This window comes from Streptopelia decaocto (assembly GCF_964273445.1).
Source record: "Streptopelia decaocto genome assembly, chromosome: 7".
Taxonomy (NCBI): Eukaryota; Metazoa; Chordata; class Aves; order Columbiformes; family Columbidae; genus Streptopelia; species Streptopelia decaocto.
In genome coordinates this window covers 10803161-11088677 of record NC_138661.1, presented here as the reverse complement: position 1 = coordinate 11088677, position 285517 = coordinate 10803161, and the positions used below count along the sequence as shown (strand labels likewise).

Here is a 285517-nt window from a genome sequence, read left to right as displayed (position 1 = left end):
AGAGGTGTTTTTATGCTCCCGTTTGGTTGGTCACATGCAATCAGAGTGCTTTCCTGATCCCACCGGTACCAGTTTATGAAAGGTCTCCTGGTTGAACTCACTGGCACCGAGCTTATCAAGCTGCCAGTCGGGGCTGATTGGGCCAGACAGGCTCTGGTCTTTGATTTGATCTGATTAACATCCCAGACTGTTTCACCTTCAGCACTTACTCAGGGGTTACTTGGACACAAGACTGCTCTCATCTGCATCAGCGCCACCTAAGCCCTTCCTTGCCATGCAAGAGCTGGAGGCTGCTGTGTCTCTGCCCAGAGCCCCCTTCTCATCCACAGTGCAATTAGAGTTAATGAAGAAGGAGGGAAACAAAGCTAGTGCGGGGTCTGAAGAACAAATCTTATGAGGAACAGCTGAGAGAACTGGGGCTGTTCAGCCTGGAGAAAAGGAGGATGAGGGGAGACCTTATCACTGTCTGCAACTACCTGACAGGAGGCTGGAGCATGGAGGTGGTTGGTCTCTTCTCCCAAGTAGCAAGTGACAGGACGAGAAGAAATAGCCTCAAATTGTGCCAGGGGAGGTTTAGATCGGATATTAGAAAACATTTCTTCATGGAAAGGGTTGTCAGGCATTGGAACAGGCTGCCCAGGGGAGTGGTGGAGTCACCATCCCTGGAGGTGTTTAGAAGTAGTATAGATGCGGTTCTTAGGTACATGGTTTAGTGCCAGAGTTAGGTTATGGTTGGACTCGATGATCTTAAGGGTCTCTTCCACCCAAAATGATTCTATCATTCTATGATTCTAAGAAATTCAAACTAATGGCATCAGAAATACACTTGGATCATTATCTTTGACATACAGATAAAAAGAGGCAAGACAGCTTCAAAAACATCTGAAGAATGTCACGGTGCTGGAGCCTGATTTCATGGTGCTGCCCCGGCTGGCGGGGATTTATGGCTGGGGCTGTTGGCACAGCTTTGCAAGGAATTTCACTTGGGTTTAACCACTGGTAAGGAACTGTGCATAGGAAGCGGTTTTGCCAACAGAAGGGTGAATTCCTCTTTCATCTCTGGTGGAGCTGGAGCAAACCTGCTCAGCGAAGCTTCGTGCCTTCCCCGCGGTTCAGAGCAGCTTTGCACTGCGGTACAGCAGCTGGGGAAAGCAGACAGGAATGGATTGGATCCTAGTAACACCTGCTTTGCTTTCAGATCTCTTCCCCAAACACCAGCCCTCAAGAAAAGAAGTGCCTGGGAAGTCCCAGAGACTCTTTCCCCATAATGCAGCTAAAAGTTAGTTTTAATAAAAGGCAACATTTCTCTGCAAATGGAGTTTTAGCAGTAGATGTATTTCTTTAATAGGAAAATCAAGCTGAAGGTAAAATAAAAATTAACCTTATTCCTGGGCCTTTCACTGGGTACATGTTTATTTTGTCATTCCTCATGAAACTGAATCGTCTTTTATTTGAAAGGAGCTTATGTTGCATCACACTCTTTGGCCAGGTACAATAAATGCTCCTAAAAATAATCCTAATAAACGTTGTGCAAACACACATTATAAGCATGCTCCCTTCCCAAATTCCTGTCCCCGTCCCATGGAACTGAAAACAGGATTTTTCTATGACATGGTTAAAGCCTGTGCACAGTCTGAGCAGAGGCTCTGGATCCTAGTCCTTGTACTTAAAATTCCCCTGGAATTTGTGTCAATTTATCCAAATAGCCACTTGGAAACACAGCACAGGCCTTAACCCTCCCGCCCCCTTGCTGTTTTCAAGCACAAACTCTAGCAGCTCTGAAGCATTTACTCAAATCTCACCCACAACATTTCATTTTGGTCTCTTTTTAATGTGTTTACATCTTCCCCTTTCTCCAGCAGCTCTTGGGCAGCGGTGGCCTTGAGGCCGATGCCCAGGGGCAGGAATGGCACAAGGAGCTCTCGTGGCAGCAGCACCGCAGGGACAACTTTCCCATCTCACAGCTTTGCACATCTTGGTGGGCACAGGTGAGGCCGGTTTGTGCCCTGAAAGGCACGTTGGCACCTTGGCACATGCGAAGGCAACGCAGCCTTTGCTTTATCTCCTTAATCACTTTTACAGCTTTACCTGCCTGTGTCATGTGCTGCCAATTCAGCCATTAGTTACAGCTGGGGTTTTTTTTTTGCATTAAAGGATTTATTTGAGGTACCTTCACCACTAATAATCACACCTCATCATCAATACGCATTTGCAAAGCAAAAGCTGGAAAGCAGCAGAAAAGTCCCCCTAAAGGTGGCTGTCCCCCCAAAGCAGGAAGAGCACACACAGTTCAGGAAAGACATTGAAGTGCTGGAGGGGGTCCAGAGAAGAGCAACAAGACTGGTGAAGGGACTTGAACATAAGACCTATGGGGAGAGGCTGAGGGAGCTGGGGTTGTTTAGTCTGGAGAAGAGGAGGCTTAGAGGTGAGCTCATCACTCTCTATAACTACCTGAAGGGAAGTTATAGCCAGGTGGGGATTGGTCTCTTCTCCCAGGCAGTCAGCAATAGGACAAGGGGGCATGGGCTTAAACTCTGCCAGGGGAAATTTAGGCTGGATATTAGAAAGAAATTCTTTACAGAGAGAGTGGTCAGGCATTGGAATGGCCTGCCCAGGGAGGTGGTGGACTCGCCGTCCCTGGAGGTTTTTAAACTCAGATTGGACATGGCACTTAGTGCCATGATCTAATAAATGGACTAGAGTTGGACCAAGGGTTGGACGCGATGATCTCTGAGGTCTTTTCCAACCCAGTCGATTCTGTGATTCTGTGATTCTGTGCTGTGCCCGTGTGTCCCTGTCACCTCTGGGGACACCACAGGGGACTAATGTTATTCTGCCAGAGGAACCATGTTCTCTCTCCGTCTGTCTGGCCAGGAGCAAGAAACACAAGCCCCGGACTGGGAAGGCTTTTTCTGTGTTCCTTGCTGAAATCAGTCTTTCCACCCCCCTGCCAGTCCTCCTCCTCCAGTCAGACCTGTTGCTGAGGAAATGCCAAACCCCAGGAACACCAGCGCTGATTTGGAGAGGGCACGGGCAAGGAGGCTGCTTCCCCTCTGTGGAATTAATCCCTCTGGCTGTGGGGGCAGTTTCTTGCAAACTCAAAACAAAGAGATCAAGGAAAATGTGATTACCTGCACAGGAAAGCTCCAGCTGATGGAGCAGGGCCAGTGTCCGCTCTTGCCGCTGCCAAACCGGTCCCCGTGTCTGCCCTTGGCCGGGTCACCCGGGTCCAGCGCGGCGCGGTCACGGGCAGGGACTCTGCGGTCGGTCAGCACGGGGCCAGGTGCTGCTGCTGGCTCTGCCCTTAGCATTCCACTAGCCATTTGTTATTCATATTGAGCCTTCCAACATGCTTATAATATTAGTTTCTATTCTACAAAGGCTGTATTGACATGGTGATTGATTATATGCAGAAAGGAAAGAGAAGGGTGCTTTATAAAGTCAGCATATTAGCAGTTTATTCAGTAAATTAATGTTTTTTAGAATGCTTATGTACATTGAAACAAAGATCTGTCATAAATTACGTAGTTCAGGCCTGCAATTTATATTTCTGAAAGCCAGGGAACAATCCACTGTAATTCAGCCCTATCTCTGCACGACATAAGCACTCTCTGCTCTTCATCCAATATGGAAGCAAAGTGTTTGGAGGTCTCTGGAGCAGAGTTGTAACAGCCACACTCAGCTGTAACGCACACTAACTGAAAGGCAGATAAGCTTGTAGTAGCGCAGATTAAAGAGGGAGCGGTGTGATGCAGCCCAGAGCATCCCCTGCTCCTCTCACCTGCATCCCCCTGGCCTGGGTTGCACAGGAGCAATGCTTCCATTTAGTAAAGAAAGTGTTCTGTCATTTTTCTCCAGATCCTCACAAGACATAGTCTGTTCTCAATGTAAATATCAAGATTCTCAAAAATCTCTCCCTCGCAACACACAGAGCTAAATGAAAATGTCTCTTCCTTAGAGCTGGCACTGTTTAAGAAGTCTTAATGAGCTTCTCTTATTCATAAAAATGCTTTGTTTTTAAAAGCTTGCTGTTTCATATTTAAATAACAGCTTTAAATGTGTCTTTTGCATCTCTCCAAATCTGCAACTTCTTTTCCTCCCACTTTCCTGCGAACTCCATGTTATGGTCTTGCCGCTACCTCTCCCTGAGGGAAGTCAAACAACTCACCAAATGGCAACTAGGAAGAAATATTAGCAGGGAAAGTTCATTTCAATGAGAAGAAAGGAAAACACCCAGAGACAAAAGTCAAAGGCAGCTCGTGCTACCAGTGGAAAGTGCTTGGTCCTGTGGGACCCCTGAAAATCATACCCAGAGGACTTGACTCACACAAGCGCCTTTGCTGGGCTTTCTCTCTAGCTGCTTCTTGGAAGGTCCAGCCCAGCATCACATAACATGGACATCTTGCTACACCTGCGTGATGTGTCTCTGAATTCTGCCTGCCTGCAAAAAGCTGAAGAATTGGTGTTTTCTGTTAATTTTTTCCCAGGCAAGAACTATTCTTTTAATTGCAGGTTTGAATGTGTATAATGGCACTCCTGCATTCTCAGGCAACCTGCTCTGTGCTTTTGCAGGGCAACAGCAGTATCCTAGCAGCGATAAGATCTTTATAAACCCATTGTCCTTGTCAGACAAAGAGGACTTTGATTCTATAGTAATATTGCATTTGGTGAAAACTTTATTTCCTTTCCCTTCAGCCTACTAGAAAACTCTACCATTGACCTTCAAAGGCTTTTGAATTTGCATCTACCAAAGGAATCGCAAGGTGAGCACCTGACTTTCAGCCTGTTTGTCAGACCTGCCATTGCTGGCCCCACCTCACACGTAACCTTCAGCCATGGACTCCAAGCCTGCAGTCAGCGCTTTCACCACCTGAGCTCTTTGAAATGCCTTTCAACCCCGTGACAAATAGCAGGACTCGTGACAGAGGGAGATTAAAGGCCGATGGGGGATGTCATAGGAACTACGATATCTCTCCAGTTCTCTGCCAATGTTTTCTAGAAGCCTATTTCCTCTTATATCAGGATATGTTAAAAAAAAAAATCGATCTGCCTTATGCAAATACTTCTTATCAGCAGATAAATGCACCTGCACCACCAGGCATATGCGATTATGGAGCCTGGGCTCGAGGTGACACAGTAGTAACACATGGTACCATGCAGAACAGCAAGTGGACTCTTTCCATCTGAAAAGTTATTTGTACTAACTATAAGGAATGAACCATTAAGCACAAATGACCCATTTAGCAAAATGCTTTCCCGAGAACCATTGATTGGACCCTCCAATCTAACCTACATGTGTCAGTTCGGGATTGGGGCAGAGGAAAAAATGTGGCTTTAATCCCTTAAACTCTCTGAAATGAGTAAAATAATATAAATGTGTTTAGTACCAAACTCCATGTCTATGATCCAAGGTGCTATCATGGCACCCAGGAGATCACCAGCAATGCTTCGTTTCTTCTAAGGACAGTAATCTGGTGAGTAGTTTCCAAGACTGTGATGTATTAAGTGTTTTTCTCAATGAAACCGTGCCCAACATTTAGAGATTGGATCTAAACCCTCAGATGTCATTGGAAACCGTCTCCTTGACTTCAGCAGTCTTTGAATCAGCCCCTAATTTCCGTGGTGCTGTGGGAACAGGGATACACAGTGCTCTGTAGCAGTGTTTTTAAATATGTATTTGGGATCGTCTCTCCCTCTGGCAGCCTTTACTTTAGCAGCTTAATCATCAGACAGAAGCAAGAGTAGCTGAAAGATCTTCCACCTTTCTGCAATGAGTTAATTTTCTCCCCTGCTATATTAACTGTCACAAATCTATATATATTGTCATTTGTTTCTTACCCTCCTCTAGATCAGGGAGCTGCTTAATCACTGCCTGTCAGCTCCTACCTTGCCATATTTCAGCCCCCTCATTTAAAATGCTGTTATTTTCTCCCTGGGCAGCCAGTAGAAAACCAGAGAAGCAATCGATAAATGTCCTTAACTGGACCTCGAGCTGCAAGCGGAAGCATTGTCTAAAACAACAGGGGGAGGATAAATCCTTGTTTCCTTCCGGCAGCACTGCTGATTGCACGTATGCGCTGATTCACTTGTCAGCATGCCATCAGCTGACGTGTTCTCCTTCCCAAAGCAAATGGGTGGCAGAAGAAGAGAGGGGACAGCCCGACAGGGGAGCAGCCAGTGCCTCCTTGGGCAAGCTGAACCTCATCTCCAGCCTGGGCTCACATCTCCAGGACATCTCTTTCTGGGCAGGGTGTGGGTGCCTGCAGCTTGTCCCTGCTCCAGGTACCCAGAAAGGCTGGGTGGTGGCTGGGACATCAAGGCCCCACAGCATCCTGCAGGCAGGTCACCGTGACAGGGACAGCCCACGGACAGCAGTGGCACACCAGTGTCCCTGCCAAGGGCTGAGCTTTATGTTCATTCTGCTCAACACCGAGTCCTGCTCAGCACTGAGCACAGCTCCTTGGTTGCTGGTGTATCTCCCCATCAGACCCCAGAAGCTGCAGCACAAAGCAATGGGATCTCCCCAGCCAAAGCGGGTCTGGCAAAAGGGGGAGCTGGGCAGGGAACATCCTTTGGTGATGCAGTGGGCAAGAGGCACAGGTGTCTACACAGGGACAAGGGGACGTTTTCAAGTACAAAACACTGACTGCTTTTTCCACTCTGCCAACCAAGACATCAGAGTGAACGGAATCCAGGGTGGCCACAGCCACAGCTGGCAGCCCCACGGACATGTGCTGGTTGGAGCTGTAGCCCTTTCAGAAGCAGGGAGGAGATGGTCTCCTCTCCATCGTGACAGCCCATGCCAGGTGCCCCATCCCTCCTCACTGATTGCCTGCTGTGTAGCTCATCAGCAGGAGCTGGAGATTCCCTCCTGGCCCCCAGCAGCAGTCACTCCACACCCCAAAGCCTCCAGACCCATAACTCTTGCCAGAGTTGAAAATGCTGCTCAGATGCAAGTGATGTCCCCGTCTACCTCCTGCTCTCCCAGCCCTTCTCTATCAGGATTCTTTGGATGCAAATAAATGTTGTCACATTCCCAACAGCCATCATTTTGGAAACTAGAGAGATTATTCTCCTTACCAGTACTTAACACTTGGACAATACTGCAGGATTACAACAACAACAAAAGGAAAAAGAAAAAATCTGGCCCAAGTGTTGCCTGCTGCCATTAAACTCGAAAGCATTGTCCAGACTGGGAAGCTGCCTCCTGTTGCAACTTGCCAATTAAGCTGAGATACCAAATACCTCTTTAAATGACAACCTAAATAAGAGTTGTTAATTCCACTGGTGGCACAACCAGTAGCTGGTGCGGAAAAGGGTTGACAGAGGGATAAGTGCTGGAAACCAGTTTTATTTGGTTCTGCCAGTGAGGGAGCTTGTGTGGGTGACTGTCCCTGGGTGCTCTCACTCATCGCTGAAGCTCTCACCAGCTGGGTCACCACGTTCCCATCCAGCCTCAGCTGCTGAGCTGATGTTTCCATGCCATTTAACACCATCACAATACACAGCATAAGGCATAAACCTGGCATTGGGTGAGCACTGGGGACATGAGCCAGAAGCAGGAGCTACCCCTTCTGTGGCCAGTGAGCAGCGGAGCGACATTGGGGGTGCACGCTCAGAGATATGAGCATCCCAGCAGCACCACAGCCACTGGCATCCTTGACATCCTTGGTATGTCGCGCAAAACTGGCACAGAAAGGTGCTGCCCAAGCCCAACGAAGGATTAAGCAACACTGTGCCAATAGCAGGCGGTTGTAGGCTTGAGCCCTGTGTTTGGCTCCAAATGCTTAATACCAATGTCATGCTAGACAAGGTAAAAAGGCATCAGCCATGTGGAATGGGCTTGCGTGACAGCTGTTTTACCCCAGAGGCATTTCAATAATAACTACATTAATTGCCTCCCAGTTCATACATATTAGCCCAGCGAAACAAAAAACAGTATCTGTCTTATACACATGCATTTTAACTCCACTTAGTTATACGAAGACATGAGAGGTGGTTTTCTTCCCTGCCATCTCTGCCTGGGATCCTGTGCTTGTCTACAAGTGTTTCCATTTGTTCCCCTTATCATAGCATTTTCTTGATATAGTAGAATACTGAAAATATCTGGTGGATTTAATGCTAGTCTGTAGGATGGATCTTCTCCGGTTTTAGCTCTATCGTTAGTGTTATCTGTAAGTGCTCAAAAATAAGTCTTCAAAACTCATTAAGTGTTCCTGAGTTGACCTATAAAGTAGGCAAATTGTGGAATGAAGTTTTTCTTACAGATACAACTTTTAGGAAAGATTCAAATTAGAAATCATCTGCTATTAATCAAGCAGTATACTTCCCTGGGAGTAAATCAGGCATTCCAAACTAGGAGCTGGAAGAATTCCAGAATTTGGGAATTGGAAAATACAGTTGATTTTCACTCCTGATCATGATGGGCACAGTTTAGTGGTAGACTTGGCAGTGTCAGGTGTATGGTTGGACTTGTTGATCCTAAAGGTCTTTTCTAACCTAAATAATTCTCTGATTCTATGATTGTACTTGATTGCAATAGCCTGAAATGGCTTGGAGGGCTCTGCTTGTTCCATAGTTTGGTCTGTGTTGAGCTCTTTAGGTGCAGACTCCAGTTAGTTACTTTTATTTTTAATTCATTACTTGTACTGTGGTCATCTCTGTTGGCCCAAACCTGGCATGACAATTCTCCTACAAACCGCAGGGACCGTTAGATGAGATGCCCCTTCCAAAGGGACTTGACTGCTTCAAGTCAGCAGAGGGATTTCTAGGGCTGCTAAAGCAGATCTGAAGCAGGTGTGTGATACAACAGCTGCAAGTAATGGAAGGAGGCAATATTGTAGGAAAAGAATAAAGGAAGCAGAAGGTTACACAGATTGCTCAAAATATCCTTTCATTCCTGCCAGATATTAGTCAGTCTTGTCTCTAACCATAATATGTCTACTAAAGCAGCCTTAAGAAACATTGTTCTCTGTCCTCCTCCTCCAAATGGCTCCCGAATGGCTCACGCTACAGAAACACTCCACTGCAACAGCTCTGAGATACAACCAAAGTTTGAGAGACGCTACCATGGTGCTGGCTGGAAGAAAACGCATCTTGTCAACTCCGTTCTCAGATGACAATAAGAAGTGTCACATGAATCATCGACATCCCAGCCATAGAGCACTATTAGTGTCAAGGAGAATAATAAAGAAGTTAAGGAGCGCAGAAGAGCACGTGCAGCCCACTCTAATTACTCCCATCACTAACAAGGCAATGAATCGAAGCATGAAAGTGAATGTGTGCAAAAAAGTGTAAAACTGAAGAAAGAACCTCTTATTCCCCGATGGAGAGGGAGGAAGCCTGTGTCAGCAAAACACAGCTTCACAAGCAGTACGACAAGCTGAGCCTGAATCTGTGCTGGCCACACTGTGCCCTTGGGTGACTTTGGATAAGTCAATCTCCCTTCTGCAAAGTAGGGATGGTGCCTCCTTTCCTGCACTGTTGCCCATCTGGATTTGGTGTTTTTTTAAGTTCTCCTGGTAGGTGACCGTGCTCTTCCCAGCACAGAGGAGCTCCCACCTCTAGGCAGGAATCCCTAACACCTAAATAACAATCTGTACAAACTGTGCTCCCCTGCATTAAATGTAGAGGGAATGAGGCAAGAGGCTCTTTGGAGGGCTGAAGGCTACTAGATGTATTATACTTGCTAGAATCAGGACATCCCTGTGAGGAGATTGAAAGTGTCCTGTTTAGTGACCTTTCTGCTAACCCATCATCACTACTGTTCAAGAATACTCTTCTTTCTATTCCTCCCTCTTGTCTCCAGCTCAAAGGGCCTGTGACATTATGGCAAACTGACAGAGAATGAGAGCATCCATGCAGTTTTTAGTCAAACCATGCAATTAGGGTCTTTCCCTTCTCATTCTGCCAGCCAGGGACACTTGCCGTCATGCTCTGTTAATGTACTCTGCTTTGGAGCAGAAGTATGAGCTCAGACCTGGTTCAGAGCTTCCGTGTCTGGCAAGGAAGGGCTGTGTCACAACCTGATTCAGAGCCTCCTGATGCTCAGGAGAAGGGCTGGTCCCAGTCCTGATTCACCCTGTTATGATCTGATTCAAACCCTCCTGGCCCAGCAGGCAGGTGGCACCATGACTCAGATGGCCAGGTTCAGAGCAGGGTGACTCAGGCCATAGCTGGGACAACTTCTCCAAAAACTCCTCTGCTCCTTGCTGAGGGACATGCTACTGCCTGGGCACCTGGGATGAGCTGTCCTGAGATGCACCTTGGACCAGAGCAATACAAAGAAGCTGCAAGTTCAGAGAACAGTGGGGCATGAGGATAATTCAGTCTGGAGTTGCCCCATGGGTAAATAGATGGTAATCCTCCCCTGGTGATCCCTGCACTTTCAACCTGTTGCAAGAACCTGCCCAGCAGGACCCCTCCTTCTGACATGGTGCCAGGTCTTGTTCTGCAGACACTGCTGGATTGATGCCCTTTGCATCCTGCCTTGAAGAATTCAATGAGCTTTTTCGGCATCAGCAGCTCAGGGCTGCTGTGTTTTGTATCTTGTGCTTACACTTATGGGACCTGACAGTGGCTCTTTAATTCTTAATCCTTCTGAGAAGCAGACTGTGTGTTCCTTCCAACTCGGATCAGTCTGGACCTCATTAGCTCTTCTAACTAGAGTGTGCCTAGAGGAGGTGACAGACGTACAGACCCAGGCAAAACTGCAGCCCTTCACTATGGTGTTGCTGCAATCAAGGCCTGTGAATTTTACACTGACTTGGAACTGAACTCCTTGCTGAAGCCCCTGTGGCTTCCTCAGCATTTCTGATTTCCCTTGGTGTATTTTCCTTTTTTGCCTTCAGATTTCCATGTATATTCAGAAGAGAGGTTAGGATGGGTCACAGGCTGTAAACGATGCTGTCTGCCTAGGGGTCCTTGCACTCAGCCTGAATGGTCCCACATCTTCAGGGACAGGTTTTGGGTGTGTATACATGGGGGAGACTGGAGGTTTTAGAAAACCTTCACTGGCATCCACTGATGAACAGTAAGAGCAAGCAAAAGCTGCTAGAGAATCCTGAGCAGGATCAATAATGTTATCTTATGAACCAACAGTCCTCTACTGGTGCTCTTGGTGAGGCCTGGACAGGTCAGCTCTCAGGTGGACTCAAGACATCAAACACATCCCATTGCAAACACATCCCATTGCATCTCAGTGTCCTCCCCAGGAACAGGGACATGTTGCGAGGGAGAGGAGAGGAGAGGAGAGGAGAGGAGAGGAGAGGAGAGGAGAGGAGAGGAGAGGAGAGGAGAGGAGAGGAGAGGAGAGGAGAGGAGAGGAGAGGAGAGGAGAGGAGAGGAGAGGAAGAAAGAAGAGAAGAGAGAGAAGAGAAGAGAAGAAGAGAAGAGAAGAGAAGAAGAGAAGAGAAGAGAAGAGAAGAGAAGAGAAGAGAAGAGAAGAGAAGAGAAGAGAAGAGAAGAGAAGAGAAGAGAAAGAGAGAAGAGAAGAGAAGAGAAGAGAAGAGAAGAGAAGAGAAGAGAAGAGAAAGAGAGAAGAGAAGAGAAGAGAAGAGAAGAGAAGAGAAGAGAAGAGAAGAGAAGAGAAGAGAAGAGAAGAGAAGAGAAGAGAAGAGAAGAGAAGAGAAGAGAAGAGAAGAGAAGAGAAGAGAAGAGAAGAGAAGAGAAGAGAAGAGAAGAGAAGAGAAGAGAAGAGAAGAGAAGAGAAGAGAAGAGAAGAGAAGAGAAGAGAAGAAGAAGAAGAAGAGAAAGAAGAGGAGGAAAGGGTTGGGAGCCAAAGAAGAGCAGGATGTCTGTGTGTCAGCTGCCTCTGGCTGCTGGCAGAGGGCAAGAGCGAGGGACTCAGCTCTCTGTCTCAAAGCCTTCACACCACAGAGGGTCCAGCCTCCTGCAAGGAGAACTGTGGCTTTGGATAGCAGACTTCAAGATGCAGTGTGACCAGTTAGCACTTTTAACATGGAATTTCATACCAAGAAATGTAGAGTTTACTTATGCTCTTTAAGCTTTTTCCAGGAGTAGTTTCTAGTTCAGAAAGGGAAAAAATGCCTGGCATGCCTGAGCACTCATCATGGAAAGAGGCAGAGCTTTTCCTGGGCACCACAGCCCTGCGATTGTTTGCCTTACTAAAAAAAGTGATCATAACTTATCTTAACCCCGAGATTCCCGGCGTTTTCCACACACACGTCAGACTAGTTGCAGGGAGCTGAGGCTGAGGGCTCAACATGGTGATCGCTGGCCAAGTGCGAACAACGTTCTCTCTGTTACACAATGCGGACACAGCAGTGTCCCCAGCTCGAGAAAAGTAAAATCCCAGCTCTACGGGCAACAGACAACAGGCAGGGCCGTTTGTGGAGGGGGAGCAGGATTCAGGGTGGGCTTTCCAAAGGGGCAAGTGTGGACCTGAGGCCACGCGCCAGCATCACTTCTTAAAAATTCCCATTTATTAAGATTTGAGAAATGTTTCATTGTTATTTGCTGGTTTTGTCTTGGCCCTGTTACACTGGGCATGGCAGGATCAGAAAGGAGGGGAAAGATGTGTTAAGGAGCAAAGCGTCTTTTCACACCATTTCTCAGGAAAGCTGTATTTCCCTCGTGTTACTTACACTGCAAAATATCAAAATGCACCAGTGTCTCGGAGATTTAGCACTGGCTTGCCAACAGTTAATGCAAAACAAACAGTAGCATAGTTAAGTAATTCTTTTTTACATGATGCAGCTGCAGTTTGTCCTTCTTTGTCATTAAAACCAAAGAAGCTGGAAATAAATTGTTTTAGTCAAATCAGGACAGAGCTAAGTGACCAGCAATCCCACTGCTAAATCACCCCTGAATGTTTATTTTTTTCCCAGAGACTGATGCAGGCTGAGATATTTGCATTTGCTCACTTGCTCTCATGTGATCGACATCATTCCACTCCCCCAATTTTCATCACAAGAAGTATATTAGCAGATAAGTAATCTATGCAGGTACATTACCATTTTCCTCGCTAAAGAGCAGATTGCACACTGCGACAAGTCACGAGCACAGCCTGAATACAGAAATCCACACCTCGGGGCTGCAGTGACAGCAGAGGTAACAGCCCGGCTTTGCAATATTTGCACTCCTTCCGGTTACATTCAGCAGCCTTGCTAACATCTCAAGCAACACACGCCATTTATCTGAGCCAAATGTAAGCCTGCCTATGGTAAACTGAGCCTCACGCTGCTTGAGTGAGAGCTATGTATTTCCATGTTTCCCTTTTTCCAGTAAAATATTTCCTGGCTCCTTTTTCAACAGGGGCAAAACTGGCAGGTCAGGTAGAACTGAGATAACTACAGTCAATCTGAACACAGTCAAACAAATGACTCGTCATGTGGTTTATGCTGAATTAATAACCTGGGCCTCATCTGATTTACATGGGTGTAACTCCACTGGTTTCACTGCCCTCTTCTGTTCATGTTAACTTTCTCTTTGGCCCATGCACTCAGGGCCATTTTATCGAAAGGATGCAACACAGCACCTCCCCATCACCACCGCACCTGCACCCTGCCCTGTTCCCAAACTCATCTTGAGCACAAGCTGCTGATGCCAAGAGTCTTTATGCACTGCAGAGGCCTGCTGGCATTGAAGTCACTCCCAAGATCCTTTTTTTTACGGAAGAAATTAAAAGGAAGTACCTTCATGAGAGAAATTATGTTTTTATATTATCCACTGCCCACCTCTGGAAGGTGAAGGTCCAAGAAAAATGCTGTTTGTGAAGTAAATATCAATGTCACCATAGACATTAGCTGAAAGAGGTTCAGACTCTTGTTCCCGAATCAGAGAAACCCCAGCTTACTTATTGAAGTTATGATCATCTTCCTTTACTTCTGGTTTGGGGTGTTTTTTGGTCCAATATATGCACAAGTTTCCAGCCCCTGCTCTTGCTTGACCTTTACCAAATGACCCTTCCTAGATCCAGCTATTCGGTACCCAGCTGTCAGGCATCTCCGTCCTTCACCAGCTGCATGGGAGCTGATTTATTTGCCCTTTAAAAAAATCCTCTTCCCTAGACATTTCTTCTTCTCATTATCCAAACCTTTGTTTCTTTTCCACTGTCTGATAAGTGCTATTTATATCCGCAGCTGCTGAAGTATCTTCTTCCTGATAGCAGGTGAGGAGGATTCCTATCACAGCACATGCTCTAAAAATCCTAATCTGTTTTCTAAAGTCATTTGATGCTACCTGTCTTTTGCCCTGCAGAAAATGCCTCTCTGTATTTTGGTGGCATGCACAAAATGACAGGAATGTCCCTGGGAGGGGTGGAAAGCAATGACAAGTAAAGGAAAGCACTGCAACAATAGAGCTAAGCTGATTGCAGAGCTGAAGATGGTGGTCCCACCTCCCTTCCCCTACAATGAAGCACTGGGGCTTGTCCAGCTTTGTGGAGGAACCAGCCAGCTGTCCTTTTCCTGGTGTGTGCTTGGGTTTGGACATCTCTGTCCTGGGGTAATGAATTTAATGGAGTTATAAATCTGCCCCAGACTCAGAGGAGACATGTGGAATGGTCATTCAGGAGGTCAGTTGTTTCTGACCTTGTAGCCTGTGCTGCAAACCTCATCCTGTTCTGCAAAGAAACCTCCCTCCATGCTGCAAACCTCACACAGACCCATCCTGCACAGCTACGTCCAGGCGAACATTCCCAAAGTCAGCAACACCTGCGCTGCAAAGCTCAGAGTCAGATTTTCAGCTTCTCCCCTGCAGTATGAAGAGAACCAAACCTTCATTGCACCTGGGGATTTTCAGCTCTGCTATTTGTTTGTCCTACCACAGAGCAGAATTCACAGCTGAACTCAAATGGGCTTGGTTCCCTTTTGTGTTGGTTAGGCTTCAAAGCAAATGTGGTTAAAATTGAAGCTTGTGTTAAAACTGACCCTCATATTAGCAATTTCACTGCAATTATTGAGAACCTTTTCCATTTAACCTGGCACAACAGAGCCTCCAAGCTAAGCTGCGTGACCAGTGATTAAAATTAAAAAGTCCATGCTAGACAAATTAAGAGCAACGTTATTGAACTGGCTGAGAAAGGACTGCAAGCCCATCTTTCTGTAGCTTAAGGGATGTTTTTTGCCACATGGAAATATGCAGACCAAAGGGCAGAGGCTCCGGTAAGCGAACTGAACCTACACACTGCTGCTATATGCCAGGCAACACAACTGTTACAGAATTAGCCCCATAGGTACCTCAGCAAGACGCATCCATTGCAGGATTCAACCTTCAACATCTATGCTAGTCTCATGAGCATACTAAAGAGTGAACCAATGTTCAGCAATCAGTCCTCAATCTTGAAAAGTTTTGTAATTGCTCCTTGTGCCAAAGGAGGAATGAACCAACTGCAGCTCCATCCGGAGAGAGGTCAGTGAGCTGCACCCCAGCAAACTGCTGATCTGACGATGGTCTCTGCTGGCTTCAGCTTTATCAGGCTCATTCCAGGCACCAGTGTGCTACAGCAATTAGTTTTAGTTCAAGTGCCAGCACCTTGTGCTCAAGTTCAATGTACTGGCATCTCATGTGAGACTGACAAGATGTATCACTGCTGCAGGAGCTATCTTAGTAACTCTCCACTGCAAAGTATTTTAAAGGGGTATTGATGCTAAAGAGATGCTCTGAGCTATTTGCATCAGATGCAGCTTGGTGGGCCCACAGTAAAATACATGTGGGCAACCCCCAAAATAATTACAAAAAGTGCAAAACATGTAATCATGTGTCACATGAAAACAAAAAGCAGACACTGTTGTGATCCTTGAGCTAGGTGCCGTAAAGAGAGGCAAAAACTCCATATAAAACCAAAGTTATCCATGGAGGGCAAAGGGGAGGAAGGGAAAACAGAACAATGAGAAGAAAAGAAGAATGTTCCTGTAAGAAAAGAAGAAAAAGTCTAGAGAGTGAGATGAGCCATCTGGGGCAGACTGACCTGAGGAAGGAAGCTGAAATGGCACAGTGAATGACACACATGAAAACATCCCGAGAAACCACCTGACAGTTCTTGTCACGGCTCTTGCGTTGAGCTCCTGGGAACAGGGGTGCCAGGATCCACCAGCCGTGTTCCCCAGTGAGCACCATGTGGGCCAGCAGGAGGGATGGCCCTTCCTCAGCAGCAGGGACACAGCAGCAAAGGACCTCCCGTGCCATGGGGGACAAGGACAAGGGTGAGCAAATGCCCTTTGCGTTCACCAGGACCTGTTGCCTCCCTCGGTGCAATGTCAGGGTCATTATTCAGGAATACTTTGCAAACAGAGGTGTGTTTGCTGCAGCGCGTTCCCGACTGGGCTGGTTGGAGCTGCCCCGGCAGGGCAGAGGGAGCAGAGCACCCGCCTTTTGCGTGCTGGTGGCACAGCGCCAGTGGCAACCACACCACAGGCTTAGAGGTTCTTTGCCGTTCCTAGGAAAAGGTCCACATTTCCCAGGTGGGGCTGCAAGGTGTCCCTGCCTGCCCCTGCACCCCCCACGCACATTCACATTTACCTGTGGGCACAGGGGGGCTCCCTCTGCCAGGTGCTCTGAGCTCCTGTGAGCCCCCACCAACCATGTGCATCTCATGCCTCCTCAAAGCATCCCTCCAATTTTTACCAAACAACCTGACCTCCTTTGCAGTAGCCTCCCAAAGGTGGCACATACAGAGGCCCCTGGCCATGCCAAAAAGCCTCTGACTGTGCCCAGCCCACCAGGCTTGCCTCCCCCCCATGACAGCCAGGTACAAGAAATCCCGCCTGCCCCGTCCCTTCCCAGGACAGATTTGCATATTGGGTCAGGCAACTGTTTCCAGTCGCTTGATTTCCAGGGGATAATTTTATTCATGAAGCTATTTGCAGTCCCCAAAATCCTTGGTGACTGTTTCTTTGCTTCTTTTTCACTCCCTCTTCCCTGCTTTTTACTCCTCCTTGGCTGTTTGTGTGTTTAAAAAAAAAAAGTTTCCCTTGGCTGTCCTTTCAGTAGGACATTTGAAAGTCAGGCTGAGACGGGTATTAAACGAGGATAGATGCCAGGTTCCCTTTCGCTACATCCAAACCTACCAGAATAGCACTGAAAGCTGTAAATGAGGTCAGCTTTGCACAAGAGCTTCCCGAGCCTTTGCTGGGGGCAATGCTGCACAGCCTTCGGGTGAGTATCGCTTTAAACAGATCTAGTGCAGCTTGTCTGGGGGGACTGGTGTGATGCAGTGATACTTCTCCCAGGGCTGCCCCCTCTCCTATATAGACACGATTTGGGATCCAGACCTGCTCCTCTGAGGGTGCACAGTCAGGGGGAGGCACGGGAACGTCGCAGCACCCCAAAGCTGGGCCCGATAGCCGAAGGAGACAGTGAGCATGAATATGGGGCAGGGTCCCGGCCCGCGGAGGAGAGAGGCTGCAGGCAGGCAAGATGGGCGGCAGCAGCAGCAGCAGCATCTCTTGGATGAAGAGCAACAAGCTGAGCAGCAATGCTGAGGACTGAGATTGCCCAGAGGAGCTTCCTGTCAGGCCCTGCACAGCTTCCAGCGTGGTGCCATATGGCTCCAAAAAAGCCTTTTTGGATGCAAGCGATGAAACAGGAGGTTTTCTGGTGCTGAAATGATGCATCCTGGGCTGCAGGCAGAAGGACAGGCAGCACGTGTTCTCTTACCAGGTCAGCCATTGCCACCTTGGTACGCCATTCGCTAGGCAAAGCCAGTTCCTTGCTCCCTGCAGTGGAAGATTAGCCCCCTGATTTTGGAAATATGGAAGCAATCAAGCGGCGATATGGCAGGGGATATTTTGGGAGAGATTCTTGTGGAAGAGAATTAATGGTCTTACACAATGCTTCTGACTTTGCAGAGCACTTGCTGGTGCAACACAGGGAAGAGCTGTGAGCAGAGCAAAAATATATGCTTCTTCCCTAAAACGCTCTCATGCCCTGGCTTCCTTCAACCACAGCTCAGGAATGTCCTGATTTAAGGGTGATGTCTGTGTGTTTAGTAGCCTTTGGCATATTTGCCTTTAGTCAGTTTGTTTAATTGCTTCTTGAACCTGTACGACCTTGGGGCAACATGTCCCACCCTTCACATGTGTGTTTGGGGAACACACAGGCTGTCTCCTCTCTGCTCACCCCCAGCACTGGCTCTTTGCCCAGGACAGGACCGTCCCTTGGGCCAGGGACAGGTACACTGGGAGGAGAGAAGGAAGGAGGAACGAGTCCAAATCCTCAGCCATTAATGGAAACACAGAAGCACATGGAATGCAATTAGCATCTTGGCATGGTGCTTGGGAAAGCCAGACATGAACGTCAGAGAGAGGAGGAGAAAGGGATCAGAGGATAAGCCAGGGAGCAGAGATCACGTCACTGAAAGCAAAACACAGAGCCAACATTGTGAGGCTCCTAAAGCCTTGGGCAGCTCCGCTATGCCTCTCCTGGTAGCTTCAGGCACCTATGGGGCCTCTGGAGAAGTAGGTGACAAAGCCTATGGTGTGGAAGGCTTCTTCAAGAACCTGCGATCCTTTCCAACCCTTTCTACCCTGAACACCACTTCTGCAGTTTCCATGGAGATGCTATCAATGGGAGAGCGAGCAGAGATCCACGCCGTCCTGCATGGGAAGGGAGGGACCGGCAAGAGCAGACTCACTTTCCTGCACCTATTACAAGTCTAAGCAAGTAAATACAGATTAGCTAGGAAAACCTTCTCACTGCCTTGATGCTTGCAGGAAGCACAGTGGAGGCTGACACGTGGTGTTCCCTTGAGATCTTTGTGTGCTGGAGGCAGGCAAGAGGAGATGGAGAGTGAGGGGGATGCAGAGCTCCTTACCACCTCCAGCTGAGCTCCCAGTGGCAACAGGGTCCAAAACCATTAAGAAAATAACTTCTGCCTACCCTAAATAGCAACAGCCAATCTTTAGGAAAGCCCTGAGTTTGCTTAAATCACGAGAGTGAGTTGCAGCTCGGCTAGTTGTCCGCATTTCCTCCCAAACGATGTGGCAGTCAGCTCCACAGCATGGCCTTCGTACCCCGGGACAGGGCGGTGGGGTGGCTGTCCTCAAATAGGGAGGAGAGAAGGCTTGGACCTCGCCGCTGAGTGTTTATTTGCAAGATGCTGTTGTGTTTGGACAGAGCGCCGGGCAGGATGTGTCTGCAGTAAACACAGGAAAACGGCTGACGCTGGAGCTGAGTGGAAGGGCTGGCAATAGTTTCAAGGTTTAATTAAAATGGCCTCTCTTGGGGTAGCATGTGATTCCCGAAATGATGGTTGATAAAGGCAAGCAGGTTGCTGATGGCTCCCTCTTCAGGGTGCTGTGGTCGTTTGAGTTTGAGTTTCCTTTCTAGAAATGATCCGAGGAAACACCAGATACGTCTGGGAAAACAAATGCATGGATTTAAACACTCAAATATGTCCCGATATTTTCCTCTTATCTCAAAACCAAGCATGTGTTTGAGACAGAAACAAAACCTACGTTTGTGCAGTGTCAGTTGTTCACAAGCCCTCCTCATCAGAAGTGCTGCTTCTCAGCCAGGGAATAAGGGGGGATATCAAAGAAACTCCGGGTTGCCGTGTCAGGCCTTGTAATTTCACAGTTCCCGTGCCCAAAATGTCTGAAGGTCCATGAATGGATTTTCCACAGAGCACTGCCCTCTGCTGTGGGCTCGCCATTCCCACACAATGCACAAACCCTCCTGGTAGGAATCATCGGCAAAACGGTGGTCGTTTCAAGAAATTCTGGGCCATTCACTGCGTATTTTTCTGCTCAATGTCCTGCAGGTCTCCCACAGAGCAGAGGCTTCCTCAAAACGTGAGGAAGAAGAAATACCAACAGAACAAAAGGGAGGAACGAGGGGTAAAGGAATTCAGTCAACATATCTCTTTACCTCAACGAAATCTCTGACTGACACCTGAGATCTGGGGGCATCTGAGTCTGTGGCAGCTGCAGCCCAGGCCTTTGACACTGGGGCTTATCCCACCATGGAGTCACATTTTGTGACTAATGCAGCAGGTGGGGATGAATGGCACCAGTTGAGCACAGTTGCTGGTGCCACTGGGGCAAGCCCATATGTACATGAAGGGCTTGAACAATTTTACTGCTCAATAGTGATGGAGGAATTACACATCTCTAAAGCATCACTCGTCTTAGTGCTCATGAAGAGCATTGGGTTGAACCCTCAGCCATGATGCTTGGGGAGTCATGGTCCCTGCGGTGCAAGAACAAAGCACAGGCTGCTCACAGGGAGCCATGTCCAACAAAACGCTGCTATCAGCACCCTTGCAAAACTTTCCCAACAAGTCAGGACATTAAAAAGCACCCCAATTATATTATATTTGCAGCTACAAAACCTCCCAGGCATCTGTCTCACTCGCTGGTGGTGAGCAAATTTGTTTGGCACAACAATGTGATTTTCACAATATGGTTCTTTTCTCAGTATTGCCAGGGTCAAATATTTAAAGCCTTCTCAACAATTTAGCCACACTCAGGGTAAGTCTAATAATCCAAAGTCCAATTTCTGGTAACTCGATCTGTGGTTGAGCGAGTGGTCTGCCTGCAGCTGTGCTGCTGGATGGCCTCATTTTTACGGTGGATAAAGTATTTCAAAGGTGCCCTCACGTCCCACAGAGGTGATGCTGTTCTCATTTCTGGTAGATGAACTCGGTAGCTAAAGACCCAGCCTTTCACCTGCTGAAGTCCATCACAGCTTTGCCCTTGTCTTCAGGAGGAGCTGGTAGCCACGTTCAGTTAAAGAAGGAAAAGAAATGGTAGAAGAATAAAATAAAATCAAGTTAGCATCCAAGCTGCAGCAGGAAGAGCTGTAATTTTTGTAAACAGAAGACACAGAGAGGATATAAAGTTTTGGAAACTGCATGCACTCTAGATTAAGTGAGCTTAGCGTGCATTTACTCTGAATAAACTAAGAAATATCTTGGCAAAAGTCTACCCCACGGTAGAATGTAAAGTATTTTATGGTAGATTATAAAATGACTGGTCGGGGAATACCTTGATTGGCAGATAAGAAGAGGTGGCTGCTGTAGTGCGATTCACAAAACGAAGCTCCAGGGCACTGCTCTCTACAAAAGAGCAGTTCCACCCACACTGCAAAGACATGGCTGCAAGTGAAGGAAAGGGAGAGGAGGGCTTTTCATGCGGTTGTAATTGGGACCTTGGGGAAGCGGAGACTGAGATGGCTCTGGAAGAGGTGTTTATAGCCAGGAAGAAAGCTTTTTTTGGCTAACATTAACCTGTTGGCGTTGGTGAACTGCCAAAGACTATAGGAACTATCGTGGCACTCCTGGTTGGTTTGGGAGACATGAGGTTTGAGTCCACAACCTGGCTTCTTATTCCCCACGTCAGCAAGTCCCAGAAAAAAATGTAGAAAATTTATCTTTGTGGTGGCATCTGTGGCTGAGCTAGGAACTGAAATAGCAAGTACAAAGGAACATCTCTGCTGGCCTGGAAAAGTCACCAAGGTGATGCAACGTAAGGTATATTTCTGCATCCTCCATCCACTCTGCAAAGTCTATCTGAGAAAGCTAAAATAAAAGGTTTGGGAGGGGTTTCTTTTACCTCTTCTGCCATTTCTTTTCTTGATGTGACTCATTGTTGCCATTAGATTATGCAGTATACAGGAGAGTGAATTTATGCAGGGATTAAAATAGGCCAACATTATGCCATTGAAAAATTACTTATCTCACTACTGAATGAATGCTCAGTGCTGACCTGCACAAGTATTTCTGCCCAGGAACAAAAAAAAAGGTCTAAAAGGCAGAAATGAGAAGACAGCTGGCAGGATGAAATGAAGAAAGAGAGAATGTCAGCTGCCTCTCTGGGGACCAGGCATCTTTGAAATGAGCCCTGCCAGACAAAATAGAACTCCTGTTGCTGGGCTTTAGCAAAATATTAGCAAAGGCTGGATCCTGTATGCCTCAAGGTTGGGATATATCAATGTAAGATGAAAGTAATAAGCGGGGGTGGAATGGGAATCCTCCAGCTCAGCATTAATGCTCATGTCCCACCAGTCTCTGCTCCTCAGGACACCCAAGAGAAAGGAAACAAGTTTGCCAAGGCCTTAAGACTGGCACCCATCAATGCTTAGGGCAATCCCTGGTATCTCCTTCATGCTACCCCCCTGCAAAGGACCAGAGAGAAGAAACTATGACCAATACATCAGGAGGATGGACAGAGGGATCCAGTATGGGTCTTCTCCTCACACTGATGATAGTCTCAGGTTTACATAGGGTTTCCCACTGACAAGCCACACCATTAGCTGATGTAGGTGGACTTCACATCAGCTGAGGAGCCTATTGAAACGTCTCAAAAGAAACTTTTTTTTCCCTTGTCATATTGGTATGACTGAAATCTCGAAGCCAGAAGGGTTTTGGACTGAGAGAAGATCCTAACTCACCTCTGGTCATAATTATTTCAACACAGCTATTCAGAAATGGGTAGTCTTTGTCTTGCCATAATTATTTTTGCCAAGGTGTGGTTTTTTATTGGTATATCCGGGAAACTAACTGTTACAGGATGCTTCATATTGCTAGCCATATGGGTCCATACTGTGTCTGCTACATATGACAGATTAATAACAGACCTGTACTTATTTCTATACAGATAAGAATAAATATTCATCCCCAGTAGCTGGTAAATCCCCTTTCAACCACTGTATATAGTTATATGACTACCTCCCTTAGTGCATAAATTGTACTGGTGTAACTGGTACATGTGTTTTAGATGGAGAGAGTTATTCCATTTCTGTACAGGAGAAGCTGCCCTGATACAGGTGTATTCAAACAGCACATCTGTGCCTACTCAAAAGGAGTTTTGTCACGTTAACTGTGTGCATAGCTCAGTGTGAGGGCATCTTCCAGTCAGCAGAAGCTGTCAAAAGGAGTCCGGTCTACTATAATACCTGCTCTTCTGCAAGACATGATGAGCACCATTCCTCCAGCAACACAGGGGGTGATCAAGAAGCAGAACCAGTGGTGGCAAAAAAAAAAGAAAAAAAGGTGACCTCTAGTATCAAGAGAGCTTCTTCAAAGAAATCATGTCTTTCCTCCAGTGGGGGAAGTTGTTTACTCCTTTTTTAGTCCAACAGTAGTGGGTGTATTTAAAGGCAGCTAAAAGCATGGCCTGATTTCTTTGACTCATTGACAATCTGAATAGCTGCCTCGCATTTTGTTCAGCCACATCAGAAGCCAGCCCGTTTTGCAGGGTGACACAAGCCTGGATATGCCCATTTCTAAGGAGCCCCTCTTTTCACCCAAGCCACCAGCCTCTTTCAGCATTTGACACTTCTGGAGAGTTTTCCCCCCATGGGTTTTCCATATTGCTATTTTCAGGAGATTTCAGAAGTGCAGCACAACCTTCGCCTGTTCAGCTTCTCCCTGACTGTAAAAAAGCCTCCCCGCATCACTAACTATCTAAGTGTTTGGTATTAAATTATCCATCAGAGCTGCTTCGGTAGCAGAGGGAGTTGATTGCACCACTTTATGCAGGATAAAAATAGCAAACGTCAGAGGCGAGGGCAGCAGGGAGGGCTGAGGCAAGGCTAACAAAGGCAGCGGCAATTTGACTGTGGCTGAAGTTGGTATCTTCACCTGCAGACAGTGGGGACTGGTAAAAAAAAAAAAAGGTATCTAGTTTCATAATCGATCGAAATGTAAATGGCAATGTCTGAATTCATGCTGGTGACCTTTATCTGTTATGCAGGGAACGAGACACTGCAAATTTCCCCACAGCAGCTTGAAAACTCCCAGTGCCAGCCCAGACGTCCTGCCTGCTCCTTCAGCTGCCCCAGAACACATCTCCACTTCCCTTTCCAGGGCCACTGCTGTGCTGAGCTCACACCCCAACATTTTGGGGGCACAGCAAGTTCCCTGGGCTCTCAAAGGAGGGAAACCTGCTCCTTGCGGTCTCTGCAGCTGTTAAACAAGTGGGGCACCCTCTGCCAAACCCCTGGCCCCTGCCCACCCTCTTCCAGCTGCCCCGCTCCTCATCCAGGCTCTGCCACCCTCGTTCTGTCAGGCCCATGGGTACTGCTGATGCAGCGCAGCTCATCTCCCTCCGGATCCCGCTGAGAACTGACAAACTCGGTGTTGCTTGTAGCCCAGCGTCAGGGTTGACATGCAGAGGCGGGAGTCATTTTCCTGTAACATGTCCTAAAGCGGGGAGGAGGTGGGGTTTGCCTCCTTTGGCCCACGCACCAGCGAGCCCGTGGTTGCCAGCGCGTCGCGTGCTGCTCTCCCTGCAAGGGCCTGGCCCGGGAGAGCGCAGCCATCTGGCAGCTCCTACGTGTGGATGATGGGGCTGAAGAAAGGAGGATTTCACGTTCAGATGCCTTTTTTTTCTTTTTTTTTTTCCTCCACAGAAGTGCCAATCAAGCGTGTACTACTTGGGCTCCGAAAATGGTTTAAGAAGCTTGCCAGGATTCATAGAGCTTCATATCAGTTCAGTGGGGAAAAAAAAATCAATAGGGGCACATTTCCTTGCAAGTCCAGGTAATTCCGAGCCCAGAATTAATCTTTTCTAGGGATAAAGATCTGCTTGGGTATAGAAAGGACCCAATTATCAAGAGCATTTCAGGAGACCAGAGAAGAATATACTGCAGGAATTTTACCTAAGTACAGAAGAAAGTGCAGCTTTGGGTAGCGAGTTTATATCCTTTACCCAGAGACAGGGATGTGCTCTGGTAGCAGACCAGAATCATATCTCCTTTTCACTGGTAAGAAGGACTGGTGGCACAAATCTCAGGGACCTGAACCCCCATTCTGTGGTACAGTGAGTCCTGAAAAAAATGGATAGTGAATCCTCTACTGTTCCCTAGCGCCTTCTAGGACACCGTCAGAAATCATGCACACCCACAGACACACATCTATTCAGCAGGGGCATGCAAGGACATACAATTTATTTATCTGTGATCACTTTCTTGCAATATTGAGCTTTTATTGATCAATAACTGGATAGCTGTGTCTCAGGAATGCTGATGCTCTGCTATTTCAGCACTGTACGTAGAGCCAACACCAATTCCTCAAAAATCAGACAGTGAACCTAGAACTCCCACAACCCATGTGCTTTCTAGGAGCACCTGTGCTCTACTAGCTCAAGCAGTCTCTGAGAGCACGTCTCATACTTTGACATGCAAAAAGCTGTGGATACCATTGGAAATTAGACATAGTACTAAATTTCCAAGAATTTGCTTGGGAAGTGCAGAGCCAAACCACCCCAGCAAAGTGTCAGCACTATGGCCAGCTCCTGAGGCTGTGACTTATGTGAAAAGAGTTCAGTGGTCCTGTGTGGGTGCGAAGGAACAAGACTTGACACATGCAGACATATGCACTCTCAGATGGGACCCAAACAGTGAAGATCTGCCGAGTCCCCAATCCTGCCAACATTTCCAGGACAAGTGCTGAACACAGAAGGCCATGGCACGAGGGGAGCAAGTGACCACACTTTGGCTGAATTAGGTGCACAGAAACTCTGAGAATCTGCCTTCTGCTTTGTGTGAGTAACCACAAATTACGTATTCAACCCTATCAAAGTTTTTCAACTGATGGAGACAGTAAGGCACAAAGGAGAAACAGTCCAGAGTGATCCTGCTTTGCTGAAAGTTACATCTGCAACTTATAAAGCGAATTGCCATGGTAAATAGCTATCAGTAAGGCTGAATCATCTCCCCATCCTCTGCACATTTTCACTTTGACATTTGCTGTCCTTCTTCTTCTGTTTAATGAGAGAGTGAAATACATTTGAAACTTGTGTCAGTGCAACCTAGCAGTTGAAAAACTGTTTCAAAGAAAAAAAAAATCTCAGTGTTAAGAGAGCACACAGAATGATTCACCCATGCTATACTGCATTTTATTCTGGGCTGTAGCAAATTAATAAATCTGAAGATTTAAAGTGATTAATACCTCATTTTCTCTCTGCCTTTCTTTGGCGTCAGCTCAGCTAAGCACTGATACATAACACTTTACTTGCATAAACTAAGCTTTGATACTTCAGCTTTACATATTTTCCATGGCAGATATGTATTGAGATATTAATTTCTATATCTCAATTCTGAGATACATTATTTAGGAGAAAACTGAAGTTTAATGACATCTGTAAAAAAGACGAGCATTTCATACAGATGAGTTTTGTGAAGATAGCAATGTGATGACTGGTCTCTGTGTCACTAACACTCCATTAACCCTTTTTCCAGCCCATTACTAACAGCAGGAAAAATGTGTCTTTCTGAATAACCTTCATGTGGGTGCAGCATCACCAAGATCTTCACAAGGCAAATATCAAATGCAAAGGGCTCCAGACACTGGGAAAGGCAAACCAAGCCACTTGACTTTATATCCATTCTGTGACTGTCCCAGTGCTATGTAGACAACACTGTTTTCTTTTCTTCATTGGAATAAGTTGTTCCAGATTCAGGGCTAAAGCTACCGCGAGTGCAAATTAGCAACTCTTCACTGACTTGAAGAACTTGTGCCAGAATGTGGCAGGACCAAATTGGACCTAAAGCCAGCCCGATGGCTTTAGGTCAAATTACAAATCAGATAAAGCTTTAAAGGGAAAAATCAAGTATGTCCAAAATTATTTTAAGAACAATTTTAATAGAATGTGACAACACAACATAAATCACTTGGAAAATCTGAACATTCGACATAGCTTTCTGCAAACATTCAGTAAAAGCAAAACAGTGAAACCTGTTTGTTTATCAGAGCCGGGAGCTGAACCTGGGAGCCCTGGGTGGAAAGCACAGAGCAGCCCACACACATGTCACCAAAAACATGGCGGGACCTGAGATTGGGTGGTCAGGGGTGGTTTGGAGCAATGACTTTTCTGCAGAGAGGAGCCGTGCCATGACGCATGGAGTTGTAGGCTTAGTTATTTATGAATCCTTTGGAGATTGCTGGGGATTCTTGTCAAAAGCTGCAGAATGTGTTGGAAACATGAAAAAGGAGCCAGCAAGCAAGACAGCTGGACTATCAAGTATGTCAACTCAGCTGAAGCAAAGGTTAACACAAGCAGGAGTTAAGGAGGGATGGGCAAGGCATGGTCTGAATCAGCTATCACTACCATTAAAGTGAGATTTTAAATAGGTGGATACAAATATTAATAAATAGCTGGTAACAGCTCAGATTTAGCCTGTGCCTTTCTATACAAGAAGCAGAAGACGATCCCAGCCAGTTACAGCCTGGAGGGAGTCCTACAGGGAAGATCTTTAAGTTGTTCCCTAGTTGGCTCCAGACAGAGCCAGTATCCAGCTGCCTGAAACACCAGAAACGTCAAACTCCTCCTGACACGTCCTCATCTTGCCTGAAGCTCCCATGGCTACCATGCCTTGTGCTCCCGGTGTCACCTCAGGCCCTCTCCTTCCACAGAAACACCCGCTGCCTAATGAGATACAGGATTTGTCAATAGCAGTACTTGAAGCAACACATTTTCCATGAGCAATTTTGTTCCTTATACTCAGACTGCCCTTTTATTTACAAGGGGAAGAAGAAAGAGCATTTGCCCCCCACCCCGGGGAAATGCTGTTGTCAGACACTGCTGAATAGGAAAGTATAATAGCTATTCCCATAGCTATAGGAAAGTATAATAGCTATTCCCATAACAGAGGTACTCTGCTCTTTGCAGAGGTGTTCTACATGGAGTTATTTTCTCAGTGCCCAAGGCATCACACTTTACCAGTGATATCAGTGCGGGTAACATATTTATCCTATGGCTTGTAGGGCTTTGTGTTGTTCTTCATAATGCACAGGTATAAAATTTGTCCTTGTGACCTCCTGACATTTCAAGCCAACATAAAATCAATAAAGCGCATTGAATCACCAGCCAGCTTAAAAAAATTAACCCAGCTGCAAGCACCGTTGTAACAGCGACAGAAGAGCACTACTATTAAAAAGTCAGAAGTGTCATTTGTTCCCAACCTGGTCCATCGCTCCAGTCTTTGGGGTTTTTCAGACTGATTCCTTTCTATCATGTCACTTAAGTAGCAAAGTGAAATCTTTTATAAGCTGAGAAAAGGCCACAGGAGCAGCTGACATGATTTATGCTTAATAAAGGCCCTACAGAGCCAGGAAAGAGGGGCCCTGCCAAATCTCAGGCGTCTCACGAGCCACTGCTATTGTCCCTGGGGCAGGAGCACTTTTTAGGTTGCCTCTCCATCTCCATAGACAAAAGGACAGCTGTACGCTTGGCTGGCTCCGGACGGGGCTCTTTGTGCACGATTAGTACCCTGCGCACATCATTCATGGCTCTTGAATAAAGATGACCTCTTGCAGGACAGGATGGGGGAAAAATAGCCTCTTTATTCAACAAGGCTTGAATTAGCATAAGGACAAGGAAACCATTCCTTGGAAGTCACAGGATGAGCTAGATAAATAAATAAGCAAACTACAGGTTCCCTGCAAATACTTCGTGCTCAAGAGTTGGGCCTGGGAACTGTAAAAACCAAGGGCTGTGGCTGTCCCCCCATGCACTGTCACTAACACATGTGCCACCCCTCGTTGTCCGGTCTGAGCTCTGAATGGCCCAGCCCTACATCTGCAGCCAGGAAAACACTTTGTCACAGAGGTTATGGGCCTAAAATGAGAAGAAATGAATCATGCAACATGTCTGAAGTGAACTCATTTCCACCATCTGATCCTTCCACCTCTCCGGGCCAGGCAGGACAACATCTCAGTCCATAGCTCTTGGAGTGGCAATAATATTTGCCTTTTTTTTCCCAATCCTGTATGTAGACTCAGGGGTCAGGCAGAGAGCTATGCAAATAGACAGTGACATACCGAATTTTTTCACATGCTGGGTTTCCCGGCTGATGAAAGGCAGTTCAGCAGCTTATCACCATCGATGCAGCTGCAATTAAGAGCCCTGGGAGCAGCGGCAAATGAAGCTCTTCACCCCCAAACCCCTCCACCTCCCATCCCTCCCCCATGCCCATAGGAACATGCTGTCTCTCACCACCCACCACACCAGCACAATCGCAACCCTTATACTCGGCGCCGAGCTCCACCGAATTTGCTCTGACCTAGCAGCCAGGGGCACGGCAATATGCACCAGGGTGTCCTCCAGACCCAGCCTTCACATCGGATTAGTTTTCAGCTGAAGTCCTGCTGTGTCAACTGTAATGTTGTTAGAAACACGAGTTTCTCTCCTGGAAGGCGTAGCAACAGCAGAGTTAGCTTGTGCTTGAAATCAGCTAAAGAGAGCAGACAAGGAATGAGACAGGGCTTAAAATTAAATTAAATTTCAAAACCATATTTAATGCAGTGTTTTCACCTTCTTTGATTTTATCAGTGCTCACAATATTTGCTGTTCTTCTGTAGGACTCACTTATTGAAAATTATTCTTTCTCTCTTTTTTTCCTTTTTAACTGCACCCTTTTTGCTGGGAATAAAAAAAAAAAAAAAAAAAAAAAAAAAAGAAAATGTGGCCCTGTCTGTAGTTGGAAGCTCCAAATGGAGGAAGCAACCAAATGAAAAAACAGATATTATTTTATGACTTCTGATTTTCAGGTCAGTCTCATTACTTCTAACCCTCTGCAGTCAGCAGCACAAAGAACAATCCAGGCTCTTCACTGTCACTCTTGTGTTCTGTAAAAGCTTAACGAATCTCCAAGGAAAATGCATAAAAACACCAAAAAAAAATTACTTTGGGGTGGAGATGGACAGAGGCCAGCTCTAGCCATAGGTAGCAATGTGATTGACACAGGTGGGCATTATTCCCCTCATTCTTAAAAGCACGAGAGGCCAGGTGGTTTGCCCCGATGGTGTGGTTTGTCACTGGAAAACTGGGGAGTAAGACATCACCATTTCATGTAAACCATACGCCCACATAGAGGAACATGACACACTGAAGACTTCTGACAGTGGGTGGCCAAGGAATATTGCTGAAGTAAAGAAATTTCCTGTTGTGCATTAGTCTTTGGACTTCAAATGACAGAAAATGAGCTGTTTGAAAGTTATTTTCATGAAAACCACTTGATTGTTCTTCCCACTCTCGCCTTCTTCCAGCTCCCTGCCCTGCACCTCACGTGTGTCTCATTTGTCACTGTTCATCACTGAAAGGAAAAAAATAATACCCTGAGATTAATAGAGGGGGCTAAACTCGACATTTACAACAGGTATATGTCTGATATATGTGATAACTACGTCTGCACCATTAACAGCTCTGTTGGATCTGCAGCAAATCAATGAATGAGTCCATAGAGGGCTGAAACACAATAAAAATCTGTGAATGGGGCTGTAAGAAAGCTCGAGTGCTTCAAAGGGGAAGCAGTAAAACTGAATAGACTTCTGAGAAGAGTAGTTAGTGAGAAAAGATTATCAAAAGTTCTTGTTATTTAAGAATGTTGTTAATAGAAGGGAACTCCTGCCACCCTGAGAGGTTCTCTGCCTCTCTGCTTCATTATGGAAATGTTTCCCTCAGGCCCCATCTGTCTGGTTTTCTGCTGCAGATGAAGTTGACCCAAAGGGAATTCATTACCACACATCTCCTACGGCAAAGCAAGCCTCACTGCAAATCAGACAGCACAGCCTAATGAATGCTGCTTGAAGTGGCTCTGACAAACACGACGCAGACAGGACTCCACCATCGAAAAGGTTCTCATGTGACAGTTTCTGCTTGGTTCTCATGCAGCTGGACGTCTTCGCAGCAGGCAGGGGGTTTGGGAGGGTGATGTGACTCATGTAGGGTTTTCTCTGGGAACATGCTCCAACAGGACAGAAATCACAGCATATGCTTGGATCAGGTCTGCCCTGGGTGCAGGCGGGACATGAGAGCTACGTACAGAGGAGGTGCCTCTACCAGAGAAATCACACAAAATGCTGCACGTCTCAAATAAAGGAATATATATATTTATCTAATCTTCCATCATTTTTCTGTCAGTATTCACAGATTACCATCCAGTACAGCTGGGAGTACTAAGTCAGGCTTCGCTAGTCAGTGTTTATAGAAAAAACTGGGGCATAAAGTGTGGAGTACTTTGTTACAGGCCAACAAGAATTCGTAGATAGACCTCCTGCCTGTTTTCCATTATTCATGACAAACACACAAAACCCAAACAAAGAGTGGAGTTAGGCTTTGCTAGCTTGAAGGAGAAAGATGAAATATGTAGAGACAGACTTGGCAGTAGAAGAAAATCCCCATGTGAGGCAGAGGGGTGAGACCCTCAACCTGTAAGTGAAGCCAGGGCCCACCTGACCATCAGATTTCAAATACGTGGCAGATTTTAAATGCATTAATTAGACAAAATGTATAATCCTGTGGCTTATATGTGTCATAAATCATGGAGATGCAAGGTGGGTAGGAGCTGTATGTCAGGCTTTGACTTTAACATGGAGGATTATCACAGCACCATGCATTAGCAATCCCCATGCCAGGTGCAGCTGAGTTGGGTCAAGCAAGCAGTTGGAGTTAGTTGCTGCCAAAAGGCTCAGTCACATAAAAACTGTCTGTAACTTTACACACCCATATGACTCAGGCTTCTAGCATCTTCAGTTTTATTCCACAATAAAAAGAAATACAAATGTGAGCCTCTGCAACAGAGAGGCCCTCACAGCTGTGGTCAACCGTATGTATGAGTGTCTGTCATCTGAGGGTTATAGTGCCCATCCAGCAGCTGACTGACATCTTTGCACCGGTCCTCAGTTCTCCAGATGGGATGGCTGTTCCTACAAAAAGGAAATGCTCAGTGTTTCTGGAAGACTCTGCCCTGCTAAGCCCTGTGGTTCCTCTGCTGCTGTTTTGAGAGAGTGAGGGCCTGGCAGAGGAAACATGGTGTGTGCTTGCAAGTTGCCGGTATTCCTAGCAGATGAGCTCAGTGCCTTCTCCAACAGGAATCAGCTTGGGACAGGTTTGGGGAAGGCGATTTCCTCCACTTCGAGGCACACCTGTTCTGAGTTCTGAAGCACCATGTCCTGTGAGAGAGCTGCCCAAGGAAGGGGGCCCATTGCCTCCCCTCCAATGTGCAAAGAGTTAGCAATGTGGAGCAGTTATTTTTTTTCACATATCCATGGAGTTTACTCCCTGGTCTTCTAGGGTTTTTTCATGTTTACTAAACCCCAGTGATGGCTGAAGGACGCGGTCCTGCAGGGCAGGGATGGGAGCAGGGGGAGTGGGAAGGAGCATGGCAGTGTGTGAGGGAGCAGGGCATGCAGAGGAGACCCTGCAGCACCAGCGGGACAGGCAACCTGGAAATATGGGATTTCAGGGGTTGTTTTCTGCAGCCTGGATTATAAACCTTGAAGTTTATAACCTGTTGCAGTGGGAAAGCTGCAGTATGTTGCCCATCTCCTGCTGACTTCATGGGGACTCTCTCCAGCTCCTTGAATTTCTAACCCGCTTCTTGCTTAAAAGGCTTCATTTCAGCGTGGGGCTGTGAACTCAGTCTGGTCTGCAGCACAAGCTATATGAGGAGTGATCACAGAAACTTGTATTTCCTAAAGAGCTGGATTTGTGTGTCACCAGCTAGAAAACAATGTCTCCAGGAGAAAAGAGATGGCTCCAGGTGGAAACAGATGTCTCCAAGAAACCACGCATCTCCTGCACTGCCCTTAGCTGAGGAATATCCACCATGATAACACAGGCAGGCTCACAAACCCAGACCGCACTTTTTGGACTATGGACAGTCCTCAGACCTCAGCAAAACAGAGTTGCTTTGAGCCTCAACACAGGCTTTAAAGCGATGAATCCTAGTCTTTGCTGCAGTATGGCAAATTCACACAGTGTTTACAAACATTTGCAGGCATAGCATGGTAAAACAAATGCCTCCAGTCCTCCAGCAAAACGCATGATTTATTTGCTATTTCACACACAAATATTTGTGCTGTTCTGTCTGTAGGAGCCGCTGAGTGAGAGCAGTGAAGCAGCCTCTCCAACCTGCTCGGCCCAGGAGCTCTGGCTGAGCGCGGCATCTCCAGCTCTGTGCGAGCACAGAGATAACGCAAGTGGTCAAACTGGGATCCAGCCCGGCTCCTGCAGTTACCAATCATCCTATAAAAATTAATTCTGTACTGGCTGTTATCTTTCTTAATGGGAGGAAGGTTATATTTATACTACATAAAACCCACCAGGGCTTTATTTTTTTTTTTTTTTGCTAAGAAATAATAAGAGACAGTTTATAGTTAATCCCTTTGCTGTGATAGACAGAACTCATGACAGTTATATGAGGGAAATTTAACAAAAAGCTTGTAAGCATCTCCTCTGAGAATATGAGCATCCCCCCGAACAGTCCTGTCCTTCTCCCACCTCCACTGTTGCCCAAGCAGTGGGGCCATGGGAGGGGTGCCTGGTCCCCCTGCCCCACAGCATGGGTAGGGAACAGCAGCAAGGGAGCATTTCATTTCTTCTCCCACCCTCCCAGCACCAAAGCTGCTCACAGGGGATTGCTGGAGGAAACAGCTCGCACAGACCATCAAACCACCAGCTGAAAAAAGTGCAGATAAATGCAAACAGAGTTTCCTTCCCGTCCATGGCATTAGTAAGGGGGTTTTGCCACAAGCAGACAAGGCAGGGATATAAATACATTTACTGCCTGGGGGAATCTACTGCATCACCTCCTGCTGCAAGCGCCTCTGCAGGCTCCTGTTTTAGAGAGATCACTTGTCCCCTGCCCCAGGGAGAGTGGCTGCCCTCGGCAGGGTAGGATTTACGGGAGGGTATGGCTGCAGAGAGAGACGATCAGTTCTGGGGAGGCCTTACATCCTCTCAAACAGTCCAAGAAACCTAAAAGAGCTGAGGGTCACCCTGCAGGAGACAGGGCAGCAGGATACCAGCTCTCAGCAGTAGAAGCACGGCATGGCTGATGCAGGTGAATGCAGCATCTGCAGGGAGACCCCAGACATGGCGAGGTCTCAGGTCCCTCAGCCTGGGGTGGCTCCCATGGCTTCTTAGGTTTTGTGCAGGCAACAAGGAGTGAGCCTCTGTTTCTCTTCCAAAGCATGTTTTCACTCATTGTCGCTTCTGTATCCATGCTTCATTTGTTTGGGCCAACAGCACAATCCCCGTCTGAGCGGTAACCACTTGTATTTACTGACCAGAGCAGGCTCAGCCCAGGGAGCGGATGAGACCCTGCCGCTCTCTGCTGCCCACCATGCATGTTGGTTCAGCCCTCCCGCAGACAGACCCAGGCAGCTCATCCCTCCATCTAGGGACTATCGGGAGGTTCAGTTAGAGAACATGACATGGTTACCTGAAATAGCCCAAATCTGGATTCAGTGACTCAGGAGCTCCCTCTGTTACCAATGTTTGCACAGCCTTTTAAGACAGAAGCACTAAGCACTACACATAACATGTTTGCTGAGAGCCAGATGCTTACAGCAAACAGGGACACAGCTGGGGAACACTGCCAATGGATACGATGAGCAGTTGTGAAGAAGGGTTGGAGTCTGTCCATTAGCAGGCATGACAGCGCACATCTAGCTTTGATTTATTTCCCCTTGAGGAAGGTGCACATGGTGCGGTTTGCAGCCGCGGGCCCAGCGCAGCTGCAGGTGCAGCATCCTGGGATGCTGGAGCTCAATGCACCAGCCATTTGACCTGGTGTCACCCCTCCAGAGACTTTCCCGAGGTCACCCTCCCCCTGCCAGCCTCTCTGTGCCCTGTGGGCAATGAGACGTGGACCCCCCCCAAGGGCAGGCAGGAGGGGAGAGGATGGAGACAGTGGCAAGAAAAAGGGGGTGCCTGGGGGCTGTGGCAGCCCTGCACCCCAACACCAGCCCTGCACTGGGATTGCTTGCCATAGAGGCTGGGTCACATTTGTCAGACACAGGTGACTTTTATTTCTTTCCCTGCCTGAGCTGTGTCTAACTGCCTGCCCATATGCTGGCTCACTGGCAGCTCTGGGCACACAGGGTGCAGTGTGCCTGTGGTCAGATGGCGAGTGGCTCCTCCATGCGGGGACCTGGCTCTGAACTGCATCCTCAGGTGTTGGCTCTGCTTTCCCATCTCCCATGTCACCAGCTTTCACCACAAGTCAGCCCTAACTATGGCATTATGCCCTGCCAAGTGTCACCAGGGAACCCTGCTACAGCTTAGAGACCTGGCAGTGTTCAAATATTGGCCTCTTTGGGACGCTTCAAATGAATAGAGCAGCCTGCCCCATTTTTCAGAGTACTGCTGCCCTGAGTCCCAGTCTTGCTCTCACACTTAACCGGGAGTTTGCCTTGCTTCTATGACAGCTTCATTTCTATTTACACGCTGTGCTCCCAATCTCCCAGCCTGAAGATGCAAGTATCTGTAAAAAAGCAACCCCTCTGCAAGCATCATTTCCATGGTGTCTTATAACCCTGCGTGATATTGAAATTGCCAAACCTGGGACTTCTTTGTGGTCATTATCCAGCTGCGACTTCAAGGGAGCTGAGAGGGACGCCATGCTAAAAGCCTTCCTCACTCTTTTCTTGGGAAGAAAGGAAAGAGAACAACCAGCCCTGATTAAAAACTTGCTTTTTTTTTTTTTTCTAAAGCGGTCTCCGCATGCAAAGATTTGGTTCAAGGAGCATTAAAATCACTGCTGTCAGTTCAGAAAGAAGGGGCTGAAAGAAATCTGGGCCATTGGCATTGTGCAAGGGTTGCTATGGCAATCCCAGCAGAAAGGCAGCTTAATAGGCTTTCTTCCCAGGAAACTCAAAACTGCAGCTCTCAGGCTGCAAAGCAGTGACTGCAAAAATATTTTCATGAATAGCATCTCTGTGGAAAATTTTGTTGGCTGTTTACATCCTCCCTTCGCAAGTGGGGCAGCAAGGAAGGTGTTTGCGGATCACTGAGCGGTGGCTGGTGACATGAAGAGGGTATAGGCGACATTGCACAGGGACGGGTGGGCAGCAGCAGCAGCAATGCAAAGGAATAGCGAATTTCCCTGCACAAGACAGGCGTTGTGAGTGACTTAAAAACATACACTGCAATGATAGATCTTCATGCACCAAGAGATGCTTTAGTAAACAGAGAGAACCAACATGCCCTGAATTCTGTGACTGCACAATGTAATTTCTGAATGCAGCAAAATGATGCTGTCTCTCAGCTCTTCCCTGTAATATTTACCATATTTAAAAAATAATGACATTAGCTAAAATATTCATGAACGTTAGTTGATCACATTCTGTTTTTTCATGGATTCAGGGCTTATCTGAAAATAAAAACCAAAAAAACCCACCTTAAATATTGTGGGTTAGGGAAACATATTTTATCTTAATAGAAAGAAAGAAATACTACAGATTAAAACATGAGACTGCAAGAGGGGATATCTCTGGGCTCTGGCAGACTTTCATTTCATGACGTCTGGCAAGTCACATAAATCCCTCTGTGCTTCTGTTTCTCCATGCCACCTGTAATCTGGTAATACTACAAGCAGTTAAGTACTTTCCTGGGTACTACAATTATTTTGGTTTTCTTGATTGCGTGTTAGTAATATAATATATAATTTATAAAGAAATGACTGTCAAATATGTACTTGTGCATCTTATTGGGAAAAATAAAAACTGCTCAACAGCTCGGCGTACGACAAGGAAGATTTTCTTTTTTTCTTCAGCAGTAGATGCTTTATGCTTTGGAGCAAAGAGATCTGAGTAACTCTCTGCTAAAGCCAGAAAATTCCACGTTATCACAATGTGTAGCACAGACCTAACCCGCAAGTCTTAAAAGGTCATGAATTAGGTTTAACCTGCTGTGCTTTTTGCTGTAGCTCTATTTTCCATTTCAGCTGCAATTCTAGTGCTGGTGCATTGGTTCAATAAAACCTGCACTTAGTATAAAAGACAGCTGTGTAGCTGATTTAAAAAAAATACATTATATTTAAAAATGAGAAGAAACCATGGAAAAAAAGACTTGGGATGAGTCAGAATAGGAAAACAATAGATAAGGGTCTGAATGCTTCGCTCCCCACTGAGTTTGTGGCTGTCTGGCAGAATTATGCCATTTCCCCATGTTATGTAAAGAGATTATTGCCCTCACACCATTGAGAGGAGAGTCTGAGCTCCTAATTTTTAGATTCAAAGTCAGGCTCACATTATGAAACTGAACTCAGAAAAGTGTGAAGACCTTGGTGACTGTGACATTCTTTTGTAGGTCCATCTCATTTATAAGGAAGTTTTAAAGACTAATTACAAAGAAAGGGGAAAATGGTGCGCACGCCTTTTACTTCTCTCTGCTAACTGAGACAAGTCAGATGTCAGAAATCCCAAATAAGCTATAGAAGTCCTTCCTCTGTCACTAGTGCACTGTGATGCCAAGAATGTAACAACACATTAATTCTTAATGGTTGGGAAAAATGATGTATAGAGGAGCAAAACAAGTCCTCCAAGGTCCCACAGCACATCACAAGCAAAGCTGTGAAGATTTCTCAAACTTCTTCTTGAACTCCAACACCGAACTTCTTTCTTAACTTCATTATATAACTTAACTAGATGATGTAATACTAAAAATTCCGAAGTTAGTCTGTTCTTTAACATACAAGATTATGAAAAGATGGTATGGAGGCAGAGCTACAGCTGCATCCTTGTACCCATGTGTGCGGTGGGAAAACTCCTACTGGCGGGTTAATTCTGTTCTTGGCAGGGAATGACTACAGGACAGTGCCCTTTGTCTATCTTTCAAGCCCTTTTGGGTAGCTAATACACAAAAGGCCTAGGTTGCTTGATTTTCAGGAGCCAGGCAGCATGCATTGCTTTATCAAAGCTGTGCGCTTTGGTGCTGCAGCTGGAGGTGAGACTGCAGACCTTTAGGGACCTCAAGCAAGTCTCCAAATTGAAAGCTACAGGGAATCAAATTTTAAAAATGCAATTTACATGTGATTATACTTCATTTGCACAAAATGCAGTTGTTTCACTGCTATTTTTGGCAAGCTTCAGCTTCAACAAGTCCTTTCCTTTGCACTTTCAAAATTTCTCATTTGCATTTCTCATTTTCTCACCTTTGTTTCCCTCCAGCCCCAAATATCAGAGGACCAGAGGATTAATCTGTGTTACCCAGCTGTGTGGGTGCCTGAAGACTGCGCTGGGACCTGCCTTCCCCGAGCCTCTAAGAGGTCTTGTATTAAGAACTAAAGCACAACTGAATAACCAGGGCTTCCCTGCATTCAGAAATCCCATTCTTACAGCAGATACAAGGACTTAATCCACTCAGTTTTGCTCCCTGAAGATTTAACCAAAGTTTATCCAGCACTGGCTTGTCTGAAGGCATTCAGAAATCGCCACAAAACCTCCTTTGGAGCAGCAGCGACAGCGGCCGGGTGATCACAATGGATGAGCTCATGCTTTTCTCTGTAACAAGCGCGGCTTTGTGCAGGGTTCCGGGGATGGGAGTTGTGAATGGTCGGGAACACACCGACTATCAAGGTCAGATGACGCAGGAGGAAGAACTTAAATTGTTCTCAGTGGTGGGTTGGTTAGAAAGGTTAAAAAAAAAAAAATAGGTTTTACAAATATTCTGGGCAGGAGGAGAGGGTTTTGTGCAAAAAATTGTTCAGCCCCTCTCTCTCCTGCGGGTGAGTATTTGCCCATGCACTAAAGAGCCAAGTCTCTCTCTCATTGATGCCAGTTACGAAATTTTGGCTTGAAGAAGCAGAACAGCAATTTTATAGCCTGCAGTGCTGTTCTGCAGTGCTAACCATGAATGCTTTAATTTCACCCTTCAATTACCATAACTACAATTTTTCCAATAGAAGCAGCAATGTAGAACCAACACACTAATAATAAACTGCTGCTTGTATATCAAAGTAGAAGACACGCTACTGCAAACAAAAAAAAAAAATCAAGGAACTAACCGGAAAGTCATTCTAAATGTTACGTTTTATCTAGATGTGTAATCCTGAAAAAGAAAATAAATCCTCAAATAAAATTCTTCCCAAGTGAAACCTCATGCAAAACAATAGTGGAGACTGCAAATATTGTTAAATGGCTGAAAAAGGTTTAGAAGGGATTTATGTGAAAAACCTGGAGACCATTAATTCAGGTTCCTATTTTGAGATCAGCTTGGTGGTAGGAGATTAAAGAGACAGAAACAAATTCAGAACAGATGCCAAGGTATGCTAGTTTACTACAGAGAACAAATAGTGGAATTATTCTGCTTTGGTAAACATATTAAGCCACATAACAAATATTTAGATAAAGAAACATTAAGAAAATATGGAGCTGTACTTCTCTTCCTAGGACTCCTGTGTTTTAAAACAATGCAATAAATATAGCTGGATGATTAATTTTGCAGAAACAAAGAAAGGGTGTTAACCTGAAATGAATCACAGCTCATGAAGTTTATGTCATATTACTGAATTGGAGGAATTTCCTCCAGCCCAGGAACATTTTGAGTGAAATCTCCACTGAACAGCATGCTCAGAGTGCCACCTGATGGCAAAGCCTTGCTTTCTTCTCACCCAGCTGCCTTCAAAATGTAATTGAATGGGGCGGTGCATGTTCTCACCACTGTTTTCCAAAGCTATGAGAAAAAGCTTCTGCTTAAATTACAAATGCTCGCTTGCTCAGAAAGGGGCATATTTGGTGTTACATTCCTACCCACTACTGTCAGTTTGATAAAGGAGACTGGTCTACTCTGGATCTTCATTTCAGTGGGTGTATTTGGGGGACATACAGTGGTCCTCAGGGGGCTCGGTGGGTCCAGGAATGACCTGAGATTGGGGGACACCGCGCCATCTGGGGGCGATAGGCCTGGGACATAATCCACAGCTCTGGGTTATTCCCACGTAGGAAGCAGTCAGCTCCAAGCTTCAGAGAACCAAAGGCCTATGGATTTCGATAAACAACTCAAAATCCACAGTTTGTGGATTAAATAAAGACACCCTGAGTTAATACTCCATTTTGCCTTCTAAAATTCCCCCAGATTTGGAAATGAGGATGACTCCTCTGGGAGTATATGCTGGATGAGCCAGTTTACATCCATCAGGCTGCAGCCTGAATCCGATTCCTCTTTATTGATGCTGCAGAGAAAACACAAGAGTTTTGCCTGATCTCCACCAAGACAGAGAAAGCAGCCTCTTCTTCAGCACTTTGTGTCCAAGTCAGATATTATCATGTCCTTGAATGCTTCTCTGCCCTGGTGGAAACAGGGCCATGGTCCCACCTTCCTTTGCACTGATCTGCAGGTTTTGATGGGAGGAGGGTGTTTGCTCTTCCCCACTAAGGAGAACAGATATGAATTTACTTTCTGGGGAGGAGATGTCCAGGTCCCCTTCCAGAGGGGGGCACAATTCCAAGTGACTCCTACAGGAACAGGATCTCATTCTGTTTGATGCCCAGTTTTCATATTGAAGGGCTCCACTTTGCCACCTGCATTGGCCAGTACCTGCTAAGACGTAATGCAGCCTGAGGTTTGACTTTCTAGCTGGAACAGGCTATCACAGAACAGCTACAGGGTCTGTCCAAGCTGCAAGAACATAAATTCAGTATTGGTTTGTGATCCTGTGTATTTCTGGTTCTTAAGAGAAACTGCAGGCAATGCTTACACACACAAAGTCAGGGTATTACCTTTCCCAGAAGGAACCAAGAAAGAAGCTCACCATTATTTTTTAAATAACTATATTTAGTCTTTGAAACTGTGTGTCTCATTCCTTCACTAGGGCATGAAGCTGATAAGAATTCAGAATAAGTGTTCATTATGGTACCACTTGTGGGAAACCAGCATCAAGGACAATCTCACTTTAAGGATCCTTGGAGGTAAAACACAAATCCCTCCAGAATTTCACACTCTGTAATGAAAAACAAAAGCACCGGCATTCTTACAAGCCAGGTGTATCAGAGGAAGATAGATATCGAAGCTCATGTACAAGAAAACAGTATTTCACTATGACAGTGGTGAGACACCAGAGCAGAGGCCCAGAGAGTTGAACTCTCCATCCCCGGGGATATTAAAAACTCAAGTGGAAAACACCTCCAGCAAATTATCTAACTTCAAAGTCAGGCCTGCTTTGAGCAGGCAGTTGGGCTAGACGACCTCCAGGACTCCCGCCCAACCTAGACTGTTCCCTGACTCCATGAAGGTTTTGTGTCCTTTCATGGACAGGAAAACATAATCCCAGCCTTCCGCTCTGACCAGCAGTCAATGAATTTAACACTGCCTCTCTCTCCAGGAGAAGGTTGAACCAACCCAGAACTAACAAGTCACTGATTCACCCAGCAGTCATGTCAGGCCAAGTCCTGCAGCATCACCCCTTATGAAGCTCCTCTAGCTGAGGCTGACCAGCATGAGTGTGCGTCATCCCACATGAAACTCCCAGAGACCATTACCATTAAGCAAACACAGTATTTCAAATACAGCTGACAAAACAAAGTTTGGGGACTGTACAGCACACCCTTTCTTTTTGAAAAATCCTCATTAAGTGTAGGCACACTTCTTACTCATCACAGCTTTCCTGCAAAACCTTCCTCTGATCTGTACATCAGAGCTGATCCCTTTTTCATCATCCAAAAGCAAAGCTTCTTCATTAATGGCCACTGCAAGTTCATCCACCCAGGCCAAGATGCAGCTCTTGTTGAGCCTGTATGGACCTTCCCTCTCCTCAAAGGGCATTTTGCTTCACTTGCTTCCCTGAAGTCCATTCGTGATAGACAAAATACGAATTTCTAGGAGACGTCTCCCCTCCATTCTGTTAAAGAAAATATTCTTAAGATTTTTTTCAGGTCAATGTCACATCTACCGTCAAAGCTGTTTCAGTTTGTCATTGCATCCTATGGATGCATGGTCCTATAAATACAATTACATTTGCACAGTGGGCCTCTGCTGCTTGTTTTGACTGGAAAATTCCTGACCTAACACCTTTTTCTGCTCAGATTTCACTGTAAATTTGCCTGCTTTCATGACTATTCAGAGTTTACTTCTATGCACAGTAGAGTCCCTCACGGTCTGAAAGCCTCAGAGATGGCCTGTGAAGGGGCACTGGGACATACCTGAGAGGACTCAGTGTCCCCTTACGGATGATGATTAACCTCACAGGTTTCAATGTGATGGTGCAAGAAGAAGTGAGCAACCACTCCACAACCCAAGGCCAGGCACGTGCCCAACGCAGGGCAGGCTGGACAGGTCCCCAGCTGTGCTGCTCCCAGGGTCCCCATCAATGAGGTACCCGAGGACCACGACAGATCAGAACTAACAGCACCTGCTTCCCACCCTCCTGACCCTGCTTAAATTACTGTCACACTGCCAGACATGAATCACAGACTGTGGAAACCAGGGGGACCATTGCAGCACCCTGGTATGGCTCTTGCACAGCACAAGCCAGAGCCCCTGCCACTAATCCCTGCCACAGAGGGAATTATTTTTCCCTTGTATGAGCGTGTATCTGCTGGGACTCAAGCTCATGACATGCTGCGTCACGTAGAGCTACCAGCAAGGAAAATAAATGGGCTGTGTGTCATGCTCAGAGATTAATTAAACAGCTATTGAGTATCTCAGCTTCCTCAGCTAGCAAAAATCTTCAGCAGGTACTGGGACACACTGACCTCTAACAATGTGTCATGGTATCACTGGTCACCATCCTCACTGAGGTCACTGAATCATTTGCAAAGCACCAGTGTTTTCAGATCCCCTCTGAGAAGAATGTGACCAGCTGGCACCTTGTTCTTCTTCAGAAGTCTTGAGGTTTAAATAGGCCCTGGAGGCAAAGGTGGGGAGGAGAAGAGCCCGTCATGGTGTGCCCTGTCATTTCTGGTGGCACGTCCACTCAGACTCAGCCTTGCTGAGGGCTGGGGTTTGCTGACTTCCACTCATCAAAACGCCATCGGAAACAAACCTGCCAGCTGAAACACCGTGTCCTTCTTGCAAGCCAAAGCAAGTACCAGCAGTGTGAGGACTGACTTTATAACCGACATCAGATCTTTCCATGAGCTCTCACAAACAGCCACAAGGCATCTCTGAAAGTCACAGCCCTGACTTCAGTGGAAGTGAAACAGAAATTGGGGGAAATGCACACAGGAGCTGTTGGTGGCAGAGGCACTGGCTCCAGGGGTATTAATGAACATTTCATAAATTGTTTCAGCAATTGCCCTGCTGATCCTCAATTCTGAAAAGTCTGTGGATGAGCAGGTAACCTGTACAAATTGTACAAGGGCAGGAGGCATGAACAGAGTTTGTGCTCTTTCTTCAAGCATCCCAAGGGCCCATGGATCCCCCTCAGCCATCACACCATCAGCACAGGGTTGAGTTCACCCAGGGCTCAGGACACAGCCCTCCATTTGGGGCTGATGGGGCAGCTCTTCTCACCCAGCCCCAGGCTGGCCAAAAGGGCTGTGGGAGGAGGTGGAAATATTGCAGGGGACAAGGGCAGGTGGCTGAGAGGACCAGGGTTGCAGTTGAGTGCTGCCTTGCTTGGGTGTGAATCTCATGGACATACATACCCCAGTTAAACACTACTGAAAACCATCTCTCATTTCTGCCACTGTTTTTTCTATGTAATTTAAGACTCCTGGACAGTTTCGGGGAAATGTCTTAAAACCAGAGGTTTTACACGGTTTGCATGCAGTACTAAGGAATTGCTGCAGACCTTTATCTTAGGAGTTAGAAAGCTCTCCGGGTGTAAAATATAGTGAATAAGAAGTGGAGTCAACCTGAGTCTGGACTGCCTCATATGAAGCAGAGTGCAGAAAGTGTCAGCAGCGGAATTCAGGGAAAAGTGAATGTATTAGTGCTGCTCAGGGCATGGGGGTGTTTCTGAGATCCCTTTTCATCACAGAGAGCCACAGAAAAGGTTGTCTGCTCTGACTGCCCGGGGCTACCTCTCTGGATAATGCAGCCCCAGGAGCGCTGGGGCCCTGGTGCCCCAGATTGCCGGGACACCCCCAGAGCATCCTCCGCCTCCCGTGGACTGAAGGGTGACACCGTCACACCATGTTGGCTTGCACCCGTAACTTCCCCTGCTTGGATCATGGTTTTTTCCTTGGAAAAGAAGTGACAGCAGTGCCACCTGGAGAAAATGCTTTGAGACCCATGAAAGCAGAAGTGCAAAGGAAAGCTCGCAGCTGCTCACTGCTGCAGCTGCCACCGCTGCTGTGGGAAGGGAGGCAAGGCCACAAGACTTGACTTGTTAGCAGTTGAATTTGCAAAGAATAATTAAATACATGTAAAGCAGAGGACAGGCACCATTTTCCTTTAGTTTATTCCTCAAAATAAGTACATTCAAAATTGTAAATGCTTTCAGATTTCAGCCATAAGGAGAAGTCCAGGAAGAGTCTGTTTTTCCTTCCCAACCTCACCTGGTTGCACACCGGAGAAAGAAGGTGAGGATGAGCCATTCTCCCCTGACATTCCCTAGGTGTCATCTGTTTCATCTCCATTACACCCACACAAACGATGCTCAGTGTTCACCCAGTCTCACTAACCTGGCACTCAGATACACAGCGTGGTTCCAGCTGGAGCCACAGGTCGCAGAGTGTGTCACATCACTCAGAGAAGTAAAACCCAGAGCAGAAAGACCATGACGTTGCAGAGGGCATTTGTGGAAACAAGTGGACCAGCAGTTATCCTGCCAGACCATGACTGCCCACTTCCAGGCTGCTTTGAGCATCTAACAACAGTTCTAAAAGCCTCCAGGGCTATGCAGGCAATTTGGATTTCCCTCTTTAGACCTGAGCCACAACGACACACTCCATGCAACAGCAGAAGTATGAATGTCCCCTCTCTCCTCTCAGGCGGAGCAAACATGCTAAAGGACCTTCTTCTGTCTCATGTTGTTTCACAGACAGAGGGCTGTCAGGCCTGGCTGTCACTTGTCCTGCCTTGTCCCAAAGGCAGATCAGCATTGGCAGAGAGGTAGAAAATCACTGCCTCCCCTCTTTGCTTTTATCCAGGGAGGTTAAAATAAAAATGCCTAGTGGCAAAATTTGTAGAGTTAACTACAAGAGATGGATAGCTGCTAGATTTTTATATTGGGACTACTCAGCACAAGGATAACAGCTGGTTTTTGCTTCTGAGAAAGAAATCAGCAATCAGCTATTCGGTCAGGTGCTTTCTTATCAAATTAAAACCCATTCACTTAACAAGGAAATGCTCCTAGATTTGGATTCACCTCATCAAGAGGGTAACAAGTTCCTACACTGCTTGCTGCAAAGGTCAGAAGAAAAAATCCAGCACTCATGCATTAAATATTGCTCTAAGGAGGGTGGGCACCAGTAGGTTAAATAATTAGCAAATGCAATATCAACAAGAGGAAATGAATGTTAAACAGTGCCGTGTGTGGGTACATGTGTGATGGCAGTACATCCTCTCCGGTAAGCTTTGTACAACCCTATTTTTATCACTGTTCTCTGCCCCAAACACAGCAAACACAACACCCTGGAGCTGTCTCGACACAGCAGGGCTGGTTCTTCTTGAAACAACGTCCCTGTTAAGGCATCTGCACCCCTCACACCTACCAGCTGACGTTCAGCATCTCCAGAGAAAGCGAGTGGTTCTCCAGACTCCAGCGCAGGAGAGACAGGATTTACTTTTCCAGTGCCCTGGGCACCCCTAGCTGTGTGCAGCCAGGTCGGTGCCGCAGGGGGCTGAACCAGAGGCAGGGCTGGGGCTCTGCATGGGGCAGGGGGGATGCTGTGAAGAGCAGGGACACCTCCGTGTGAATTTTAACTTACCCGCCTCAGCTGGCTGGTGAGATATGGCCAGAACTCACAGTGACAGACCAGAGATCACAGTAGGCAAAGCAACCAGGAATGAATTAATGCACAGACAAAACACTTGGTGAGGAAATGAGAGACATTTGGAGAAACAGTGAGGAAGTTGTTTATTGAGGAACAGTCCTGATGAAATGTGTCCGTGTGCCTGAAGACAGAGACCTCAAGGAAACCCTGCACAAACCACGCCAGGGAGGGCTGCCATGTAAACACAAACCTGCCCAGGGCAGGACATGCTTCTGAAGATAAAGGACAAAACTGGCACAAGGCCCCATGGTTATGAACCAGTTCCGTGTCAGCAATCTTAGGTGGGACACTACGAGACTGCGGCTAGCTGGGACGTTTGAGAACAGTGTGGAGGGAACAATAATTCTTTTTGGAAGGAGGCTCAACGAGTTTAAGGAGGGGATTTGAGCAAGTAGCCAGCAGCAGAGACACACAAAGTGCCATCCGGCGCTGTGCTGCTGCCCGTTCACTGTGGTCCCTGCGGGGCACGAGCCGGTGCCCAGCCTGGAGCTGACCTGATGGCTGGGCCCATGCTCAGCTCCGGCTGATTTCGTGTGGAGGGGCCATGTTCACATCTGGCAGCCGTGGAGCTGTTTTCCGGTGATAGAGCAGCTGAGGAGCTGGAAGGGTGCCCTGGGTGTGTCCCACTGCCTATCGCAGGGACCAAAGGCCTGAAACTGCCTTCATTTGCTTAACCTGCCATAGAAACAACATGAAAAGCAGTTCTTGGAAATGTTGCCCTTCTCCATATGCTCAGCCAGCAGGACCAAAAGAACAAAACCCCCAAGTCAGCACATAGGACTTCACAACTGCACCTCAAGCAGAAACTTGGGATCAAATTTTTGACTGAGACTTCCTATGGTCCATTACTGTTATACATACATATATTTATATGTGTATATATATACACACACTGGTTATATTTCTTTTTTGTTGTGGTTGAAAAGTAAATCTTTTATTGTTTAATCACCTGTATGGGAAGTTCTCAGCCAGAAAGAGCTGTCTTAGGTTGGGTCTTCAGGTCATATGAACCCTGAGGTAAAAGCTTGTGGTCCCAGGCAGCATTTGTTGTCCTAAGCAAGTTGTAATGCAGTTAACACCTTGATTTTCCTGCTATCTCCTGTGTATGGCTTTGCATACACCAATGATTTTGCTGGCTGAAGTTAGAGTTTGCATTTCTGCAGCCACAAACAAATGGGAGACAAAAAAAAAGCTGGCTAAGCATTAGTCTCATCACATTTTTTTTAAGGGAACTCTATTAACCTAAACCTCCTCTTGCTCACTGTGCCTTTTAGTGCTTCTCCTACTATTTACTTTTGTGAAGGGCTTTTCAAAACCACTTTACATGCCAGCATTTATGTTGATAAGTTATATTTAAGAAATCTACTCAGTCTGAAATATGCAGACACATTCCTCCACTTCCAATTTATGGTTTCATTTTTGCAGAATCACAGTCTCTTCTTCACCGGGCACTCAATGAGAGCAGCTGCAGTGCCCTGTCCGAGTGGTTTATCAGACACCTCACAGCCACACATCTTCAGGAATTTAACAGTTGTGGCTGAAGACTCATCAGCACCCTAAAAACATTTGCCAGTGCTTTCTTGGTAAGGTGAGCAGACCGGCTGTTCTCTCCCTCCACACAGGCCAAGCCACTTGAAGTGAGGAGGGGCTGAAGATTTTGCAAGATTGCAACCCAAGTACCTTTGGAAAACTGTGTGTTGCAAGATGAAAGTCAGAGCTGAGTTCTCCAGCTAAACGATGAAGCTGAATCCTACATACCCACAGGCAATAATCCCTCTGACTTCCTGCACTGTGCAAATGCCATTAAATTATGTTTATTTGTTCTACCAGCTGTTCTGTAAAACGGTGAAGTCAACAAAGATGTAAAAGCCTGCTGCTCTCAGTTAGAAAAGTGACAAGTCAGGTTAGCAATAAAAACCCTCATGAAAGCTCAGGAACCGTGTTTCCTATCCTGCACCCCATGACAATACAGCAGCCACTAAATACTGCAGCTTATTTTGGGAAGTGTGTCATGCACTCCAGTTATATATAGAAAACAGCAGATTAGGTGGTGCCCTGTTTCTTTCAAGACCCTCATGAGATTTAAGGGACCAGGTATGAGTCTAGCACCCAAGCGCAGGAGCATGTTGGACTAAATGGGTAAGTAGAGAAGAGAAGAAATGGAATTTCTCACACTCAGCAAAGCAGAGAACAGCAGAGAGTGAGGATCTGGAGCAGCTTACAGAAATAGAAAGCTGGTACCGTCCCTCCCCCTTCCTTCCCAAATGAAACCTACTTCCATCAAACTTCAATAACACTGCAACTAAGAGAGCATGTAGCGTCGTGCTTCAAAGCAGAACCATTCTGGTGAGATTTAAAAGTCACAGTAAGTATCAAATCAGAAAGAAAATCAAGGAGTGGCACAAGAGACTGCTAGGTGTTGTTGAAGGTGTTTTTTTCCACCCACGGGGAGGAGGAGAGATGAGACAACCTGCAGCAGAGAGTGATCTGCTGCCTTGAAGGAAAGAACAATGGACCACACAGACAATAGACATTCCCAACAAACTCAGCAGCTCACACAATGGCTGGAAGTATCCAAGTGCCTGCTGCAAATAAATGAAGTGTTTAATCCTTTGACATGGGGAAGGAGTCACACAAATGGCTGGGGTAGCCTTGTGCTTGTGAATTAGCTGGTTTCTCCAGGTGGGCTGATGGCCTCACATCCCCACCAGAGGTGGGGACCGCCTGGGGAAGGAGCTTCTCCCTAAGGGTGAATTCATCTGAGTTCACACTAAGGTTGGGAATCACAAGTATGGATTGTGGTGCAGCTGTTTGTACGGGAGGGCGTGTATCTCACAGAAAGGCCTTTGAGAGAGCAAAGCAAACATCTTGATATTTATATTTAAAAATCACATTAAAAAACAGCGTCGGTGATCTGCAAAGTGCTTTACTCCTGGGGAAGGTCGCACTGCTGTTGGTTGTGGTGGCTTATCTTCACAGCACCTCCATCCAGACGCACCCAGCGTTGGAGCTGAGGTGGGACACTGAAGTCAGGCTGGAAACTCCAGTTCAGCTCATGGGTTCAGACTGAAACAGGTACTCAAGTCATGCACAGCCATCTACGCTACTTCCCAGTGTCACCAGTCTAACCACTCACTGTGCTACGTATTGGACCAGTACATAGGAAGATCTAATCACTGACCCAGGAACCGGCAACTCAAGGGACAGATGTCAAAACAAGATTTTCCCAGGCCTACAGAAATTATTGCCAGACACATCTATCTGCTCACTTTGAAATATTATTCCCTTCCAAGCTAGAACACAAAGCAGAAATACAGAGTACACAGAGAAAGCTTCACCTTAAAACACAGCCTGACAGTCACTAATATGTGATGCAATGTATTGTCTACCTTAATCCAGATTATGTGGAAGAGAATGTGCTCATTGTCAATGAGTTGCACAAGCCTATAAAACCCCAGCTAAAGACTGTTCTTTATTGCATGAGAAGATTAGCATGCCAAAACACAGAAGGCACTCCTATTTTCAGTAGCTGTACATGTAAAACCAAGGAAGGGTGTGGGAACCAGGAGAAGGCACAGCAACATGAAAGGAAGAAAGATTTTCATGTGTTCCTAGTGAGTATGGAGTTCTTTTAAAGTAGCCTGTTAGAGCTCTCTAAGCAGTACTTTGTCTTCAGAAATGTTTGGGAACTATCTCTGAATGAGGACTTTTCTGGAGGTTTCAGATTGAGTAGCTGTAATATGTCTCCTCCTCCAGTTAAAGACCTTCCCTCCAGTCGCCAACCTTGACAATTCAGGGAAGAGAAGTTTCCATCTGAGTCCTTTCTGCCTGCTGAATTTTCAGAGGATCATAGCATCCGAAGGAGAATAGGAAAGGATTCGGGGGCTGTGGGCTTTTCAAGCATTCACTTAATGGCCCATCAGGATGCCTGGCTGGGCAAGAGCTGTCTGGCACCTCCATGCACATAGTGGGGCTGTAGGCACGGCTCCAGCCTGCAACACGAGCCGTCATCGTCTCAGGGGGCTGGTTGGCAGTTGGCACAGCCATGGCCGGTGAATCACAGGTGGTGGCAACCAGCCACAGCTGGCACGTGGTGGCACGGTGTGGGCAGGACGCCCCATCCAGCAGAGCTCATACCGCTCTGGCCCCAGCTGCAGACAGGCCAGAGGCAGAAGCCAGTGGCGTGAGTCCTGCTCTTGATGTGTGAAATCAGACATGTCTGGGCTTATGCAGGGTCACACGCTGAACGTGAGTCAACTGTGTGATGCTTTTGCAAGGAAGGTGTTCTTGGCTGTATTTATAGGACTGTAATAGTTAAAATATGAAAGGCAATTATGCCATGCTACCAATTGCTAATGACTCCCCTGCTGTAGTCCTGTGTTCATTTTTGGGAATAGTACTTTAAGGAATAGAGCCATGGTGAGCATCTATGGGAGGGCCACCTAAGCAACAGAAATTTAAATAACATGTGATGTTATTCTGCGATGGAAGACTGAAGCTGTTTGGGTGTTTAATCTATGAAAGCAAATGCTGAAAGGAAAGCTAAGGAAACAGCTATTTTCTGTGAATAATAAGGGATTAGTTATTTATTACCAATTTTTACTTAATTACTCCCCATATTCCAGGGGTTAGAGTAAGATGGAAAAAAAATCAGTATTATTTAAATCTTTAGGTGAAAAATAGTCAAGCTGTCAGGAAAAACTTGCTAACTATAGAAGTAGTAAAGACTTAGAATGTGCTGCCTACAGAGGATATGGATTCTCCAAGAAGGTTACACAAATATGGGTCACTCATGATCTGTTGATATTAATCCTTCCTTAATGCAAAGATTTTCATGAGGTTATCTCCTTAGGTCCCTCCCAAGATTATTCTGTGACTTAGTGCCTACTTTCTGTACTTCCTATTAAAAAAATGTTTTTGTTTGTTGTCTGTGGGCTCATAAAAAGTGTCCTTCCACACAGTCAGTGAAGGCTTGTTAGAGGTGCCCATCTAAATTTTAACATCCTGTGTACTAAGCATAGTGCAGTCTCTCACATGAACTTGTCTCCAAAGCCAGTCAGAAACAAGGAGCAATAATACAACCTGAGCTCTTGGGGGTGAAATCAAACTCATCAATGTCAGTGAAATCCACCAAGACTGTGATGAAATGAGTAATAGTATAATCAGAGTAGGATTTATATTATTTGCAGGAAATAATATAAATGTGAACCCAGATATTGAACAAGTAGCTTAAAAAGCAATATTGAATGTTAAAAATGGGATAATCACAACCTGCATGCATTGGGCAGCTGAATTAAAGTGTGTATCCTAAGTCAAAGTATACCTCCTAAGTTTTGAGGGCATTCGGAGTGCTTTACTTAGCCACATGGCCATCATAGCATGGCTGTTGTCTGTATGAATTTAACAGAACCACACAGCTACTCTAAAGTAGACGGTGCATTGACTTCCAAAGAAGAATAAGCTAAGTAGAAATACATGACCTGTACTGGCACTTCCACAAAAGATTTGAGAATGAAGATACTCAAGGACTCAAAGGTATCTTTGGGGTAACCAAGTTAAGGCAACATCTCATAGAACTTCCTTCAGAAATTGTCTCCTCTCATTTCCAGTCTGGCTAATTTCTACCCACACCATCCATTAGCTTAAGTAATTGCTTTTTTATCTTTGATACTTACCCTGCTACTTTGAGAGAGAAATAATATTTTTTCTCAGCTTTCATTTTGCTGGGCTACAAAACCCAGCTCTTTTAATGCTTTCTACTGAGGCAGGTCCTTCATTCTCCTGGCCTGTTTTGCACTTCTTGTAGTCATTAAGCTTCTCTGAGTGGAAGTGACCAGAGTGCATACGAGATTTGAAAGAGGGTTTCCCTACTGCCCTGTGCAATGACAGAAATGGTTCCCTTTCTGTACTGGAGATACCGTCTCTGGTGTATTGTTGGAACATCATCTTCTTTGTAGCCATACCATAGGGTTAGCTGTGTAGAAATACTCCAAAAGCTCTCTGTGAGGCAATACCAACATTGAAAGTGATACTGCAGTGACGACTCAAATTTACATGTGAAATTCTGGGCAGCATCTGTCAGCCAAGACCAGTTGACCCTGCATTAGATATAAATAGTGCATTTGTTAGTCTTCAGTCATATAGCATCATCCTACATAGCATCATCCCATAGTAAGCAAGTGGGAATGCAGTTGCATCATGAACTGGTGGATGTGCTGGTTTGTGGCTGTTGTTGTATCAAAAATTGCGTAGTAACTGAAAGTCCAGACCTTTTACATGCTCACGTCCTTGAGATATCCAGCAACTGACTTTGCTGAATAGCTCTCTGCATTTACAGGAATGTGGCTTTATGATCTGAGGTCAAGAACAGATTTCCCATGGTTTATTCTTGTGCTGACTCAATCCCTGATTATTTTATATTACCAAGTCTTCAGTGATGCCCTAACTGCTTATCAAAACCTGCCTAAAGCATTGTCACCTTTAACTGTTATAATCTTTGATTATTTGTACTCTGATTGGGGCCCTGACCCCAATCCTCTGGTTGACTTCCCAGCTTAACCTCAGACCTGAATCATCACCAGACTTGTCTGGTAATGTGGACTCCTAATGGAGCCTGGATATTGTCACTGGGCTGGCCCTGCCCTGCTGGCTCATGGCACCCCATCCCATTCTCTATCCTGTCCCCCAACTCCTTCCATCAGTTGAGTATATCAGCGGTATTTTTGTCACTGTGCTGGCTGTTCTTCTACCTTCTCATCTTTTCTTATCTGTTGTTACAACCTCCTAATGTCCTCTTTTTCTGTACCAGGAATGAAGGTCATAAAAGCCCTCCCAGCTGTCTTCTATCTTAAACAGTTTCTTCATAATTACCAGAGCCTTGGTCCCAGAGATCCATGATACAGGGGCTCATGTGGCATGCACGTATTTTTTCAGGGTCTCCAAGTCTGACCAAGCGAGTAAAACTGATCTTTGCCAGAGACTAACAAATGCATCCTGAATGTAAGCTGCAATGTTTCCACCAGGACAGAGAAATAACGCAGCCATTGGTGAAGTGGTGGAAAAGGTGTCCACGAAAGAATTAGTGACTTGGGAAGCAACTTGTGCTTGGGAAGAACAAGACAGACCAGAAAAAGAAATGAAGACATCTGCCACAAAACTGAATTAAAAGGTTACAATGAAAGACAGAGACAGAATGCATCAGAAACACAATAGCTCTGTAGAAACAAAAGAGACAATAAACTGGCTTCTGCTCTGAAAACAGGAATGCTGAGAAAAGTTCCAAAACACTGAGCTGGAATGAAGCTGTTCTGAGGTTTCCCAAAGCATCTGCTGACCTTGCTGCATTTCAAGGGTTATTTTTGTTTCTTTGATTGTTTGGTTTTTAATATCATTTGCCTTCATTGTTGTAAACTTATTTAAACCTTGCGGGGAGTCACCTTACAGGCAGTATCCTGCAGATTCCCAGTGATCCTTGGCATACTTTTAGAAGGTCACAAAAGACAACTGTTGTCAGTAGATTTTACTTCGCCATACTTCTATTTTTGAGTTTTTGATTTGAAGAAGGTTGGAAACAAACATCATATGAAAGTTTGCTTGTGTATGTATGTTCAGCGAGATGTTTTGTAGGCTATTAGATATATTTTCTTAAGAGTTCATTACTACTAATAATCCAAATTTGAAAACGTGTATACGTTACATCAAAGTAAATCACCCTTCTACACTAAGGGCACGCTTCATAAGCAGTCTCCTGTTTTAACTGATGATTTCAAAGATCTTTGTCATGAATTGGGGTGGACTCTCCCTGGAGAAGCTTTTCATCTAGTCTGGATACTGTTGCACCTGCCTAAATTAACTCATATTTCCAGCCAAGTGAAATGATCAGTGATTAACTTCTGATCTAACAGCCACTCACATGTGGTTCCTTCAAACAACAACATACCTACTGGTGATGCAAAAAAACCCTCCTAACAGAGGTTGACAATGTTTCCACTCCCTTTCCGCAGGTCACTCAAAATTATTGATTGCTAGAATATCTGAACAGCAAAGCAGGCGAGGAAAGTATTCCTATTAAAAATACATAGTGCGGTTTCATACAATTGCACTGCTACAGATCTGATATTCAATTTTTTTTCCAGACTTCATTTGAAACAATGCATCAAACAGTGTTCCTGTGCTGACTCCCAATTCAGGTTGGAAGTTCTAGTCTTAGACACATTTGGAACTGGAAAAACTCATGAAAATAAATGAAAAATTACTGGTAAGGATTTGTTTTGGATTCAGAGAGTAGAGATTTTCAAAAGAGCTCAGCCTGTTTGGGTGTACTTGCTCGGTAGCTAAGCAAAACAGCAGCTAAGAGGCAATTCAGCTCTGGCCTATAAATGCATTCTAGACATCAGGCTAGGGGAGAAGAAAAGCTTCTCATGAATATGTTTATGCTGGAAATTAGAAGGTTACTCAATCCTCACAGCAATGATGCTTTGGAACAACCTTTCACCAGAGGAATGAGACAAAGCCCTTTTAAGTTACGGCTTGATTAGCCGCAAGGAGGATCGCATGGTTGTCTGTGACAAGAAATGACAGTGTGTGTGGGTCTGTGGACGAGTTCCTTCACAAAACGTGGCCTCACTTGTCACAGGGGAAACTTTGGGATGTTGTTTAGGAAAATCTATTTTTTACTAGGTGCCTGAAAGTGAGCAGAGGCCATTCATTAATATCCATAGATGGCAGAGCACTTCAAACCTCCTTTTCATGTGGTATTAACATGAGGCAGCTGGAAGGTAAGAAAGAGGCATTCGATCATAGGCTACAAGTTGATTTGAGTAAAACAATGTTATGAATAATTTTCTTTAAAAAAGACTAAGACATTCAGCATAAACACACAAATGATATCTTACTCAGACTTCCTACCAGTTACTATACTATCCCTTCCAATTACCAGTTTATTACAGGATATAACCTTCATGTTGCACACTGTCTTCTGCAACCCACGCTGATATTCCAAGCACGTTCTAAGAGTTCCCATGACCAGACATTTCAGAAAGAACAAGGGTAATGATGGCATCCCTACAGATGAGCAGCACATCAGGGCTGAGCCCCATGAGCTAGGGTTTGGATTGAGGCCAGAAGGAGCACTTTGTTTTCCACCCTTGGTCACTCAATGTTGAACTGCTGGGTCTAGACTAGGTATAACTGCAGCAAGGCAAAACAGAGCTTTGCTTTGTTTGCTTTTCTTTACGTCATAAAACAACAGCCTGACACCTTTTTTGTTTTGTTCTCATCCAGCCTTTTGTGTCTCTCCGATTCTTTGGGGTTTTGATTTGTCTTATAGACCTCTTGCTGGTCATGATCACAGATTTGGTTTTCTGTATCTGTTCCGGAGTCAATACAACTAAGAACATAAAAAGATGGGACCTTATTGAGGACATGATCCTGCGTGCTTTAGATTATCTGCCTGAAATACAGGTTTCACAGGGAACTCCTGTGGCAGGGAAGTTTGTCTGGCCAAGTAATTGAGGAAAAATGGCCCAATTAAGAAACTCATTGTACTTTTCCATTTCTAATAGCAAACTCTGCTACAATTTATATCCTGTAGGAAGAGTTTGCAGACTTAGGAAGTGTCTTCATTATTTTTGAACTGATGAGCAGTGCAACTCACACATTCATCTGTGTTCGGCATTCCCAAGAACCAAGCGCTGTGGTGAGAAAGGACAAGCATAGTGCAAAGCCCTCAGCAGAAGTACATCTCATCCTCAGCTACTTCAGTTAATGACCAGTTTTCAGCTGACATTGGACAAGCCTATTAATGTAACTGAGAACATTATGTACATCACTGTTTCATGTAGCAAAACAGAACGATATGCAGACCAGCCAACAACTAGAACATGCCCCACTGTGGCTCACAAAAGCTTTAGACATAATTTTCTCAGCGTCACCTAAAACAGAAAGCCTGACAGTATTTCATGGAATATCCACCCAAGAATCCGCTTTCCTAATGAAAGCTCATAAACAACAGGGGAACAAGCACAGAGCTCACTCAAAACATCAGCTCTGAACATTTGGTTCTATTTCTGCTAGTATTTTTCTCTAGCAGGAACATTTTCCAGGATCCTGCCATGTCAACGTCTCCTGCTGGCAGCCAACTCAAACCCCCAGGCCTGTGATCCATGGGTTCAGCACTGAAGTCCTTCTACTCCTTCAAGTTCTCAGCTGAGAGTTCTCCAAAGAAAAGGATACGCCTATATGGAACCAAAATATGGAGTTTTTCCAGCTAAACCATTTCAGGCACCAAAACCTACCTGTCCCAGACACACAACAAAATTCTCAGCAAGGCAAATTCCCTCCTTTGATGAGTAAACAGCTGAGGAAGACAAACAGGCAAGCAGCTAGCTGACCAACACCCAGGGCCATCACCCAGATCATTTACTGGTCTTCAAAGAACATATTTCCTTCAAGTAAGCTATATGGTTAAAAGGGAGAGAAAATAAGATACAGTGAACTTGTTAACTACAGGAACATTCAACCTTTATAAACCTTATTCTTATCCAATGTCTTCTGGGTAAGATTTTTCCAGATTGTGTATAGTACTTTGACATGATCACCTGTGCTTTTTATTGCATGAACACTTTCTGTGTAACACAGAAGAGCACTTGAAAGCAACTGTTTTATCTTCTGCATGTGATTCATCTGTATTGCCTGCATCATATCCTATTACTAAAGCAGCAAATTCCTACTTGTCTGTAGGAGCCGATGATGCCACCTTCTCTCATTCTTTCTCCTCCAGAAATTTAACTGTGCAGAAAATTCATCTAATGACTTACTGCTACTGAAAATCTTAACATTTGCTCCCTAACCCAAGGCCACATGACCCACCCATTCATTTTGCAGTAGTTCCGGACCACACGAAGCTTTTCTACCTGCCAACTCGACTCACTAAACCCACAGAAAACTCCCTCCTCCATTTTTGTTAAGTTTGTTTTCTCCTGTTTCATTGGATTAAATCAGCTCATAGGAGCTGGTGAAGCAGCACAAACTGCACAAAGCCAGCGGCTTTCTGGGCAGAAATAGAGTTTCTGATTTCCGTCAGCAGTGAGCTGCTAACTTGGCTGACTGCATCTTGAGAAAACATACCGAGCCATCAAAACAATCATGTGAACATGCCTCATCCACACAGTTTAAAACCAGATTAGCTTAACTCCTACTAAAGGTTCTTCAATCCCTGTTGACTTTGCACAGGAAGAAACCTCACACCTTCAGTTTTGCAAGCTCATCTGTTAAGGCAGCATCCTTCAGCCAAAAAGTGGCAAGATCTTAAAATATCCATTAGCATTTTTGCAGTGATCACCCACCTGAAGCCCAGGAGCAGGCAAAGCTATTGCTAAAGACAGATGTAATGATGTTAATGCGAGGGAATGAAAGTAGAGACAACCAAAAGGCATCAGATTTTGCAAGTAGAGGCAGGAGTAGTTTCCACACAAAGAACTTTATTGTCATAAAAACAGCAGTGAAAAAGCAAACTTTTAAAGGAGAGAGAAAAAATAAAAAGAAGAGAGCTATATGTCTATACATTTAATAAAAACACTTTTTCTAAGACAGATGTCATTTACATTCTGATAACTCACATTCAAAAATAAATAGAGAAAGGCAGCAGGGCATAACATTCAAATTAAAATCTAGTAAAACGTGGTAATGTATTTGTATTAATAATCTATAATATAACACAGCAATATTTAATCTTGAATTTGTATTTACAAACAACAGATCCTACACAGCAACTAATCAAGATATATACACCATTAGGAGCACATACACTAATTTCTGTTAAACTGAAAAAGTAGGAACCATACTTAACAAAAATTTCCTCCAAACTGATAACACAGAAAAAACACTTTGAGTGTTAAACAACAAAAATAAACACTGAAAGAACTAAAGAAAACTAGTTTAAAATGAAAAACAATTAACATATAGGAATCACGATGTAGGGTTACCTCTCCTCCAAATATGCAATCATTTATTTTGCTCTAAGGTAGATTATACAGCACAAAGTTGTTATATTTCAGTATAGTACTAAACTGAAAGCTTTTGCAATTTGGTCCATTTACATTTTGCTGATTATTTTAGCCTGCCATACCAGAAAGAAAAGTTGTGTTCCTCAATCTTTGGATATAAAAACCAGAGAAATTACATTCTTCAGCACAAAAGCAAGATTTTGAGAAATCTGTGCATTATTCTTTTGGTTAAGCATATTGAGTTTATTATTTTCGTTCATGCAAAAACTATGAATTAATCACATTCCAGATGAGGATTTTACCATAAAATCTAAATAGTCAATTTATTAGATTACAGAACAATGGAAAAAAGCTTAATCCACATAATATCTTGCTACTGAACTCAGTCAAAATTACACTAACCTTACACATTTGCCTTCTTAGAGACACAGGCATAACAATTCATTCAGAAAAGCTAAAAGACATAGAAATTTAAAATAGAACAGATCTGAAAACTATACTTACTCATTTTTATGTAAGAGGTTCAAACATTTATTAAGCTATACATAACCTCCAAAGAACACGGACACTAAATTGTTAAAGCAATCTACAAGTAACCACTGCAGACCTGACAGTAATACTAAAGAAAAATGAATAATATCATTACGCTATCTAATTCTTATATTTCCTAAAAATGAAAGTGCAAATCAGAAGTTGCGGTTTAATCACGTAGAAAGCTTGAAATGAGTAAAATAATCCAGGTGTATAACATTATTAATATTCTGTGTTAGCCACATAATATATAAATAGAGATCGGAATTTTAACTAGGGGAATTTTTTTTTGAGGTACAGGGAGCTAAATTCACAGGGCTGTATCTCTGAAGGAGCAGAGAGAATCCTCCAACAAACACTCTGTCATTGCCAAACTCTGCCTTAGGCACTGCACTTAGTTGAAAAAACAGATCATACTTGGCAAGTAAAATCATAAAGCAATCACCAGTATGATCACAAACAAAATATATTCACACTCTGAAGGTATGCAGCTTTCCATCAACATCTCGCAGCATGTTACAGAGCAAACATATTATCTCCCTCTCATAGCAACAGGTACAGAAGACCTGCCCAAAGCTCCCCATCTCCACCTCAATTCATTTGTTTTTAAGCAGAATCCGTATTTCCCAAATTCGATACTCATTCTCAGGACTCTATAGAACAACTGTCACCTATCGTATTATGTTAATTTGACCTATAGTATAGTAGAATTATATACATGTAAGAAATCCATTTTGCAAAGATTACAAATGTATCAAGCTGCCAGTAAACAGTTCCTGTATCTACATATGATGGTGCAAGTTAGCGGTGTCATAAAGGCACTTGTCTCTCACAGACAGTATTGTCTTCTCTCATGACTCAAAAATAGATCTAAAAATATTTATTTTAACATCTGAAATGGTTTTTACTCCTTAAAGTGGTGCAAATCATCATCTATAGAACAATAATTCATTAACTCGATGTGAAAGAGCTAAGTGTAAATTATCTGTAATTAAATATATTTATAATTAATTCCTTTTAATGCCATGCTTCAAAAAAATGCCAAAAAACATGCTATAGTAGAAATGTGATTGGCACTAGCAGCCACAAATAAAAAGGTAGGTGCATATGATAGTATAAGAAAGCTTATTTACGAAGTAACTAAAACAATTAAGTGAGCTGCAAGGAGACATTTGCCACGAGTCTTTTACAAGACATGCTTGAAGCCGCACCTGACCAGTATGAAATAGGTAACACAATTTACATCATTAGGGACAACTTTATAGCTAGCTACCTAATTTTACAAAAATAATTCCAAAATGCTCATTCACTTCAAAGTGAATTCTGTTTCTGTTTTCAACAGATGTGAAAAGACACGTCAAAACCAGATCTAGCAGCAGAGTTTAGAAAGACACCTGAGCAGCCACTGAATAAAGTTCGGTGCAGTTTTCAGGGGTTTATGGATGGCAGTGTGAAATCCTCAAAATCCCACTTATCTGGTCAGTATATATGTACAGATTTTCCTCTCCAAGTCTCAGTATCTTAAAGCAGTAATTTGAAAGAGGTTCCACCAACAGGAGACCTGTTTTTACAAATCAGAGGGCTCAGGTATTACAAAAAGTAGACATAATTAGCTTTGCCCATGTAAACGCTAATTTGCAGTTGGCATTATAGCTCCATTAACTGAGAAATCTAAGAAAGGTGCGACGGGTGGAATAAATCAAGCACAACCCAAAAGCCAACAGGTTTCTGCCCTTAATACTCTTTGTCATAACAGCACATTAAGAGTATATCCAGACTGCTATGAAGTTGCTGGATGAAGCCTCATGCCTGAATACTAATTTTCACATCCAGTCTTCTTTGAATAGTTTCACCAGTGCCATACCACAAGAGTCTGCATATTTGAAAAATCTGCATTCACTGAACATTGCACAAGGTTATTAAAACAAAAACGGAAAAAAAAAAAAGGCCATTTGATCAAGTATTAAGCTATTCCTTCAGAGAATCACACTTCTTCGCTTATAGCAATGACCAGAATTGCTGACGGCGTACTGACAGTTGCCATGGCAAGTGGGTAACTGCGTGGGACAGCAGACATATAGCCAAGTCAACTGCTTATGCAATCTCTGTGATTTAAGCAAGCACAAAACACACCACTTTTATTATGTGCTGCCAATGATCTGCATAAAATGCCAAAGGAAAAAATGTTCTTCCGTGTTAGGCCATGGCTGTTTCAGTATTCCCATTCATCTGTTTTCATGTCCAGGTAGTAAAGAATATTCTGCGCAAGCTTCACCGACTGCTTTCTGGCAGCCTTACACCGCTCATCTCCTTGTGGATCAACAGCATCAAGTGCTAAAAGTTGCTTCGTGAGAAGTTCTTCCAATCTCATGTAATTTTTATCTGTTCTGTTTCCATCAAATGAAATCACCTCCTGCTGAATCTGAGACAAGTTTCCAAGAACAGTCCAAACTGCTTTAAGAGACTGATGTTCAGCAGCAGTTTTCTCAGGATACATTTGCCTTTTTTCAAGTGCTTCCTTCAAATCAATATATGTTATAAGAGCTTGAACTTCTATCACTGCTCTTCTCCTGGCTTCTCTAATACAGGGGTTTTTTCCTAGACTCACCTCATCCAAGTGAGCAATTAATCCCTGCAATTCTGCTTTGGACCCCAAATACAAATCAGAAGCATTCTCTGTTTTTAAAAGTAAAGAATTAACTTCCTTCATTTTCTTGCGGATCTCTTCTATTTTTAGAATGGACTGATTTTGTGCCAAATCATAAGCGTGAGTAGAATTTGCTTCTTCTTCCAAGTCCAGGTACTTCTGCAATTTATTGATCTCTTCCACTACTTCCTTTCTGTAATTTCTTATTTCCGTGTGACCACAGACATCTAAAGCATCCAAATCAGCAATGAGGCCTGTGAGCACACAGGACAGATGCCTGCAGGTATCATTACTACTCACTCCCATTAGAAGTGCAATTAGAGTTCCTCTTGCTTTGTTCACATCACACATTACCGAGTTAATTTTGGAGACAGAAGGATGCGCCTCATTAGAGAGTGGCAGGGACAGCTGTTGCTTTACACAGTTTTCTATTATCTCCTGAACAGCACATACTTTTGTAAGAGTGCGGTATCTTGCTTTGCGTAAAGAAACTTTCCCTCCAGTTTTCACCTGGGTGAGCCTCAATACAATGTCCTGAATACCTTCTTCAAATTCGTCACTTATGCAGTTACCCCCTTTGTAAAAAGGTGTAATCTCACGCTCCACAAGTGACTGTGCCTCCTTGAATATAGCCTCTATTTCCAGTCTGCGTGGATGGTTTGCATTTTGTTCCAGTTCCTTCAGCAGCCTCTCCGTTTCCTGGGCAGCTCGCTTTCTGGCTTGCTGAATATCCCCTTTTCCTTCGGTGTCTACAGAATCTATTTCAAAAAGCTGTTTGGTAAGACTCCTTTCTAATTTCTTGTAATCTGGATCAGTAGACAGACCACTGAAGACAACCACTTGCTGTTCGATCTCTTTGACTTCTTTCTGTATTTCCTGCAACCGTTTTATGGAGGGGTGTTGGTTACCCATATCCATTCTCTTCTTTCGTCCAGTTTCAGACAGACTACCAGGAAGTAAGAACAGGTCTCGTGATTAATGAAGTGCCACACAAGCATGTAACACGTTAACAACTTTCACAACATCCTAAAGCACTCTTAGTATTGCAGCTATTTTAAGTATCGCCAGCAATAGGAAAAATAAAATGAAAACAAACCAAAACAACCCCAAAAAAACAACAAACACTTGGCTGATATTTCACAGCCGTTCACCTATCGCGGCACAGCGCTTTCCCGCGCGGGCTGATGCTGTAGTTACCGCACCACCCGCTCTGAGCCTTTACCCACAACCTTCAGCCCTCCATTCCCCACCTGCTCCGCAGCTGAAGGCGACGCACGACAAACCCAGACACCCACGGCCACGGGGAAAAACAGCGGCTAAACGCGACCGCCCCGGGCGGGCACAGCCCCCGGCAGCGCTGCCGCCCCCGCACAGGCCCCGCAGCCGGCGCTCCCCACTCAGCACCCGCCTGCTCCACACAGACACCCCCGGCACCGACTTCTCATCCACCCCGGACATGGGGCCCGACGAAGCGGGGAGGGGACACAACCCCGGGCGGGGGGGGAACGGACACAACCCCGGGCGGGGGGAACCGGACACAACCCCGGGCGGGGGGAACCGGACACAACCCCGGGCGGGGGGAACCGGACACAACCCCGGGCGGGGGGAACCGGACACAACCCCGGGCGGGGGGAACCGGACACAACCCCGGGCGGGGGAGGAACGGACACAACCCCGGGCGGGGGGAACCGGACACAAACCCGGGGGGGGGAGGCGCGTATGCACCTGCCGAGAGACTCGTCCCCACCCGCCTGCCCCCGCTCCCCGAGCAAACCCCCGCTGCGCCCCCGCCCGTAACGCTCCCTCCCGGTCCCCCGCCCTGACCCGGTCACCTCACCCGCCGGCGGCCCCGGCCGAGGGACCCGCTGCCCGGCCCGGCGCTGCGCCTGGGGCCGAGCGGAGGCGAACCCGAGCAGCCCCGCCCCCGGCGGGCGGAGGCGGGAACAACGCGGCCCCTTCCCCAGCACCGCCCCGGCCGCAGCGCTGCGCTCCGGGCGGCCTTGCGTTTGCGACACCGCCGTAAAGCGCCGGTGGCCGGCAGGAGGCGGGCGATGGCGGCGGCGCGGGTGCTGCGGGCGGGCAGCTTGTGCCGCCGCTGCTTCCTCTCGTCTTTCTCAGCCCGCGGCGGCTCCGCGGCTGGGCGCGGGGAGCGGCAGGACAGCGCGGTAAATCCGGGCGGCGGTAGCGGGGAGAGGCAGCTCCTGCGCCCTGGAGCTGGCCTGGCGCGGGGCAGCCCCGGGGTGTCCGCCTGAGGGGAAGCGGGGAGCCGCCCTGGTGCCCCCCTCGGGCGTCGCTGGGCGAGCGTGTCCCGATAAAAGCCTGCGGTTCCCGCCGCCTTTAGTCGTTCGTGTGTTTTCCGCTGTTCTCGGTGTTTGTAAATACCAGGCGGGCCTTCCCGCGCCGCGCGGCCCGGGCGCTGAGGGAAAACGGTTTACAAACGGTTTACAAACGGTTTACAAACGGAGCGGGGAGTCCGGGGCTGCTGGAGCCGGCTCCTCCTAAACCCGGCCTGAACAGTCACACTTGTGCGCCTTCACAAAAACGCACGAAGAAAGCAGGGATTAGGAATGCAGGAAACAATTATTTTGCAAATATAATAAGCTCAGACAGGATCTCTTAGCAAAGCGATTTTTTAAAATAACGATATTGCAACACTGGGTGCTCTACCTAAAGGTAGGCACACGTAATAGACCAAAAAGCCCCTGCTTATATCCCCCCAAAATCCTGGCAGCAATTTCTCTCCCCTCTAACATATTGGTTGGGTACTTCAGGGTTTACAGAATACCCCGATGCTTAGTTTACATACAATACCCTTCACCCTAAATTAATTTGTAAATACAAGTATCAATATGTATACAGGTGTCAGTATATATTCTGGTAAGAGAGTGAGTTTTACATTAAGGATTCATAGTCTGATGTCTCTTGGTCCCTCCCCCCTGCGGGGGTACAGGTCCTCAGTTATGTAAAAACAACAGTTCTTTGTTATATGTTCCTTACAGGGAAGCTTAGATACCTGCCAGTTCCTGCCATCTAATAGTTTAATGAAGTGGAATATCAGTGAAGCAAAAATGAAAAGGTGTTGGAAAAGGTGTCTTCTCTATAGTGCATTTCTAAATTAAAAGTAAATTTTAAATGTTTTCGGTGAGGGTAAATTAACGTGCATAATTTCTGAACTTGTTATGCTTAGATGTTTTAAGGTTGTGTGGGGTTTTGGGATTTATTTCAAGTCGGGATGTTCTTCAAAACTTGCGTAAAACGGTCATGATGAATTCTGTCTGTATTTTGAAGGGTGTGGATTTCAGCCCTCCCCCCCACTCCCGCAGCGACTGGATCGGCCCCCCCGACAAGCACTCCAACCTGCGCCCCATCATCTTCTACGTGCCCCCTGAGGAGTCTCCGCTGGAGCGGCGGCTGCGGGAGGCGCGGCAGGAGGCCCAGGCCTGCAACCAGCGCTTCTGGGCACAGCAGAACCGCGCCTTCCGCCAGGTGAGCCGTGCCCGCGCACCCCAAGTCAGGGGGTTTGCTCTCCGTGAGGCAGCCTTCAGTTCTGCCCACCGTTACTTTCTTTTAACACTCAGGTCTTCTTGGAAAAATTTTTTTTTACATTCGTTCCTTTAAAATGATGTACAAAACTAAAGAGCCTGCATTTTTTATTGCTGTTTAGTTGTGTATCACAGAATCACAGAATGTTAGGCGTTGGAAGGGACCTCGAAAGATCATCCAGTCCAATCCCTCTGCCGGAGCAGGAACACCGAGATCAGGTTACACAGGAAGGCATCCAGGCAGGTTTTGAATGTCTCCAGAGAAGGAGACTCCACAACCTCCTTGGGCAGCCTGTTCCAGTGCTCTGTCACCCTCACCATGAAGAAGTTTCTTCTCAAATTTAAATGGAACCTTCTGTGTTCCAGTTTATACCCATTGCCCTTTGTCTTGTCATTGGTTGTCACTGAGAAGAGCCTGGCTCCATCCTCCTGACACTCACCCTTTACATATTTATAAACATGAATGAGGTCGTCCCTCAGTCTCCTCCAAGCTAAAGAGCCCCAGCTCCCTCAGCCTTTCCTCATAAGGGCGATGCTCCACTGCCTTCATCATCTTTGTTGCCCTGCGCTGGACTCTCTCCAGCAGTTCCATGTGCTTCCTGAACTGAGGGGCCCAGAACTGGACACAATATTCCAGATGCGGTCTCAACCAGGGCAGAGCAGAGGGGGAGGAGAACCTCTCTTGACCTATAATTATATTTACTTTTTCGTTTTCTCATCTTGTACTGAAAGTTTTAGCCGCCCTATATATAAGACCTGTCTGTGACTAGAACAGCTGTTGAAAATGATTGTGCAGCTTTTCTTGCTCTGTAGTGAGAGAAATTAGGTGTAATCAGCAAGGGTAAATGAGGTACATGCCCTGTTGCACTGGCAGTGCACCCCAACAAGGCTAAAATGGGGACTTTTCAGTCATGGTCTGTCATCTTTCCTGACTGCAGCATTGGTTAGGAGACACTGAATTTTGTTGGAAGAATAATAGTGGTTCAGTAATTCACCATCATTTGTGATGATCTTTGATCATCATATCCTCCCAAATCTTGCAAAGATCTCGGAGAACATGAGGCTTGTTTTTTAATTCCATAGAACTGGTTTTTTTTAAAGTTTGATGAACTTATGTACAGATTATTCTGTTTCCATCTAAGTAATTGCAGTTTTTTTAAGGCTGCATGTTTTCTATATGCTCAAATTCTCAGTTATACAATGTAGTGGATCTTCACTGTTTGCCTTCTAAACTAACATTCGGATGCTGTCAAACAATGCTGAAGCTCAGCTGTAACTATATATGTTTTATATGGTCCAGTAGAACACTTGCATGAATTAATTGATGTGTGCAAGTAGCAGGATCTAAGTAACAAAGTTTACCAGTTTAACTAGATTCAGGAAAACATTTGGTTGGCATTTCCATGTTTAATTAGGATTGCTTGTTATTTCAGAGAGTGTTAAGCACTATACTGCTATGTGATTAAAAACAATGGTTAACTTCAAGGACTGAGTACATCAGAATCTAATGTAGAAAAACATGTTTTAGGAAAAAGAAGAATTTATTTATTCAAGACTGAAAGCCAAGGGTCTGGAAATAAGAGATGACACAGGTTAGTGAGATCTTTGTTTATAGCTTAGGATGCATTCTGAATTCTGTTTAACTTCGAATTTTGTTAGTTTGTGCTCTTTGTGTTCTGTCACAAGTAAATCTTGAGGGCAGGATTTAAAAGGAAGAGAGGAGCTCTTCAGAGATGTGCATGTGGGGGTCACATCATGTGTTCTTGCCCTAATTCCTTCCCAGGAGCTGGAGGCAATGTGCTGAAATCCTAGCCAGGTAATATAATCCTTCTGTAGTCTAAAGAGGAAGGGGCTTCTTCCTTTCACACCTCCCATCCCAGTGAGCTGGCTGAGCTAAACATATAGAGCGTTTGCCTCAAGTGCATGTTATGGTTGCATGGATAAATTCACACTCTTGGGCTTCAAGTCCATAGTGTATACAACAAATACACTATATTTCCTTGAGGGAGAATAAGATGGCTTTGAAGGAGACAGCAGCTGCTGTCTGCCTGAGCACCGTTGCTGTCAAATATTTGCTTCTAATTCATTATATGAAACTGAAAAGAAGCTGCCTTTGTAATAATAGTGAATTGGCCATTGTTGAACATTTTGTTCATAGACTAACAATCTATTTAAGTTTAGTAAAGCATCTGATCTGACATTCTGTATATCACAGACCGTTATTTTTCTCTTCTGTTTGTATCCTGGTGGTCAGTGTGTGGTTGAGAAATAATTTTAATTAAGTTTTGTGTTTAGAAAATGTTTCTTTTATATTGCCATTTTGATTTTGGTTTGGGGTTGTTTTGTTTTTATATCCTAGAAGTAAAAGAGAAAATAGTAAGCATGTACATCCCTTAGAGATAAAATTATATTGGTTGCATGTGTTGGATTAATTCTGTTCTATAATACAGCTGTGTATATATATAAATAAGAGTAATAACTATATATATGAACAGTTGGAACAAAACTTTTTAATATAAGTGAATCTATGATCAGTTCTGCTGATACCAGTATCAAGAAACAAATTAACTATAGGTGTAAAGTAGGCAGCCTTCAAATAGTTTTAGACTGAATTTATCACATAGTATGTTAATCCATTGTAATGTACTAGATTTGTAAATAATGGCAAATAAAACTGATCAATAATTTATAGTTTTGTGATCAGTCTCAGGAGCTTTAAAATGCATTTTGGAACACCAGCAAGTTGAATATCACAGTTCCATCTCCCTCATCATATCCATGTCCCCTGGGGCATTCAAAGTTGACCCTCATTTTAGAAACACTGAAAATGCCAGAAAGTTTGTATATGAATTATCTGGTAGAGTTGAGAATATTCGCTGGTTCTCAGGCTTCTACCTCTGTGCTGTAGCCACAGGTTTTCCTTTCAAGTTCTGTGGAGGGAACCCATTTCCTCTTATATTCCGCTTACGAGAGTGGAGTATTCAGAGTCATCTCTTGTACTCATTTCTTCACAAAATAATTGTTTACTACATTGTTCATAAATCTGATAGGACATATACTCTTTGGTATAAGTTACTTGAAATTAATCAACAGCAACAGAAAATAAATATATGTCTGAAAACATGAAGTCAGCCATGGGTAGTGTTCTTTCTATATTTATTGGCTTGCTTTATGGGGGTAATTTAAGTTACTAAGTGCTCTTACTGGCACTGTTGAGACTTCAGCCCTGTGAGAGATTAATTTTACTCAAAGGACAGATACTCCTACACCTATGGACTTTTTCATCAGGGTCCATTAGTTCCCTAAATAATCTAGGACCTGATAAACATCATCACTTTCACAAATAATAAGGGCTTAAGAGTTACGCCAGCTTCAAGATTATCAGTACTTTTAACCTGCTGAGCTCCATAGATAAGTTTCAAAAAGCTGGAAGAGAAAAGCGTGTTAAATTGTTCAAGCTTACACAGGAAGCTCATAGGAGCAAGGAGTCAGACCTTGCTCTCCAGCATCTGAACCCGGTGTTTGAATCCAAAGATTATCTTGACATTGTTATGCCAAAACTTATTTGCAGGGAAAAAAGCAACACTGAATGCAGAAGAAATGGCTGATTTTTACAAGGACTTTCTAAGTAAAAATTTTAGAAAGCATATGCAGTATAACAGGTAGGTAGAAGGTATTTATATTGACTATTATACATCAGATTCAAAAAGTAAACTTTTTTCCATAATTGGTAAAACAGAAATTATCATTTTAGAAAATGATTTTTTAAAAATGCTATTATTAGCATTAGACATAAATTTGCATTATGATTTGAGTTCTACTGCTTATTGTTTATTGAGTGGGGAGATTAATCTCATGTCTGTGATTCAGAGATAGGAACAGGCATTCCCTTTCTTTCTTTCATGGCGTGAGTCTTTTTATGCTGCTAATTGAAACTGATAAATATGTGACTAAAACAGTTGAAATATCTATACAACAGATTCTAGTTGACTGTTAAATAAGGACTAGTAAATGTTCTTCATCTCAAAGGAAAATTGTTTAATGAGAGTAATATTTAGTATTCTTGTTTTTATTATTTTGCAAGCATTTAGTAAAAAATGAAAGTGATTGGCCTTGAGTTTTAAGGGTGTTTTGTGTGGCAAAGCCTTAGTAAGCTGATCACCTGAAGTCATCTTGTGTAGAACCTCAGCCACAGCTGGGTACTCTGGTATCCACCATGCATCTTCACAACATCTACTGCATTGTGTCAGTGTAACTGCTTGTACAACAACTTAATAAACTGGGCTGGGGATCTGAAACAACTGAAAAAAAAAGACTTGCAAACACACCTTACCTTTTGCACACTTGGCCTGGAAATGAGGGAGGAATGGGGAGCTGGAGGAGGATAGTGCTTAATCCGGTTACAGTAGCGCTGCCCACTGAATATGAAACCACAACTGCAGTTTCTTCTCTGTATTGGATTGAAAGATTATTTGGCTCAAAGGTATCAATTGTTATTGGGTGTAACGCTATTAGTGTAACGCTAGTGAGAATTCTACCATCACCATAACTGATCTGTAACAAATGGTGGTTGAGGGTTCTTTGTATCGTGCATATGCCATAACAGACTATAAGAACAATTTTACTGTGACAAATATTTAAAACAAATATGCACATCTTGTCTTGCCTGTGGGGGACAACAGGTGGGGAAAAAATCACTATAAACCTAAGGAACATCATGAAAAGATGGAAAGTAAATATTTTTAATAGGAGGATTGTACAAATTGTTTATAACTGCTGGGTGAGAAAGCAAATAGTTTATCTTCAAACTGGTCACCAGATGTCATTGTTGCAGTGACCTCAGGATAGTGTCCTGTCTTCATTGATAAGAGTTCAGGCTTTGTGCCTAAACATGACCTTCCTTGTTGCTGCCTTGTAAAATCAGGTGGTGTCAGCTGCATTTTTGTAATTTCAAAGTGGACCTGCGCAGCCCTGAAAGCTGCGGAGCTTTTCACAGGCATTCTGATTTTTAGGGGGCATATTTACAAAAATGTGTTTATGCCATCAGCTGTATGTACTTTTGCAGTGTTGCCAGCTGGCCTGAAAACTGTGGCCGCTGAAGTGTTGGACCTTCTAAAATTTAGTTAAAATTGAAGCAGTGAGTGTGCATAGGCACCATGAATATTTAGGTCAGGGTACTTAGACTGGAAATACAGTCTAGTTTAGGGAAAAAATTCAAGAAGGATATGGGAAATGAGACATGAAGGGTGAAAAGAAACAGTTGCAATGTTAGCATGATATTTTGATTTGACATGACGTTTGAGAGGTTAGCTCAGTGCTGCTTGTCGGTGTGATTTGGGCTGCTATCCTTACTGAAAGGTTAGTATGTCAGGTTTATGTTAAATCTGTACATGCAAGGTTCCCCACAGAGATCTCAAGGGAAGACCTAAATCCTGGTGTTTAATATTCACTGCTAGTTTTACAATAAGCATATTATGTTGCTTCTTGTGCAGAATTTTACAAAAAGGGGGAGGGATCCTTGTTAGAAACTAGAAAGAAATTATATTATTACTTTAGTTTGTAACAGGGGCAAGAACTTGAAGCAAGTTCTCAGAGGCTAAAAAGGGCTGATGTAGACTATCCTACCTATATATTGAATCTGTTCCAGAAGTCAGGCACACTTCATAAGCCTATTTAAAGATATAAAGACTAACTTTGGCAATATTGAAGGCGTCACCTTTAAAAGGTACTGCATTAGAAAGATAATGTTTCCTGTATTGGGTTATACAATTAGTCTTTGAAGTGTGATTTTATTTTTTTTTTCCCACCCTTATAGGTGACCAGCTATGCCCTTTCCAACACACGCATCTTCATACATGCACAAACAAATCTTACCTGTAGAGAGCACTGGCAGGAAATTCTTCTAGATAGCTTTACTTCTGAAACATGAGATATGGTTACAATTATTTTATCTTACCTGATATCACATACAGTTGGTCATAAAACTACACATCTCTATCTTTTTTACAGTTAAGCTCTCAATGGTTGTAGCCCTGTAGCCCACATGTAACCTGTTCATGGATGTGGATATTCACATGACCTTTTCATAGGTTATTTAACTCTAATTTAACAAAGACTGGAAAATGCAGGTTATGACTGAACTGTCATTTGTTAGTGCCAAAGGATATTTTAATATAATCATGTTATCTTTCTCCTGTTCTTGTTCTGTGTGCTGATGATTTTCCTGGCTTTGGAATCCTAGAGATTGGTATAAACGTAACTTTACTATCATATTCCTCATGGGACAAGTAGCACTGGTGAGAGCTCTGAGGTGGCTTCGTTGGAAAAAGAAAAATGTTGGAAATTAGTGGTCACAGCTCCATGAAGAATGCAACACTGGCTAGGCCTGCTGTAAACTCATTTATAGTGATGTTCAGAATCTGAAGGACTAATGTAATAATTGCTTGAATCTGTTTGTTGAACTATGTAAATAAAAGTTGACATTGGTCTTAATTTATAATCACTATGTAGATTTCCTTTATCTTTTATTCCAAGAATATCTAAAATATTTCCCAGTCAAAACATAAGTGAAAAAACTCTCAGAAGATGTTCCTCGTTTACATTAAATGGGATGGATCACAACTGGCACATTTTTACCAGAATGATAGCTCCTAAAGAACATGCAAATCAGTATGTTGTACATGAACTCAGGTCAGAGAATGATGTCTCCACCAACCATATTATTAGTATGTAAAGACAAAAATGCCTCATTTTGCAGCAGTTGTCTGTCTGGGGTAGTAGCTGTCCGCAAATAATACAACATGCTTGAAGGAACAAGTATAATTTGTGAGTATATACACAATAAATTTAGAATAATCCTCTTTTCAGTGTGCTTATTTCTTATTTTTAATGACGATTAAGATATTTCATATAAATGACTAGTGCAATAGGATCTTAGATATTTTTGGTTTAGTTAAAATAAACATGCCCCCCTTAGACAAGAGTTCCTGTAACCTATGATTGGTAAAGATTTTAGTTGTTGAGCAATAAATCGGATGCATTGCCAGTCACATGATCTTGGTAGAAAAGGAAACGTACACTTGGGTGTATGGAGGAGAACAACATTAGTACTAATTCATACTGCTTTCTACTGCATCAGTTCTTTCAAAAAACGTGCTATTCTCACCAGTTTTTGTGAGGCACTTGAAAGAAGTTGCTTGAGGGGGATTTTTCTGGCCTCAAGGTATGTAAAGGTTGGTTTACATGAAGTCTTGAAATGTTATGCCATGTATCCATAATTTAAAAGAAGTTCCATTCCTTGGCATGTTCTCCCTGTCCATTTATACAGTGAGACGATTTTTTTATATATATATACAGTACCTCCTAAGAGGATTCTGTTAGAAATAATGTATGTTGTCAAATGAAGTGTGTTTTCCTAAAGCTATGCTGCAGGGAAGGTTCTTTTGGAAATGTCAGCTCAGTAGCCATTGACCTCTTTGTCTTATTTGAACATGATGTGATTTATTCACAGGCTTTTTCAGCTGGAGCAGAAGGAGGTTTGTCAGTATTGACTTTGCAAGATGAAATAAATTTTAATGGTATAGTAGTGGATCACACTGTTTCTTACAATTATGACACCATCATTGGGGCTAAAACAGTCACTGAACTGTGGTTTTAGCTGTTGTGTTATTAGTAAATGAAAACAGTCGTTAGTAGCATTAGCTGAGTTGATAACCAACACTTGGAGGAAAATATTATTTGTGAATGTTATTTACTGCATCAGTACTATAAAAAGTACATATTTATTTAAAAGTTACAAAATGCCATATTTCTTTAGGAAAATAAATTTTTGAAATTGTGTGCTGTGGTTATGTAAGGTAATTTTTTGGGGCTTTACAGTAAATCATATCTTGCAGCATATAAGCTTTGACCACAATGCAAACGCACCCTTTTAATAAATAGTTCCATTGTAAAAAAATGAGTGGATAATATAAGAAAATATCCCTGAAGGGCAGAGACCAGAACCCCAATGGACTGGTGGTTGATCGCCGTGTGTTCCGACAGCCTGTGCATCAGATCCCTAAGGTAGGGCCACATACACTTTAAGTGGGCAGAGGGCAATCAAAAGAAGCATTTTCCTCTTCTGAGCTGCCCACTTTTATTAACACAGGCATTTTTGTGTCTGCTTGCTGAACCAGATCAGGGAATTGATTCACTACCAGAACTAATCCAAAGGAAAAAAAAAGTGTTATATGTCAGTTGAATTAATATGTCTCATCATGCAGATACAACAAGCGTTCCACTGTTGGCGTGGGGGAGATGTAGGAATTCGGATGGAGGGTTTGGATTGTGCTTCAGCCCAGTCACAGTTCATACAGTTTTCTGAATGTGCAATTTTAGTGTTGATCACACAAAACCAGTTAATCAGGATATGATGGATCATGCCAGGATTCAGCCCTTAGCTGCTTGTAAGTGAAGTTTTTGTCTTTACGGCGTTGTCTTCATGAAGATTCTGTGTGGAGTGCTGTGTCCTTCCATCTACCCCCTGTTGAAGGAATGGGGTATTTATCTGTTGGGTGAGTGTTGAGCTCTTATTTAGAATATCTAATAAATCCACTGTGAAAAGATGTTATTAAAAATAATCCTTCTGAAATTTTGAGTCTCATTACCAAACCCACATACATTTGCTGAGATAATTACATTTTCTGAAATGGTCAAAAGCCGTATCGTTTTCACCAGTGTCACATTACTTTTGATTTTTTTCTTAACTCAGAGAGGTTTTAATAATGCCAGCTGCTTTCAGATATTATTGATCATAAATCCTCTGCACATCAAAGGAAGAATAAGGAGCTGCCACAGACTACTAAAAATAATTTTTTTATGTATACAAAGGCCTGCTGCAGCAACTGAAGCTAGTGCAATAGATCAAAGAGTGATTTTTCTGTGCACGTTTTCTGAGTATAGGGAAAATACAGGGGAGTGTGCCAATCATTTAGGTACTTAGCTAATCCTGTCAGAAGGAACAGCAGTATTACGTATTTAGTGGTGTCAGCATGTGCCTTTTAAATCTGTCTCATGCATTCAGTAAGTACGTAATAAAGCAACAATAGTTTGGTAATATTCAAATAATTTTGCATAGTTTGTACTGACTTGGGGTGCTTGTGTTCTGGTAATCTGTGGGGGTTTGCTCTTTGCTGAATTTCTCTACTGGAGCATTAATTTTGATAGAATATGAGAGGAGTAAGAGGAAGTGTCAAATGGGGATTGAGAAGCAGACCAACTAAAGGCTGGGTGAAGTGATTGTAGCACCTTTATATATGATTAAGAGAGAACTGTACATCTTAAAAATAAATGCATTTCTAAATTCCATTAGGAGTTTTAGAAGCAAGGGTAGCAACTACTGAGAAGATATATTTAACTGAAAATTCTTGGTGATAAAGTAACTATTTAGACCAAAACTCAGATTTGTTATTTAGAATCTGACCCTTCCTGGCCTCATTTTAAGGGGACTGTTCTGTTTGCGGTTTTCAGCTTCCACTATCACTAACCAAGATTGGTGTTCTACAGGGCAATCAGATTTAGCCAAACAAGAACTTCATTTCCATCCTGTGCAGAGCCCGTGGGCCAGTCTTTTGCATAAAGACCGGGAAATTGAAGTGTTTTCAGGAAAGGATCATATATGCCTGGAACCGTAATATGCATGATTGATATTTTCATATTAAAAAATATATCCACTGATTGCTATAAACTGATTCACAGAATAATAAGCCCCATAACTGAATATTCAGCTTCATTTCTCCAAAAGAAGTAGCAATGGAGACACAGTAACTTCATTTCTTATGAGGTTATTTCTTAAAGAGAATTTATAAGTAGATTACCGTAATCATACTGAAATACATAGTCGTTAATATTCATTATTATATAAATCACTTCTTTGTGCCTTGACTTTGCATTCATTAATGGTTAAGATTTACCCAAGTATTGTGAGATTTAGCTGACTGATCCATTCAAGTAGCAGATGCTGTGGAAGTGCAAAAGCAGTGCTTTTGATGAGAAATAGTGAAGGCAAAAAATTACATGATCCCTTTTAAAGTGTGTTCTTACTCAGGAGAAATATTATTTTATAGGACTACCCACAGCTGAAATCTGTTTTAGAAGCCATGTAAATGTTCTGAAGACATGGTCCCCGTTTTGTACAGCTGCTTGTGTTTTACCAGTTCAAACCAGACACCCATTTAATTGAGTTTCATAGATTTTGCAGGGAAAGGCACAGCAGTTTTACTTTCTGGTGTGTGCAGGTTCTCCTCCTCAGGGGTGTTGTGAACGGGGCCTGAGATGGCAGGAGGCAGCAAGAAGGACTGTGGGCACCTCCCGAGGCTGCCAGGAGGCTGATTCCACCCAGCCTGGGCTGGAGCAGCCCTGAGGCGACTTCGATGGGCCACGACTGGCAGGAGTTTCCAGCAGCCCCCGTGCCAGTCAGGAATTGCGGCATTCGGCTGGGCTCTGCTCACACCGCTGCCTCCGCAGAACCCACCGGTGTGACTCAGCTGCAGAATTGGCTGCGGTAGCTTTCACCAGCTGAGCCAAAACACATAAACAGGCGAAGTGCAAGTTTCAGAATCATAAGAAATTCAGGCCACTGCTCATATCTCATTGTTAAAGAACTTCCTGTTGACAAATTTTGGCTCCATCTTTGTAATAAATCCCTGCTGTGGAAATTTTTTTCATGTGAGGATCAGTGCGTAGCGTACATTGGCTGCTTTTAAAGGCTTCCAAAAAAGTTACAGATTTTAATTTCTAGAACGATTTGAATAATTAGAAGTCTAGATTCGGGGTGGGGGAGGGTTGTTTTGCAAAACAGATTTTGTAGTCAAGGCTATATTAGAAGGCAAAATCCATGGACTGCCAATTTCAAAAGAGATTGACAGCCTTGATTGCTTTCCAAGTGATTTTATTATTCTGGGGTGTCACAGAAAATAGATGGTGTGACACAGCACAAATATTCTGTAACAAACCAAGTCAAGACAGTTCTGACCTTGGTAGCTCTAGAAACTATAACAACTTAGGTAGAAAACTCTTAATTGTCAAAAATTGTACAACATTGAAAGACAAAATGGAAACTAAATTCCAATGAACATGTAAGAAAATGTCTTTTGGATTTACTTACCAACCTTCTTCTCACATTTACCAAAATAGTTTTTCCCTTTTAATGTAATGTCTGGAAAACCTCCAGTTTCTCCAGGCCTCATGAAAAATTCCACCACGAAAACCAGAACAAAATACTAAGCTGACATATGAGTAAATAGCCACAGGTGCTAATTTGTGTCAAAAGAGAATTCAAGCTCACTTCAAAGAAAAAATCAGCTCTGCCATAGGATATTGTCATTTTAATTGACAAGAGATGCTCAAAATTAATTCATTTGCTCTGTTCCTCTGCTGCTGCTTCCCTGGTGCTGCTTTTGCTGTTGGGAAAAGGGGTTTATTCAGTGTGACACTGGAGCCTTGCTGGCATGTTTAACAGTTACCACGGTATCGCAGCCATAAATCCGATTGGCGTTGGACAGAATAAAATAGGCTGATGCTGGGAGAATGTGGCTGAAGAGTTGCTACTGGACAGGGCACGTTTCCATCTCAGGAAGATTTTTCTCAGGCTTTTGAATCATGAGGTTCACACTTTCTCTAAAGGCCGCGAAGAAGTTTATTACTTGCTGTCTCAAGTCTATAATTTATAGGTATTAGCTAACAGCCACTTAGCACTCAAAGTTCAGTTTCATATGTAATTAACAATGACATGTCAACTTTTCATTCTAGTATATGTTTACATGTAAAATAGAAAAGCAATCTCACTTACTTACAGTATGAACTTTGTATTGGGGCACCACCCAACAGAGTTCACAACCAAAAATTCAAAGAGAAAGAAGGTAAATGGAATTAATGAGAATGCCAGTAACACAACATTCCAACCTCCTTTGGTTGCAAAATGAGTGGGCTGGGAAATGACAAATGTGTGAACCTTCCTTTAAAGATATTCAGAGTGCTTTCTGCATTGCTGCATGATAAACCCAGCAGTAACATTTTTAGGGTTATGTAGTTAATTGTAAGGATATGGGGCATGTTAAGTGGTGGCGCACTACAGAACCATTTACTGGGTAGATTTCTGGTCAGTGTTACACACTGATGAAGGAAGATATTATTATTCATCAGCCTGAACTGTGTGAGTCATGACAGTTTTCAAACATATGGTGATGGTGTACTTTGTGGCCCTTCAGCATTTAATAGCAAGTGTAACACTGTGTAGGCAGCACATTTCACTTTCATGGCTAATTTATATATATGTCAGTTGTTCCCAGCTTTCTCCTAGTGTTTACTGAGGTATGTTTCAGTTCCTGTTTACAGTTACATTAATTTTAATAGGTTGTGTTTGATAAACTATGTAAAACTGCACTATATATGTCTTTGAAATTTGAATGTATTTCAGCTTTCATTAAACCACATTAAGTGATAATTTTATGTTAGAATACACAGATTCAAAATCTAAAGTACTACATATGGCATGTTTCTGCAGTTTCCCAGAACTTCCCCAGGAGGCTGTTGTTAACTGATGCAAAGGAATGAACCGCTCCATGTAATCAAAACATGTCAAACAGTCCAGGTGGTTTAGGTGACACCGGTGGTGTAGAGAACCATGGTGGCAGAGATATTTTTTCCTTGAAAGAAATTACTACACACTCTACTTTCAGTGAATTGTACTATGCCCAGCTGGCCACCACAGTCAAGGGCCAGAGTGTCCTGCTTTTCATTCCTATCTTTAATCATTTGTCCTCTGAAGCAAAATTGTAGCCTCCGAATATCTGTGATGAACTACATCCCGATGAGGTAACTGCCTTCTTAGCCAGTTTCTGTATAAATTACAACTCCCCCAAATAGAGTTTAACCTTTTTGGCACAAGGGAAACCTTCAGAACATGGTGCGATGCAGCAGAATCTGCCAAACTTGACAAATTCATAGTAACCCCTCTTTTTTTTTATATACTAGTCTCTAAGACACCTACACACAGATGCATGAGGAATTCCTCTCATCAGAAGGAGATACACGGCAAAGTTTCTAAGGCCTCCTTTCACATCCCCTAATACAGGGGGTATGCTAAGCAGGGGTGGGCCTGGTTACAGACAGACCCTATGGAGCTCTTGGGAGGAATTATCGTGTGGAAGGCAGGTCCTTGTGGTTGTCTTAATCATGCAGGGAGCAGCGAATAGGATAGGATTAGGAAGGCACAAAGATGATTTAAAACTGCTCTCTCAACCTTTTCTCATCTGGCATATCAGACTGTTTTAGACCCTTTGGAGACTGTTCACAGATTGAGTTCTTCCAGAATATTTGCTCTCAGGTAACAGGCAGACAAGCCCGCAGAGATAAACACACCGTCCATCCCATAGGAGTGAATGATGCAACCCTCTCACTAATGTTTTAAGTCTAAGACTTGATAGCAGTGATGTACGTATCTTGTTTTCTTCTGTATCATTGTAAAGATACAGAAGTGACCAGTGTGTCCATGGTGTGTCTTTGACCTTAACAGCTTTCAATGGATTTCTCTGTAAACTGGAAAGAAAATGCTTCAATAGAGCAGATTTTTTTAAAAAATATTTAATTACAACAGAAAATGCAGGAATTACATCTGAAACTGAAGCAAAACCTTCACAGTACATACTTGCTGTGGGAAGAGGGAGGCAGCAAGGAGAGAAAATTCATATCCAAACCCCTGGGAATAGCATCATCTCTCCTCATCCTGCATCTGCTCTATTTCCCAGGAGACAGGATGAGGAACAAAAAACCAGGCAGTTCTGTTTCCTATTGATTTCTAGAGTGACTCTGCCCTTCTCAGCCCCACACACTGTATACCATCCATCTAGCCACGGGCGTATTCACAGAAGCCATTTTCTGTAGAGACATAATTGGTCATTGGCACAGAAACTACAGAAACAGTCGTCACAGAGCAGAAACATTTCCATTTCCCTCAGGGCGAACTGTATTACCATGAATTCCCAGTCCGGTGCAGCTGAGCCTTGGTTTGAATATTTTCTTAACCAAGGCAAACTCCAGCAATGAAAACTGCATATTTTTTATATGCCTCCCATAAAAAATGAGAAGTTTCCATCAACCTTGGATGCCAAGTGAATTTGGTATAACTCCATATAGAGAATTAGCTGAGGAGGAGAGAAAGGCATTTAGCAGAACAACTGAAAGGAGGATAAGGGTTTGGCAGTTAGGTGGCCATGTGCAGAAAAGGAATACATCAAGTGAAAGGGAGGTTGCTGATAAATCAGACTTAGGAACAACTATTTTCAATAGTGACCATGGCACAAACAGTTGCAGCGCATCAGGCTTAAGAAAGATGAAGCAAATGGGAGCAAAGAAGGGCAAGCTGAATAATCAGGGAGATGCAGAATCTGTTCTAAAGAGATTAAGAGTTCCATTTGTTTAGCCAAGCAAACTGATGGTCAGGAGGGGAGAAAGTAGCACAGATGAGTGGAGGAAGGACAAGATAAGAGGGTTGCCCAGGGAAGGATCTTCTCTACAAAAATTTAATCAAACATATAAAAGAGAAGTGTTACATTTGAGGACTGCCTTAGAAACGCAAATACGTAGAGAAATGGGGCCAATCACTCGCAAGGGAAAAGAGCTTGCAAGAAATGACACAATTTGGCACAGTATCTATATGTATATATTTCCCTTGAGACTGAACACTGGAGGAGTGAGGTTCTCAGGCAGGAAGGGCGGGATGCCTGCTTGGTTTTCAATAGAGTTTGATAATTACATTTAGAAAAGGACCAGACGAGGTGGTTTATCTGTAATGCCTTTCAGACTTTTGAAACTTGGTTCTCTTTCATCAGTAGGTGCAAATTTGTACTTGGGAAAGGTCACATAGAGGCATACACTGGCATTAGCATTTCCTGTGAGTAGCATATGCATGAGCTTTAATAAAAGGCAGCATCTGAACAACCACAACTTCCTTATTTTATAAATGTATGTAGGAATCTTGGTGAGAATAAAAAGAATCCATCTTCAGTTTCCCTGGTGCCAAGACAAGTTTGTCCCCGTCTGTACCTCTGCCTAATGGCTGGAGAAAGAAATGCCTTTCTTATACTTTCAAAGATTTGCTTCTCAAAAAAAAAAAAAAAAGAAAAGAAAAAGAAAAATCTCATACTGATTAATGAATTTATCCCAGGTTTACACTGATGTGTGACTGAAATTAAAATCACGGCCCTCACAGGCTTTTCTTTTTTGGGAAAAAAGCACTTTTCATGATGAAACTCTGGATAATGTAATGACTAAAAGGTACCTAAATGTCTCCTTTACTGTGGAAAAACCCTACAATGACCACCCAGGTTATCAAGGTAAGAGTCTCACCTAATCTAATTGCAAGTAATCTGGCAGCAAAGCCTGATGAGTTAGCAAATCTCCACAGAGGAATGCTGACAAACCATACAGGCAACAAACAGCTGCTGTTTAAAGAAAGGGAAGGGGATAATGTAAGCAGTAATGCAGCAGACACTTAGAAATGAGTAGCTGTGATTCTTTTGCCTTTTGCTTTTACCTAGGTGTTCCTGGGTTTGAACACTGACTACTAAAGACTTTGTGTCTGGAAGAGTCTGTTAAACTTTTCCTATGAATAGTGGGCCTTATCCCAACACAAAAAGAAAGGGAGCACAGTCATAGCTGGGAAGTAAAGATATGGACGGGTGAAGAGAAGTACCACACACTGAGTGTTCTCACTCTGGTAGTGGTCAAGATTGTGATAGTCCACCAACAGAGTGGTTTTTTATTTCCTCTGAAGGATTTAATACACTTCTGCCATGGTTCAGTGACTGAAGTAGGTGAATACAGAAATAAATGTAACTTCCTGTGACTCACATGCAGTGATTAACAGTTCTCATAACCTTGAATGAGCAACTGAAAGAATAAACTCACTGAACAGTGAGAGTATAGAGGAAGGAGCATAAATGAAACACTCTATTTCTTCATGTGTAAGCTCTAAAAGTGATACAGAGTGAATATGGATAAGAGAGCCTTTCCAACGAGGAAGGTGCTGGTAATTAACTATCAGCTGAGTACAGAACGTGGAAGCAAGTAAGGAAAAAAGTTGCTTCATCTTTCAATGATGTGAGAAGGATGGCAGAAGGAACAGAAATTGCTGTTTAGACAGAGTAAGTATGTATTAGTGTGAGCATTCCCTCGCAGAGGTGGGAACCCACTCCTTGAATGTGGGGAGTAAACATACAAGTGTAATTATCACCATGAGGTGATTAACCCATTGGGAAATTTGATGCTTAAATGGAGGATCTTGGAAAATACTGACAGTGTCTGTAACTTCATATAGCATAAAGTATTATAGTTTGTGCAACTCTTAGCTCCTTGATCGCTTATTACTTTGAAAATCGCAGTGGAAACTAGGAATATAAATACAGCTGTGTTCCTGAAATTGTCTAGTATTTTTCTTTATGTCAGATTAATATTGACATGCAAATTCTCTAATAGTTTCTAGTTTTCAAGTGGTTACTTTAACTGTATTACCTGAGGTTTTAAAGTCTGTTCATAATAGAACTGTTTTGAAACTAATTGAATGGGCTTCTTAAACCTTTCAGTATATTTTCGGCCTTAACAATAGCACAGGTCTGTAATAGCTGGGAGAGGAAAAGAATTCTGGTTAGCAAAATGTTATGTCCAGCACAAGCATCCTGCTCTGTTTAAAAAGAGGAACATAAATAAACTAATGAAACGGCCTGCTAAGACTTGAATTAACACTGCATGCTTTATTTCCTTGTTATTTCTCTGTGAATAGAAAACGGCAGGGAAAAGCACGCTGGCTTTCATTTGTTCAGCTTTCTAGAAATCCTTGTGACTCTGAAAAAGGTGAATTCACTTCCATGTAAATATAGCTTATTGACTTGGGAAGCAGGATCATGATCAGTGCTTATTTTACTTAGATCTTTAATGCTATGCTCAACAGTGGGTTCAGGCATCTTGACTATGACAATGAGTCATGTCAAACAAAATACAGTCCTTTTACTCCAAAGTGCCTGAGCTCCCTGACCATAAGGTATTTCTGTGTGCAGTAATTGCGCATATGCACAAAGGAGTTTGGCTAAAATTGTATCTTGGGCTATGTACTCGACAATTTTGATTCCTGAGCTCTGATTTTTTATGTTTCCTGTTTTCCATAAAGGATGTTCTTATAGGAAATATAAAGTAAAAGCATTGGCAACTGTCAAGTGATTGTGATGAAAAGCCAGACAGGTTGCTGAATCTGGCCTTTCAATATTTATTATTGCCAGGATGCTTTTAAAGAGTACTTTAGTGGCAGCTGAAATTATTCCAATGTAGTGCTTTATTGTAGCCCATATTTATAAAATGAAGTCATAGACTTTATAGACTGTAGGATTAGATTTAAAAAACTTTTGTCTCTTTTGGAGGAAAGATCCTCTGAGCCAGGAGGATAAATTTTTTGAATAACAATGGTAAAATAAAATAACAATTCTTAAATGAAGTAAACCTGCATTTCTTTGTAGAGCCTTGCTGTATTTGTGAACATCAGTCAAACCAAATCCTAGTTTATTCCTTGTATTTCTCACACTGTTGCACCTCAACATTTAAGAGCTTTGTGGGGCATTAGTTGAACTGTTTGCCTTTTTATTTCCTACTGTGAATTACAGACCTCCCTCCCTCTTTTGGGAGAGGAGGGAAATGGTTATAATGGGAATAAAGAATCCAACATCGTAAATAACGCTTTAGAATTTTGTTTTACTATCCACTCGGATGTTTGCAGAAAACCATGGTGACCTTGTTGGTGGCAGACGAAGAACATTCTAGAGACAGCATGTCTAGATCACTTCATTGTAAATGCAGGGCATATAGCTTAACTAGTTCCTTAAGAGAAGATGGAAATGTGGGCAGGAAACAGTTTTTGCTGCTAGATGAACTTGGATAATTCTTATGTAGATGGGACAGGAAAAACGAGATCCAAACGGAGAGGAACTCCTGAGATATTTCGAGTCGCGCAGAAGCCTGAAGAAGAAGCACACTCACCAAGTATCTTCTGCATCTGCTCTTCTGCTCTGAGCCACCAACAGCAGGGAGTAATAATGCACTTCAGTTCCACTGAGCTGATCAGCCTTCCTGCAGGAGGCAGCTTATAGTGTGTGCTCCTTATGTGGGAAATTGCCAGCATGCACAGACTTGATTAGCCAGCGTATTAGGAATCAGGGTCATAGCTGGAGCAGTTGCTTTGTTCAGAGATGCTCAGATCCCTCGGGTAAGCAGCTAATTGCAGGAAATCTTTTAAAGCAAATGTGTGATAGGAAGAAAGCAATGAATATTGTTTATTCAAAAGACAGGAGTGGTTCCTTTGAATCAGTTCTCTTGCAGAATTATGTAATTAGGGCATGTTCTATTTTTAATTAAATCTCTTGAATATTCATGAAAATACTCTGAACCTGTGGACCAATTGGCATGACTCTTACTTTTAAAATGTAGTTTGCATAAAGGAATGCCCTTCAACCTTTTTTTTCCCTTTCATATTACTGTACAAACACATATTCCACATTATTATACATACTTAGCCTGTATTGCCTATCATGAGAAAATTATTATGGTAAACCATTAATACAAAATTGCCAGAGAAATGTTTTAAATGGAGATGAAGAACACAAGAAGCTGCTGCTTTGAAATACTAGTATCACAATTGTTTTTTGTTGGACAGCTTGACCTGTGTAAGGTATCAGTCACTGCTATTCAGAAAGTATATTGTTTCCTCAGCTTTTCAAATCCAACAGTGACTCTCTGTTCTTGCAGTCTGTATGCAATACATTTTCCCCCAACTTTTTTTTCTTGTGTGTGTGCTTCTGTGACTCTTCCTGTTCTGCCTCTTTCACAACAGCATTGGCTTTGATTCCTCTTCCATCTTCCTGCTGCTTAGGAGTCTTTCTCAGCTGACAACTCTCCTCACATCTGCCATTTTGTAGACTTGCTCTATGTTGTATGTGAGGGCAAACAGATGTAAGCTCTGCTTTCCTTGTATGTTTTAGATGCTAGCATTTAGGTGAGGGTGCACATTTTGATTTACCACTATACCTCCATATGTTTCCATTAGCTTAGGATTCACACCTTATACATACTGCAGGATTTGCACAGGCAGTTGAACTGCGTGGTTGTAGGTCCCTTCCACTGGAACTATCCTATTCTATGTGGAGCTCAGGTGAGGACACACCAGATGTTAATAATTCTTTCGTAAAGTTAGGCTGTCACTGTTCCCTCATTTTTTCCAAAATACATTTTACTGCTTTGCTATTTTTTTTTTCCATCTCGGACCTCAGTTCCTTCCATCTTTCATTTCTGGGCTTAACTTCTACCTCAGGGAACATAATGCAACATGAAGAAAACACTGTGACCATTCCTTCTCTAGCGAGAGCAGGAATGACATTGGAATCTGAAAATAACTAGTTCTTGTGTCAAGAGCCACTGAGTTCTCATGTAAGACTTGTTGTGTCTATACCTGTAGAAGAGGAAGGATCTTTTGCTTAAGTTCAGTGTGGAACAAAGACAAGGCCATTGAAATATATTAACATCACATAATTAGCCCTACGGGGGGGACCACAGAATTTGTTCTTCAGGCTCAGTTTCTCCCGTGTGACTTGCACCATGGCTGCGTCCCAAAGCTGTTTGATGGAGACAGAGGCATCAGCTTTACCATTCCTGCCGGCATCCTGAACAAAACCCCCAACTTCCCAGGACGCTCAGAACAACCAGCACAAAAAGCACCAGCAGTGGTGCCCACTCTGCAGCAAAACCAGCTCAGTGTCACCGGAGGGTTGTTGCGGACACGCCGGGACGCGCACGTCGGGCAGACCAGGGCTCGGCGCGGCCTCCGCCCGTCCCCGCGGCAGCCTCGGGGATGTCACCGTGCGGCCGCGCACCTGCACCCCGACAGCCTCCATCGGCACTGCTCCTGTCCCGCCCGCGGGCCCAGCGCTCCCACGCACTGGGCTGAGGGGAGGAGGGGGCGGTGGGACCGGGGCCGCTCGGTCGCGCCCTCCCCTCACAGGGAGCGATAACGTCATGCGTGGGGGGGCGGTGGGACAGAAGGGCGCGCGCGGCCTTGTGGGAGAAGACGGGGCGGCCGCCATGTTGGGCGGGGCGGCGGGTGGGAGGGAGGGGAGCGCGGGGCGGGCGCAGGGGCGGCAGCGGCAGCCGGGGCGGTGGTTGTGGTGGCGGCTGCCGGCAGCTGTCAGCGCCCGCTGCTCGGGGGCCGGGCCGCACGCCGACCGCCGGGCCGGGCTGGGCCTGTCAGCGCCTCGGGAGAGGCACTGAAAGCGCCGCGGTGCCCGCCCGCATCCTTCCTTCCCTCTCTCCCCTCACCCCCACAAAAAAAAAAATCCCCTTTTCCTTCCGCCCGCCCATCGCTGACATCCTCCTCCGGTCGCCTCCCCGCTCCCCCCGCCCCGGGCTGCGCGGCCCCCGCCGCCTCAGCGAGAGCTGCGCACATCGGCCGAGCCTGCAGCACCGAGCGGTGAGCGAGGGGGCCGCCCGGGCGCGGGAGGGGCCGATGGTTAATTTTATTTCTTTTTATCCGCCGTTATGCAAACAACAGCCGCGCGGGCCGGCTGGTCCCTCCGCAGCGCCGCTGACAGCCGGTCCCTTCGTGCGCGGAGGGGTGGGGATTTTTTTTTGGGGGGGGGGGGGAAGGGGGAGCGAGGATGGTTTTCGATATTTCGTGTGAAGCTCTGTCAGTTCCACTCAGCGCTGGGATGCGGGAAGGAGGGACCCCCCGGCGGGGGTGGGGGATCCTCTCGGCTTTGTCCCCTTCTCCTCTCCGGCTCCCTTGGGTGCTGCGGTCGGGCCGGGCGCCGCCCAGGGAGGGGCCGCGGGCAGAGCGGGGGGTGCGGGCATCGCCCCTCCCGCGGGGCCGCTCCGCGCCCCGGGCCCTTTGTGTTTACTTCTCGTCCTTAGCTGAGGGGGGTTATTCTGCTGCCGATTCGGAAATGCTGAAAGAAGAGGCGGGGGCGGCTCGTTTCTTGGGTTTTGTAAATAAGTGACCGGATTTATATATTGTAGGTCACCTACCATGCAGTAGTCGGGGGCTGTTTGTAGACTTCGGTCTTGGCCAGATTTCTACACTCCTAAAATAAGGAAGAAAAGCATTTGTTAGGAACATGTTATTCGAGCAAAATGACATGAATGGATAACTGACTTGATAACTGTATCTTTAGGGCAGAGATTAACTAGAAAGGCATTTTAACATCTTGCTTATTCTGGCTTCGTGTTTCTAATATTTTTAGGTAACGAGATGCCTGATTTGTAGATGTGTCTGTAATCACAAAAAGGAACTTCTTGACTCCTTATTGAATTCTGTATTCTAAGTGTATTGAAGCAAATTTTAATGACCAAAGCAACATCACCTAGTGTAGTGCTACTGCATGGTTTTTTGAAGGCTACTAAATCCATAATGGTGCTCTTACTGTCTTCCCCCCCCGCCCCATTAATGATTTCCATTAGTGTATATTATTTAAAAGCAGCAGCAGTTCTGCTCATGGAATCAGAATACAGAATCAGAAAATAAAAACAGCTAGAAAAAAGTGAAAGTTTGGTTTTGTAGTTTGCTTGAAACAGCCAAATGGTGAGCAAATGTCATTCATGATATAAAACACTTTTACAGTTACACCTAAAAATATGTAAAATGAAGACTATTAAAATCGAGTGTTCTCGCAATTGGCAGAAGGTTTAGTAACAATTACTATGGGAAGAAATTATCTTTCTCACTTCCACTTCTGTATTTGCACTTCACTTAAATAGGAAATCTATGCCCAAAGGGAAGCTAAAAAGGAACCTTCGAGATTTAGACAGCTTAGCATTTTAATTAAAACACTGCCCCTCCTACCCCCCCCAAACTAAAACCAGCACGTTTTTAAATGCACAATTGATTTCAAACTCTTTTGGAAAATAGCTTTATTTTAATTGATTATGAATTCCAAAGCTTCAGCGAAACATGATGGAGGGTGTTATAACCCTAGGATTACAGATACAATTGAAAGTAACACATTCAGCATTTACTGGCAACAGAGAGAAAGCTGATCCATCTGGTGATTCTGAGCAGAAGACCTTGAACAATTATTTTTGTGAAGACATGGTTTAAGAGAACCTTTTTGTTACATTACAACAGATATGGAGAACTTTAACAGTTCCATTTAAATATGCATTTTATATAATGCAGAACCAGGTGGGTAAATGGGGGGGATTTATCAGTTCCTGAAACTCACACAACAATGCAGTATCACTTCTGCATCATGTTGCAGTTAAAGTTTGGCAACCTTTCTGTTTCCGAAGGAGGATGATGGAATCCAGTTATGAGAAATTCCAATGGCAATTCGAGCTTGGATTCCCTTCACCTTCTAATCAGAGAAGACGTGCTATTTTATGTAATTTTAAAAAAGACAATAAAGTTAACCCCCAAAGGTTACTGCTTATCAAATTACTATAATATGCTAACAGTGCCTTATTAATGGAAACTGATTTTTAAAATGGTCTGTGTTTGACAGACGAGGAATTGCATACAAAATTGCAAATCAAGTTTGTAGGAGACCAGAATATGATCTGAATGTTTTTGACATACAAGAATCAAAATAATACTGGACAGACACTTAAGGTATGAGAGCAATTGCTGCTTCCTCTTTATGAAGAACTTACCATGCTGTTGTCAGGAAAACCTTGTGTGCTGCTGTTTTGCAGTATATCTGTATACATGTATCTGTTTATGTATACATACATACCTTCATATGTCTCATATTTAATTGGGAGTTTGAGGAAATATTATAGCCTCTTATTTAGTTCTGAGCCCATCTAATGCAGCTCCTATTTCTCTTGAGACGTGGGCTTGTGCAATTACACTTTCATCTCTTCCTCTGTTTGGCTTCTCTGGCAGACATGCAGTAGGATTTATTCTGGGATTAATAGCATCTCTTCAGATGCATAGCTCATGATTATTTTAAAACTTAATTAGGTGTACAAATATTTTTTAAAATAATGTTTTTATAAGAGGAGTGGAAAATAAGGATATTTGTGTAAATTCATAAATAAGCAAAATATACTTATGTATTTAATGTTGAAGGGCATAACAGCAGACAGTGATGGGGACAAACGTGCTGGACCTGTTTAGATAAACATCTCTTGTCATCTGTCTGCCTCCTGAGTGATGGTCAGTATGACACAACTGTTGTAAAAATGGACCAATTCCATCATCGTTGCAATGAAGTGGCTAGTTACAGGCTCTTCTCTTAATTCAGCCTGCGTAGTATTTTGTTTCCAAAGCATTTTTAATTGCTGTATAACAACATCATATTTACCTTGACCAAGGTTTATGAAAATGTTTATTTTCAATGTTAACTCTATTTAAAACAAACAAACAAAAAACCAAAAGCATGACACCTGTGATGTCTAATAGATGCTTCGTGAAAACCAAGTAGCAGTTAAAGACAGATTGTTTATTCTAAAAAGAAACATTTTGACTTCAAAATAGAACTGGTTGTAATATTCTGAGTCACAGTCGGCTTCAGATATTTTTGAGCTATTAAGGCTATCTCAGTAATTTCTTTAGTGAAACATTTTCCTTTCTGAAACCAGGCTGTAGAAATAAGTGTGGTTCCTTTAAAAAATTACTTAATAAATGTCTGACCAGAAAAAGGTGCACTTATGCTCATCTAGATTTGCTGAGATGCTTTTGTTGTCTTCATTTTATGGGACTTAAATGGGGCACTTTATTAGAGGGTCAGAGCCAGAATTACAGATACCTTAAGTGAAGGAGGAATGATTTTCATAGGGTTTTTGTGTGAGGTGTTTTGCAGGTATTGGGCATAAGATGACACTGTACTTTTGTGCGAGACAATATATTTAATGACAGACCACAGTGAATAAGGCAGGCATGAGGACTGAGGATGCGTGCTTCCAGTGCCCAAAATATATTTGGGAATGTGAACAAAAGAGTTGTTCTCAGAGAGTGAACACTAAAGCACAGTTAACACTAGGTATGCTAATTTTTTCTAATACATAAAGAAAATGAATGTCTGATACTTGATAGTTTCTTCTGATTCAGTCAGCTATGAAAACAGGTGCAAGTAATAGTATCTGTATGTTGATTTAATCACTGTTTCTTTCAATCCAGCTTATCTCCTATGGACTCTGCTATTTAACTCTCTATAATGCAATCGGAAACAATCTTTACTCTGGAAGCTGTGTTTTGATATGCATGTAGAATTAAAATGAATTTATTTTGTCAGTTATTATCGGTCATCTTTCTTGCTCAAAATTAGGAAGCATGGGATAATGCCATCTTCTATTCCAAATATGCTTTCCCTGTGTCTACTTAAATGTTTCTCAATATTAAGTCTTGCTTATATGTAAAAGCAGTAGAATATCTTTTGCAGGTAGACTTAAAAGGAAGCAGTTTCCTATTTTGATTCTTCTGTAAATATGTGCCATAAAACCTATTCAATGTATTAAGATTGTGTTTCTGGGATTATGTCAGAACTGTAGCTAATACTATTAAATATTATTAATTTTAAAGTTAATAGAGCCAAGGATGTAACCAATCTACTCAGGAGTGCTGGCTTCCTTACGTATCAGAAGGGTTGGGCTGGTGGTTAATTGTGCTCTACGTACTATGGGATGATAACCCTGTATTTATTTGTATGCACCCCAGAAAAACTTTTGAAAATTGAACTTTGCACTAATTAGCATTCAGAAGGTCAAGAAATATCTGAAGTTAAGTTGAACTTTTTGGTACTGCTTAAATGTGCTTTTCTTATACTGTGTGGTTTATATATATTTCAGGAAACAAAGTTGTATCTAAAAATCAGTCCTGTTAAAGGACAATGCTTATGCTTTTTGGAATTATCAGATAACTGTATATTTTAATTCTTAGTATTTTGCGTTACATACAAACACTGATGTTAAATTCGTAAACCGTTTCTTAAATCCTGTGCTGCTATCCCTTTTGGCAGCATATTACTACTAATATTTTGTAGTGTTATAATATTGTGCTTTGTCTGGAGGCAGCACAAGTAGTTAAATGTTAAAAAAAAATTAAGATTACTTGCAATGTGCTATAGTTTGTATATGTGTGCCATTCCACAGTGCAGAGGGAAGTGTTCATAAACTTGTTAAGGGATGGCAGTGTCTGCATTTCTGCAATATGTCGTGAGTTTGCTCCTGCAGCTGTAAGTAGGTGAATGATTTGCAAAGCCTGTCGTACAGATTTACCAGCTAGCAGGGGAGGAGGGGGGTTCTGTTTTTTTTCCCCCTGAATATTATGTTTGAGTGCTTTTATGGATGTACCTTTATCAAACAGTGTAGGAAAGTCACAGCTGTATCTTTCTCTTCCAGTTTGAGCAGCTTCCATTGCAGAGACATGCTGTTGCTCCCTCATCCCTCTTCTATTCGCCACAAGTGGATTTTACTGTACCCTCACCTTTAACATTTCATTTGTTCCTGTGCTAACACTGGGTGTTCCTCCCTGCCCCACCATCCACTCATCCATCATATTTAGTGTGTTTAGAGGGAGAAGGTTTGAGATAGGAGGAGGACAGCAACCTCCTAAAATGTTTCTGCTGACAGAATGGGAATATCTAATCAACCTCTAAGCATATAGTTGAAGTTTTCTTCAGTCTCAGTGCTGGTTTATGTAGTGCCATGCTTCTACCACATGTTCCATGTTCTCATTCTGTTAAGACAGTTTGCTGCATGACAGCATGGTGAAATGGGTCTATTTTGACTGTTTGTGTCCTAGGCCTTTTCCTTTTCTATCCCCTCACCTGTGACTGAAAAATAATCCAGTAAAAGGTGTATATTTTTAGTTTGATTTGTTACGGACAGGAGTGCTTGTGCTGTCATAACGGAGGCTGTGAATGCAATGTATGGCTCTATAAGAAGCATCACCAAGGTTATTATCTCTAACCACAGCCTTAGTGAGTGAACGTTCATGGTCTTGTGTTTGCAGGAAGCCAGACCAGTTGATTTGATGGCCATTTCTGTCTCTAAATTCCTCTGTACATAGAAAGCAGTAATATGTGGAAGATACGAGAATGTACTGTTGTTTGGATTTACCATTTCCCTGGATGTAGTCCAGTTGCATTCAGTATAATGAATATTGCTTTGCTGAAATACAGAGGTGACATGGAGTACAGAGTCATGGTGATGCCAGCACACATGGTGGTGACCTGGAGGTATGAATGAATGAATCCTCAGGAAGATAAATTGATTTTGAGGAGTGGTCTATATCGTGAAGGTTTGGTGTGTGAACCTGATCACTATGCCTTCCGCAAGGCAGAATTGCATTGATCAGAGAGGATGACATAAAACGGCTCCATAGAGTTCTGGTCTGGGAGTGTTCTAGAACGTAGAGTGCTGGTGCTTAGTAGACATTCCTGGGGGCTTGAGAAATAGTGCAGAGGTGGCAGGTAATGTTTTGTTTTGGTACTGATAGGTGTCTTAGCAAGATGTCCTCATTTTTCAGAGATCTGTTATCAATCCTGTATCTTTCGAAAAGGCAGGAGGCACCCCAGGGTGACTTTGACTCAGTGTCCCAGTAATTTGCTGTTACTTAATTGTATCTCCTTTCTATTGTTCAGAAAAGAGATAAAGGCAGATTAAGGATTCCAATTAGTCTGCTTTTAAATCTTCCTTATTCAGTTAGTACCAATTTCACAGTATTTTAAAGTTCAGATTGTATGCTGCATGTTGATTTTTAGAGCAGACATAAAATATTGCTGTTAGAATACATTGTTTAACTTAGAAAAATTTTCCAAGGTTCTCAACATTTGTCTCAACAAATGGCCTGGAAATATGCTTGTTGACTTTTTTTTTCTTTTTTTTTTTTTTTTTTTTCCTTTTTTCCTCTTTCTCAGCCTGTAGTCTGCATGTGGAGCAATACTTGCAAGTGTTTTATATGTTGCTTTTAATGGGACAGTTGTTTTAGGAAGTGGTTGTTCTGCCATCCTCAGTAGCAGAATGCTTTCAAACCAGATTTATCCAAGTGAGATGGTTTAAAAATAGTATTAAAAATGTAACTTTTTTACTTCTTTTGTGTCTATTTTCCAGTTAATGTGTGCTCTTGTTCTGTATCAGCCCCCTAGAAGACTGGTGCACTGCAGCAGGATGGTGGGAACCATCACACCAGTGTTGTTACCACAGCCAGTATTTCAAGGAGTCCCAAACGAGCACCTGGTGCACAGCACCAGCTCAGATAAATAGTGAATGTGACAGATCACTGGAGAGGGGGCCGAAAGTGTGGTTTGATCCTCAGGTGTGAGTGCACAGAATGTTAAGGTGCCTTTGTCAAAGGCTGGGCTAGGGCTTGCTGTACTGCTCCATACTTCCTCGCCCTGTGGAGTTCAGACCATCTGAGTAAGCCCTGCAGATTATCAAGTACTTAACAAGGGAATTATTTCCAACCTTACAGCAAAATCAGCTCTCTGCTGTAGTAGGTAAGAAATGGTGAAAGATAGGAGGCTGTTTTTCTAGGTGATTGCATCATTTGCTAGGCTTTCCATGAAGTGAAATTTGTAAGGTGTAAAAAACAATTAGTCTCTTTGAAAATTGGTATTTGCCGTGGAAAGTATAATTTTTTATGTAATGTTGAATGGGGTAGAACAATTATCTGAACAATTAAATTGTGCGGCTCTCTTTCTCTAGTTATTTTGGAAGAATTAGGTTGGTTGTTTTTTGAGTTTGTTCGTTTGTTTCTTTTTTAATGGAGGGATAAGTGGAGGGAGGCTATTTTCCCTAGAGCTTGAAGGGAGAGTCTGTACAGTTTGTGCATCTTAATGTAAAGTATTAGTTTCAAAAACAGATTTAAGAATTTGTTAAACCTAAAGGCTAGTGTGTGCTGAAGGAGTATGAGTGGATATTCCTTTTATGTCTGCAGAAGAAGTAGCTGGTTTTCTCATTTTGGTTCAAATAACCCTTCTCTTCAGTGTCCTCAGATGTGCAAGAGCAACATGATCTGTACTCACAGCAAATTGTCAGCAAAACTTCCCACACAGATCCATTAATATGAAGCAAGATGTGGCCTTCTCTGCCCTTCCTGCATGCATTTTTTTAATGGTTATAGGTATGCCATAAAAAGTAGATTTGGTTAAGATTATGGTCTGATGTTAGTAAGTGGAAGCTGATGGGGTTTTTAATGTATTATGGAAGTCTGATTTGATGGAAACATTCCTGTGTTTTTACCTAAGTGCTATTTAAAGTTAAGATGAATAGATAACATAAATGGGTGCTTACTTTGATTAGTCAATAAAGTAGTTCTTGTCCAAAAATAACAATGCAAAGTGAAAGAACTAGAGTCAAGCTCAAAAAATTTTTTGTCTGCACTATTGATAGCTTAAAATTGCAAGACAAGTAACTTTGAAAACACTTTTATGTTGGTGGCCTCTCTGTTCCAGTCTTGGAGACATTCACCAGGTAGAATCAATCTGTTAAAAATGTCTTCTCAAGATGCACTGACAACACGGTTGCACAGGTTGGCAGGTCCATGAAGAGCCTAGTGCCCTTTCCGTACAGAAATAAATGTAGATTCCTGGAATATTAGGGTAAAAATTGGAGTTTGATAATGATGATGGATTTATAACTCAAACTATCTTGACTGTATTTCTTCGAAAATACAGTCAAAATTTCCTTTAGATCTGTTTAAGGTAGGTAATTTATGAAGCATATATTTGTAACTACAAAATACTAAACTACAACACAATTTTTTTTTAATAATTACCCTTGATTTTTCTTGTTGTATCTTTGATTCTTGTGACAAGCTTTTTTAATAACTAAGGGTAAATAGAATGACTTTTTAAATGATTCAACTTCTGATTCATTTATGTATGTTTATTCTGTCTTTATGTAACTGCTCTTAAGACAGTCATGATCATTTTGCTAAAATGATCCAATGAGGTGGGCTTTGTGGTCATAAGCACAACACAAATCCTGTGTGGCCCAGACTGGAATGTTGTGTCAGTGTTTATTGAGTAGGCAAAATGCTCTGCTCTCTTGATGTCCACTGGTGTAGCTTGGAAGTGTTTATTCATGCTCACAAGAAACTAAGGAAGTGCCAGCTTTGAAGAACATCAACAGACGCTGTTTACTGTTGACACAGCAGTAGTACAAAAAAGAGACAACTCCCTGGCTCCAAAGGGTAGGAGACTTTAAGATTCGCAGTCTGTCTGCAGAAATTGTATGGGCGTAACTAAAATTAACAAATTGGCGGTAGAGCTCTTTGCCCAAGACTGCTAAGCAGCGGGACAGGTTTTTGTATTCGGTTTGTTATTCTGGAAAAAAATGGGGTTTTGATCTTGCCACAGGTCTGTGGATATTGAATAAGTATGTTGTTTCAGATTTAGAGTAAGGAAGGTATGTATGACCAATCTGCAACAGATTATAGTAACCTTGATTAGCAAAGAGTTAGCAGGTGTGTACCCTCTTGAAAGAACAGCTTTTAGTGTAGTTCCTCTGGGCTCCTGACTGGGTCTGCTAAACCGCATTAGACACATGCCTGTCAGATTTCTCTTGCACTTGCTTTGGCTTTGACAAAGAGTAATCTTTGATGTGATAACAAATGCATAGAAGGATCTTTTTTCTGTCCAGCTTCATTTGAAACCTGAGATGTTAGAAGGGATTGGGAATGCATACAGAGAATGCATTTTTCTCTTAACCTCCTTATGATACGTGCAGACTGATTGTAGGATCTAAACAGGTGCCACTTTTCAGAGGAAGAATAATCCATCGTGATTTTAGGATATGTCACTGTTCTGTGTTTTAACTGCTATCTATTTTTGGTACTTCAGAAAGGTAAACTGTAGTGTGTGAGATATGCCAGAAAGAGGATACTTTCACTTGATTGCTTTTACACAAATAATGGGGGTAGTCAGAGTACTGGGGCGGGGGAGGGGGCAGCTGTATCAGCTGTATCGTCTGAGGGTCTCTGTCTGCTGCAGCATGTGAGCAGGAGGAGCAAGGTGGGATTTGGCCACGGTCTGCAGCATTATGGAACTCCAGATACAGTTGAATCTAAAAGAGATTTTGGAAATAGATTGGCAGGTCATCTGGATTGTCTGCAGTTAAGAAGATACAGATTTGACCGTATTGTGATAATTGAAACACTAGCTTCTAGCTAGTGTTTCTGCAATGGAGTAATATCAAGGGATTAACACCATAATAACCTTTTCTTTAAAAAGGAAGAATGATTTGTGCAGTTACAGGATGCTTTTATGCCTCTGAATACTCTTATACTGTATAAGGAATTTTTACGAATTAACTGTTTCAGCAGGAGGTCATGACTTTAATGAAAGTGTTTTGCTTGCTACAAAAGAAGGAAGGCTGAAATTACTCTGAAGGTTTTTTTGTCACTTATCCTTGAAATGTGCAAAAGTATTTATTTCCAAATAGTGTTAAGATTGTTACTTATAAGAATGCAGATTAGATTGCTAAGAAACAGTATATGCTTCATTGGTATTTATGTAGTGTGTTATAGAAATCTAGATAAACGGACTCCACAGCAGTGCAAATCTTCATAACTTGTGCTGTGTCAAAGAGAATTTTCAGCATCACCCTTGCTACAGGTTTTATATGGGCTATTTTTGCTATCATGTTTTATTATAAAACATAGTTTGTTAGCTCACTTTTCTCCTTAATAATTTTTTAATCTTCAAAGCAATCCAAAGATTTCCCCTGAAAGGTAGATAATTTTCTTATAGCAGGCTGCGGCATTAAAAAATTCCAAGATTTATCAAGTCACCTGTGCAGTGGCTCTGTTCTTCAGCTAAACGAGTAGGTAATCATCTTCACTTAAACATAGTTTGATGCAGCGTATGGGCTTATTGATACCTGTTGGGGTGGGGTTGCCTGGGGTCTGACAGGGTGTTTTTTGGAGGTGGATGCTGTTGTGATGCAGGAGTAGAACATGTGGCCGTCCAGCCTCTTCCCACTGATGTGGTGCCGGTAACAGGCTGCACCTGGCAGTCTGAATAGAAAAGCAACAGCCATGTTAGTCCAGTGGAGATCTCTGCCAGTATTCAAGTTTTTTTGTGTGTTTTACACTTTGTAATCAAGCTGTCCTATGTTTATTCTGCATTTCTTCAGAAATTCATGGGTTTACCTTTGTAAATACTGAACATTTACAAAGTATGAGTGTTTATCTAGTTTGCTTACCAACACAAATGTCTTGTGGTGTTAAAGTTGTAGGTCACATTACGAATGTGAATCTGAGCTTTTATTAGGATATGTGCCCTTGACATTAAAGGACTACAAATCTGTTTTTTTAGAGTATTTATCTTGCATACTTTCATTTTAAACCAAGTGGAAGGGCAGACTTCAGCATTCAGAGTTAGCTCTGAGTTGAAGACAGTTAGAAGGACAGTAATTTTTTTTTAAATTCAGGTGCTTAGTAGCTAGAAGTTGATAGAAATACTGACTCCAAGGGTTTGTTTTTTTTTTTTTTCCAAAAAGGTTGTGTGTTTTGAAGGCCTGTGCAAGGCTATCTTCTTACCTGCTCTGGTCATTGATTTAGGGCCTCCACTACATTGTTCTCACTAAGTTATTTTTAAGGTAGCTTGTGTACCTGTGTGCTAAATGGTGAAGATGCTTTCTGAGATCACGTATTTGAAAACCTGAGGCAGTACAAAAGTGCAGCAGTATTCTGTTTATAGAACTGGGTCAGTGAGCAGACTTGAAGTCTGACCTCCAACAGGATGCTGTTGGCAGGTGCAGCTCAACATTTTCGGTTCTGTAGAAGCTCTTATGTAGATTCAAATACAGTATGATGAAAAGAATGATAGCATTGGCAGTTCAGCTACAGTCCTGGATATGTCAGGAGGGAAAAGGCTGCAGTGATTCTGTTGTGGGGTTAGAGATGAGTGTAGTGAAATAAAGTTCCTGAGTATAAGGGATAATTTTGGTTAAAAAGACAGCAAATAAAACAAAAAGAGAAAGATTGTAACTTTCTTTCTGTATGGCAACATGACTTGTGACAGCAGAAGTAACCTCACAGAGAAAGAGAAACTCTTATCTTAGATTAAAAAAATACATTTATAAGTAACCATTGTTTCAGGCTTGGAGATTTCTGATTGCAAACCATAACATAATCAAACTGACATATTCAAACTAGAGTGTTTCTTATCCACGTCCTTTTACAAATGCCTTTCTAAGGATATGAAAGATGTCTATAGACGATTCATCCTTGCCATTTCTGATGAGTGTGTGTTGCTAAGCAAGGGGTGCAGTTAGTGTAGTGTTTTACATAGGACTCGTGTCCCTCTGCAGACTCTTTTAATCTCTTGCCTTTGGTGATTTTCTTTTTGTGCTTGGAAGGCCTGTGATGTTTTGAGGAGTGTTTGCGGAGGCAATTTTCCACATCATGAAGGGCAGCAGTTAAAGTAGCTGGTAGTATTTCAAGATGGGGCATTCCGTGATGTAATGAGATGTGTTCTTGGGCTGAGCAGGGAATTAATGACTTGTAATTTGCAGCTGATAGCAAGTAAAGCAAGCACATGCCAGATGTAGGACACCGAGCCTTGCCATTTAATTAAGGAGAAACTAAGAGTGAGAGGAGGGTTATAAACCCTGAATAGACTGATAATTGTTATGAAACAGGGAACTGATAGGTACGTATGGGAGGTACAAAAAGCTCAAGTTAGTATGTTCTGTATCTTTGTGGAATTGCAGTGCCTGTAGATGGCAGGGCCCGTAGGTATGGCTTGGGCCACTCTTGTAGCTTTTGCTGCTAGGAAGATTATTTACTCTTTCTTGTATGCAAACACGTTATTCTGTAATTTTCAGCTATCCTGCCTGCTATCTGTGTATTCAGAGGAAAACATTTTGGGAGAATGCCACTTGTCACAGCATGTGTGGTTTTGTTTGCTTGTCTAAATTATATTTTAAAATAACAACCAGCAGGCACTAGGTAAATTTAAAAAATTATCTTCCAAGCTTTTAGTACTTGAAACTTAACTATTAAGTGATAAAAATATCAATGCTGAGAAAGGGGATTCATAGGGATACATAACAAGGAAATAAAAAATGAAAACTTACTTATTTGTCTTTAGGACCCATGCCAATATTAGGTCAAGGAAAAAAAATCTTGTGGGTTTCTTAGAAAAATGTCTTTCCTTGATATGTTTTCCTATGCAAAGAAGGAATCATCATTATGTGTTCAAGAATTCTTTGAGGTGATCTGCAGGGAAATGGCTCTTTTTTTTTAAGTATAACAGCTGGGTATGAAAAGCAAGCTATTTATGTTTAAGAGATATATAAATATGAGTTGAAGAGTTAAAGTAGGTAGCTCTGATGTGTGTATGTCTAGAAAAGAATTTAGTCACAAATTTTGATGTCAGCATTTAGTAGTGCAATTGGTTTGAAAGTTTTATGGATAACAAAATACTTAGACTGATTAAAGATAGATCCACTTAAGTCATTTGTATATGACGAGGTTATCCCAGCGGTTACATGACTAAAAGATGGTAGGCTTGGTGGCTTGACTCCATTTTCATTATGCTTTTTTTGGTTCAGATTCTTGCTGTTCTCAATCCATTTGTTTTATTTGATTTAATGTTATAAAATTCTGCAAAAAACCTCTTTACTTTTCATTGTTGGGCCTTTTATTTTGTTCTGACATGAGTTTTATTAGTTTTTGTGTGTTTGAAGAAAATTGCTTGGTTTTTTGTTTGTTTTGGTTTTGGTTTTTTTTTTTTTTTTTTGTTTGTTTGTTTGTTTTTAGTTTTGGAAACTGTTAAGTGGCTTTTGTACTTTAGCATAGTCTATGTTGTAACAGATAAACCAGCAAGGCAATACTAAAGATCTACACAGCCACATATTTAATATAATACATAAATTACTTAAGCCAGCTGGCTTGTCCATAACTCTGGCTGCCTTGCATATTTTTTTCCCTAATCCAAAATTCTATTTTCCAACTAAAACTTTTTGCATCTTAATTTTTTTGTTGTTGTTTTCAGTTGTACCCAGAATTGAAAAATTAGTGTTTGAATCTAGCATTCCTGTCCTATAACAGGTAAAATTTGCAGTGCAGTGGACTTGATAGAGGATAAAACTGACAGGAACTTAAAACTTTGACCGTGCCCCCTTTTTTTTTGTGTAGGAAAAAAATAGAGGAAGAAAGAATTAACATATTTGAAAAGTGACAATAGAAGGGCATGGTAGGTTTTGTCTCTTCCTCTTTATACATCCGTGTCTGCTTCCTGCATACAAACTTAACTTTTTTGCTTCCTGTATGGGGTTTGCTGCCTTAGGGTGTGCAAAACTAGTTGTATGGTTATATATTCAGATACGGTCTTGTTTGACGAATAGGTAATGCCCTTTTTTTTTTTTAAAAAAAAAAAAAAAAAAGGTAGCACCAGACCTCCACACTAATCTTAGAATATATTGGATGTTTACCTAATAATATTACTTCTACGAATAATCAGAGATTATATCATGATAAATTTCATGGTTGTTATGCTCTCATTTTCTAAATACTTCTTCCAAGCAAATCTATAAAACTCTGAGCATTGTCCAAGTTTTCTGTGGTGTTTTATGCAGAGATAATTTAAACAGACACCCTACAAAACTTATGCAGAAAGATTTATTCATTTCCTGTCATTAAGAAGGATGAGGATTCTAGCAATTTTCACTAGAGGACACTTGAGAATCCCTCTCCCAGCTGCATGGATCTTCAAACCATCTGTGTCTTCAATTGCTTTTTGACTTGACACTAGCTCCAGTACAGTTGCTTGCACTGGTAGCTCTGGGGCAGTGAAAGCTCATAGCTACATCTGGGTTAGAATGAAGTGAGTTAAAAATCTGGGATGCTGGATTGAGACAAGAGTGTGTATTTGTAAAGCAAGTCTGTTGCTGTGATGGGCTTTAAGTATGGGTTTGCCTCATTGCATTTAAACCTGCTTGCTTTTCCTTTCTTCAGAAGCTGCTGTGCTGCCTTAGCTCTCCTGAATTCCAATTTAGCGGGTTCACCTGACAACCCTTTTTCCTTGTAGTAACAAATCAGTGTCCTTTTCACACCTTTGATGTAGTTGTGCACATAGATGTACCTGGATTTTGTCTGTCAGACAGGTACTTCCCAGGCTACTTCATTCTTTTTGCGTGAAGCCATGACCATTGCAAGGCCCAGTGTAGTTTTAGTGTTACATTCTTGGTGAATGGCTGTTATTTTGCCTGTATTCATCCTATAATTCATTCTCCTGTGGTGGTTAAAATGTGCAATTTCTTTTAAGCAATGTCTATAAATGCATTGCATACATACAGGCTTTCCATTGTTGGTGTAGAGTGGCTGCAACATATTGGAAGGACACAGAAGGAATTGCTACCACTGTTCACGTAAGAAAGACAAATGATCACATACTTATTTTGGAATGTTGTAGAAAAACTCTAGGTATGTGAAAATCATATTTCTCAGAATTTCTCTAATACAAAATGGAAGTCTGTATTCATTATATGTCCTCTGCTGGTTTTATTTCCTTATGATTAAAGGTTTAGTTCTTTGCATTCAGGATGGAAATTGCCTGAAAGCATGCCAACAATAGTTAGGGTTGAGCTGTGTGCTGAAGTTAGCATCATCCATAACAATTTCTTATATGACTCTGCATGTTAGAAGCATTTAGTTACAAATTGGGCCTACACTAAATCGCAGTTCATTTTTATACACAATTTTAGAGGGTATGTGCTTTTAAAATGTCATTTAGGCATTCTGGGTAATAGTTCTGAGGTTATAAATGGGAAATGTGTAAGTATAATTTGGCCTATCAGGTTTTGGTGAGTTGATTTCTTACGCCATGCTAGATTAGATGTTTTATACAGATGTGTACGCTTTGTATTACATACTTGTGAATATGAGGTGCTTGTGTTAAACTGTGGTAAAACCAAATTCACTGCTTCCCAAATTATCTGCATTTTCATACAACAGATTATTATAAAATCAGTGTAGTCTATAGCTCTTTTGTAACAAATGGGTATGACTGTTACCTATCGTGTTGCAGGAGATCATAACAGAGATGGTAATTTGAGTGTATATATACAGAAAGAACAACCTTTTTTTTTAATGTATTACAAGAGCAGATCCTTTGGCTATTGCCATGAAGTGGTGCATATGTGCATGTTAAGTGGTTGTAACTTTTTTTTAATTTCTTCTAAAACTAGAGTTGTTTCTGTACAAAGTTTTAATACAGTTTAGCTAATTCATTTGAAATGTTAGTTTATCAAAGCTTCCCCAAGTGTCTTCATATAGACAGGATAAGTTATTGCTTTTGAAAAAATCTTTCCTACTTTATTCCAATTTATACCACTGCTACACTCGAAGATATAAATATCATAAGTATAAAGGAGCACTTCCTCAATTCTTTATTTTCATTACAAAACATTTTTCTGGTTACATTTAAAAATGATTAAGTGATTTCTGTTTCTATTTTTACATTGTTATACTTGTTTGTCACCTTAGTAACAGCAATACAAAGTTAATCTGATTTTGTGTACTTTCTTGGGTCTTCATTTGGGCTTGGTAGCGGTGTTTACATGTCATTAAATGCTGACAAAATAGCACAGTGAAATGTTTCTTGCAGAGGTTGTGTTATACAAACCGTTGTCTCCAGCATGAGACATCTGCTGCAACTTCATCAAAACAGCTGCATCTAGACCTGCAGGCAATTGAGAGTCTGTATGGAACTCTAGAGTTACAATAATGAATCTAAAGTAATCTCAGGGGGCAGTTGTTATTTCTAAAATAGGTAGTGATAATAGCTTTTGTAGCCCTTGGGAAAGGATGAAGATGATGTTTCCTTCTCACTGGAGAGATTTTTTTTTCATGATTGACTGATAGGTAAACCCTTTTAGAGGGTTGGATGGTATTTATTCAAATTCCTCAAGCTCTAGTTTGTGGATATTTGTAAAGGTAATTGTATACAAGTGGCTTCTGCAAATAATTATATTATAGTATATCTTTCATACACCAGCTACCTTGCTTGCCTTTGCACATCCTGGAGATGCAACCTGATTCTTCAGTCCTTGTTAGAAATTCTTCTGTCGTATTGAAATATAATATTTTATTTTCAGTTGTTGTTTGGCTTGTGAATTAGCGTTAATGTTAACTCTGGAAAGAGAAGCTGGAAAACTTGAAACACTGTTCAGACCAGGACTTGAAACACTGTAGAGGTTGCGCAAAAATATTGTTACATTCTGAATCTACATCTCAAATTTGTATGTTTTAATGACTTATTAAAGGAAAGCTTTATTCAGTTATAGAGATTTGCTTATTTTGTTTTTACTTTTTGGTTAACTGGTGCACTCTTCCATTTCAGAATGTATGAAAACATGTCCACAATGGTGTATTTAAAGGAAGAGAAGTTGGAGAAGCTTACTCAAGATGAAATCATTGCCAAAACTAAGCAAGTGATTAATGGACTAGAGGCACTGAAGAATGAACACAACTCAATTTTACAGAGCTTACTTGAAACACTGAAATGTTTGAAGAAAGATGATGAAACTAATCTGGTTGAAGAAAAATCAAACATGATTCGGAAGTCACTGGAAATGCTGGAGCTTGGCCTTAGTGAAGCACAGGTAAAATTGCAGTGAAAATAAAGCATTTCAGACTTTGAATTTTTCATCATTTAAAAAAAAATCGTTACTTTACCTATTATTGGAAATTTTTAAGTAAACAGAGATCAGTTTTGAAGGACTTACGTTTGCATTACTGAATATTAGCAACGTGCTGGGACATTTATGCTATTATTGTGTGTTAAGGAAAAAGACTGCTGTACTTAATAGAAGTAGATACTCCTGTCTTCCTGTGTTACAAAATTAATTATGCATTCAGTATTAAAGCACTGAGGCTCATAACTGAGCTCTTCTTTAGTGAGACTGTTGCTATTTTCAGTTTAGACTTTTCCACATAATTAGGCAGGTAATGTTTGAGCAGCTCAAGAACTGAGCATTGGCATTTTAACTCTAAGTAATTGCATAAGAAGGTCTCATGCACAAATAAATGAATTTGCTCCACCCGTTTAACTCTGCTGTAACCTTAAATTCTTGTTTTTATTCCCTTGATTTTGAGATTCTTCATAATAGCTCACAATGCTCATGACGAAGAAGAATCTCTATTTTTTTTTAAACCAAAATTGAATCTAAAAACATTTTAAAGGTTAAGAATTGAGTATAGAATCTGAACAACTTTAACTCATGTTTGAAAAAAGGACTCTGAACTAATTTCTGTGAGCCATCTTAGTTGATGAAGGTATCACCTACAGAAGATGAGTGAGAAGATGCATGTTTAGTCAGGATGTCAGGACTAGATTTACAGTCCAGCTTTGAGGTATTTTGTACTAGGTCAAAAACCTGAAATGCTGTGATGTGACACGGTCCTCAGTATAAAATGGCAGCATGTTGGCAGATGAGTTGAAAATGCCAATGAGTTAGCTCTATATGAACAGGCTTTATCTGGGGCTATAACCGTGCTCTGTCCTCTTGTCTGGACTGAGCTGTTACTGCTCAGTGACCTGGAAGTGGTTGATGTGTGTTGGATCGTGGTGAATTGAGGTGTGTCAGAGAATGAACAAATGTGGGTTACCAGACATGGGAATGTAGAATACCTGGACATCATGGTACAGACTGTCAGGCCTTAGGACATGGTACAAGCTTTGGTCCCTTGTGTTGGAAGAAAATACTAGAAGATCTATGGAATACAATTGCAATAGTTGAGTTACCTGTAATGGGTGTTTGTAGAACATCTGTGAGTAAATGAGTACATTCTCCCTCCTAACTTTGATGTGGTATTTGGACTCCAAAAAGCTGGTTCTGATTCTTAGCTCTGTTGGATTTGGCAGCCTCAGCTGCAGATGTTACTGCCCTGTTTGCCCCACATGGTGTTTTGTGAACTGTGGTGGCGAAGAGCCAAAAACGCTGCACTTACTGCCTTTGTGAGGAAAACAATTATACTTCAAACTGCTGCTGTCAGACCTGATAAGCCTATTCTCCCTGCACGCTTTGCGTTGCAGCAATGTAGGGTTTTTAAAATTTATTTGCAGTATTTAAGATATGAAAATATTTTATAGATTTTTTTTTTCCTACACATGAATGTAGGTCTGATGACACATGTTATTTCCATGAAAATGGAACTGACTTTGAAGAAGTAATCATGAACTTGGCCATTGTAGGTTGTAGAATATTGTTTTAGTATGTTGACCCTATTATCACAACTTTCCTAAATATACTTTCTGATGGTACAAATGCCACTGTTTGAATAGGCCAAGTAATTTAGATTATTAACAATTTTGAATATGTAAATAGGCAGATGCTGAAGTCTGGAGATTTGGACTGGTATTAGGAAATTATAGCTGGAGTTTTATCCTAACCTTTATAGGAAAAAGTAGTTTCTAAAGCCTTGATGTATATTTTTTGAAATCTGAAATTTCAGCTAAGGTCACCATCTGTTTTGCATGAAATATTTAGTTTAAATACACCTCGAGGTATCTTTGTTTTAAAGAAACATGAAACTGAGGAAATGAAATACTAATAACTTGTTCATGTCAAACTCATCTGAAAGAACACTTTTATTATCACAAGTGGTTCATTCTTACAAGGTGTGCTTCCTGGTATTGGTATCAGCTGTTCTACATGTGTAGGTATGAGATTACATAAATGGTGAAGGGAGCATACTCTATCTTTTCCTTAGCAAAAGGGAATTTTTTGTCCTTAACATGACTGTTCAAATGTATTGAATGTCTGCACACTCAAGCTTATGTATATAAAGTGTTTATATAAATGGTGTGTTCAGTTGTGCATTTAGATCTCAGTGATGTAGTTGTCCCTTTGAAGTATCATTGTTACACTGGGATGTTCATCTTTATGAACTCTAAGCATGTGTATGAATCCTTTTCTGTCTGAAAGCTGATAAATTAGAACTCTGTACTAGTTGTTAGGTTATTTTTGTGAAAAGTATTACTGGTCCACTTCATGTTAGTGGAACAAAGATTTCCATTTCAGTCATCTAAATCATAGTTCAGTTGTTTCAATCATCTATTTTAAGATAATCTGTAATCTTCAGGGAATTCTAAAACAATTTGACTTCTGGTAGCATCATGGAAAGCAATCATTAGTGCAGGGTTCCTCTAGGTTAATTCTGGCTGAACAAATGGTAAAAAAGTTCAGAGGACAAGTGAGGTACGAATTATAAAGAAGAGAAATCTGAATGTTTACCAGATGTCACAGTTGACATAGGTTTTAAATAATAAAAGGCTTTTATGTTAAATACAGAACTGCATTCTAGAGGAAGAATGTCATGTGGCACCTTTTGCTTTTTAGGTAATGATGGCCTTGTCAAATCACTTAAATGCGGTGGAATCAGAGAAGCAGAAATTGCGTGCTCAGGTTCGCCGGCTGTGCCAGGAAAATCAGTGGCTACGGGATGAACTGGCCAATACACAACAGAAACTGCAGAAAAGTGAGCAATCTGTGGCTCAGCTGGAGGAAGAGAAGAAACATCTAGAATTCATGAATCAATTAAAAAAATATGATGATGATATTTCACCATCAGTAAGTAGCTCTATAGTAAAAAGCATCTTACATTTTCTGTGATATGTGATGTAATCTGCCTAGTTACCTAGAAATGATAGATAGAAGCTTTTTTATTTGTATCTACCGTAAACTTGTCATTGAAATGCTTATTTTGTGCCAGTGTTGCATAGTTTGCAGAAAGATTCTGAGAATTCAGTTCATTCTCGTTTTAAGGGAGTAGATGTTTTATTCTCTGTAGATAATAAAATGCAGATGAGGGTCAAAACCCATAAATACTTGTTTAGTATCATATTAGCTTAAAAAATATAAAGAACTGAACTTAAAGCAAAACATTTCCTTCTTTAAATTGAACAGTTAAAATAAGTGGGAAATGTAAAACATTGGATATTCTAAGTACATAGGGGACTTGACTTATTTTGACTGTAAGAAAAATATTTGATTTTCATGTAGTGAAATCAGTGTGTAGCTTTTATATCTGTTGAGAATTTATGCAAGGATAGGATGTTATTGAATCCCCTTTCATGACCTTCTGTCAGACATTGTGATCATCTGCATGTTTTCAGTTGTGTTTAGCTGTCAGGGAGGCATGCCAGAAATCAATGTAGATGGGCAATAAGCTCCAGATAGACTTTATTCTGACCAGAACTGTTTAGTGGTGAAGCCAACTAGAAACAGGGTTTATCCAAAGTTATTCAGCACTCTGGCAACATTTAATAAACTGCAGGTTCAATATACCAGTTGGAGATATTATTACCATACGACCACACAGGGATAATGATCCACATTGTGCATCTTTACAACCAGAGGCCTCTTTCACTAGGGGTGCCCAGAAGAAATAATTGTTTGCCCAAGGTGGGCGGGGGCTCACTCAAGGATATATGCAGAAGAAAATAATGATTCCCCAAGGAGAAGGTGAGGGCACTCAATCCTGGGAAGTCTCCTTAGACGATGTCCCAGTCTCAGGGGAGGGCTCTGTTCACAGACCCACTGCTCCCATGAGACCACCCATAGTGGGTGTTTGGCAGAAGCCCCATTTTACAGCCTGGTTGGATCCAGCTCTGGTCATTATGAGCATGGTCCAGTAGCTTCTCTGGGCCTGGGCACCTCCTTGTCTGAGGTCCATTGAGGTCTGTTGACTGAAGGTCCTACCTCTCCTGTTCCCCTGGCTGTAGAGAGATGAACATGAGGAGTCACCGTGACGCAGGGTAGGGACATGTGATGTGACCGTTGTTATCCGCAGGGTGCAGGGGTGAGGACAGGGCCAGTGGGGCACAAAACGTGCTAAAGAGCCATCAGCTGCCTTATGGAAAGCTCATTGGGATGTGCAGGTGCCACATTAGCTAACCCATTGTATTACAGATTCTTACATTCATAGGGAAAATTGATGACATTTTAATTTACAGTATTAATTTATCATTTAGAAAGACTTCTGAATTATTTGCCCTTCTTGTTATCCTTTAATTTCTTTTTCTTAAGTTAGATGGCACTGTGGAAAAATACCTCATTTTGCGTGTTCAGACCTTCTCAGCTGTGTCTCAGAAGGAACAATTTTTCATAACCAATTATTTCAGCAGTGTAATGGTTGAAAATGTATGCATTTTAGTCACGCTTAACTGACTGCTTGACTAAATCCTTTTTAACATATTGTGAGTATTGAGAGTTGTTTTGTTCAGTTGCACGCAGAACTTTTCAGTGCTATTTCACAAGTTGTGTCTGAATACTCCCAGTGAAGCCTGTTTAGAAGAGGGACAGGAGGAGCAAATATTGTGATTTTGGTGTGCTAACTGTTGAACTGTAAGCTGTAGATGGCCTAAATAGCACCATTATTCAAAGTTTAATTGGCAAATGGGGGCAAAGTAAGCAAAGCATCTTTGTAGTTTCACTAACCATATGGTCAGTCTCTCTTGTTAGCCGTTGGAAATAGTCTGTTGTATACAGTCAGAATGAGGTTGGAATTAGCACACTTAAAATTATGAACTTCCTACCTGAGCCCTAGTCCCATTGATCTGCTGTTTTTGCAGAGCACACACTTTGCCACCATTAAACTTCAATGCCAGTTGTCTTCTTCTCATGCATGGAAAAAGGTGTTGGATGGAGAGCCAGAAAAAATAGGAATGTGTTCTATTCCTGGGCTTTATCCTTATGGAGATTAACACTTCTGAGAACTTCAACTATTTGTATCGTGCAGACACCACATTTAACAAACAGGATTGAGGGATGTTTATTTACATGATGGTGGGATTTGGAATGATCTTTGAATGTTTAAAATCAATATAAACTGATAGATTGTGCAGAAATTAGCGGGGTTCCAGGTGGAACTATTGGAGATGAACTGCCTTCCAGGTGTTGTGGTGTTTGTTTTGTGTTGTGTTGTTGTGTTTTTTGTTTTGATGGTTGTTGTTTGTTTCTGAACCTTACAGGTCACAATGGTAAAATCTGTTATTTATGCAGAAATTGAGTACTCAGAAATTGAAGTGGCAGAACTAAAGTTGCTAGTGCAACTTTATTGTCCTTGAGGAGACGAATCTCCTTAATCTTCTCCCTTGCTCATCAATAACTGTATTTGTGACTAAAAAAGTACACTGGCCAATTCTATATTCACTTTCATTAGGTATGTCTCTGTAAGAATAGCAAATGTGTTCTTGTGTGCTTAAATTGAGACTGAAATCTAGGAGACCTGATTTCTATTCCTGGCTTTTCTGAAGGTGTCCTGTATTGCTTTGGGACTGAGTGTGTAAATACATTTGAACTTAAGACCTTCATTAAAATTCTATGAGAAATGTTGTTCTTGGCAATTCCTGAGTTCTGGATGTGCAGTGTTCCTTTAACATTGCTAATTAAACAGACTATCCCTTTGTGCCTTAGATTTAAGTGTATCAATTTGTTTCGTTTTGTGGTTGTTCTATAGGAGGATAAGGATACGGATTCTACCAAAGAGCCTTTGGATGACCTATTTCCCAATGATGAAGATGACCAAGGACAAGGAAGTAAGTGCACTTCAGATTACAATGCTACTGTATTCCTGCGATGCAGGATATAGAGATACTCTTTACAAAAATGAATCCATACTTGTTTTTTTTTCTGGGACATGGCGGGAGTGGTGAATGCCTCTGCCAGAGTAAGGAAACTAGTCATTGATACACAGTCTGTACATTGGTATGTATAGAAGTGAGGCCTAGGTTTTAATAGAGAGTTTACTAGTTGTTGTAAGGTTCTTGGGGCTGGCTTCAGAAAATTGGTCTTACGGTCTTTTCCTGTGGGCCTCAGAATGGAAAAGATTTGTTCCAAGTGACTGAGGCAGATTCTGGAGCATTGAGGCTTTTTGATGGTCTGCCCAGATGGTGAATTCTGTTAGTGACTTTTTTAATGATCTGATTTAACACTTTGGGGCAGGTTTCAGTATAAAGTCTTTCTCATATAATCTTTTGTCCTTTGCAAAGGTTGTCTTCCTTAGTTTTACTACTCAAACTATAAATATTCAGGTCAGAAGGACTGATGAATATGCAGTGAAGTTTGAGGTAGAGGTTTGGTAGCATGGTTGAAAGAAGCCATTAAAAGATTAAGCCTTGCTTAGTGAAGTCTTGTGGTTTTCGTATGGGCGCAAATCTGATATTATATAATGTATTGACCACATAGTGTACATGTATATACTATAATGGTTCCTAATAGACAAATTACTTCAGAAAAAAATGTCTGAAGGGTCCCACCTCTGTAATCAGAGTTTGGAATTTCCTTTATGGGCATAGTGATGACTATCAACTCCATCCTTCCCTAGAATGTCATAGTAGGAAAGTTGAATGGCAGAGCTGCCTATATTCCTGCATAGTCTTTCTACCTTTTTTTGCTTTACAAAAGACAAAGTTGACATTTTGGTAATTACCTTGACCTTCAGGAAAAACACTGAAATGCTTCCGTGCTTTGTTAGGCAGTGACTGGGGGTGTGGCCTTGGAATTGTATGATTCCACTGACACTAAAAGGCTCCCACTTGCTGCGAGAGTGTTTTTTGTTTAATAGAAAGAAGAAAATCAGGCTCATGGCTGGACCCTTATCCTTTTGTGTTGTCTAGAATGTAATGAAAATGAGTAAGAAATAATTTTCTCAGTTTTCCCAGAAATCTCCTAGATGTAGAGAAAAGGGGTATTAGATTTCTCGGGGGAGTGGGAGGATGAGGATTGCAACAACCGAAGGTTAGGAGCTACTGGGAAGTAAGTGGCTAAGCCTTGAGATTGGTAGGTAAAACCTAAAGGTTGACACTGGCTTTGACTCAGTGCCTTTTCTCTTGCAACTGTTATTTGTGACAGCCAAACCTTTTTTAAACCTTTATGTATCAACTTTAAGTATTCCTTGGTATAGCAAACAAAGGGAAACAAACAAAAAAAATGTGTGTATAGAAAAGGAGAATAAAGGAAAAAGGACAGGTATTTGGCTTGTCTATGTTAATGTTCCTTTCTGTAGGGAAACATGAATATTTGTAAGTGTGAAGTTATGATATAATCTTGAGAACTGTTAATGATTTGGTGAGCTGAAATAATTTTCTACTTTTTTGTTGGTTTCTTATATGTGGCCCTTTGAGCTAATAGGAGTGTAAAATAATACTGACACAATATTAGACAGACTATAAAGAAAAAGTGGTCATATTTTCACTGTCATTGTTCAAGACAGCATGACTGCTGTGAAGTATATTCTAATGTTCTGTATTTAAGAAATTTCAGTCGGTCTCATTTTGTGCCATTGAGCAGTAATGTTAGATGTTTTAGTTACAGTCATCTTTTAAACAATTTGAAATTTTGCGGATTTCTTTCAGTTCAACAGCAGCATAGCAGCGCAGCAGCTGCTGCCCAACAAGGTGGCTATGAAATTCCAGCAAGATTAAGGACCCTTCATAACCTTGTTATTCAGTACGCTTCCCAAGGGAGATATGAGGTTGCTGTTCCTCTCTGTAAACAAGCTCTTGAAGATCTGGAGAAGACTTCGGGTCATGATCATCCTGATGTTGCCACTATGTTGAACATACTTGCTTTGGTGTACAGGTTTGTATACTGACATCGATAAATATCAGTTAAATAAATAGTATTTGACTTTATTCTGTTGATGCTTAGAGTAACATTTTATGACTGTTGTATTATTTCCCACTCCCTGTTTTTTATTAAAACCCTCTAAGAGGGTCCTGCAATATTTACACGTCTCTCTATACTAAAAGTCAAACAACTTGCTGCATTTTTGCCTATGCCTTTGTTGTTACTTTTATTTTATTTTATTTTGGTCTACTGAGGGGGCATGTCTTGGTTACCCACTTATAGATAATTTACAGAGGTATACATTGGACAGCAGTGTAAAAGTAGTACGTGTTGGTCCTAAACTAGCAAATTACTTACAGGCTTCAGGTTTTTACTTCGCGATTTCTAAATATATTCTCAATTACTCTTATTTTGTACTAGTATCTTTAGACCAATACTGAAGTCAGTTTCATTTATTATGTCTTTCTTTTATGAATCCTCAGTATTAATTATGACTCTTTAAAATTTAGAGACCAGAACAAATACAAAGATGCAGCAAATCTCCTGAATGATGCTTTGGCTATCCGTGAAAAGACTTTGGGCAAAGATCATCCCGCGGTTTGTATACATAAAATATCATATTTTTAGTTGTGTTTTCCACTGAATTTTTTTCAACTCATTCTAATATTAAACTCAACAGGAAAGTTTTTAAGACCTGGCTTATCTCTAAACAGTACAGGTAGGAGGCCACAATGTAATATTATTTGTTTTCTCTTGAATAATTAACGTACCTCTCGAGCATTCTATTCAGTGCTGTTTCACCACAAATGACTTGCACATACTTGATTTTGGATTGCATGGATTTTCTGTGGGACATTAATTTGTGAAGAAAGATTTTAATTTGCTTAATCAAATAACTTTTAAAATATTCAGGTTGATGGTGTACTTCTCTTTGGTTTCACTGCTGCTTTTAAATGAAACACAAATCAAGCTTTTTACTTAGTGTTTAAAATTAATGTGATGTGTCTCTTCCTGTAGCTTTTGTGAAGCAGGGCAGCTCTGAGTAAAGATTTGAGAGGTAACTTTGTAAGAGAAGAACATATGAAGAAAATGTATATACTAAATGACATTTTGACAAATGAAGCAAAAGTATTTCATGATTTTTTTCCTTTCCTCATTTTTGTATGTATGCATTCAATAATTATTTTCTTAATTTGTAAATTTCAAGAGGTCTGCTCTGTGCATGGAAAATTTGAATGGGTCACTACATTGCATATATATGTTAATTTGTCAGATATTTGAATCAGCAAATTCCAGTGTACTTAACATTTCTCTACTGTTGGCAGGTGGCAGCAACTCTAAATAATCTTGCAGTACTTTATGGTAAACGAGGAAAGTACAAAGAGGCTGAACCGTTGTGCAAGCGAGCTTTGGAAATCAGAGAGAAGGTATGAGTGAAAGAATGGACTTTGAATGGACTCTTTTTGAGGAAGGGGGCAAAGTTAAACATCTTCCCTTTTTTATGTTTTAGCTGGGTAGATCTGCCAGATAAACCACAGAGCTAGCGATGACCTGGTAGTAGTGTCTGAAATTCAAACAAGCAGTAAATTCTGTCAGTCCTATGGAGCTGTTGGAGCACTCCAGGTTTATTTTGCAATTAACCTTTACCTTTTCTTTCCCCTCCAATAGTCAAGTAATCTTTGATTTGACAAGAGCATTGGAATTAAAAATGAAATGTCCTTACAGTTTTAAGCTGATTATTCTGTATGGATATTTAGTCCCTGAGACTGAATACCTGCATTTTTAGGCTTTTTTGTTTAATACATTGCATATAATGTTCTTATACTACTTAGGTTATTCCTGTTATGAATGATCCTGCAGCATTCTCAGTTTGTAATAGTATTGAATAATTTTCATCTCTTTCAAATGTAAATTTTGCTTTTGTCATCCTCATGTTGAATTGATTAGGAATAAAAACTAACAGGGTATGTCTAAATTATGCATTTCTAAACCCTGATACGGTAACTGGAGAATGTTTTAACACAAGGTATTTCATTTTCAGGTCCTGGGGAAAGATCACCCTGATGTTGCCAAACAATTAAATAACTTGGCTTTACTATGCCAGAACCAGGGTAAATATGAGGAGGTCGAATACTATTATCAGAGGGCACTGGAGATTTACCAAACTAAGCTGGGACCAGATGATCCAAATGTTGCAAAAACAAAGAATAACCTGGTAAGCCTTTTATAAGGTGAATCTAAGGAAAAGTAACTTTTTTCTGATTAATTGAAATGTACCTTTATTCAGCATGTGTTGTATTTATTATTTATCAAGCTAAATAAAACAGTGCACTGATACCTTTTGGGGGTGTATTTTGTTTTTAGGCATCCTGCTATCTAAAACAGGGCAAATTTAAGCAAGCAGAAACTTTATACAAAGAGATTCTTACTCGCGCTCATGAACGGGAATTTGGCTCTGTAGACGGTAAGAAGCTCAATTTGAATGTGTATTTCATTGTTGTAGTTGTTATGGAATAAAATCTGCAGGAAGTTAATTGTATCCTGATCTAAATTCTTCTCTACTTGCTGTAGACTTAAAAAGTGAGATTATAGATATGTTGAAGTACATTCATGGAAAGAAACCACTTAGATACAGCAGTAATATTTGATTCAAAAGGAAAGCTTTTCTTACCTGCGATAGACTTGGTAGGTTTACATTTTATGGATTATATTTCTGGCAGAATTTATCTTATTTTTTATAAGGGCAGAAAAACACTTGTCACTTGCCAGTCCCAGGGAAAAGTCAGTACAGGATTTTTAATGATACACTAAATACATTGTTAATGTGAGTCCTTCATTAATACATTTCAAAAATGAGGAAGATACCCTTAAATTGTGAATTACACTGTATATTGAAGTCAAATGCATTTTATCAACTATAAATCACAGCAAAGAATTTTCATTGCATTCCATGACAGTAACATACACACCACTTAGTAGGTGTCAAAACAGTTGTTACGATAAAATAAGTGTGTGTTGTCTATCACACGACAAATTGATGGCAGCATATACTGACTTCAAAGCTTCTCACAAGTACCTGTTTCTAAGTTCAGATAAGAAAAGAAGACAGAATTGTAAAACTGTGAAAGAGGTGCATGTTTTATTTGTCTGTTGCTTGTAGTACAGACAGCATACTTTTCCGTAGTGGTAATATAATTCTCTGGTTCACAACTTCATTTCAGAAGGGTGAAAAGGAAACAATGAATACTTTGTAGTTTTGTACTTCTATAGTTCTTTTTCTTCTGTTTCACCAGATGAAAATAAGCCTATTTGGATGCACGCAGAAGAGAGGGAAGAATGCAAAGTAAGGCCATTGTCATAAATATTTTTTTTTTAGCTTTTACTATTTAAGTTACAAATCAGTTATTTTTCTTCAATGTTACTTTTTTTAGGGGAAGCAAAAAGACGGCACATCTTTTGGAGAATATGGTAGCTGGTACAAAGCTTGCAAAGTTGACAGGTGGGTAATTGTCCTTTACAGGACAAACAACGTGGCAAGACCCAGTATCCAGAAATGTCAGATTAAGGCATGTTTAAAAATGAAACCAAACCAGCTGTTTGCTTAGGGTTATGAAAACTATAGTACTAAAAATTCAGGCCCCAAGACCAGGTTTCAGGAACACAGTGTCAGTTTTTGAGTCCTGAGGCTGCTTTTGATCTAGGCTGGTTACATCTAGTAAGTGACATAAAATTTCACCAGTTGTGTTCTTGGGAGTGGTTCATGTGGACACACAGGTCACGTCTCTTTATACCATTGGTTGGCGTATGTGCCCTTCCTGCCCCAGCAAGAACTCTAGAGAGGGCCAGAAGCAAAAAGGAGACTGTACAAATAACGGAGCCTCGAGTTTTCTAGCTGGCACAAGAAAACAAAATTAAACTGCCACAACTCAGCATTATTTGAGTTCCTAAGGCTTGAAGAATATAGTTCAGTGTGAATGAAAACATGTACTTTAAAATGGAAGAAGAGAAGCAAGGAGCTCAGCTTAGATTATACTTGGTAAAAGATTTTTTTGTGTGCTTCAGTTTTTTTAATGTGCTGGTGGTGCGATTTAAGAAAAAGCCTGCACCTAGTACTGATAATGTTAGGGGAGGGTTTTTAATTTCTTTAGTGTTTTAAGTTTGTGTAACAAGCAACAGAAACTTTGTACTATTGTAATCTCCTCTTTCTTCTCCATCCTAAACTCTGGGTGCAATACATTTGGTTGGTTTGTTTCCTTGTACTAGTTCATTCTAATGCATGAGGAAATCTTTTATCTGCTGTTACTGGAGCAAAACTTCAAGCAACAATACTGTGGCTGAGCTAATTCTTACTGTGTCATTGAAACAAAAATATCTTGTTGCAGTGTGATACTTGTTAATGGACTGTGCGGTATTTTTTTTTCCCTCCCTTATTGTTCAAGCGTAGTTTGAATGCATAGAAACTGCAAACAGGTATTAAGTCAAAGCTGATGAACTGTTAATTTGTTTTGTGACTAACACACACTGCTGTAGTGGTCACTGTATGCATGAGTAGGCACATGTTATGGAAGCTTCACAATTATTCAGTTGGACACACTCAGATTGAGCTAAATTTTCACCTCAAGGTGCATCTGAGAAACACGAGGATATAGCACTCCAGTTTTCTCCTGGAGTAGATCCAGAGACAGGTTACCAGTTTCCAGTTTCAGGGCTGTCGACTAATCCCAGTGTGAGCTGTTAATGCACTTTGAAAGGGGGTAACAGGATTTTCCATGTATATTATAGTGTATTTCATGAGATACAGTAAATATTTACCAAAAATATCATAAATGCTTTATTAATTTGTTTTTATTAGTTTGTGAATTGAGTTTAATGTGTATGTAGATATATGCACACTTTTTTTTTCTTCTTTGAATAGTCCAACAGTAACAACTACCTTAAAGAACCTTGGGGCACTTTACAGACGACAGGGCAAATTTGAAGCTGCTGAAACATTAGAAGAGGCAGCAATGAGATCCCGTAAACAGGCAAGTATGACAATTCGCCTGAATGATATTTCTGCATTGTGCTCATGCAGATTTTCAACTTCAGTGTGTATCGTATGTGCAGAATGTGGAAACTTTTAGCTATTCAGTGTCTAGTGCCTGGTGTCGACCTCTTATTTCAGTCTCAACTGGTGATAAATTCGTACCTTCCTAACACTTGCAGACTGGTAGTTGCTGGGGCCGTGGCACCGTGTACTAGGGGCGTGATTGAAATTGGGGTTGAAATTGGAGATGGAAGAGCAGAAAGCAGTGTTGGCCTGCACTCCTCAGCTGGCTCTGTGTCCTGGGAGAGAGAATGTAGCCAGGGGAAAAAGGAGAGTTTCTGTTGATCATTTCCTTTGCCGTGACAGTGGCAAACTCCTTTTAATAAGGAGTTGTCAAACTTACAGATGTTCTGTTTCTGCACACAACTGACTGACTGGTGCAGACCTTCAGAAGGCTATTTTAAATCTGTCAAGTTGCTGTTCCTATTACTTTTGCAAACTGATGGGACAGATATTATTGTTTAAGGGGGGACTATTATTCTTTTAATGTGGAGAAGTTCTGTGCTGTCCCTGCTCTCTGATCTGCTGTTCAAATAACACGTTTTCACCGTCTCAGAAGGTTTTTGTTGAGGTTTCACTGGCTTTTTGTTTTTCCTTTCTATTTTGGGTGATTTGATACAATGTCTTTTATAAAAGTAGGTAAGACTAGACAAGCAAATATGGCTTGTTAGACAGTGTTAAAATGGAAAGCAAAATAAGGAATATAAGTGAATAAAAAAACTTGGAAAGGTGTTTTTTTTTTTTTGCAGTAGTAAATAAGATTTGTATATTTTTTTTCAGAAGTGGTTTGTTTTGTTTTGCTTTTTTTATATGTCTATGTAAATTTCTAAACTCAGATTCTAAATTCAAGTAAACTGACTTACATAATACACTGGTTTTATTGGTTATACTGATTTGGAGTTGTATTTTAAAGAATGATGCTGCAGTGTTTGAGGTATATAGAAGCAGATTTCTGGAAAAAGGAGAAAGCAAAAAGTTCCTGGCAAACCTCATGCTCCTCTAGTGAATTCAGCAACAGCTCCGTGTGATATAAGGTGGTATAAGTTCTCTCTTCCACAAAAAAAATGATGGAAAATTCACAAATGTTTGCTAAATAAATGGAAGGAAACTGGTAAGAGGAAAGTATGGATCTGGGAGAAAAGTTGGCAGAGGTACCTTTCTTCTACTGAGGAGGATTTTCACATACTTTTACTGAAGGTTCATTCCTGGTGTGCCATTTAAATATGATTTGAAGACAAGAAATGAACGTGCACTGCATTTAACATATTTGCTTTGGTTCTTAGTTTTACTGTTGCCATTACATGTGATGATTTTTTAGTGTGAACACATACAACCAGGATAAATTGGCATGATATAAGAGTAATAAGAAGACTAGAAGAAAACTTAACTTGCAGTTACATTTGTTTTCTTTTCTTTTCTATATAAAAAAAACCCAAAACCGAACACCAGCTTTTCAAGTTCAAAATTCAACTATGAAACTTGGAATTGATTATTTGGGAATTAAGGATGGAGGATCTTGCTATTAGAGAAGTCTCTTTCAGAGTTCCTCTTTAATCAGCCCATGTCTGGCTTGCCAGTACTGCTGCCAAAACCGGTCCTTGTGTCCATTTTCCATAGAGCCTGCTGGAGGCTTGCTGCTGCTATTTTATCTTCAGATTTGCATTAGTGCATCATGTACCACCTATACCATTATATCATAAGCTATGACATTACACACAGCAGTGGATTTGGACATGTAGTAAACAACTGTCTTACTAGCAGTGTTTAACGCTGCCTTTCTATTCTAGGTCATGAAAGTAAGAGGCTGTATGTGATACATCACTTCCTAAGTGATGATTTTAAATAGTTTAATGCTTTTTGTGTTCTGTGCTGTTAAAGGGGTTGGTGCAAAAGCCATTTTGAGCCCATACTTCTCTACTGAGAGCTCTAGCCACTTTTGATACAGCGGTATGGAAGTGAACATTTTTGATTATTATATATTGGTCTCATGCTTCCTTCTGTGCAGAATTCATTCAGGAGGGCTGTTTTGCTCTTCAGTTACTGGAAAGCAGCTGTATGGGAATGAAGAACCTGATTTTTCCGTGCCACTAAAACAACTTTCATTTTTTTTTTCATGCACTTTTAAGTAGTATTTTGGCATGACACTCACTCTCTGTATTGTGGTAGACTTTATGGGCTTGCACAGATCCCCTGCTGTGTTTGCTGCTAATGCTGCACAATGAAAGATGCAGAATATTTTCTTATGTGTCTTACCGTATTCATCTGGGATTTCTTCCTGTCAGCAAATACCATTTATGGTGTGGAGTAGGTTTATAATAAAGAAAACAAAACTGAAAATAAGTATGATTTTAGCTTGGTTACTTACTAGTTTGTGTTAAAGATTTTGCCATTATTTTTAGTACAGGGTTTTCATAGAAGGTATTTTAGCACTTGTAAGATACTTAAAGGATTGTTTGGTGATTGATGTGCGTTCTTTAACACAAAGTAAACATATTGTATTGACCATAGTCTGTTCTATTTCCAGCTTATTTTCTATTCTATTTTTTTCTGAAGGATAGATTATAGTACTGTGCCAAGTGTCATGTCTGTATTTTTAAATAACACAACCAGTGTCTTAAGTATTAGATATTCAGACATCTGCGACATTCTTTCCAAAGGTAGGTGGACACTGCACCATTCAATAGGTGGAAAGCTGAGAATTGCATTCACTGTTCATGATCAATAAATTGCTTAAATATTAAGCTGGTGGCCAAATCTGACAAGTGATAAGGAAGGACAAAAAGAATGGCAAGTCACTGAATTTTCAGACTGCCAAACTGCTGGTCCACTTCATGATATATTGTTTCCTGCAATGTATAAAAGTCAACTCAACAGCCCTTTGAAAGCGGAGTCAGGGTGTTGGAGTTGCTTCCTTCTTGATGTAAGTTATTGTATGTAAGTTGTAGATTGATACAGCTTGTAATAAAACCTTTTCCCATTTTATCTAATTCTCAGGGTCTCGACAATGTTCATAAACAGAGAGTTGCTGAAGTGCTGAACGACCCTGAGAGCATAGAAAAAAGGCGAAGCCGAGAAAGCCTCAATGTTGACGTGGTAAAGTACGAGAGTGGTCCTGATGGCGGCGAGGAAGTGAGTATGAGCGTAGAATGGAACGGGGTAAGTACAGTACACAGTTTAAGAAAATAGCCTAGATAAATTATCACCATAACAAACGTGGTTGTCCATTCACCAGGCTGTCGTGTTCCCAGTAGTTTCTTGGTTGATCTACTTTGTATTTTGTAATTTTGCAGAATCAATTAAGAAATGAAGAATAACATTTTTTTTTTTATAACATAATGTAAAAAAAAAAAAAAGGTAATATTTTTAAAACATCCTTTCTGTTGTTGTCCTGAGTAGTGAAATTTCTTCAAGAATCCTGAGCAGTTGTATTTAAGTTGTTTAATGCTGATTGAGTGTCCTGGTTGTGGTCTGGTGTACAATTGCTTGTCAGTGGTTTCTTTTTACTGGTAGAAATATTCTGGCAATTAACTTACTTTTGCTTTTTTTCCTTTTGATGCCACATTTGTCCATATTTTAAATGTTTCTTTAAAAATACTGCATCTGTTGGAATTACAAAGAACATTTGCTATAGAGATGTATTAAATGTTAGCACTTTTAGAGTAAATGGAAGTGTTCAGTCTAACACTGAAATAATTCCAGTTTCCTCGTTACCCGACTTGTTAAAGTCACAGTCTTTCCTCTTCAAGCTGCTATACAGTCTGTTTCAAGAGACAGTGCCATCACATAACATGTGATAGTAACTTCGGATTTCTTAAGTGAAATATTAATATCAGTTTCCCATATTACAATTTCACTGGAGTCAGGGCTTGTTCCTATTCATTTCCTATATATTGGCTTCACTGTATAACACTGATTGTCGTAAAGTAAGAACATATATATACGTGATTACATATGCAATTTTCTAACCATTGTTTTCCTTTATTTGAAAGACAATTCAGGCTTTGGGTTATTGATCTGGCTTATGTAGTAGTTTGCTTCTGTCACCAGCTTTCCTGTGTTTTATCCCATTGCTGGCAATGGGATATATAGAGCACTGTTAACTAACTCCCTGCTGCAAATATCCTGTTATATTATAAAAGTGGTGTCGCCTGCTTTTGCTTTAGGGGAGGGGAAGTAGCCTACTTTGCAACGTTGAGTGCTCTGAACTTTTGATTCTCTTACAATAGCAATCTTTTAATTTTCTTCCTTTTTGTAGCCACATGAGACAAAGTTTAGCATTCAAAAAAAAACTTGATAAAATACATACTGCTTTAGTCTTAAAGGAGAATGTTCTTTCCATCTTTGCTCTTGTCTATTATTGTTTTATTGGCATTGGTGTTCTCAGTGCCACGACAGTCAATCAGCATCTATTGTGAATAATACTGCATCATTAACCAAGCCAAAGTAAGGTTGGATAACTCTTTTTTTAATGCTCATTTTGCCCATTCAGCATTAGAACTGTGTACTGTACTCTTCCCTTAATTTTCGCTGTACTTTGCATGACTATATGTTCTAAATGGATTACATTTTTTTTCTGTTATTGACATTAATTAAACAAGCATGCAGGTTTTGGATTGAAAAGGCCTTCTGGAAAAGCAATAGACAGTATTTCTAGGTCAATATTTGAATCAAACTCAGTGATAATATTTGTTGATCTGAAAAATTAAATTTTGACCTCTCAAGGCAAAGAAACTTTCCACTTTTAAGTGTGCTGGAATGGCATTGCTTTATTCTTATCTTTATTTCTTTTTTCCCCCTCTTGAGAGAAGGTTTTTTCTATTATGTGTGTTACATAAAGTGGGCAACTCTCTCTCCCTCTACCCTGCTGATGTTTCTATCTTATCGCTATTCTTCCCTCTACTTTATACTGTGTAGTTTTTTTACCCTTGTGTGTTCCCTCCAGACAAAATATTCTGATCGTAAAGTACAGTAGAATTTTTTTTATCAGGCAAGTACTTGTGTGTGCAGAGCCTGAGGAGAGGCCTTTTCCCTTTAAACTCTTCTCAAGTGCTCAAGCTGACGCATGTTCTTGGCTGTCAGGGAAAATACGTGGAGAGTGTGAAGCAACAAACTTCAATGAAAGTGTTTTTTGGAAGATTTATTGTAATTAAGTGACATCCATAGGGAATATAATCCCTATTAAGTATTGTTTACGGTAACGTCTTATGTTCTTACAAAAACAACTGAAATATATGTTGAAATAAATCTGTCAGTGACTGTTAAAATCGATGTGCTAAGTGAGGTTGTGTAGTGCACATTTACATGTTATTTATAAAGTTCATCCAATAAAGTTAACAAAAGATAGTCCAAAATGCAAATAAATTATTTGTCTTAAAAATTCAAGGTAGAAATCCCAAGATTTTTGTCCCTTATTATGTGTGTACGTTGAAAGTGACAGTGGGTATTTGTAATTGGCATTTTTGTAAATTGATCTTGCAACCAGTTGGAGGACAAATAAAAGTCATCATGGTGTTGTGATACAGTTCAAGATAATGTTTTTAGTGTGAGGAAATATCTTTTATTATTCTAAACTGTATGCTTCAAAAAGATAAGCTTTTGGGCACATCAGTCCACTTTCAGGTGTGAAACAAAACCAAATTTCACTACCATAGACCAGCTGGGGAGAGTTGCCCTTGTTTAATAGGATGTGTCAGTGAGAGCATCGTAGCAGACAGCTGGAGACGGCGGTAGGAGGTGTAAGCAAAAGTAATAAGGTGATTCTCATTCTGAGCGACATAAAATCTGGCAATTAATCTTTCCCGTAGAAAAGGGTATATCTGTGGGGTTTTTAGTTTGTTTAAACTGGATTTAGGATTTTTTTGTATCCTAAACTTGTATTTTAAAGGTGTTTAGTTAATCATGCAGTCAGTGTTTCACTTGGAAGTTCGGCGTTTTTATTTCGGATTTGAAGTACCCAGGAGCTTGTCTGCTCATTCCTAATGTGCTCATCAGCACAATAGAAGTTATGCTCTATACCTACCAAATTTGTCTTGCCTTTGTTGATTGGATCATTATCACTACTATAGCATCAGTGGTTTAACACCATAGGAATAATTAACCTTTTCACTGATCTAATACTTACAATTGGAATTTAAATCTCAATTTATTCAACCCTGCAAAGCTGGAGTCTATTTTTAAATGTGTGAACAATAGATGCAATTTAGTTTGAAACATAAATGTCAGATTTAGATCTTCTAATCACTTGGTAGGAAGGCATTTTGCCATTTCCATGAATAATTTTAATTACTGCTCACTCCAGTTGCTGTAGGTAAAGGCTCTCAAAACCACCAGTGTCTTTTAAGACTATCAGTAATGGTTTCTGTACTTAACACTGAGAATGGAAAGCATGTAAATTGAACCACAGCTTCTGTTTAAAGGTGGATTCTTTCAGCTGCCTCACTGCATTAGGGAAAGTCCAGACATTTCCACTTGGATGATATACACACAGACAGATATGTTCTGAAAAATACTCACGAGCTCAGTTGGATTCTAATTCCTTAAAGGAATGAACAGAATTTTGTCTGGAGGTTGGGGAAGACCTCTTTCTTCTTGCAGTTTTGTTTCAAGGAAAATTCCCGACAGAAGTTAAAGCTGAAATGAATGCACCTTGCTCTGTTCCTTTCTTCTGTTGTATTTTTTTTCTTTATTTTTATTTTTCTGTTAATGTCAGCTGAAAAAAAAAATCCTTTATTTGTTTATAAAATGTAATACTAAGGCTATCCCTTCTTAAAGGTGTTTTGTATTCTAACTTAAGGAATGCACAACATCATTCATTTGTAAGTCAGATATTAGTGTATAGGTGAAACAGTATAAAGCTGTACATTCTGTCCAAATACTCTGGAGAAAAAAATGTTTTGAATGTGACCTAGAAATACTGTAAACGTAACTGTTCAAAATTGAAAACTGTTGAATTTTTCCCAACAGTTTCATTCAGTTTTTCTCTCTCCGTTTCTGACAGGCCTAGATGCCTTTTGTGATTCTTATACTGTCTCCTGCATGACGGGCGTGCACCATCTTCAAGCTTTAACTTCTCTCTTCAGTACTGACTGCTGTGTTTTAGCAAACCCCTTAAGGTTCTTGTCAGAGCTACACTTCCCTGTAAACTGGCCATTCCTTCAGTGCTGCTGTCTTTTTTTTTTTCAGTTTTCTATTTCTGTACACGTGTAGCTTTGCCAGATATGTATCTAGTCATACAAAATGTTATTACAACCATTTGCTGTGTAATACATTAGTAAAAAAAAAAGAAGTATCAATGAACTTTATAAGTAGCTGTTCACTATGGAAAAAAGGTAGTTAAAAGTGTCACACAAGGTATTATTGAAATGGCATGATGGTGATCTTTACAGGAGAAAAACAAAACCAAACCCGTAACAGTAAGGCATGTTCTCCAAGTGCTTTAAAATGTATTTAGAGACCTATTACATGGTTAACATCAATATGGAACTCTGGATGTCTTCACTTATGATTATTCTAAAGTAGCATTGCTGTTTAGTCTTTGTGTGAGATTTTGGCAATTATGCTTTTCTCTACTAATCTTGGTGTTCAGTGATTTGTGTATTTGTCTTTCTAACTTCTAATAAACTCACTCCAACTCAGGCGTCTGTCTTTGTCTGCTTAGTAGTTCTTTACTTTCTTCTTTTACAATTCTTCTCTCATAATCACATAGGATTTCTATGAAGTAGGAGGCGGTCACTTCTAATCTTACTAAACTGTTGGGTTTTTTTAAGAGTAAAACATTTAAAAATAGTATTGTGGTCAGTTGGAAGTTTCTTTGGATCAGCATAGCAGTGTAAAATGTGAATGCAATGTATAAAAAATTAATTTAATCCTGTTTTACATTTTATTTCGTGAAATTTAAAATGAAGCACAGACATTTAACCATACATGTTTCTGATCAAGAAATATTTTTGTTTAAGGATTTTAGGATTAATTAAGCATGTTTGCAAATAATGTAGATGTTTAGAATGAATAAACCAGTTTTTTCCTTAGACTGATGGAATGCTTTTGCTTGGGGCTTGTACTATGTTAAGCACAATGCACTCATATGAAAGGTAACATGGTGATGGTGAATTGTTTGACTACTCTGGTGGGTTTTTATTAATTATTCTAAATAATGGCTTGAGCATGTCTTGACATTTTAGAAATCTTTGTTGCAGTTTGGAAGGAATCCTTTTGTTTTGGTAAGGTTGTAGCATATGGTATTATGTGTTTAGGTAATTGTACCATGTATATATTAGTAGCAATAAAAAAAATTAACAGTGAAATGTTTTTGAGCCAGGTTTGGGGGAGGGCAATAAACTCTCGCAGTTTCACATGTGTTCAATTTTTTTCAGGATGGCACTGGATCTTTAAAACGCAGTGGTTCCTTTAGCAAACTTCGGGCTTCCATTAGACGCAGCAGTGAGAAGCTGGTTAGAAAGCTGAAGGGAGGAAGTTCACGAGACAGTGAACCAAAGAATCCAGGGTAATTATCTGCTCTGAGCTGTGCCCTCGGTCGGTGGCCCCGCTGTAGCCTCGTGCAGCACCTAGAGCAGCGCTTGCTTCTCTGGTTAGCTAACTGCAGCTCCTAGGGATTTATATCTTAAAGAGAAATAAAGTGGAAAATAATTTCTTAAATTTACAGTGAAAGTTCAGTAGCATCTGAGGAAGTATGTTTGCTTTCAAGAGTTAACTCAATTTTTAACAGTGGTTTTTCCCTTTTTGCTGCTTTAGCTACTAGAAGAATAGAAAAGCCACATAGGATTATTGGTAAATGTTGGTTACCTGCAAAATTCTCCTTTTTCACAAAGCAGCAAAAAATTATAAAAGTTACTGTTTTATTACAATAAAAGCCTGAATACAGTAAACCCACAACTAGAATTCTTGGTATAGCTTAATATGTTTATATATTGCTGTGAATGTAAAAGGAATTACTGATTTGAGCCCTTCTCAGTTTCTATTTTTGGAAAACTTGGATATCAGAGAGCAGAGGAAAATGTTGAAAAACTAACTTGAACATAGTTTTGAATCTCATGAACATTTTGGCCTCAGTGAAGTCAGTGGCAAAAATTCACATTTCAATGAATCTGACTTCTCACCCTTTCCTGTTTGCCATGTGATTATGGAGTTGGATGTACGTAATATTTCTAATAAATGCATAAAAACATTCCTCATTTATTGGCTGCTGCAGAGAAGTGGAAATGTTAAAATGTCGTACTGTTTATTCGACATCACACTTGCGGGCGTTCCCGCTCACCCACAACATCAATGCTGTCAGTTTTGTGGGGTTTTTTCCCCCCTTGCCGTGGAAAACTGGAACTCACCCAGTTGGCAGGAGATGACAATGTGAATTTGAATTTATGCTTTAAAACGTTAAATTGGAGAACGTGGAGGAACTTCTGATGGAGCAGCTGGATCTATGAGTAATATAGTAGATGATGATGATGATGGTGATACCCAGACAGTGATCTGGAGGCAGGTTCTCAATGTGTCTTGTAAGCACTCAAGTCCAGTTATGCTTTATTGTTCTTACGTGTAAACATTGTGAACAGCTGCAATACACATCAGATTCTCTTCCTCAGGTATCTTTTTAAAATTCAGCCTGATCTGATTTTTAGAATTGTTAATTAAAATTTCACTGTCAGCTGCCGGAGACTCGATGTGGAAGGCACTGAATCACAGTCAAGGTCAAAAATCCCTTTGCATTTATTAATAGATCATTTAAGAACTGCCTCTGAGACTATGAATTTGGAATAAACTGTGAAAAGCATGTGCTTAGAAGAAGGAAATAGGTAAATGTAAAATGCTTTACGGAAAACAAGCAGATGCAAGCCAAAATAGAATAAAAGAGATTGCCTTCTTTCTCTTCAGTATTAGCATTTTTATACAATGGTACTCTGTTTCCACTCAGTTCTCTCTAGAGTTCATACATGATAGTTCAGGTATATTCTTGTGTGAATAGATGCATTTATTCATAGCTAATTTTGCATTTTCTCCTCATATTTGTCGGACATGGAAAGGTTTTCAGTTTATTAAAAGCCAAGAGTTTAATCCCTTGTTCTGTGTAGTAAAGAGAGGTAACTTTCTCTGCAGGTAAAGTAACTCTGTGGTTACAGGTGTAGAATATTATGTGTACATGTAACTGGAGAAATTTGGCTTTGCAGAGTCCTGTCAGAACTCCTCTGCCTTTTTATTGTCTGCCCTTGGTAGTATTTGACCACTGAAGAAGTAATCTACCCACATCAACATAAATTGTATTGTGGGGTCTCTATCAACAGATAAGATTTCCTCAACTAAAGACATTAATGTGAGACAAATTTGAAAACAAAGCAATGTCTTTCTTGCTTTCCCTTTTTGACAAAACATTCTTGTTTTTTCTTGGGTGTCACTGTAGTTCTCAAAGAATCATTTATTCTTAAAACTTGCAGTAAGTGTATTGCATTATGGGCTTTTATGTAGATATGCACGTTGAGTGTGTAAAGACAACAAATATTTCCATTTATTTTCTTGTAAGATATAGACACTTTTTCATCCTAATTTATATTTGCATTTGTTGTTAAAACTAGCTAAAGTCCCTGGTATTAAACACAGGCTTTGTGGATCATGAGGCATAGCTGTACATATTGATATTCCAAGAAACCGTTTTGATTTTGTTTTCTGAAGAAACTTTACTAAATAGAATTATTTTTTTTTTCCTGCTTCGGGATTTAATAAAATTGATGTTCAGTTTTTATTATGCAAACCTTTGGTTTTTAGTGTGTTCAATAAGCTGAATAATGAGATAGCACCTATAACTAATTTTTACCATGAAGTTGGCCCCTCTAGGTAGAAGACTTAGCTGCCTCCCTCCTCATTGGTGCACCTCTGCGCTCCCTGCCTGTGTGTCTCTTTATTTTGAAATAGAATTACACCTCTTGCCATAGCGTGGCACACACATAGTGCATTTCTGGAAATAGTAACTGACAGTGCTGGTGTGATTCGAAATGAGAAATACTCAACTAGAAATACATTAATATCACAGCAGGAAAGAAAGTTTTCATGTCGTTGCTCCATACAGAAAGTTGAGGAGAATGAAGTGGAAAACACATCAGGGAAATTGTTTCTTTAAAATCATGCAAACGCCTTTTTGACAAAGAACAAATCTCTTGAGAACTATCCTTTGAAACATACAATACCTGAAGCATGGTATCACTTCTTCATTTATCATATTTCAGAATGAAGTTCTGCAGTAACTTTTCTTATCGAGTGTTAGGTTTGATTTTTTACTTTTAAGATTTTGATCATCTAGCAGAACAGTTAATATTTGTAATTTAAAAGGAAAAAAAAACTTTTGTTATTGCTATTACTTATCCACCAGGAAAGCAACTGCATGTGTCCTTGTTATTTGGGCAATCGTGTTTCTAATATGGAGGGAATTAAAAGTGCATTTGCCAGACTGAAGTTCTTATGTATGTTGATTTAAAAACAAATGACAACAACAAAAAAAACCCCCACAAACAAAAAACCAAAACAAACAGTCCCCCCAGCATCTTGCATGTGATAACCATTGATATTTTAATTAGCACTTTAGCAAGAACCTAAAAATATCTGTCTTAAGTTTTACTGATGGATTTTCTATTTCCCTGGAATGTTTTCCATAAACCTTTATGCTCTTATTGAGAGTTTTATGTAATATTCTGTGTTTTACAAATTAACTGACTATTTCCACATATAACCTTTGTTGTACATTTCTATGAATAAATGAGAGGTGCATACCATGCATGAGTCCTTGCTTTGTTGTTGCTAACACTCATGTCAAATATTTTAAACTCTGTGCATTCTGGCTCTTGAAATGTTCAAATTTAATGCTAGAAAACTAGTAAGGCTATGATACATGGCAGCTGTCGCCTTTGTTAGTGTTTTGGTTCATTATTCTGCTAAGCCTTTGCTTTACAAAAGCATTTAAACACGAGCTTGATGTTCTCTGTTGGTAGTCTTGCTTCAGTAGAAAGAAAAACTGGTAAATACCGAATGTGATCTGTATGGATAAACCTTTCCATGTTACTGGAAGGCACTGGGGACTTCGCAGTGGCCACTTGTCTCTAAATCTGTGGGTAGCCCTGCAGGATTGGGCTCTCATTGTCTAAATAGCATTACCTTCCAATCCTCGTTCAGTATTTTTGGAATAGGTGAAGAGCTGGTGAAAAGGCAAAGCGTGTCTCGTGCATTCTGAGTGACGTACAGACACTGGGATGAGGACACCAGACACTCCTCTTGTAGACACCATGAGGATGGGAAGCTGAAGGCTGATGTTGAATGTCATTACACATTTGAAAGTATTTTTGTTAAATTTTATACGTTTGAGAAATGTAAATAAATTAGTAACTCTTATCTCAAACAGCAGTGGGTGTTACAGTTAATACAGTGATGTTTTGACTGTCAGTAGCTCTTTTGTAGGTGATTTTTTCCTCATCTGTTGCTTTCAGTACTCCCCGGGTGGTTGTGAGCGCTGCTCAGAGCGGTGTAAAGCCACAAGCACAGCCAGAGTTCATAGCAGCAACCATCTCATTTCCCTTCACTTTGAAATGTTGAAAGTAAAAGACTTTAAAATTCTTTTTGAAATACATTTCTGGACACTTACCTAGATGAGGCAGAAAGTATTAAACTAACATTTGTTGTAGCTTTTCCAAGTTAAATGCTGCCTATGTGACAAACTTATTCATGTTTCACATTTGTTTTTTCTAAACTGTCTGAATGTTTTGATGCTTTTGTAAGAAGCTGCATAAAATTGAAACAGAATTAGCTGATTAAAAAAAAATGCTAAGTCAGTGTATTAACTTGATGTGCTTTCAAAAGTGAGATTTTGAGTTGAAATTAAATCAGTTGACTGAACTATTTAAGCTCTGAGGAGCCTGGAATTTTGGGGGGTTTGTATGTAATTTAGAACTGAATATAAACCTGTTCATAGTTGTCTTTAAGGCTGTCCCTCAGACCAGCTCTGGGGCATTGTTCAAACTCCCGTAACTGTGCATTGCTCGTTGTTATATTGTGTTTGTAGAGCTGTTAGTTTTCAGCTGTTCTGATGGGTTTATCCTTGCATGTTCACTGTCCTGGTTGCAGCATGAAGCGTGCCAGTTCTCTGAATGTTCTTAACATGGGTGGCAAGGCTACTGAAGATCATTTTCAAGTAAGAAGCCCTACAATATTCTTACAAAAATAGATATCATTAGTAGGGTTTGGGATAAAAAGAATATGATAAATAATAAAACAACAAACTTTCAGTGATTGGCAAGATCCTACTTCAGTAAGATGTTTAAAGTGTATGCTTAAGGCATCGTTCTATAACACTTTAGTGAATTATGCTTAATTTTAAGCAAGTGCTTAAGTCCAGCCAGTAAAGAGCATCAGCTTTTATGATATCAAGCAGTCTCTGCCTCTGGACCCTCTAACTATTTCAGTGGATATGAAACTTTTAATTAAATAACCCCAAACCCAAAACCACAAACATGAAACAAGAACTTAAAGCCCTGTTACTAAGTATTTTTTACTTCAGCCCCTGTATTGCAAAGAGCTCAATCATCCTAATGGCTGTACATTTTGAGATTCCCTTAAATGCGACTTCAGTTGTTTCTGAGGTTGTCCAGGACCAGTCTCTAAAAGTTTGTCTGATCTATGTGATGCTTCTGCTAATATAAAACCTCCTTATCTTGCTTAACTGTACATGGTGTCCCCAACTGCGAGTTCTCGTTTCCTGTTTTTACCTAATAAGTCACTGTTTCGTATATTGTCAAATAAGCTGGCAATGTTCTGCATTCTAAACACTGCTCTGCCTTTTACTAACACAGTAACTCCAACTAATTTTAGGAAGATAATGTCACTTTTGTATTAACAAAACTGTAGTGAGGATCTTCATCACTGTTTGTCCTAAAGTAGCAAGAAAGCCTAAACTGTTTGGCTGTCATTTTACTGTTGAGTGGCATAAAGGTGTCTTAACTCTATTACCTCTAATGAACGTGCTGCAGAGTTTTCCATGGTGTGAAACGTCCACAGAACTTTGCTCAGGGTGAACTTCAGCCCAAAAAAGTAAAAATCCAGGGTGAAGCATAATTCTTGGCCAAGGTTTCAAACACCATGCGCTGGGTGCCCCTAAACTGGGTCCTTAGTATAGAATTGATGGGACTTACAGAATAATAATTAATTGCCTGTGCGTATGGTGCGATATTAAGGAAGTTGTCACTTGTGGTGAACTTTTCTAGTTCCCCCACTACAGACAGTCATGGCAATTCCCATAGATGGGCTCTTGCGTTTCTGGTAAGACTTGGCTCAGGACTGTAGCGGGAGTGTGTAACAACCAATAGATCTTTTCAGTATTGCTAGTTGAAAGTTGGGGGGAAAACGATGTTTATTAGAATATGGGAAAGTGTCGTCCAACCCAACGCGAACATGGCCAGTTCTCTGTAGTTCCACATATTGCTCCTGTATGTTGAAACTAGTAATTTTGTTTATTTGCTTGAACTATCTGAGCATCTGCTTAATTTGTTCGTTTGTTTTTTCCCCTTCACACAGGAACGAAATAATTGTCTGACAGACTCGAGAGCTCTGAGTGTCAGTCATACTGATTTGGCGCATTGAGATTCTTGGACAGAAGCTAGCTAATATTCCTTTGTGAATAAAGAAGCACTGAGACCTTCAAAGCTTTGGTTCCTCATCATTACGAATAGGAACACCTCGTTTGTAGATTTTGTTCATTATTTTTCCAATGGACTGCTGTTTTTACTTTTCTAAATAGGGATGATTTTAAACACAGTATTAGTGGGTAAAAACTCTATAGATATATATTGCTCATTGCACTGCTCCCATTCATGCTACTCATATTGATTTGTTTAATAGATCTGAATATTACAGCAGCCAAAAAAATGTCAAAAATGCAAACATATTTAAAGCATACCAAAATGCAAAGATGTTTGAAAATGCAGGCAAATTGAAATGTGTAGCAGTAAATATACACAGTCCTGGAATGACAAAAGGAAAAATTTTATGTGCATTACTGTATAAATTCAAATTGAGCATACTGTATTGGTGGGGCTTTCCTTTGCACCACAGATTATTGTAATGTTGGAAACCTTAGCTGGCAAAACAGCACTTAGACCCGGCTTACTTAACCACTAGATTGAGCTATTAAATTTTCCAGAAGAGATGGTTGGGGTTACGTCACATGTAGATAGCATGGATAGCAATACCTGTGACCATAACTTTGATACTTGTCGATGACATCTTAGGGCACAATATTTGATGGAGATAGGACAGTTCACATTGACCAAGAGAAATGGAAAATGTTTTGACCTTTACCTTGGATGGTTGACAAATACTGAAGTTTTGGACTGCGACTGTCCCAGAGCAGCTGCTGCTGCTCTTAGGGAAACATCAAGCCTCAGGTTGACTTTATTTGCTTGTCCACTGGAATTCATGATCCCGTTCTGTTTGCTGGGAGTGCTCCAACGTTTCCTTACGCTGATCCCAAATCCCGCCTCTCTCCGTAGCAGCGGCTGCCAGATGTGGGCAGCTGCCCACTGGGCTGTTATGCTGCGGAGTAGCTGCTGTGCAAAGGACCACTCGGATCTGAAGGGCCCCGGTGGGTGCACTAGATGGCCAGAAACGGCAAGCAACTCGTTTGACCACGCACCCGCGTTAAATCTACTTAGGGTTAACGTATGTGCTGTCTGTATACAGGACTGCTGCTGGAACTAAGTATGTATGTTTTTAAGTATTTTATAGACACTAGTATTTCCTTTTGCTTTTCTGTAAAGCTTGTAATTTTGTTTATCTTTTGTAAAAATTCCTATTCATGCAAAGTTTGATGAGAAGGTAAAAAAAGCCACCAGTGTGTGTACAAATGTATTTGTGGTCATAGCTGTGAGTTGGAACAAAATTGAACAAAATTAACTTTGGGAAAAGCTGGAATATTCATTCAAGGTTAGCACCAACTGAAGGAGGTAGAACATAGGAACATAAGCAAGTTTTAGTATTTGAACAGGCTGTGAAGAGTTACTAGAATTAGTACTTTGTAGAAGTATTTGACTGGCTTTGCATCTGGTTTTGTGTTATGACACCCGGTGCAAAAAGCTGTATGTGTAATGCACTTGCCTACGTTTACCAGGAGGTACCTTATTAGCATCTCTTTAAAGAAAGCTGCGTCTGGTGCGCCTGCTAAAAGACAGTTTAGAAACAGTGAGATATGATGCTGCTAATATGTAGAAGTTTTAGCACATAGTGCAATTCATTAATGAACTCAAGCAAGAACAGATGGTTGCTCAGTTATCTTAACAATATATACTCATATAATGTAGACTCTTGAGTTTTAATCTTTTTATTAAGAGCTTTTTATATAAAAATATTCATAATATATATACTTTTTTTCCCCTAAAGTAAAACATGTTGCATGCACCCATTGGCGAGCTGGGTTCTGTGCAGAAGGCTGGGCTGAGCTGGCCCTGTGCAGCCGTTCTGCAGAGCTCCGACCTCCAAAAACCCACACAGCTCTTTGGGCACAGAACTTAAAGTAACAAGGAATTACCTAAAAGAAACTGAAGACTATGTTTTCTACATTCATATTTCAGCTTTGAAGGAAAATTATTCTTGCAGCCTCTCAACCCCACAAAAAATAAATAGCAATAAAACGTTTAACCATGCCAGATTACAATGTACAATAAGTTTTTAAAATGTAAGCCCATGGTATGTTGATGGTGGTAGTGAGGGAATTTTCTCATTCAGGATCTTACTGTTGGTGGCATTACTAGTCCTGTGCTTTTAAATGTTTTAAACCTTTATATTGTATTTTAAAGTGTGTTGGAAGATTAAGTTGTTGAGCTACTGCATATTAAACAATTCTTACATTTAAAAGGTTATTTTTTTCAGAGAAGAAACAGATTTCAAGACTTCTGTAATTCATAAATCCCCAAGAATGGTGACCAAGTCACTAGAGCTGTGAGCCAATGAGCTGTTTGCAGTCTGAGAGAAACTTGTAAGAAATTTAAGGTCAACTTTCCTATTGTTTGCATCACGAATGAATTACTGTCAGGAGATGGTTTGTATACATTTAAATTCCAAGTGCTTCTCAGTTGGTTTTTATGTGAGAATTTATTTCTGAATTCCCTGTCCAGTTGTAGCTCACAGTTCGCATACAGTGTAAAACCAGAATTCCTAATTGAGTAGCTCTGGGATGTCTTCATTATCAAACTAAATCAACAGCTCTGAAGCAGAAAACTAGAAAACACCTTCAAAATTGACAGACATCTTGTTAGGAAAACTGCAGCCTTCACAGTGCTGTTTTGTTTGTAATCCGGCACGTTTGTCCTTGCTCAGCATTGTAAGGGTGAACTGCATTAAAAAGGTGACGATGCCTCTGGTTGGGGCCGTTCCTCCGATTCTCCTGCGGACGGGGGTGCAGAGTCAGCTCGGGTCCACTCATGGAATTGTTGCTGATAGAAAGGGCCTGTTTGTCCTTCTGTCTGTCTGGCTGTGTGCTAGTCTTGAGATAGATCGGTAATACTTGGTCTTGGGTTTCGAGCTTATTAAGTATTATTTTAAAACGTAACTGTTTCATGGTTTGCTCCTTTGAGAGGAGGAATAACTGAACTATTGCTGTGATGACTGTGCTTGCAGTCCTGCAGTGACAGAACACAGCACTTCAACAACGGGACAGCACTTGGACGTGTTACCTGGAGTCTGTACCTTTTCTTAAACAACATCCCCCAAGCCCTCCTGAATGGTAGTAAGTTAAAACAGTTTTAAGCTTGAGAAGTACTTGTGCTTAGCTTGTACCATTTGAATCCAGTAATTCTGAAAATGGTGTGGCTCTGTTGTAAATACATAGTGAAAGGGGGGGTTCAGTGCTTTGTTGAATGTGTGTTTACAAGACTTGATGAGTTCAAGTCAATTTAGTTTTTGTTATGCAGGTCATGTATTTTGTCTGAAAGCTGCTAAAAGAACTGCATTTTTGGTAATGTTAGCCTGTACTGAGAGAATAAATGTTAAAAGATGTGATGTTGTGAAGTTTACGGTTTTGTTGTAGCAACTTTACATGGTCACAGACTTATAAAAGTATTGGTAGAAACATTGACGCTTTTTTTCTCAATAGTTTAGAATTGAGGGAAATCTTGAACATCATCTACATCTGGTTATTTTCCTCCCCCAAACCACTCACAATAGCCTCAGCACACTGAATAGTTAAGATCAATATTTAAAAAAAAACAAACAAAGGCCCAAAACAACAAGGCAAGAAGCAAAACCTGGTGCTGCCACCTGATAGAAGTTGAAAGACTGGAGCTGTTGAGAAGATACTCACAGTAAAGTAGCAAAACTGTTTAGTTATGGCTGCTTTTAAATAATTAGAGAACCATACACAGTTGGAAGTTCATTTAACGCTCCAGCTCCATCAGAAGGCTTGGAGCTGCTCCTAACAGTTGTGCTGGCACACACAATTGAGAGAGGCCAACAATTGCGCAGAGCTGGAACAAGCACCGTGAAGTAGCTTTTAAAACCAGATCAGCCCTTGGGCTCCCTATATTTATACTTGAGTCACAACTCAAGCATGGAAAGTTACTGAGTCCTTAGTTTTAAATTCGGTAGTTGAAGCTTTGTGCAGCAGTGGTGCTGAGTTAGAGCGTAATTAGGCCAGGTGAGTTCTATGCAATCAGGAATGGGATTTTCTGTTTTCTTGGTGCTGGTTTATAAAAGCGAAACCAACCCCCAACAACAGCAGAACCAGAAAACTGTTTGTAATGTCGATGTGTCAGCCTTGAGGAAAACGTTCCCCCCTGCCCTGATATGTGGATTTCACATTTGATTTTAAAAAATAATAAACCTTCCAAGATGGGCTTTAAGATGCTGCGTTTTATCTTCACATGTAGTTACTGCTTATCACAGCTATGGACAAAATCCTGTTCAGAGTTTAACTGTTTGTCTTAGCCCATAAAACTTTGTTGAAAAGAAACTTCCATAAATGTTACTTGTAACAAATAGTCATTCACTGTGATTTCACCAAGAAACTTGTAATGAGATTGTTGAGTGTGTTTTACTACATCTGTTTTGTTAATAGTTCAGTTGTGAAAATTCTTTATCTTTACCAGTTTGGTTCAACTTTTCCAAATCAATGCTTCCAGAACCCTATGCACTCTCTCTGCTGAAAAGGCCTCTTTAAATACATCACACATCTGTAGATTAATTTGAAACTGTTTGAAAGTTTCTGAAGTGTCATTTAATGTTTCTTTTCAAAGTGTAGAAAAATATTTAAATGTGGTCTTACAGGATAAGAGATGATATACTTAATACATTCTAGAATGTAAATCTTTCTTTGTGAAAATTACTTCCATTTTTCCTGTATAGAAACAAATCTCAGTTGTGAAACCCAAAGATGAATAAAGCTATATAAAGGGAAGGTTCTTAAATTGCATTTATTAAAATGTAAGTATGTTTTGGCAGTTTTGACACCAGGCTTCAAAAAGAGCAGATGCTTTGTTCAGTCTTCCTGAAGGTTCTACTACTGTCACACAAACAACAGTCTGGATTTCTGACTGTGGATGGAGCTGAAAGGTTAGAAATTGCAGATGAACATTGAGCTGCAGGAGTTACTGACCTGAGTGTGAGCTGGGAGTCAGTTGCATTTTAGAGGTTCAGGGTTTGTGTGCTGATGAGCTACAACTGTGCTGTAACACTCTCAGATTTAAGCTGCCAGCTGGACCGTTAAATAAAAAAACATGAGCAATGACAGGAAGACTTGCTCAGGTCTTAAATTTGCTGATAAAAGTGTTTTTCACTATGTAAACTGGGACTTCGGTTATAGACCCATCTGTGACACTTATGTCTCATTCCCGCAAGTGGAGAGACTGCAAGAACTATCGACGCACTACAAAAATGAGCCTTAAGACACGTACCACACTGTACTGAACGTGGTTCCCAGTGGGCTGCACTGGGAGGAGGCTCCTTGGTAAAACCATGTCCAGGTTGGGGTTGACCACCTCGCATTAATCAGCTACATCTATCTGTGGCTTCTTTTTTAATCAGTACAATATGACAAGCAACGTATTGGCTAACGTCCCCATGGCAAATAAACAAGCCAAGAATGGAAGAGAAAATTTAATTCGTTTCATTAAAATTGTTAGGAAGGAGGCATGGGACACAAAGATTTGAAGACAGAGGTGGCCAGGCCCCTGAGCTACGTCACGCTCACACCGCTTAGAAACAGGCAAACAGAACAAGGGATCAGCTTGATTATTTTTTAAATGGAAAAGGCTGAAGAGGCTTTTGCTCTGAGGGGAAGGAACTAGAAAGCAGGAAAAGAGTAGAAAAGAACCATTTACAAAATGTTTGTAAAAGTTCTTTGAATCTGGATATGCCCATATGGTACAAAAGCAGTACTAGTTTAATTCTTACAGTAAGATGTTAAATCTATCTCTCTGGCATTTTTATTTTAGTCCTAATATTAATTACAAGTGGTTTTAAAATAGGATGATTGCTTTGTGACAAAGCTGCTTTATATTATTTCTGAGGTCCTATAGCTCGAAGAATGGCTCTATGTAGTGGCATCACAAGAAGTAGAAACACCATCAGGTGATGTCAGCTGGTTGAATTTGAGCCCTCTTTGGGTCTGGGACCAGAGAGGTAAAACAACCGCAGTAAATGCTGGTTCTAGATCAGCACGCTATTAACACACCATTAGAAATCAGGTCCCCACTAATCTGGGTTTTGCCACATCACTCGTCCTCGTGCAGCCTCCACCTGCCCCAGCTTTCCTCTGCCCTCAGGAGGAAAAGCTGATGAACAGTTCAAAGGATAAAAGGATCTTCTTTCATGGTGTAGACAAGGCTTAATGGAGTCATATCACTGTTTCTCTCCTCTAGGAAGAATTTCATTTTACTAAGAAATCCTTCAGGAAGCGAAGCAGTTATGATACATTTTTGGAGCACAATGCCTTACTATGCAAAAGATTTACTTTATTCCTTTTACACCTTCCAATTTAACTGTATAGTAGCAAAAGGATGGAGGGAGATGAGGAGCAAAAACTACTCTTAAAGTCCTTACGCTTCCAGAGTGGTGTGACACTAGTCCAGATGATTGCTCAGGCGGTGACAGTCGGCTGACCATCAGTCTCATTAGCAGCTGATTTGCCCAGGTTATTCCAAGTGCTGGAGAGACTCTGTTATCCACCGCACTACAAAGCAAGCATTACAGGTTTCTGTATGTATGACTTTAGTATGAAATACCATGATTTTTGCTGCAACAGATAGGTCTTTGAAGACAGAGATTCCAGAGTATGCTCACAAAACAATACGCTGGGTTCTCTCTACAGCAAGGTAACAATGGGAAGAGAAGTGCTCTGGTACTGAATAATTCAGTCATTTTTCCAACTTCAACCATGGTGAACCCCTCTGTCCTGGGGTCCCCTCTTGGGACAGGAAAACAGCAACACAAAAATGGCTGAACTTTTGAAGTGTGTCACTGTTGGCCACAGATTCCATTCAAAGGTATATTTAGAAATGTTGGGCAGATCCAACACTGCATATGTATTAGTTTCAACCCTAACTTTAATTTTTTTTTTCTGTAAAAGAATTACAAGATAACCAAGGAAAAAAAATTGAACCTTATCCTTGTTCTGTGTTTGTTTCCAGATCTGGAGGACATAACTAACTTCTTGCAAAAACACATTTATGTAGCATCTCACTTATCTAGGAAATCAAGGCTATAGTTGTTAGGATTCAAACAGCAAATACGTATGTTTGAATCCTGTTAGTATCTTCTTCTTAAGCAACTAGCAAAACCAATCAATAAGGTTTGGTTGCTAGATTTTTTTAAGCAAACAGAAAATGAACTCAGTTATATCAGAGACAAGAAGAGATGCAAAAATACTTGTGAAAGCAAATACATGAGCCGTTAATTCCAAGGATTTTTTTCCCCTTAACCTGCTGCTTCGGGAATACCACACAAGTGTGTATGGTGGTTTCCTCCACTTCACAGCACACGAGTTGCTGATCTCCAGCAAATACAGCATTGCTGGGCAAACACACTGCTCCTCTTAACACGCTCTGGTAGTTTATATCAGAGTTATAAAAAACACAGTGGTTAAATGCTGCTGTGTATGACATTGTTACGTTTCTGTTGTGCACAACCTACCTACAACCGCACTGAGCAGCTTCCGACTCGCTCACTGCATCCGTCACCTGAAGCAGAAAACCATGTGAAGTGAATCTCACTTGTTTTTAGCAAGCAGAAGGGCAGGGAAAGGAACAGAGCCAAGAAAAACAGCTATTGGAACACATAGTAAGCCAAGTTAGAAAACTCTGAGTCTTTCAAGGCAAATTAAAAGGGAGTTGTGAAGTATAATCTTAGTTTACAGTGCTACAACTACTTAAGCTACAACTTAAATTTAACTACTACTAGATGATGAATTTGGAAAAAAAAAAAGCAAACCACACATACACAAAACTGTTCAAATGCTGTATCTGTAGACAAAAGGTACTGAAGCCCAAATCTCCAAAAGGTGTCCTGTTCTCACTTATTTCACTACATTTGAAGGGATAAACTGCTTAAAGGAGCAGTTTGACTACAACCTAGAACAATCCACACCTCTTGACTCCCTCTGTGGTCTTTTAATGTTGTGATTCTTCCACACAAGTTCTTCACAAAGTACGGCAAATGAAATTATAGGTACTTCTCTAAATATAATGTACAGAATAGATTACTTTACAGTCAATCTTCCTCAATGCTACTGTATTCACAGCTCCTGTCTGTAACTAGAGATGTAGTGAGCTGCCTTCCCTTGGAATACAGTCCCGAAGGACCCTTTGGAGCAGCTATGGTCAGAAATCACCAGTGAGCATCAGGCAGGAACCTCGTCTACTGTGAGCCAGCACCGGGGCGACTCTCCCCCCATGGGACGGCAGGTCTAAGCATCTCTCTTCAATCATCGCCCTCTTCCCCCTTGCGCTGAACCGCTCCAAGGTAGAGACCGCAGACATCTAGACTTGTCTTACCCTTAACAATTTTCTTTTGCCTGCTAGATGGGTCCTCAAAACGCGCAGGACAAAGGCAGACAGCCTCTTCCAAGCGCCCATGCTCAGAGCATCGCAGAAGCCAGCCAAGGAACTTGACTCCATTGGCTGGGTTCACAGTGTAAATGCGGAACCGCACACACCTCTGCTTGACAAAGAGCAACATCCAAGCCACGCTTCCCAAGGAGAACAAACTGTCTCTACTAATGCCAAAATTCAAAAAGCAGTTACAGGAAATCTCGGTTTCCCTTGAAAATGAGCTGAGCCTATGAAAGACTTTGTTAAAAAAAGTTGGCAAAAAAATTTAGAGTAACTTGAGGCTGAAATTTAAATCTTACTGAACCTTAATGGGAATCTTAGGGAAAATAAAACCACTGTGCGTGCCTGAAAGCTGCTCAAATTACTGCTGTAGATGTATTCCAGTGCACTCCCAGTTATGGCAGTAAGTGCAAGGTTTTACACAGTGCCCATTCTGTAGTTCCAGAACTCTAGCAAACAGAAACAACTCAAATAACAATTCACTTGATATTTCTGGAACCTCTTTCTTCCTGACAGAAAATTCTTGTTTGTGACTTTTCAAGTTCAAAATTCTTGTTTGTGACTTTTCAAGTTCAACTTTTCTCCCTTTTTCTACCCCTTTTCTTCTGCTGTGAGAAGGAAACCTCAGGGCTGTTAAGGAAAAGCTCTGTTCTTTTTAGTTCGATGCTTTGTGCAGTTGCTGTACATATCTATTTTCGTTAGCTTTAATGGACAACCTTTGGGAACATTAACAGTCTATAAAAGCTTAAATGATATTCTTAAGCTTCAAGAAGTTAAAATTTACTAGTTTAAAGTATATCAGTTTAAGGAAACTTCAGTTTCCATCAGTCATTAACACTCGGTTGACAGTATTAAATAACATACTAATAAATCTGCATATGCAGATTTCCCTGCCCCAGCCATTTATTAAATGATCTCTACAAAATGAAAAGCAATTTTGGTGTCATACCTGATTAATGCACATTATCGGAGTCCTGAATCTCATGCTTAAACTGTGAAGCTGTGCTCCAAATGTCTGCAAATACCGAGCCTTCGTGACAGAATCTGAAGCTCCGAATTCGCAGCGAAATAAAGCGGCAATGGAGTCTATGACCACCAACCGCACCATGCCTCGTGCCAGCAGCAGGGAAATCCGTTTGGTAATGCAGTTGTGAAAGGTCTCCTACCACAAAATAAAAGCAAATAGCTTTATTTGTCAAATCAAGATATTAATTACAGATCTCGTCGCTGAAACACAAGCGGATGGAATTTCTAATCATAAAGCAAGCTTGTGAATCTTTAAGTCTCACCAGTAACTAACAAATATTTTGTAGGGTGCAACTTCTATCACATAAGAATAATCATATTAGTCAGATGAAGGGTCCTTGTAGCCCAGTATCTTGTGTCCAACAGTGCTGTCTACAGCAGCTGAGGAGAAAGGAGAACGAGCTCACAGTGATAATCTCAACTTCTCGACATCAGAAGTGTCAATGTTGGCAAAAAAAGCAGTGAAGTGAGACTCACGGTTCTTCTGATTGGTGCCATGTTTTGCACCTAAATAGAGGTTCACAGTAACAGCTTAATATGCATCCAAAATTACAAACATCTTCCAGCATTCCACAGCTTTTAAAATTAAATTGCAATTCTCAAATCTGAATTACAGTAAGATCTATTCTACTAAATGAGCTGCTTTTTACAAAAGAAATAATATTCTAATATCAAAGGGGTTTGTTTGTTTGTGGTTTTGTTTTTTTTTAACTGAGGGGAAAAAATTACTCTGAAGAATATACAACTGCTTTCCATTCTGGGAAATGGATTTTTTTTGTTGTTTCACTTACTGGTATATGTACAGGCAACTATGCTGCACTTAAACACTTCACTGTTTCTGTGTGGTCCTTCTATTTGTACATTTTTCAAGTGAATTGACAAACAACCAGATTCTTCAAAATTAAGCAAGTAAAAAATAATTTGATGCGAAAGAAAATACAGATCATCACAATTTAGGTTTCTACTTCAGTTGCTATAAGCTGCCTATCTCCATACAGCAATGCATTTTATGTATATGGATACATACACGTACACACAAACTGAATTTATACATTGCAATCTATGAATTGTAATAGATTATATTGTGCAGTTGCTGGACTTACCAGTGAGTGTTGTGCTTTACTTTTAAGGCATTTTAGAGAGAGGTACATACTACTATTAGGGTGACTCTCTCCATTTTACAATAACATACTCTGTAGCTTCCAGAAACTACAATTAGAACTTTAATTATTTCCAATGAAAGGGACATGGAAAAGGTCCCTTAGCTCCTGCCTGGGCCGCGCAGTGAACGAACAGCAAGCACAGTAACCTGCAAGATCTTCCTACACTTGCAAAATATTATTAAAAAAAAAATAACAATTCAAATGATTTAGCAAGTGCTACTTTCAAGCCTCAGAGAAAACAGAACTTCTGATGTTCTATCAATACAGAGCATACTCACGGCTACTTAAAAAAAAAGCACAAAAAATGGGTTTACAAGGCCTGAATACAGTACTGGACTTTGTGTCTTTTCCCCTCCAGTCCTACTGTGACACAGGCAGAGGCACAAGACAGTCACTCTGCTTTGATTATGTCACCTTTTGCATATATATTTATATCCTGTCTCCAAGCTCAAAGAAGATCTCCCTAGGGGATGCAGTAAAACTACTAGAAATAAATCTACTACATTTTGATACATAGAATGACTTTAAAAAATCCACTACCTGATTAATTCTAAATAATATTTACCTTTTAATATATTTCACATTAAAACCCTGCAACAGACAGCTCTCTAACAGCAAATTGCAGAGATTAAGACGTATTCATTACAGATCTTAGTTCACTTTTGAAAGGTCTCCTATATAAAAAAAAAACCCTGTAGTTACTGGATTTCGGTGCAATAATGCTGTATTCTTCATTTGTGCTACTACTTACTAGGTCTGCTGCATGCTCAACAAAAATACCGTTTCCAAATTTGATCTTCTGTACGATTTCAGCTGGAACATCTGCACGCAGCTTATGTTGTTGATCTATGAGTTGTTGCAAACGTTTACTTGGGAATACATCTTCCGTACAAATGTAGACAGCGCCTATAATCAAGGAAATCACCTCTATTACAACACGGCTCTTACAAACGCAGTTTTCTTAACAGCACATAAATAATCTATTCTGCACTCAAACGCTAGACATACGTACCTGGAAATTCACGTTACTTTTTTTTTGCAGCCATAATGGATCAATGATGAACAACAAAAAACGACTCCTATGACTTTCCTGTAGCTGCCAGGCCCCTTTTTTCGGTGCCTGCTGACACAATAGGATTTTTGTACCCTCCCCTAGGTGACACTCGTTTTGCACAGCTGCAGGACGCCTCACCACTCAACTTCGGTGGTTACAAGCATTACCATTTATCCAACCCAAAAGTAGAGCAACAATGCACAGACTCCCAGTTTTGGTCAGAAATCCAAACCACGGCACTATACTGTAGAGAAAATTAACTATTAATATCTCGGCCCAAACCAGTGCAACTAGTATTTTGATTAACCGCACTCGCTGTTTTCAAGTTTCTTGTTTTTAAATTTACACACAGAGGGGTACTTATTGCCACAATTTGTAAGCCAGTTTGAAGAGGATCAATCCAATCTCAGTCCAATTAACTCTTCCTGAAAATGGTAGATTAGATAAAAAGCATTATAGTTCAATCACATTACTGTAAGTGACGACTATATTTTTTTTTGTAAAAAAACCTGTTACTGTTATTGCAGAACAAACCAGAATTATCAGCTAATACTTGTAGGGTTACATCTAAGGATTAAGTCCACTCACTGAAGTGGTTGATGCTGCAGCATCAGAGGTTGGCAGCTGATGCACTTGGCAAAATGAGACATCCCAAAAATTTCCACCCCAACAGTCTATCCCTAAGCTGACTCTTCAGGGAGCGGAAAGTCACATTTCCAGATGCAACTGGATATATATTCCAGTTATATATTTTCCAGAATATATTCCATATATTCCACTGTAAAAAATAGTAAACTATATCCAATAGCAGAAACTGAAAGATCTTGGGACTGGATCAAGTGAAAATTAATGGTTACTCTATCAATAAAACTACTCTGCTGATGGACACCTGTATAATATGGGGTATTGAATTCTGAGAGTCTTCTAGATAAGATAAAAATGAGCCTAAGCCTGATTTTCTTTAAGACAAAGCTTGCATCTTCAGCTTAACTCTCCCAAGCTCTGCTGTAAATTCTTACAGAAATCAAACTAATTCACATGTGAAACATTAAAAAAAAAATTCCAGTACACAGTCTTATTTTTAAATACTCAGAAAGCTGTCAGGTAAAGCAAACAAAATTACCCATGTCCACTAATTTAAAAAATTGTCTTTGATAGGCGAGAATTAAAGACCTTCCTCAATTAATACATGGAAAAATGCTTCATCATCAGCCACACCTTCCATAAGAGGTACTGAAATGTTTCCACAACTTCTGTTTCCATTCGACCTAATAACAGGCTCAAATTATACTTTGACTCCTTTTTAATTTCCGTGGCCTTGGTAGCCAACAGCATTTATCACTAGAATATTCAGTTTCCATTCTTAAATCCCTGATTTCATTATGTACATTGTACATAGTTATGTCAGAGGGAACAGAGGGTTGTCAGCAGTTCACGACATCTGACAGTGAATAAGGACAATAAAATATTAGTGATCAGAGCAGTCATGATCTGATCACAATTGCTGAACTACAACATATAGAAAAACTAAGAAGTTGAACCGTTAATATTTTCGGTACTTTTCCCCACTTTTTTTGTTCTAGCATTAGAGTGGATGGAATTGTGGATTTTAAACTGTGGGCATAAACGCTGCCTTTGGTAACTATGACAACTGAAGTCATATGCAATACTGTAGACACTAATGAGCACATATACAAATACCCATCATCACAGAAAAAGAGAAAGTGAGTCCACAGTTACTTGAATCCATTAAGTTTACGGTGATATCAGCAGCTTGCTGAATACTATCTGAGCTGGTATTAAGCTCAGGTGAAGAAAACACGGTAAATATCACTTACCTGCCTACAGCTTTTTAAATAGCTAGTTATTAAACAGTTAATTAGCTGAACCTTAGCTTTCTTGACTATTTCCCCAGGTTAATTTATCCTAATTGGACTAATTTTCATATCACTCTCCAACTTGACAGTGACAGCTGAGTATCAAATAGGTGGGTGAGTATCTTTGCCAAGGGCAGTTCATGCATTGTCAGTCGCATCTGTAATTCCACCGTTTCTAAGAAGCCAGTAAGTCAAGAAAAATTTCTAATCAGAAATTCGACATGATGTACATCTGGCACCAATACTCACTCAGATAAGCCAACTAAGTCTTGCAACACTCACACCACAAAACTGAAAATCATTATGGTGCAAACTGAAACCCAAGCAAACAAATGAAGAAAAGGCACCATGATACGCAGCTTATTTAAGCCCGTGCGGTTTCTGAATTTCACACTAATGAAAGCTAAGCTGACTTGTGTTAGCAGAGTAACTTAACAGTTCCTAAAGAGAAACACTTCTCAACTACCATTCTTATTCATGGCTGAATTGTGCAATGTTGCTTTATTCTTAAACAGGGATTTCTTTACCTTGAATATTGGCTTACAGAGAAATCATCTGCTGTCTAAAAAATCAGGCCTGCCTGAAGCACTATGTCCCTCATTCTCTCCTTCATTTACTTAAAAAGGATGGAATGTCTGTTACTTGAGACTTCACGGTTGTTTTTTTCAAATGCAGATTTGCATTTCTATAATAGATAGATTGGTGCTCCATTGATTAGATAATTGTATTTTGATCCAGAGTTATTGCAACATTCAAGACATTTCAAAACAGAAAACCTGATAAACTTGCCAAAAAAATGGATTTTTTCCAAAATTATCTTACCCAGAGAAAAAGAAATGTAAAATTATCCTAAAGATGACTTTGCAGATAATTTCAGTGCAGTAAAAGGAACAAACATAAGATAAAAGCACAATAATATGAGACGATCCAGCAATCTTACTGTATTACAACCTTATATGCAATTGTGGCCCAATTTCATGTCAATACCTGATGAAAACAGGTAAACAAGGTAACCCTACAGCTGTAGTACTTGTAGGCAAGAAAGAACAGCTTGAGAAGCAAATATCTGGTCCTCTCTGCTCCACTGGTCCAGCAACCTAGACTTAAAATTCTTGATCAATAGATGTACACTATCCTATTTGTAAAATTGTGAAACAATTTTAATGTTCAAGTGAACTCAGTTTTGGTGGGGGGGGGTGTGTTGTTTTGTTGTTGTTGTTGGTTGGTTGGGTTTTGGCTGTGTTTTGTTTTTAGTGGAACACTTGTAAAAGAAAGATCAAGAAGATTAATTCCTTCTTAAGAGCAGTTCTACTTCATAGGCTACTTTCTGTCTCAGTTTAGTTTTGTAAATACCAACACTCAGTCACCTGCCAATCTTCTGCTCTGCTGCAATGCTTCTTTGACACCAGTTAAATTTACTACAGCAGAGAGTGTACTCTGAGTACCTACCTGGTCCATTTGTGACTTCTCCATAACATACAGTGGGACAACCTTAATTTTTTTTAAAGTGCTGCTGATTTTGAAAAACAACTATGTAATTATAATCTCAAACTTTAAGAAAGTTAAGCCACCTAAAAAATATCTGATGAACTTTGCCTTGGTTTAAAATGTGAGATTCACAGTACAATGGGAATAGCACGCTCTCCGACTGGACCTTCACCAAACCTCTTCAGCTTTTGTTTGTGCTTCTCAGTTTGAAGCACAGTGAAACATTTGATTAAGGAGCATACACATCTGTGCATTAAAAATACAGGAGGTGCTTCATAGCAAAGGTACATGGGCTAGAAGAGATTGACAAATAACCAAACTTAACACCTAGGTATGAGGTAAAAGCACTTAATATTCACATATCTTTGAAGATAAGTGAATTGTCATAACCTAAATAAAAAGAGGAGACTAGCACAATGCAAACAGAAAAGCCTCTGGCACTGTGCTGTTTCCAGTTCATGAGGAAGCTGCCAACACTGACAAATGAAGAGTCAGAGCAGTCATCACTTCTGTCCTGGTTTTGTTAAAAACAAGTTTCTCTTTCAGTGAATTTTGCCTGTCAGCTAAAGCCTTCATATTAACTGCATTTTCCTGGAGAACCAGACACATGTTTTGGTAAACATAGCAATGGAATGCAAACTTATTGATAAGCATGGATGGACATCTCGCGAGAGGGGCAACGAGAAACCCGTGACCAAGAAACTGACCAACTGTGTATAACATTCCATTCACGTGAATACTTCATATAAAAGTGGGAGATCACGAGGATCTCGTCCCTTTTGCCCTTTTGCCTTTTTCCCTTCTGCTTATGGCGACATTAGGAGAGAACCTTGCTACTTGTCCCCATGAACTGAGGCCTAGTGACAGACTGAATCCAGCTCCAGTTGGTTGCAGAGTCTAATCCAGGACTTTGGTTGCTGGCTCTGCAGTTGCTGAGACTTTCAAGATTGGTTTTGTATACCTTGTATTATTTTCTCTGTTCTTATTAGTAGCATTAGTAAAACATCTTTAATTTTTTCCAACTCTCTTCTCTCTGTCCTTCTTTCCCTCCCAATCGCCTGTGCTGAGTGGGAAGGGGGGAGAGGGAGGGGCAAAAAAGGGGAAGTGGGGGGGAGAGGGGGTTAACAATACATCTGCCAGGGTTTTATTGTCACCCTGCAATCTTAACCCTTGACAACTTCTGAGGAAGAAGCTGAGAGACACTCTGAAGAAGTCAGTCGTCCTCATTGATCATATAAGCATCTGTCCTCACAGGTCTACAAAAACCAAAGAGAAATCAGATATTTCACCAAATCCCAGTGCTTTACTGATATTTAGGCTGATAAAAGTGCTATGCTGGTTGTTGACCAAAAGCCATCCCAAAAACAGACAAACAAACATTAAAAAAAAAAAACAAAATACTAAAAAACCCTCAAAGGACAAATTTTGAGTCATATGAATATAATCTGTCATGCACCAAGAATGATTCTGTGATTCTGTGAATCAGTAGGAAACATCTTTTTCTAATTCAGAATTCTAATATGGATATGAATTTGTCACATTATATTCATGTATATGGACATACAAAATAAATTCAGCCAACATGCAACTGACGATAACTGACATTCTTAGAAAGGCAGAAAGATAACCTTGAGGCAAAGGATGCCCTATTTTCTTTGTTTGCTGCCAACCTCCTAGAATTGAGAATTGTAAACAAGATTAGCACTAAGTCAAATGAAGTAAATACACAATAAATCTATACTGTCTGAAGAAATATATTTCAATATCACCTCCTAAGTGGAGGGAAGTTCTAGCATTAAAAACAAAAAATCCAATCGCCCATAATTTAAATAATTAGCAAAGTTTTAGCACTGAGACTAATCTTCAACTGGTAGTGTTAGACTTCTGCGATAGTTACTAAGCATTGTTGTTCTCCTCAAGTTTCCTAAAGAATAAAACTCCTCATACTTAACATAAGCTTTTAATCCTTGTATTTCTCATAAGAAACTCAACACAACCCTTATTTACAGACTGCAGAGATATCGTTTCATTTTCTAAGTGCTATGCAAACAGTATCTGCTGCTACAACTGTATTCAGCCTAACACACGGCAAGATAACACACTGAGTTAAAAACTGCAAGAATTAGTACTCCCCCACTCCCTTTGCTCTCCAGCTTCTCCAACTGGATATTTCTGCCTTCTGTACCTTCAAAATCCTCAAAAAGTTCTGTCCTCTCAGCCCTTCCGAAATGCTCTGGTCTCTCACAGGAGCACTGATAAGATGGACATTCTGTCCTATTGTTGGTAAAATGCTTTGGAGTGGGTAGATGGGGAACACGGACACGACAAAGTGATTGTAACGGCACCAAGTGCTGGGTGCATAAGAAACAAGAACCATCTTCAAACACAAATAATGAAAAGATTTGCCATTTTGTAGCCCTACAAGGAAGACTGATACATGGAACAAGAGTGCCATTAGGATGTTGGACACCTGCGCCTGTACTCCACTTTGGTTTGTTCCTTTCTTCCAACATAAATTGGGGGAAATAAAATGTATTTCCACTCAAACTATTTGCAGCAGTTGGCAGCAACACATGTAAGAATCGAACAAAATATATTTGCTTCTGCTCTGAATTATGACGTAACTTAAAGTTATGCAAGCCGCAGGCTAATTACTGCCCTTTAAGCAAGATCTTCATTTGGACATTCCATGATTTTTCCACATGGGTGGATATAGTACAAGAAATAATTAAGTTCGCCCACAACAAACCACTGAGCTGCCAAATTAAAGCCAATGCAGCATGGAAGGAAGAGCAAGATCAGAGCCGAAACACACCTAAGGCAGGCTACCAGGACACTGAATTCTCAGAAGTGGCAAGTTTCCTCCCTTTCTAAGACAGCATATAATACTTTAAGGAAAGAAAAATTAGGAGTTAGCTTAATGTGATAGATGGTTAAAGAAAACATACTCTAACCAAAGAATAAAGCTGCTTTGGCAAAACCAGGAAAATTAGAGGTACAAAACAATGTTATCTTTCCTCAATTAGATTTCCATCAGTTTTACTCTGTACATCAATTATTGTTATAAAACTAAATATTATTTTAAATCTGAAACCCCCAACAAGGGAATATATACCATATAGCCAAGATGTTTGTGGAAAATTATCTGATAAGCTGCTTTGTTTTGGCTGTTACCTGAGGAGTCAATAAGTACTTAAAACAGCAACGCTTTTCATATATTGTTTGCATGTGTCTGGTTTAACCCACAGTGGCAGGCAGGTAAACAACAGCCAATGGTAATTTTGTACTAAATGACATTGTGATGCAGGACATGTGCACAGCTTGCTTTTCTCTCTGTAAAGATGCAGGACTAACTAACCAGCTTATTACTAATGCTACTGCAGAAGGATAAGACACGCACTGCATACATGCATCTATTTCAATGCACTGATGATGTTCTTTAAGACAGTATATTCCTCCAAATGGCAAATTAACCAATATTTACATTTCCATACTTACCAGACTCTAATCCCCCGTATTTGTAAGGATACTGTACACAAAGGCAGAGCTGTAAACTGATCTGAGTCTTCCCAGCAGAACTTTCCCCGGCGAGCTCAGTGATTCCCACCAAAGGAATGCCACCTTTTAACAAGGCATCGAGTACTGAACATCCCAGGCTCAGCTTCTGCTGCTGGGAGGTGAGATGATCTTTATCTTGGTAGAGCTGAAGTGCTGCAGAGTTTTGGAATTTTTTTAATGATTAAAAAGAAAAAAAAGAGAGTTTAATTTAGTATCTTTTAAACACACAATGACAGAAAATAAAGGCTGTATATCAAGTTTATTCCTACAAGGGATGCTTTCCTTATTTGTTAGTAGGTGAAGAGAAGTTCTCCTCCCCCTCTACTCTGCCCTGGCGAGGCCGCATCTGGAATATTCTGTCCAGTTCTGGGCCCCTCAGTTCAAGAAGGACAGGGAACTTCTGGAGAGAGTCCAGTGCAGAGCCAAAAAAGATAATGAAGGGAGTGGAGAATCCCCCTTATGAGGAAAGGCTGAGGGAGCTGGGGCTCTTTAGCTTGGAGGAGACTGAGGAGTCACCTCATTTACATTTATAAATACGTAAAGGGTGAGTGTCACGAGGATGGAGCCAGGCTCTTCTCAGTGACAAACAATGACAGGACAAGGGGCAATGGATACAAACTGGAACACAGAAGGTTCCACTTAAATTTGAGAAGAAACTTCTTCACAGTGAGGGTAACAGAACATGGGAACAGGCTGCCCAGGGAGGTTGCAGAGTCTCCTTCTCTGGAGACATTCAAATCCTGCCTGGACACCTTCCTGTGTAGCCTCATCTGGGTGTTCCTGCTCCAGTGGGGGGATTGGGCTAGATGATCTTTAAAGGTCCCTTCCAATGCCTGACATTCTGTGATTGATAGATCTTTCTAATTCATCCTGGTGTTCCCCACAGGGCCTACTAACTAAATGCCTGTTCAAAAACTGATAGTTTACATCCAGCCCTTTACTCCTCTCAAACTCTTTGTCCTCTCTCAGCCTCTAAGGAGTCTCCATGGAAAGCTCCACTCCGGGCAAACATTGCCAGTGAGGTTCAAGCACAGCAGTAACTGAAATGAAAACCTATAGCAGGCTGTGAAACAGCATACCAGGCATCCGGGCCAAGGCCTGGAGATACACACAGATCTCAAACGGAGCTGTCATGGAGCATTTGAACAACTATTAGGTTTGAAGCTATTAGACTTGGTTTAGAATGAGATATTTACATCAAATCCGTTTATAAAGTTTATAATAAGTTTTTCAACTACTCTTAGTCCAAAAGGGAGGTGGAATAGTTTTTTCCTCTAATCAGGTTTTCCAGGCAGGAGAATCATTCTGTGCTCTTTCAAGCAGGCTTCATCCTGAGGAATTACACCCATCCACTTCCATCTACCTTCAAGGTCTCAGAGGAGCTGCCCCTAGCGTAGTTAAATAATTCCCTACAGCATAACAAAACCACTTGCCTTTTCATTTCCAGAAACCTGTTACTGTGTCAATGAGGAGCCAAAACCGTATTTTCTCACAGTGATAGTATTTGGGGATTTAGACAGAAAAGGTTTTTTGTATTAACTATATTACCTGTAAGCATGCTATTTCTCCTCAGTGTGAGAGAGACTGTTTTCAGTAAGCACTGGATATCCGCACTGGATAGTTTCATCAATCTTTGCAAGTCTGCTCCAGAAAGATTTAAAATCTCTTTTATTGATTTTATGTCAGCTGAAATTAGAAAAATATTTATAAATAGCTGGATTACAGTCTTATGCATAAAAGAAAATGTGTTCCCACTTTCTACTACTCATGTACGTAAAGTTTATATACACTGTGTTCTTGTAAGCTGGGCTGGCAACATTTACTTTAAGTGTATCAATACATGCTATAAAATTGTTTGGAAATTTATTACTGGAGAATGAGGAAAAGCCATCACTTATAATTACTCAAAAAACTTGCTTAGGAAACAATTACAGTTCTAAACTGTTACTGTACATCTATATGCTTACACCCACAAACACGCAATTACGTAAAGGAAGAAACTATGGTGATAGATCTATTAACAAGACATTAGCAAATTAAGTTACCTTTCTTAAGGGCAGCAATTACTTTAGGGTTCAAGTCAAACTGGTCCCAGTCCATTTCCTGATACAGCACTGGGGTGAATTACCTGTTATTAAAGTGACTTTTGTCAGATATACACGCAACAAAAGAATTAGCATCATTCAATATGAAAAGTTTGTAGGGATATTATTTTTTATTTTTCTAACAGTATATTTATCAGTTATCTTAGAAAAATACCAATGATTCAGGACACTGGCAGAAGTCTTCTCAGACAGCCACTTACATATATGCTATCAAAGGGTTCAACTAATAATATTGCAGTTAAGAATTACTAGTACTTTTAATTCCTTGTAATTCTGCAGAGTGCTTTTGCTCTGGACTGAATTTCGTATATATGTTGGATGCTTATTTAGATCCTGCCACTCTTCACATGAGCTTTTTATTCTCCAATAGAAAAAAGATCTCATGCATGTGCAATTTAGAACAATTCAGGACTACTCATACATTGGGTAGTCAAATATATTTTGATTAGCTAGAAGCAAATTTAGTATTAGAACATTCAAATCAGTTTGTTACCTGTAACAGCATCAAACACTCTTTAATAGTTTGCTCTAGAACACCACAGTTTAGCGCTACAGCTGCCTAGGAGAGCACTGTGGGGTTTGTCACTGTTATTCAGACCACTGCTGGAGAGAGTCCAGCGCAGAGCCACGAAGATAATGAAGGGAGTGGAGCATCTCCCATGTGAGGGAAGTCTGAGGGAGCTGGGGCTCTTTAGCTTGGAGGAGACTGAGGAGTCACCTCATTAATGTTTATAAATATGTAAAGGGTGAGTGTCAGGAGGACGGAGCCAGGCTCTTCTCGGTGACAACCTATGGTAAGACAAGGGGTAATGGGTGCAAACTGGGACACAAAAGGTTCCACTTAAATATGAGAAGAAACTTCTTCTCAGTGAGGGTGACAGACACTGGAACAGGCTGCCCAGGGGGGGTGTGGAGTCTCCTTCTCTGGAGACATTCAAAACCTGCCTGGACACCTTCCTGTGTAACCTCATCTGGGTGTTCCTGCTCCGGCAGAGGGATTGGACTGGATGATCTTCTGCGGTCCCTTCCAATCCCTGACATTCTGTGATTCTGTTAGGAAGGATTGCAGCAGACACATAACAGATACATAATAATATAAGTCTTAATGAGCCATCCCTTTTTTAACGTGGGGGAGGAGAGGTTGCCATGGATCCTGGTAACAGAACAAACGCAGAAGTTATTTTTAAGCAACACCTACACAAAGCAACATTCCGGCAAGAGTTAGAAGTCACAACTTACTGAAACTGATCATGGCGGCTTTTGCCGGGAAGGGCTCCGAACATTCCGTGCACTGCGGCCTCACGGGAACCTTCGGCGCGGCAGCAGCGGGACACGGCCCGGCCAGCAGGGACACACCGCTTCACCGCCCTCAGCGCCGCCACGAACCCCCCGCCAGAGCCGCCGCCAGAGCCTGTAGCCAATCGGCGAGCAGCTTGCCTCCAACGTCACTGGTTGCAGGCCAATCAAAAGTCCCCAAAGCGATAGCTGCGGACAGCTCCGGCAGGACAGCCAATAGCGGGGCGCTGCTCAAGCAGCGGGCGGGACGCTTGTCGCTCCGGTGATGATCTTTTCCGCGGCGCCGGAGGCGAGCGTTCGCCCGTGCCGGCGGTAGCGCAAGCGGCTCGGTGGGCCCCTCAGGACGGGCGCTACCTCAGCAGCCGTGGAGCTTCCCCGGAGCCGCTCACGGCCGCGGCCAGCTGAGCCCGCCCCGCTGATTCGCTGTCGCATTTCCCCGAACGCGGAATACGGGGCTCTAGCTGAAGCGCGCACACCTTTCGTTTCCGGGTTGCGGGGTCAGTAATTCCTGCTGCGCATGCGCCTCAAGCCCCTGAAAGGGTGGGGAACTCATAACATGCCATCCTTAAACCCCAGGCGATACGGGATTGGCTGGGAAGTCCGGAGCCGGTGTTCTATTGGGCGGCTGGGGCTGGTGGCGGGGACTGGCGGCTCACTATTTTCCATTGGACTCGCGTCCTGCTCGTTCTAGAGGGTCTTGGCAGCGATTGGCTAGCGGCACTGCCAGTCCGGAGGGGGGCGGGGGGGGCGAGTAGCGGTGGCGGAGCTGGAGGGGGCAAGATGTCGGGCTGTGAGGCCCGCGACGCCAAGAAGCTGGTGCGCTCACCCAGCGGGTTGCGCATGGTGCCCGAGCACCGCTCCGCCCGCAGCCCCTTCGGCTTGGACGAGCCTCCCTGGGTCCCTGACAAGGAGGTATCGGGGGGCGCCGCCCTTTCTTTCCCTGGGGTGGGGCCCCCCTGCGCCCGCGGGGTTCCCGCCGCCTCAGCAGCCGCTGCCCCGGGCTGGCCGAGAAACCCGAGGCTGGGCGCTTCTTCCCCTTCCCCGCTTGTCCCTCTCCCGGGGCACGGCGGCGGTCGGGGCGGCTGGAGGGCCCCTTGCGGCTCGGGGGGACGCACGGAGGGCTGTGGTGGCCCCTTGCAGCCCCTCAGGGGCTCGGCGGCCGCGGGGCCGGGGAGCGCGGTGCGGGCTCGGCCCCTCAGCTCGCCCGCCGACCGGGCAGCGGGTCACGCTCGCTCCAGCGCCGTGTTTTTAGCTGTACATCACGCTTTTAAATTTTCGCTTAAATTAATGGACTGGAGAGCATCGGAGCGTCACTGGTTCTGGAGGGGTGCGTGGCCCTGTCACCAAAATTAGTGAGGAACTTACTGAGTTAAAAATGTAGCGAACTGTGCAGCGTGAATGGTTAGTGAAGCATACTCTTTAAATGGTTAGAAAAGGTAATTCTGAAGACCACGTTGTGGTTTTGGTTTTTTTTTTAAAGCAAAATATTAAGGCAGTAACTTAGTGTTAGAACAGCTCTTCTCGATACCAGTGTGAATGTTCTTAGTGTTAAACGAGTATTTAATAACTTAGACCATTTCAGTCAACTTTGCCTTTAAATACTTTTCAAGTAAACTACGTGATGATGATGTTGTATTAAAGTTCATGTAATATGCATTATTTGTTGCCAGTCCCCACTGCTAGATGCTAATACAACTTGGAATCAATTGTTTGTTTGTTTATTGCCAGCGTTCTGTGGTGTGGATGCAGGCCAATGCATTTACATGTGACAAGAATTGAGATTTATTTTTGATGAGCCAGTATGAATTTAAGCAGGGAGTCATTAAACAAAGGCATTCCTTGCCAGATACTGACATGGTTGATCTGTTTTGTATGGGAACACCATGTTCTCCTTGGTTAGGAATGAGGAAGAAAATTTTGCCTCTGCCTGGTGTCTCTTGAGGCAGAAAGTTTTACATAAAAGTAATAATTCTAGTGGCTCACTGTGCTAGCATAGCTTCTGCAGCTCGTGCAACTGAGACTGACCTTTAGTGTCCTAAGGTGCAACGCTAGTAAGTCAGTTGCTGGTTTTGTCCAAAATAACAACACTTTATTGGAAAGAGACTTTTTCAACTTATTTTAAACAAGTGGTCTGCTAGAACATCTTGTGGGAGTTTCTCAAATTATTCTTTTCTATATGTTGTGAATAAAAATAAATCCTCTCCGTCGTCAGTTGCCTTTGGGTATCGGTCTTGTATGAACTGTAGGTAAGATAAAATTTTCAGCAACCGGAGTGTCATTGGAAGTGATGGGTGCTCATTGTGGGGCTCCCACCTGGCTGGCACCACACGTGGTGTGGAGCACTGGGTGTGTTGCAGGTGGGGTGTGTATTTATCAGGGAGCAGGTAGCAAAGTCTGGGCAGTTATTGTGTAAGTTCTTTCCCTTTGTGTTGCGTGGAATCTGCTTTTGCTGCCTCAGTGACTTGCTGTGCCCTGTGCACACTGACCTGTACCACCTGGAAACCTGATTCCTGACATCGTCAGTGGATATAATTTGTGTGACAGGTTAATTGAAAATGGTTTTCTCCCTTACGTTCTGAAATGTAATTGTATATTTCAGTAGTCCTTGATTATAGCAGAATAGCTTCACTTAAAAAATGCAAGGTACTGCTATTTCATTCTAATCTATAGTGCCATCTTAATTCAACTGAAGGCTGAGAATTGTGGTAGGTTTTATTTAAACTGGTTAGATATATTTAAGAATTAAGTCTGTATACAGTTTTAGATACATCAGTTTGATGTGTGTTGTCAGTTTGAATTTTATATTGCTATTGTTCTGCAGGTATTCATTCTCCTTAAAATTCAGCTTTTCCCCTGTAGTCTGCTGATCAATAGGCTGATGGTGTTGATTTGTGACTGAATGTTGCCTTTGCATCAGACTCGGTGATATTTGCTGTTGAGAAGAAATGTATTGTAGGAAAATGTTTTAAATGTGTTTGTTAATTTGTATTCTTAGCTTTGCATTATTGTTATTTTGTAAAAAGTTATTTTACTAGATTTCTTAAAGTTCATAGAAATTCTGATATCCATTTAATTGATGATTACCAAATATGTTGCGAACATTTTCTTTAAATAAAGCAGGTATGTGATATACAGGGAAGCTTGTAAAACTCATCTTTTTAATAATAAAATGAAATTTAAAGAAACAGTGTTATCTAGTGAATGAATTCAGCAAGAACACTTGCTCTTGTTACTATGTCAGACATAAGTAAAACAACAAAAAAAAGTTCTTTGTCCAAGACAAGAGGCTGGTATTATTGAACGTTGATCTGATTTTTTCAAATGCGCTGCCTTCTGCTGTTCAGCCAGTAACGCTCACAAATTCAGTAGCTCTATTTTTCTTATGTAGGAGAAGTCTGTTGGCTTATTTTTTTAAAGTAAAGCCACCTAAGATTTATGGCAGTTAGTAGTTTTGCAAAACTTATATAGTATTGAAGTATATTTCAGTTTGTTAATTTTATGTTGCAAGATTATACAGTCTTAAAATATAATTTATTTTGAGGAGCCAAAGTGTATCACTGAAGCAGGACTACGGGGAACTTTCTTTTTGGTAGTTGTACTTATAATGTAAATAGTGAGGTGGATAATACAATAAAAATCATGCTGAGCATCGTTAAACTAGAGACAGAGCCTAAAATGTTGGTCACCGTGTGTGCCTTGTCTGTCCCCAAGTTTGTTAATCAGCAGAGCTCAAATGCTGATGTTCCCATTAAGGAAAACTTGGACTAGAAATTGAGTGAAACTTGTACGTTTGAAGGCAGAGGTGGCCAAACCTCGTGACATCCAGCTGTGTCCCAGATGTTTATGTGCTGAGGAACACAGTGTGCCGCAGATCTGGGGTGTGTGAGGGTAGCGTAAGGATGTGGTGCCGGGTTCCCTGGGGCTCCTGGATCCCTCCGGAGGGAGCTGAGCTTTGTGCAGCTGGGTCGTGTGTTGGCTCGGGCTCTCGGGGTCGGCAGGAGTTGTGTGAAAGAGCTGCACTCTGGCAAACTTGTGTAGCTCAGGCAATGGATTGGCCCTGTACAGCTGTAATATCAGAGACAATCCTAAGCTGTATCTGCTGTATGTTTGTGTTGTTTTCAGTTTGGTCAGGCGTGTGATTTGATGAGCTTGTCAACTTTCACATCTGCAAAAGTTCACTGTGTTAACAAGCTCAACCAGGTGTTGCCTTGCATCACTTCTTGAATCCCTTTTTTATTGTATATGCAAATAAAGCATATGAAGTCTAACTATAGCTTCCTGTCCATCTACAGTATTCTCCTTATCACACTTCAGCTAACACATGAGAACTTCTACTCTATTTGGAGAGTCATAGAATGTCCTGGGTTGGAAGGGACACACAGGGATCATTGGGTCCAACTCCTGTCCCTCCAAGTGATCTAGCTCTCAGTATTTTTAAGTTAATATGAATATCCAACGCCTGTCAGGTGTTCTTCCAGTTCCTCTTGTTATATGAAACAAGCTGATGTCAGTATTAGTGGTATGTTGATTGTATGTGGAATGAATACATTTTTATTTAATTTATTCCTTCCAGATTTGCAGTGGTTTTAAAAAGCCTGTATCTTGAAGACATGAAAAGCAACTCAAATATCATGCTTTCTTCTCTGTAAATGTGATAAAGAAACCCTTCAAGCAATAAAGCTTAATTTAATACGCAGACACTTTCTACTTATGTCAGCATATGGATGAATAGGAAAGATTCACATTTCAAGATGTTCTTTGGTAGAGATTTCTTCCCAGGCAATGTAGAAGTTGGTATTATGCAAATGGGTTCACTTCATTTTGGTTACTTAAAGCAGAAGTGCCTTGAAGGAACAACATAACGGTTTTGTAGGAAAATCCCATTTTGTGATGCCTGCTACCCTATGGTATTTGACTCGTGGTTTGTTTGTGACTGCTCTGTGCATCAGACACTGTTAGCTTCATAGATTTAGAATTCAGAAATACTTTTCTGTGGGGTTTATATGAAATAAAAGGATGGATAACTTTGTTCCTTGCTGCAAAGCAACTTGTATGCTTAGCCTAACACTGTGTATGAAATCCATTTAGGACAGTATTTAGAAGAGTGTTTCCCTACCCTCTGGTTTGCGGCTTGTGCTTCTAATTTCTGACCAAAAAATCCCCATGTTTTCTTTGAGAAAATGAGTTAGACTCCTGGTAAATTCAAATTAGACAAGAATTTTTGGAAGGTCCAGCTCCCAGGCAAGCTGTTAAGCTACATGTCTCAAAAATTAAAACACTAACTCAAAACAGCACAGAGTAAAATGCAGTATCAGCTGTAGAGCAGTCACAGGGTTGAAACCTGGGAAATGCTGAAGTTGCTTTATGCTGAAGGTTATTTGTCAGTGAATGTTAGAATAAGCTTTTCTACAGTCACTGAGAGAAGAGGTGGTTGGATGCCTTAATTCAGTGTGCGGTTTGAAACAGTAATGCAACACATTCAGTTCTCTTTTTTGTGGGGTTTAGAAACAGATAGTTTGTTCAAACAGATATTGCTAATAGCTGTTTATGTTCCATTACAGTGAGTGCAGACACTCTCTAATTTGTTAAATTTCTGTTTAGTTGTCAGAACACTTCATATAAACTGTTGCAAATTATAAACAGTTTTGTATTTCAAAAGAAAAAAGTTTCCAGAGAATTGTTAATTGAGCTACTGTATTATTTTCTTGGCTATAGTTATGGAACTTGTGACAGTGGTTGGGTGTCTGCTGAAGCAAAAGTTCCTGAAATAGATGACAAAAGCTGTTGTAACCTGAAGGAATTTATAGAAGATACAGGGTTAAGTATTGAAATGCGTTAATTAAAGGCAAATGGTGATTACTGTGTGCTTAGCAAACAGCACCTGTTCAGCTTTGGGCATGCTTTTAAGACGACATTGTGCTGTAGTCTCTTGTAGTCAGGTTTGAAAAGTTTAGGTTCTTGGAGTTATAAAACTGACTACAGGATCTAACCATGTTCTCCTGATTCAGATGTTGGGCATAATTTTGCATGAATATTTGCAAATATGATAAAAACTGCTGTATAAGCAGTTGGAGAGTGATTTTTTGATATGGTGGATAAAAAAATACATAAAGTCTTAGTGAAAATCCAGTGATCTAAGTGCTGAGAATCAGCCCTTTGGTTGGTGACTTTCTGTACGGAAAATTTTGTCATGACAGTCACTGATCACTTCTGCCAGTTTCGAAAAAGAATACTGTCACCCCTTAAACTTAGTTCTGAGAAACTTCTTCAATTTTCTTCTGTTTTTTCTTTTGGGAGGAGTGTGGGTGTAAGCTTGTTTTAGGAATGAAATGTTTCAGGAAGTGACATTTTGTAGCTGGAATAGAAATTAAGTCTTAGTGGCTTGGAAGGATATCAGGTATTCCTGGTGTCTTTCAAGAATGTGTCATTATTGAGAGTAATGTTTTAGAGAGTCAACAGAGCATCATGGTATAAAACAGTGAGGGTGACAACTTGTATAAAAACAGTCGACTCTGGAATGTATGACTGTCTGGATAGCCAAACAGAATTAAGCATGATAAGTACTTCTGAAATGTAGTTTTGACTGCTGGCACAATGCGCTATTCCTCAGGGAGACTGAGTTTGGCAGCTTTTTTTGGTCTTACAAATGAGGGTGACGTTGTTTTGCTCCATCAGTATGAAAATACATGAAAACTGTGCATGGTGAAAAGGTAAAGGATGGAAATTTGTTGAAGGTGTTTCTTTTCAGGGCATAATATAAAGCGCAGTCTTTGTATATGGTGGTAGGATTAAAGGTTTAGAAATACCGTAGATTAATCTTAATTTGTACTGTTTTCTAGTGCCCAAGATGTATGCAGTGTGATACAAAATTTGACTTCATAACTAGAAAGGTAAGAGAAATCAATGAAATGTAAAGCATTAACTACTGCAAAATACTAATCTGGGCTTCTCTTGATTATAAATGTAGAAGATTTCAGTAGAATAGCATACAAAGTCTGATGTAACTTAAACTGGTTTTTCTTTCTGTTTTTGTTTTAATTTTATTTCTTTGAAATTCTTCTTGTTGCTCAATGTGTAATGCTTAGGGTTTTTCCAGATTACTGGATGCCCAGAGGATTTTCATTCAAAGGAAGACTTACAGAAACTCATGCTAGAGTGGGTTGCTAACATCATTACTGACATAGAAAGCAAATCAACTAACTAGTTCAGTTGTGTTTCAAGAGATGAAGTTAGTTGTGGGAATGCAAGCAGAAGTGTTTTGAGGAGTAATGAATTATAATCTTACATTAAAGAACCATATTGTCAAATATTGAGAACAAAACCTCAGGTTCTCCTTCTGTTCTAAAAGTAAAACAAGATTTATCTCAGGTTTGAAAAAGGGAATTTCCGATGTGAGTAGAAAGTGTAAACTGCCTTGATTGCTCTGAACCATAATTAAGCTTGCTGTATGAAAACACTTAACATTACGGTTAAATTATATTCATTACATAAAAATAAGCAGGTTGTGTGGAATGCAGGCTGGTGTATGGGATACTGCTCTCCAAAAACATTCTGCTGATATTGGGGTTTCTGCATGGAGAAGGAAAGCAGCCTCACAAAAAAGGCCAACAGTGACTTTTAGCAGGGAATATAATCTCTTTGTAAAACTACAGTGATACTCTTTTACCATGTGCTTGTGGAGGTGAAGAAAGATGTGGAAATGTGACTTGTAGGGCATTGACATAGTCAGTGTTTTTTAATTTGTTGTTTGGAGGGAGAGGAAAGGAGAAATTCTAAACCAAACATAGTAATATGTTCTACCAGATAGGTATAAATTTTCAGGAGGCTAGAAGAGCATTAGGATATTAGTGATCCTAGTACTCCTAAATAATGGAGTGTATTTTCTCCTGGTTCTTGTTTTACCTTTTAGTTAGATGGGTTAAGAGCATGGTGGTTGATTTGAGTGTTCTGATTGAGAAGCACTAATTTATTAGGCTGCTGTGGTTTACCTGTGTTAGCTTTGGGAAGTAAATGGAGGTAACTTTGGGAAATGGGTACTCCAGAGAATTTTGCATAATATTTAGAAGGAAAGCCTAACACTGACCAAAAGTGCAGCGTATCAGTTCCTTGTATCAAACTGTTCAAACTTGCTTTGAGCCACGAATCGGTTCCTGCTTGCCTGGCAATACCTGTTCTGTCTGACGTGAGAACTTGCATCAGGGAGCCCTGCCGGGACTGTCACACCCCAACAGTGATATGGAGCACAAGCCACTTGGTGCAGATCTAGTAGCTCTGAAACACATTGAAATATTAGTTCTGATTTTGCAACTTCATTGGATTTGTACTGTGCTGCCTGATATTTCTGATAAAGAAATAGCTTTAGGTTTTAATTTTCCATAGGAAAAACTTGAGAGCAAGTTTTAAGGAAAAAAGAGTAGGCTCTCCACTTGAAGTTTCACAAGATCTGTGTTTGGAAGTGGGAAGGTGTCTACAAACCACTCTTCTCTTGCTTTTTCATTGACAGTAAGGTGAAAGATTTACTGGACACTGGAGAAGCCCTTTCAGTGTCTTGTCTGCTTTAGGCGTGTGTTTACAGAGCGCCAACAAAGGCTTATAGTATTTTTGCTCATACTACACTCAGTCCTTTGTGTTCAGTCTTCAGAGATTTCTTCTACCACTCCAGCAGTTAAATTTCTTTTACCTGCCCCTCAAGTCATATGTTTCATACCTAAGAAACTGTTCTGTTTCTTGGGGAGGAGGATATTTAATGTAGTAAACTTTATCAAATTATTCCCTGATAGCTTCCTGTGTAAATAAAGAAACAAAATGTTCTCTCATGCTTAGCATCACTGCCGAAGATGCGGAAAGTGCTTCTGTGACAAGTGCTGCAGTAAAAAAGTGCCTCTGCCTCGCATGTGCTTCGTGGACCCTGTACGCCAGTGTGCTGAATGTGCCCTCATCTCTCAGAAAGAAGCGGAGTTTTATGACAAACAGCTTAAAGTGCTCATGAATGGTAAGAACTGAATGCATATATGTGTTGTTTTGATCTCATTTATGTTTATTCAGATGCGGCATTGAACAAATGTGATAAATGTCGAGAGTAATGTCTCTTGTCAAACAAGCTGCAGCTTTGTCTCATTTAAATCCTTTTCCATTGTCATGCTGCTTGTTTGCCACTTAATAATTCTGTGTTATCCATTTATTTAGAGAGAAGCTTACACTTTTTAGTCAATGTTTATTAAGAGTGGCTTAATTAAACACAAAGGAATTTTTAACGCCTCCAAGAACAGATGTGTGTGCAGTTGGCATTTTTCTTACAATAATGCATCTTTTAGCCGTATTCCTGTTACATTAAATAAGGATGAAAAATGCTTAATCAATAATATTTTAATATTTTCTGACAAGACACAGTCTTGTTTTGAGCTTTGTCTGTGAGCTTTGATCTTGTCCGTGGCCTACAGCTATGGTTGATGGCAGATCATCCTGAGTGGTCCATTTTGCACAGCATTAGAACTACATGGAATAAGGTGATTCGTGTTCCAGTTCCATTAAGAAAGCTGAAACTTCAGGTTTTAAAATAGCCTGTGATTGTTCAGTGCCTTTTGATGGGCTTTCAACTCTCAGCCTGATGCTGATGTGTACAATCGGTAAGCTAAACCACACATCTGACTACCGCGAGTGTTCCTAGGGAGATTCTAGGTTCATCCCAGTAACAGACAAATCCTTCATTACTCTGCTCTGAAGACAAGGGTGTAGATGAATTTTTAAATAATGTATTTTAAGCCAGAGATTATTTTTTTCTTTTAAAGCTTGTCCTGCTTGCATTCGTGTTGTACAATTCAAGTCTGAAGTTGTTGCTGACTTATTGTAGAGCCAGAGGTCTCGGTGGTTGTGATGTCCTTTGTAGTTTTGCTTCTGTCACCTGTCTCGCTTCAGCAGCAGCCTGGGGGTCCATGTGAGTGGGTGTCAGTGAGCCTGTGGAAAACTGTGACATAGAGGGTGAGGTGCAGATGTCTGAGGCTGCGCAGTTCAGGTTGTGGAGGTGGATCGCAGCCCATTCAGCCAGGCTGCGTGTTGTTATTGCCTTCGTTTCCCGGACCAGCAGTATTGGGATTAGTTAATAGAGGGAGTGTGAGGCATGGAGGAAATAAAGTGGTTAGGTGTGTAGTCTGCTTTATTTAAAGTTATGAATCACTTCACTAACGTAGCTAAGATGACTTTCCTGATGTCAAAGGGGCTGTTTTGGGCAGGAAGAAACATAATGTGAAGGCTGAAGTTCATTGACCTCAAAGTAAGACTGAGCTGGCCTTCAGTAATGGAAAAGAGATGTCTTCACTGTTTATTAAACATAGAGCTGAAGGTCACATCCTCCTGCTAGATTCTTCTGTTGGATTTGTTTGGAATATTGAAACAATAGTATATATTATGGTGACAAGGTAGAGTCTTTAACTGCCTGGTTTTTGCCTTCTCCAAATCTCTCATTTTTAAAAGATTCATCTTGGATGTCATCTGTATTTCCACAAGATGGGGGAGGAATTACATAGCACTTTTGAAAGGTTCTGTGATTTAGAACATGATAATTAAAGACCAGCTTTTTATATTTGAGTGTTCTGCTGATTTTAATGAATGTAACATTTCAATTAGTCTCTCACTTCACCCAATTCAGTGCATTAGGTGCAGTAAGTAAAAATTAGTTATGCTTTTTGGTACTTGAATGTTCCTTCCTAAACTCTACATTAGAACACTAAACCATGTCTTTCCAGGTGCTACATTTTTTGTAACTCTGGGAACATCTGATAAATCTGAGCTCATGGTTTGTCGACTTTCCAACAATCAGAGGTGAGAAAGATTGTTAGAAATTGCACTTGTAAACTGTATTTTTGTTGCACTTACAGCTATGTTGTTATGTAATAACCTAAACAAAATACAAGAGTAACTTGCTGCAAGGATATTGGAGAGAGTAATTGGGCTGAAAGGACAGATACAACTTTATTGGACTAAGATTTTTTGAATTTACCAGCAGTGTGGATCAGAGGGCCTTTGAATGGTGGAGCTCTGCTCATTGGGAGTGCCTTGGAGTGCCACTGGAGTACAGTGGTTTTGCCACTGATAGGGGATCACGGGAAGGGGGGACAGGGAAAAATCTGTAGCCACTGAAAAAAGCTTGTTTGAGAATGATTCCAACACTGCACTGGATCATTTAACCTTACAGCAAACGCATTACTTTGGTCATCCTTACAGTTTGGTTGGCTGCAACACTTTAGACTCTGTGCTCTCTTCTTCCTCCAGAACTTTGGAAAAATGCTTTTCGAATTTTGAAAGGGTCCCCTGGCAAACTGAACTATAGATTTCTGTGGTGGCTTGTTTGTTTGTTTTACTTTAGGTGAAGAACTTCAATGGAAATTAACTTTTCCTGATTGATTTCTCTACCTCCCCACTGCAAAGAACATATGAACAGCTAGTCACTTGGAGATTATGTTTACTTTTTTCCTTTGATTTGGACTTGATGTTGTAGGAACAAACCCAAAAAAACAACCAAACGCTTTTTTTTTTTTTTAAATGATGTGTTTTCTTCTGTTATGTAGATACCTGGTTTTGGATGGAGACAGCCACTATGAAATTGAAATTATACAGATTTCAACTGTTCAGATACTCACAGAGGGATTTACTCCTGGAGGTAAATTTTTCACTGAATACAAATGAAGAAAAAAATAAATGAAGCTGTAATTATTGTTTGAGCTAGACAGTGCATTTCTAGGTCATTGGTAACTAACATAGTTACAACTGCTCTCAGAACGGTGCAGTGTGTGAAACCCTGTCCATGCAGCTACTGGGATTTTGGGAAAAACCTAAAACTTGAGAAATTACCTTACAGCTCTAAATGGGAGAGCTCCTTGATTAGCCTGAGTAAAGGTGGTCGTCATCTGTTCTGATACTTTCTCTTGGCTAAATATAAATATGTGTTAATTCAAAACCTCGTAAGAGGGAACTGTTGGTCTTTGGTAGTTTCCATTTCAGAATCCAGCTGGGATTTCTCTTCTACTGGTCCAAAAAATGGTGAGGAGAGTGATAGAGGAAACTGGGTGGGGGGGGGAATAATTAAGCTATACTTTCTTAATTCAAGATGAACGGGTGGCCAGTGGAACTGGCAACATCTGAATCAGAGGGCAGTTACTTACTGCCTCATCTCTTACCAGATTTTTAGAGTATTTCAGGATGAACTTGAATACGATTTCACTGAAATGAGAACAAACAAGGTCAGGAATTTTAATAATTGTTCTTTAGCAACACCTCTGGCACTGCTGGAATTTTCTAATTGGACACCCTATCTGTGCAATATTCAGTCAGTACAGCATGTTAACTGTAATAAACTTATCTTGCTGTTCGAATCAACCAGATGTATTGCTGAGTTACTTAATGCTCTTATAATTCCTTGTTCACTGCTCTTCTGACTGCTTTATGTTTTTGCCTGCCTGCCTTCCTTCTTGATGGTAGACAAAGATATTCACACTTACACCAGCCTTCTGGAGAGCCAGCATATTACTGAAGGTATCACCAGTACCTTTGAGCATGACTCACCCAAGCATGTTGTCATGGCCCCCCTCCCATCTTTCTTCCTCTGCAGTGTTTTTTGTTGTGTGGTTTTTTTTATTTAATTTGATCTATAGCTGTTCAACTTAAGACAAGTTCTGTTCAGATCTGACATGTATCTGTTCCTTGCCATCTGTCTGTTTAATAAACTGCAAATTAATGTTTTGTAACTTTGGAGGAGAGCTAAACCACTCGAGGCCTTCTTTAGAACACGTGTGCTATTGTCCGTGCCGGAACAAAGGAGGGAAGATGAGAAATAGTGTCAGCAGTAGTTACGTGCCACGTACTTCAGCAGAGGAGTGCTGAACTGTGCAAACCAGAGTGAATAACATCGTTCCTGTGTACTGGCCAGTAGGGCTTTGCACAGAATAAATAAACTGTTAACTAATGGCTTGCTTTTACACATCCTTAAAGTAAATAAGACGTCTTGTTGCGTAAGGTGTGTTCTGCCTGAGTCAGTCATGTCCTGGAGTGCCAGACATGGACATTGTGAATAAATAAAACTGGTCAAGGCTGGAGGTGTTTGATTTGCACTGGTTTATCTTTAAGTAGTGCCTTAATCTGTTAGTGTGACCAGGTAGATACAGGGGAGCAAGCGAAGAAGTTGGATTTCAATTCATCCTAGAAGAAGAGCGAATGTCTTACATAAACACTGCTTGCGGGCCTTTGATCAAGTTGCTTAGATTGAGATTCTTTGTCTGGCTCCTCAGCTGCTCCAGCAATGGCCTGTAGGAGCCCTCTCATGCAGACACTTTTTAAAAAGAACTGTGCGAAAAGTGTCTGCCTGTGTATGGTGGAGCCCTTCCTGGGGCTCAGCTTATGCTCTGCTGCTTCAGGAAATAATGCCAGTAAAGTGTGGTATTCCAAACAAAGCCTTTGTTTCACTTCTGTGTTACTGCTTTGGTTTATTGTAATCTCTATGCAGCTAGAGGAAAAGAGAAACAAACATCTTGCTATCACACTGTTGTCAGAGCAATGTCTTCTGTAGTGCATTTCCTTCAGGACGTAAATGATGTGTCCAGTTGTCCTCTAATCTTGCGTAAGCACCTTTCCCAAGCTTTGCTGAGTTTGGAGGGACTTGACTGCTATGTCAGACTTGGAATCAAGTGGGGATCCCTCTGATATCAGTCTAACTGGACACTAGTACTTCAGTTTACAAACTGCAGGTTACAGCATGAAACTATGCCATCTACTATGATGGTTATACAAGTTTTTTTCTCAGTGATTGCTAGAGAGAATTAAGCAATACCGACTCTGCACATTGCGTTGCCCGGCATTGACACCGCGGTCACCTCCTCTGAAGCAGCAGTTGTTAGTGCACCCCCAGTTGTGATGAGTTTTCCTCAAATGTGCTTCTTAGCTAGAAGAAGTTGTGTTACTTAGTTGGCAAAATGTGTTGCTGTTCAAGGTTTTATTCCGTTTTTCAGGAGGTAACACTCGTGCCATAGGAATGATTCTGCAGTACAAAGTACCCGGCTCAGAGGAGCTCACGCAGATGAAGTTCACAGCCAGCGAGGACCTGAGCTGCAACAAGAAGCTGTCAGCCAGCTGGCTGGCTGCTATGCATAAGGTAAGCTAAGGAGGCAAAACCCACAGAAGGCTGAAGAAAATCTTTACATGGGGTGCTTATCAGCACTAGAGAGTACGCAGCCTTCAGAGTCTTTTTTCATTATTTTTTTATTTAAGGACTTTAGTTGCTAAGGAAACAGAAGCTATGGATGGTTGTTCTGAACACGACTGTAGCTTTATGCTCAGATACCTGAAGAAGATACGCACTGCAAAGGGTTGCCCAAGATCTTAGATGTGAAAAGAAGTAAGAATTAGACTCTCAGGTTCCTTAGGTTTGTGTTACTGAAGAATATGCATTATGAAATACTCTTTCGAACCTAAACTCGGTGAACTGTTTTTACTACTTCATGAAGGCTCAAGGAAGTTATTTTTTGAAAACAGGAATAGAGGTGTGGGCAGGACCCTCTGGAAGATTGTGTCATCTCTTGTTGCTAGGCTCTCTGTGGCTAATGAATCTGAAGTTTATTATTTCATATGTCACCATTATGGGAGACAAAAAACAAAACCACCCCAACTAGTTCTGGAACTTAGTTCTAAATGTCAATCAGATGAACAGTAACGTATAAGCTGTCTGCAAATACACGTGTCTGGCTGTTGGCTTCTTTATCAACATTGTTCAGTTCCCCAGCCACCTCTGCCCCAGCATTTAACGTGTGTTCAGCACAGTGCACTCAGGCTTGGTGTTGCCATGCGAGCAGTGCCTTACCTCATCTAATCCACCCCTCACAAGCGATGCAGCTCCTGCAGACATGGTGAAAATGGGTATTTTAGGGACAGGCTTAACACCCTCCCCCCCCACGGATTTGTCTCCTTTGAAGGGAGTTTTGAGTAAGTGACCAGAGCAGTGAGACTTGCTGAGCTCCTGGTCAACAACATGTGAAAGGATGTGTTGCTAGAGAACACACAGCTGTTCATTGCAGGGGGTTGGTTGATCCCGTAGTTTGGGACAAGTGGAACATCTCACCGAAGCTTGGCCAGGGAGAGGCAGAAGAGGTAGGAGGAATTAGACCAGAATAACACTGTTTACTGCATAGTTTTAGACAGATTGCCAGAATCTCAGAAATGCTACTCGTAACTCTTTGCAAGGAAGTTTTGATTGGAAGTGGTCATTTCTGACCAAGAAGGAACAAATAAAAGTTAATCTAAAATCTTCTTCAGAAAGAAGAAAATAGAGGAAGAATTTAAAGCCTTGGTTTTAAAGGAAATTTTTGGAGGGGTATGAAGGAGATGAGGTGGCTGCAAGTGAAACTTCAATTAACACAATGACATTTTGCCTCCATGTTAGGCAACAAAACTTCTTTACGAGTCCCGGGACCAGTAACAGCAACCTGTTGGCCACTCCAGGGAAGACACCAGCCCCCACGGACCCACCTCCCCCTTTCTGCTCACGTGACAGCCGGTAACATTCGCTGTTCCTGACCCTTTCTCATTCCAGCACGGTTCACTATGTAAGAACTGGCAAATGCAATGTGAGTAATTTTTGAACCATGAGTATTCACTATAGTGTGCAATATGTATACAATTAATGCTTTAAACAGCCTCACCTTGTAAGACTTTGTATATTTTGTTAAGCCTTTATGGGCACTTAATATGAAAGTGACCTGCACTACAGCTAATGTACAGCACAACTTTTATAGTAACAATTATATATACTGTTTGCTACAAAAAGCAAACAAATGTTTATGTCTCTTCTGCAGAGAATAGCTTTTGGGTATAGATCTCAGGTTTTCCCTTTATCCAAATGTTTAAAATCAATGTACAATAAAATCTGCCTTAGATATGATTTTATAGAAGTCACTTGATTGTTTTTAAAGCATTTCATCTTAAATATCTAAATATTTCACCAAATACCACCAAACTGGTCTTACATGAACATGATCTTGAAACCTTCCTTCTGTATCCAGAATAATTTTTAGTTTTGTATTTTCCTTTTGCTAACTGGCTTTTGTTAATCTAACTGTAATGCTATCTGAAATTGTATACAACTTTATGTACAAATATGAATAAATTAATTCACTTATTTAAAAAAAATGTGATATGTTATTTTACAAGATATGACTTCTTAATGTTGGGTACTGTGGTCTCCCCTCTCTGACACTTCTGAATTTTTCTGAACAGCACCCTAACTTTATTTCTAAGTGTCTGTCTGCCCCCCGTCCTCCTGCGCTGGTGAACACACAGTGAAGAAGCACATGAGGCTCAGTTGTCGGCTCGGGTGTAAAGGACGCTTGAGAGCTTTTTGAGACAAGTATTAATTTGTCACAGCTGGAGGGCAGGAGGAGGGATGTTCCAAAATTGTTTGGCAAGTCACTTTCTGTGCAGCTGGTAAAACGACGAGGAAAGGTGACTTAACAGACACAACACACCAAGCTGGAATTATTTTTCGTGTAGACCACAACCAGAAGCACATCTGATGTTGCTACCTATGTAAAAACACTGGAGAACGCAGCCATGCCTTAGCAGTACTTTATTGTGCACATTTACATGTTCTCTGGATTAGTGTATCATAGGCTCTTGAAATCATCACATTCATGTAGCAAATTCTTCAACAATAATACCCTTTCACTTTTCACCACAATATATACAGTTAATGCTAACCTGTGGTAAAAGCAAGTTACAGCACTGCAGAAATGGATATATAAATTATACACAGAACTTGTACATGAAGAATTAATCAAATTGCATACTGTTAATGGGAGAAAATTACAAGAAATATGGCTAAAACTTATAAGGGGACATTCAAAATATACTTTTGGTATATAAAATCATGTACAATTAAAATTCCAGTGAAGTGCCTTTTTTCTTTTTTTTTTTTTTCTTTTTTTGCTTGAAACTACAATGTAGTGGAATAGGTTATTGCATAACTTGCCTTGGCAACAGGTGTAGGCTGCCAAGAACCACAGAAACTGTCCTCAAATAAGCTATTGCCTTTCTTAAATCCTTCTCTAAACCTTGTTTCTTTCTTCTCCTTGACTTGGCATCTACACAACCCTCTTCCTACTTCTATCTGCTCCTTCATATTTTCTTCTAGACTGACTCAGGCAGGCTTCAAATTACACAGTGTAACCCTCACCGGACTCTTACCCTTTTCAACTATTGCACTTTCATCCATGCAGACGTACAGATCCCTTAAGCTGCTGCAAGTTCAGTACTAACTGTTCTGTCCAGGATGGACAAGCCCAGGTGGTAAGTAGGGGAACCTTTACATTAGTAGAGGTAACATGGGTGCTGTAGGCTGAATAAGAAAATAAAACACCAAGTGAAATCTTGTGGGGGGTTTGAGAGGTGTACAAATACTGCTGTTTTGTTAGTTCTTTAGCTTGATTCTAAATGCAAATAATACTAGATGCTAGACTATGTAAAGCTTTTTTTGGGGTTGTCTAGACTAAGGATTTAAGTGTTACCACTTGAAATCCTAGCCTTTGTAAAGCTTATGCATGTAATAGGTGAAGATCTTGTGTCCTAGAACCCAAAGAGTTGATCAGTAATGAGAACTCAACATTCACTGGTATCGAACAACATACCCAAAATCCTGACGTGGGACAGTGACTGTGGGGTTGGAGCAAACCAGACAGCGTATCTGCACTCTGCAACTGACACCTCTGAACACCGAACACAAGAAAGCTCCTACCACGGAACTTTTAACTTAAAACACTGCTTTAGATGAGAGTTGGCGCAACACTGCAGGTAGTGGAGGTATCGCTCTCCTCATCGGTGGTGGGTCACATAAAAACGATCCTCATTTACAAACTGCAGATCTTGAAAATCTTGGATGCTGTCCATTTAACAAGAGAAAGCACCATTAAAACTCGTTATCATAGTTTTATTTCTCTGTGTGAAATGATCAAAAACAATGGCTCCAGTGTATGTTTTAAGTTTCCAGTTACCAACACAGTATTACGCTGTTGTACAACTGAATTCAAGCAAGGGTTCGCTGTCTAGGTTTTATTCGTGGATATAACTGTAAAAAAAAAAAAAAAAACAGAAGAAAAAAAATTAGGCTTTTCATGTTTGATAAAAGGTTAAATATAAATCAGTTCAGTTGCAACCAAGGGGTACTTAGTAACAAGAACTGGGTGATGAAGTGGTTGGGGTGGGGGGAAGGTTTTTGGAAGCTACAGCGTGTTCTTAGGTAACTTCTGAAAAAATAAACCATAAGCAACAGGAGGCCAAGGGCTGGCTCTGAAATTGCTGCCCTGAAAATGACTCATTTAGCTCAAGGTCCCAGACTAGACCAAAGGAGGCTTTAATGTGAGTACAAGAATTCCTTGTCGAGCCCTAAAAAGAACTTAATTTCTTGCTCTGTAAGGTTTTTCTTACACATTTCGTCCTCTGCATCTCTCTACATGGTAACCTTATGTTCCTGATCTCTCATGAGAGCAGTGTTTCAGTTGATTGAGTGCAGCACTAATGACTTTTTGTACACGTCTATATATTGCTGATCTTGTGCCAGGTGTTAAAAACCTTCCTAAAGAACTTCCTGGGCCAAAGCTTTGAGCTGCCTAACAGAGCCACCACACTTTACATCCAGGCTGTATGTTTTAGCCAAGGGGAAAAAAAGAATCCTATTAAGCACATCCTGAGATTTCCTAGAATGAACAGAAGTGTCTCTGGATCCCTGCCCCTCAGGGGATGGGTTGGAAGACATCATCATTTGGAACAGGCTGCCCAGGGCAGTGGTGGAGTCACCATCCCTGCAGGGGTTTAAAAGGTGTCTAGACAAGGTTCTTAGGGACATGGTTTAGTGTCATGGTTAGGTTATGGTTGGATTTGGTGATCCTGAGCGTCTCTTCCAACCGAAACAATTCTATGATTAAAGCATAAACTATATTAAATATACTAACTCACCAAATTAAAAACCAGCTATAGTCTCCTACCTACAGTGTCTCCTTTTTGTTTACAATGGCACAGAGGTCAGGGAGAGTAAGGATAATTCTGCATAGCGGTGTATCCAGATGACGCACAGAGGGATACTGACCAAGGATCCACCTTGCGGAAGTGAAAAGTGGAGGGGAGAAGGTAACTGAAAGAGAACTTACCCCAAGGAGGTTTTTGGGCACGTAGCCTTCTTTATCATTGAGGCGAGCCCACCACCACTCTGTTTCGTTGTCATCCTTGCGTCTCAGAATAGTAATGGCATCGCCCTCGTGGAATGACAACTCATCGTTATTCTGGGCTTCGTAATCCCACAGAGCGTACACCACTCCCTTATTCATCACTCCCAGCTTCTCTTGCACTCCTGTTAACACATGAGACAATGCACTGGATGGTCAAATATACTGGTTTTCCCTCTGGGACTTTCAGTTCAGACACTGTGGCCCAAATATTAGTCTCTTATTAATAAAATTTCAAGAACAGTTTTCAGCACTGCCACGATAAAATGCTTTCAGAAGTTGAACTGCATGATAGAAACCAAATTTTACAGAATATTTTAAACCATTTTAGAGCACATTATCATCTATGCAATAGAAACTTTGCAAACTTTCATTCAAATAAGGGTAAAAATAGTTTTACAAAAGTTTGAGCAAAGCAGCTTTCTAGAAGTGCTGTGTATTTCTGACAGGTCTGCCTTTGCAGCAGGTCTGACACAGTTACACTTGAAGCTCTTGAAAATCTGCACAATGTCAGGCGTATAGAAGCTTAATAAAGCTTGGATGCTCTGATGTAAATTAAAACACTGTTTCATCAAGGTGTTTTTCTCGCAAAATGTAACTAAATACACTCTGGATGTTAATTATTCATAATGTATACATGTTCCTTCATGTGCTCTGCCAGGAATTTGTGCATCTGGAAGTTGCAGTATCTCTGCCAAGATACGTGACAACTCAGTGGTACTGTCAAAACCTCCCTGTGGAAGCATTTCCTTGGAATTAAGCCAAATTAAACTTTAAAAACCTGTAAAATTAGAAGGAGCCTGTGGAGTAACTCAACAGAAGGACTATGAGCAATGTAAAAATGAAAGGACACTTCTGGTTCTTAGCATTTTGAAAGAACAGGCAGGAGATGGGCAGGATTATCAAGTGTGGGGCCTAAACATGTTTCATGCAGATCGGAGAGACAAAGCGGGATGAGTTTTAGAAAAGCTAGAATGTTTGTGAAGCGGTGTCACAGCTTACCGTACAAGAACTGCGAACACTGAATATAACCTTCTTCCATCTCTTCACACTTGTCTGCAGCAGTTTCTATGTCACTTATAGTGGATGCAAAAATAGCTGCCCCAGATTCAACCAGTAGTTTACAGAGATGAACACTATTGCAAGAAGCAGCACAATGCAAGGGTGTCCTGAAATAAAGCAAAAACGTAGACATGTAAAAATAAACTTCCCCGGATCCTAACTATTTTGTCTTGCAATATAGAGTTTAGCCTATTTTTAAAGGCAATTCTCCTTTATGATTATAGTATGTGTATGCATTGTCCAAAACTTCTCAAGCAACTGGATTCCAGGATTTACCCAACTCCAGGAAGGCCAAACATTATAAAACAGATGTTAACAAAAATATTGATTTTCACAGCTTACAAAGCTGCTGGGTATAAAAGGGTATTTTCCAATATGAGGAAATTTGGAAGCTAAACCAAAGGGTGACACAGTAAAGGTTTCACGTGTTCTCCCAACGCTTTGGAGGTGCTACTTGTGTTTGTAAGGCCAGAGTCTTCAAGGACACCAAAATTCGTGGTGGGTTATATGAAGATGAAACTTAAACAAATTAACTTCTGTCACGTTAGTTACAGTTCAATTATTTCAGCATCTGAACAAGAAATGCAGCTATACTAAGTGAACCCCAAATGTAGTGCACTTCATGATATAAGTTGGACGCAATGTAACCTTGCATTTGAGTTCATCAGCAGGTAGAGATTAGAAAGTGCTCTTTTGCTGAGGGTGCAGGGGAAGGAAACCGTTCCCAAAACAGGTCTCAACTAAATCTGAATGTACATCAAAAAATGGTGTTTCTCCCAAATGCTGAGTTCAAAATCTTGACACTTACCACCCGTCACTATCTGCTGCATTTACATTTACACCAAAATCGAGCAGGAACTTCACGATGTGGTGATGACCAGCACACACGGCATTATGCAAAGGTGTAATTCCTTCATCATTTGGTTTACTGGGATCATCGACCTATTGAAAACAAAATAGTTCATCACTTCATCTCTTCTCTTTTTCCTAAATATTAAAGAGGTTGCCATTGTTTAGAAGCTCACCTCATATATGATTCGCTGTACAAGATCAAATTCTCCCTCTAAAGAAGCATCTAGCAGGAGGGCCAAGGGGTTGAACTTCACTCTCAAACCATGGCCTGTTCTTTCCGAGTTCGGTTTCTTCAAGTTGGTACGTTTTGTCTGAGGAGAGATGAGGGTTGGAGGGCATCACTTCAGGTTGCATAAGTATTACAAACAACTCAGTTAATTTTAAACTAGATTAGGGATCCCATCCAACTGAAATGGTAACTGGAACTATTATAAAGTCTTGAAACAAGAGGCTTGATATCTTAATATGTCTTATTCAGTTAAAATATGAAAAAGCAGGCCAATATCATTTAGAAGCTTCTAATCAAAGGGAGTGAGTACAAGCAAAGTACTTAATTCAGTGGTTTTTGAGCACCACTATTTTAATTGTATCTAATATAAGCTGAATGTGTTTCTGGTGGGTTGTCTGAGACACTGTCAAACCTTCTGCTTAGACTAGAAACCAGGACACAATTACACCTGAGTATCAGTCTCTACTCAGGAATCTTTGCCCTGAATTGGCAAAAGTATCTGCTGTTAATATTGAAGAGTGTTGCTGTGGGAAAGAAAAGTACAGAACACGAAGCTATTTTACGTGACATTCTAGCTGGTATTACCAGAAGCAGCATTCTCAAGATTTGAAACACATTCAAATATGTTTTCAGAATATTCTGAATCATCCACGTGTCCTTGTCACTTGCCAGAAAAAAAAAAAAAGTCTGTTATTAATTACAGCTTTTATAGAGTGCTTTTAGTCTCTAGCACTACAAGATCCATTTTCATTTATGCTCCCATTTAGTATGGCTACTTCAGTTTGGAAAATAAACCTCTCACAGGATGAGTAATAGCTGTTGCTAACATATTCCATTCTCCAAGAAGTATCTTGGCCCCTTTGTGCTCATAGAAAATGCCTATGAGGCCCTGTGCACATTGCAGTCAAATTGTCAGAGGAATGCAAGGATGCAAGGTCCCCACGTGAATCAAAAAGCAGAGAGATTCTTTGAAACCAACGTTAACACGAGTTATATCCACAGCCCTATTTTCAACTCTCCATATGCTGTAGATTTTGGTAATGACAAGTATTTAAAAGATCTTGGTGCAGCTGGAGGACGGACTTTAAAAGCAATTCAGATTATGTGACAAGCCCATTAGAAAAACATTTCTGCTAGAACAAGTCAGCCGCGGTGCTGTTAGTATTGTCAGCCCTGGTCTCACATCTCTCTGCCGAGAGGGGAACAGCAGTGCAATTCTCCCACAACAGGTACTTCAGCTTGCTTGTAAATTAAAAAGCTTCCCACTGCCACAGTTCACCCTTAGTTTCACACAAATAGTCATCTTTGTAGGCCCAGGGAAACAACAAAAATATATTTTTAACAGACTCTGAGATCCCAGAATTAGTTCTACAAGAATATATCCTAAAAAAAGTTCTACAGCCTAAAGCAGATACGCAACCTCCTGCTGCCTATACGCGTATTTTCCTTAATAAACACGTACAGTGGGAAATAAATCCATCAGAATTGTGCTTGGAGCCCCTCTGGTTTTCTTTTATTTTACTATCATGAAATTTGAAGTGCAAACGTAGCATTTAGCATAAGCTCATTGTCTTCCAGTCAGGCTTAAACACACTGCTAATTCTGTAGTTCACAAAACTGTCTTTTTGCTTTGCTACTTACTGGAGGAAGCGGAGGAGGAAGAGCAGGTGGCACAGGAGCTTCCTCTTCTACTGGAGAACTGACCTCAGGTGTGGGACTGGGTGACTGTTCGGTAGAAGGAACTATAGCAGGATTGTTGTTGTTATCTTCAGTTGTCTCGGATGTTTGATTTGTGGTTTCAGTGCTTATCAGTTCCTCAGTAGCAGGAGAAGGTAATTCATTATCATTGGCATCTGACGAAGGGGGCGGCGGCTCATCAGGAAGAGGAACTGTAGGTTGCACAGAAATAGGTTCTTCAATATTGCCATTGGTACTGGCATTACCGTTGTCAACATCTGCTAAGATGCCTATGAAGTCCTGGGGATTGCTTGGCTGATAAAAAGGAGCACTTTCTATTCCTCCAGCGAGAGTATTAAAGCGCTGATACAATAATTTTTGTATATTGGGTCCACTTGGGCCCTCTGGTTCAGTGATAGAACTGCGCTTCTTTAATGGCCTGGGAGCATTGGCCAGTTTTCTTCTCAGAGCTTCAAGGTCAGCGTCACTTTGATATCGCAGGGGGGAATGCACAATGGGTGTGAGCTTAGTAGGGCTGAGAGGACGAGGAATGTTCTCCACATTGCTGTTTTCACTGGATGGTGGAGCAGTTTCCAGCTCTTGATCTTTGTCGGAGACCTCAGTCTGAGGCTGAGATTGTGGCTGGGAGGAAGTCTGGGCAGGCAAAGAACCGTGAAGAAATGGCAAGGGTGAGGGAGACGTCGAACCAGATTGTAAAACGGGTTTTCCATAAACTGAAGAAAAGAAAGATGGAAAACAGTAAAGAACTGTTCTCAAATTACATAATAAAATATTTGCAAAGAAACCACGTATGTCTCTGTTGCTACTTGACACTAAAACAGAGAAAAAAAAAATCAAAATCAATCCTATTGGAACCTATCAAAACAGAAATACTCACCTGTTGATGATTGTGATGATTCTTACAAATACAAGCTACGAGTAACACCTGGAATGTTTTTCCTCTTTTATGAGGAAACAGTATAGAATCATAGAATGTCCCTAGTTGGAAGGGACATCATCAAGTCCAACTCCTGTCCCTGCATAGGACAATCCCACAGTTAGGAGGAGAAAAACTCTCCTCTCTAGATGCTATTTTTTCAACTTATTTCTTGAAGTATCGCTAAAGTATCCAGACTGTATTGTTCTAATTGCATCTTGTTTTAAATAAAAGGTAACTGGATGGATACTTATTTATGGGATCATTTCTATGCCATGCTGTATACATAAAAGATTTCTTTCATCTTCTCACAGATTTAGACAAGTTTTTCCAAACTGATACGGACAGTAAACTAAAACGAATAAGTAGATCTTAACAGTATTTCAAAGGGAAAAAAAGCAAAATATATTCTACCTGCTTTTACTGACTTATTTAAGGTATTATACACAGCTTGTTGATAATTCTTTGGTGGTGTTGCTTGCTGGAGATACATTGAGTAAATGGAACTGGAGTTCACTGTCTGTGGCCCTTTTCTGGGAGACTGAGGTCGTGATCCTTTATCAGCTAGAAATGGCCTGATTGCCACAGTCAGCGGGAGTTCTGGCCTGCCGTCTCCTCCTGGAAACAAGGGGGAACCTGAAGGCTGATATGTGGGGCTGGGAGGTACAGAAATTCTTTGCTGAATCTGTTGCGAAGAGCTGGGCTGATGTACGTTGCTCGGCGGCGGGAGCGGAACAGGTCGTTGCCGATTTGTTATACTTGTGCCAGGTCTGGGCAGGCTGCCGTCCTTCCTTCTTTCCAGGGAATTTGTGGAACTTGTTCCTAAGGGAACTGGACTTGGATACGTCCCATAGTTTTGAGGCAACTGCTTGCTTACACCAGGAATTGGTGGTGGCACCTTCCCCAGGTCAAGACCCTGTGTAAGAACAACAAAAACATATATACCATTTAATAAAATACTTGTGAGCAAGAATATTCCTCATTCAACAAAACACACTAATAATCATGTGCGATGGCAAAGGAGTCAATAGAAACAATTCCTATTCTCGAATCACTGGATATGACTCTACCTGACTTTATCACAAGACCTCATCATACGTCAGGTAGATGCCACTGTTTAAAGGCATCTTCAGCTATAGTACGTTAATATGAATCCAAACTTATTTGTGTACTTCCAAAGCCTGAATAACTTGTTCACGGTTCTTCATCTCAGTATATAGTTGATAATGTATTTGATAATATGTAGTGTGATAACAAAGTTTATCAAAACTGTTTAAAGACAAAGTCCTTATTCTTTAAAGCTTACAGTCTTAAAGAATTTATAAAGTACTATAACAACAGTACACACAGACAACACCAGTGGACTCACTCAAGGATGGATTTAATGACTCCTCTTGTGAGATTTTTCAGAGAAAAAGAACGCACTGAAAAAGTGATAATCCACACCAAGGAAAAATAGTAACAAGAATTTGAATTAGAAAACTAGAAAGGTGGGAGAAATGATTAGGAGAAGCAAAGGGAGAGAAAAGGGGAGACCAGATATGCACAGGAACAGGAAAGAATACAAACTATTGAAGTTGAAAAAGAAATATGAATTGTAATGTGATAAGAACAGAACAGAATAGGAAGAATGCAAAGGTAATAGTCTTTGTGAATTTTTAAATAATCATCAGCAGGGAAACTCAATGTGTAGGTAACTGAAGTGAGTTCAGCTATGGAAGCCAAAGGTTCACTATTTCAGCAAAAGAGATCTACAGATATTTCACAGACGAAACCCACCAGCTTATCCGTGCTTCCTAATACTGAGGTTGGCAAAGGCTGGCTGGATATAGTTCCTTGTTTTAAAGCTGTATCCATGCTTGACTCTTTCCAGTCTGCGTTGGAGATCTGAGGGGGTTTTACCACAGGGGTTGAGCTCTGTTTAAGTATTGGCCAATTTCCATCAGTAGCTTGAAAACAGACAAAGGTACTATATTTAAGATAATCCACACCACCATTGCAAACAAGCAAAAGAACATAGGAAACGGAATAGCTTAGATTACAGCAGCATTAATTTGATTCCAGAAATGAGATAAATCACTACTAATGTTTGATTCAGAAATCAATACTGAAAGCCCAGTCACTACATACAATATGCTGTTCATTACCCTTTGGCATGCAGATTGCATTGAAAATTTCTATAGAAAATGGATGGTAAAAATTTTGGTTTGAGCGTTCCATATTCTACTATTAGTAGACAAACAAGTTCAGAACAAAAATCCTTTTAGAAACACTTCATCAATGTATTTCTTTTGGTACTATGCAGAGACACAGTCAAATTATGCTAAATGTTAAGTCTACGTAAGCTCCAAGTGGACTTACTCCAAATTCAAACTATGAATTAAACTTTCATAGTATGTAAAACCTCCTTTCAACAATGAGGCGGAACAAAACCAAACATTCCTTCACTCTAAGTGGTGGTTAACTTACCTTTTGTTTTTCCTCAAAATACTCACCTGATTAGAATTGCCCCAGAGATTTAATATTAAAGAAATTTATAAAGCCAGCTGACAACTTCAACTCACAGTGTCAAGATACAAGTCATGGGCTTTTATCTTTCTCATATGCCAAAAAAACATGCATAGCTGTACATGACCTGAAGCAACAAATCCTTAATGAAGTCCTAGATGTAATGATACGTTACTTTATTAACTGCATGAGACTGTTTAGTTTCTGTTCTCTATGGAAGTAGGAGTTTAAATAGCCTGATAATTAGATCTGTTTTTATAGTAACTAAATGGATCCCAGGTTAGATCCTAAGGCTTTGATTTGCCTTTGAAAGATTAAACTTTAGTTTCTCTAAAGAGACTGGAGATCATCTCTCCTTCTCTCTTGCCTGTAATTATTTTAGTGGAGCACTTAGGATCAGTAAAGACAACATGTAACGTGTAACTCACTTTACTAAAGGTTAACAACTCAAATCGGGGTGGGGGGGTGTATGGGGGGGATTTACTGAGATTTCTGGACCCCATAGAACGACAACATCAAATGAAAATCAGGTATTTAATGGTAAAATTTCCCATTTCATTTCAGTTTTAAGTCCCTAGAAAACTGAATCAGCAGGGCTATTTCTAGAATTCTTTGCCATAGTCTCAGAATAAGCTGCATAGGAACATTCTAATTATAGTGAATTTAACGTCACCTCTCTACTTCCTATCTGTGAGCCTTGTCCTCTGTGAGTCTCCCTTTTCCTTCCCCCTGCAACCTGCAGATTTCTTGACAACTACTACAGAATGTTTTCACTCTGAGTGCAAATTCACTCTATTACCCCATAAACCTCTTTATAGGCTTGTTAAAATCATATCACTTTTAAGTAAGAAAAAAAAAAAGTTTACCTCTGCATTTAAACTACCATACTAATTATTTTTTAATTATATGTGTAGACCATTCCTCAGGATCACATACCCTACAATATATTAAACTTCCAAAATCAGATCAACTGTGTTTGAATTCTGAGAGATAAATACTTCGGAGCAAGAGTATTTTTGTGGTTGGTCATTTAAATAGGGTTATCACTTGCATATTTTTACACTGAGAAAACAGTATTTGGTCCAGAAATCACTTTTCATACTTGCAAACTGCCAAGAAGTAACAAGGCCCAGCTTTAGTACTGGCAACATCCAAGAACTGGACATGCTGGGTTATTTGTTGGTTTGCTTTTAATAATTCGGTTATCAAGAGCAGGACCAGAAAAGATGACTGTCTAAACACTCTGACCCCTAAATAATGGCAAATTTTTCATGTATGTACTGAATTAACATTTACTGTACAAAATACACAAGACGTTCCACAACTCCAGTAAGGTTACGGTTCAGTAAAACTTTTGTTTTGAAGAACAGTAAAAGGTGTTATAACTGATTCACACAAAACACAAAAGCATCTTTAGCTATAACTTTAGCTATTAAGAAAGCACGTACAGAAATAACAGCAAAAATCCTAAATAATCGGGTTATCTTCCCTCCAAATACAAGCCCACACTCAGAAAGACAGTTATACAAAAACTTTTTGTAATCTTTCAAATTCCAAATATTAGCATGTTCGTCCCCAAATTCTGACGTAACAGACTGGAAGTAAATTCAAACTCTCTCTCCTCTAACTTCTTTTTAATTCTACTTATATAAACATCAGAATGTAGCTGTTCCCACCTTCCTGTCCTTCATGTTACGCTCTGGCAGACATGCCCACTGCCATGCATTTTTTAGGAGTGCGGATGTCACGTCCTCCGCCGAATCTCACGCAGCAAACTGCGCTGCGGCTGCAACCTGCAGCTGCGGGACACGGTGCCAGAGGCTGCGGGAGGTGCTAAGAGGAGGCGACCGACCGGCCTCTGCCTTCTGCTGTCTTTGGTGAGATCGAGAAGGTCTCAAACGCTCCTGGTCGTCTGACGGTAACACCTTACTGACAAGCCCTGGCCATCTCCTGCTCTCAGCCACCCCATGGTCATTGCAGCCAACTGGTTTTGTGTTCTCCTCCAAATCCACCACTTGTAGGAGCCCCAAACAGCCTGTGTACTGCAACTCCCACCAGTCCATTTGGCATTTACTCAAATCAGTGACATGCAGACACAAAAGGTTCAGTGCATTTTCTCTGATTTTATCTGAAAAGGTCTGGATCTAGGATACTTACTACAGCAGCTGAAGTGCAAACCAAGTATAACATTTTTATGCAGTGGAAGTCAGCAAGATTCTTGGTGCTGACTCCTGGACGGAGGGAGCTTTGAGCCCAGCTCTGGGGGCACTGCAACATGGAAACTTAAAGTTTCCCACAAAGTAACTTAAGCTAAACCTGTATGTAATACACATCCATCTAACCTGAAAGACTAAAACATGCTTTGGTGATTGCCATAATTTTCTAATAACAATTAGGAAATTTCAAGGTTTTTCAATGAAGAAAACTCATCCCTAGTATATCACTCCAGTACCCCAAGGATTAATTTGCTGCAAGTGTTTCCTTCAAAGACGAAAAGCAACTTCTCAACAATTTTACATTTCAACAGCATCTTCTGCATGCCAGACCACAACACAAGATCTAAAGATGCTGTTTAATATGCATCTGTATGCAAGAGCTCAGATGATCATATTAAACACTGCGTTCTTAGCCTAGCCAGAGATCTTCTATGGACTCACAGTGCTGGGTGTCACAGACAGTAGGTGCCAGGCGGATGACATTGTGACCAGCAGACTGAAGAGAAGTGGGAGGTGACAGAATAGGATCCGCTATTATGTCTAAATCAGAAACCTTCCAGGTGTCTGGAGACTTTTTCACACACCCACAGTCTGTCTCTACCGGGCACACCAAGGCAGATCCAGTTACACAGAAAAAGAAAGAAAAAAAAGCGGTGGAAAAATTATAACAATGACAATGGAGAAATTAGAACAGGAACACTCAGACAATGAGAAATAAAAGCATGATAGTTGAAAAAAACACTAAATTTCTTTTCTTTCTGGGAGCATAAACCTCCTCCTTACATATCTATCTATCTATCTACACACATATCTTACAGGACTTTATTCAAGTACATTCAGAGTAATAAACAGTGTCAGTCCTAAGGTAGAATAATTACTTTTATAAAAACAAATTGTCATCATTCAGAGATCCTCTAACTTGCTAAGATAGGTCTAGAAATGGGTATGTGTATCTTCTGAGGTTGATATTTACAAAATAGGGAATTATTTTTGGTGGGTGAACTTAAAAGTTCTGAGCTGTCATGTCCCATATGTGGAAGAGGAATCCACGTCTGAAAACAAAACTGCTGCAAATCTGTCGCTTTACCCTGCAGTTAAGTCATTCCATATGGTTAAAACTACATAAAATCACAGTGATGGGGTTTGTACAGTTTTTGAATTAAACTAAAAGTATTGTTAAATCACTAATATAAATGGAAAAGACTGGAGGGTTTTTAAGTTCTGTTTGGATAGTTTCACTTCTTGATCTTGGGGTTTTAAGCAGTGGCATTTTGGTCCGTCTTTCCTACTGAGAGGTTCAGACTGTTTTCCCTCTGTCCCTTCCTCAATATTTGGAAACATGCTGCAAGTTTTGCTGGAATATTCAGTTTTAAACCCATGGATTGTGCATTTTTATTTCTATTATGTGCATTTTCCTAGCCGACCATTTCTAAAGAATTCTGATTTTGCTGCAATGTGAGCAGAGAGTTGAGCTTTGCCAGAATGAGAACTTAAGGCACAAATGTCAAGACCTGCTTCCTTCACCCTCCAATGTAAATAATAATACTTTTAAAAATCTATTTTATAATGTAGATGGAATTATTAATTATGGGAGACATGGGAGCCAATTTTGGACATCAAGTTCTGGGGAGTACCCTGGAGGGGCAGCTCCTTCTCTAATGAAAGCAGAAACCAGTAAACTGCATCAGTGCTAAGGTTATTCCATTTCAGAAATGCTTCAAGCACCACAAATTCTCCTGTCTCAGTTGGAGCAAAAACCTCCCATAGTTTAATTCTATTTTCCTCTTTAGTCTCCTTCTGAGAAATAACATTAGTTTTACTTGTTCACTAGGTTTGTTTTACTTGACTGAAAGCAACACACCGTAAATAGTCGTTTATAAATATAGTTTGCCACAAAGTTGACTTCATTATTATATTCAAACACACAAAAACTAATTGAATAGCTCTTAAAGACAGAACACAGAATCTGTGAAGGAACATGTGCTCCTTTAAGCAGTGTACCAGCTAGTAACATTTCAAAGAAAACACTCCATCTCCTAAGAAAAATGTATGGAAACAGGCAAAACCATCTCACATCAAATGACTAACATCCAGTTCCCAGAACAGTATCAAGGCATCGAAAACTTGCCTCTTCCTTCCACTACAGAGATTACGCCAACACTGGGTATCCTAAGAGTACTCCTTTCCAAACCACGTGTATTAACAAACACCACACTGAAGTGCTTACCAGATTTTGATCTTCCATGAGTTGAGCTAGAAGCAATGGTGAGGGACTGCGGTTTAACTGGATCTACTGGTACAGCGTAAGTGCCAGCACTGGGGACTTGGATGTAGGGTCCTACTGCTGCCACCCTTCCTGAAGCGCTCAGGGATGACTGGGGTGAGGAAGTTCCATTAATACGGTTCAACTAAAAAAATTAAAAAAAATCAGATGAATTGAAATGTAAACTTCCATGTAATCTAGGCATTTGTGCATGAACAGGAGGTCTAAATTTAATTATCTAGTACTGTGCACTGTAGCTAAGGCACCTTAATTAGTAAGTTACCATACTCCTGCTTCTACAAAAAAAGTACAAATTTTATTCCCTAAAATCAACACCTCAAAAATTAAAATTTCTCAGCCACATACTTTTCTTGTAGAAATCTTTACCTGTGTAAGGTCTCTTTCATTGTGCCTTTCTTAGGCAAATGGACTAAAATGAGTTCTTAAATGATCAAATATGTATGGGGTATTTTTTAAAAGCAATACCTCCAGCTAGAAATACATACAGGAATCCAGAACTGATCTCTCTAGTCCTTATATAAATGATCTACTGTGCAACTGATTTCTAATCAAAGTTCCAGACAACTATTAAGACTAACTTGATCAGACAATTTATATTTTTACCAGTTTTCCATATTGGAAGATGAATATTTTATGAAAAAACAAATTTCTGATGCTTCCATGCTTTGAAACACAGCCCATAATCACACTTAGATTCCTAGAAATATAAACTACTATAATTTTTAATACAGTATGGTCTGTGCCATGAAGAAAAATAAACGGAAACACATTCTGCCTAACAGTTTTCTGATATCTATGCAGAACCCTGCAGTAGTTTTCAGAAGCCTGCTACTTTTAAAAAAAGTTCTTTAGATGTAATTGTATTACTCAGCTGGGAAAAAAGTGAGATTCTGTGTAGTTTTTATAGGCTCTTTGATAAACTAAAGTGTGGCCCTTTTAACAGTTTATCTTACAGGAATGTTTTCTTTTTGACGTGCCTCAACTTTTTTCTTGTATAGTCGTTCCCGCAGCTCATTGATTCGCTTGTCCATCATAGCCACCTCCATATTGCGTTTGTTTAAGAGTTCCTTCTGCTGCTGAAGCTTCGAGTTCTGCTCCTGGTTAAGCCTGTTACGAATCTTTAAAAAAAAAAGAAAAAAAGAAAAAAAAGTAGTTTTTAGGACACCTGCTTCGTTTTGTCTGTTGTCAAGTTGTTTTAAACACAGTATTCAAAAAATCAAAGCCACTTGGATCAGCTGTGTTCTGACATATCTAATGTTATGGTTCCACACAGGCTGTCAAATCAGCATTTGCACCATGAACAGCTCTTAAAAAATAAATAAACTAGGGGATACCTATTAAACACCTGTAGACTGCACCTCATTTATAGCAAATGCATTGAAGAATTAGACATAAATACATTTCAGAAGTGAATTCCACTGTGAAAAATTAAGTAATAGAAAATGTGATGTTTAACCACCAGGCAATTTGAATATAATGAAAACTAGGTGATAGAAAACTTGTAAAATAAATTATGCTATTGATTCTGTTTCCAGTTCCACATGAAATTTTCTGCTGTCTGGATGGGAGGTTCAATGAACTGCTCGTGCAGGGACTGGGCACAGATTTTCCTCTCTAGATGGGGATTAAGCTGAAACCTTCACAGCAGGTTTCCAGTAGATTAGAGCATGGATTACTTTTATGGTTTAAATCAAGCATGACAGTCTTTGTAATTATTTCTCTTGCTTTCCCATTGGGATTTAATCACACCTTCAATAACTCTGACAGTGGCCCAATTTTCATGGTAACGTTACATGCAAAATAAACCCTGAAGCAAATTTAAGTCTTGATAGGTGTGTATGGGATCACTGCGAAGCACAAGACAGAAATCCTAATCTGTTGAGCATCTTTGCACTTTAGAAATACTCGAAAGGCCAGATATGCCTTCTGTGAATGGAGAAAGGGGAAAGAGAGGGAAAAAGAACCCTTATTCCTAATTACTGGAAACATGTGATGGATTAATTTGTATGTTGTATTCGCCCAAGTAAAGAAATGAGACTAGTTTTGAAATTTAAATTAATTTTTAAATACTAAATATATATATTAGAATTGTTGTCTTGATCACAGTCAAGTACATAAGTAAGTAAAAAAAAAACCCTCAAATTCGGACACATTGGCACACGATTAAGTATTCTGTAACTGTTAAACATAAAAGCTGGACAAAATTTCAATGTAAATGGAATATTTAATTTCCCTTGTGAGAACTACACTTCAGATGTTACAGTCTTCTTGGAGGAAGATACATGGTAGTGATAAAGGGAATATTGTGTGAACATACTGCAGCTGTAGTGCACTATATAGGGCAGTGAATACAGTGTGGCCTCTATTTTCGATGACTCTGTTAAAATGTGTCATTTAATTCCTATGTATTTTCTTTTTTTACACCACACATTACAGCTATATTTTCACAATGTATTTCAAATATACTTTTATTCACTGTCCAGTCGTGTCTCCAAGTTAAGATGACATCTAAGTGAGCCTGCTACACCCAGTTCTTTGCAAAACAGAAAAGCAACAAATTGAATTTTCAAAAAAATGTTTTAAGAGAGATTAGAACAAATACTAGGTTATGTCAACATTCAGTATTTCAGTATTAGAGGCTGAGAAATGCCCTTCAGAACACTGACACACTTCGCATCATTATGTGTGTGAGCAACATCAGAATTAGTTTTTAAAGCTAATGAAATCCTGTTTTAAGGAGGGTTATATGCTAACTACAACCACACATATTAACAGCATTCCAATACATCAGTTTTCTAAGGTGTCACAGAAACACATGGCCACCCATAAGAGCAGTAATACAACTTCTTAAAATCTAAGGCTACCATCCAGATGGCATCTCTCCATTACTTACTTGTAGCTCTTGATACAACTTCTTTAACTCTACTGCAGCAGGTCCCGTCATTTGTCCATTGTAAGACTGAAACCCGTTCAGTTTCCCTTTCCTTAAATCCTCCAGTTGCTGAGTAAGTTGATCCACTTTTAACACTGCAGCCTGTAGCTCCTGCTGCTTTTCCTGGAACATGGCACTTATATGTTCAATTTCAGTTGCTAAAATTAACAAGATAAAAATAACAAAAAACAATTAAGTAAAGCAGAGTTGTCAGTTTTTTAATTCTACAGGTACTGGTACATCAAACACACTAGTTTTAAATCTAGTAACTGCATGCACATATAAAATATTTGGGAATTTTCTAGCAGTCATAAGATCTCCTAACAGTTAGTGAATAGACTTATTTTGACTTTATGCCTGACTATATAAAACAAACAAAAATTTACATCGTATAAAAATTTCACAGAAGCACAGCACCTACTGTAAGACAAAAAACATTGTCTGAAATCCTGCTTCAATGCTATAATGACTAGCAACATAGCATTAGTTGCTAGTCATGCAGTGAATAGTAAATTAAATAAATTACTTAAAAGTTCCACATACACAGATTGCCATTCATGATCTTGCTGTAGTCCACTTGTCCTCTCATGGCACGGATTTTTTTCAGCTTTGTCTCCTGGGTTTCAACACGTTCTTTAAGTTTTTGAAGCTTTTCACTCTCAGAAACGGACTGCTGCTGGCGACGTTCTTGTTGCTTCAAATAACGCAAACGTTGCTCCTGAAAAAATGGGGTTTTAGACAAGAGGTTCCTGTTACCCATCTATTTTAAGAAGAGTTAACTTAGAAAACCCATCAGTGGCCTTTTTATTTCCAGAAATTAGAAAAAGTTGTATTTAACTAAAATGTGTATCAATCCTCCCAGAAAAACTCTAAACATTGTTTAACAAACCTGTTTTAGAGCAGAGATTCAAGATTTTCTTAGACCAAATATCAAATTTACATACGTGCAAATACAACCATAGCCTGAACAGTCATCCAAACACATCTGTGAAGCTTCCTCCGGCATTTGTTTTCTGATGCTATTAACACTTTTCCTGCTGTTACAAAAATGAACCTCCAGTGATGTTATCCACCTTCCCAAAAACGACAAAATATGTCCAACAGACTATTTTGAACAAGCTGACCCAATACAAGATAATGTTCCGGTTCTAAACAACAGTCCTTCTGCTGGGCACACAGGAAAATGTCCCTTTCTCCAGGCATCCAAAGCACATTGTATATTACAACACCTACAACAGTGTTGAAAACATTAAACCCACTCCCTGCTTTGAAAACAGATTCTTACCTCTCAGCGACTTTGGAAATGTAATACGTTAATATATATGTAGTGGGCATATTCTCATCTCACCCCACTGTTACTATACTGGAGTCAAGCCTGGCCTATCACAGGTCACAAAGTGGGCCTCACAAAAGAGACAAATCAAACCTAGCCATATTTTTATAAAAAACACATGACTTGGCTTGACATAGGTTGTTATAGTATCATTTACACTGAAATGTTGTATATTGCCTAGGTTAAGATTAATTTGGTAAAACAATGGATTTCTCAAGCTCTTTCATTGAGCTTATCTAGAATGAATGTGTTTTTCTGTATCCATTAAACCACGTGTATGTTGAAGGAAATTTGTATTTATTATGATCTGTATATAATTATTACCTTGGCAACCAACATTTGCTGTTGATTTTCAATCTGCTGCTGTTGTCGGGCGGCCATATCTTGAAGTTCAGAAAGAGTGAGCTCAACACGTGGATTCCCAACCTGCAGAACACAAAATGTTACATTAATACGTTGATGTATATTAAGTGTTCTGATGAGAGAAGCTAAATCTGTACTCCTCAGAGAAAGGCTGAAGTCTCCTCCCCAGTCCACAGAGGACACCTACGAAAGAGTAAGGAGCCTCAGAGCAGAAAGAAACGACGCAGACCATGCACATACCAGGGACAGAAAAAGCAAAAAGTGGAAAAGCAATGAAAGGGGAAAACACTAAGAGACAAAACAAACACGAGAAAAAGCCCTTATACCACACTGAACAATGCTCTGTTAAGACATTCCATAGAATTGGTACGCAGTACTGGTAGGGCACATGTCATAAGACACATGCAAGGAGGTAATTTAAGTAATAATTGGAATCTAAAGCTTCTTTCCTAACATTTTCAGTGGCAGTGCCTTGACAGCTTTAACTGGTGGTTGGCATTATTTATAACACCCAGAGAACCCTCAGATAAAGGCTTAGATAAAGGCTGTCACTAAGCTCACATCCAAAGACAGTGAAATTTCCTGGCAGACTGGAGCATTTAAGGTAAAAATCTGTGAAAAACAGTCTGTACAAAGTGAAGTCAAGCTGACACCCTGTGGATAAGTAAGTGGCTATTAATGAGCGAACTCTGAATGAAAAGACAAGATATTAGTAGGGCTTTATCACTCCTTTTGCATTTCAAAACTAACAAATCATTTACAAAATTGCGCTAGAGACGCAACTAATGAAAATTATTTAAAATTTATATAATGCTGTGATTACGTGTGCGGCCAAATATTATGTGTTTTTAAAAATGAACACAGTTTCAATATATTCATAGCTCTAGCAACAAATATAATTTAAATCTATACATTAAATTACTTCCATTCAACTACATTTCTTACTATGCCATCACGGGAAAGAGAGTGCAGTGCAACAAGACAAATTCCAGAAACTGACACTTGCCCAGTACCCGCTTGACTACTCAGAAAACAAAAGCCCACAACCTTCAAATTGCACAGTTTAACCACAGCTTTAGAATTTGCACGGAAAGAAAACACCAGCTTTGAAAAATTACACTAGAAAGTTCAGGACAGCCCAAAACCCATTTCAAGGTATTTACATGTAATTCAGTCAGTTTACTGGGTCAATGTAAAAGCTGGACTACTGCATTGTAATAATTCAATAAACAATGTAGTATTTTTCACCAAACTACATGACTACAATCTTAGTAAGCCAAATTAAAACTACAGCATTTCCTATCATAAATATAGGCAATACTGCTGAAAAGGAGAATTGAATATTTTGGATATATTGATAAATAAAACTCTGTTTACCAACTGGACCGAGGTCTAAACATTTTAGAAACATATGAAACTAAAAGAAAACCCCCAAACACCTTCCCCATCCCAATCAATCAAGCATCAGATTGTGGAGCTGATCAAACCCGATCCCAGAAGAAATCTGAATTATCTGCTCTACTTTTCTGGGTTCCTGACTCCCAATGCATGTCTGTGGTGACCATGTCCAACACGTCCCCTGCAACACTTGTACTTCACTCTACAAAAAGTAAAATTCTCCTCTGAATCTTGTTGATACTGAAGTATCTCAGCCACCCTGAATGGCTTATTTCATGTTCCTACACCAAATTCCTGCTTAAGTAAATATCAGTTTTCCAAACAATGCATAATACAGAACAGATTTTTTAAGTTTCAGTCAGGAAAGGAAATAACATATGTTTTAAAATAACTGATTTCTCCTTTTTTTTTTGTTTTGCTACCTGAACTCCAATTAATATTTCACATTTCTGCATAAAATTATTCAAGTAAGATACACACCTCAAGTTCAGTCACTAAAATGAGCCAGATTCGGAACACTAACTTTTAAAGCTGCTGCATCTTAGACACACGATATAGACATGTTGGACTAAAATTGTTAGAAAAAGTTACTGTCCCTCTTTGAACATTTACTACTGAATAAATTATGGATGGAAATTATCATTCTTACCAGGTTACAACTGCAACTCCTCTTACTAGTCAACAATAATGAAAACTATTTATAGCAGAGAAACAATTTAAAAAAATATGTATTTATTTACAGTTATGGCTTTATAAAATGGTGGAACTAGAACAAAAGGTTTCTGTTTTCTGTTTCAACACTTGTTAGTGAACACGGTGATTAAAAAAAATGAACTTTTTTATTAGCATGCCTTATGACATACAGGAGTCCTTCACAATATTCTTTAGGGACAAATAACTTGTACACACTTGTGGCCACCAGCTAATAAATCACAGAGAGACCTTTTATTATTAATTACAGACTGAAAGGCACTAATTGGGTAAAAAAAGCAAGGAACCTTTCCCAAGTGCCATCCCCAAACCAAAATGTGTTTGCTTAAGATAAGAAAATAACATGGAAAAAACAGATGTTGCTCCCAGAACATGTTCCGGCCCTGCTGAACTCCTTTGGTGTGGCCTTCTGCCAGAAAAACCTGAACATTGACAGCTGCTGCTGCTCGGCTCTGCAGGGAATTCTTAAAAGGGGCTCCAAATGGCTTGAAGGCTTCCCTCTGGATCATGGATTTTAAAAGTAAAAAAGGTTTTTGGGGGGTGAATTGATAGTATTTTCTCAAACCACATATGCTCTGTTTCAAAAATGCACATTTTGCATCAGACTATGCAATATCTTCCCAATGCTTCCCTCCTTTCTGCTTCAGTTAGTTTAAGTTAACAACGATGGTTCATTCTATTTCCTGTAGCAATTTTCAGTATAACACTGTCCAAGAAATAAAGAGTTGTTTTTTTCTGCTAAGAAATCTTGTTAGAATATACACAGACTCAAAAAGTGGTATCTGTATAGGGGCTGTGCATATTTCAAGGTAAAAAAGCCATTTCACCAAGTGAAAATTACAGATGTACTAAATGAAAAGTGTAACCTGAAACGCACAATGGCAATAAGAAACTAGTTTGTAAAAGCACCAGAAACAAAAAAACAGTTTGACCCAAAAGCTCAGAATTTTACTGCTTTAAATAAGTGTATTTGAAAGAATACCTTATAATGCCTGAAAAAGTACTGCATTATTTTTTATTATGTAAAATATAGAATATTAGTTATAAGATGAATGCAAAGATTGGTTTCTCCTTGAAGAAGCTATTAGCTATCGTAAAATGTTCAATTTAGAAAGTGTAATGTCTAAAAACCTTCTATACATGCAAAGCACAAGAACATGGGAAACAGTGATAATTAACCATTTAAATATAAACATCCTATGAGAAATCTTTTAATGTTTACCTCACTGAATACAAGTGTCCCTTTCACTTCAAATAACTACACTATAGTTAGGAAAGAAAAGAAGAGGCAGTTGAGGAAACAAAATTTTAAACCTGTAACTTCACTCGCAGTTTGTTCTTTTTCATCCACATGGCAAAAGCAGTCAACAGAGCAAGCAGAACTCCTCTTTGACATCAAATCAATTCTTTTCAGACACCGTTGCTGATTTCAGGTCTCCAAAACAGGACAGCATCACTTTTGAAACAGCACAGAAAACACCGAATCCTTCTCTTGCCAACATTTAGCTGAATCAATTTGTTTAGAGCATTTCATCTTCGTTGAGTCTGCTTGTCATAATCTGCGTGCAAACGCCACCACGGAAAAAAGTCACTTGTCTCAGTCCTTCAGAAGCTCAGGTTATGCCAGGCAAAGGGAGCGCTCCATTTTCTCAGTTCTTTAATGAGGTTGTTGGTTTCTCAGATTCTTAAGTTTGCGCTGTTCATACCAGTTATTAACGATTTAATCCACGAAGTCACTCACCACTCATAACAAACACGAACCTCTCACATTTCAGGTCCAGATCTCCTCCTTTCTCCCGCAGCAAGAGACACTGACCTCCTACAGAACTGCCTTCCGAAGGAGCTGCTAAAAAGCCACCACAAATATCTACTCCTCCAGATTCCACACATTCATTTGCTACATGGTGATACATCAAAGCAGACAGTTTTGCTGAACTGTAAATTTCTTTTCATTGATTCACAGAAGCACTTCCACATAGAGATGAACTCCCAAATAAAACGCTTCAGATCAAACACTGTGTGTTATTAGGCAGTAACTATTATGTACGCCTCATACAGACAAGAATACTTCACACCTATATTCCCTGATTTCTTAATATTGACAAGAATCTTTTAAAAAATGTATTTATTTTGTTTAGCATGCACTTTAAAAGGTCACGATGAGAGACAGAATTTGTAATGAACTGGAGTTTCGGCTTCTGACATTATCCTCCTACTGCAAGCTAATATTTTACCATTTGATGATTAATATTTTTGAGACAGATGAGATGAATGGTTCAGTAGTAATTAAATAGTTTGGGAACCAGTTTACAAGCAGCCTCAAAACAAGTCATACCTAAGGCATTTAATTAAGAAAAGGAACCTTCTTTAATATTTATTTCTACACATTAGTCTTGTCACTCTAAAAATTCATTTTCTTATTCCTCCTTCCTTTCTTTCTGCCCTCACACTGTGCTGTTCTGTTTATCGTCACAAACTCCTCAGTCTACATGCTTCTGAGCTATTATGAAATGGCTTACTCAGTGGCAACCCACAACAGTAAATGAAAAATTGCACCTGAACTCAAAATATTTCTTTGGCAAGCAGAGCACACTGTAGTCAAGACATGTAAGCAATAAGGGCAGATTCCAGTGGTTTTTTGCCTTTACTCCCATCAGAAAACTGTCTTTTAAAAGGAATCTAATTATGTCAATATTAAAATAAAAAAACTCATGAGACTGACATTTTGAAATAGATTATTTTATAAAATATTATAATTAGGATGTGGTTTGATTTTATGCACTTCTTTGCCTCCATGCCTAAGCCATGAAGATACTTACGATCATTTTCCAAGTTTATACTAGTGAGAACAGAGAGTTACTTTGAAAATAACAATGGAACATATACCAAACCCACACCCAAGACTCTTATGATTTCAGAAATAAGAGCTTTAAAGAAAAACAGCAAATATTCCACAATAATGACTGGCAATCGCATGTTTAGGTTCAGCCCCACCTAGCCACACAAATAGCCCATGTGACCCATAACATAAACAAATAATCGAAAAAGAAAACCAGAGCGGTACAAGAATTTACCAATCATTTCCTGTACGTTATCTCTTCAGATCTTTTCCTGGGTTTGCAAGAGCCACCATGTCATTAACTTGCCTTATCTATTCCTTCCTTATTTTTAAATAGGTGTTCACACCCATCTCCCACACAATCCTTCAGTTCCCTTCCCAACGCCCTGCACTAGAAAGTGTAGGTTCCAGTACCTGAAGCCTCCTGAAACCAGCCAAGCTCCACCTTCTCTTATGCATATTCAATAAATCATGTACAATGAACTCTCATGTTTTCTAGTCTTTTTCCTATCACTCACCTCCATCACCACCTCTATCTTTACTCCCTCATTTACTCCTCTTTTAGTACTTCACCCATCTCTCTTGTCACAGTCAGAGGTGATTCTGAGGTTAAACCACCAATTTACAAGGTCCAACAACATGTAGATAAAATGTAATCAGCAGGCAGGGAGGTGAGAAAGTCTGCACCTTTGCTTCTGCCTTGGAGCCCAGAATGGCTGGTTCTGATTCTGACCATCAAAAGGGCCACCCAGAGAGTTTTTCTGCATGCATCCCACTACTTTTAACCACTTATTGATTTATTGAAAAGGCAATACAGAGCAGCTACTAAAGATAATGCAGCATATATCCCACACGCATGCCAGCTACACTGTTTACTCTTTACATAGGCTGCCACTGTAAAGAGGAACGTTTTGTCCAAATGGCATTTTTAGCTAAAAAAAAAAGAGGCAATCCTTCTCAGAGACTCTCCATATAGTAAAGGTAATCGTATCCTCAGCCAGAATAAATGGTGAAAGAAAACATTCTTTATCAAGGTTAGGACAACCCCAGCATATCAAAGGCTAGAGAGGAGAGTGCAGTGGGGACACACATACCCCACAAAAACAAAACCCCAACCTGCCAAAAAACACAGACCAAGGACAAGCATAGGATCAACACTGAATTAGAGGCAGAAAGTGCAACAGAGAAAGAGAGAGAAATCCAAGAAGCAAGTCCTCTGGGCTCACGATTTAAAGAATTTACTCCCCCCTATTGGATTCATTAATGATGCACACAGCTTTGCTGTGGTGATAAGGAAACATCATCTTCACTGGCCTAATAGGGCAGCAAAGGTCAGAAAGGTACTGCAAGTTGTTCCTGAGAAGGCTTAAAATGCCTACGTAGAAACACAAAGTAAATACTGTTTTCACTGCATGTACTGAAAGACACAGTTTTCCATAATCTACAGCAGTTTTAAGTTGCTGTTCCTTCCTAGGACAACGGAGGGAACACAAAACTTACCTCCAGACTAGAAATTTACCTTTGTAGCGCTGTCAAATCCCAGAAATCTATATAGTTACGTGGCAAATACAGAACTGACAGGTCTGGGAACAGGTATACGAGTACATGGACAAAGGAAGTGAAGTGTATTACATAAATGCACATTTTCTCAGAACGAAGCAGACTGACAACCGTAAAATGAAGAACAGAGGTAGATTTGAGCACTCCCCAGCCAGTGAGGAGCTGGGATCAGGGTGTGATAATTCTCAGCCTCCCCTAACAGGGACTATCACTGCAGTGGGCCAGACCTGCTCTCTCCTCCTCAGGTGCAGCATTTACAACAGGGGTGTCAAACTCATCTTCACCAGGGGCCACATCAGCCTCACAGTTGCCTTCAAAGGGTCAATGTAATTTTAGGACCGTGTAAATGTAACTACTCCTACATTTATACAGCCCTAAAATTACATTCAGCCCTTTGACGGCAACCATGAGGCCGGTGTGGCCCCCCATGAAAATGAGTTTGACACCCCTGATTTACAGCAAAGGAAGAGCTACAGCTCTGGCTGCTCAACTGCCAGAGCAGGAAAGAAAGGAACAGCTTGCTTTGCCTGCTGAATTTAGCAAAAGATTTTCTAATTCTCCCATGCGAACCTGGGCACGAGCAGCAAAAGCCCAGCAGTCACCGGTAACTTTTCTGCCTTAAGCCTCATTCAAAGTGATGCCATTTAGGGGATGCTTGAACCAGCCCAGCTGGCAAGAGAGCTTTGAAGGCTGCTGAGAACAGCCAGCGCACGCTTTGGGTACCTGTCCTCAGCACAGCAGCGGTGATGGGGAAACAGATGGAAGATCCAGGAGTTTATGATACCAGTTCCGTATCAAACGGGTCTTACAGGAACCTCACATGGCCTCCTCATGAGGACTATGAGAGGAGAACACGGGACGGAGCATCTGCGGAACATTATTGATTGTGACCTCCTTACACTTCTGAAACATATTTACCTTATATATCACCCAATTTAAGAATTTTAATGGATTTTGACTACTTTTTCCATAAAACTCAATCCTAGTGCTGTGTACAATGAAGATAGCTTGAAAATCCATTGTGAAAATTCATATATAACACTATAAAATGACAAAAAATATATATTTTTTTATTTAAACTATAATACAGTTTTTGCTGATCTTGACATGGGTGACATTATTTCCAGTTTAGTGGCTTCATCCACAGCTCTGCCTTGCATTTTTTTAATTGGGTCAGAAATATGCCGGTAGCAGAAATCAATTTTAAAGAATCCAATGACAATAGCACGTGCCTTTTTCAGCTTAATGGAAATGAACAAGCTAATTAAACACAGAAAAGGCAACCAGAATATTGGCAATTAAAGGAAAATACACCTAGCATGTTCTATCTCCCGATAATCAAACAATCTTAAAAATTAACATTACAAATGGAATTAGATCACTTTACTCAGAAATTAATAATAAAAATGTTATTTTATTTGTGCCAATAAATACCTTAACAGTTTCTTAGAATAAACATGCCTCAACTGTATGACAATTTGCTGAAAAATCTCATTTATATTTGATCAAATCTTAACACCTCCCATAAGCTACTCTACCATGTTAGCAATTCCTCCAACTTGCTGATGCTAATAAGTCACTCTAGATAATAAAATGCTTAAATCTATTCAGCATAAGCCGCAGACTCCAGATTTCCGGTTTTCCTGTATCGCTTAGAAATATCAGAAGCAAGGTTGCCCTCTGTTTTGCACAGAACAGCTAAGAGGCCGAACTTAACAAAAATCAAAACAATGTTCAAATAGATTTTCAAAATTAGAAATGGATTTGAATATCTGCTAGATATGAAATGAACTGCTCATAAATAACTTCTACAATATAGGAAAGTATTATCTGGAACTTGCTTATTTTAAATACTGCTTTCTTCCTTGTTCTTCAGACACTTCTAAACATCCAGAGAAACCACAAAACTGTTTATATTAACTTTAGTGTCAACTAAAATACCCAGCAGCTGATTTGAATCAAAATATTATCAACCTGATACTCTTAACAAAAGCAAATGATCTCAAAAGAAATGATGCATTCCTACAGAAATAACAGATCAGTTGTGCACTAAACTTGTTTACAATACCAATCCTTTTACTCAGACTAATAGACATGTTACAATACATGTTGAAAACACTGTCGAAGTGTCTTTAAAATAGTCTCAGAACTGTATTTTTCTGGGTCTTTTAGGAAAGTAACATCTTATTCTGACAGGATAGCTAAGTATGGTGAAGATGCACTTGTCTGCATAATGTTTAGCATCAAATGTGTTTATTCTTCCCTTAAGTAACTGCTTCAATATGAAGTTTTTGTGGTGATGTAATATTGGTTTTATGGAGAGAGTATAATAAAACATTTCCAAATCAGAAAAGCACTGAAAATAAGTATCATAGAATTGAAAAGTATGTTGTGAAACTTAGTGTATGGCTTGCACTTCCCATATAACCTATGTTGTTAAAAGCAAAAGTTGACCGTGACATTTCAAAGTAATAAGATTTTGATCAGGTCTTAAAAATGATAGTAAATGCATCTAACAAAATCTGATTAACTAAGAATTTCAATTCGGAGATAGAGAGTTAGAAAGCCCAAACTGGTCTGCATTCTGGCCACGTGACAGCGAAATCCACAACCATTTAAACTAACGTGCAAAAGCTACACAGTGTCTAAATAACACGCGCACTAAAGTGCAAAACTAACAAATTTTGAAAAGTAATTAATTACCTGTTCGCTATTTTCCCATGTAATTGTAAGAGAGCACATCTTTATTTTGCAGCACTGCCCATCAGCTGTAAATGTTCGCGTTGCCTCAACATGCTCCAGCTCCATGCTTCTGTTATTTTCTGTCTACACTAATTGTTTAACTGTTTGCTGTCAACGAGTCAAATCAACAACTGTACACATCTTTTGAGTTCTTGCGTGGCTTTTTGGCTCAGTGCAATCAAGAGGAGGTGGGGTATTTTTAAATCTTATTCCACGTGAAATAAAGGTTCCCCCAAATTCTTTATCGATATGAAAAGCTGTCTCTCTGCATTCATCAACAACCAGCTAACGGAAAAGGGTAGTGGATTTTGCCAGCAGTAAAAGACCTAATCACGGCAAGATCAAGCCAGCTGTCAACTACAATCAGCTCGATTCATTGCACTTTTTATATTCAATGGAAAAATGTTGAGCAATACACAGTTCTTTCACAGTTATCAGTTTAAACTGAAAATATGAGAATACAGGCAATTTAGCTTTAAAGACCCACAAAATATTGGTTCCATTAGTGTTTTTGTAGTATTACCAACTCAGTGCAAAAACTGAGTACCAAAAAGATCAGGAAAACCATTACTTCTCGTATTTAATTTTACCGTTTAAAGTGACAGAAAACTATACTGCCTAAAATTTAACAGAGTTCCTGAAATTTAACAGTTTATTTATTAACAGAGACTGCCTAAGATAAAAGGCAAACAGTACAGTCAGAATAGAGACCCCAATCTTATGCAAATAATCTTTGCAGTGTTTCCTATATACTTGAGCTTTTTCTTAAATCTTGCATGCCACAAGATGAATACATAAGGCAGCAATAAAGCTAAAGCATGTGTGTAGTAGCATGAATCAAGAAGCTGCAAGTCAGAGAAGACTGCAGCAAGCCAAAACCTAGAGCTAAGGATTTTTAAATATTAAACACTGGAGACAATACTAAACACCATTAACGATTTCCTATGTATCTAAAAATTATTATATTGTGGAAGACAGAAAACATAAAAAGCTGTAATTTACCTTGTCAAACTCCCCAAAGATGCACAAGTTCACTCTCTCTTCATTCTTTCAAGAAAGCAATTGAAGCACGATTCAGTGCACTTACACAAGAGATCCAGCCAAATGGGTCTCCATAAGGGCACTGACGAACTGTATGTCCAAGCACAATATAGTGAATACTCCAGCTGCATAAAGAACAGGCTTATTTTTAGCAAGGAAGAAAAGGTATGAGCTGTGGAGTAAGATCATCCAGTAGGAATAAGAGAAGAAAAACAAGTTCAACTCCCTTGCTCCTAAATTAGCCAGAGGGACTTTCATTTTCTCCGCTTTGATCTGAGGAAGGCTGCAGGGGGAACAAACCTAACAACAATTGGATCTGGAGGCAGCTGCGGAGACAGAGAAATGGAAAGGTTCACTTGCCTGGGAAAAGTATACGGGTGGGAAATAAGTATGCGAGGTGTCCAAAGGCTGGATGGACAGGAAACTAAATGAACAAGCCAGTGAAGACAGAAAGGTGTGTCGGAGAAAGGAGACCACAGCAGCACTGAACAAGAAAAACCACAGAGAATGTGGAAAATATGAGAGGAAATACTAATCTGCAGATGACACAGCTACATAAAAGAGAAAACTCCAAAGGTGGCCTGAAAATGAATAGTTGTGGCCTTGTAAAAGCCAGAAGAGTCTCCTGCTCAGAACTGAAAGCTGCTTGGAAAGACAGAGGGATAAACTCTCAAGCTTTCACAACTAAGCCCTCAGAGCTCTGCGCTGACACAGTGGATCTCATAATCCATCTCCTGTAAGGAACTACAGAAATAAAGGAAAGGACTTAACTAAAAACTATACTAATGTGACTGCAGAAGGATAGAACTGTGACAAAAGGCATTGAACTTTATAGTGCTGTTGCAAGGACTGTGAAAGCACAGCAATATTTAATGAAAAATAACAAATGAACTCTTTAAGTAACGTTTACTTTATGAGCTAATGTGTATAATGTTACGTGTCAGCTGAAGTACTCATTTATTCTAAATTATTCTACCTTTATACAAGGGCCAAGCAACTCAGGATCTCTATGTGTAGTGACAACTGGAAGCAATTCTCCACATGCTTCATTTAGGTAGAAATGTAGGGACAAGAGTGAATTGTATTGCTTCATGTTCACAATACAAGTATAGGAAAATAAGTATCACAGTTAGAGGTTAAACAAACAAATGGACAGGACTTCTCATCCCACCCCTTCCATGGACATCTGCAACTAAGTATTGCTGTAAAACTGCAAAGCCACACCTGAGGAAAAGTCAGACCTGTCAAAGTGGGAACTAAAGGTGTAGACTAAGTAAATGATGCAGTTTAGGTCTTTCCTCCCCTGCAAAACGGGAAGGCACCTGTTGGCTGTTACGGACTGGAGAACCACATCTTTGTTCCCTACAACTTGTTGAGCAGAACAATCCTTGATGCCCAGAAGAGCAGCAGAACTACAAAGTCTTTATACTACAAGTATGTGTACTGTGAGTACCTCTCATACCCATAGACACCTAGATAGATATTTGGGACCTAGAGTGATAAATACATGGAGGAGACATGGAGGTAAACAGGCCTTTTACAATGTTCCAAGTGCATTTCAAGAGTGTTTCCTGTTCCAAATGAATCAAACTATCTTTAGACTCCTCAAAACAAATGGAAGTCAGATATGAGCTAATAATATTAGTCATAATTAAAATTATAACAGGAAAATGATCACAAAGTGTGATGAAGCTTGTAAAATTGTTCTCATAATATGTAAGCATCTAGCAACTTTGCCCATTATGGATTGAAATACATTTGAGATTGCACAGGACATGTCAAAACACCGTTCGTGACATTCCAAATCCAAGAATGACATGATTCTGCCTAAAAGGTTTACAAGAGGTCTCAGAGTGAGGTATGAGGTCAGGATTATTTGAATTCCCTACAGTTTCATAGAAGTTCTTTCTATGAGATCACATAGTTATTACTCTTGTAGAGATGCTACCCTACATAACTCTCCTCTACTGAGGTGTGAAAAGCCTGGGATTTCTAGGCCAGCAAGAACTGAAAAGCTATTTGGATGCTTTAAAATTAGCTTTAGATTGTAATTTATTTTTACTTCCTGATTATTTTTTTTTTCCCTTAAGTCCTTTACTTGGATTAGTTTTTCTATTTTTTTTGAAGAGCAAGATACTGCCAGCTGTCTGGAAGATGCTTCAGACAGACTTAACAACCAACCATTTCAGGCTGAGGAGAATCCAAACTCTATTAAGCTGACCCAGGGCTTGACCCAGAAGTCTGACGGTGCAGAAGCAGCTGTAGGTGCAGCAAGGCTCCCCCCTCTGACAGGCAAAAATCATCTTAGGAATGCATGTCTTAGACAAGGGAACACCCTTGACTGTATAAGTGTCAGATACAATCACTTTCCCTTAACAAAAGCAAAGTTACAGAAGAAAATTAGGAAAATTTGCATCTGATTTAATTACCAGGTTTTTTTACATGGACAAAATATTTCAGGAAGCCTGCAAGAAAATTTCTTCAGATTTTTTTTTCCTGCAAACTGTTACAATTCCTTGCACCTGAGTTTGTTTGGTTTTTTTTTTATCTTTTAACGGAATTATTTTCTTAGACTTTGCTATGAGACCCCTGAAAGAATCTACATGTCCAAGACTGACATAGTTAGTTGTTCATTTGCTAAACGATGCAAACAGAAAGTACTTAATGCTTACAAGCTTAAATTGAATTCGCAGCTCAGGTTTGAAAAACAACATCTATTCTAGGCTAAGCTCTTTATCCTTCAACATTTCAAATGAGAAACTTCAAGCAAGTACATGTGTATTTCTCTTGAGGTTCCTGCTTCTGTTAAAAATTTAACTTTTTTTGCCTTTGTGATATCTTTGCCTGACAGGCTAAGGAAACCTCTGAGTATTTTGCCTATGCAAGCATACTTGTAAAACCATTCAGCCATCTTTGAAACTTCTTTATCAGACACTTTTTAGAACACATTTTTAAAAATTATTATATCATAACATTTAATACACATTTTGTCATATATTTGTTTAATGCCTTTGTATCTGATCATACTTGTATGGATCAAATGGTTTAAATTAATGAACAAAAAATTCTACTCAAGGATTTTGGCACCACAGGTATATCTATCTAAACTCTAAGCCTAGAATTTGACAAGCCACAGCACGGGAAATCAAAAGCAGTTGAGCTTTACTGCTGCCTTGATGGAATGGGATACACAGATGGACTGGATCAGATGGTTATTTACTCCCCAGCAGCAACCATACACTCTCCTAGGTTAAACCAGTACTATTAAAAACTGCTTTGCATGTACACATATGTAGAAGTTTTAACCTACCTGTTAATGGAACTTCCCTGAGCAATTCCCCTCGCATGAAAGTATGAGAGTCTTCTGATGCTAGAACAGTTGGACTACCTTTTGCAAAATTTTTGCTAAAAGCCTGATTAGAGCCACTTGAACAGAAATAGGGAAGCTCAGTTCTGTTATCTAATCAGCACAAAACTTTAATTCTCAACTTTATCTGTTGATTGTGGCTTCAAGACTAAAATTTGACAGGACTGTGATTCTCCAGTCCGGGATGGTGGTGAAGTTTTTCCTCCTTTTACAGTTAAGCTAACACAAATTTCATAGTGTGAGAAAAAGAAAAATAACGTTCCACTTTGTATGTCTTGTCAAAGGCTTCAGTGAATATCTATCAAGAAAAAAAGCTTATTGACATCAGTCTCTCTAAATGGGAGGAGCAATTTTAATATTAGCAAGTGAAAAAATAAGTTAGAGAGAATGGTACAGGGGTCCACACACTGACATTTTATTCTCCTCAAGTACATTACCAACTAGAAAAATTACTTCAAATAAACAGCTCCAGCAAATGAGTATTGTCTTCATATAAAGACAGTTTTCATTACACTAATCTCTATGCAGCCCAATATACTTTTATCATATTCTCAGCCCCCTAACCATTTTTTCCTCCCAAGCTGCATCTGCTTTTTAGTTTTCTCATCTCCAAGAAATTTCTCAGTTATCTGATTACTTTTTCATCTGGACAAGAGTCACCATCCCGTCAGCCCTCTTTCTGGGACTCCCTTTAAGGGCATCTCTGATCCCTTCTCCTGTTGATGACCATTGCTGCACCAGGACGGGTGGCTCACAGTCCCTGTCCTGTCTGCCACTGACCCCCAGTGGTTACAACTATATTTGCTCTGTCTCACGATTTTTCAGACCACTGCTGCTTCTATGGAACAAAATCTGGAAGTAAACAAGACCCAGTGCTGCCTGATCACCATTTCATGGCCACTGATCACAGAACCAAAGAATAATTTAGGTAGAAAGAAGCCTCTGGAAGTCACCTGGTTCAATAACACCTGCTCCAACCTGTTCAGATTACTGAGGACTTCATTCAGCTAGACAGAAATTCCACAGACTCCAGGCAACCTGTTCCAATGTCTGTTACTCCCACTGAGAAAATATTTTTTCCCAATATTTCATTAGAATTCCCTTGTTACAACTTGTGTTCAAGTCAAGCTGGCCCAGTTACACACACAAAAGAATGAGGAGGAGGAGGTGGCAGCTCTTCTCAAGGAAGTTCAATCTCCACGGCAAAGGGAAATGTTCAGTTCTGTCAATCTGATCTCCCTATATCTGTACCTGTCTAGTGGCAGGAAGAGATCAGGCTCTGATTACAGCATAATTCCATTTCCAAGAAGGAGAGTTGTAGAGAAAAAACAAACTCCAAAAAGTCACCTCAGAAATAAGAGCCAATTCACAAATCTTACAGTTTTTACTCGCGACTTTGTTATGCACAATGTAAGGCTCTCAGATGAGCACTTACAGGTAAGTACTCTTTTTACAACAATGCCTGTTCTATTTTTACATTAAATCTTTATTTGGAAGATAATCTAATGAAATTAAAACATTTATATAATGTGATTTTAAGCTAACCATTTTTAAACCATTGCTGATCAAGCACATATAGTTTAAAAAAGCAAAAAATCCTATCGCATATGACAAAATGCCAATTAACAGATTTATCTAAATTGAATTCCAGACAGATTGCCCATCATTTTTGCCAAGACTATTGATTCAAACATTAAATCAAGCATTCATCTTAAAAGTTTTCTATGCATTTCACACTTTCAGCTCTATCCAGATATTAAGTAAAAATCCATTATTATACACTATTAATATTACATATTAATATTTTATAATTAAAGAAGTACACATAATAAAAATATACCTGAATGCAGAATATTTGATAAGATCTGGGGTGTCTTCAATATTCCATTGGTTTGTATTGATCTGGGGGTTCGTTTAACACTCAGCATGCCCGTAACAATGAATAAGCCTAATGCATTACGTAAGTGTAAGCTGATTAAACCCTTGATCCCAAAGCCACCTCTTTTCCCCCCCTCCCCCTTTGATTTAAAACTTGGCACAATTGAAAATCTTAGTTTTATACACTTTCAAAACCTAATTTGTACCATTTTTGGCATAAAACCCGCCACAATTTACATTAATATAACCTCTCTGGGTTTTAGTCGTTCTTGTATTTTAATCGTTTCCTAAACCTGGTAGAAGTCCATTTTAAAGTAATCAGTTCCCTAATCAATTTTAATTTTGTGGCCAAACATTTGGGGATTTTAAAAAAATACATGCTGAATGGCACAAAGGTAACAGTGTTATTCAAGTTCCCAGGTCTGAGTTTTACCCATAAAAAATAACAGCAAATGGAACTAAACACAAAGCCATGCTATCATAAACTCTAGTGTTGCCAATAAATGAGATTATAAGACACACTGCACATATCAGTCCTAATTTCCAGAGATACTAAGTGTCAAATTAAGTGTATGTGCTCTGACTTCCATGGAGGAATAAACCAGGGGAGGTCATGAAAGAGTTATGTTCCCCTAGTACCTCACAGCGCTATGATCTCACTGCATTGTCAATGTGACAATGGAAGCCGGATAAACAGATCTGGGCAGCAGAGGGGATCAACTCGTGTTCTCTGCAGGAATGTACAAAGCAATACATGATTAACTGTTTTGAATAGGGAAAAACATTCCTTCCACTAGGCCCACATGCCACACACAAAATGAGCTGCTAAGACCTGCGAACGGACTGAACAACTTTGTTGCTGCATATTTAAGCGTGTGTGTGAATTTTAGATGCCAATTATTAGGCAATATACAAGCACAGAACTGTTTAACCTACACAATTATTTTAACATTTTAGTTCTTTTTTAAAGAAATCCTGGCTTGAATAATCTGCTAAATTTTGTTTGCTTTAAAACTTTTTTAAGCATTATTTTACCCTGAGAAAGAGAAACTGAAAGTGCTTCATAGAGACAATGCAACTATGAACTGGTGAGATCAAATCTTTTTATTGAAAGTTTAAAACGTTTTAAAATAGTTAACTATAGCTATAGTGTCCCAGGAAAGGCAGCAGAATGGCCAGCCAGGATCCACTGAATGCCACCAAGCAGGTTCCCTATGCTCCATAATATACATTTTAAATTTTAAATTAGAAACCTAGTAATATTTTAGCAAAAAAAATAGGCAAAGAAATTAACCAAGTGCATAAAAAACAGCATAAAGCGGTAGCTCTGAGGAGTATGCAACATCTTCTATCACCATGTGAAAACATGCCAATCCACAGATACATTCTCATTTTTTAACATATGAGACTAGGTCATGAAAAAATAACAGTGAAATAAATGAGAAAAGATGCCCAGACACGCAATACTAGTATGAAAGAAAAATGAAGCCACTTTTTTCTTCACACAGGATGAATAAAACAGAGGAAGACAGATTAGAAAATGCAGTAATTAATAAGATTCCAGGGGCTTCTCATATCATGGAAGTGAATCTCTTTCTAGCCAGAAAATTTAGAGCAGTTAATGAAAACAATCATATTCTGCCATTCACTTTATAACAAAAAAACAAACAAACAAAAAATCAAACCAGAACAAGGTCTCTGTTTTTTCCATCAGTTCTCACCATACTAGATCTTGAAAAACAAGAATTTTTACAACATCAAATATTTGAGTGTAATTGATCCAAAGCCTTTAGGATTTATTACATACCCCATTCTCTGTACGTTTCTCCACAGGTATATTTATGCCATTTCTTTGATTTTGGGCTTGGCGTCCACCTAAAAATAAAGTATCACTCTCAGTGCAAAGTTCAGTTTTCAAGACAAATGATTTTCACTCTTGAATCTGTCCCTTTCAATAACTTTTATGTAAAGTTTTCCCTGTGAATTTTTATTCTGCTAGTTTCAACTCTTTCTTATTAGGTTATTCTTTGTAAGTGGTGGAGCCAACAGAAATAAAATGTTTACTTCACAGACTTCCTCTGTTAAAAGTACGGACATGCAGCTCTACTTTTCTGACTTGTGCTTAGGCAATGATCTCATAAAGGGAATGTGCTGAGCATGACTACTGAAGTTTTATATTTCTGCCTCCACGAGCAGCAGTAGCTTCAGTTGAATACATTATAAATGAATGTAGTAGAAGAAGCTTTTCCCATGCCTTATAAAGGACTTTAATCTACAGATTGATCCATATGTCAATGATTAATTCAAAAGCCTTACATGCACGGTTCAGAAGTAACATTTTCTTTTTATATGAAACTCTGTGGCTTCAGGTATATCTTAAATTTCTTAACATGCTTTAAATTTGCATTGTCCAAAGGAGGACTGAGTATTTTACAGCGTATCATCTCATTAATACAAGAATGCCTCATACATCATTGGGCCTGCTAGTCCTGGCATTCAACGCAACCTGCAACTGCTTAGAAATGTGGAAAGAAACCCCAGCTCAAAGCAATACGAACTCAGACAAGAGCTGAAATTGTGGTGTCAGAAGTAGTCAGATTAGTTGAATGAGTAAGGATAATCTGAGCATGCAAATATACATCTCGCTTTGAGATACCTTTCCTGTCTTTCAGACAGTCTGACAGCCATTAAGTATATAATGCACAGCCTCAAAAGTCTTCTCATAAATTAACTATAGTCTATGAAAACTGAAATCCTTTTTTTCTAATTCCAGTCTTTTAAGAAAGCCGCACTTAATATGGCACTCTTTTATATAAACACTTTTCCTGTAGAACCGAGCAGACCAGTGATTTTACAAGGTGTGAATTATCACCCCTGTTAAATATATCTACATGAAGTACTGAGAAAGTAAAGCCACTGAGACCTTTGCCAATGCTGCCTGTAAAACAGATTTTGGTGTCTAAAGGAGGCAAAATAGTTTACTAAGTCTTTTTTCTGAGACAACTGAAAGACAACGGAAGGTCAAAAAGAACAATCCCACCCTCTAAAAATGTAGGGACTTTCAATAAGGAAAAAAAAATATTAAGCCTCTACTACCTACCAAAATTTTTGGATCAGTATTAAGCAGAATAGGAACTGATCTTACTATGAAAATATTACTCAACAGACTGACGGAAATTATTCCAGAGAAGGAAATTTAAGAATATGAATAAATGTGCCACTGAAGAAGGTTCAAAATGGCTTTGGTATAGGCAAGCTGTATTACCTGTATCTACTGAAGTTCACTGTAAAAACTGATGATCAAACTCACTTCAGAAATGTTTTAGATGTGTTTAGGTAACAACACTACAGGATAAGGGCACTTACTCTGTTCATTACTTTCGGCTGGCGACTCCTCATGACGAAGAAAAAATTTAACTTCTTCCCTGCGGGGACCCCATTTCTGTAGGTGATCGTACATCATGTGATCAAATGGTATGGGCCGCTCTACAAGTACAAGACCAAAAAACTTAGCACAACTGTGTTAAATCAAGCAAGGTTTTATAGAACTCTCATTAAGAATTAGAATGTCCTTTTTGTTAGCAATTCAATCTATCCAGTATGTTTTGTTTTATGCAAAATCAAAGGAACAGACACCAAGAGACAAGAGTAGCACTGAACTAAAAGCCAGCCTGTTGTTGTATCACGGCTCACTGCTTAACAGCAGTGCATAACCAGTTTGCAACACCAGACAAAAAAACCCACAACCCTAATTTAGGAATTCTTCATCACAACCTTTTCCACAATGCTGATCTTTGCACTTTTGCTCCTCATCATCACCAGACGAATATTTTGTTCTGTTATTAAAATGATTAATACTATTTGAACTCCAGGTTTCCACTCAGACTAAAAGTCTTATCCTTATATTGGCATTTCATCTCCTAAGAACTTGAGCAGGTGCTCCCACTCCAATACACCACACCAGACATTAACTTCCAGTATATGTGGAACTGCTGGCAATTGTTTGAACAAATAAAGGCTGAATTCTATGCAGCAGTCAGTCTTTGTTTTCCCACAAAGGAACGCAAAACATTCACAGAGTATAGTTATTTCTTCCAAATTGATCAAATATATTATTCCTGATAGGCTGCACAGTATATATTTAGTATTTCAAAATGGAAAAAAACATTTCAAAAGCAAAGTCTTCACTGTTGCCATGATTATACTTGCATTTATTTTCACATGTTTTCATTATGTTGAGAAAATCTCCCTTTCAAGATCCTTTAAGATCAATACGTAGCATTATAGATATCTTCTAATCAGAATAAAACTATACTAGAAGAGATTGAATTAGCTTTCCTAGCACCATGTAAAAACAATATTACTGCAGAAAATCAGGCTTGTATGGAAATCAAAAGGTAGAGTTTCATTCTTTGTTCTTAAAAGCAAAATGGTCTCTACCCCCAAAACTCAAACTGCAGTACAAAGACCAATGCTAATGATTTGTTATCCATTTCGTATTTAACCCATTTGACGTAAGACAAAATGATTCAAAGATATAACAGATATCTTGGGGAAAACTTGGGAAAAAACACATCACAAATAATGAAATTTACCAAAGTTTCTATGCATTCTGAACTACATAAATGTATACATGGCATGATACTCTTTGGATACCTAATTGTAGTATTTAAAGAAAAATACATTTGCATCATTTGATTCACAATGCCTTTAATACAATGAAGCGTCTTATCAAAATCATGGCAAATAGTGATTAACACAGTTTACCCACAGTTAGATCTAGCTGCTTTCAATGGGGAAGGGATGTTAAACCACACACTAAAAAAATTAATCAGCTGACTACTAGAAAAACTAAGGAAAAAAAAAAACTAAAAAAAACCCCCACCCTACTAAACAAAAACAAAAACCAAAACACACACCAACAACAAAATCATGACACCTCGATTAAAAAAATTAAAAATTAAATGCTTTTCTTTTTCTTGTTCCTTAGTCAAGTGGATGCCAAGAAGCCTTGTCAATAGTGTTTATGCAGAGAATAATGTGAGTGGCTTACTAAAACTCAGTCCATGAAAAGGAATTTTAAAAACATGATTTTCAGGTTTTTCAACTCCTAAAGTAAGGCAAGATTTCAAGTGCTTTGAAGCATATCCACTAAAACTGCTGCATGAGTCTTCTAAAGATCACAGAGTGTAAAAATATTTAAATGGTTTAGTTGAGAGACTTTACGACACAGAAGATAAGAATCATTAGGAAATTTTCCCAAATAGGAAAATTGCTAGGTAAACCTAGCGAGAACTGAAGCTTGATAACAAAGTACCAAGAAACTGGATGTCTGAACAGGGTTGGGCTAATTCTGGAATGGTGAGGAGTGGCCGCAGCGTTGCTCCTGGTTGGGCTGGTCTCCCATTAAAAGTCAGGCCCTGTTCATAGGATCTATTCAAAATAAAATGTTTTATTTACATAATGCACCTTGAAGAATCAAGGCTAATATTCTTCAGACATCATCATGGAGAGAAATGGGAAAAAAAACATTTTGTACAACTTTTATAATTCTTTCACAAAAAGAATTTGGGATACGTCGCCCTAAATTAGACAGACAACAGGTTAAAATAATAACGGCAACATCATCATCACTGAAACAGAGAAAATTAAGAAGCACTAATCATTCTGTCCAACTTAAGTAAAGGAAACAGATTCAGAGAAGAGAAAGAAGAGATTGACATTAACACTTGACACAAGACACAATGAGAACTGAAGTCCCTATTCCTTCCTTCAGTTTGAATTATTTAAATCCAGAAAAACTGCAGGAAGAAAGCAGGATCTTAGGATAGCACAAAGGGATATTTTCTGGAAATACTAAGTTTCAGAACTAAAACAAACAAAAAACCTACAGTTAAACTCTTCTCAGTTGTTTTAGCTTCAGACATAGTTATCAGTAATTGTTTTCATAATACTATTACAAACTTGAATTTTAATTTTAAAAAGTTTAAGTAGAAGAGAATGAAGAAAAGGTGAAATAGGCAAATGGGTGTGGAGTAATAATAAACAGATTGGATCCCTCTACTTTAACAACACATTAAAAAAATGTCTACAGAATGTTTGTTTTCATTAATAAGTGGAAATCCATGATATATGGATATATCCATTATTATTTGCAAAAAATGCCTTAGATTTTAAGTTGGATGAAATTTATGAAAGACTAACTTGAGAAGTTAGCTTGACTCCTTTCCTTTCAAGCAAAAATGTTGAGGATGGGCCAGTGTGCTGGTTTGACTGAAAATGAGTTCATTTTCTTCATGCAGTTAGAAACCTTTCTTTTTCAGGGAGAGAATGGCAAAAGTTTTTCTGTTGGAACTCTATATCCACTATTAAATAAGTTTCAGACATCAAAAACTGGTTTTATGCTACTTACAAGTATCCTTGTGTTTGTAATAAACACATTTAAAACATGCTACACATGAAACCAGAATACAAAGTAATGGATTATCACCATAGCAGGGGAGTTCACAGCAAGACCAGGAAGGAGCCTTTTCCCTTTCAGGTCTGCAGAAATACACTTGTAGCAAAAAACTATTTCTTTGACACTCACTTGCCTCTATGTTAAAACTAAATTCAGGAAGACCAATTAATACTAATTGCTGTAGGACATTCCAGGTGTAAATGCAGTGAATAATTGCGTACTGGGTGGATTTAAAGGCTGAAATTAATTCTCTCTTGAATCATACTACAAGTTCCTCATGTCACACCTGTCTTTCAACCTCCTTACCAATGGCTATTTGCAATAGCTGGGGAATGAGGAAAAATAGTCTGTGGGTTTTTTTCTCCTGCTATAGTTTGAGAAATCTGTGCAAAAAGAGGAAGCTTCAAACTGACAAAGCACAAGGTGCTATAAAATGTATTGATACATCAGGCACAAAAGCTATTGACTTTTTCAACTATTACTCATCTAAAGAAACTGGAAAGGAAGGGGAACAGCGAATGAAATACAAAAATCAAATGCGTATAAACCAAATGCTTATGCCATGCAGCTTTGAGAAGAAACAAGTTCCTTAACTCCAGTACAAACAATACCTAAACTTTTTCAATTCCTGGAAGCTCCTCAACCACTTCTTTGCCACACAAAATCAAACAGAGAAAAGCTAACACAATAAATAAACAAAAGTGGTTTTCAACAGCTAAGCTATCGTAATCTTCCTCTGAACTCTAGAAATCTTACATAATTCTTGCAACCAAACTTGCATGGATTTTAATAACATTCTTCTGAAAGACAAATGGTCTTTCTCATTTATTTGTGCAGAGGCAGTATTTTGTTAGATCGATGCAGTTCAGGAAATGGACACATTTTTGGGCACACAAATTTTTTTGAATCTGGTAATAAAACCACAATCCACGAGCCCCCATGCTTTGTATTTGAGTAGACATGTATTATTCAGTTGGGCCACCTAAAAGAGGCTGTGGCTACTTGCAGAACAGATGAGCTAAGGACACTCACAAGAGGACAGGTCAGACAGCTCTTTCTTACTGACAGAGCCGTGATTTTTCCCCTGTCCCACACAGAGACTACCAAGAAAACAGACCACTTCTGGTGCGTGACAAAGCCTAATGCGTTTGCTGAACTCATGATGTTCTGTATTAACTTTTGTTTTGAATTTTACTTTCCAAAATGTCTTCTGAAAGAACATTGGAGACCTCTCTTGAGGATGAGGGCTGAGGGGTCAGAGGCAGCAAAACAACAGAAAAAAATACTCTTCCACTGGCACAACATGCCACAGTTTCATAGCAAATTGCTTCACACTTCCCACTCAGAACCACAGTTTAAGTTGTTTTTGTAACTGTCGCATTTAACTGTTTACACTCGGGTTCTGCATCAGATCTCTGCTCCAGACAAAATTATTTTTAAAAACTTCCAGGAAAAGAGTTCTATTTTCCTTCAGCTGCTCCTGAGAATTAAAAATGTTATATTTATGCCCTGTTTAAAAAAAAAAAAAAAATCAGCTTGTTTCACTGAGAAACTTATGTACCCCAGACTTTGGAGCAAGAAGTTGAGGCCACCAACACACAGATTTTCTACCAGTATCCTACCTTTAAGAACAACAAACAAAATGCTTGTGCTGAAAAAAAGACTTAAAACCAGCATACAAGACAACATTTTTGCTGACAGTAGAGGCCTGTTTGAGAGATCCAGAAACATTTTTTTTTGCATTGTGTTTCATTTTGTATTTAATTCTCTCTAGTCTTTCCTGTTCCACACTTCAAATGAAATAGATCTATACAGTTACCACCTTGGGTATTAAGCAAGTGAAGCTACATTTGTGAAAGCACCTTCACGCAAGTTTTAAAAGAACCTTGGAGTCACAAGCACATTTTGAAAAGTTTGACAGACCCATTCAACACGTAGAAGCCTTGGGCAGGATTCTGCTCCTAAACGTAGCTGTCTGTGTGTAGATGTCTACTTCAGAAAATTGGGCAAGCTTAGATGATCGAAATGGAATAGATAATGACTAGCTGTGATCTCCATGTTCTGCTCACAGTAATATCTAGATCTCTATTGACTATGAGACCAAAGATGCATAATTTACAGGGTACATATCCAATTTTAGTTTTAGTCTCGACATCACAACTTCCTGGGTAAGTTTTATTTTCCACTTTATAGAAACTTCTAGCTTTAGATAACTAACACTTTGAGAAATAGTGTATTACATCCACAAATAAAAATATTTTCTCAATCTCAGAAGTTATTATAGAAAATGTGTGCTTGCACTTGCCAGGGTTGCAAGGCATAAGTGTCCCAGAAAGATGCTGTGGATCACTGGCTACAGTTTCCAGTGACCCTTTGAACTTAGTTGACAACATTCTCTGCATTTTTTTAAGAAGTGCACCCTCAAAGTACTGTGCAAGCAGAAGAACAAATAATACCATATATTGGAGTTTCACAGACAAGTGACGGGAAAATATTAGGGATATTTGAGTGCAGTTAAACACAGTCTGCAGATCCATTTTAGGAATTTATGTGATGCGCTGGGCATCATAGACTCTCCATAATCTAAACTTCCAAATTGAAAAAGTTTTAACCCTCTCTTAAGTTTTATCTTTAAGATGGTTTTCTAACTAAGAATGAACTGAATTTGTATTCCTACAACTGCAGATATGCTTAACTTATCCCCTCCTCACTCTTACCTAAACTCTGTGAGTTCCCATCCAGTTAGGAAACCACTTTTTGAGGCACCTTTTCCCTTTACAGTGTCTTAGAACAGTTTAGGGAAGAGGAAGAATAGCTTCCCCAGGCCGAAAATGTGCTAGATTGCTAACACTTACTATCTCCAAATGCATCTGAATGTCTGTTTTGTCTCCTTGATAAAAAGCCCCTGACCAAGATAAAACCCCTCAATGCAAAATTTAAGAATTAAATTCCAAGTTATGACCTCATCAATCTTTATATAAAACAGATGACATAAACAGCTTGAACAGGGGTGACCTTAGTAACTGAGGGCTAAGAACCTCCCCAGCCACCGATTCTACTCACATCTACACATCGATATACTATAACCTGGAGGCTTGCGCTATAAGCAATTGCAAGAACCCATCTCAAAACAGAATTCATAATAGGGCTGTTTTGACACACTCCTGGAAAGAATTGCCCACCCCATTATTCTATGAAACAGCAACGGCAACACAAATAGGATACAGGCACGAACTGCTACCTGCCCCAAGGGAGGCTGTCAAATCTTTGAGAGGAAATGTTCATGAAGAAGCTGGAGATCCTATGTCCAATTCTGACACAATTCTGCCTGCAGAACATCTGCTATTCATGATACAGAAGGAAAAAATCTATACCCATTCTTAAATTTCAAGTTGCGTTCACAGGCTTAATAGTGAGGAAATTGGATTGGAAAGAATGCAGGTGGTGATCTGTGCCCACTTACTGAAAGAGAAGATCACTGACATTATGAATTGTCATTTAAATACCCTTCATCCTATAGATGCTGTATGCCTATTTGAAATAAATGGCTTCTAGAAGTGAAAATAACCCCTTCATTTTTTTTTTTAGTTATTTTTATGATCTGGACACTGAATACTTCGTTTATGTAATTTGAAAAACTGAAATACAGAACATTAACATATCTTACACATGCATTTTATCAAATACTCCATGCTGAGGAAGAAAACAGAGAAGAAAAAGAAAAATCCAAGAACTGCATTAATCTCTACAGGTACTGAATTACCATACTTTGCATCAAAGTTTGCTAGGAAAAAAAACAAACCAGAACAAAACAAAGTACAATTTGAAATCATTAATATTGAAAAGTCAATCTTTTTTATAATTGGTACATATATTTGCATCAATTTCCACTGAACATTTTACTTACCATTTCCACGCCATACTTCAGCCAGATGGCAGCTTCCTTCTCCAGGCTCTTTGCAGAACTCTACTACATCGCGACAGGTTGTTTCTGGTGTAATTGGAACTTCTGTCAAAATCTGTTCATTGTTGCTCAAAAACACAGTTAATATCATCTGAAAGAAAAAAAGAAAAGTAGCAGAATATTAAAAAAAATTACAAGAAAAAAGTTACGGGTAAGATTTTTTAATTCCCCCGTAAATTGAAATGTATGCTTATGGTTGGTTACCACGATCCATCAAATAGTTTTCAGTTTCTTGTAACTTTGCCAAAGCTTAAGTTCTTTTTGTTGATTTTTTTTTTTACTGCATTGAATTAACAATTTTTTTAAAAAACTTCAGTTGAAATGGTTTAGTTCTGTCTGAAAATAAGGCTAGGAAGGAAGGAACAAGTTTTGGCTATGCTAGATGCTTGAAATCATAGCATTTAAATGTTGCAAATAAACACATACTTTGGTAAAGTAACCTGAGGGTTCACAAGCGGGCAACCCTTTGCATGATGGATGCAATTTTTGCAATTTGTCTGAAGATACAGTTATATTTGGCTGAATTGTAAGCCTTTGGTGTCACAAAATTTTCCGGGGAGTTCATTTGCTTAGTATACTTGCTAGAGCTAAAAACCTCTGAGAAGTCAGTTCTTTCTGTCCTGCTTTGGCACCAGTCCCCGAGCTCACTGTGTTGATCAGACGGTACGTGGAACCTTCCCACAGCGGAACTACGCATGCTCTCTGCTCTCAAAGTTACAACATCAAAAGAGTACTTTTCCTCTAGCAACTGCTCCCAGCTATTTCAGTTGGAAAATAGCCACAAAACAGAAAATAGCTTTTCTTCCCCCCACCCCCTGCTTAACGACGTTAAAGATGACTTGACATCAAGGAAAACAGAAACAAGAAAAAGTGGGATGATATCTATAGAGGGGAAAGCCTAGCACTAAGAGCTAGTACTAACCTAGGTCAATGCGAACTTCTGTTCAAATTCCATGCACCACCTTAAATAAACGTGCACAAATACATCCATCCGGAGATACTCCCATCCCTCTTCACGTTAGCAGGTGTAACTTCATGCTAAGTCAAACACTCAAAAACTGTGCACACTAACTTAACCCACCTCACCCCCTTGGTTCATATGTGTTATGATATTATTATTAATAACATGTTAATTTGCTATATTCCCCCTATTAAGGGCCTCTGCCTTATACAGTATTCTCGGTATTTGTTCTATAGGACCTCATGTAGTTTACTGCAGAAGCTGGAAGCATATAGTTAACAGCTTGTAAGAAGGAAAAGATCAAAAACATTCTACCAAGAAACAAGGTCCTAATGCAATGATGCTGACATGATTATTTTTTTTTGCCGAGTGAGACTTGTTGAGGACCAATAAAGGCTGTATTCAAAGATAGGTATTCCTATGTTACACTAAATCATCTAAAAGGTACCTGACCCTAAGCTCCTGCTTAAAATTAAACTGATACTTTTAACCACTCTCTTTCTCTGCACCTTAATTTCTCATCTGTAGTCACAATTCTGTTCTGTAAACTCATGGGCATGAAACAGAGATAACATGATGTTTAAATGATAAAGATACCATAATAATAATAATTGTCCCTAAAGACAGTCCCTAAATTAGTAATATTGTCTGCAAAGAAAGTTCTTTCAGATCTTTCCAGAAAATAAAATGTAGCATCACATATTGAACCACAAAGATTAAACTTAATTATTTAAAAGCTCTTCATTAAATGAGCACCCTCCACTTAAACAGAGTTGTGTTTCAATTTGCATAGGCAATTCTCAAAAACATTCATAACACTTTTATCTGTGGGACATATACATGCACCAAACTGGAGATTTGCATTAATAACAGCTAGATGCTGAGCGAGAGCAGTCTGTCTACTTCAGAAGCAGGCACAGGACAATTTCCAAGACAGCCCAGGCTCAAGCTCTCAGTCTCCTCGTCAGTCCTCCAGGCTATTTTCGTCCCTCTTTCTATTCTCCTTCAGCCTGCCAAGTTTGCACACTGCATCCTGAGGTTTTCAAATCACTATACTTGAACACAAGAAGCAGTCATCCACGGCTGCAAACACACTAGAATTCAGCCAAGTTTCTCCAACAGCAGCGCTAAAGGAAGCTATAGCAAAAGCTATAGTACAAGCTAAGAGGAAGTTATAGGATGCAGCCACAGATAATAATGAAAGTGCATGTAACTAACCACTATACACAGCTCATGGTTATTTTTCCCCCGTAGAAGATTCAGACAGAGTCTCAATATTTAGTGGCTGTGGGGTTTCAGAATAAATATCTGATGTGGAATCTAGTAGTGGAATTTGATCTCAAAGAGTCATATATGAAGATAAAACAACAGTCTGAAAAGAAAACTTAAGAGGTCATCTAATGCAGTCTCTTGGCCTCAGGCAGGATCAGCTATACCTACATTATTCTGCAGAGATGCTTGTCTAACCTGTTCTGAAAAACCTTTCATGATGGAAATTCCACCACTTCCCTGAACCATTCACCTCAGAAATCCAGGATTCCTGTTGCAAGGAGAAGTTTCTTGAAATCTAGTCAAAGCTTTCCTTGCCACTATTTGAGCCCACTAGTTCTTCTAGCCACAGGGGTAATAGAAAACACTTTTTCCCCCCCTCTCCTCTTTCTTTTCTCTGCAGTAAATTTAAGGAATATATAATAATTAAGTAAGTTAAATTAAACAACACCAGTCTGACAGAGAATTATTAATGCCAATATTATAAATACAGTTTCCCCATAACACTTCATAGTAATTTCACAAAACCCAAGTTTCCCAAACTTTATGAGAATGACAAGAGCACCTGACCATACTGAAGTTATGATATGATGCATACTGCCAATTTAGCATTTGTCCAAAAGACCTGCTTTCTTGTTATGAATAGATAAGTAGAATGACCTATCATCATGTGGCTTACATGGTTTCCAAGTTTCGATTTTTCTGTTGTTCTAAAGATAACACTGGCTGAGAAAACTCATTTAATGTATTTAAGATTATCTGTCTGCACCTGCAGACAGGCCGAAAAAGAAAACAAAGCTTTGGAGGTGTGAGTTATCCCATATATCTCATCCAATTCTCCATACATTCAGACCTCAACTGCTATATGAACTCGCAGTCCCATTTGCAAGACCAAGCCAAAATTTGCTCTACCTTGAGCACACCACTTTCTTCTCTCAGCTCCAAATGCACCAGTACTGTCTTCTCCTAAGGCAGGTGTCACCCACAATATCATCTGTTAGACAGCCCAGGGAGAGGTGTCGCACTAATGAGGAGGCAAGGTGCTGTAGCCAACTGTTGTCACTACACCTCAAGCAAAGCTCATGAAGTAAGGATTTATTTTTAACAGGTTGTCTGAGTAACACTAAAGAAACTGAACTACTGTGCTGTGAAACAGACGTCCTGAAATATATGCAGGAAGACTCAAAATACTGAACGTTATTAATATATTGCAATATTAATCAGATTTTCAAGTTAGTGCCATAGCTGTCGCTATTTGTGGTGGGGGTGGAATAAGAATCAGAGGTATTTCATAGTGATAAAATACAAAGAAGCATTGATGAGCCTGGAAATTTGCTGGTGAAGAATATGAGTAAAGCATACACATGAACTACACTGTACACCTACTGCAGCAAATCAGCTTTATGAAAAAGTATTAATCGCCAAAGATTAGGGCACAAGAATACTGATAACCCCCTTGATTTTCATTTTAAATTGATTCCTAAATAGGAACAACTGTAAAAACTTAACTTGTTAAAATCCATATTCTTTAAAAAGAGAACATATCCATTGTAGCATTTACTTGATAATCTCTCTTGTCACTCTTTCAAAACTTTTAATACATGGACACAATGTCACACAACAGGATCAAACCAACACTCATGAGTAAGTCACCTCAGCCCTACACTTCGCTCCTCCTCAACCCAGACATGGATGTTACCTGTTACTCTGCTGCTCCTGCTACCAAACCAATCGCTTCACTCCAACTTGCATTACTTGCATTACTCAGATCTCTGCCCGACAGATGATGTCAAATAGTTGTATGAGTTCCTCTAGTCCAGGGTGTTGAACCCATTTTCACCAGAGGCCACATCAGCCTCGCGGTTGCCTTCAAAGGGCCGAATGTAATTTTAGGACCATATAGATGTAACTACTCCTACATGTATACAGTCCTAAAATTACATTCGACCCTTTGAAGGCAACCGTGAGGCTGATGTGGCCCCCAGTGAAAATGAGTTTGACGCCCCTCCTCCAAGCTGTTGTCTTCCCTTGTTCTGTTCCCATCCCAATTCTTCTCTTCCAACAATACTTCCCATGTCATTTAAAGGACACAATAATCCCTGCAGTTTCTCAAGAAGGTAAAGATGGATAAGTCCACAAGATCTTTATCCTCACTTACTCTCTCATCTCTTTCCACAGACGGATAATGTCACCTACAAAAATTTCAATAGACATCATCCATAGACGTAACACAGTTTTATTTTTTGAAACCTGATCTCTTGCTAAGGAAGCTAAAATGTTTACAATCTTCAGTCATCTCTTGCGAATGCCTAGTTATCAATTCAAGTTCCATACGGCTGTAACACAGTCCTTGGCCACTTTTCTCCAATGACTCTCTAGATTTCACACCCATAAAAACACACAGGTATCTATCACTATGAGCTGTAATGCAGGTATTGCTGACATCAATCATTTTCTCAGTCTTGTGTCTCAGATTTACCTCTAGTTTTCCTGCATAAAATGTAAAACATACATCACTAGGTTTTGGGCTTTTGGTGCTTGTGGTTGGTCTACCTAAAGCTCTCAGAATGAAAACTCACCTACTAGTGTCCCAGCTTTTCACTGGTGTGCCTCTTTCACTCATGATGCATATCACAGCAAAAAATGATTCTGTACACCTTTGACCATGTTGCGTTTCTGTGTCAGCCCTGGTAATCACAATTTCCTGGTCTTCACTTCCCCATTGTGACATGGAATCTTCTTCCCTATCGCTTTTACTCTGTATCAAGAAGTTGATGCTGAATTGGTCCTTTAAACCAGTTTCTACTCTTCACACACTAAGCAGGTGCTTTCATGCTTTCTCCCATGTTGCTCATCACACCTCATGGGCACCTGCAAAGCAACCTCATTATTTGCCTTGAAGACCCTCCTTTGCTGTTGTGGCTACAACACATATTGGACAAAGTAAACTGTCAATATGCTGACTAGCACTGTCAATCAGGCTGATAAATATTGTTTTGTCTACTTAGACTTTCCAACTGTCCAGTTCATCTCTTACTTCATTTCAAACCAAGAGTCCAAGAGCTGTGCAGCAGAGATGCGTTCATAACTTGTCTACCACAGCAGAGATCCCACAAGGCCAGAACCAAATGGCTTACATGCTGCTGTAGAGAAACAAATCATCTTTCAAATGAGTCTGATTTCTTCTGTTGTATGTGAGCTTGTTCAGCCTGTCCTAGAAACCACCTTGACTTCCCTGCTTGAGCTTTGCAAATCCATTTGCACTCCCCTAGTACAACGCAATTACTTACAATTGGAATAAAACTTGACCACCACCATAAAACCAGAGGATGGCAGCTGATATAGCATGTTGTTTCTTATTTCAGAAATGGCCTAGAAAACTAAAACTCCCAACTGCTGAATGAAGCCTTTGCCTTGCCATTTTTCTACAATCTTACTGAAAAAAATACAACTTTTTAAATTTTCAGCTAATGTCCTGAATTAAAAACCAGGTATACATTGAATTAGATCCTCTTTAACAACAATTTTCATGGAGACAAGAAATACATCTTACTCAACTACTATCTTATGCTAACAAGACCTGAAACACTGGTGCTTGAGAAGGAATAAACTGTACACCCACACTTCCATTGCCTTATGCTCAACTTAATTTACTAACTCAGATAGATGATACAATAAATACTAATTTATACAGTCCCTATATAAGTACTTTTCTCCTGATACCCTACTTGCAGAAAATTGAATTATTTAAGCTATCAGAAAGCAATCACACAAGTACTGTTTCAGGACATGCTGAAACATTAGAATTTAAAACAAGTTGAGATTATTTTCTTATAGTAATGATCATATATTCAAGTAGAAAAAAGAGAAATAGCAAGTTTTGGGGATGAAGATGAGAAATTACTCAGCTGGCTTTTTACATATGTTTTTAACTAAACCCCATGTTTCCACTCAAAACATGGGTTCCTGGCAAAAATGGATCAGATGATCATTACTCTTCCCACATATAACCTATTTTACATCCACAACACCACAGTAATCTAGAAAAGTCACATCTATGAAAGATTAGAAGCAAGATCATTCAAGCAGTGAACAAAAGGTTAAGGAAAAAAAAGTCACATCCCAAGAAAATGAAACTCATTAAACTTTCCCTTTGTGCTATCCATTGCTCTTATTACCCAAATTTAGATATAGGAAAGCCTAAGGGTATAGTGGATAATAGATATTTTTGTGTTAAGAACTTGTGCCAATTTAAGCATTATCAAGCATATTATTGGGAGTTAAGAATATATTGGATATTTAATACCAGTAAATTCACACGCCATTGTTTAGTCTTATTAAATTTTCACTTTGCCTTTTTTTTTTTAACCAACCTATAAATTTAAATGTGTAAAACTAAGATGCAACAAAAGCAACAACACCCTCTTCCTCCAGCAGAAGAGTGATCAGACATTTCAAATATATGAAATGTCTATGATTAAAAGGCTGACACACAATGAACTTAAAGTACAAGACATATTTCTGATAGAAATGCCAACTTTATTCCTTCTGTTTCATGAGAATGTGAAACCATTTCCTTCTCACCATGCATTTTTCCCTAATAAAGAGTTCCAAAAAATCCACTCACGATCTTGTGTTTTACTATTTCAGAGCACTTGATTCTACGATTCACTTAGTGGTGCCTACAACTCCAAGACAAGAACAATGAGCAAAGTAAAGACTTATTCAAAGTAAATCTCTTTTGTAAGGTAAAGACCTCAACATCTCCCAAGAGGTTTTGATAATTTTCATCCTCGTCCCAGGAGCTTACTACACTTAAGGTTCTACTAGAGTGGTTTTAACTAAAACATTCAAAATCAGATCTTACTGACATGTCAAGGCCACATCAATCAAATATGAACTTCAACTAAGACTGAGGCTTTTAGTTAATAGAAAAATTACAGAATGAGATACAAGCAAAATATGAAGAGGTGAAAATTTGTTGATGAGACATACTAATATGCACAAGTCTGCAGACAGAATAGTCAGAGAAAAAAAAGTTACAAATTATTTCATTATTTCAATTATTTCATGCAAGTTTGCTTGCCTGGAATTCGTGCCATTACATAAATCTTGCATCAGCTACAGCTGTAGAAATTCTAGTTGCATATTTCAAGCACTGGAGCAGTTTTAGCTTTATTTGCAATATGAACACTGTCCCTTCTTAAGATTATAGATTTCATTTGTTGAAGCTTTAAGCAATTTCATTTTAAAAGAAATCAGACTATGAAATTATAACCACAAAACTGTTTTAATTAAAGCCATCTAAAGATACATTCTTGAGTCATGTCATAAGTATTTTTTTATACTGTTGAATTTCAGGCAAACCTCAAACAAATCTCTGTTGTTGATTACTATGTGTAAATCCCAGAAAAATAGTAGTAAGATTAAACCATTTCACTTCCCTATATTAAAACCAAACATTTAATGTCCACCTAATAAACAAGTTATTCACCAGCATGTTTTGTTCCAATAATTGTTAAACTTCAGAATAATCTGTCATTTTTTAAAATAGATCTCTTGAAGAATTTCTTGCAATATGTTTAAAAGTCCTGTTTAAAATAAAAGCATCAAGACATACAGCAAATTTATTATCAGTTACTGTGCTTTTCATCAGAAGACTTCTTTCTTTTGACATCTTTTCCTCTTCTCCGTATATGGGGTGAGAAATAACTACATTAAATTCCCATATTTCTGAACACACTCCCTCACATCCAAGCTGTACACACTTCGAGTTCAGGCCAAAATGTGAAGTCCAGTAACGTCTTTTTAACTGCATTAGTAAAATTCACAAAGGTAGTACAACCAACATACTTCAGTTTGCAAAGAATACAAAACTGAGTCAAGTTTTCTGGCAAACTGCAGACTTGTCAAACCAACAACATGTTTCATACTACACTTTCAAATTTGAAGCCCACTGCCTCCATATAGCCTGCGAAAGAATTCACAAAATGGGGAGCAAGCCTCAGAAATTAAAAATATGTAGCATTTGGCTATGGGCTACTAACAAACATTAAACCCATAAATTTCACTATTGATAAACATAAGCATTTATAAGATTACTCAAAAATAAAAATAAGTTACTATTATTCTTGGATAATGCTTGTAGTTTTGATCAAATCTGAAAATTTAATGTTGTTTAAAGCTACTTCGACTATACTTATCTCACAAAAGCATTTTTTGCGTTAGCTTGTACACTAGTTTGCATTAACTTACCACTTTGCAATCACCACAAGAAAAAAATAAATTGATCCACATTGACATCCACCTCCATCAGGCTCTGCACAAGAAACCCGGCTACAGAAAACATAACCAGGAGAAAAAATATAGTATTGCCAGACTTGCACCAACAGACTTTGTGATGGGATATAAAATTACAGCTCTTGCTAGAGCACAGAAATAACTTGAATTAAAAAATAAAATAAAAATATAAAAGTATTTAACTCCTCTTATAGATATGTGGAGGTACAGCACTAGAAGAAATCCTTGAACAAGATTTTCCTACATTTGTATAAGGCCTACATGTATGCAATGGCTTAAGGAACTGACAAAAACCACCGACACTTCCTCGCAGGACTTTCAAGACTGTTGCCTTTGCCCTCTTCAGTAAATGAGCTTACATATGTGACAGCAGGTGTTCAACAGGATTCAGACTACTTCAAAAACCTACACCTACTTGATATTTATTTGCTGAAGAGATACTTATTACACTTTCTTGCTCTTTGTTACTGAAAGATAAAAAGCTACAGCATCAGTTGTAGATCTGGAACTTGAAGCCTCCTTCCGTGGCAGGCTTTTTGCAGGACAGAAAAATAAGCCAAGGTTTTTCTAGAGGCAGGACACATATTTACATACAACTAAGCAAGACAGATCTACAGATTATTAAATGAAAGGTATTGTAGTACTTAACTGAAAGACTTCCAGAGCTCTAGGAAAACAATACCTAATGAAAACAACAGCAACTTAAAGTTCACTTGTGTAAACAACACAAGAACCCACAGACTCCAATGGGTGTTCTATGGACTGTGAGGTGCACGACATGACTAGGGCTAAAAAAAACCAACCCACAACTGACCTAACAAATGTTCGGTTTCTAGCATCTGCCTCAGACAGATGAGTGTCACGATCATTTAATATATTATAGATCATATTTTAGACTATACTAGAAGTCACAGTCAATTCATAGTACTAAACCACTGCCAGTTCTCCAGATACTATCTTCACAGAAGCTGTTTGTTGTTTGTCCCAACATTGGAATGCCTTCTTTTAGATTCGGATGGTTCTGTTAAAAGCAAGCAGGTGCTGAGACTCGGATAAATTAATTTAAAAGATGGGCAGTAAATATGTGGCTACAGAAGGGAAAATGGGTATAGCTGAAAAGGGACAAGTTAAAAGAATAAAAGAGGTTGCATTACAAATGTAACTATTAAATTAAAAGGGAGTCTGTCCAAGTGCAATATTTAATGTCATTAGCTAAAGGAACACAGCCTAAAGTTAGAGAAATCTATAAAACATGCATGCCTCTTGTGATGTTTCCTAGTGGAAAATGTAATTTGGCACTTGCTACAGAATGAGTTCAACATCCCTGAATCGTATTATCTGTTGGCTTGATTCCTATATTGCTACATCTGGAGAAACAGCAAGAGATCATGTTGTTGCTCCTTGACGCAAATAATTCTACCAAAGGACTGTCAAGACGCTAGTTACCATGTAAGAGACTTCAGAACACAGGGATAATTCTAGGTATACCGACGAGCTCTTGCTGTGCACATTTCCCCACTAGGCAACATACGTCACAAATAGAGAGATTTTTATTCTTTACAGAACAAGGCTTTGAAATTTTGTTGCATTCCATATGTGGGCCATATACTATCTTTCATGATACACACAACTATTATTAAAAGGTAGAAGCTGGAGACTCCTCTTGAAAGACTCTCTGCTCTGATCAGTTGATGCTCGATTTCCCAAACCCCTTACGTGGTTCATGACAACTCAACACATAAAAATAAGTACTCTCAACTTGCAGATTAGTATCCTCTGATTCATTATAGGACTATTTCAAATGAGTCTTTGCCATCTAGCAATGAAGAACAAAAGACTGATCTTAAAATTAAGCAGCTCTAAAGAAGTCCCAGAGTTTTTCTGACACTTCTGACTTTGTTAAGGATACTGGTTTTTATCTTTTAGAATATTTTTTGTGTGTGAATCTTAGGATGACAAACATAATCTAGTATTGCCTGCCTAATTTCAATAAGATTTATCTAAAGCACCTTGAAAAAACAACAAAAATGAGCAGGCACATCAATTTTGTGCCGATTACTAAATAAAAATGTAAAAGAAATTGCTAATCTATTTAAGAAACTAGCAAATAACCCTGCTATAACTAAATATTTTAGTAGTTGCTTAGGCCTACTAATATGAGAAGTCCTTAAACAATGGATTCTTGACAAATTCTTTTTAAAAAACTGCAGCAGGTGTTGCATTTGCAAATGCATGGAACACCAGTAACACACAGGGCAAGTCAGAAGTTCAAGGGACAGCAAAACTCCAGATCAAAACAGCAGTCACATCAGTGCAGTCATCTTCCCTGAAATCCATTTGTCCGTAAACTCTGATAGCTCTATTTTGATAAAAAATAAACATGTTGTCCACATTTCTACTATTCTTCACATTTCCAACTGAGGGTCCTCCAAATCAAACGGTTCAGAGAGTTAAGTGGGAACCCCCAGTACACGGTCAGGTGCGACCCCATGGCCCCAGTGGGAAAGGAGAGAGGAATCACTGGGGCACTACAACCCCTTCTCATTGTACAAGATCACAAACACAACACGGTGCTAATGTTCAGAGCTCTAAATCTTTCATATCTGTCTAGGTAACCAGCATGTCATACATCAAATGCATTACAAGCTTGAAACAACAGTCCTAAAATATTAACTGCCCCTTTCGTTTCAGCAGCTGATGAGATATGAATAATATGTTTAAAAATACTACTAAATATTTTACTTTCCAAATCATTACAGAAGACGTGTTGCTGAAGAACATTGTAAGACAACTGTAGTGCTGTAAAATCTGCAGTAAACTCAGGTGAACTGGTAATAAATTAAAAACAAAACTAAATCCAAGATGACTCAGCTTCAGAGATCATTTTATTACATAAGAATCTCAGCTTTCCAGTCAGGGGGAAAAAAAGTCATATTTACAAAAAGGAAAGGTAGAAAAGCGAAAACAAAACAAACAAACAAAAAGAAAACATACACCCACAAAAACCCCAAGCCAAAAAACCCATACCCAAACCAATAAACCATGCACCACACACACAAAACCCCAAACTCTACAAAACACACCACCTCCACAAAGACTCAAGAACCAGATGACAGGTAAGAAAGGAAAAAAAAAAAATCGAGTTTTTTATTTTTATTTGGCAGGGGATATGGAGAGAAGTCCTATTTAAGGCTTTTGAATATTGGGATTAGCAATACTGTAATTTACTTTGAAAGAAAGCTCATTCTGATGACACAAGGCAAAGCTGAAGAGCAGAGTTAAGCATGAGGTTTTGGGTTAATTTCCCTGAAAGACAACTCTTCAAAATCCACATGCAACAAAAGTGTCCCACAGAATTTGTATTGCAGAACCGAGTGTTCTTGAATTATTAAAAATATTTTGGCCAAGGCTAAGGAAAGGGAGGTGCCGATGTTTCTACAGTCTTGCGTTTGACCTTGTCAACAGCTACAGCAAAGTCATCCAAAATACACTGAATTCCAGAAAAGCCTGACCTACCTACTGCATTGAAAATAACCTCATCAAAAAAGTACAGGATACAAAGACAGACATTTGTGTCTTCTCATTTACAACTTTTCAACAAAACAAAACACTCATACAAAAAAGCATAAAACAATACCAACCAACACCGCATTTTTACTAAAGGCATCATGCTTTCTGACTATTAATAAAGGCGATTTGCAGCACCAAACATTGCTTTTCCATTTTATAAAGAGTAACAACTTTTATGAAATCTACAGACACACACCCAAACGTAATGTTGCAACTGGAATCAGTACTGCTCTTTTCTTCTGTTTTCAATAGAGCAAAAGAAGATGGGACTGCCACAGCTTTCTCCCACCGAGTGGAAAGTATTAACAAAATACTGATTGTTTAGTGTATCGCTTTCAGGGAATAACAACCATTCAATCCTAGATGTAATGTTATCTGGTTTGGCAAAAATATAAAAAGTGAAAAGTGAATACATCCTTTGGGATTCAACAGGCAGTCTGCAGAGTTCTCCTTCCATCGGAGAGGAAATTGTACATAATAGGAAATAACTTTCCAGTGTATTTCTTTAGTTTTCAAATGTCAGATTTAAAAAAAAAATAAAAGCTGTTCTGTTTTACTCTCAGCTCTCCACTTGGGCTGAATCAAAACCAACTAATAATATTTTTTTTTTTTTTATTGAACAACTTATGCAAGGTAAAATTAAAAATTTCAGACATTTCATATACAGAAAAAAACCCACATAAGGCAATAATCTCTGGCCTTCAAGTAAAAATCCCACATATACACATTCTAACCCATTATAAGGATGAACTATTTGGCTTTACAAGAAGAAATCCCCAAATGCTTAATTTTACAGCAAATAAACAAAAATCAATTTAATCTCACCTTCTTTTTCATAATTCTGTCCCTTGTCCAGTTTTTAGAGTTAAGTCCAGTCTTTTCTGGTAGCCAGGATTTCTCTTTTGATGTTTTTATAATATTCTGAAGAACCATCCTTAAAATATTCTTCATGTGGATAGTTGTAAAAGCAGTGAATATAAAAGTATTAAGCAAAAACTTCTGTGCAACAACTACAGTGAAAAACTACTTAAACAGAGTATTTTTGGTCTACTGGCATATGAATTCAAGCAGTAATGACGAGCAGTGATAAGATGTTCTAAAGAAACAAGACAGGCCACAGTTGTGACAGGAACAAGATAGGGTAGATCAAGTTTCACCTAATTAGGCAAGGTTGCAGTAGGGGAGTTCTGCTATCCGCTGGTTGTGCAATAGTCATCTTTCTTTGCTATTATAATAATGACAAACAGTAAGTATTCATTTTAAATTTACATATAAGGTTCTGACTGTCTCAAAAGAGACAGAAGTGATTTTCCGGGTGAAGGAGGCAATGATGTGAGCAGAAGTTCCATGAGCAAATATTCCTGACAACTATGAAAAGATATTTCCATGACACATTTTCTTGAATCAGGAAAATGTTTTAAAAAGACCAACCATCTTAAAAACCAAACAATAACAACAAATCCACCATGGATTTATGTCTAAAAATACTACAGTTCAAGCACTACTCCATTCTTGGCAAAGTCTCTCTTCTTGCTGGATGTATTTCAAGCAGCATAGAATATAAACCGGTAAACTATGTTTCTGATTGCCTCGTCATGTCAAGGGACAGCGACTGTTTATCATCATTCCTGTCAACACTGTACAGGATCCAGAGTGGGGAACAGACAGAGATGGCACCAACAGAGCACCCAGCTCTTACTCTACAATTGCAGGAGCAAAGCACGTTCTCCAGCTGGATCCATTCCCTTTGTAGAGAAAACAGAGAGAAAGTGAGCAAGTGACCCAAGGGGGTAAACGAAAAAAAAAAGTCCAACCCACACTAAGAAAGATCAACAGGAGCTGAAAGACCTATCTGTCTTAAAACAGAGCTATGAGCTACAGTTTCTGTGTAGCACCTTACACATCGTATGCAGGAAAGGAAAAGTAATGGGTTCTCAGCTCTATTTGTGAGCCACAGAATTGTTATATTACCCTTCCCTACAAGCAGCGGCAGAGAAGAAAAAGCTAGTAAGATACTGTATTTAGCCTGCTTCAACATTCAGAAATAGTACTGTCCTCCCTTAACACATCTTGTCAGTAACAAAAACATTCTGATCCCATGCAGTATTCCTTCCTCCTCAGCAAACACGCATCTTGTTGAGACATTTATTGAGAATATAATTGGTTGAGTCATTTCAGACTTACAAAATGCTGCAACTTAAAAAAAAAAAATCACCTGTTAGCAACTGAGAACTTTTTAAATAAATGAGAAACTGGAGGATATTTATTAAAAAGGTTATTTTGTTTTTGGAAGGACAGAAAAATCTAATCTGGTTATTCTCCAAAACCAGATTGTATCTTTATCTGCCAGAAAAACAAACTGTATCACATGAATAAATATTTGAGAGGAAAAGCTGGGTCTATATTAACACATATTGTGCCACTTTTCCATCTATGGCTACTGGCTGAATTCTTCTAAACAAACATATAAAAGTTTCCCTTGCAATAGAAAGGCACGACATGCACATGCAGACCAGAAGTACATGGGGGGTCCAAAACTAAAGCTTGTCATCTCTACTGGGTAACTGGGGTCTTTCAAAAGAAGAAATTGAACTAAAATAAGCATGTGTCACTGAACCTCCCTTTTATCCTGCCATCTGAAATAACTGAAAACACCTGTCTATATTTTGTTAAATCATATAAATAATAAAAACAACATAAGCATAATATAGTCCCTTACTTTCTTTCATATAGTCTGTAGATGTACTGTCTCCATATTATCAAATCCAGTGCAATTAATTGCCTGACTGATCTGTAACTGTTACTGTTAAGTAGATAAATATAAATCTAGGATATATGCAGAGAGATAAGGATACCACAACTTCTGGTTGCTTAATATATTATCAGCATCAAAATCCTAGATTAAAGAAACAAGGGAATTTTTCTCCCAAAAATGTAAGAAGGTTTTGAATGTTCTAAATGAAGGAGACGAGGTACATGCAGTATTTCATAGACGTAAGTTATGATCCTATATTAAATGTAAAAGCCCTGCAAAATCCGAGAAGACTTGTCCTATGGGACAAAGCTCATATTTAGCAAACCTATATATCTGCAGATTATGGAAATCACTCAGTAGGAAAGTAAATGCAGTCCATGATCCTACTAAAGTATTTTAACATGAAGACACTCATGACCTCTGAAAACCACATGGAATGACGTAGGAAAAAGAATATAAAGTAAAACTGAAAATATAATTCCCCAAAATGTACACAACTTTACATTAAGTATCTGCACAAAATGGAAAACTGCTTAACACAAAGCTATAGATTAAAATTGGTGGATTTGAGCAACTAAGAATACACAGAGAAGTAAGAGACAAATATGAAGAAAAGCAAGAGTTCAGAGGAAATAAAATACAACACTGCATGCAGGGTACCACTAACTTTAAATTAAGGCTTATTTAACAACTTCTGTTCCACCTTGCCAGCCTATCTTTCTCACTATTTTCACTTCTTTACTTCTACTATATAAGCTATATTGTAAATGCCTAATATGCAAATGTACTGTTTATTTATTTTGAACACGCTTAACTACAAACATGCATGATTCCACGGAGGCCCTCTAAGATTTTCCACATTTGTGGAAAATCAATTTAAACAGACACCTTCAGATTACTTCCAGATGAAAATTAACATTATAATTTGCATACAAGATAAAGACTGAAAAAAAAAACCCAACCTGGCTTGTTTGCTTTCTATACATTTTCTTTCAGTTTCTCCAGTAGGATTAATCAAAAAAACCCATGGAACACACTGGGAAAATTGAAAACAAAACAAAACAAAACCAATCCAACTCCCAAAAAGTCCCATAAAGTTTTTCACAGGTCATTGTAAATAAATAATACTTAATGAGACAGGTACCTAGGTTTACTTATCACTTCCACCGAGGTTTAAGAAACATATAAACTTAGTTGTAAGTTTACCTATTTTACTGAGGTAAAAAAGGGATGTTCTATTACACTAGAACTGTACATTCACCTATGTAGAGTTTGAGTTGTGGTGACCGTTTTTCCTTTTTCCAAACAATGGGTAAATAATATAAAAGTGAAAAAGAATTTGATTTAAACATGTCAAATACATATATTCAAATATATACATTCCACATTGAAAATAGAAACTGTGCTTAGTATGCTCTTTTCCAGCGGAGGGTGTTAGGGGTGGTACGTGTCCAGGGTGTGTGGAAGGGATTTTGCCAACTACACTCCAAATGAGTTTAGAAACACAGGAGTATCCCTGAGTCCCCAGCACATCAGACTATTTATTCCAGTATGTATATTTTTATATATTAGTGTCTGTAGTCATAGCTACACACAACATTCACATTTTTGCATTCTTTCACATCTTTGAAGGCATCTTTTCTCACAACAAAACTGCAGTGTTTAATAGAACAACTGAAGGACTGGAGGACCTTGGTCCCCACTTCAGGTGGGGAAAGGAAGACAAAAGATTTATAAAGAAATACAGATGCAATCAGAACACTTATCTCTGAGCACTGGAAGAAAAGATGCTAGGGAGACCTCACTGCTTGAAAAAATTCTGTATCATTTGTGAGATAATAAGAAAAAGCTGACCAAAACCTTTTTTCTGCTTCTGAAAGATACAGGCAAGTACACGCACTCCAGATCAAGCTTATTTGTAATTTTGTGCCAAGGCTTCTCAGTTCTTCAGAACTCAGTGAGCAAACTGAGCAATATTTGGTAGCGTCAGATGACTGGGGGAAGGGAACAGCAGTAAAACGGGCTAATCCAGCAATGTGTTGAAGACTCAAATCACAAAGGTTTGTTAGTTTGACTGTTATAAAACATCCAGAAATACAATAATGCCATATTAGAAACACTGTATAGTGAATCCTCTGATTTAATGTGCCCTTCATGTCCCTTGAAGTGTTTTTTCAGACTGTAATTTTGTACTGTAAATACAAAAAATCCACTATAAAATGGATATCAAAGTTGTCTAAAGGTTGGTAAATGTGAAAGTAAATAAAACTCAACAATTCTGTTTAGCTAAAAATGAGCAAAAACACAGTAGTTGATACAGAAATTAAATTATTCTGATGTAAGTATTTGTTTAAACTGATTTCAACCTCCTTCACCACTTTACCTCCTATCAGTGCTACAATAACAAATACTACTGCTCTCCACAATCTAAAAAAATTTTAAAAAATAAAAATAAAGTGCTGCAGTCAGGAACTTGGTAGGGGAGATATTGTAAGCAACAGACTTGAAACTGATTGTTTCACTGTAAAGCTTGGATTTTTGTAGTATATTCCCATATCCAACAAGCTCTTGCTTAAGAAGTGGTAAATGACAATAAAATGGTAAATACACTGCACTGTTAGTACACCAAGAAGGTATTTAGAAAAATGGTTGAAGGGTTGAAAAGATTTCCAAGTGACATGAGCTGGAATAGACACCAATGCATGTGATGTGGTTTTAAAATAATTACATTGATCCTGACATTATTTAGAAGCGTAAAGGAGGTCAACCATTACAGATCTTTTTTCCACTATCAGAAGTAAAGGATTCCAACTTGCAGCTAAAATTTTCTGAAATTTAGATAACTTGGGACAATAAAGCATTACGTAAGGAAATTAATAACCATCAGGCATGCTGAGACATTCAGGGCTGCACGCAGAGATGAAGCTGCACACAGAGATGAGTTTCACAGTTTATTTTTATAAGACACTGTTTCAAGAATTCAATAATCTCCCAAAGTGTACACATGGTCCAACTTTTTGCAGCCTGAATAGTAATTAACCCATTCGTTACACCGCAGGATCATCCAAAATTTCAATTCCAGGAACTTGCTGGAAAATCTAACAACTTCTCTTTCGATGTGTCTGAATAGCAACTTTAACACTAAGAACCCTGTTTGCTTCTAAGTATGTATTTGACTAAGCTAAGTATCTAACATACCCAGGTACTATAAAAATTATCAGTCCTGGTTTGGTTTAAAACAAGACCAGTTCTCTTTGAGCAAATTACAGGATTTGTATGAAATGGCTGTTAGTTCATAGATGCTGGTACTTTCGCAGATGCCCAAATAATAAGTTAACTAAGGTGTCAGTGGGCAACTTAGCATTTTCAGGCAAGTAATCACTAGTTGAACTGTTCAAACTTACTAGAGACAGTCATTTCCGACGCTGCCCACGCCATCACATGGTGTACGCTCTGGCTATCACATTTTTCTCTCTACAACATGCTACCAGCCTGCCAACCATTTTACCAACATCAATTATACCACAACAATGTACAAATACCCTCTCCTAGTTTTGTATCTTTTCAAATGAAGTGATGGAGATGTTAGTAACATTGATTAAAGGCATATTATGACAACATTTTGGATTTAAGCGACTTGATAACCCCTAGCTTTGCCTAGATCTGGTAGATTTTTATCAGTTTTTGACTAACACACTGGTTACAATTTTACAAGACAGCCAGATAAACTTTCTGAAGCCTGTTTTTGAGGGTGGGGAGAGTGATGTTTTGTCGTTGTTGTTTTCTTTTGTTTTTGAAGTAGTAAGCAGGGAGGGAGGAGGAGGTAGAGAAAAAAAGAGGTTGAACTATATGAAAGTACCATAACTACATTGAAAGTATCACCTTGAGAACAGAAGTCAGAATGCTAACAGGTGCAGCACAGTCTTGAATCATAAATTAGACAAATTGCATTAGGAAACAGGATTAGAAAATTATTTTCTCATGTAAACATGCATTCAAAGTATGTCTCCTCAACTGTACCTGTTCTTCTGAATGAAGACTTAACCCAGCTTCTTTGATAAGTTAAAAAAAAGAACATTTATATGCAGGTAAGCCTGTACTTAATGGCTACGGTAAACTTTGCTAGTCTCAAACCATCCTATTTCCTTCCCTTTAAACATCAGAGAGCAATGCAGGCAAGACTTTTTCTCCACATATAATAATGCAGCCCCGTCTACTGCTTTTTTTCATCTAATACTAGAACTCTCAACAATTCTCAACTATTCATGTTAGTAGGTCTGGACAGACACATCCTGGTTTTCAGACAAGCAAGGTTTGCTGGTCTCGAAGTGATAAAAATCGGCTTCCTAGAGATCAGAACATACAATTAATTCAGATGCTCATCAAGGCACTGTGCTTATGAGCATGGGGTCAATCCACCGGATTTGGGATGGGAGGAATCAGCCTGGCAGAGACCTTGGGCACTGCAGTGCTTCCTTGTTTTGATTTCAGAGATATGAGAAGTTACTCTTCTTTGTTCTTTTGGGACATGGATTACATACCAAAATCATCTAGATATATCTCACCGTATTCATTCACCACCATGGAGCTGTTTCACGCTGAAAAATCCCAACAACCTAAACTGATAAAATTGATTCCATCCTTCCTGCAATGTACACATTTCTGCCAGCCTTTGTGCTGGCTGCAGCGCTTATCTGACCCTGCACGGAGTTAGTGTCAGTGTGCTCAGCTGGCAGAAAAGTATCCTGGCAAAGGAAAGAGAGGGAAAAAAAAAAAGCAAACAACTTCCTGCTGAGTTCGCACACTGGAAAAGCTCAGCACAGAATCAGATAAATACCAGAGGAAAGACAAGAGAGGGGGCAGCAGAGAGGCAGGACCAGAGCAGCCCCTGCAGTTACATCCGTTTCATCTGCACAAAACTGAAGCCTCAGTTTCCCCCGTTCTCAATCTATAAACTTTCGTTTAGCCATGTGACAGCTGAAATTCTTTTCTCAAACTTAAAGTAGACATAAGTATACATAGGTTAAATACAGTGTCTCCAACATATGCAAGTTTATATTATATTGTTTCCTGCTGAAGTTGGAATTCCTTAAATAAAATAGTTTTATAGCTAGTCTCACACATAAATATAATTCTGCTGATAAGTAAAGCAATGAATTGGAAACTAAATATCTTAACTGAACTTCCACTGCTGAAGAACTAGGTTAAATTACACTATGAATCTTACGAGGATACAGAAACCATGGCTAGGAATCTGAAGGAATACAATACCGCAAAGTAGGGGGAAAATGAAGGTAGACTAGCAACTGCCACCTAAGTTATATAGGGGTTTGTTTTGTTTTTTTCCTTCCCAACTTTATATTTGTTTCTCAAGATTCACTCAAACACCATACATTTTACAAAAAAAAAAAAAAAAAAAAATCCCCTTCTCTCATTTCAGGGAAAATGTAAAATGTTACTGAATACCCAATAAAGATGTGAAAAAGGGTGACACCGTAACTTATCTCAGAAGTAACAATGTTACTGCACTGCACAGCTCTTCGGTTTCACTTCACTGTTCTATTCACCTGGTAAATAGCCAGAGAACAAAATTCAAAATATATTGCCTGCGGTCCAGCTCCACAATAAAGCTGAACTGAATAAACAAAAATACCGAAGAGGAGAGATCCCGCTTCCCTATCCCCTCCTCTGTTATCAATCTCAGCCAAGCGGTCTCCTCCCTCCTGAACCAACACGGACAACACAATAGTCACAATGTGAGCTGATTTAACACACTAGCCTGGCAAAATATATATGTGCATGTACATATTCAACATTCTTTGAATACAACAATTTTTTTACATTTTTAGCAACCCAGCTCAGTTTACTGAGACAAGCTGTGCAGACCATTCAATGCAAACGGTGGGAATGAGCAGGAAGGAAGAGGAAACAGCCTCTTCCGTGGGCAGAGGAAACGGTGAAACCAGCTCAGCCCCAAGAGGAACCTCAGCCCAACATCCCACCGCCTCAGTGACAAAGCCGCTCTCCCCTAGACCAGTGAGATCACACCGACCCGCTTCTGAGCACAATGTAAGAAAATTATCAGAGTGACTTAAAATCTAGGTGAAGTGACTGAAAATTCATGTTCAATACTTTTCCTCCACTAAGCAGTTCATACTCTTGCTTGTCCTTTGAATTATTACAGAATTTATGCTTTGTCCTCCCGGTATCATTGTTGCTTTTGATACACAAATCCACTTCTGAAGGATGGTATCTTATTGCACAATATCATTCTATTATAGTCCGTCATTAAAAAAATAGCTTTCAGAAGCTCAAAACATTGAGTACATTCCATAAATATATTGCCTAATATTCTAATGACAGATTTCCAAACTACTTGCAAAATGTACCAACCTGAAGTTACTATTATTATTTCACAATATTTATTTACTTAAAAAAAATCTGGTAATTTATGAATCAGTGAGACACAGCATTCAAGACTGATAGAAAGCTGTTCATAAAGCAAGTGAAGAAAGACTTTAAAGAAAAAAAAATCACCTAATAATATCATTTTCCAATTAGAAAAAAAACAGATAAACAAAAAACCCACAACAACAACCAAAACAAACAAACGAACAAAAAACCACCTTACTTTGTTGGGGTCTGACACAAGCCCAAGAATCAATCTCCTATGTCCCAGGCTAGCATATTCAGTTAGAGTTGAAGTATTTTGAGCTATCCTGGGCTAGTAATTGATGTATGGTAATAATAAGCTTTTAATTTAGACAAACATGTAAGACTTGTAAATTCCAACAGTGAGTCATAATAGAGAGGGAGCAAGACAACTTCTCCCCCCCCCAATTAGGCAATAATTTGTTTGCTTCTTCAAACCTCCATTCTCAACAATTATTTTTATTTCTGAAGCTGCCTGCAGCTTCTAAGGACAAAGAATAAAAAAAAAAAAAAAAAAAAAAAAAAAAGAAAAAAAAGAACTAAACCCCCTTGAACATTTAAAACAATAATAAATTGGACCTTTGATTTTAATACAAAGCATTAGACTGAAAATTCTTCCAAAAAGGCACTGTCTTTATTCTATGTATGGACAACTCTTAACATAATGGGAGACCGCATCTGGAATATTGTGTCCAGTTCTGGTCCCCTCAGTTCAAGAAGGACAGAGAACTACTGGAGAGAGTCCAGCGCAGGGCAACGAAGATGATGAAGGGAGTGGAGCATCTCCTGTGTGAGGAAAGGCTGAGGGAGCTGGGTCTCTTTAGCTTGGAGAAGAGGAGACTGAGGGGTGACCTCATTAATGTTTACAGATATATAGAGGGTGAGTGTCACGAGGATGGAGCCAGGCTCTTCTCGGTGGCAACCAATGATAAGACAAGGGGTAATGGGTTCAAACTGGAACAACACAAGAGGTTCCACTTCTTCTCAGTAAGGGTAACAGAGCACTGGAACAGGCTGCCCAGGGAGGTTGTGGAGTCTTCTTCTCTGGAGACATTCAAAACCCACCTGGACACCTTCCTGTGTAACCTCATCTGGCTGTTCCTGCTCCAGCAGGGGGATTGGACTGGATGATCTTTTGAGGTCCCTTCCAATGCCTGACATTCTATGATATACTAATATAAATAACTAATATAAATAAAATAATAAGCTTGCTATTTTTTTTTTTTTTTTTTACAATATAGTAAGAAGGCCTACATTACACATCAAACTTGAATTTGTTAAATTAACATAACTCTATCTGGTAGAATGGCTTTTTTTTTTTCAAATAACTACCTATTCTCTCTAAAGTCTGCAGTAGGCAACAATCTCATCTATGTTAACCTATGGAGAAAAATTAATAGGGAGTATCATTTCCCTCAATTTTTTTTCATGTTTCATTACAATCCACATATATCTATTAAATATGTTTAAACATTCTATTAGCAAAGTAGCCTATGAATAGTAGTTTTCATTGAGATGGCAAAGCTGGTGATCTTGTTTTTACCATGGAACAGGCCATATTCTAACATTCTAAAAAAAACAGTGACATGATCCAAAAAAACATGAAATGGCCTTTAAGCTTTGTTGCAATAAATAACTTCATTAATAATGGCTGATAAACTTGCAAATTATTCTCTACAGTCAGTTCAAATTTATTCAGCAAACAAGGATGTCAGTATTGCTGATAACTATACAGCTCTGAATTAATTGTAATATATTTTATCTCAACATCACTGAAAATTCCTAATACACTTAAAGCGACACATCTTCCTTTAGACCTTTACAACGTAGAATTATATTAGCAGTGACCTTCCTAAGGGAAGAGAACAATGTACACTGATTTGAAAATATTTTGGTTTAAATTAGGAATAAGGAATGCCCACTTTGTACTCTTTGAGAAAGGTCTTAGACTGAATACATAAAAAGTGTATACTCACTTGGAAAATAAACTAACAAACAAATAAACCCCCCCCCAAAAAAAAACAAAAACAAAGCAAAAAACACAAACAAAACAAAACAACAATGACAACAATTTTTTTCTTAATTCACCTGGAATACAGCTTGATTCAAAACCAGCCATTACAGAAACCCATCTTTGGTTTGCGTTTTATCAGACATTCTGTCTGTCTTCATAGGTCAGGAACTTGTGTAGCAATTAAGAATTAATGCACACTGTAATACTCGAGATCCACTTGTATATTGTCTAGTCTAACATAAAATATGCATCAGTCATGGTCATCTTTGGAGAAGAGTTGCAGTGTCAAACAAAATTAATTAGAAAAAAATATAATAAAAAATCACACACTGCCACCACACCACACTAAACATTCTTCAAACTTTTCCCTTCTCACTTCTGTTAAAACAAACACAAGCACCCGATCCTAAACAGAAAAACAGGCACGGCAACAAGTCTTTGATTCTAAGCCTCGCATAAAGTCCCACACTGTTCCTTCTGGGTGCGTTCAAAACCGTGAATGCTGGCTGTGATCTTAGTGATTAGAGTTTCTCCCAATTAAGTTAAAGGCAAAACCAGGAGAGCTCTGCAGCAATGGGTGCGAGGGGAACATGCCACAGTAATTGTTCCTCCTAAGAGATTCAGTCCATCACAGTTCTTACACCGTATCCCCCATCGCCTCTCCTGTCACTTACTGATGGTGAACAGACTCTACATAGTTCTAGGCCTTTGGAATGATATGTTACTTCACATACGCTGTAGAAGAATGATACCCAAAACCTAGGTGTGAAGTAGGAAGTGTTTCACATTTCTCAACAGCAGCAGTTCCTTCTCCCACTGTATCTCTTCTTAAGTAGGGAAACAGTGCTCTTCAGGAGCGGCTTTTTATCTGCACCCTTGTATGCATGGAATATGGCTAATACGTGTCAGGCGATTTTGGAACTACCATCCAAGAAGAAAACGCATTCTTTAAGAAGAAATTGCTTTCTTTAAGGAAAAATTTCCAACACTCTTCCAAAACCAAATCTAAAGTCCCACAAAAACACTACCGAGGCAGCAGGGGGGAAAAAAAAAAAAAAAAAAAAAAAAAAGGAAAAAAAAGGAAAAAAAGATGATAATTAGACTCCAAACAGGTTATAGATTATGTGGCTGAAAGAGCAGCTACAGCCACAATATTTTTGTAAACAAAATACAACTGTACTGTTTTAATCCAAAATATTTCCTGTTTGAAAGGATATTACATAGGTTGGGGTTTGCACATTTTAGTCTGAGAATGTAATAAATACCAACCGTTTCTTTCAGTGAAAAAAAATCACTATATTCAAGGCATACTTATAGCAACTCTTTTGGTAAGTTCCTTAGTAGAGGTGATATTCAGCGTAGCGTCATAAGCTCATCATACACACAGCCCTTATGTCCTGGAGGCAATGCAAGAGTTTATGACGGATGTGCCATGTCAGCAAAGCAAAAAACAATGGGTGAGAAAAGTGCAGTCCACGTCATTATTAATTCTTGAAGCCCAATTGTGTTCAGGACCAATAAAATAGTTATTTTCATATTTTTCAAAAACAAAGTAGAATACGCAATATGAACTTAGATGGAAAAGATGCTAAAGAACAGAGAGGGAAGTATCCTGGTCACCAAAGAAAACATAAATGATAAAAGCCTCTTGGAAGTAACATTGTTCCCCACATGGAAAAAAAAAATCACTGCCAACAAAACACAGGAAAAGAGGAAAACAGATAATTCTACTTTCTGTGCTTCAAATATTACTTCATTATTAAAAACGGTTGTACAGAATGCAAAAAAAAAAAAATCTAAAAATGGCCTCCATAAATTACTTCCAATCTGATAAATGCAAATCATAAAAAACTAGAAAGTTTTATAACATTTCCTTTTAATTTGTTGACACAAAGCTGTAGTAACGTCCACTTGTTACAACAGTTCAAGTCCAGTAGTACTGAAGTCTCTCCTATTGCTATTATATACTTTTGTTAATTATCCAAAAAATAAAAAAAAAACAACCACAGAACAGGATCAGGGAGGAAAAAAGCTTCTATGAATATGAATTCAAGGAATTCCATCCCATAAGTTAGATCACTAGCTTCTCCCTTTTCAGAAAACAAAATCGCAAGTAAAAAAAAACCCAAAACATTTGGTGCAGTTCTACAGCCATATGTTCACATTATTTTGATATTTTATGTTGATTATTCCAGTAAATTAGGTTGTTTTTTTTCATCCTTGCAGTCCATAAATAAAAGAGCTGGGATAAGAAACTGGAAGACTCAAGGCATTGTCACAGTGTCCATTTAAATATGCATATTCCCAACTACCTTATGACAAACTGTCCGTAACAGCATCTAAAAGCTCTTCAGAAAAGTAAAACATGGACTCAGATTCAGTAAGCTCTAATCTGCAACACTGCTGCCATTGTAGTAAGGTAATTTGTTTTTATTAAAATTCAGCTGTCAGTATTAAAAATGCTTTGAAGTATGTTTCAAAAACATAAAAAGTCTGAATCTCGTAACGCCCTCCAGTAAGCACAAACAACTGCAAGATTTAAACGACCATGAAGGTAACACAGGAAACTGGCAGAAACACCCAAATAGGTTAAAAAAACTTTTATAAAGGTCAGTCACTGCACTCTAGAAATTATGACATCAGCCTGAAACCCACACACAGGTTAGTAACGGGAAGCAAATACATTTGTTCTGACTTAGCCTGTCATTGGCATACTAGGTTTTCTATAAGAAATTTATGAACATCAAGCATAACCCAAGTTGTGATGGAAGCTGAAAAAGCTGACAGCCACCTTGGGTTTTGTTTTTACAAGCCAACATCCATACGTTTATGGAAAAAGCCTTTTCTTGCTGGTTTCTAGTGTACCCAGTGCAATGAAATTCTTGTACAGTAACAACAGAATATTTTGGTACCTAGAAGTTGTGAGTTAAAGAGCACATCATGTTAAAGAGCTTGTCATAACACCTCATTTATAAACACTACCTGTACTCTTCAATCTGAAATTTTACATCTACTTTGAGGTATTATTTCCTCCTTTCAGTCACGAAACAAAGTTAGAGCAATGAAAAGCAGTCTTCTGCAGTGCTTCTGTTGCAAATACTGCAGAGCAACTGTAAATAAAAAGCTCATTTCTATTGGAATTACAGAAAACATGGGAGATCCTCCCTTATATAGAGTATCTCATAAACCCATATTTGAGATCAAATAGAGTTTGAAAGAAATCAGCAAAAAGAATGCAATTGTTCATTACTCAGTCTCAGAGGATCCTGTCATAAAACGAACAGTCATCAAGAACAACTCTCTTCTGACCACTGCATCAGCCCCCAGCGAAAGGGGGAGGGAGAGACGGAGGAAGGAAACGGAGAGAGATTCTGTCACTGAAGACAATCAAGGTTGTTTGCGGGAAAACGAAAGGCTTTATCTTCGATAAATAAGCAACGGTTTCACAAAAGAGGTGGCAGAACCCGAGAGGGGAGAGCGCCTGTTCCTCAGGGGCGGCGAGGCTGGAGTGAAGCTGCCGCCCGCACCCGCCTGACAAGCGGCCGAAGGGCCGGAGCCGCCTGCCCCGGGACCGCTTAACCCTTCCCCGCACCTGGGCGGGAGGAACCGGTGTTTGGAAGGGAAAAAAAAAAAAAATCAAAACAAACAAACATACCCTCCCACACACACACACCCACAGAAACCCAGAGAGCCCACCCACGCGTCACACCGGGCCGCGGCGCCCACCGGCCCGTTCTCCTGCTGGCCGATACCGAGACGGCGAAACCTGCGCTGCCCACTGCCCCCGCCGAAACCGCCGCGGGCGCAAGAGGGCGCCGGGGGGCGGGGAAGGAGCCCGGTCGGGCAGACGTGAGGGCAGAGCCCGGGGGGACGCGGCCCTCGACCTGTCACGGCCGGTGAAACGGCGAGCGCGGCTCTGCCGGCAGCACCTGGCTGAGGAGAGGAGCGGGAGCAGGTCATGTCCCCTCAGAAGCCAGGGACAGCGGTGACCGCGGCCCCACCCCCCGCAGGGAACCTGACGGCGCCTCCGCAGCCCCGTCGCCCTCCGTCCCGGCTGGCCGGGGCACGGCGGGATGACGGCGGCGCCGCACGCTCCATCCGCCGCAGGAAAAGGCAAGGCGTCCCGCCGCCCGGCTCAGCGGCGCCAGGCCAGGAAGGCGACGACGCGAACTCAACCCCTTTACCACTCACCGGCATCATCTCCGCAGTCGTCCCCCAGCCAGCCGCGCCGAGGCTGCCGCCGCGCCGTGCCGGGCCTCTCCTGCCGCCGCCACCGCCGCCTCTCACCGTGGAGGACGCCGCGCTCGCCCTGGCGGCTGTGACAGGTGCCTCCCGCGCGCCCCGCTCCCTACAGCGGGCGGAAGGAAGAGACGAAGGCAGCGGCGGGCGGGCTGCTGGGCTCCCAACCCCCTCCTCCTCCTCCTCAGCGCGGCGGCGGCAGCGGCCTCGCTACCTCCTTCCCTCGGCGCTTCCTGCTCCGCTCCGCCCGCGCCGCCCAGCCAGGGGTTAACCCCCGCGCGGCCTCATTGGCCGAGGCGGGAAGAGCCGGGGGCGGGGCGGCGGCAGGCGCGCGCACGGCCCGCGTGGGGAGGGGGCGGGAGCTGCGCAGGTGCGCGCTCCCGTGCCGCACGTGACCTCCCGCCGTCGCGCCGGAGCCGGTTCCCCCCACAGACCCGCCGTGACCCCCGTGCCCTCCTGTGGCTCCGCGTTTCGTCGTGGGCCCCGTCCCGCGGTTCTCCCCTCGACCCCGCTCCGGGACCGGTCTCCTCCCTCTTGCGCTGCCCTGCCCTGGGGCTGGGCCTCCAGCGGGTGATGCTCCCTCTGGACGGGCTGCCTGGGACCGGTTTCCCGCGGGCCCCGGCGGTGGAAGGACGGGAAGCGGCTCTGGGCGCTTTCTGCCCCCGGAATGCGGGGAATGCGGTAGCGGTGGGGCGGCTCCGCCCGGCCCGGCTCTGCCGCTGCGAGGGCGGCTGTAGCTGGGCGCTGGGGCGCGGAGGAGCGGTGCGGGAACCTGGCAGGTGCGGGTAGCGCGGGCGGCTGGTGTCCCACGGCGGGACGGGCGCTCCGCGGTGCCAGCCCGGGCCGGTGACCTAAGGCGGGCGGGTGCGCAGGGCAGGTCGCTTGACAACAGCTGGTCCTGCTCTAGCGAAACACAGCTCGGTGCGTGGCTGGAATAACGTCACAGCTAGTGTCACCCGGGTTTTACAGCCCCTTCGGCCGTGCATTACTTGTGAAATCTGATGTACAGAGCACCCCTTGACAGCAGGAGAGGTGGCGTTCCTGTCCATGTCCCTGACACCAGCCTCCCGTGAGATGTGGTCTCACGTTTGAAAGTAACGTTTAGCTTCTTCGTTTTCTGGTGTCTCGTTCTGCAGAGCTACAACAGCAAGATGAAAGTTAACAGCTTGGAAGAAGTCCAAGCTCAACTATAAGCCAAAACATCACCATATGCCAGTACTGTAACACATGCAATGTAGACAAATTTCATATTGCTGTGAGTCTTAAATCCTAATCTACAAAATACATGGACCGACCCAGTACTTCAATTCTTTCTGTAAATGGCTGTTTTCCAGACTTTGTTGCTTTTATTTGTAGAACACCATGACAGATCTCAGCTTGGAGTGAAAAATATAACTTTGGAAGTTTTTGAGAGGAGCTGTGATACTGTTTGTGTAAGTCTTTGTGGGTAAGTGATAATAGCATATGAATCTCAACTATGACCTTATATATTAAATTTTACCTATTAATGTAAGATTTTACACCAGATAAGTGTGTAAATTGTCTTAATAATATATACCTGCCTAAGATTTCCTTGCATATCCTTATCAGTGTATTTGCAGGCTCTGGGGTCAGCTCTGGGGTAGGTCAGAGCTTCTGCTTCTTTTAATAAATTGGTCCCGAGGGAATAACCTATTAGCATCACAAGGTAATATTTTGTCAGTTTAAAGTTATTTTGCAAGCACGATTTGGAGCGCTACTCACTGACAATAACACTATTATCATACGCAGTTTCTTGTAAATTGTGATTCTGCCTCACACACAGCTTTGGAAATGGGTAAGACTCTGATACTTCTGACCCAACAGAGAACTCCAAGATGTACTCGGAATACTATTAACCCTGCAACCCAGCTGGTGTGAAATGAAACAGGCCTTAATGTGCTCATAGTGATGTATCTTAAGAAAAAAAATGGGAGCTTATCTTCATCAAATTCATATAGAACTTCAGTGAACAAAAGAATAACAGTGAATAGAAATGTACTGGTCTTCTTACTATCTGTGGTGAAATTCTGACTTTAACAAGGGAAAATGTTTTGCCACGCTTATTATTTAAAAACTAATGCTTTTTTCCTTAACCAGGTAAGATTTTTTTTTTGCCAGTGATTCTTAAATGATGATCTATAATTTCTTTTCAGGTATAATTTACAGCTGAGCTCCCTGTTTTCAGTAATTGATAATAAAAACTAAAATACTATATATATTAGCACACTATTACTTTTCCATTGCAGAGGTAGGAATGCTGACAAAATGAAAAGTGGGATAATATGGTGTAGTTGGTTGGTGCTGGGAGGGAAGGCACTCCTCCATGCAATGCCTCTATTGGAGTCATGGCCTCTGGTATAAAAGTTTGTCTACCTGGTGCTGCATTTGGCAGATGCAGGTTCAGCCAATGCAGCAACCAGACAAACTGGATACTTCGGACCAAGAGAAAATGCCTTCAAAAGGTAGAGTACGTACTTTTTATATAAATACAAGCCTGTTCCTACTCCCATTTCTGCTTCCCTTGAAAAATGCCACTTGACTCATCCCTTCCCATCTCCATTTTCCCATAGAAATGAGGAAAGAAAAAAATAAACCAATCTTTACAAAGCATAGACTTAAAACTCTACCTGTGGAGTGGTAAATTAATTAACATTTCCTCTCCCACGGAAGAATCTTTTTAGGAACCACTTTTATCAGTCAAGCAACAGAGCAGCCATTATAGAATCTTCTGATTCCAACTTATAAATCTACAAATCACTTGTAATAATGTGGAATTTGTTTTCCCAGTTGCCCCTGCATTTCCATACCAAATGACTGGTCTGACTTTGTAGACATTATGTTGTTTGGCCAAAGGGGTCAGTGATACCTACAAGTTAGTTGCCTGTCTTATCTAAGTGAGGTTGTGTGAAAAGCAGTCATGATTTGGGGAATGCCTACGAAGATAAGGTAAGAGAGTTTGGTTATGGAAGCAGATAAAGCCAGAAGTACAGAACTCAAATTACTTGCTTTGAAATACGTTGCCTGTGTGAGAGGTGCTCTAATTTTGTTGGCCTTTCTCGACAGGAAAGGGTTTGTGCTTATTTGCTGGTATAAGGATGGAAACATGTTATGCAAATACCTTTTACGCTCCTATTGGTTCTTACAAAAAACAGAGCAATATTATTCAACTTTACAAATTGAAGCCACTATAGCTTAACAGACATTTATTCAACTTAAAACACCAAAAAATGAAGAATTACTGTGGTATGGTATGGTTAGTTTTTGAGATTTGTGCCGAGCTCGTGTTTAGCTATAAATTAACATTTGATTGAAATGTATAAACTACCATTTTAGTGTTTTGCTAAAGTACTTGAAATTTATGGTAGAGAAAAATTACCATTAATATATATTGTATTTTAACCAAATTTATTGAAAAAAAATATTAACTGCAGTTTATAATTTGGCAGGCTTATTTGATCATGCATGTTATTCTTAGGACAAGCAGTGATTGCCAGAAATACAGATGGCAGACTAATGAGATCTTCAGGAGCGCTCCTGATGAAGTTCCAATTCCTACCTGTGTTTTTTAAGTATCTTCTACTGAGATTTTAAAACGTGCGTTTTAAAGTTTTTAAAACCACTACATCTGAATCTATCCTGCTTCTTTTTTATTTTGCATTCTTAACATGCTTTTCTGGAGCATAGGAAAATATTTTCAGGCTTTTGAAGTGTCACAGGAAAATAAGCGTTTATTTAATTTAAAACTTTTTTTTCTTTTCATGTGGTTTTATTTGAAATAACAGGTACCCCTATTTATAGCCAGAAAGACACAGAGGTCAAACATTTAGGGTGGGATCTGTCTTATCCAACTTCAATAATCTAGAAGCTAGGCGGATAGTCTCAATCAGCCATCTAGGCCCCTTCTGTAGATAAATGGGGATGGGGAGGGAAGAGAGAGGTAGCTCTGCAGGCAATTAATTCCATGCCGAGATACTCATCCCACTATCTAAATCTGTTGCTCTTTGAAGGTGCCTATCTCTCTATTGATTTAAGATGGAGCCTGGATGACTAGCTCAGATTAGAGGGCAGACTTTTGGATGGTGACAGTTAGGATGAATTTCCTCACAACTGGCAGAATCAAATGTCTAAAAATTGAGAATGGAGGGTTTTATGTGTATCGCAAAAATTTAATGTATCCATTCTAAATGAATGAGGGGATTAGTTTATTACAGAGTACAACTTTCCTTTCAAAAATTACATTTTGCATTTGCTGTAATGCAGGAAGAATTAGCTGTAAGTAAACTATTTTAGAAGTTGAGTCACAAAAGTACTTCTATAACTTGCCAGGCAGTTAACATGCAGGTATGTAACAGATGATACAAACAAAAACAATAAGTATTTCAAGGAGAGTTTCACAGCAGGTAGCCTGAAATCTTTTGTGAAATACTGTGTAAAGTGTGTATATTTAAAGGAAAGATATTTTAATTTGTTAGCTATGGCCTTAAGTAACCTCTCATTCCAGAATCAAGCTGACTTCCTAAGGCTGCAACAATAAGGAATTCATACTGAACAATAGTCATATGTTGCCATGTTTGAATTCATATAGAGCCAATGCATTTTAAACCCCACCAAACCTGTTCAGAGATAAACTATAAATAATAATCTAAAAGAAACACTTTGATGTCTGTTTTGTATACAGTATTTGAGACACGTGAACAGGAGAAAGATACTTTTTCATCACTACCTTGTAATATTCTAAAGTAATGTATGCTGGACTAGATGACTAAGGTTCTAAAGTTTCCATAGCACAATCTACTCAGTGCATCATTCTAAAAAGGAGCATAATAATTAAAGCAGGAGTGAAGCCATGTGATCTGTATATAGCAGAGCTGTGTGCACTTCCTGGGGATTTGAGTGTCTGGTACGTCATGTGGTTCAGCCCTGCATTTGGTGGATTAGAGATGTAATTTCTTTAAACAATAACGTAAATTGTATGCTAAATCCAACACACGTGATGCAGAACGTACTTAGTGGAGAATGCTGTGGCCTCATTGAGAATGTGTTACTATACACTCCCATAAAATTCTTACACTAAAAGGTACTGTTAATTTTTCATGTTGTAGCTACAGAAGATACAGCTCTATAAGACGGATTATGTGCCATTGTTTTTACAGACGGAAAATCTTGTTCTGCTCCTCTGTAATTTATAATGATGAAACCATTAACTATATTCCAAAGGGTGGAGAAAACAAAAGCTTAAATGTCCTGGGAGAGGTCCTCTGTGCTTGTAGCTTTAGGTTTATAACCATTTGGACTCTCAATATACTTCTTTACAAAAACTTTTTTCTTAAATTTTCCATATGCCCATGATGAGTGGAAGTATCTCTGACTAACTAGATGATGGGTTATTAGTTGAAACATTAATTAGGGAGGGGATAGAGTAGCAAGTCAATGCTTCACTTTACTCCTTTGTTTATATGCTACTTCGTTTTGGGTGTATCACTTGGCTAAGTTTGAGGGGGAAAAGGACAGGTAGGTCATGTTTTAAGATTGAGTCCAGCCATTTCATTTGTTACTGTAAGTCTAAAATTGTTCTCGCGTATCTCAGCCATGATTCAGTGAGTCAAGTACTCAAGTGTTTTCAACAATTTCTGTATGAAGTGATTTCAAATGTTTTCTCTCTCAGCTAAAAGCCTAATGCAGAATTTTGTGATACACAATGAGTATTTAACCCATGCTGCAAAAATGATGGGCAGCTAATCTTCAACTTTTCTGTTAACCATCACTTCCTTGTTTAAGATCGACAACTACTTTTCACTATAATTTACTATAACTGAAAATAATCTGCTTTTTTTCCTTATATTTACTGCTGGATCAGATACAGGTTTTTTATGTTAAATTTGTATTATTCCCATATTCAAACCCAGTAATTCCTAATTTGAAATGTGTATCTTCTTCTAATATGTCTTTTTCTTGGTTAGCTTACTTGAGGTAAGTAGATCTACTAAGAAAAAACATGCAGAGGGTGTAACATAATGGAGCTCATGCTTCCTGCTCTTGTACCTGGTAATGGGTGAACTTCAAGGACTGCAGCTTGGGAGGGGAGATTAGGAAAGTTCTGTGCTCGATTTTGAAGTCTGGGATATACTGGAAGGTGTTTCTCAGCAATTACTGAGACACGGTGATGTGCAAAGGAGGCTTGGAGAGAAAAACATGTCTCTGAACAGAAGAATACTCACATATTGTAGGAGAAAGTAATTATAAAACAAATTAAACGTGTATTTGTAAAAAATTGTAATTTGTTTATACTTAGTATTTAAACTACATTATTAAGACTCCGCTACTGAAAATAACATTCCTTACCCTTTTTGCGTGTGTACTCATCACAGATTTTACAGATCAGAATACACAAGGTAAGTTTCCTCCAAAAATACAATAGAAAGTATTGAATCTATTTAAATAAAGCACCATTACAGTTGTGAAACAGGATATGGTTATGATTTAAGATACACCTCTATGGAAAACATGTCTTTATATATATATATATATATGTGTGTATATATATATATACACATATATATAAAAATATATATATATAATATATATAAAAATAAATATATAAAACCCCAAGGCCTTAAGTGATCACTTTTTGATTACCAAAAATTGTCAGAGCACGGCTGTCTTCTATACAGGTGTGTGCAATTTATTGTTAATCTGAGTTTTTCTGACACAGACACTTTTTTAATAGTCCATTTTTATAGAAGAGCAGCTGCACTCAATCTGACCAGCAGATGTAATCTAAGACATTTTATGTTTTTGTGCTTTACTGATCCTTAAAATTCAAATATTGCTTTTCCAGGTAATGATGTTCTAATCCTGGGAACATCAATGAGACAAGTTGTTTTGGCCTCTAAGTAGCTTGTCTTGAAACATATTTCTGAATAATTTTTATTTTTACTGTTGTGATCCCATGACAAGATTTACTACAATTCTTAGCTGCCTAAAGAGAAGACCATCAACAATAAAGGAGAGGAATTGTACAGGGCATTGATGGAACCCTACTGAAAATTATTCAGTGAAAAGCCCTAGAAATTGTGACAGTAGAAAATGTATCACCAGCATGTGTCTGGAATGTATTTTAGGTTGATTTATTCAAAGATATCATAATATGCAGCTGAACCTCAGAAGATTTGAAAGACTGGAAAGGAGTGTGTTTGTCATGGAGAAGTACTCACAATAACAGCCTACTTGCTCAGCAATGATTAGATGCTACCTTAAAGGTCTGTCTGTTGCTTATGTCTCACATTCAAAACCGGTATTTCTATTCTATAAAAGGACAAGCTACCACACAAGTAACTTGAATCTTTCCCCTTTTTCTTCCAACTGCTATGTAAAAGTTCTACACCATTTTTTTTCTTGCCTTCTGCTTCTGTCCTTCTAGACAGGCCTGAGTACATGTTTAAATTAGTAGCCGTAATTTAAAAAGAGGTGTGGTAGTTAGCATTAATAAGAATACATAATTTGAAAGCAAAGTAAAAATATTTTTGGCAAGATTCCTTTTATAATTGCATTACTCCAAAAAATTAACTAAATCAAAGTATGCTGAAAAGTATTTATGTCTTGCTGTTTACTGAAACAAGAATCAGATCCTTTGTTAAAACCTGTATGTCTCCAATTCTTAGCTTACTGAAAAACACCCATGCATAATTTAAATTTTTGCTAATTATTTTAAAGAAGTGTCTTGAGGTCCTAACTGGGACAAAAAGAATTATCATCTCACATGCCACTTGAAAATAAATGTGGAATACAACATAAGGAGAGAACTGTAATGTCAGGTATAAGAGAATTTAAAACTGGCCTATTTTTCTGTAAAAGTACACTACAGTAAAAGGTGTACCTGAAGCTGCAAAAAAGTATAGCTTGAGACTGTTCTCTGTACATCCTCAGGATAAATAATGGAGTTAATTATAGAAGTAGAAATGCTTTAGGTTAGACCCTAAAAAAAAAAAAAAAAAGGTATCCTTCCCTGTATTCTTGGTCCTGTATCGAATGCCTGCTCACATTCTAATCCATTTTATTAATCCCTCTTTTTTCCTCCCAGAATACTCTGGCTGTAGTTGTTGCCATTTTGCTTGTTTATATAACATTCCATATGAAATAATCTCAAAACAGTTCCTACTCCATACCTAAAGAATTCCCCCTTAATTGCAGCAATTCTTAATATTATCAAAAGTATGCTAAACACAACAGGTTAAAACAAGAAATGAAGACTACAACTGATACTGCAGGAAAAATCTGTGTAGGCAGAAGTAGTCACCAAAGGTGGGATTCATTGAGAATACTGTTAGTTCTACCACCCACAAAGTCCCTATTATCATTTCCTAGCACACACACTTCATTAGCTCTGAAGAAATCATTATTGTCTATTCCAGCAGATAGCTGAAGTTACTGTGATGATATGGATACAAAATAGTTAAAGGTCATGTCAATTTTAAAAAGTTACTTTAGGTTGTCGAAGGTCATAATAATTAAAAGTGTATTGTCATAATAGTGTGTTTTCATTTGATGACAACCAATAATTTCATTTGAAGAACCACTTCCAAATTTATCCTTTATTACTAAAAGTATTCTTCATGCAAGTATGGAGCATTAGATTATTGCGGTATAATTGTTCTCCCTGTTCCCTACTTGTTCGTTTGTTTGTCCCAATTAATTATAATAAGTGATACTATCGACTTGAGAAAGCGATGTGCTGTCACAGAGGAAGGAAGTATAGTTCTGCCTTTTTGCTGAAGCACAAGCTGACGTTCCTGATTTGTATACAGGGTGGAGTTCTGCATTCTTTTTATTCCTTTGAGTGTTGACAACGATGACAGTTCCTTTGGGAGAGACAGTACTTTGATCGTGTGTGTAGCTGGGTATGAAGAGGAAGTTCGCTTTAAATGATTGCAAGGGACACAATGACTTAGGAAAGCTGGGTGAGTGAATGGGAAGCTAGAAATTCTGATTCTTCTCCTTTTCTGCAAAAAAAGTACTATTTTTGTGCAGTAATGCAAGTTATAAACCAGGTTTGCTGTAAACAGGATCAGGAGATGGATCCAAATTAAAACAGAAAAAAAACCCCAGAAGGCTTGTTTTGTCATTTTAGAGGGGAAAAAAAAATATGAAAAATTGCCTGATCTGAGTCACAAATAGTTGTATCACCAAAACTATGAGGAGCAAGGCTCTGTAGTATACGGGTAGAAACCTCACAAGCTGGTACAGCTGCCAGAGTACTCATACTGTTAAACCACAACCAAGGAGATCATAGTAGCCTTAGCAGAATTTAATTAAAAATTCCAAATAATCCATTATTGTGGTGGTCAGTTCATTCTGAGTTAGGAGAGAGTAACTGTTTCCAAATAGTTTGCCTACAGGACTACAGACTACAGGAATTTCTTGTTTAGGAGTTCTTTGTAAATTACCAAATCAGAGTCATATGGCTTTATATTCTTAAGTAAAGAGAATATTAGCTGCTAAATGTTAGTTGCTAAAGGTCATGGAATTATGGTATGAAGAGCCGGCTGTTCAAGCACTATCTTGCCACTTCTTGTTCCCCTATTTACTGAATTGTTAACCAACATTTAATGCCTCAGGGAACCTCCTATCTTGCTGTTTTTTCCTCCCTAGTAACTTTACAGATTTCCGTAAATGAAACAATGGAGATTTCACACGTTGATTTCCTCAGTTTCATTTCAGCCATCTGGTGGTGATGTCACATATAATCATCACCTGTGCCTAACAAGCACCTGATAGTTTACCTTCCTTGGGGAACTGAAAGCACAATACACATAAACATACCAGCTCAGTATCAGCCTGGATTTGTACTTCAAACAGTGGTCTGCTATCGTGATTCAGATAAATAGCAGACTAGTTCAGCTGTTTCAGTTCCTTTAGATCATTTCCTGCAACTTTACTCATCCTCTCAATTAACATGAATAAACATTTGGGTTTTTTCCTAAGTTAGCCATTAAAGAGGTTAAGTAGGTTGGGCCCTGTGACTAATGTTTCCTTGGCTCTGATTGTACTTTGCTGCTCCCCTATGGTATTCCACAATACTTTATTAGCATGCAGGGGATACTCTGAGATTCCTAATTGTAGGACAACACTTGAAAATGTTCTAGAAATCTCAGAGCTCCACATTGAGAAATCCTAGCTGTAAGTACGACCTGGTATGGAGGGGCAAATACAGAACAACTTGTACTGTAAAAAAGACCATAGCTTGCATTAGCATTGTCATTATTAATACAGGTCCCTGCTGCTAAGCTTTCATGTTCTGCATTGCTTTAAAGAAAAAATACCAATGCCACAGCAAAACTTGGTCAAGATGGTGCTGCGGTATTTAGATGAGGTTTCTTAGGCCCTATAGGAGTTCGTTGTTGCACTTAACATTGCAAAAGTAGTAAACAGTCAGTTTTTGCCATTGCTGGTGCTTTATCACAGGCAAATGAAAAATGCAATTGCTGAGCTATTTTAGTATATAAAGTTTAAATGTAATCCTCTCATTTTAGACATGTCAGCAATATAAAGAAGCAGCAGCTAACAGGATACAGCATGATCCATCAATGAGCACTAAGCATTTCTCCCACCAGTGTTTAATTGTGAATCATGATTAATATCACCTCCACGAATAAAAATTCTGATCCTAAATATTCATTTGCATAGACAATAGGTTTGTTCAGTAGCTGAGGCTTCTCTATATAGACACCTATTGGGAACACGAAAACCTTTTTGAGTTAGCTTTCAACATCACCCTAGCTGAATTACAAAAAAGGGCACATATTCTAAATTAAGAGTATTCACTTCAAGGGTACTGCTTTGCAATGCTTCTCTACCTAGGGCTACGCTCCAGATGCTAGTGCTGCAAAGAAAATGGATTACTCCTTCCACACTTCACTGTAAATAGGAAATAGCACTTACAATGCCTTAGCTAACTTTCCTTTATTGTCTTTTATATTACCGGGTATGCTTCGGCATAGAGGAACAGAAAGTAGGTAGATAGTACTACAGGTGTTACACATTATGGGTGTATTGATTTCTGCCTGAGTCAAGCCACTGACTGAAAATTCCCTCCTTCTGGATCCTACTTAAGTGAAAACAAAAGCTATTTAAACATAAAAAGCAATTTTACTTCCCTTATCTCTTCCAGAGATTTTTGCGTTAAGGATCACAAACAGGAAGGAATATTCTGAAGCCTTATTAGAAATTTCCGACAGAGATGCACTAACATAAGAATCAACTGCAGATAGCATTACTTCAGTAGAAACTGTAGTTTTCATAACCCTGACATTGTTGCCCATATGTACTTCCTTTCCTTACTAGAAAGTCAAGCATGTCAGATATCAAGAAGCATTAAGAGATGAAGAAGGTTAAGTTTACCTAATAGTGCAGTTAACTGCTCCAAGGGCAGGTTAGCAGAAGCTCCTCTTGCTTTTCAATTAACGTCTAGGAGATCAGCCAGGTCGCTGATGTAGCTCAGCCCAGTGTGCTGGTTCTAGCTATGGTGAAGCAAATCCTGCCTTGATTGATGTTTTTTCCCTAGCTTGTTTTCCTCAGCTCTGTAACTGCAAATTGCTAAAGCAGGTCATTTGAAGTATGTGTAGTATCTTAGGAACTATAACTTAGTGATCATAAATTTGCATTACAAATGCACATATAGCTCTTTACCTAGCATAAGTTATTAACTAAACCACAACTCTGACCCACCCTGTAATCACCACTGGCCTAATATCTGTTCATGTGAAGCTCCATTTTCTTCTAGTTTTTATTCTCTGCTCCCTCCTTCTGGAGGCTTTTGCCTTTATGTAAAGAAACAAATAGTGAGTTATTTGACTTCCCATTCATTCTTCTATAGTGAGGAAACACTGAAAAGCCCACACAGAAATGATGAAAATGATGAAAGAATCAGCTAAAACGTATCAAGGGAAAGATGCAACAAGAAGGACAACTGTGGAAGAAATGTCAAGAATGCATGAAAGATAGATGTCACCTATTCGTTTCAAATTGATCAATGCTATACTTGAATTTTTAAAAAAAGCTTTCAGAGAAATATGACTGTTAGTTTTCCTCATTGTAGGTATACCTATTAAGCATAAGCAGAAGTATAAATTTTTAAGAAACTAAAGGCTACACAGTGCTTGGAATGTTTACCATGTGCAGGTAAGGTTATCAAGTATTAAAATACGAAATATTTAAGTTATAGCCAGATACTGCAATCAGAACGATTGAAAAGCAAAACTTCAATCAAGCTGAAAGATTTAAGATGTTTCAGTGAAGTAGTTAAAAAGATGTACGTAAGCATTAAGTCATTAAATGACTTAAGCCTCTTAATCTTTTCAAAAGCAGATTAGGCTAAATTTAAACAAAACATGACATGAAGTCCAATTTTGGTTTTATACTATGTATCCTTGATAAAGAATTCAGTATGTACAGTTCTGAAATCGGATGTTCATAAGATATCAGTTCCTAGAGTCTCCAAAATATAACAATACCTATGAAGTGATTTTGACAGCTGCCTACAAAAAGCCACTAATGACCCTTCCTAGTAATACATATATTACTTCTAAATTTCCAGGAAAAAGAAAAATTCTTTGAAGTCAGTTAAATGTTTGTTTATGCTTATATTAACTGCTGCCACAATGCGTGATTTCATTATTTCCTTTCAATTCTGAGATTTTCATAAACTCAAATGGCAGATGATGGCTCATGTAATCTCAGTTTTCTCATACAATATGGGCATGTTATTACTTACTCCTTTGCAAAATTTGTGACTAAAGGAAGAGCCTTTCAGCGTAATTCCTTAGCTCTACTGAATATAAAGGACAAAAATAGTTGTCAATAATGTACTTTTTAAAAACCTCTTTAAACATTTTGCATAGTGTTTTAATAACGATACAGCTTTTGCTTTAAATCCTTGCAGAAGTAAGAACTCTTTAAAACAGGGTAAGGTTTTAAAAATAAGTTTTTGTAACCTTAATTATTGCACTGTAAGTTGGTGAAAAGCTAAGAATTAAGTCCTCACATTTGGCATACTTTTAAATGACATTTTAAAAGTTGTAGGCAAAAAGGTATCATTAGAAAAAAAAAAGGACTTAATGCTATTGTAAGAAATGTTGGCTAATTCTACTACGAAGTTCAGTTATAGAAATTTGGTCCCTTTCAAGGTACTGTTGAAAAAGGTGAACTTGGAAGAACTATAGGAAACAAAAAATCCTTATTCTAAAAATTAGGTTAACAATACACTGTGGCATACTTTGTCCAACATGTTTAATTCCTTGTTGCTCAATGGATTTATTCTTTCTCCAATTACAGCAGTTGGATCAGGTACAGTTTTAGAATTAACTTCCCTATGGTTGTAACTTGCTTCATTTACAGTACAGATGACGAACCACCAAATTCATACTCCAAGAAGAGGTCTTTAATGATGGCCAGCACCGGAGGACTCTGAAACACAGAGACAATTTAGGCTGTTCAAACAGTAGAGCAAATCCATTCAGGAACGTTGTTCAGTACCTAGAACAGGAACTCTACATCTGAGCACAAGAAGTGGCAGATTCCACTGCCCTGTCAAATAAAACAAAACCTCAAACTGCATATATAAACTGGGTCAATACTAAAAATCCTCTTTTGCAAGATTTAAAGCACCATTATAGGCAAACATCCATTCTTGCTTAGTTTCGGTATGGTTCTTCCTAAATTAAAATTTATTGCTATTGTCCTCAAGTCTACTTGGCAGTATTTTCACTAATTACATATTTTTAAATGTAAATAATGTTTGCATATAGAAGTCTGACTAGGAGCAAATGGACTGTCTATCATGGAACAGAAAGTTAACTGAGATATAGCAGCTCAAGAAAAATTCCAGTGTGATGTCAGAAGAAACTGTCCATAAATATCTAAACACTACTTTATAGAAGATAAAAAATAAAAATTCAAAATACAAGTTTAAACTTCTTAGTTTCCTGACAGCTAAAATAGCAGCTACTCTTAAGACTGTGCTGATTTAAGTAATTCCATTAACTATTGTTACTATTATTTAAAATAATTTCAACCCCTCCAATCAAGGCGTACCACTTCCATTGTACTCCTAAAACCACCGCAAAGGACAGTTTAAGACAGAGGTACAGATTCATAGATGTTTCTATATTATAAAACTATCCATACAACCAAAACTATATATTTTGAAATAGTGTTTAAACATTTTCTAAATCCATAACTTAAGCCCCAAACTCATGTAAAATATGCTAAGCTAATTTTTGCTGCAGTAATTTAAAAAATACAACAGATTATTAGATATTTAATACTTACTGTCTGCCACTGCTTTTTTGCCTGGAAAAAAAAGAAAAACCCAAGTTGAACAATAACAGTTAAAGTTCCATTAGATTATACTGCTTATGGTTTGCTAATTAGCTTGAAGATTTTAAGTGTACAACAGCTACTTTCCATGGCACATGTCAGTAAACCTTACATTGATTTCTTAAAAGTTGTTTGTTTTTAATTATACAAGAGTCCATGCATTTAGAAATTGTAGCCATGAAGGCTCCTACTGTAATTCAAAAGAAATGTATACAGAATGGTACTATTTTACATAATATATAGATATAAATACACACAACATACAGATAGAAACTGAAGTGACAAGAATACAGTTTGCTTTAAAGTCTTCCTTTGAGTGAAACAGCTTATTTTACGTTCCCCTTGTAACTGTTCTCTTAAAACACTGATTCACAGTGATCAGCAAGAAGAGATGGAAATAAATTTTCATAAGGACGGCAGTCCTAAGAGGTTGTACAATCTTCACCCTTGAAAATATTCATTTGAATTATGAATAAGGCCATGAGCATCCTGGTCTAACTCTGCCCTAACTACTTCAACCAGTGTCTTGGACCAGGTGAGCTCAAGAGGTCCCTTCCAATCTAAGTTATTCTACAGCATACTCTTTTATAAATATACCTATTATTTGCAAACCTGTTCCCCAAACTGTTGAAGAGGCTACAGCTATTAAAAGCTAGCTTCAGTTTAAAATAATGCCTAGCGTACAGTTGCCCCATATCAAGGTTTTGACCCTCAAAACCCTACACCACATCTATTATCTAACTCATAAATGAAAATAAAAGTAGCATAACATGAATGCACACCTGAAAAAGTCTGTCAATTTTTCAATTTTTGAAATTAAATAAGTTAAAGCAAAAGTTAAGTTATATTTTTTCTCTCTGACTGTTCGTCTACTTATATTTACATAAACTTTTAAGTGTAGTGTTACATCTTTGGACATGCTACAAGTTATTTGGACAAAGCTAGAGAAATACTGAGGTAACGTCACTCAACTGTTCCCACAGTGAGTTCCTTTCCCTGTCAAGTTTGTCTACAGTTTATAACATTTCATTGTTCATGACAGTTAGCAAAGGCTTTGATTTGGAATTTTTTCAGCATAGCCTAAAATTGAAGAACAAGACCTTTAAGACACCATAATCTGTTATACCCTTCTGCTTTGAGGAACCTGACCCACTCTAATTTATTAGTTTTACATTAGATGTTTTGTTTCTTCCTCTGAGAAAGTGCTCCACTATCACCAACATACATACATTTTAATGTTCAGTGATGTACCTCACATTTTGAGGTGCATCCGCCCAAAATAAACTAAGTACTTTACCTGTCACAAATTCACATGGGAAAAACTTTTGAAAACTGTATTTTCTTGCAGATCTTGAGCAAAAACTCAAAAACATAAGGATTCTAAAAAAATTCTAATCAAAGTAAGTTCTAGTTCAAAACAACCTTACATTTCACATCAGGACAAATCTACAGAAGTCTCTGGCTATAGCTTGCAAGTTAGATGGAAGTTTTAAAAACCAATAACTAAGTTACCTAATCTTCATAATGCAGGCACAGTTACACTGGTATTTGAGTATTTTTGTTAGTGTAACCCTCCATAATACACTGAGCATGTTAAAACTTCTAAATTTTTATGGCAAATACCTGGCCTTAAGTAAGAGTGTTAACTTCTTATTTGTTGGATGTTTTCCATGACTGATTTCTAACTGTAGATTATCATCTACAAACCTTATCTTTAAAGTAACAGCTAATGAAGACTGTAATGTGTAACTTACCACCATATGAAATTTTGTAATAGGCATAAGCTGTTAATGCTACACCAACCCATATTTCTTGATACACGGTAGTGAAGTAGAATTTCATGGCTCTCAATGACTTTGGAATCATGGACTGCACCATCTGAAAATTACAAGAAGTTTTGCAATGGTGAGCTTCTTGTCTGCTGTATTTTATTATATACATACACATATGTGTTTATGTACATACACACTCGCGATATACACCAGCAGCAGTTTACAGGTTAAAAAAATCAATCCCCAAACATGCAAAAGTACTTATTCCAAACTAAAGCAATGAAAATTCAGAGTTAAGGTCACAATATATGTGCTAAGACAATAAAAAAATAATAATTTTCAGCTGATGAAAGGGTGGAAAGATGACTCAATAGAGCATTTTGCAGAGTAGCAATAATTAGGCTCCACTCTCCCCATCAGTGACAGCTCTGCTGGAGAAAAGCTTCGTTCCAGACAAGCCGGAGAGGCTGCTCACTTGCACTGCTGAGTTCGTTTCCCTCCCACCCCCAAAGCTATCTCTCCCAACATAGTAATTTCTACTCTAAATAGCAAAATAAATGATGTCAAGCTACTGAATTAATGATTTATTATGGATATTTTACTTTCAAAATATGCTCCAAAAGCAAGAAGCCTGTTTATTTTTTCCCTTTCTACACAGCTTTGTTAGACAAACAGAAAACTGCAAGATGTTTTAAAATAAAGCTTACCCTAACCCCCATACATACTAGTACACATTTGCACCACAAAGGCACTGAAATACTACATGTTCTACTGTCTTACATATAGCACTTCACCCCTATAAAGTCACTATTCACACTTACTACAACTCAATAAAGTCAGCTATATATATATATATGGGCAGTGTATGGTAAAATAGAGTCCCAGGATTTAAAAGCAGATTAAACTTTTATGAGGTAATGCTTACTTACTTATTTGCCATTACTAAATGTAAAGCACCCTTTGGCAAGCATCAAAGAGAAAAGGATGCAAGGGTAGCCAATGTCAAAACCACCGGGAAAATCTAGGTCCTTCTTAATGAAAACGTCTTTATGATAATTAATGTATAATTACAGACAAACCCATATTTATCTTTATTTATGAACAGACATTTCAATAAAATTTTCTTATTGTGGACAGACTGCCTGAAACAGTGTTGCACTTCCAGCAATACTGTTAGGAACACTGCACCTCCCCCTAAGTTCCCAGTATTTGGAGTTTCAGATGAATAGTGCTGTAATAGCCGTCATTCTGCTACAGCAGAGTATCAAGACACAGCAACAAACAAGCAGAGAGAAGAGAAAGTAAGCAAAGGCTTTTCCTCCCACCACTACGAAGCACAGAGAATAAGTGATTCTATTTCCAATGAGCACCCTGATAAAACCTTTCCCCAAGGCCTCGGTGGGCGCGACGTCGTTCAGGCCTTTTTTTTTTTTTTTCTGACATCTACCAGGAACGGCGCTGAATTTGCTTCCTCACTGCCCCCCCGCCGTGCCCGCACCGCACCCGGAGCACCGCCCGCCCGGGGCCTGACCCGCAGCCCCATCCGCACGGGGGGGCGGGTAACGGCTGAGCTCGAGCGCCCCTGGCAGCGGCCCCCACTCCCCCTCCTTCCCCCGGCTGAACCACAACAGCCGCCCTGAGACACCCCGGGGCGGTGCCCGCCGACAACCGGCAGGCCGCGTTTGGGCCGGAACCCACCGTGACGGCCGGGAGAGCGCGGGCGGCCGCCGAAGGTCACCGGGCTGGGGACAGTCTCCGCTATCGCCGCGGGGGATGCTGGGAAAGGACGAGAGAAAACCTCGGGCTAATCGAGAACAACGCCGCCGCGCAGCGCCCCCTAACGCCGCGGAGGACCACGGCGCACTCCGCTGTCAGCCGAGCGCTGGTGCCGCCGCTGCTCCTCGTGCACCGGAGCGCGCGGAGAACGCGGCCTCGCGCGGCACATAGACCCGTCAAGTCCCTGCGGCCCCTCAGCCGCCCCAGGGCCCTGCCCGACCCTCACTGAGCTCCTGCTGCTCAGTGCCAGGGCCCCTCTCACCAGAGTTCTGCCCGATCCGCACCTCACTTGCCGGGAACACGGTGACTGTCCTGTGTGACAGACAACGCCCTGAAGCGCCCGCAAGTCTTTACACAGCGAACAGCATGTCCTGGGGGGGCGGGGAGCCACCCGCTGGTCCGATTCAGGAGGGCTGAGGCATCTACACGCCTGTGGGACATTTCCCGGGGGCGACGGGAGGGACAGGGCGACTGAAATCCCAGAGCAGCTCCCGGCCATTGTTCTGGGAGTGTGAGGGGGGAACAAACTGCCCCGCATCCTCGTGTTTGAACCGGGAAGGACCACGGCCCCGGGAAGAGCGCGGGAATCACCGGCGGGACAGGCGGGGCCTGGGCCTGGGTCACGTGCTGGGGGCGGGGCCGGGCCGAGGGCGGGAAGAGGCACGGTGGGGCCGGGCGCGCGTGAGGTGGGAGCCACGTGTCGCCGCCATCATGCTGCGGCAGCTCACCGAGGAGCAGATCAGAGACTGGTTCACCATCGGCAAAGCCGTCACCGATGTCGAGTTCTTGGGCGAGGAGGCGCAGGCTGGCACCCTGCATGGCCCCCCCTGCAGCCCCCCGAGCCCGTTTGCTGCACGGGAGCCGTTAATGGCTGTGGGGTGAGTGTGGGGCTTGGAGATGCTCTTCACAGCCAGGGTGAAGCTCTGTTTGTGAGGACACCGGTGGCCTCCCTTCTGTCATGTGCACCTGTGGTCCCTGGGATGCAGGGCATTCCCTCAGGGTCTAGACTGCTGCCTCTGGCTCCCCTGCTCTGGGCTCAGGTGGATTCTGGCCTAACATCCAGCATAATATTTGAGGCTGTAGTCCAGGTGTGGTTAGTTGTGTTTTTGTTGTCTTAAGCTGTTTTCTTGCTTGCTATTTAACCTCTTGTCTTGCTCATCTCTAGATGTGGTACATGTAGGATTATCTTTCTCTGAAGTGCATTGGTGCTGGTGTGCAGTTATGGCTAGTGCTGCTAAAAAAAATGGAATAGTGTTAGAAAAGACTTGGTTCAGCTGTGTGTGTAGCTTAGGAATTTTTGCAGTAGCGAGTGATAAAATGAGATTTGGGAGTAAGCTTACGTGTTCATTAAGGAATAATATGCTCACAGGGTATTTTTATGCATTTAAATATTAAATTAGCGAGCAACACTGCTGATTTGGGCTGTTGTTTTCCCCTCAAAGTCCCTTCACAGTATTACTGGCTTCTGTTATGTTGTTTTCAGTGGTTGATTGTTGGATGTTGAATAATTATTTTACAGTACATAAAGATTTTGACGCTATTTCCATACGTTATTTGTAACTAAGCAGTTTTGAGTAGATACATCCTTTGTTTATACCACAGTTCGTAAGCAAATATTCCTAATAAGATGTAGGTTTTACCTACTCTGAAACTTTCTTGGTAAGTTTAATTTGTTATGCTATACATTTGTGAAAATTTGACTTATCTGCTCCTCTTCCTTTCTCTAGTGTTTCCTCTCCAGTCAGCAATTCTCCAGCAGTTAAGATAATGATGTCACGTAAAGCAGATGTTCTCAGTTACTGCAAACTGAATCTTTGCTTCACTATTTGAACTTTAGTTTTCTCTGAGTAGCAGTTAACAGTCTGTTTTCCTGAGTTGACTGCTAAGTGTTTTCTAACAGAACTGTGTATGTTCATTGCTCTTGTGACTTATCTGAAACTTTTAAGTTACCAGGGTAAAGCTAGTTGAAGGTATATTGGTGTTTTACTCCTTGGATGTGCTTTATTCTCAGATGGCAGAGCTTACAGCCAAGGAGGAGAACTGTGTGTATATTTGAATAGCAGCCAGGTAATATGGTTTTCACTAGTGTCTGGGTACTGCGAGAAAAACCCAACCAAACAGAAACAACCCCAAACTTTTCCCTGGATGCTGCTTAAACTGGGAGGTGTTCTGACAGTGTGTAGTAATGTTGGTATTTAGATCAGGTTTGGTTAGTCTATCTGTGGTGGCTATAGTAAAGTGGTTTGTATACACTTTCATAGTAATAAATAATATTTTACAAAAGTGTTACTGAGACTGATGGGATATAGAAGCCTCACATCTCTCTTAAAAAGTAGAACGTGTTCTCCTTTTCCAATGGTGCCTTGTTTTCCAAGGCTTTTAAGATTATCTTGTTATCTGAACTACCTCTAAAATAGGAGTATTAGTAATTGAGCTTGTTAGACAGAGAGAAAGGTTCTCAGAAATTGTGGCTGGAATTCTGATCCTTAAATAACTCATTGGTTAACTTTTTAATAGCTCTGATTACATTTAACTGAATGAAAAGAAATTTAGACCCTTAAATCCTTCCTTGTTTTCAAGACATTTGTGGTTCACATTAAAACACTTAAAGGCTTAAATGTGGAAACAGTGGTTATTCTCTCTTTGTTTTCTTCCATTTCATAGGTGTAGCTTTCACCAGCCAGCTTATTTGGCTAAAAACACTGTATGCTGTTCTGCACATCTGTGCAGGTGGGAGATGTGCTGCCGCTTGAAATTATTACCACTCGCCTTTCTGTACTGGGGTGGTTTGTGTTGGCTGCCTGCCGGTGTCAGAAATATCAGCTGGTTTAGTGCGAGGAACAATATAGTTTCCAATCACCTCATTCAAATCATGTAGGCCATAAATAAAAAGTGCTTAAAGAGACAGCCAAGTTCTCAGACAGTGATCTTCAGCAGGGACATAATGACTGGCCTACAGCCATGTCACCGCTATCTGATACAGCTGAAATTTAAGTGTAAGCTAAATTCCAGAAAATAGCTCATCTTACCTGGTGGACTGAGGTGCGGATTCTCTTTGTAGCATGTTGCAGTAAACCCAGCAGATTTCTTTAAAAAATGTTTACCTTTTTCAGTTCGTCTTCTTGCTCTTACACCTTTGCTTCTTTTGGGCTTTTCTCTGCTCTTAACTAGAGAGTAAAAATATTTTAACCAGATGAAAGTGCTCATCTTCTGTAAAGTTTACCTCATTTCTGTTTTTGAAAAGATGGACAAAGTGAGGTCTTAGCAGATGGAATTTTCTCAGCCTTTGGAGAAGGCTGTATCCTGTATCCTCTCCAGTTCCCAGCTGTTTTTTTTTTTCTCCCTCTCCTTTTCTCCCAAGTGTGGACAGTAGAACTGCATGCAGTAGCCTAGTATCACTTTGATCAATAAAATGCACGCATAAGAGTAGATAAGCCTTTTTGTGTGTTTCCTTAGCATTGTGTTGGGATTTAACACTGAATTGGCTATGATGCCTAGATAATTTTTTTAAAACTATTACACAGCAATTGCCTTTTGGCATATGTTGTATTTGATGGTCCTTGTTTCTGGACTTAAAATACTACATTTGCTTATGTTAAAGTGAAATTAAAGTGAAATTTATGAAGAACGGGTAAGTTGTATCTGTCCTCCTGTGGGGTTGTTTGGTGGGGTTTGTTTGTTTGTTTCTGTTTGTGTGTGTTTTGGTTCATTATTTTTTTTTTTTTCCCTACCTGTTTTTGATGATCTTAAAGGTAAGTGGACCTTGCATGTTTACTGGCCTACCTTTTTCCAGAAACTAGAATTTGGAAGCTAAAGTTTTAGGGATTTTTTCACATATTTTGCAATAGAAAGCCGTGAAGGTAACGTTTTAAGAAACTAATTTATGTGGATTACCATTACAGGAATCTTGCACATCTGACCAAATAAAAATTATTTTCTGAAACCAGCATTGTCAATGTTAATTCTCAGTGTAAAATTATGCTAGTGCCTTTTATATGCTCAATACCTGATTGCCCTCTTTCTTATGGAAAAGGTATTTGAACTTTAACTCTTTGGGGAGCTTTATCACTAAGGAAGAACCTTTCTTTCAAACCATCCTGCCCTCATGCAGGGATCTCTGTCTGGATTGTTTAGAACTGCATGAGAAGAATCTGATACTCTATTCTGCATCAGTAGGGTGGAGTAAGTTGAGAACAATTCTTGTTATTTGCCCACAAATTGACAGCTGCACAAAAGGAGGGCAGAGAGTTTATACCAGCTCTGAGCTTGCACATGCTTGTGAAGTTTTGTGTATTTAGTATGGGAAGTGGAGGTACCAATCACTTTTGGTATTGAGTTGCAATTTTTTATTATTCTAAACCTGTAGGAACTGATTTACTCTAGTCCTCTAGCACTTTGTCAGGTGTATGCAGGAGTTCTGATTGTTTCACCTTCTCTGTATATTATGCTCCACTCTTCTGCATGAAATGTTCTCTAGAATATAAGCTTTCCAAATTTGTTGTTTTTGGTTTTTTTTTTTCCAGTAATAGTTTTATATTTTCTGAAAATATTGTGCAATGTTTTCAATGAATTTATGTTGCAGTATTAGTAAATTCTTTCTTGAGTGGGGGATACAACTGTGGAGCAAAAGGAAATATCTTTCAGTCGTATGCTAACACCTTAAGGAAATCTGAATGTCTTTTTCAGTATGTTTGAAGAAAATATCAGAGGAAGCAGTTTTCCTCTGTGTTTGCAAAATAGTACGTTTTGTGAATTGGGCCATGTGAGTCTTGCCCTTTTTTTTTTTTTTTTTTTTAATGATGTGGCAGACAAATTAAAAGTAAATCTGCAGATGAAGAGCTTATGTAAAAGACATGTAAAAATTTGTTACGTACAGTGGTGGGAGCCCAATCGGAAATGTAGCGAACTGAGTTCTGGCATATGTTTTCATTGATTTTCTGCTCTAATTGTTTGCTGAGACCATAACTTCTACGTATCCAATCAGTCTTGTAAAACGTTATTATGAACCCACAATGATAGATGATGGCAACTGAAAACCATGAAATTTTGTTTTACTTAAGGAGATCAGCTCTTGCTTTGGAAATGATCTGTTGACTCTTTTGCTGTTCTGGAGAAGAACTGTCTGATTTGATCAAGAAGTTTAAGTTCAATCCAGAGTCAGGGTTTCAGGTTAACTTCCAATAAGCCAAATGAAGAAGCACAACTATTTGAAATAAAATGATTCAGTAACTTCTTAAAGAATACAGAGCTAGTTGTTAAATGCCATTAAATATCCAATGTTTTAATTTAGTTGTCTATCTTCACACTATTTTCAGTATGTGCAGACTACATTTTGGAATAAATATAGAAACAGTACATGCAGCATGTTATAACTTCTGGCATTGTTTTTTTTAGAATTATTCTTGAAGGTAAAAAAATAACTATTCAGCACCAAAAAGGGTATTTATCAGTTTATTTGATATAACTGACATTATTATAATATTAAACCATTTATCTTCCACAGTATAAAGTTCCCATAGAGCCTAAAAGCTATGTGACAAATACTGAAGTTTTTGCCCAACACTTTGTGGGTTGATACTATTTCATAATACAGAAAGAAGCATTTTCTTGTTAACATCTATATATGGCTAGAAGTAAAATGCTTCAGAGTTTTTTAGAATCATCTACATTTTTGGTTAAAAGGTGCCTTCAAACACGCCATTGTTAAGGTATTATAAAGGTAAAAGTTTGTATATTGCATACGAGCTATAATCAAACATTTTAATTTCTGAACTTGGGGAAAAGGGGGAGCATGTCACATTTCTTATTCCTATGTTTGTGGATGGCAGTCACTAGAAAGGAATGCAAACAGCTACATAGCTTTTGAAAGAAACACAAATAGACTTAACTCGATGGGTAGTAATAGGGTAGATTCCAGATTCTATGAGAGAAGGTGGGAAACATGCTTTGTGTGTTTTTGTCGACATAACTTGAAACAGTGGGGATTTCGTCTTTGTCCGATTTGTTGGAACTGTCTCCACGCAGGCTGAAATGTTCAGAACAATTTGTATTCCATGCATCTACAAGCTGGTCTTGTTGGTTTTCTCTTTCAATGGTGGTAAGAAAATCTTTTAAAACTTGCTTGAATATATAGACTATTTCCCAAGGTAAAACATCGTTTTCTGCCAAAACTTCACGAAATCTAGAAACAAACAAAAATTGAAATCTAATCACCAGTGTCTAAAACTCTTTTGTTTTGTCTGTAGTCTTAAAATGGGAGAGGAAGGAGGAGGAGGAAGTGACTGTATTCTGGTGTCATTTATTCCTTGCCGCCACGTTTCCCCACACACCTCCCCCAAAAGATCACAAGAGGAAAAGAGCTTTAACAATGCGCTGGATGTGGTCCAGCTATTATGAGGATTGAAAGCTACTGTTACTGGGTACGCTCTTTTTTTATTTTTTGTGGCCCATCTGGGTAACTTAATTTAAACTGACTTTGCCCTTAGGTATATTCTGGGCTTTAAAAGGCACATAGGCTTCTTCTGTCATTTCTACATGTCCCTAGCAAATTTATTTAAAATACAGGCATAGGAGAATTTTTCATTGTAAAACGTGGGGGGGTTTGTTTGTTCATTTTTTTTAAATGGGATTTTTTTTTTTTAAACACTTCTTTACTGGTTTTATAACCTTCCACATATTTTTTGGACAGTGAGGCTGGGTTTCCAGTACATTGCATTAGTGCTTTAATTTGATTTTTGGTTATTGGGTTAAGGTTTAATAAATATTGGGGATAAAGGGGGAAAACTGAAAGTATTGAGAGGTCACATGCATGTGGGGCTTCCCTTGTTTTGGATTAGACCAGGAAAATCCTGATAAAGCTTCCTTTAAGTACAACATATTAAAGTAAACATGTAATTTATAAAACACCTTTAAAAATGTGTTCCGGTTACTGGTCCCTGTTACTTTGGAAGAAAGATCAGAGCCAAATATACACTTGGATTATGAAGAAGAATCATCTTATGATAAAGTACTCAAAGTTAAGAGAAAATAATTACCTGCTGAGAACAGTTCCTGTTTGGCAAGGCTGGATTTGTGAGCATAGAACTTCGAGCTGCCGTTGCTCAGTAGCCGGAATGGTGGCTTGAGGGTTCTGGTAGTTCTTCAGCCAGTTGTAATCCGTGCCAGTCTTCGGGACTTTTTGTTCATTTTCAATCTCTTGCACTAATCTTTCACGCTCTTTCAGGTGCCATTTCAGTTCCCTCAGCAGGGTTTTTGTAACTACCTCTGATCCAGGATATCTTGTGGGTTTGTAGGAATCATTTTTTGGCCATTTCATCCAGCCAAAAAGTGGCATTTTTAAGCTGTGAGGGGAAAGAAAAAAATAAACTTTGCTTATTTCTTCCCAACCAATAGTATTTTTACCTGTAGACTTCCTTCTTAGCAGCTGAATGTTTAAAGGAAACTTTATTAGTGATTCTAAATTATTTTGGAATATAATATAGATAGTGACAATGATAATTGCCAAGCCATAATTAAATCTGACAAGCCTCATATTTTATAATATTTTCTGTCTGTTTTCTGAGTTAACATAACTGTGGGACGTTTACAGCATTTAAAAGCATATATTTATCATCCTGAAAATAGTTCATTTTTTATCCTGGTAGTATATATGGCTAAACAAACAAACAAAAAACACCTAACAAAACCCCAAGCCTCAAAAATTGGAAGTAACACATACCTTTTAAAAGTAATTAAAGTTAAGTGCTAGAACTCTGAGTTATCTGGTTTTGGAACTTCTGTATAAACTTTTACTTTAAATAAACTCTTATTTACATCACCTGGAGACAGGAATCTGGTGGACTAGGCTTTTAAGTTGCAATTTGTTACAAATCATGCAGACACAAACATTAATTGGAATAAAATAAAATAAATTACCTTTGCAGCTGTCTGTGAGCAGTGTTGTTTCAGGTGAGTTTGCTTGAAGGTCTCTTATTGTAGCATACCCTGTTCCCAGGCTGTTACTACTGCTGGAAGAAAAGAAGGTTTTTTCTTTTTTCTTGTTTTTCATTTACTCAAACTGTAGTTAGAAGAATGACTTTCTGTACTGAATATGGCAGTTTAAGTTTTTCTGCTTTTAAAGTTCTTTTTCATCGTCTGTACCAGAGAGAAGCAGTAATCCATTTAACCTAACATGTTCTCAGATACTTTCTACAAAGTCCATTAAGATCTCCTACCTTTCAATTGAGTTCTGCCGATGGCAGCAATTTAAAAAAAGATGGTAACAATTTCAAATGCTTGTTGCTAAATCCATCCAAAGGTATTGTTGATAGTGAGATGAATAACGATAGTCTGGAGCAGCTACAGATGTGCTTCTAGCTGAAGTTAAGGCTGTCGTATGATGTGATGCTTGGCTGTGCGTAGCTGTAGGTCACAGTTTAGAGCTGTATTTTTATGCCTGTAGAGTGCTAAAAATAGCTATGTTGCTTTTATCATCAAACTAAACTTTCAAGCCATTGAGATGCTGGAAGACTTTTCTCCCATTAGAGGGGGATCAGGCTGTTCTACAGTCATTTTTAAACAGCTAAGAATAGTCTTTCTCTAGGAAAGATCAGCTAAAGCCTTTGTTAAGTGAGTGTTGACAGATAATAACTATTTGACAGTTACCCAGGATTTTGTTGCTATATTAAATACTTCTTCCAGATGCATTTCATCAGTCTCATGGTACTACACTTTTTCATTACTGTGCATAGCTGTTAGCATTTTCAATTAACATTTCAAATGTGTCTTAAGAAGCCAGTCTGTAACACCTACGGTGTGCCACGAAAGACACATTAATCTAATTAAAGGAATAGAATGATAAGAAGATGCAAATTGAGGTCAAGCTGATGCAAAAAGCCCAGAATTGTAAGTCTTACCATAGACTTTGCTTTTCTCTCAACTGGCTGTCAGTTGCCTGCTCCCTCTTTCCTTGATGAGTATTTTGAGCATATTCATTTTTAAGATTCATTTTCAGGGATAGCATTGTGCGTGCTAAAGGTCGCTGAAGCAGCCATTTTCCGTTCCAGTTATCTGGTCTCTTCCTATTAATCTAAACTGTAGGCATGGTGTATGAAAAACCTTCTCTTCTGCTCTTTCTTGTTCTAATGACTGTCTTTGCTTCTGTGAGTATTTTTCTTTCCTGCTTTTTTGCCTCCACCGGTGTGTTGAGCTGTTGGGAGAACAAGGGTTCTGTAGATTTGTTCTAGATGTCATACAACATAAAAGATGATGTGTGTGGCTGTTATTGAAGTTGATATTACTTATACATTGGAAAAATTCAAATGTCAGTATTAATCCTCTTCAACTGGAAGGTTTTCACATTGCATTGTATGTGGTACTATGAAAAAGGGAGGTAGGTTTATGGTGACAGAACCGTCCTGACAGATTTTCAGATGAAATTACAGTGCTTCTTGCCACCTCCTTTGCAGCACAGTTAACATGTCACCACCTTTTTTTCCACTGTATGAAAGAGGAAAGTAAACTGCCATACAGTATGAAACTGTTGTAGTGTCTTTGCAGATTAAGGAGATGCATACTGCAAGGTGTGCAAATTAATTAAATGAGAAACCTACAACAGTTTTTTGTTTTGTTTTACATAATCTTTGGTTACATCATCAAATTTTGTGAGACGGGATACTGAGAATGATATTTATCTTTCCAGTGATAGGAGAAGATTAAAGCTAAACATTTGTATTGCTGCTGCTTTTGTCTGTGTTTCAGATCTGTACTTAGGAGGAGATAACTGCGCATGTGAGGCTGGCATTGGGAACTGGACCTTCCAAGAAGAGCAGTGTTTTATACAGTTCCTAGCCAGGGATTAACCCTGAAAGCTTTGTGGAGGGTTACAGTTCCATCCAGCCATCCCTAAATGTACCTGTGGTTCTGCAGGGCTACGTTGGGACGGAAGTTTTGGCTTGACTTTGGCTGATAGTGGGTCTGTTCTCCAAAGGCAGTAGTGAGTTTGTCTTTATTAGGACATACAGTTATTGTTTAACTTGAGGGGGGAGCTTAATTTTGATTCTTCTCGTTAATTTTAGGCAGTTCCTAAAATTACGGTAAAAAAATTAAAAATTATGTGAAGTCTTTACTACTTTTCCTTAGGTTTCTTTCCTTTTTATGTTCTTTGACTCTCTCATTGTTGGGGAAAAATGTTTTGGTCTCCTTAACATTCATCTAGCAATCTTGCACTTTCCTTCATTCTGTAGATTTAGATAATTCTGAGATGCTGTGTTTTTAAGAGTGGTTTGTCGTCTTAAGCTTCTAAATCTCTCTTGTCTTTGGCACTTCATCTCATTACTCACTTTTTAAAAATTTTCTACAAGTTTCAGGCCTAGCTCTTTTGCTTTCTTACTGTAATTTAACCCAACTTTTTTTTTTTAATAGTTTTAATTTTCCTTTTCTGAAGTTTTCTCTGCTGGTATTAGTGACTAAAACATTGTAATACTTGAGTGAGACCATAACATTAGTTATATAATGATGCGTAATTTTTCTCTTTTTTTAGTAAGCCATAATTTACTCTGCCATTGCAGCAGAGCAGTTGTTTGCTAATTGATTTTTTTTCTGTAAATTAACCCTAATTGTCTGTTTGTATAATATAAAATGTAAACTGAAGATTCTTTGAACTTTTTTTAGACTTTACTTGAGCGTCCTTATTTTACTTTGTTTTCCTAATTTTTGAGGAAAGGAATCTAATGAACTCCTAAAACATCTGTTTTCCTTGTACTGCCATGAATGATACCTCCTCTTACGTAGGTTAATTAGAAAGAGTGTCTTTTCATGTGAGTGTTTCTCTTTCTGTAGCGTAATTTAGGCTTGTTTTCTGGTGCTGTTCTCAAATTGAACAGAGGGAGCATCAAGAGCTGCTGGAGCCAAAGTGCAGATTTCCTTCCATAAATCAATTCAGGCAGTTTTAGTGATCTTTCCTTTCTTGCTATGGCAGGTCCAGGTTCATCAGCAAAGAGCCTGATTGCAAAACAATAGCTGTAGAAGAGCACATGCTCATTAACTAAATGTGGCATCAAGGGTGACAGCCAGTGGATAAAATGGGATCTGTTCCCTTGCATCCCTGTGTAAGACACACAGGTTATTTCTTTCTATTTTAAAGTGTGTGTGTATGTATACAGCAGACTTCTTAAAACCTTGGTGATTAGCTTATTTTTTATCTTCTTGGTACCTTGGTGGGCTTCTTGGTACCAAAAAAATGTATTCTAAAGTGTTAATGTTGTCTTTTATCTCCCATACTCACTGTTCTCCAGCCAACCACAAGTACATGGGAGATTCACATCAAACAGTTCCTACGACTGTCAATTCTACCAGTTTACAAAGATGTTTCTCACTTAAGGATTTGTCTAGGAAACTGTGTAACCTGGTTTGTTGGGATGTTAGAGGAGGGGAGGAGAAAAGAGGAATATCTCATGAAGTGATGGAACAATCTAAATACCCATCCACAGCAGTCACTCTGCTTTGTTGTGGTGAGGATTTCTTATGTGTTACGGTGGATATATTTGGTTTCCCTGTGGCTTTTAGCAGTTCTGGTTTCATGAGGTGGCTTACAAATACAGAAGTGAGGAGTCATTGAAGTAGCTTAATTTATATTACCATGTACGCAGAGCAAGCATAATTTACATAAAACTACTCCAGAATAGATTAATATGGAAAGGTGTGGGGGGTTTTCCCCACTGGTTTCAGTAAACATGGACACAGCCTCTAATTTAGAAGGTGATCTTCATAATGACTGACTCCATAGATTACCAGTCATAATAACAAGCATATCCTGGTACATGTGGCAGAACAGTTCCTACTGCGGCCATGTGTTTATTCTATTATTTCTGTTATTTTCTTTCACCCTTAAATATGAGGCACTGTTCCATTTACTGCTTGATTCATTCTGGTTAGTAGGAAGCATATTTAGGGAGTCTGTTCTTAGTTCCTACTTGAGGAGTTAGTTCCTCCTACTTGAGAGGAAAGGAGCGCCAATCTGCTGTGGTATTAGCACATGTCATCTTTAAAGAATTTCTCCTAAGACAGTGCTGCATCTGCGGTGGCAGTTACGTTCTGGGTATGTTTTGTACTGAAGAGATGCATCTAAACCTGTCACTTGCTGTGAGAACCTTCTGTTTCGAAGCAGTTTTGTTCTGACGATTGTGGCTTGGTGTGAAGGTATGAAAGTCCAGTTCATGGCCTAATCTTTAACCTAAAGATGACTGGTACTCAGAATGTTCTAGGAATTCCTCTTTTGCCTCTTTCTGTTTGACATCACAATTGTTATGGGGAGCTTGATGATTAAGATACTCCGGAATCAAATAACCAGTGTGAGTCTGCAAAGATTTTACTTAAGTAAAAATATTGGTTGCTTTTAAAGTTTTCTGAATCTCTCCCTGTCAATACTCATACAGTCTTGTATGTTACCAACTAGGACCCCTCAGCTCTCTGTTGAAGGCATAGCACAATTATAGAGTAAGAATATTTACATACAGTTGTGATGTAAGTACAACAGACATGGATTTAAATGGCTGAAACACACCACAGGGAAATGGAGTGAGTCAAGATGGGATGCATGTTCTGAGGGTACTGAATATACCTGGATTTTAGCTTTGTTGCTACCATGGCGAAGCATAACTCCAAAGGAATGCTTGAATAATAACAGTGAGGTGTTTTTGTGGACGTTTATGGGGAGCTTCCTCTGGTATAAGCAGTAGCATTAGAGAAAAGTGGATTCTCACTTGAAAATCATCATAACTAACCTTAATACCAGCTACTTTAGAAGATGGGACTGTTCGTGGCAAGGTAATATTTCCTAGCTAAAGAGAGGTGACACAAGATGTTTATTTTGTGCTAATGCTTTCTCAAATATCCTGAAAACTTTTTTTTTAAAAAAAAAACTAAGTAAAATAATTTATTTAGCACAGGAAACTTAGATATTTGCATGGTGTGTGGTTAAATAAGTTTTACGTTCTGATTATGACTTTTCAATACTACTGTAATAAATAATTTGCTGTAATGCAGAAGGCATATTCTTAAAACAGACTATCATTCTTGTAAAATCCAAAATTCTCACAAATAAAGGTCTCTGGGGATCAACTGTTTTTCCAGTGTAGTGCTTACTGGTGAACAAGTGAGGTTCCTGTAACTGTATTCTGAGAGAAAAGCTGCAAATCCAGCTCTGAGTACAGCAAGAAGACTTTAGTCTTTTCCTGTCTTAACATCACATAGCGAAGGAACTTCTTAGGCTGACAACCAGGTCCTATAATAAAAAAGCAGTCTAGGTAAACCTGGAGCTACTACTATCTATGCCTTTCTGTAAGAACTGCGAATTCAATGCTTATTGGAGCTGATTGTGTGTACTGTTGGACAACACACTTTTCTTTTGTCAGAAAGCCAGTTTGAGAAGTCATTGGCGCTGTGCAGCAGTTGGTTCTCCTGTCTGGTGCTGTGGGGCTCTGCTTTTAAACCACCTCACAGAAGTGTTTCTAGATAAAAATGAAATCAACCTTTCAGAAATGCTTCCATTTAACCAACTGTTGCACTGATGTAAACAGCAAAGTGACAAATGGTGAGAACAGGTGGAGGAGAACCTTCTTATTCTTTACTTTGGAAGATTTTATGGCATCTGTACCATCTGAGATGCTTCTGACTCTTGCAACTGAAAGAGGCAAGAAGTATATCTTTACTTATGACTGAGACTCACAATGACATACCAAGAAATTATCACACTTCTTATTTGACCAAAAGTGTTGATAGCAGATCATAACCATTGCTAGCTAGCTAACATTTCAACACATTGGCATAGTGGTATACGTTCCGTATTTCTCTGTTAACATTTGTAAGTAATACAGTCACATACTACTGTTCACTGCCTCGGATTTTGTGTGAAGGGCTGACACGTTATTGTGAGTTAAGCCCAGTAGGCAGCCAAGTACTGCACAGCCCCTCACTTACTCCCCACTCATACCCAGTGGGATGGGGTAGAAGAATGGAAGAGTGAAAGTAAGAAAACTGGAGGTAGAGATAAAAACAGTTTTAAGATGTGAAGAATTGGAAGAAGAGAGAAAGAAAACAACTGATGCAAAGGCAGCAATGTTCCACCTCCCACAGGTAAACCAATGCCCAGACAGTTCCCAAGCAATAGATGGCAAACCTGAAACCCCCATCTTTTCCCTTTTTATTGTTGAGCATGACAGTATATGGCATAGAATATATTTTGGTTAGTTTGGGTTACCTGCCTGGCTGTGTCTGCTCCCAACCTTTTGCCCACCCCCAGTCTATTGACTGGGGGGGCAGTGTGAGAAAGAGAAGGCCTTGATGCTGTGTAAACGTACTCAGCAATAACTAAAACATTAATCTGTTAGGAGGATTTTACTGGCCACAAATCCAAAACACAGCATCATAGGGCTGCTATGAAGAAAATTAACTCTGTGGCCAGGCCCGGTACAGTTACATGGAAAGGTTACCAATGCTACCAGTCATCTGTGAAAAGCAAGATTTAATTTTTGTAGCTGTCTGTACCTAGCAGGTTGCATGATTTGCTTCCATTTATAGACACAGCCTCACTCTTCGTATTTAATGATCAACTTTGCAGGACATTTTTCTTCCAATTTGACAGAACAACTTGCTGTAGCTGTTTCAGGCTGCAGACATATGGTGAGTCTACCTCCTGTGATCGCTTCAGACTGCAGCTTTCACTTTTTAACAACTATGAACAAAACTTACCATGGGCGTACACGAGAGTCCTCTTGGTAAGAGTCTTGTTTGGTCTTTGCTGTGACAGCTGCGAACAGTAATATTTCTCTTTTAGCAGTGTTAACTGACAGAAAGTTGTGTGAGCTATTGTACTTCTGTTGCTGTGAGTAATAAAATTGGGACACGTTTGAAGCTGATTTCTTCCAGTTGGACTGTCTGTAGAATTAATGTCTCTGGTGCTGGTGACACTTCACTAATAGCAGGGGAGTTACAGGCATTAGTTTGAAATTGAGGGGTTCTTGCATTTGATACTAGTATTCATGAGCATTTTTTAATTCAGCACAGTCTTTGACTTGCGTTATATTTTATTCAGAGATTTAAGCTGGATTTTACCATGTTGATAATCAAATGCTTTTGTTTTAATTTTCTTGTTATGGGAGGTTTTTTTTCTGTTTGGTCAAGTTCCTTGCCTTTCTGGCTAAAGAGGAGGGATGAAAGTTGAAGTTTTAAGGAGTGCTGTGGGAATGTTGCTGAAGGATCAGAAACAATGTTTGATGGAGGAATTGTGCTTTTGGTTCAAGTAAATAAATATAATTACCCACCTACCTTCTAATTTGTAAGTAATTATAACAACATTGGTTTCTAATATCAAGTGTTTCATGTGTGGTAGAGCGGTAGTTGCTTGTGTGGCTTGTCACTGTCTGCCACAGGTGACAGCTGCGCTCTTCCAAATGTCCCTGTTTGAGCTGTGGCTGCAGAAAGAGGAGCTCATCAACAGCTCATCTCCAAGAAGAGTCCAGTTCTGTGAAACCCAGCACTGCATCCCAGCTTCCCCCACTGGCCTGAAACTCCAAAGCAGGAGACAGTAAACTTGAGGATTTGGGATGTTTTGTCCTGGCATTTGTGGTTGTTATTTTTCTTGCATTTTAACTGTGGTTAAGGTGGAAGATGGAAGGTTTTGCAGAGCTATTGGTTTGACATAGAAGAAATGTTTCTGAGATGTTGAGTTTATATAATCTATCCAAATCCAAACATTTCCATTTGAGCTTTTCAGGATTTTGTAAAGTAGTTTTAGCGCACTCCCTCTATCTCTCCATCTCCCCAGCTTTTAAAACAGGAGCTCTGAATAACTGCTGTGAGGAAGAGCAGTGCAAGCCTTTAAGATGCCCGTATATAAAGACTTCAAATCTAGCTAATTACCTTTTCAGAACAGCTCGAGTGGGGAAAAAGCATGCACCTCATTGATTCTTAGATTCTTAAAATAATCTGTAAATCACTTCATAGATTTAGTATTTCATACATTTCACTTATTCTGAATTATTTTAACAATCTATTTTTGTGACTGAAACATTATGGCTTTTGAATTACAGTACGTTACTTCGTTAAAGGTAGTGTATTTGTGCAGGTAAGACCAGTCTTCTAAAAGTATGGGACACCAACTGCCAGTTAAAAGGAATTTTTAGTATGTCCTTCAGTAAACCCAGCAGAAGGTTATTTACTGTCATGGCAAATGTTCGGTTATGTAAAGTGTCACATTATTTTAGTTTCAGAGAAGAGGCTTTGAAACAGTCTACTGTATATATCATACTAAAATTGTACAGCAAAATATTGCTCTGTGTGCTATAAGGCTAAGTGTTTTTTTTCAAGTGATTTGCCCCCAAAGATCTCAAAGTAGGTGGACAGCTGGTGTGTGTGCTAGAAGCCGTGGCTTAGGGCACTGCTCCTCTTGTGATCTGTGGAATAAGTGACACTAGTTTTATGTTCAGCTCTCAGTCCCATGTGAACAGGGAATTTTTGTGTCAAATGAGGCAGGATGTAAATCGGCAAAAAGTACATCTATAAGAACTTCTAAAAACACAGCCCTAGAACACTTGGATTTTTTCATTGTTTGTCTCCAAGATGGAAATGTTCTTGGAGTTATATGACCTTAAATAGGAGCTTATACCCCAAAATTAAGTAGTTAGAGACTGAGTCTGAAATTGGATAAGCAAGCATCTTAATCCTTGGAATTTCATTACATATTTGAATATTTTCTTTATACAGTCAGGTTTCCTGCTAAGTAGTTATTTTTTCAGGGAATAAGACTGTATGTGTCTATTCATTTAATAGGGCATTTTTCAAGCATCACTTCTGGAGATACTACGTGTGTTCATTGGCATTGTAGTATATGTCACCGAAAAGAGCTAAACAAATTACCTGTCACACTTGTGCTTGAGACTGGGCAATTGATTCCGGTTTTGGTAACTAAGTATATGTAAAAATGCTTTGGTTAATACTTCAAATGCTCAAATATAAGCATTTACTGAATGCACTCTGTTATGATGGCCTTGTTGGCTTATTAGAGGTCACTCTATAGCTTGAAGAAAAGGAAGACCTTTCTCTAGCTGAATTTATTTGAAGAAAGGCACCCTCTGTGTATTGGAGAGCATTTACAATTGGATGTGTCAATTCTAGAAATTACCCTGAAGTGGCAGCTGCATTTAATTTTGTGTTTATGACATGCCATTTTCCTTTAAACCTAAATAAGAAATATTTTTAAAGGTTTTGTCCCAATCAAATGCTCAAAATTAATTGAAGTAGTCATATGTGCCAAGATCAGTCACACTTCATAAAAATGTTATAGCAGTTAAACTAGATGGTAAGGAATCATGAAAGTAGTCTGTGATTTCAGCAGAAACAGTGTTAATTTTCTTCCTAAAAGGGTCATGCCATGGACTACCTTTTTCCCTGTATAGAAAATGTCCTCCTGGCCACTGCTTGTCAGGCTCCAAGTTCCCATGTCTGCTACTTTTGAGTGTTTCCTGAAACAGGTAGATCTTGAGATGCGTACACATTTATGGGTAGCTGACATGTTAGGTTTTACAGATACTAGAACATATAAAGATTTATTTGTTGTTGGGTGACATTAGGGATCGATTGTGTTCTCGTGCTTTTTAAATTTTATCTGCCGTTGTTCACTAAGAATGGACGTAATGTCGTATGTTTGCAGGTTCAGCCACAGAAATCTGGCCACTTTTTAGGAGGAAACATGCCCTTCATTTGAATAAGGTCAGACTCTCATCTTTTTTTAAATGAGGGTGAAGTAAGAAAAAACAGCATCTGCAATCTCCTGTGTTCCCTTAAATTGATTACATTAATTTTTCAGTAATTGCATTAGAGTAAAATAATTCTTTTTACAGCCTCTTAATTTGGTAAAATTCTGAATGTGTTTCCTATGTGCAACTGACAATTTAGCAATGCTGTAATGTATTTGGGGAATCAGAAGACCTGAGGGAGTCTAAAGGTAGGTGAGCAGCAAGGCTGGAATCTGGAAAGCCTAAGCAATATATGCTTTAGCAGGGCAGGTGCACTGAAATGTGGGTTTTCACTGTGTCAGAGGGAACAGAAATGGGGAAGACATAATGGGTATATCGGACAGACACGAGCTTCAGAAGTAGAATCCAGAAAGCTCTCTTCATTAGTCTTGTTCTTTCCTAGCCTGGAATGGATTTGAATTTTCTGAATCTTGTCATTCCTCTGCTGTCAGCAAATGTTTGTTGAAACTCATTAGAAAAATGTTCCATCCCTTTCTGTTTGTCCAGGTATATATGAGATGATAATTCCTATTGATGGCTTATTAAAGATTACTTGTAAGGATTGTATTGTTCTAATGACTTAGGAGTGTGCCAGAGGGCTTAATAATGATTTTTTTCCCCATTTTGCTTAAAAAATAACAATATTCTGTAAGCTTTTAATTTTGTAAACCTGCAACGCTCAGCATTAAAACATTGAGAAATGATGTAATGAAGGTTGTTTGTTAATTTCATATGCCCATATGCAATTCCCCAGTTGCATATTATTTTCCCCAAGACTGTATCCTGATTCAGTGCATCGAGTGAGCAATGTTCATTCTTAATGACTGGCTATTAAATATTTTCTTCATTCATTTTGTAGCCTGAGGTTTATTTATTGCATGCTGTTTTCTGAAGATGGAAAACCTAATTTCTGAAAGAAAATATCCAGATAACCAAACAAAAACAACTAATGTATTCTCACAAATCACCGAGGTTGTACTGTCCTCATTTTCCTGGAGCTGTGCAGGCAAAGGTCAAAAGCACGGGCACACTTTCGTGAGCTCATTTTGAATTGTTTAATACTCCGTCTCCAGGAGCATTTAGTTGAATGCTATTACATAAAACCGTTTCTTAGCTGACTTTAGTTGCTGCTTAAATACTGATGCTTCTGCGAGGTTTTTGCAGCAAATGAGGATCACAGTTCTACGTTTCCCATCCTTAGTCCCTACCCCTCTGTGGAGGTTTTTTGTTGAAGTGATTTGTTTGCTATTGCTCAGGGCTCTGAAATCAAGTAATACCTGCTCCTCCATGGCAGCATTTACTGTCTTAATCAGATAGCGTTTTTTTCTTGCAGAGGACTGAAGGACAAGTTGTATATACTACATAACCAGGTTTTCTTGCCTGAAGGTGTGTGTCCAGTGCACTTGGTGAGGCTGCAGTCTTACAGAAAGGAAAAATAATTGGTTATATCACTAAAATCTGTATTGTATGTGCATACAATGCTGCCAAATTGAGATTGCCTGGCAAAACTTAAATATGTTCTTTTCAACTACTGAATGCTCAACTTTGAGACTTTCATCGTATTTTTGAGTTTTACTTGTATTTAATATACATTCCATGGAATGACCTACTTAAGAAGTGGTCTGATGTGATGCACATGAACTTTTCTGACTTGTACCTCAGATTCAGGCTTATCGTGGAGTGTTCCCTGTCCCAGCTGTTCCAGAAGGATTAGAGTGATGAAAATACTGCAGTTTGCTTGCCGTGAATAGGCAGCTGTTGCTCTTGTAGCAGTTGGGCAGATGTATGCATTCTTCTTGAACTCTGCTTTAAAAGATAATTGAGATCCAGGGAAAAACTGCCTTAGCTACATGCCTAAAATATTCTTAAAATAGGATAAGAAGCCAGTTCTTGTTTTATTGACAGCAGTAAGTGGTAAGTACAGGGTGTTTCAGAAATAACGACTGATGTGAATGAGCTGTCTGTGGCAGAGCTGCGCTGGCACAGGGTTTGCAGTGTCTGAAGTTGGGTGCTCGGTGGCATCAAGATACAGTGAATTACTCTACCATGAGAGCTGTGTGACACAAGCCCTGTTGTTTTCAGCTTAATTGTTTTTTTGGAGTCAGTGTTGCTTATTATTAGGGTCAAGAAATAGATTCTTCTGCGGCAGTGTCCTTTTATAAGATGTCTCAAAGATACAGCTGCTCAGAAACAGGTTTGCTATGCATTGTGTAGCAAAAGCTTGCACTGGGCCCAGAGTTTAAATTAAAGTGCAAACCCATAGTTTCTGATTCTTAGTTTTTATTTTGTTTTTTTGTGTTCTTTTTTTTTAAAAAACAACAACAACAACAAAGGGAGCTTTTAGTGTGTCCAGAACTCTTCTACATCCAAGTTTGTTTATGATTTAATAATCATATAGTTATTGTACATATGCTGCTTTGTTCCCTGGTGAAATTCATGTGGTTTTCTTGACACTGTCTATGTAGAAGAGAAATTTTTTTTAATCCCATTTCACTCTTTATGTCATGGATAGACTGTGTCTTGTGTGTAATAAATTTCCATAAAATTAGATGATCGGGTGATTATGGTGTGGTTTGGGTTGGGGTGTTTTTGTGTGTGTATGTGTGTTGTTTTTTCCCCAGCCACAATCACTTCTTGGCTCAAAGACCAAAGTTCTTTCCTTAAAGCAGTAAGATGATTGTGTTTACTCCTGTCTCCTTCCTCATCTTCAGAGAATCACACAATAATAGTGTGTATTTTCTTAATTGTACTGTGTCAAGAACGGGTGAAACAGAGTTGTTTTCATCTTTGTTCTGATGAGATCATGCGCTTTTATTAGGAGAGAAATTCCTAGGTATTAAAAACTTAAAGAATTATATTTTGGGAGCTCTTGGGGTTTTTTTTAATCCAAACAAAAAGATTTAACGTGGCACTTTCCTCAGGCTGGTATCTAACTGCAGGGACAAAATTTATTTCTGAAGTTTGTTCATTGAACTAGTTCCTGCTTGACATAGAGACTCTGAACTTAGTTTATAAAGCTGTTGTTTGCAGAGATATCTGTGACCATTAGATTAGGAAGCATTTATTGATTTGTCATTTCTTTCCTCTTTAGGCTGCCTATCACAGAGCATGTTGGAACTGAATATGCTGACAAATACAAACAAGCAGAGGCACAAGAGCTAAGTGGAGTTGGAAATGATCCGTTTGTCTATAAACCAGGTAAAATATATATATATATGTTTATATACACACACACACACACACACACACACTTGGCTTGTATTATAAACTCACATATACCTGTCCATTTCCTCCCTGTGATCTTTCTTCCCATCTCCTCCTCTCAACAAAACTATGAAACCTTACTGTGTATTTCTTGTTTATTTAATGCTCCATGTGCATTCGTTTGTTCTGTATAAGGCATGGTATTAAAAAGTAAGTACTTTATTTTTTTGAAACCACAATGTGTAATGCTGCTGCATAGATATATGTGTGTACGTCTGGTGTATTGTATTGATAAATGTAGATATGCGATTGAAGCATATCTGCCAGGAAAAGATACCACTCATTGGATTCACGTCTTTATTCTGTTTTCCCATTTTCTCTCCATGTTATTTCTGTGGGTACTTGATTGTTGCTTTGAACTCCCTTTAGAGAGAAATTTGCTTGCACTTCTTTCCGAAGAGCTCTGGTAAAAGCAGTATGAGGCTGACTCACTTGTCAGGACAGCTCAGCTTCAAACTCTTACTGTGCCTCCTAATTTCCAAATTTGTTAATGTAGCTGATTTCCCAAGAAAAGGACATTTATGTGTTTTGTCTGTTCTGCATGTCATTCTCTGTAATACCTTTTTCAATCCTTTTGCTGATATACCAAAATTTGACAAATTTAGAAATGACTGTCCTTCAGTGCTTCTGCACATCATATGACCTCTGGGACTCATGTGGTGCTGAAGCCGTTTGTTTGGTCTGGCATCAGCTGAGAGGCAGGAGGTGCCATTGACCCGTCTGGCATGTGCAGCGCATCACCACAAAATACGGTGTCTTGTTCACGTGATGCTACACAAAATTTCTGGGAAAGCAAGAGGTGTCGAATGGTGAAAATGCATGAATAAAGGGACTGGAAGAAGCTTCAAAAGTTGTCGTTTGGGAATGTGGTGTTCCATGGTTTTTCATGTGCTTTACTAGTGAAGGAAGGACAGCAGTGAGGTGGCTAAGCATAAGTTTCTTAAATGTTTATTTAAAGGTGCAGTGGTATTGATTAATTCAAGGAAGTACTGTAAAATTTAATGTCCTTCAGCTATTAAATCATAATTCTGCAGCTAGCAATTTAGCAGCACTGGTGGCCTGCTTAATTTTGAATGGAACTGATGCTAGCAGTGTCCCTCCTGTAAAAGAAAGAAGGTTATTCTTTCTTCTCTTTCTATTCTTTCTATTTCTGTTCTTTCCTAACAAGAAAGACTTGTTAGGAAATATTTCTCCATAGTCATCCCCGTACTTCATTTTATAAATACCTCTTTCCACTTGTTTTACCGTAAAATGTTTGTCCTTGAAATTTATACCTCCTAATATTTATTTTTGCCTTCCAGTTGTAACTTACTTAAAAACCATCTAGTTGGCAAACAACCTTAAAAAAAATTACTAAAATATTAGCATATGCATACTTTTTTATTATTAATCTGTTAGATGTTTTCCTCTGTCCCTATTTTCCCTCTCTTCCTGCTCTTTGTCTGTGTTCTGGTCTGGTGTCTCAGTTGCTCCAGGAGCTGTTCCATGTGGTGTTGATGCCTCCTCTGGTCACTGCTCTGCTCCTAGCTGTGTGGGATCCAGTGGGGCACCCTCAGCAGATGGGATAGTGACAGGACTGGAAGATTTCTGCAGGATTCTGAGATGGAGCTGCCAAATCCCATCTAGATGTAGGATAACACAAAAACATCAGAAAACTCTGATTCTTATTGCTGTTGGCTTTGACTTACTGATATTTTTCATGTTTCATCCTTATGGGAGGATAATACAATAAAGATGCTCAGTGAGTGATCATAAGACTTGTAATGTTAATTTTAATGGATTATAAGTGTATATGTGTTAATGAGACCGCTGTTCTCAAATGGTCATCATGCGTATTTCAAGAGCTCTAAGACTCACGTGTGCCTATCAATGATGTAAGTCTGGAAGTGCATATTCTATTTAAGAAGATGAAAAATAGTCATAAATGATCAAGGATTTATCTAAACCAGGCCTTACCGCTCCAACTCTGAGTACAAGTGTATTCAAGAAATAAGGAGCACAACATGAAAGTGAGAAGGTGGTTTGCCCTGAAGGTTTCAGAGTTGGTGCTCCTGTTGCTTCTTTCTTTCTGGATTGCTGTTCTAACTGTGGATTATATCTTCCATATAGATGATCCATCTATTTTAAACCTTGTGGAGTTACTGAAACTGTTGGGGTGTTTGCCTGTGCCTTGGTGTTCTCTTGAGTGTAAATTTTGTGCCTTCCAGTTTCTTTACAAGAGCATATGCTTTTATATTGAGAGGACAAACGTAAATCTGCTTCTCCTCTAATGAAGATACATTATTTTCACACCATTAAATGGATTTCTTCTGAGGATCCTATAGGTTCCAGGTGAGGTAGTTGCTTACAGAGAAGAAGCAATTTAAGATTATTTCTGATCAGGTTTCTGAAATATAAAAAAAATGTAAGTTATAGAGTTCCTTAAATGTTTTGGATTCAGAACAGATTCATTCCAGGAAAATTAATCATAGCACAAATCTTCATCTCAAATTCTTTTGTATTCAAAATATGTGGAAGTTAAAGAGGATTGCAATAGAGAACAGAAGGTAAAGACTAAGTACTTGTGGTGTTTTTTTAGGAGTTCTAATGTTACCTGGAGGGCATCCTTCAGCAATCAGGACTTCAAGACACAGAAAACTGTTAGCCTGTTTTCCCCTGTCAGGAAGGAAAATCACTTTGCCCAGGCTGTGGATTAAGCTCTTCTGGGCTGATTCAGCGATATCTTCACGTACTTTGTGTTCTGACTTGCTGTGACGTCCTGGTGCTTTGTGGCTCAGTGCAGGAAGCTGGTGGTTGCCTGTGGCTTTCCTTTCCCATGAGCTGGCTTGCAAACTGTAATCGCTTTGTGTGTTTGTAGTTCAGTGGAAGAATGATCAGTGACACAGAGGCATCTCAGTAATTTTGAGTATATATCTTTTTTGTGCATCTCATTTAAATTTGATTAGCGGCAAATACCAAGATCCAGTTGTACAATCTCCCAGAATCAGTGAATACGAAGATCTAATCTTGGGTTAAAGGATGTTTTCAAATTCAATTCAGGAAACGGATACCAGAAGGAATACACCTTCTATATGGACCACAATAACAGATATGTTGGAAAATTGCTCTTTCCATTGGCAATAGTCTGTTTTACTCATGGCATATCTCTACATAACTTTATTATAATAGAAAAGAAAGTGAGCAGGCAAGTTCATCTTTCTTATAACTGAGTTTTCAGTTTCTTTTTGCACTGATGCTAAATAGAGAAATTAATATCATTATTCATTCTGGATTAGCATTAATGCTTCTTATACACAGAAATATTTTTCTTGTAATAAAACAGCATGATGGGCAGTTGGATGCTTCCTCAATTTATTATTTTCAGATTGGAAGTGTCCTGCGTTCTCTGTAATCAGAATCCAAGGTGTGTGTTTGAGCATGATGACTTACAAAGGTGTGGGGTAGTTTCGTTTGTTGTCCGAGTCATAATAAGGTAGTCCTGTAACTCCTTGATGCCACTGTATTTGCAGTTCTCATTTGGGGATTTATTACATAAATAGATGTTAAAAAAAATTAATTACTCTGTGTTGTATAGAGTTCAGAGTTGAATGGTTATTTAAATTAGTAGAATAACCTTGGAACTTTCATAGGGGTGTATATTCAAGTATTTCTATTCTGCAGCAAGTCTTCATTGTTCAGAACAATACCTTTCCTTTGAAGGAAAAAAAAAGAGGGGGTGTTTAATGTCTTGTAAGATGGTTACCCAAGTTCCCAGTCCCAATTTTGTTTTGTGGTTTTTTTTTTTTTTTTCACTAATGATCGTATTGGATTTCAGAAAAAGTTCGTATCCTTGGTTTGTTCGAGTTGGCCTTTTGGTGGTGGCTGGGGTCAGGTCATGCTGTTCATCTGAAGTTCTCAGTTTACTGAGGCCCAAGACTATTCTGTCTGCTCTAGATGCTAAGAGAAGCCTCACAGTTGTGATGGTATTAGTTCCCCAGGCAAACTCAGTAATGTTTTTGTTCAGTTTAAGCACAGAGTACATGTTTTGTAGAGGAAAAAAAAAAACAAAAACAAAAACAAAAACCCATACAGTTTTTCACAGAATGTCAGGGATTGGAAGGGACCTCGAAAGATCATCCAGTCCAATCCCCTGCTGGAGCGGGAACACCTAGATCAGGTTACACAGGAATGTCTCTAGAGTAGGAGATTCCACAACCCCCCTGGGCAGCCCGTTCCAGTTTTTAGTACTTGCAGCATCTACTAAATGGTTATATGGCTGCCAGTTCTCAAACTCTGCATATTGATGGTGGCAAACTTTGGATGACTGTTTACTTTTGGTGGAATTTTTTTCCAAACTTCTGTGTTTAGGACATAGACCTGTCAAATAAAAAGCAATATTAAAAAAGTTACATTTCATTAATGAAAAAAATTATATATACAAATTGATTGAATTGATCTGGTTACTCAGCAGGTACATGAATGCTGATAGTTGTTCATTTGTTTCTGTTTTGTTCCTTTGTTATTTTTTAAGTAAAATTCTTACTTGAATTTTAGGTTAATTAATTCTTATTATAGGGGGGTTTTACTGTGTTAGAGAAAGTTATTATGTGAATCTGAACACGTAATTTACTTTTTTTGTCCTTCTTTTCTTTTTATAAGCACTACTATAGAACTGTTGCTGTCTTCTGTTGTATACTCTTAGCACATTTTTCAAAATTGCAATTGTTACATGGAAGACCTGACAGAGGTGGGAAGGCTGTGTTGCTTTAGCAGGAAAATGCTGACACTGGGATCTTTTGTGTGGCAGCTTGAGGTTTCTTCCAGCATTGGTCAAATCCTGCAGAGCCGCTGATGTCTCCGTAGTGACATGTTTGTGCCAGAGGGAAGCCAAGTCAGCCTTGGTACAGTGTCGCTGTGACAAAAGGTTACATATGAATTTTCCTGGGGAATATATTTAGAAACTTGACCAAAAGTGTTTTAAAAAGGACAGTTAATATTTTCCATGGATATTAAGTTCCATTTTGTATGTGTTTTGGTGTTAATCACTGTGCAGTGATTAACTGTTGTATTACATGGGATGCAGGTAAAGAAGCTTTTTTGTTGGACAGTGCGGCTTCAGGAGAACTCTGGGGTTTAGTGCTTTATGAAACTGCCTTAATGAACTGTCTGGATTTTGGGGGTTTGTTTTAATGTGGGAATAAGTCATTTTGTATTCCTTGACACTTAATTTGGTGGGTTGGAGCAGGTTCAGATGTGGTACAGGGACAAAAGAACTGCCAGCTTCTGCTTCACTGCTGTGTGACTGTTAGAAACCCTTCCCAAGGAAGGAAGCTATAACTGTGTGGTCAGTCATTTAGTTTGTAGCCTTTATTTTACAGTAAATATTTCCTCTGTAAAAAGAACACTAGATTTCTTTTCCACTGCTGTGTTTATTTCTTACAGTTTTTATTATTTGTATGCAAATAAGTAAGTCATTTTCACCATAGTATGTGATGAAACCCATTTAAAACAGAAAGCATTTCCATTTTTTATTTCAGTATAGTGAGGGTTTTTTAGCCAAATTGTCTAATTGTAGCTTGCAAAAATTGTAGCTTACTGAAGTCTTGAGATGGTTTTCCCCATCTACACCTGCCTCCACAACTGTTCAGTCACTCTTCTGTTTTTCCTGGTCAAACTGACAGCAGGAGGCTGAGCAGAAACTCATGGTAGTACTGTAAGTTGTTGGGTTTTGTTTGTTATGTTGTGTATTTCCCAGTGCTAACAGAGATCAACTCCTGCAAAGAGACTGCAG

General features: G+C 39.9%; 8 protein-coding genes across 22 annotated transcripts; 3 read left to right on the top strand and 5 right to left on the bottom strand.

The window, feature by feature from the left end:
• Positions 1-57031: 57031 nt before the first annotated feature.
• BAG5 (BAG cochaperone 5) lies at positions 57032-62722 on the bottom strand. Of its 2 annotated transcripts, none has more exons than XM_082057911.1 (2): positions 62592-62722; positions 57032-61700 (listed from the first exon to the last, which is right to left on the bottom strand). In XM_082057911.1, exon 2 carries the CDS (start codon positions 61670-61672, stop codon positions 60320-60322), a length of 1353 nt encoding a protein of 450 aa, XP_081914037.1. In that variant the 5' UTR covers positions 61673-61700; positions 62592-62722; the 3' UTR covers positions 57032-60319. The 2 variants fall into 2 exon arrangements, with proteins under 2 accessions (XP_081914037.1, XP_081914038.1); XM_082057912.1 differs by having other exon boundaries at positions 62587-62697.
• Positions 62670-72134, top strand: COA8 (cytochrome c oxidase assembly factor 8). Of its 2 annotated transcripts, none has more exons than XM_082057920.1 (5): positions 62670-62919; positions 64043-64240; positions 65825-65888; positions 67868-67958; positions 70538-72134. In XM_082057920.1, exons 1-5 carry the CDS (start codon positions 62806-62808, stop codon positions 70641-70643), a joined length of 573 nt encoding a protein of 190 aa, XP_081914046.1. In that variant the 5' UTR covers positions 62670-62805; the 3' UTR covers positions 70644-72134. The 2 variants fall into 2 exon arrangements, with proteins under 2 accessions (XP_081914046.1, XP_081914047.1); XM_082057921.1 differs by lacking the exon at positions 70538-72134 and adding an exon at positions 70112-70531 and having other exon boundaries at positions 62776-62919.
• A 12372-nt stretch (positions 72135-84506) lies between these two features.
• KLC1 (kinesin light chain 1) lies at positions 84507-133015 on the top strand (the record flags this gene model as incomplete). 6 transcript variants are annotated; one of them, XM_082057906.1, is made up of 16 exons in its annotated part: positions 84507-84838; positions 101658-101919; positions 104659-104889; positions 107780-107858; positions 109677-109902; positions 110400-110487; positions 111216-111317; positions 111932-112105; positions 112255-112354; positions 113184-113233; positions 113322-113389; positions 114806-114914; positions 117971-118105; positions 123349-123479; positions 128093-128159; positions 129539-133015. In XM_082057906.1, exons 2-16 carry the CDS (start codon positions 101659-101661, stop codon positions 129602-129604), a joined length of 1887 nt encoding a protein of 628 aa, XP_081914032.1. In that variant the 5' UTR covers positions 84507-84838; position 101658. The 6 variants fall into 6 exon arrangements, with proteins under 6 accessions (XP_081914032.1, XP_081914031.1, XP_081914033.1 ...); XM_082057905.1 differs by having other exon boundaries at positions 117971-118132; XM_082057907.1 differs by lacking the exon at positions 128093-128159 and having other exon boundaries at positions 117971-118132.
• Positions 133016-133162: 147 nt separating this feature from the next.
• XRCC3 (X-ray repair cross complementing 3) lies at positions 133163-151729 on the bottom strand. Of its 2 annotated transcripts, XM_082057913.1 has the most exons (9): positions 151568-151729; positions 150269-150351; positions 149772-149909; positions 148164-148376; positions 140998-141152; positions 139007-139219; positions 137141-137187; positions 136052-136181; positions 133163-134556 (listed from the first exon to the last, which is right to left on the bottom strand). In XM_082057913.1, exons 2-9 carry the CDS (start codon positions 150321-150323, stop codon positions 134428-134430), a joined length of 1080 nt encoding a protein of 359 aa, XP_081914039.1. In that variant the 5' UTR covers positions 150324-150351; positions 151568-151729; the 3' UTR covers positions 133163-134427. The 2 variants fall into 2 exon arrangements, with proteins under 2 accessions (XP_081914039.1, XP_081914040.1); XM_082057914.1 differs by having other exon boundaries at positions 134413-136181; positions 151568-151727.
• Positions 151730-151923: 194 nt separating this feature from the next.
• ZFYVE21 (zinc finger FYVE-type containing 21) lies at positions 151924-167794 on the top strand. 4 transcript variants are annotated; one of them, XM_082057919.1, is made up of 8 exons: positions 151924-152121; positions 158464-158514; positions 160448-160616; positions 162367-162442; positions 163189-163280; positions 164099-164152; positions 165622-165764; positions 167049-167794. In XM_082057919.1, exons 2-8 carry the CDS (start codon positions 158476-158478, stop codon positions 167082-167084), a joined length of 609 nt encoding a protein of 202 aa, XP_081914045.1. In that variant the 5' UTR covers positions 151924-152121; positions 158464-158475; the 3' UTR covers positions 167085-167794. The 4 variants fall into 4 exon arrangements, with proteins under 4 accessions (XP_081914045.1, XP_081914042.1, XP_081914043.1 ...); XM_082057916.1 differs by lacking the exon at positions 151924-152121 and adding an exon at positions 152350-152536; XM_082057918.1 differs by lacking the exon at positions 151924-152121 and adding an exon at positions 157755-158334.
• Positions 167795-168212: 418 nt separating this feature from the next.
• PPP1R13B (protein phosphatase 1 regulatory subunit 13B) lies at positions 168213-241042 on the bottom strand. Of its 4 annotated transcripts, none has more exons than XM_082057901.1 (18): positions 240723-241042; positions 213174-213321; positions 206173-206292; positions 204614-204681; positions 187232-187333; positions 186118-186292; positions 185536-185732; positions 183596-183760; positions 182586-182766; positions 180800-180955; positions 177414-177583; positions 176049-176550; positions 174662-175431; positions 172965-173102; positions 172748-172881; positions 171880-172046; positions 170803-171002; positions 168213-169724 (listed from the first exon to the last, which is right to left on the bottom strand). In XM_082057901.1, the coding sequence occupies exons 1-18, from the start codon at positions 240729-240731 to the stop codon at positions 169683-169685; spliced, it is 3444 nt and encodes a 1147-aa protein (XP_081914027.1). In that variant the 5' UTR covers positions 240732-241042; the 3' UTR covers positions 168213-169682. The 4 variants fall into 4 exon arrangements, with proteins under 4 accessions (XP_081914027.1, XP_081914028.1, XP_081914029.1 ...); XM_082057902.1 differs by having other exon boundaries at positions 183620-183760; XM_082057903.1 differs by lacking the exon at positions 180800-180955 and having other exon boundaries at positions 240723-241039.
• An 11986-nt stretch (positions 241043-253028) lies between these two features.
• On the bottom strand, positions 253029-258753 carry ATP5MJ (ATP synthase membrane subunit j). Its single transcript, XM_082058523.1, has 4 exons — positions 258635-258753; positions 256919-257042; positions 255117-255137; positions 253029-254252 (listed from the first exon to the last, which is right to left on the bottom strand). The coding sequence occupies exons 2-4, from the start codon at positions 257040-257042 to the stop codon at positions 254227-254229; spliced, it is 171 nt and encodes a 56-aa protein (XP_081914649.1). The 5' UTR covers positions 258635-258753; the 3' UTR covers positions 253029-254226.
• A 5842-nt stretch (positions 258754-264595) lies between these two features.
• Positions 264596-267698, bottom strand: RD3L (RD3 like; the record flags this gene model as incomplete). The annotated part of the gene is given in 5 exon segments (XM_082058539.1): positions 264596-264893; positions 265747-266048; positions 266051-266052; positions 266627-266718; positions 267607-267698. Coding segments are annotated over 5 exon segments (786 nt in total).
• Positions 267699-285517: the final 17819 nt, after the last annotated feature.

Bases quoted from the DNA above. Each gene is read 5' to 3' on its own strand.
- XRCC3 (XM_082057913.1), bottom strand. From the start codon at position 150,323: ATGGACTGGGACCAGTTTGACTTGAACCCTAAAGTAATTGCTGCCCTT. The intron at 139,220-140,997 runs GTAAGTAGTAGC...ATTTTGTGGTAG, and splicing joins TTGAGCATGCAGCAGACCTA to GAGACCTTTCACAACTGCAT. The intron at 136,182-137,140 runs GTAGGTTGTGCA...CTTGCTTTGTAG, and splicing joins GCTGCTCAGTGCGGTTGTAG to TGCGGTGGATAACAGAGTCT.
- ATP5MJ (XM_082058523.1), bottom strand. From the start codon at position 257,042: ATGGTGCAGTCCATGATTCCAAAGTCATTGAGAGCCATGAAATTCTAC. The intron at 255,138-256,918 runs GTAAGTTACACA...TTTTTTTTCCAG, and splicing joins TTACAAAATTTCATATGGTG to GCAAAAAAGCAGTGGCAGAC. The intron at 254,253-255,116 runs GTAAGTATTAAA...TCTGTGTTTCAG, and splicing joins CAAAAAAGCAGTGGCAGACA to AGTCCTCCGGTGCTGGCCAT.
- COA8 (XM_082057920.1), top strand. From the start codon at position 62,806: ATGGCGGCGGCGCGGGTGCTGCGGGCGGGCAGCTTGTGCCGCCGCTGC. The intron at 64,241-65,824 runs GTGAGCCGTGCC...AACATGTTTTAG, and splicing joins AGAACCGCGCCTTCCGCCAG to GAAAAAGAAGAATTTATTTA. The intron at 67,959-70,537 runs GTAGGTAGAAGG...TTGGAATCCTAG, and splicing joins AAGCATATGCAGTATAACAG to AGATTGGTATAAACGTAACT.
- ZFYVE21 (XM_082057916.1), top strand. From the start codon at position 152,405: ATGTCGGGCTGTGAGGCCCGCGACGCCAAGAAGCTGGTGCGCTCACCC. The intron at 162,443-163,188 runs GTGAGAAAGATT...TCTGTTATGTAG, and splicing joins CGACTTTCCAACAATCAGAG to ATACCTGGTTTTGGATGGAG. The intron at 165,765-167,048 runs GTAAGCTAAGGA...CCTCCATGTTAG, and splicing joins GGCTGGCTGCTATGCATAAG to GCAACAAAACTTCTTTACGA.
- PPP1R13B (XM_082057901.1), bottom strand. The intron at 206,293-213,173 runs GTAAGTAAAATG...TTGTACTTGTAG, and splicing joins TGAAGTATGGCGTGGAAATG to AGCGGCCCATACCATTTGAT. The intron at 186,293-187,231 runs GTAATAATTATA...CCATTTTTTCAG, and splicing joins AGCAAATGTTGGTTGCCAAG to GAGCAACGTTTGCGTTATTT.
- BAG5 (XM_082057911.1), bottom strand. From the start codon at position 61,672: ATGGATATGGGTAACCAACACCCCTCCATAAAACGGTTGCAGGAAATA.